We start from the raw sequence: 287,146 nt of genomic DNA on the forward strand, positions 1-287,146 counted from the left end.
CCCTGCTGCTGCTAGCTTTTGTAGTGTTGATTCCCTGTCTGCGCCTTACAGCTAATTCTTGAGGGTAATGGAGTCTGTTATTGGTCATGTTTATTATCCCCCCTTGTTTTTGGTGTATGTACAGTTACAATGCAAACTTAAATAAATAATTACAAAAAAATTTAGATAATATTATATGTATATTTTTAATATACATTGATTAAAAAATGTGTATATTTTTGAATAAACAAAATTCTGTCCCTTCAGCTATTACCTGCGTGTCTCTCTGTGCGGAGTCAAAATACAGAAAGTGTAGGTGGAGGAGCAGGGCTCTGTGCAGGCTCCTGGCTTGTCAATCATCCTGCTGTATGAGTTGGGAGCATGTCATAGAGCCTCAGTGCACAGAGCCCTGCTTATCCTCAGTGTACAGAGCCCTGCTTGTCCTCGGTGCACAGAGCCCTGCTTGTCCTCAGTGTACAGAGCCCTGCTTGTCCTCAGTGTACAGAGCACTGCTTGTCCTCAGTGTACAGAGCCCTGCTTGTCCTCACTGCACAGAGCCCTGCTTGTCCTCAGTGTACAGAGCCTTGCTTGTCCTCAGTGTACAGAGCCCTGCTTGTGTGCAGTGTACAGAGCCCTGCTTGTGTGCAGTGTACAGAGCCCTGCTTGTCCTCAGTGTACAGAGCCCTGCTTGTCCTCAGTGCAATGAGCCCTGCTTGTCCTCAGTGTACAGAGCCCTGCTTGTTCTCAGTGTGCAGAGCCCTGCTTATCCTCAGTTGACAGAGCCCTGCTTGTCCTCAGTGGGCAGAGCTCTGCTTGCCCTCAGTGTACAGAGCCCTGCTTGTCCTCAGTGTACAGAGGCCTGCTTGTCCTCAGTGCCCAGAGCCCTGCTTGTACTCAGTGTACAGAGCCCTGCTTGTACTCAGTGTACAGAGCCCTGCTTGTACTCAGTGTACAGAGCCCTGCTTGTCCTCAGTGCACAGAGCCCTGCTTGTGCGCAGTGTACAGATCCCTGCTTTTCCTCAGTGTACAGAGCCCCGTTTGTCCTCAGTGTACAGAGCCCCGCTTGTCCTCAGTGTACAGAGCCCTGCTTATCCTCAGTGTGCAGAGACCTGCTTGTCCTCACTGCACAGAGCCCTGCTTGTCCTCAATGTACAGAGCCCTGCTTGTCCTCAGTGTACAGAGCCCTGCTTGTCCTCAGTGTACGGAGCCCTGCTTGTCCTCAGTGTACGGAGCCCTGCTTGTCCTCAGTGTACAGAGCCCTGCTTATCCTCAGTGTACAGAGCCCTGCTTGTCCTCAGTGCCCAGAGCCCTGCTTGTCCTCAGTGACCAGAGCCCTGCTTGTCCTCAGTGCCCAGAGCCATGCTTGTCCTCAGTGCCCAGAGCCCTGCTTGTCCTCAGTGTACAGAGCCCTGCTTGTTTTCAGTGTACAGAGCCCTGCTTGTCCTCAGTGTGCAGAGCCCTGCTTGTCCTCACTGCACAGAGCCCTGCTTGTCCTCAGTGTACAGAGCCTTGCTTGTCCTCAGTGTACAGAGCCCTGCTTGTCCTCAGTGTACAGAGCCCTGCTTGTCCTCAGTGTACGGAGCCCTGCTTGTCCTCAGTGTACAGAGCCCTGCTTGTTGTCAGTGTACAGAGCCCTGCTTGTCCTCAGTGTACAGAGCCCTGCTTGTCCTCAGTGTACAGAGCCCTGATTGTCCTCACTGCACAGAGCCCTGATTGTCCTCACTGCACAGAGCCCTGCTTGTCCTCACTGCACAGAGCCCTGCTTGTCCTCAGTGTACAGAGCCCTGCTTGTCGTCAGTGTACAGAGCCGTGCTTCTCCTCAGTGTACAGAGCCCTTCTTGTCCAACCACACTTGACACACAGGCAGAAGCTGCAGGGACAAGAAAAGCCGGCTTTTTTTTTTTTTACCCAAAAATATACACATTTTTTAACCAATGTATATTACAAATATACACATAATATTAATATCTACATTATATAAAACAGATACACTTTAATAAATATCATTTGTCCCTCAAATTAAATGTTCCCAGAATATTTTAAGACCCTCTGAATACTACCAGGTTAACTGGTCTACAAATGTCAGTGTGTACATTATTGGGCCCTTTGACAAGGTTTAAAATGGAAAGTCTTATGGGACATCTGGGAGCCCACATAAAGTGTCTTCTTATTGAATTGGTAGTGAGAATTTCCAATAAGAATGCTGCATTGGAGGAACCTATACCCCGGCAATTTAGAAGGGTGAACTGTAATGTATTTATTCCTATAGACTACATTTACCGTATATACTCGAGTATAAGCCGAGTTTTTCAGCACGATTTTTCGTGCTGAAAACACCCCCCTCGGCTTATACTCGAGTGAACTCTCCACCCGCAGTGGTCTTCAACCTGGGGACCTACAGAGGTTTCAAAACTACAACTCCCAGCAAGCCCGGGCAGCCATCGGCTGTCCGGGCTTGCTGGGAGTTGTAGTTTTAAAAACCTCCGGAGGTCCGCAGGTTGAAGACCACTGCGGCCTTCGACATCATCCAGCCCCCTCTCACCCCCTTTAGTTCTGTACAGTACTCACCTCCGCTCGGCACTGGTCCGGTACCGCAGGACTGTGCGGAGAGGAGGTGGTCCGGTGGGATAGTGGTTCCGGGCTGCTATCTTCACCGGGGAGGCCTCTTCTAAGCGCTTCGGGCCCGGCCCCAGAATAGTCACGTTGCCTTGACAACGACGCAGAGGTACGTTCATTGCCAACGTACTTCTGCGTCATTGTCAAGGCAACGTCTCTATTTCGGGCCGGAAGCGCGGAGAAGAGGCGCCCCCGGTGAAGATAGCAGCCCGGAACCACTATGCCACCGGACCACCTCCTCACCGGACAGTCCTGCAGGACCGGACCAGCGCCGAGCGGAGGTGAGTACTGTACAGAACTAAAGGGGGTGAGAGGGGGCTGGATGATGTCGAAGGCCGCAGTGGTCTTCAACCTGCAGACCTCCGGAGGTTTCAAAACTACAACTCCCAGCAAGCCCGGACAGCCGATGGCTGCCCGGGCTTGCTGGGAGTTGTAGTTTTGAAACCTCTGGAGGTCCGCAGGTTGAAGACCACTGCGGGCGGATGATGACAAGAGGATGATGAAGGGGGGGGGTGTGGGATGATGAAGGGGGGGTGTGGGATGATGAAGGGGGGTGTGTGGGATGATGACAAGGGGATGATGAAGGGGGGGGGGTGTGGGATGATTACAAGGGGATGATGAAGGGGGTGGGGATGATGACAAGGGGATGATGAAGGGGGGTGGGCATGATGAAGGGGGGTGTGTGGGATGATGATGAAGGGGGGTGGGGATGATGACAAGGGGATGATGAAGGGGGGGTGTGGGATGATGACAGGTGATGATGATGAGGGTCTGGATGATGACAGGCGGTGATGATGATGAGGATGTTAATGACGGGGGTCTGGATGATGACAGGGGGGGATGATGTATTTCCCACCCTAGGCTTATACTCGAGTCAATAACTTTTCCTGGGATTTTGGGTTGAAATTAGGGGTCTCGGCTTATACTCGGGTCGGCTTATACTCGAGTATATACGGTAACTCATAGAACATTATTATCTAAAGCATTGTCAATATGTCTCTACCCAGAGCTGGTATTGTAGCTCATATGAAAACTGGCCTTATTTTATCAGCTGTTTTCCATTCCAGCATAAACTCTAGAGAATATTGCATCCCCAAACAACACTGTCATTGTGATAAGATCAGAACTATGATGTCATCCAACAGAGATTGTGAACAGGATGTTCCATGGAACACAACATAAGATGGTCACCAAATGTCCCTTCTGTTCACCCAAATAATTCACAGTTTCAGCTATGTACTGTGGTGGCGGGGTGTGTGCAGGGCAGATGCTGTTAGCCTAGGGGCAGATGGCATTAACCCCTTGTATTCGTGACACCAGGGCGTGGTTTAGCCTAAAACCACCTGAAGGTATACTGCTGGATCCTGGGCTAGGCACGGGGGTCAATAAAGGCTCCAATGCCAAATTACGGACAACGGTAGCTTTATCGAGGGTAGACAGTTGGTAAAATCTATACAGTTCAGCCAGGGCCCAAGGAGGTGACCAGTGACTCGGAGACCTTAAGAGCTTGCCGGGACTTGTAGTAGGACTGGACAATTGAGTGCAGACCATGCTGACTTGACAGATGACAGGGACTGCCTTGGCTTGGCTCATAAAGTTGTGACTTTAGCTTACTTGAATTGATGGTGGCTGCAGGACTGGACTTTGAGGCCTCCAACACTCTGGACACACACTAGGCACGACTGCACTGGACCTCAGCAGGAAGCGAGAGCTAAGAGAGAAGGGGAGAAGCTCCACCCAGGGCTTATATGGAGGAGACTAGCAGGGAGCCCATAGGTCACTCTTGGGATCACCTGGTCAGTGGTACCTCCTGGGTAACAATCACATGACATATCACATGGTATAACTCTTAAAGCAACATTACATTTTAAAACACTTTACATTACCGCTTTAATTTTTTATGCTGTTACACAGATTTGCAGTAGCATCTATTCAGTATTTTATTTGCCATTCTCTTCATTCTTTCTGTTACTACATATTGGTCAGCACTGGGAAAACATAGCAGTCAATACTGAATGACTTTAGATTTCTGATAATATTAGACAATGGCAAACAGTCCATTAGAGAACAATATTGGACAGTCTTTTATCACCCTAAGCCAGCGTTTGCCAACCAGGGTGTCTCCAGCTGTTACAAAACTACAAAGCCTAGCATGCCCGGAGGGGCATGCAGGGAGTTGTAGTTTTGCAACAGCTGGAGGCACAGAGGTTGGGAAACACTGGCTTAGTGTGATTAACCCCTTAAGGACACAGGACGTCCGGGGATGTCCCCGCACCCTGGGCTTTAAGGACCAAGAGATCGGAACGGGATTCCTGCTGAAATCCTTCAGCAGGCATGCCGTGCAAATGCCGAGGGGGGTCCAGGGACCCCGCATGTCCGCGAGTCCCGGGACCCCCCGCATGTCCGACGAGTGCCAGAGTATTGTCACCGCTCCCCAGCAACGGCAGGTGATTGGCGGTGTACTGAACACCGCCGATCACCATTTATTTCCAGGTCATCGGGTCACATCGCAAGCGATCTTCGACGATTCGGGTCAATAGGGTCACTTGTGACCCGATGACCTGGAAATAAATGGTGATCGGTGGTGTACAGTACACCGCCAATCACCTGTCGTTGCTGGGGAGCGGTGACAATACTGTCACCGCCCCAGCAACGCTGCTATTGGCCGGCGATCATCCGGCCAATAGTAGTGTGGCAGAGGAGGGGTTAACGGTCCCTTCCCGCTGCTGCACCTGCTCTCTTCGTTCAGTCAGCGGGTGCAGCAGTGAGAAGAAGCCCCTCGGAGCTCCGGAGCCCCCTCAGGAGCCTTAGAATAGGGACAGCGGATTGCAGGGACATGTAGGAGTTTAATAGGTTAAAAAAGTTAAATAAAAGTTTAAAAAAAAGAAAAAGAAAAAAATTACCCCCCCCGACCCTCTAATTGGTCCCCAGGGTCCTATTAGGGTCTGATCCCTGATCCTATTAGGGATTCAGGGAGCTGCGTGCGCCATCCCCTTTTTTTTGGCCGCAGCTTTTTTTTAATGAAAAAAATCCCCCCCCCTGACCCCATAATAGGTCCCCCAGGGTCCTATTAGGGTCTGATCCCTTACCCCGGGTCCTATTAGGGGTTCAGGGAGCTGCATTTGCCACCCCTTTTTTGGGGGGGCCACAGCTTTTTTTTTTCTATTACTGTTCTACACTTTTTACACCAAGCACCACACAGTACATTCTTCCCTGCCCCCCACCCCGATTCCTTTTTGGCCAGGCCCAATGAATCGCGCCATTGATGCAGCGGAAATGAGGACATTTTGGGGCCTCACGCTGCATATGGGCCTGGTCAAAAAAACCAAGTGCTCATCATTACTTGAGCGGGGACGTCCTCTACCAGACCCCGCTTTACAGTATGGCGATGACACAGAACCGGTTTGAGGCGATTCGGAAATGCCTGCATTATGCAGATAATGCGGCATGTCCGCCCCGAGGTGATCCCGCCCATGACCGGCTTTACAAAGTGAGGCCAGTCATCGATCACTTTGGGGCCAAATTTTTGGAGGCCTACCTACCGCTCAGGGATCTCTCGGTAGATGAGTCTCTCATCAGTTTTAAGGGGAGACTCATCTTCCGCCAGTATATTCCCTCGAAGCGGGCGCGGTATGGCGTGAAACTCTACAAACTCTGTGAGAGTACCTTCGGGTACACTTGCAGGTTTAGAGTATATGAGGGACGAGATTCCCGTATTGAACCCCCAGAATGTCCCCCACTCTGTGTGTTAATGGGAAACTCGTTTGGGACCTTGTGCACCCATTGCTGGATAAGGGTTTCCACGTGTACTTGGATAACTTTTATACCAGCATCCCCCTGTTCAAATCCCTTTCCGCCAGATCGACGTCCGCTTGTGGGACCGTGCGGAAGAACCAGAGAGGCCTCCCTCTAATTTTGGTAAGACGCCTATCCCCAAGGGTGAGTCCCGTGCCCTGACCCATGATAACCTGTTGTTGGTGAAGTATAAGGATAAGAGGGATGTCCTTATGCTCACCACTATTCATGGGAACGGCAGCACCCCTGTCCCTGTGCGAGGTACCGTGGGACCGGTCCTCAAGCCCGATTGTATTCTGGACTACAATCGGTATATGGGGGGAATTGATCTCTCAGATCAAGTCCTCAAGCCATATAACGCCATGTGGAAAACACGGGCATGGTACAAAAAAGTTGCGGTCTACTTGGTACAGGTTGCTTTTGTACTATCCCAGTACGCTGGCAACACAGGGACATTCCTACAGTACCAAGAAGAAGTCCTAAGGTTCCTGATCTTTGCTGACCGGGAAAGATCAGGCCAGACTTCCCAAGGGTCTGGAGTTATAGGCACCAGGATCGTCCCAGGCCAACGCTTTCCAGGTGACATCCCCCCCCACTGGAAGGAAGGGGCGATCCCAGAAAAAAATGCAGAGTGTGTTACAGGAAGAGGATGCGGAAGGACACCAGGTATCAGTGTGACACTTGCCCAGATAATCCGGGCCTCTGCATAGGCTGCTTCAGGGAGTATCACACTTCCATGGAGCACTACATTTTCCCTTTTCATTAGAATTTTCCATAATTTGACCAATGTACCAAGTCCAGAGTACATTCCAAAATATAACCCCCATAAATCACTAAATTGCCCAAAAAAACCTGGGAAAAAAAAAAAAACCTGATAAGACCTAGTCACTATCATCAGGGACTTTTTTATGTTGCCTCAAATGCGCAGCGCTCTCTCTCTCCACCTGAGCGGGTGCGCATTTGAGGCAACAGGTTAGGGACGGCCACACACATCACATTCCCAGAATGATGATTCAGAGCATTGGGTTTGGGGCAGGCATATTTTTTTTAAGTTTTGGCTATGCTCTGGGTCATCATTCTGGGAACATATCCTGTTTTATTATTTTATGATTTATAGTTTTCTGGCCCACTGTACCCCATATTACGGGCCTCTGTACCCCACCTGTCTACCCCAGTTACGGCCCGCTGTCCCCCATAGTGTTCCCCTATTTTAGGGCTCAGTGCTCCCCCCATTAACGCTCCTTGAGGAGGGGTCCCACATCCTGGCTGCTATAATAAGCTCAAGGCCCCTGACTGACCTCCCACTCCAAGACCTGGTGTGCACCCACGGAGCGAAAATCATCAAAAATTAAGGTATGTCCTTATTCCAAAGAAATGTATTTACAAATTTTGGGGGGTCTTTTCTGCTATTAACCCTTGCAAAAATGTGAAATTTGGGGGGAAACACACATTTTAGTGAAAAAATTTTTTTTTTTTTTACATATGCAAAAGTGGTGAAACACCTGTGGGGTATTAAGGCTCACTTAATTCCTTGTTACGTTCCCCGAGGGGTCTAGTTTCCAAAATGGTGAGGCTTTTTTTTTTTTTTGCTGTTCTGGCACCATAGGGGCTTCCTAAATGCGACATGCCCCCAAAAAACCATTTCAGAAAAACGTACTCTCCAAAATCCCCTTGTCGCTCCTTCGCTTCTGAGCCCTCTATTGCGCCCGCCGAACAATTTACATACCGTATATACTCGAGTATAAGCCGACCCGAGTATAAGCCGAGACCCCTAATTTCAACCCAAAATCCCAGGAAAAGTTAGTGACTCGAGTATAAGCCTAGGGTGGGAAATACATCATCCCCCCCTGTCATCATCCAGACCCCCGTCATCATCCAGACCCGTCATTAACATCCTCATCATCATCCCCTTGTCATCATCCCACACATTCCCCTTCATCATCCCCTTGTCATCATCCCACACATCCCCCCTTCATCATCCCCTTGTCATCATCCCACACATCCCCCCTTCATCATCCCCTTGTCATCATCCCACACATCCCCCCTTCATCATCCCCTTGTCATCATCCCACACATCCCCCCTTCATCATCCCCTTGTCATCATCCCACACATCCCCCCTTCATTATCCCCTTGTCATCATCCCACACATCCCCCCTTCATCATCCCCACCCCCCTTCATCATCCCCACCCCCCCTTCATCATCCTCTTGTCATCATCCCACACCCCCCCCCCCCTTCATCATCCTCTTCTCATCATCCGCCCTCAGTGGTCTTCAACCTGCGGACCTCCAGAGGTTTCAAAACTACAACTCCCAGCAAGCCCGGGCAGCCATCGGCTGTCCGGGCTTGCTGGGAGTTGTAGCTTTGAAACCTCCGGAGGTCCGCAGGTTGAAGACCACTGCGGCCTTCGACATCATCCAGCCCCCTCTCACCCCCTTTAGTTCTGAGTACTCACCTCCGCTCGGCGCTGGTCCGGTCCTGCAGGGCTGTCCGGAGAGGAGGTGGTCCGGTGGGATAGTGGTTCCGGGCTGCTATCTTCACCGGGGGCGCCTCTTCTCCGCGCTTCCGGCCCGGAATAGAGGCGTTGCCTTGACAATGACGCAGAAGTACGTTGGCAATGAACGCACCTCTGCGTCGTTGTCAAGGCAACATGACTATTCTGAGGCCGGGCCCGAAGCGCTTAGAAGAGGCCTCCCCGGTGAAGATAGCAGCCCGGAACCACTGTCCCACCGGACCACCTCCTCACCGGACAGCCCTGCAGGACCGGACCAGCGCCGAGCGGAGGTGAGTACTGTACAGAACTAAAGGGGGGTGAGAGGGGGCTGGATGATGTCGAAGGCCGCAGTGGTCTTCAACCTGCGGACCTCAGGAGGTTTCAAAACTACAACTCCCAGCAAGCCCGGACAGCCGATGGCTGCCCGGGCTTGCTGGGAGTTGTAGTTTTGAAACCTCTGGAGGTCCGCAGGTTGAAGACCACTGCGGGTGGGGGAGTTCACTCGAGTATAAGCCGAGTGGGGTGTTTTCAGCACGAAAAATCGTGCTGAAACACTCGGCTTATACTCGAGTATATACGGTAGACATATGAGGTATGTGCTTACTCATAAGAAATTGGGCTACAAATAGAAGTATAAATTATATCCTTTTAACCCTTGTAAAAATTCTAAAAATGGGTCTACAAGAACATGCGAGTGTAAAAAATTAAGATTGTGAATTTTCTCCTTCACTTTGCTGCTATTCCTGTGAAACACCTAAAGAGTTAAAACGCTGACTGAATGTAATTTTGAATACTTTGGGGGTTGCAGTTTTTATAATGGGGTCATTTGTGGGGTATTTCTAAGATGAAGACCCTTCAAATCCACTTCAAAACTGAACTGGTCCCTGAAAAATAGTGAGTTTGAAAATTTTGGGAAAAATTGGAAAATTGCAGCTGAACTTTGAAGCCCTCTGGTGTCTTCCAAAAGTAAAAACATGTCAATTTTATGATGGAAACATAAAGTAGACATATTGTATTTGTGAATAAAAAAATGTATTTGGAATATCCATTTTCCTTACAAGCAGAGAGCTTCAAAGTTAGAAAAAATGCAAAATTTTTCAGCAAGTTTTGGGATTTTTCACCAAGAAAGGATGCAAGTTACCACAAAATATTACCCTTATGTTAAGGTAGAATATGTCACGAAAAAACTATCTCGGAATCAGAATGATAACTAAAAGCATTCCAGAGTTATTAATGTTTAAAGTGACAGTGGTCAGATGTGCAAAAAATGGCCGGGTCCTATGGTGTAAAATGGCCTGGTCCTTAAGGGGTTAAAGACTGTCCAATATTGTTCTATAATGGACTGTTTGCCATTGTCTAATATTATCAGAAATCTAAAGTCATTCAGTATTGACTGCTATGTTTTCCCAGAGCTAAGTAGCTGCCACACATCTTTTTGCGCAACTTATTTTCCTGGGAAACAATAGATGGGACATTTCAAACTCATTAGGTGAAATTTATCAAAAACCTGTGCAGAGGAAAAGTTGCCCATAGCAACCAATCAGATTGCTTCTTTCATTTTGCAGAGGCCTTGTTAAAAATGAAAGAAGCGTATCATTTTGTTTGTTATTGTCTTTTAATTATAATTTTTTTGTTGTTTTTTCTCTCGGGGGGGGGGGGGGGGGGGCGGGGGTAATAATTATTTAGGTATAATGTAAGATATTAATGTGTAAGGCTCTGTTTGTATACTACATCGTTGCTCTTTTTTAAATAATTGTATGAAATTATGTAATATGAAATAAAAAAATTTAAAAAAAATGAAAGAAGCGAGCTGATTGGTTGCAATGGGCAACTTGTCCTGCACAGGTTTTGATAAATTATTATTTCTGTTGGACTATGCTGACACACAGAAATTGCAAAGGTGTTGTCTGGTCTCATATTTCCTGTTATATTTATGGATATGTTCACATGCCGAAAACTTTTGACATCAGTGTGGAATGTGCTGTGAGTCACACGTAACTCCGGATGCAGATGCGCAGACTGTAGTCACAAGAACAAGCTCCCGGCTGCGACTGGGTAGCTCTTTGTGTACGCATGTTGCGGCAGATTTTACGCTGTGCATCTGTTAAGAGCAAGCACTGTGTCTACAGTGTGAAATCCGCCACTACAAGTGGACACACACAGCTACCCGGCCGCAGCAGGGAGCTCACTCTTGTGACTGCCGTCCGTCTGACCCTTCCCATAATTGTATTTTTATTTGTAGAGTTTTCAAATACAAAATGAAAGGAGCAAAAGATGAAGAAATCTTATGACAAGACCAAAGGTAAATTGCGTAAGGAAATGTCAGTTTTTAACATTGGGTTGTTGAACATTCCTCATTGACGTCAATGAGAAATGGGAAACTGGACGTGTGTGTGTGTGTGTGTGGTTTTGCCCATGTGAACATACCCTTTGCTTATATCTATGATAAAACTTATGTACTATTGAGTGCTTTTTTTATTGGTCGCTTTTTAAATAAGCACCATTAGGGCACCGATATAATCTGTGACTACAGATTACCGTAGTTATGGTGCCTGCAGGTAGTCTGAGATACTTCTGGTCTCATCATTGGTTTAGGCTGCTGTTCTCTCCTCCACCATGAAGGATGCTTGATCATAATGAGGACATTATATATATATATATATATATATATATATATATATATATATATATACACAATAGAAATGAGGAGAAGGCTGGAGCTACATTGAGGCATATGTCAGGATACTGGCAAAAAGTTATGTTTATGTATACCACTGCATACCTATTCCCTTGAATAGACTGAACATAGTCAACTAGTGACCTGAACTGGTAAATTTCTCAACTGTCTACATTTATTTTGCGGGACTCAAAAATGCAGCATTTACTTTGCAGTGAAAATGACATGTTAATAGGTTGCTGGCTTTTCAAACAACTTCCTTCATTTTGATTCCTAACTTATTTGTCATAAACTTCATTTACCAAAAATGGCTCCTTATCCCAGAAAAACTGCTCTAAAATCTTGGCCACTAGGGGGAAGATTTATCAAAACCTGTCCAGAGCAAATGTTGCCCAGTTGCCCATAGCAACCAGATTGCTTCTTTCATTTTTCAGAGGCCTTGTTAAAAATGAAAGAAGCAATCTGATTTGGTGCTACTTTTCCTCTGCACAGTTGCAGATAAATCTCCCCCTAGGTGTTTCATGTTCTTGCAATCTACTGTCTACTGCCTGCTGTTAGGGGAAATCTGTATCTAGGAACAGTCTGTGCAAGAGCAATTACAGGAAGTGGGGGGAGAGGCATACCATGTGCTCTGTGCAGGAGAGGGAGAGAGTGAGAGTGTAAAGGCCTGGGCTGAGTACCTGCAAGCTCTGAGCCTCCAGATGATTTGCACTGTCCATTCAAATTAAAGGATACCTCTTATTTCAGCACCAGCAGTGCTTATTGTAACCCTTTCCTTGCTGTCATGTTGCTGTTTATTTCCTTTTTTCTCCATAGAACCTTGCAAAGCCAGTATATCAAAAACCCCATTTCCCTCCACATGACATTTATAGTACTGTACTTTGTAAATCATGAACCCAGCACAGTGCAAGCCTGTTCAGTAGATTTTTATCAGCACCATGTCATAGCGTAGCAAAGAGGAGTATGTGATGTGTTTTACTGAAATGTAGAGCATGGAAATAGCTGTGCAGCATGGGAGGGGCTGAGTAACAGCAGTGAGAGAACTAAAATCACCTTCTCAGTGCTTTGAAGGGTTACTGTGGTAAATCTATGCTGGCTTGCATTTATTTTTTAAATGATAGATACAATTTTACATTAAAAACTTAAAAAAAAAAAAAAAAAAAAATGTTTGCATTGCCCTATTCTGACGCCCTAATATTTTTGATTTTTCAGTCTACAGAGCTGTGTGAGGGCTTGTGTTTGCATGTTGAGCTGTGATTTGCATTGGCACTGTTTTGGAGCAAGATATATAACATTTATATTTTACATTCTTACATTTTCAGATATGGAGGTATCAAGGCTTTTATTTATTTTTATATGATAAATGGGAAGACTGTGTTTTCTGAATATATATTTTTGACATTTTTAAAAACTTTTTGGGGACATTCAATCACTCGTACAATACACTGCAATACAAATGTATTGCAGTGCATTGTCATTTTAGCAATCTCTTACACCCTGATGTATTTTTCCACCCACAATTCCAGTCAGAATATTTGGGCACATACCCTTATCACCGGTTGAGGCGCAAAAGTGAAACTGAACACTTAAATTTTTCCCATAGTTTACTGTAATGAAGGGACAAGAGGACTGCAAATAAAAAAGACTTTATAGATAACATAGACTCATAGTAAATTACTTACCTGCAGTCCTGCCCTTACACATGGGGACATAAGGCCAATTTTAAAGAATTCAACTGCTGCCGGTTCCTGTTTTTTGCCTGTACGTGGGGCAAGGGCAGGTTAATATTAATAGCACTGATTTCTCAGTGCAGGCCTCTATTGGAGTGCCAGAGATACACGAGTGCAGTGCTTATGTATCTCTGGCCGTCCCATAGAAAGTGCATGAGGGGCGCAAGTCGATCCCTGTTGTGGAGATTGCAAGGAGTTCAAGTGATCAAAAATGCAAAAAAACTACTTAAAAATAAAACCAAAAAGAAGAAAAAATGCTGAAATTTTCATTCTTGAGGCTAAAAATACAGATCAAAATACTGAGTGTGCATAGTCTTACTGTTCAACTATTTTCAGGTGACTGATACATCAATTGAATCTGATTAAATTGCATTTCTCTGGTTACTATAGAGCCATATGTGGTGAGGATTTTCCAAAAGACCTTAAGTGAACTTATGTTTCCTAGATGATGCATAAATCATGTTGGGTGTTATATACACCATAAATTCATTCATGGCAATTTTTGTTGCTTCGGAACCTTCAATTAAATCTAGGTCATTATATTCTGAATCATTTGATTTGGACGTAGATTAGAGTTCATTTTAGGTTTGGATAGGAAGGTCCTCCCTATTAAAGGGGTTATCCAGGAAGCTGTGACGCTGACACTCCTGCTCCCCACTAATCACCACTACTTTCCTGGTGATATTGAGGGGACAATACAATTGCCCATTCATCCAAGCACTGACTGAGGCAGGACACCGCTGATTCCATTTATTATGCCTTAATAACCCCTTTAATTAAGTAAGTTTCCCTTATTAAATAGACAAGTATTTCCCTACATTAGGTGGATAGGGCCCCTGATAAGTAAGTCCTTCCATTAGGTAGGTAGTCCTACCATTAGGTAGGTACATTACCCTCATTAGCTAGGTATGTCCCCCCCAGTAGATATGCAGGTAAGGGCTCCCCAGTATGTAGATATGGCCTATAATAGATATGCGCCCCCCCCCCCCCCAGTAGATATGTAGGTAGGGATCCCCAGTTGGTAGATATGGCCCCTTGTAGGTATGTCCCCACAGTAGGTAGGCCAGTAGGGCTCCCCAGTAGGTAAATAGGGCCTCTGGTAGGTATATCTCCACAGTAGGTAGGAAGGTAGGGCTCCCCAGTAAGTAGCTAGGGCCCCTGTTAGGTATGCAAAACACCCCCAGTAGATAGGCAAGTAGGGCTCCCCAGTAGGAGGATAGGGTCCCTGTTAGGAATGTCACCCCAGTAGGTAGATAGGGCACCTGTTAGGTATGTCCCCCAGTGGATAGGCAGGTAGAGCTCACTAGTTAAGTCCCCCATCAAAGCTCCCCATTAAGTAATTAAATCCCTAAGCAAATAGGTAAGCCCCCGGCAATAGGCATGTCCCCATCCCCATTTAATCACTTTACTGCTGGGGTGATACACTGTAACAGACCTCCTCCTCATGTAATCTCCTTACTACTGGGATGACACACTGTAACATACACCCTCCTACTGTAATCTGCTTACTACTGGGGTGACACATTGTAACAGACTCCCTCCTCATGTAATCTCCTTACTATTTACACTTAGAAGCAGGGATCTCCACATACAGCATGACAGTAATGGCTAAAGGAAACATGTGACAGCTTAGCCCCGCCTCCTCCACAGCATCACCAAATGTCCTTCATGCCAAGATCTCCTATCCTGCACAGATAAGCTCCGCCCCTGTCTGACATCATTATTAGAGCTGATGTGTAAAGGGTCACTGGAATGACCATATGTAGTCATAGAAAGTGTGAGACCAGAGGAAAAAAAATGCCTCGTATTATCTCAGGCTGGTAGCCCCTACAATTTATGTATTTATTTATTATTTATTTTTTAGAGACAGCTCACCATGAGCATATCAAATATGTGCATATAACCCTTGTGGCTGGCAATATCCTAAAAAGTGCTGCTTGGCGTTATGGAATAGGTATCCTGTTGCAGCACAATCGGCAAGAAAACAGACCCTGAATAAGCAGGCTCCTATTCTAATAAGTTGTTTTGTCCACTTGTCATTAAACAAAATGACTATTTTAGAATAAAAGCCTGTTTATTCAGCATATCCATGAGTCAGTTGGAATTCTGCTGATATTGATCCGGCACCATTGTAAAGATACTGCAGCGCCTACTGGAAAGGGTCTGTTTTCTTGCCTTCCGATACTCGTGGATGCACAATGTGACAAATCCATGAGCTATAACACTGAACTGTTCAGAATTGGGGTCTACGACACAATTGTATATACTTCACCTCTAGTGTGACCAAATGCAACCACCCCAATTGCACAACAGTACCATATTAAGATAAAGGACTCATTAGAAAAAATGGATAAAACATACAAATGACACACCCAGTGTGAAAACAAAGGCAACAGTTTCATTTTATTTTAAAAGAAAGCACACTTTGGCGATATTCTTTAGCCAGGGAGAAGGCAGCACTCAAATCTATCACTGATATATTCCATTTCTTTTTACCTTGAAAGAGACTTGCAATTTTACATGCATGATTAAGATCCTCACATTTGTATAGGACTAAACATCAGCCAATGATAGCTTGTTTTTTTTTCTCCAAAACGTCCATAAAATTCTTGTCAAGAACAAAATTAATAGATAATTAAGAACAATTCTGTAAGCCTGATAACAGGATGAAATATACATGCCGCCACTCTTTGCATAGTGGCCTCAGCCAATTGTAAATCCAGGTTTCTAGAAGTCTGTCTCGGAGAATATAAAACACCTTCTATATATCCTTTACAACAGGCTACAAGCTGAGATAATTACATTGGATTACATAACCTCTACTGAACATTATAAGGATATTACAAGTCAACCGAGAGTTCTGTTATCATAATAAATCTTTGAGGCTCCTTTAAGACAGGCCATTACACACCGACATAGCCTGCAGTGACCTTATCTACAGCAAGAGGCTTGTAAGTTTAAAAAAAAATTAAAACTGGAAAAAAAATGAACTAAAAGGGATGTCAGCTGTGATGACGTCCTTAGTTTTCCAATATAACAACATAATTTACAGGAAGTATCACAGTATAAACATTAACCATAAACTTAATAGATATAAAATCAGACAGTGTATAGATATTTTGTATGCAAGATGTGCCCTGTTACCACAGCATATATGTGTACAGATAAATATATCTGCATTTTTATGTTTATTATACACATGAAGCAGCCTGTATGGAAACTTGCAGCATGTACGAAGGGAAGTGATTTAACAAAAAAAAAATACATTAAAAAAAAAAAAAAAAAATTGGCATTTTTTTTTCCTTTATGGGAATATATACAAGGTGAGTCAAAAGTCAGGATTCTCAAATATCTCCAAAATGTTTCCTGTAGAAATGTTATATAGTGAGTCATTCACACTCCCCACTGAATAGCTGTTTGCTACGAGAATATGAATGGGTCATTGCTTAGCAACAGATGGTAATGCCAGTGCTTGAAGCCACTTCAGAGGAGATCTTACAGGGTGTCTCACTATGTTGGAGAAAAGCTGATAAATTTGCACCGCTAAGACATATGGCCACCAGTCTAGCACAAGAGTGTCCATCTGTACATGTTCTTTTTGTAGTTTACGAAGGGGGGGGGGGGATGCCAGGATTCTCCTACATTACCAAAAGGTGTTTGAAGAGTGGGTGTCATCGATAGGTTTCCTTACTCAACACCAACCCATTTTGAAAGTCACCATCTTGCACATAACTCTAAAGAACATTCCAAGAAAAACTGATCTAGTGTTCTACCTAGTGCAGGGTTTAAAGGGGGCAGTGACTCAAGATCAAAAAAAGAAGTCGGAGACAACCGTATTTTTCGCCGTATAAGACGCATTTTTTCTTCCCCAAAACTGGGGGGGGGGGGAAAGTTGGTGAGTCTTATACGGCGCATACACATTAAAACCCTGTCCTATCGCGACGGTCCCTGCGGCCATCAACGGCCGGGACCCGCGGCTAATACAGGACATCACCGATTGCGGTGATGCCCTGTATTAACCCTTCAGACGCGGCGATCAAAGCTGACCACCGCGTCTGAAGCGAAAGTGAAACTAACCCGGCTGCTCGGTCGGGTTGTTCGGGACCGCCGCGGTGAAATCGCAGCATCCCGAACAGCTTACAGGACACCGGGAGGGACCTTACCTGCCTCCTCGGTGTCCGATCAGCGAATGAATGCTCCATGCCGGGATCCCCTGCATGGCCAGCGCTCTCCTTCGTCGTCATCACGTCGTCGCGCACGCAGTCCCGTCATCCAATAGGAGCGGCTTGCGTAGCGAGGTGATGGCGGCGACTGAGAGCGAGGATCACGGGCAGCAGAAACGTTCCGGAGCGATAGGGACACCCCGGGCACGCGGGCAGCGGTGATGGGTCCGGAGTGGCGGGGACACATGAGTATTACCTCCTATACCAGTAATCTTCAACCTGCGGACCTCCAGATGTTGCAAAACTACAACTCCCAGCATGCCCGGACAGCCAACGGCTGTCCGGGCATGCTGGGAGTTGTAGTTTTGCAACATCTGGAGGTCTGCAGGTTGAAGATCACTGTCCTATACTTTACATTGTATTTGGTTCAGAATCTTTTTTTTTTTTCTAGATTTTCCTCCTTTAAAATTGGGTGCGTCTTATATGCCGGAGCATCTTATATGACGAAAAATACGGTACCTTTTCTATCTCTGCACTATTCAGAACGCAGTGAAGCATTTCTCCTGAAATGTCCCTTTCTAATTTTTCTCAAATTCTGATATTTGAGAGGTTCCTGACTTTAGTCCACCATGCATATGAATGTTTATCATTACCATCATCATTTAAAGTAATCAAAAGAAAACAACTAAAAAAAGGTAAAAATAACAGGATACAAGTACATTAAAAAGATGATGTAGCAGAGGGCACAGACGCATTAACATGGGCCACAATGTTAAACAATTATAGCCAATAACCAAGAAGTGCAATGATTTTTTTTTTTTTCCTGTATCCCAAGCTATCAACACAGCATGTAGCTGAGGGAATATATATATAGTTCTATCAAATACACAGTACATTAACCATGGTTTATTCAAGAAAGCTTCCTCTTCTGAAATCAAAGCAAAAACAATACACATACATTAATAACACAGTCAACAAGACAGCAACATACTACTTTGTACAGTTCTATCTGCAAAAAAAAAAAAAAAAATTAACATTTTATAAATAAAAAGCAGGTCCCAGACCTGCTGAGTGTGAACCATATTCTTTTTAAATAGGTGAATGACGTAAATCCTATTTACAACAATATGAATTTGCAGGGCAAGAAAAAAGGTGCAAAGATAATGACAATCATTCTTGTTGCGCTTTGGAACTTGCTAGTTCTTGTTACGCAGCAAAAGATCAAAGCAGGATTTTTTTTCTAACTGAGTCCATCCGATCAAACTGAATAAAAAATAAAATACATAAAAAACATATGCGTTCTTAATGTTTCCCCCACACAGCATGAACACATATGCAAATAAAATTTAAAAAAAAATCCACAAAAGGTTTTCTTCTAGTTTCCTCAGTATAATCTTGCAGCTACAAAGTCTTGTCTTTCTTTTACTTAGATTAATCTTGAAATTCTCTTTAAATCTGTACGAGTTCATCCTCCCCACATTAAAAATGACCTCTAAACTTAAAAAGACACATTTGTAGTCCAAGACATTTCTTGCTCGACAGTTCTGTTATAGTATCGACTGGTAGCCAAAGTGAAAACGTCCTTCAAAGATAGCAGGGAATCACCAAGCTTCTGTATAGCGCACATCAACCTCTTTAAGGTTTGGCAATTTTGCCTATAGGAAAAAAAAAATATGAATAAATTATCACTCTATATAAAACAGCAATTTTTTATTTTTTTTTGCCATGTTGAATATTTTGCCCTATCTGCAGGAAGCATGTTATAGAGCAGGAGGAACTAAGCAAATTGATAGGTAGCTTAGTCGCAAAATAATTCAATGACACCTAATGTCCAATATGGTTTATTCCTCCATCATGAAAAAATGCTATGTTTCAACCCTTACGGGGGTCATTTTCAAGCATTTGCGTAACAATTTGTATATTCAGGATATATACAGGTATATCAATATCCCATCAAGCAAAGAACAAGAACCTGCCATATATTCCATGGGATACATGACCACATCTCAGTGGGCCTCATCCCATAGATATAACAACTACCACTGTACTATTGATAACAGGGACGCTGCAGTTATATCTATGTGATTGGAGCCATCTAATGGAATGGACAGCATTAGTAGGAAAAAGCCAAGTGCACAACAAGGTGGTACCATATTTGATGACCACCTTTCTTGGAGGCGCCAAGGACTGACATCCTAACCCGCTGTTAATACAATGGTGGGATGAGGATTCCCTGGAGCACTACCTACATAAATGATACCACCTGCTGACTATGTGCAATCCACATATCCCTGTTGTTTTTGCATGTTTTGGCATATGTATAAAATATGGAACGCCTCCTCGCTTCACCTGGAAGCCGAGCCCTGTAAAGAAATCTCACACCTGTGCACGATTTGTATACACAGTATAGGAACAAGATTTGAAAACAAGGCTCGGTGTTAGAAGCTGAGCTCTGACTATCAATCAAGCAGGGATGGGCAGCGAGGAGGCGTCCCAGCCCTCAGCACTTCAGGGACTTGGTAACACATCTGAAACTTGGCAATAGAGAAAAGCATTTTTCTATGTAAGGGTATGTTCACACTGCGTAATTCCACAAGTGGAATAACATGTTGTGAGATTACCATAACACTGTGGCTAGCTTTTTGTGAACTGGTATTTTCTGTTTGAGTTTTCTTCTTTTGCCTACAAATCCCATAATTCTATTTTCCTCCACAACTAACGAACGGTGTCAGCTAACATATTACCTTTAATTTGTGCGGAAATTAGTGTAAGAAGTATATATTAAGGAATTTCTATGCAATTAATGTACAGTTTGAAGAACTATGTGTTCCCATATAAAAAGGCAACATGATTTCACTAGTTGAGATTTGTTTTTTTTAGCACTTTAAAACATGGAAAGTAAAAAGGGACTAGTAAAAATAACACACCCACAGCAGTAAACTCACTGCTATGTTACCTGTTGAGGTATACTAGGGTGTAGGCATTTATATGCTATTTTTATGGTACATTCTGAGCTTCAAGACACTTAACTCCCAGGAAATGTTAAATATGGAACAGGATACCAGACAAAAATAACATGTGGGTCACATCTCTGGGTGTGCGACAAGCAGAGAGAACAGTAGGCGTGCTCGCATAATAAGAGGCTGGAGCAGGTTGAGTTCATGTCAGGCCTCCACTCATAAATGGAATCCTGGCAATTAAAGGCCTCCAGGTCTTTATTATGAAAGTGATACATTCCATGAATCTCTTGACTGGTATGGAAGACTGGACAGACTGGTTCAAGATGGCAAGGAAGTAGCAAAGGTACCTAACAACACAAAGTTGTACTCAAACATTACAGAAAAGTGGATGCAGAGTCACAAGTACTGATCTTGCGTTATGGCCTATTACAGTTGTCACACCTATACGTGGTCAGGACATACTGTATAATCACTTTCTATACTGCATGCTTTCAATAAATGCCTCCTATCAAGGGATGTAATGTTGACTGTTAACCACAAAGTGACTATGATGGGACAATTGGTAACAAGATAAACAGGAGTCGTGTGCATTTACCTTCAGATCCTCATACGTGTCTGCCGACAGTTTGGTGCTGTTCATATTTAAGCTGCAGAGGCTCTTCATAGCTGTAAAATATAAAGCAGAGGGTTTTAATCCTTTCTCAGAGTTGAGAACAGCAGAAATACTATTAGAAAGCAAGTCCAAATGCCGCCATCCCACCTGTGGGACTTGAATCTGATTCCCTATTGTAGAAGTTATGCATGTAGCCCTCTTCACTGAAGTCTATGTGTGTCATATAGAAAGAAGTGCCTGTGACTCTATTGGACTCCTAACATAGAGCCACATGCATTTGTAGCTATCTTTTCTTAGATGAATAGAATGACCAATGGCCACCAGGAAGGATGGGTGATAAAGCCCCAAGGACATATGCCCTCCACTAAAATGCAGTCCTTTAGGGATGGATAAATATACAGGCCATAGAATAAAATAAAGGATAGATAAGGTCCTTACAGCTCAGTGCCAGCAGCCCAGCATCCGTAACAGGGGTTTCACACAGGTTGAGAACTTGCAGCGCAGTGAGATGCTCGGACAAAACCCGCAGTCCAGCATCTCCGAACTATAAGAAACAAGAACAGCATTTATAACTTAAGGCACTTTTCTAGTCTGTTTGTCATATTCTAACATTCAGTTTTTACTTTGTAATTCTGGCATATTGAGTGCAGATTTATGGGGGAATTTTTTTTTTGTTTAAGCACAAGGCTGCAACATAACAAAATGTGAAAAAAGTGAAAGGGTCTGAAAACTTTCCAAAAGCACTGTATACCACCATATAAATGAGTCCTTGTCTGATACGAGGTTTACAATCAAAGTCCTGCTTAAAGGGGTACTCCACTGGAAAAAAAAATTAAAATCTTTAAAACAGATTTGTAAATTGCTTCTATTGTAAATTCCTTCCAGTACTACTTAGCTGCTGCATGCTCCACAGGAAGTTCCCTATTTTTTTTTCCTTTTTCTGTCTGAGCACATTGCTGTCTGCTGACACCTCTGTCCATGTCAGGAACTGTCCAGAGCAGGATAGGTTTGCTATGAGGATTTGCTCCTACTCTGGACAGTCCCTGACATGGACAGGGGTGTCAGCAGAGAGCACTGAGGTCAGACAGAAAGGAAATTAAAAAAGAAAGGAGCATACAGCAGCTGGTAAGTACTGGAAGGATTAAAGGGGTACTCCGGTGCTTAGACATCTTATCCCCTATCCAAAGGATAGGGGATAAGATGCCTGATCGCGGGAGTCCCGCCGCTGGGGACCCCCGTGATCTTGCACGCGGCACCCCGTTTGTAATCAGTCCCTGGAGCGTGTTCGCTCCGGGTCTGATTACCGGCGACCACAGGGCCGACGGTGTGTGACGTCACGCCTCCGTCCCCATGTGATGTCACGCTCCGCCCCTCAATGCAAGCCTATGGGAGGGGGCGTTATAGCTGACAAGCCCCCTCCCATAGACTTGCATTGAGGGGCGGAGCGTGAGGTCGGGCGAAGGCGTGACGACAGTAATCAGACCCGGAGCGAACACGCTCCGGGGACTGATTATAAACAGGGTGCCACGTGCAAGATCACGGGGGTCCCCAGCGGCCGGACTCCCGCGATCAGGGAGAACCCCTTTAAGATTTTTAAATAGAAGTAATTTATAAATCTGTATAACTTTCTGGCACCAGCTGATTTAAAAAATAAAAATAAAAAATTCCAGCGGAGTACCCCTTTAATGATTAGTTATGAGCAGCAGGGGCCATATTCGAATTCGCAATATTTCGCAAATATGTTGATGATTATTCGTCCTATGTTCGCTACATTCATTAACTTTTTTTTCCATGCGAAAGTTCGCATGGAAAATTTCCATGTGAAAAAAAAAAACGAATATTCGTCATTACAAGTATATAGCACTATATTCTAAATATTCGCGAAATCGCGAAGTGACGATATTCGCGATAACATTTCGCATTACGAATATTCGTGCTCAACACTATTAATGATCAGGATATGCTACAAAATGCAGTTGTCTCATTTTGAGAACTGATAAGGGTAATTTTATACACTGCATTTTTTTCAAATAATAATGCAGTTTTTGACGTAGTTTTCTGAGAAGTGGATCCAGCTAAAAGAAGAAGTTGTTAGGGGAACTCCAGCAGAAAGTGATTTCTTACAAATTTGTCCAGGCTGCTTGATTAATATAAAGAAATATATTCTACTTCCCTTTTAGCCAGCTGGATTCTCTTCGGCAACATTTGTTCCTACCCTTAGGGCCATAATATAGGGGCTGATTATTGGCCAAACAGTAATCAGTCAACGAACGAGTAAACGTGTAGTTTCTACCTGCTTAAAAATCATCGGCCGTTGGGTGCACATCCTCTGTAATAGGGGATGTGCAGACGACGGGCTGAATGCTGCAATAAAGATTTAGTAATCAATCATAAGGCCCTCTCGACATTCATACCATGTTATAGGCTCTGTAAACAAATGCCGATCTATGAGAATGGTGCTCGTTTACAGGATGGCCTGGCCTGTCTAATACAGTCATTAGAGTTCCCTTAGCCAACCATGTATTATCCCATAGTGAATCTGCTGACCTCAGCCCCAGCCTGAGCGCCACCTACCTGAGTTGACCACAGGTTGAGCTGTTTGAGAGAAGGTAGCTTGATAAGTTGCTCAGCGCAGGCACTTGTTACATTGGTGAAGGCCAGACTGAGGTTTTCTAGGTTTCCAAAGGAGCCAGAGCTGAGTAGTCTGGCCAGGTCGGCATCCTGTGGATGAAATGGATTTGTTTTTTATTTGTTCGTGTAGAGAAAATTCGGGTAGTGAGATTTTTGCCACTCAACCCTTTTGCTTTGGAAGAGATAACTGTAAGCCGAACAAAACAAAAAATGTATGGCCACATCAACAGCTAGTATGGACTAAAATGGGCATGGCTGCTTCTATCTTCTCTGTATGGCTACCTTTAGCCTGACCATAGACAACACGTTTGTTCTGATGGAGTTTCCAAACATAGATCAGACAAAGTTCAAGCATTGGTGTCAATAGAATAAACTTTTGACATGTTGCCCAGACATGACAAAATTTTTGATCACACACCGGGTCTCATTCTTCTCACCTGCTGCAACTGTGAGTAATAGTCAGCTGAAGTGTGCGGCAGTATACACTTTATATATAGGCTGCCAAATAAATCAGACTCTTTCCCTGCATTAGGCTATGGAGACTATGGAGTCTTATCTGGCGGCCATCCAGGGACAGCCAAGCACTTCAGTTGGCTATAACTCACAATCACAGTGGGTCTCAGGACTGAGACCCACTGCAATCTAAACATTGTCAAAAGTTTTTTTTTTTTTTTGATGACACTAATGCTTAAATTTATCTTTGCTGTAAAGACTCCTGGTGTCAGATGTAAAGAATGTTTGTTTCCCTGCTATACTAAAATGCACAAACATAGATAATGAGGAGGTTGTATGGACAGAATAAGTGTTCGACCTTGATATTGTTCTAACAGGCAGCAAAAGCTCTCAAAGTACACGCCTGATCTTCACAACCCTCTTGTTGGGTGTACTGGAGAATGTTGTTTGTCTTTTTTGATCAATTAAGTTATTATAGGTAATGGATATTGGCATGAGAACTATGGAAAATCAAAGATGAGCTCTAGACTAAACAATAACAGGAAACACTCACCGTAGACTTGGATGGCAGTGTTAGGCGAGTGGGTCCTCCTTTTCTTTGCTATAATCAAAGCATACAAAAGGCTCAACACAAAGCAGTTATATGAAAAAATATATAAAGATTTGATCTGTAACAAAAATAGCCATAACTGCAGCATTGTTCCAACTGGCCACAAATAGAGCCAATACTGCTGTGTGGTCTGAGCATGAGTTGAATACCACAAAATTATAATCCATCTAAAATGATGTCATATTTATAAAGCTTTTAGGTCCAATTCTGCATCTATGTCTGGCATAAAAGCCAATATGTCTAGTCAAACCAGTAAGTCTGTATATTCAAAGTTTGGGGCATTTTCACTTACAAGGGTTAACCACATATCTAAATGAGGGGAGCCCTCCAATCTCTCTCCATTTTGACCAATAGAATGGGCAGGAAAAACCTTTCAACTACATAGTTTTTTTCTGAATTAGGATTTCATTTAGGCATACATTTAATATGTAAGGTTAGTTAAAGGGGTTTTTACACTACAAGTTTACTAAGGAAGTGTGGCTAAAATCATTAACTGTTCTACAATGAATATGCCCTATATAAACGTAAGTTTGTATCTAAATGGTGATGCAACTATGGACAATCCTAACTTCAAGAATCAGTATTAGCACAGGACCTTATGGGAGAGCAGTAGGGCAAGGAGGTACATTTATTTTTCAAAAGGCCTGTAAAAGAAGAGTTGAAATGTTCACTATAATTTATAGAATACTACATTTACAGATGTAGCCAACATAATCGTGTCCTAGCACCTGACCCAGGAAATCATTGCCAGATACTTCTGGCCACTAAGTTTCCCATGTAGAAGCATAAAGTTTCTGGCATACAGATTGACAAATTGTGGCACACTGTGCACTGAACAAAAAAACTTTCTGCTTTTGCCTGGTAAGCTAAGTATAATTTTTATTTGATTCCCTTTTATTTTAGCTTTTTTCCCTATTGTCCCCTTAGATGGTGGAAGCATTCTGATAGAGGGTGTCCTTTACTAAGCTGTCACTTAGTGTTATCCTGTAAAAAAAATGGACAGTCTGGGACTTAGGTTGTAGAAGACTTGTATTATAAGGCTAGGGAGGACCAAAATAAATGGCCCTTTGGGGGACCCAATGTTTATTGTACCCCCTCTATAAATATATAATTAAAGAAAAAAAAACATGATAGAAAACCAAGCAGTAGCCGCCTGGCACTAACAGGAGCCCTGGCTTAGTAGTGTTAGTAGTGGATGCTATCTATAAGACAGTCTACACTACTAAACCATAAATAAGTCGGAAAAACTAACTATTGTTTTTAATTAAAATGAGAACAAAATCAAAGCCATACATACTACTTCTTCTTCTTCCTTTCTGCAACATCTGTGGTTACTGCCTGCCACAGGGTTTTCTAGGCAGACACAAAGCTTTAGGTGCAGCGTACACCCATAAAACTTCTGCTTCTGTCCAGGAAACCTGTGACAGTAAGCAGTTGGCAGCAAGCACTACAGGGAGGGGGGGGGATTTCCCGGGTTATGCACAGTGTGACCTGGTCAGAAAAATCTACTGACCGTAAGATCGGATTGCGTGAAGCATCCTTAGCTGTCCCTGCTACAGTGTCTATGACGTGTTATGCTAATGACCAGTGTTGCGTGAGATGTATTGTGACAATTGCCTTAGGCTACATCTGTAGGTAAAGCTTCCAAATCCAGGTATAAATTCAAACTGTAGTAAAGTATAGATTTTCTAGAAAAAAAAAAAGTCTTTACTTTATGCACTTAAAATGTTTCTAAAGTTTGCTATGTATGAGGAGTGCTCCCAGAGAGGGAGGAATCACAGTTGTAGTTCCCCATACTAATCCATTGCATTGGGTATAATACCAGACTATTTTGGATATTCATGTAAACTTTTAGAACAATTACAAGTGACCTCCATAATTCTGTATTTGTCATGTTAAGTTTGGACTAATTACTTTAGTAATTATGGTGTTTCTCCACACTGTGTTGTTGTAAATGACCAGATTCTGCCATTAGACACAACTTACCAACTCCTTCAATTCCCGCTGTCTGTCACACAACTGCTCGTACATCTTCTTCCCTACATCTGTGCTCTCCAGGGTAGAGATGATCTGCAGCTGTGTGTCATTGTTCTCTATAATGTTGTATTCCAACATCAAACAAAGAATCTATAAAAAAAGAACAAGAAGTACATTTTAGGGAGGCAATGCCTCAGTTTAATACCACTTTTTGGGTTATAACTGGTTTCAGGGTAGCTAAGTGACTACCAATATGGCCTCAATTAAAGCTCCACGAGATCTATTACTCATTTTTTCTAAATTCTGGAAGTATAATGGCTCCATAACTAAGAACATTTGCCAGTCAGCACTGTGAATTAAACTGGGTTACAACCTTTTATGGGATTTGTCATGGCAGCTATAGTGGTGATCACTCAACAAATGCAACTAAGCAGCAGCAAAATAACATTTTTAGCAACTTGCAGGAGAGAATGCAGACTAATATGTACTCTGCATTCATTTACACAATAAATAAACACAACACAGTAGTATTTCTATTGCTCTCTGTTATCAGTTTATTCAGACTGGGAGAGGCTGACTGTAGTGTTGGTCTATGGGGTGACTGACAGAAAGGCCAGAAAACTCCCAGATGTGGACATTATGGGGGAGATTTATCAAAACCTGTGCAGAGGAAAAGTTGCCCAGATGCCCACAGCAACCAATCAGATCGCTTCTTTCATTTTTAACAAGGCCTCTGCAAAATGTAAGAAGTGATCTGATTGGTTGCTATGGGCAACTGGGCAACTTTTCCTTTGCACAGGTTTTGATAAATCTCCCCCTATGTGTTCTAGATTGTCTGCTAGGAGTTGGGGGATCCTGTAAATGTCAGTATCTCAGTGTGCTTACATAGTAAAGTATGCTGCCTATTTTACGTCACTATTCTGTCATTATGTACTTGTTTCCTGAGTGCACTCTTTGTAATCACGCCCACCCTTTCTATTCTATAGTGCAGTCACAGCAAAGCAGAGATATATTGGTGGATACAGGAAATTTTGTCAGATATGTAAGAAATGTGGCCATCTGTGTGCTGGAAATCATTAATGCAATGTCGTGCTCAGATAAACAGTCCTTATGGGTTCTCCTACCTCAACCATGGTCTGGTTTCCTCGCAAGGCAAGTAACATGCATGGCCCCAGTTTGTTTTCAGCCAATGACAGAAGGAATTTCTTTGTCTTGTAGCATGAGCCCATTAAAATGTGAACCTGTGAATAAAAGGTGAAATTACTTAGAACCCTTCATTACAATAAGTATGCTAAATATAAGTAACCAAGTGTTATATCATAGCATAGACTAGATTTTAAATGTGTTTTATATTTTATAAATGTATTTTAGGGAAAAAAAAAAGCCTTAAATTGGTATTCCGGCTTTATACATTTTATTCCCTATCCAAAGGATAGGGGAGATGTATGATCGCAGGGTTCCCGCCGCTGGGGACCCCCGCGATCTCTGTGCAGCCCCCGGCATTCTGTGCCGGGCGCTGCCTCCGAGACGGAGACGTGATGTCATGGTCACACACCCCTAGTGACGTCATGCCACGCCCCCTCCATTCATGTCTATGGGAGGGAGTGTGATGGCGTTCATGTCCCCTCCCATAGACATGCCGGGGGCTGCACCGAGATTGCAGAGGTCCCCAGCGGCAGGACCCCTGCGATCATACATCTTAACCCCTATCCTTTAGATAGAGGATAGGATGTATAAAGCCGGAATACCCCTTTAAAGGGTATGTCTTTGCAACCATTGTTTTATTGTACATAAATGAAAAAATTAAGTAACACTGAAAATACAGAGACTGGACAAAATAACTAGAAACCCTATGTTAACACAGTCAAGTTGAACTTTTCCTGATACACCTCTCTTGCCTCTCTTTTCTCAGTGATACGACTTATATCACAACTGAAACATTTTATTACTTGTGCTGTTCTGAAAACCTGTTTGTCTTAGGGGCGTGATATGTTAGAACAGAGTTCCAAAGGGCTATAATTTTTGGTGTGCACGGGGAGTTGATGGGTGTGTCAATGTCTACTGTTTTTTTGTTTTATGGCATCTCAGTATGCAACATCTGCAGAATGAAGTAGCTGTAGTTGAAAGTAAAGTTTAGTTTTAGGGAATCAGTTTGTCTAGTTGTAGCCAAAAAACACTAAAAATAAATTGGTCCCTCAAATTACAGGGGGGTTTTCAACTTGCAAAGTTTGTTTGGCTGCCTCCACGAGTATCAGAACAAGGGCAACAGAACCAGTGTTGGGTTTTTTAGTAACTATTTGACAAAGTGCTCTTTTATCCCTCATATCAAGCTTTGATTTTCAACCACAGCTACATCTGTCTCCATCTGAGACCTTGAACCATCCATCAATGTAGTAACTCTGGTCGCAGATGCCCTACCTAAAGGCACACGAACAATTGTATCACTTGAACTCTGTCAGGCCACTCTTTTCTCCAACTAACTGGAATATTATTGTTACAGAGAACACATCAATACACTCAGTTGTGATATTTCTTCTGTCTACACTACTGCTATAGGACAAGGAATTAAGTGTCTGACTTTCCAGCTTTAATATATGGCAGCAGTTTCCACTCTATGTTATCTTCTTGCTGCTATGTTGCACAGAGGCCCCTTGTGTAATCAAATGCAAAATAAATGACATCATTAGAAGCCAAGTGTATTGGGGTTGGTATGTGCAGAATCTGATGACATCATATTTACATAAGGAGGAACATAAACTTGTACTTTAAACTTCCTGTTTCTCAATTTCACAGAAATGAGACTGAATGATTCGGTCACCATGCTTGGAAGATTTAACAATTATCACTTCTTATTGACCCCATGGCTGACAGGATCTTGTGAGCTGAGCCTTGACATTACACTTTAATCCTGATCAGATGAATAGTAAAAGAAGTCTGGGCTTTGATATAAGCACTAGAACACTAGAACTGCTCATACAGCCTAATGTAGTAATCAAAGCTGATCTCACAGGCAGCAGCTGCCGAATTATTTACATTTCTATTTGTCTATATATATATGGATGAGATATGTGGGATATAGTCAAAGAGTGGGCTTTGGTTATATCCTGTTCCTAGGACTGCCTATCATTTGGGTTGTTATAGGGATACTCCAGTGGAATTATTATTATTATTTTTTTTTTTTAAAGTCAACTGGTGCCAGCAAGTTAAACATATTTGTAAATTACTTCTAATAAAAAATCCACAGGCAGTTGTATAGTTCTTTTTCTGTCTGACCATAGTGCTCTCTGCTGACACCTCTGTCCATGTCAGGAACGGTCCAGAGCAGGAGAGGTTTGCAATGGGGATTTACTCCTACTCTGGACAGTTCCTGACATGGAAAGTACAGAGTCCTGAGATATGACCGCGGTACAGCTGAGATCCTGCGTGAGGATCCCTCGCAAAACGCGTTGTCACAATTGTCCAAATAAAGGGAAACGTTTATTCTATACGTTGCATCTTCATTCAGATATCCCGATACTGGGACACAGAGCAAGATTCTCCCAGGCGCCCCATTGCAGCATCAATATTTTCCTGCTGGACAAGCTACTTTGCAGCCGTACTCCAGCACAAGCGTAACCAGTTCCTGACATGGACAGAGGTGTCAGCAGAGAGCACTGTGGTCAGGCTGAAAATAAATATATAACTTCCTATGGAGCATACAGCAGCTGATAAGTACTAGAGGGATTACAATTTTTAAATAGAAGTAATTTACAAATCAGTTAAACTTTCTGGCACCAGTTGATTTGAAAAAAATATATATATGTTTTTCACAGTAATACCCCTTTAAAGTGGGTTAAAGGTTGTTTGCAACCAAAATGTAAACATTGACATTTACTAGTAAATCAGAAAGTTTCCATACCATTTACAAGGTGCTCAAAGGGGTAACATGAAGCATTAGATAACTGAATAAATAGCAATTTCCTAAAATAACAATTATGTAGCAACTATACTTTTATACAATGCAGTCTATAATATATAAGCCAGTGAGTTCCTTATAAATATAAGAATATGTAATTTGTTGTCCACATTGAAAGGGCTTCCCGAAATTCTAAATTCCCTTTTGGTTGCTTAGAGTAACAGCATGGCACTTTTCACAGTCTTTTACATATAGCTCACTGCATTATTGTGATCAAAGGGACGACAGGTTTCCGTTACTTGGTATAATCTGCTGGGACTGGGGTTTACACTGGTATCATCCACAGATTTTATATATATATATATATATATATATATATATATATATATATATATATATATATATATATATATTTATTTTTTTATAAGAGATGGAAATTTTGGTGGGTGTAGCATTTCAGAATGTAGTCTGAAAAGACAACGTGTTGTATACAGTAACAAGTCATAAATTGTGAAGGCAAACATTTGTTCAAAAATTCAGGGCTGCTAGAGATGATGTACAGAGGCACGGCGGCTGTTTTGGTAAAGGGGACATTTTTATAAAGTGTATATATTTTAAGTAATTCTTTACCAAGGAATCTTATTTTAGATTTAAATGACTATTAAGTGTCCATGCAATCCTGCTTGGAAATTCCTGTGCAGCTGTTTATTCTTTCAGTGGAAATGCATTGCCGACTATGCGGACCGGCGCCAGCTGCCCTCAGGATCTCCACCTGGAAATTCTGTAGTGTGGACCCTAACACAGAGACAGCTTAAAGGAGTATTCCAAGTTAAAAGAACTATCCATAGGACAGAGAAAAAGTGTGAGAATGCATGGGTCTGACCACTGGGACTCTCCATAATCTCAAGGTGGGCCCCCAACTTTGTTTTAAAAGTGCTGACTCCTGCATGTGCACAGGGGTACTCAGCTATCGCCAGCAGCTCCGTAGACAATGAATGGGGAGGCGGTGCACATGTGCAAGTCCCTGCTCCATTTAAAACAAAGGAATCAGGGCCTCTTTCTCGGGATAGCGGAGGGTCCCAGTGCTTTTAAATTGGAATATCCCTTTAACTGCTTGCATTAAAAGGGGTACTCCGGTGAAAACCAATTTTTTATAAATCAACTCGTGCCAGAAAGTTAAACAGATTTCTAAATTACATTGTTGCATAGTTAGTACGGTTGAAAAAAAGACATGCTCATCAAGTAAAACCAAGGAATTGAAGGGAAGGGGTATGGTTGGATGAAGGGGAAGGGATGTGATTGTATATTTCTGCATAAGCATTAATGTCATATTGTTCTAGGAATGTATCTAACATTGTTTTGTTTTCCTGCTGTGACCAGTTCCTGGGGTAGACTGTTCCATAAATTCACAGTTCTTATTACTTCTACTTAAAAATCGTAATCCTTCCAGTACTTAGCTGCTGTATGCTCCAGGGGAAGTTGTATAGTTCTTTTCAGTCTGACCACAGTGCTCTCTACTGACACCTCTGTCCTTGTCAGGAACTGTCCAGAGTACAAGCAAATCCCCATAGCAAACCTATCCTGCTCTGGACAGTTTCTGACATGGACAGAGGTGTCAGCAGAGGTGTCAGCAGAGAGTACTGTGCTCAGACAGAAAAGAACTATACAACTTTCTGTGGAGCATACAGCAGCTGATAAGTACTGGAAGGATTAAGATTTTTAAATAGAAGTACTTTACAAATCTGTTTTAACTTTCTGCGACCAGTTGATTTAAAAATATCTGTTTTCCATCGGAGTACCCCTTTAGTACCCCGTTTTTCTGGATTTTTTGCTTATTAGCCCATTATCAGTATAGGTCACCCCTATGCAGCAACACTGAATTAAAAGATGGCCTTCCCATTGTGAATCTTTATCTATTAGCCTAAGTGGAGAGTGGCTATAAAGAGCATGCATTACATGATCCCACATGTATTATAACATTTATACATGAATGATAACTGTGTAAGGCTGCTTTTACATCACATTTGGAGCATGCGGCAGCTGGATCCGCCTCATGCTGGATCGGGGCCATAACCTATTCATTTGAATAAGGTGACTGGCTGCCGTATGCCCCAAATGTGGTGTAAATGCAGCTTAATCCTTGTTTCTCCTGTGGTGGTATCACAGGGTAACTGGACTTACTGTTGGGTAATATTTATTAGGGGGGCCTCTTGGTGGGACGCCTTGTCTACCTTATCAGGGAAGCTTTCTAACAAATCAGGTTGTATGAAGCAGACCACCCCTCCTCAAGTCCATAAAAATCAAACTCACATTATTGCAGACACGTACCATACTGGCAAAAAGTTCACCATCGTCATCACATGCAACCCCTCCAGGGCTGTACAACTGAAACCAGCCATCTTTCCCAGCTCTGACACTTAAAAGACAGGAATGGACCTATGAGATAAAAAGATGATAAAGTTCAGACAATGGAAATAAGTTTAGACAATGAAGATATTCATATTAAGAATGTATTTTGGTGGCAGATTTCCAGAACCCAATGTCAAGTATTTTTTTTCTTTCCAGGCTTGTACCTTTTCCTCATAGAATATTCTGCTGGCATCCCATCCCTATTTTGTAGGAACAAACCCCAATGCTATATTATTGGTTGCTACTGGTTGTTTCATATAGTAGTTGTAAGTGTTAAAGATAATAGATCCATAAAGATCTATGGAGTTATCCTGTCCACAGAAACACCCTTATAACCCACCCTATACCCAGATTTATTGGGGCCCTTTAAATAATAAAAGCTGCACAGGCAACAACTCCTAAAATCTTTTCTATATCTCCCCCCAGATTGGCAGGAAAATCACTCAAAGCATAAAATCTTCCAATACATATAGAGAAATATTTTCAGTGCAGTCATTAAAATAATGTAATCTCCTCTGTATTTGTAAAATTAGTGCTGCAAAAACGTCCTATAATAAAGCCATTCAACTACAACAAAACAGTTTTCCCCCCCAAAAATGTTGAAAATACCATTTTCATTGAAGGAAGATATAGTTAATAAAAAATATATAAAGATAAAATGCCAAATACATTGAATGTATTCAAATGGTGCCAAACAACCCACCAAAAAGGTAAGCTATGACAAACTGTAGTTTCGGTGATATTATAGCTAAGGAAAAAAAAACAAAAAAACAACAGACAAGCACCAAAGGGATCCTGGGACGTCAAGACTCACGCCAATCTTAAAGGGAAAATGTTGTGTTTCAAAAAAAACAAAAAAAAAACAAGTAGGCACCCTCTACACCAGGAGTTCTCAACCAGAGGTACACCAAGGTTTATGTGGGGGTGCGGCAATTCGCTGACAAATACAAGCCACGAATTGGCCAGTATTTGTCAGTGCAGAGTGGGGATAGGACGCCGCAGTCACTATATTGTACTGTGGCCTGAGCTGCGGCCGTGGCCACTTTACGTGAGCTGCAGTGCCTGCCGGGCCCGACATGTGACGTCCCCGATGTTGTGCGGAGGTGCCGTCACAGTGCAGAAGGATGTCACCTGTCAGTGTGGCTCCTGCTGAACGGGATAGACACAAGCCTGGTATGCATGTTAAACTAAGTGTAACACCGCAGTACGGGGGGTGTTATTGTATGTATCTCATATTGGCCCAGGGGGATTGGAGGGGGTAATAATGGCACAGGGGGATTAAGATGGATGGGGGGGGGGGATGGGGTTGTAAAAGGCAAAAGGGAATTAAGACGGGGCAGGGGGGATGATGGCAAAAGTGGATCAGAGGGGGGGGGGAAATAATGGCACAAGGGGATTAAGATGGAGGTGGGTAATCATTATTTCCCCCCCCCCCCCCCCGCCCCATCTTATTCCCCTTGTGCCATTATTCTTTCCTCCCTCTGATTTCCTTGCCTTTATCCGATTATGGCAAAAGGGGATCAGAGGGAGGGGAATAATGGCACAAGGGGATTAGATGAAGAGGGGAATAATGGCACAAGGGGATGAAGTATCACATTAGAAAGGTAAGCACACGCCATTATGAAATGAAGTACGGTACTTATATGAGTTATTTTGTCTGCGGATAGATGAGATGTGACCAAAAATCAGCAAATTTGGCCTTTTTTTAAGTTTACGCCATTCACTGTACAGGACCATTAACATTATATTTTAATAGTTCGATCATTTACGCATGCAGCGTTACCAAATATGTTAATAATTTTTTGTTATCTCACCTCCTGTGCACTCGCACTATAACCCAGTGTATTGAGTTTAGTGCGGGTGAACAGCCTGTCAGTTTGTAAGTACCAGGGCATGGGACGTACAATTACATAAACTGTCCTTAAAGGGTTAAATATATACCAAACAGTAAACGGCAGCAGCACACTCTGAGAGTTGAAGTTCCACTGAAGTTACTAAAGTGCAGGGGCAAGCATAGAGAAAAAGAAATAAGGTCCACATAATCCCCGTAGTATACAAGACCATAAAAAAAAATAAAAAGCAGCAGCAGTTTAATGCAGCACTCTATAATAGTGAAAAAACATGAAAATGTTTTATTCCATCATAAGGTGAAAAGCAGCTCTACTTATTCACTACTAGAGCGAGATATATTTACAGTGCTGGCACTATGCAAGAAATTCATAAATGTATTAACATATTCTGTTTTGGTGTTCGCTTTATCCAATGTTAAAGTGTCTGTGACAAGTAACAGAGACACGTCAAAAGTTATGATCAGTCGGGGTCTCAGAGCTGAGACTCGCATCGATGAGAAGAACAAGCGGGGAAAACATATGTATTGGGCTCCTCTTATCTATAGGGGGCCCTTTGCATAGTTTGTTTTGGGTGGCACATAGGCAAGATTCCACCCTAACCGGGTTCCCATTGCTGCTCAGCCGATCACAGGCCAAGCAGGCCATAGCTGCGGCCAGTGATTCCCTGAGCTGTCACCATTTAAATGTTTTAATAAATAAAATTATTCTATCAAGCTAAAGCATTTCATTTATGTATTTAGTTTTAGTACAATGTAGTTTTAATGTTATTTATTAATAAAGTGTGTACTGGGGGCTGCCATTACTGTAGCCTCTTTGTGGTGTGTCACTTCACAACACCTACACACTTGCTTTATGGCAGGCACAGGGCACAAGAAAGTTAAGACTGAGAGTGTCTCATAGAAAAGCATGGTCTGCTTACTGCTCATGTGCATAGAACAGGCTAGGCGAAATGAAAGGGAGATCCAGCACCATTTTCTTGAAGTCCCTGAGGAGCAGTGACCTATGAAGAGACATCTAGTCTGTTTTTTACCACGCTTCAGACACCAACAAAATGGTGACAGTGGAATTGAAAACGACATTACCCCCTCCCCCTCTCCTTTTGCACATAGACAGAGGAGGAAGGTAGACTGGCGAGGTCTATTTTGCAGCAGCCAAACAAGTTCCTTGCTTTCACCAGATTCCTCAGGTTTGCTCCCACTGTTGGTCAACAGTGGGAGATATGACAAGTTTAACCATTTTTCATATTTTGTGACAAGTAAATATTGTTTTTAATATTTCCAAAAATATTAAAAAAATGTGGAAAAAAAATTAAAATATATCACATATGGAGACACATTCTCTTTAAGTAATCTAAAATGCTGCAGTCCTCAACAAACTAGTATTATTAGAAAGGAAGGTGACAATCAACTTTATCATAAAAAAAAGTCTACCAGGCATAACATTCTGGTGACTTATAAAAAGAGCTTACATGGAAAAGACAACCAAATATTCCAAAAATCTGACCCAGAAGCATATATAGTAGTGGAAATAAACATAAAATGACAGCATAACAGTATAGTTGGAATATAGTATTAATAGGACCCGTTTCTGGTTGGCCCACAGATCCCAAACATTGAATAACATAGAACAGTACTTTGCGGTAAAAATGATCATCTTTAGAATACTGCATTCTAAAAGTTTAAATTTAGCTCTGCGGACTGAAGGACTAAAAGACACCTGGTCATTATGGGGAAGCCTTTTAGGTTTTTCTCGCTAGGACCCTATAAAGACAAACTGTAAATGTTCCTTTAATTGCTGGTAATGAGGCAGACTATTCATATGCTCTTTGAATAAATATGTTCTTTGTGCGTAAACATCTGACCCAGTTTATAGGAAATGAGGAGTATTTCTTCATGACAGTGGTAATGCTATGAGGTCATAGGTTAACCTCAAATGAACGGTGCACATCTCTCTCATGCTATTAAGAAATGGTCACAAGACATAGAAAGCTGTCTGCAAGTTGTTTAACACCAAGCATCACAATGGTTACCAAGTCTCAACACAAATTTTGCAAAACATTAACATTTTTCTCTCCTGTGACCATAGGGGGGTTTACAGCAGCTTTTCTTCATTTTATCCTCTGTAACTGGTAAAGGGGGTTGACCTGTTCTTTGACTATCCAATCTCGAAAGGGGTTCAAAGGCTGTGGTGACACAATGCGGTTTACTGGAGGTACCCAACTAATTACCATGTGCGTTTTTACAGCAAATGGCCAAAATCGCTGAAAAAAATTATGCATTTTACCGTTCTTTACATAATTAGCTAAAAACAAAAAGACCCATGTATGCACTCACTGCTCAGTAGGTGTTTAAACGTTCAGGAGTCTGGGATCATGGGGTCCATGCAGATGCTTCTGTCGAGTGCTCAGAGGCAACCAAGGTGGACTCCTGAACGTTTAGACGCCTGCTGAGCATTGAGTGCATATATGCGTCCTTTGTTGTTGGATTACGGATACTTCATCTTAGTATATGCACCCCACAGGTGTCACTTGTGTTGGACCATAAGGACTACTGCTGCTCCGCGAGAAAATATGTACCTAGAGGAAAATTAGTTTATTACTATATAGAGTGTGCTCTTCCGTTCCTTTTCTAGTTTTAGTATATAATTAGCTAAAACTCGCAATTATAACTGCGATTTCTGCCAGACAGGGCAACAATACACTTGGTAATTAGTAACGGTACCACTAATTAGCTACAACGTGTGACCTCAGCCTAAAGGAGTTTTAGATGGGCACATATATACCTAATACTAAGTTTACTTGACTTGAATGTTTACTGGCATCTGCCTTGTGTATTTCCTTTTGGTCCTGTACGTTTTACATTAGGTATGTAATGATCACGATATGAGCATGTAGATATGTATACATACGTAGCAACAGTGCACTTCTTATTTTAGGAAGTGTAGGAACTACCATGAGTAGAAATTTCACAACATGGTAGGTTTCTAATTTCAGAAAATATGTGGGTATAATATAAATTTTTATTTTACAAGTTAGGTATCATTTGTGTTTGTTTAAAGTGTGAAAATAGAGGACTTCCGGTTCAGGTGCTATGCAGTAGAGGCATGCGAAGAGAGAGTTCCCTACCCGCAGGCTGTTTACAGGTCATAGTGAAGTATTTGGATTTTACAGACAAAGTGGCCATCTTGAGAGCGTTCTGCCTGAGACATGACATTCTGATCTTTGAGGGAGCAAAGCTGCTAGAGGTATCTAGGACACGCAAACTGTTTGCTCCAACCTGCACTTCCCTTTATCGCAACTGCATACGATTTGCCCTCATGTACACAGCCCTGCTACGTGTCTTCTTTCCCGATGGCTCCATGGTAACTTACTGCTCCCTGGATGATGCTACTGCAGGTCTATGCAACCTCTTGAACTCTCTGGGACGGAAACCCACTTCTCCTAGACCAGCTCCTATGGATGGCTCTGACAGCTTTGGAATAGCGCCGAGAATCTTCAGATGACAGATGCCAGTCTTCCCAGCTTTCTACTGATTGGAGGTAATTTCCTAAGCACCAAAGATCCCAGGGATCGCAACACGCTGCTGCTTGACCCAGTGTTTCCCTAACGTGATGTGTGGTAATTTTTCCTATTCTGTGAGAGATTGCTCCAGTTATGAGCAGAATAACATGCCTCGTTACTAGATGACCAGACGATGCCTTCTTTGCCAGCAGCGAAAATGTTACTTTTGGGTTTTTGTTTATCAGGTTGATGCAGTTTGTAGTTTTGTAGATGGGGGAGGGGTGGTCTAGCTGGTGAGGGGGGGGGGGGTGATTCAGTTGAGTATTATGGAGGGGAGGGGGGCTTCGAGAGGTTTCATAAGGAATAGAGAGGGGGTAGGAGATGTAGATTAGTTGGGGGGGAGGTGGGAACGGGGAGAGGGGGGACCATAATAGTACAAAAAAAATTAAAAATAAAAATTGTTCTATACATATTGTTATTTCATATTCTCCGACCTGTCTCACCATTTTGTATCACAGCAAAGAAGGGGGAACAGGGATAGCGCACTTATGTCTCTTGTTTTTGGATATACACCTTCTTGCATTTCCTAAGGGCCTTGGCCACTATAATAGCATGGTCTCTATGCTTTGATGACTTGCCTGGAGGCATTGTTTCTTAATCCCGGGGAGGGGATCAGCTGTGATTTTGCCCTTTTGACAAAATAGTGGGGTGCCCTACTTTGAGGGATGCAACGCTAGAATTCAGACATATTCCTTTAGGAGGGGGGGGAGGGGGGTTAGGCGATGAGGACTTATTCTCCATTTCCCTCTCATATGGTTTATATGGGGTAGGGGGGGCGCTCTCTTGTTAGTTGTGCACTGCATGGGAAGAGAGGATGTCCAGAGAGCAGAGGGGACCCTGGTGTCGGAGGAGGCTCATGGGGTTGTGCTACACTCTTATTTGTCAATTCTGTTTTGGGAGGTTATTGGGGCTGTACGTCGTGGGGGGGGGGGTTGTTTTTGTTTTATTTTGGGCCTGACAGCTTTTGGTTTAATTATTGTGCCATGGAAGGTTCTCTTGGCTTAATAAATTCCTCACACAATGCGTATTCTCTCTTAGAACGTTAAGGGACTGAGGTCTCAGAAACGTAGCATGGTTCTCTGCCACCTAAAACATCTTTCGGGAGATGTTGCTCTGTTGCAGGAGACTCATTTGATGGTAGAAGATTACCCCAGAATGCAAAAATGGTGGGTTGACCGAGTTGAAGGGGTGCCAGCAGTTAAAGGAGTAGTCCAGTGGTGAACCCAGTGGTGAACAACTTATCCCCTATCCTAAGGATAGGGGATAAGTTTGAGATCGTGGGGGATCCGACCGCTGGGGGCCCCTGCGATCTCCTGTACGGAGCCCCGACAGCGCGCGGGAAGGGAGCGTGTCGACCTCCGCACGAAGCGGCGGCCGACACGCCCCCTCAATACAAATCTATGGCAGAGCCGAAGCGCTGCCTTCGGCAATCTCCGGCTCTGCCGTAGAGATGTATTGAGTTGGCGTGTCGGCCGCCGCTTCGTGCGGAGGTCGACAACCGCTATCGGGCCGGAGAGCCTGGCCCCCGTACAGAGAGATCGCAGGGGGCCCCAGCGGTCGGACCCCCCGCGATCTCAAACGTATCCCCTATCCTTAGTTTTTCACCACTGGACTACCCTACCCTACACTGCTCCATCCATGTTAGAACAGCCTCTGAGGTGGAAATCTTTAATGTGTATGGCCCTAACACTGACACTGGCTCCTTTCTAGAAGGTTTAGAAGACAGAGTTACACATAGCGCTGTGGGCCACAAGGTGATAGCAGGCGACATTAATGCTGTGATGGATGAGGTGGAAGACAGAAGGAGCAACTATCCCACCGACTAGACGCACCCATGACTCCCCCCTTACCCACTGGGCCTCTCGCAATGGCGTGATAGATGTCTGGCGTGTGCTGCATCCAGAATCACGGGACTTTAGTCACTATTCCCCCCACACATGATTCGTGGTCGAGACTGGATTACTGTTTTCTGTTCCAGTTCCCTGCTTCCTAGGATGCAGCACATCAGTCTCGAGGACATGGTTATATCAGACCATACACCTCTAGCATTACACCTGTCTGATCTGATACCACGTGGCTCCGATTTTATTTAGAGATTCCCCACTGGACTAGCTAGAGATCAGCAATTCCATACCCTATTAAAAGGGTGGTGGGCCCATGTTACCTCCCCTCAACTCTACTGGGACGCTGCTAAGGCAGTACTAAGAGGCAGGATTTTGGCTTACACTGCTACGCTTAAAAGGAAGGTTTCCTCCAAGATTCAAGCCTTGGGTTCCACCCTCCAGGTAGCTTACACTACTTTTACTATTTCTCTCTTTGCCAAATCCAAGGAGGTTTGGTCTGTAGCTAAATTGGCCTATGCCGCGTGGATAGAGAAAAGGGATAATTTGTCACGCACACAGTTTGAGGCCTTTTTGTTTCCCTATGGAAATAAGCCAGGAAGATTACTGGCACGTTTTGCCAAAGGGACCCTCCCTTATAGCCATAAACCAGTACTGTGGGATAGTGCGGGAGCGACATAAAGAGATCCCAAAATTATCTCTGACATATTGCACACCTATTTTCAGGACCTCTAGTCTAATACAGATCCACCTGCCACTCCGGTCCGAAATTGGTTGCGCCAGGCGAATCTTCCTTCCCTCACAGTGGAGGAGCTTTCAACTTTGAACGCTCCAGTATCGGCTGAGGAACTGGAGGGGGTTAGCAGCAGGAAAGGCCCCGGGGCCTGACGGGTTTTCAGGTGACTTTTATAAAATTGTGAAGATTGAAGTGACCCCCCCACCCCCCTTTATTGTCCCTGTTCAACTCTTACCTGCAGGGGGCTCCTATTCCGCAAACTATGAATACAGCATACATTAAAGTTTTACCTAAACCGGGGAATGATTTACTTTCTCCTGACAGGTATCACCCGATAGCTCTCATTAATGTTGACCTTAAACTTATGTCCAAGATTCTAGCTGATCAGCTAGCCCAACTTTTACCCAGTCTTATTTCTCCTTGACAGGTGGGATTTGTCAAGGGATGCTCAGCTGTAGCCAACATACGCAAGGTAATTGTGGTCTTGGATGAGATCCATCTGTGGCCGGCCTGTCACGCCTCTCCTGCTATTTTATCAATAGATGCCGAAAAGGCTTTTGATCACGTACGGTGGGGATGGTTGTGGTCGGTCCTGTCGCAGATGGAATTTCAAGGTCCGTTTTTGACATACATCCTTTCTTAATATGCTACACCAGTGGCTAGGATAGCCACATCAGATTTTCTCTCCCCAGAAAGGGACCAGATAGGGGTGCCCGCATTCCCCCCTACTGTTTAACCTGGCCTTAGAACCCCTCTCCAGACTTCTGGTGTCAGAATCAACAGTGGGGGGCATAAAGGTGGGAGGTGCGGTTGTTTTCCATGCTTTATTTGCTGATGATCTCCTACTATGCTTGGAAAACCCAGTGAGGTCTATCCCAATCGCTTTTGATATTCTGTCAGATTTTTGGACTAGCGTCTGGATATAGAGTTAAAGGGGTTATCCAGGAATCTAACAACAGGCCTTTTTTCTTTCAAAGACAGCGTCCTCCTTGTCTCCAGTTTGGGTGTGGTCCTGCAACTCAGTTCCATTGAAGTGAATGGAGCCAAGTTGTAATACCACACCCAAAGTGGAGACAAGGAGGGCGCTCTCTGTGAAAGAAAAAAGGCCTGTTTTTTTAATTCCTGGATAACCCCTTTAATATAGCTAAGAGTGTTCTATTGAATATCTCCCCACAAGGGAATACTCTAACGGCTGCTGATCTCCCCTTACCCATAGCTCTGACCCCACTTCTTTGAAATATTTAGGAATTTAGGTTGGAAAAACTGCTTCCTCCCTGTATACATTGAACTTCCCTCCCTTAATACATAAAATTACCTCTGAGTTACTTAGGTGGGAATCCCTGCCTAAGTTTTTCTAAACTTCTTTATCAGTTGCAAACTATTCCAATCCTGTTGCTTTATCGTGATGTAACTACCCTTACTTCATCATTTACTAGGTTTTTGTGGGCTAATAAACATTCCTGTATTGCCCTAAAGAAATTAATGTTGCCCAGGGCAAAGGGGGGGGGCTGAATTTCCCTGATATTAGACACTATAACGTGGCTTGCCTCTTTTGCCACAGTACTGACTAGCTTTGAGAAAGTGATATGTGCTCTAACACTAATGCCCTCCTGGGCTCTGGGTGCTCTCCTTCACACTAAGTTTGGAGCATTACCCTGTTCTGTCAAACATAGTGTAACTCTCCGTGATACCATAGCAGCTTGGAAGATTTGTAGGGCGTCCATGAGACTTCCCTTCGCACTAAGCAAACATATGCCCCTGTGGGGGTCACCCAGAAGTTCCCCAAGGAAGAGAGAACAGCATGTACCATCGATGGAGGGAGGCGGGGTTATATACGGTTAGTCACCTTCTCCATCAGTCAGAGCCACGATTTCTCACGTTCGATGAGGTACGTCAGAAGTATGCCATACCGGTGGGACACTACCTACCCTACTGTGAGGTCAAAGCCTTTTTGTCTTCTCATCTCTCTGACATATCTAAAGAAATGGCACCTACCTCTTTTGATAGCTATAGGTCATCAGATTCGGCATGTCACTACTTATCCACATTTTATCGACACTTACAAAGGAAGGGGACGAAAACTCTGCAATCCTCCCTTTTCCGATACTGGGAAACTAAACTGGAAGCTGACTCCTTAAAGGGGTACTCTGGTGGTCAACGTGTTTTTCCGTTTGTGACTTACCCTATTTGTTTTGTTTCATTTCTATTCTTGTTGTTTAGCCAACTCTATTTCCGTTCTTTGTTGTCTTTTTATCGCCCACTTTGTTTTGCTATCTTTGCTTCCATTTCCTGCTTCTTGCTGTGCTGAAAACTACAAATCCCAGCATGCCACATGCCTTGCTGGTTTGGGGCAGCTCCTCTTTTTTGTTTTGTTTGTTTGTTCAGCCCTTTACCCATCCTACTATTTTCCCGGGTCAGCCCCCTTATACACATCACACTAATATGATCAGACCTGGTTGGGATACACTGTCATACACACACAAAAGGGACTACAACTCCCAGCATGTATCATTCAGGAGTCTTCAGTCTGTGGTATAACACCAGCATGCTGCCTCTGTAGTCTTCTGGGGGTTGTAGTTCACCACAACTCTGTAGGGCATACACCAGTGTTTCCCAACCAGGGTGCCTCCAGGTGTTGCAAAACTACAACTCCCAGCATGCCCTGACTGCCTTTGGGCATGCTAGGAGTTGTAGTTTTGCAACAGCTGGAGGCACACTGGTTTGGAAACACTGGTGTAACATGATGTGTATGCTGAATAGGCTAGAACAGTGTTTCCCAACCAGTGTGCCTCCAGCTGTTGCAAATCTACAACTCCCAGCATGCCCAAAGTCTGTCAGGGCATGCTGGGAGTTGTAGTTTTGCAACAGCTGGAGGCATACTGGTTTGTAAACACTAGCATACACACACACACACACACACAACAGGGACTACAACTCCCAGCATGTGTCATTCAGGAGTCCCCCTCCCCCTTCACATATAGAGGGAGATTTATCAAAACCTGTGCAGAGGAAAACTTGCCCAGTTGCCCATAGCAACTAATCAGCTTGCTTTTTTCATTCTTATGAAGGCCTGTGAAAAATGAAAGAAGCAATCTGATTGGTTGCTATGGCCAACTGGGCAAGTTTTCCTCTGCACAAAATCTCCCCCATACCAGTACCAGTAAAAACAGGGATGGATGGATCCCATATATAGATCTACGTAGATTCATTTTTATCAGAGTTTTACTTTTATACTAAGAGCAGTTGTAAGTGTAATGGAGAATGGATAATTATCCATATAAACTGAACACAATGGGGGAGATTTGTAAAAATATGTGCAGAGGAAAAGTGGAGCAATTACCCATAGCAACCAGATTGCTTCTTTAATTTTTAAAGAAGCATCTGAATAATGAAAGAAGCGATCTGATTGGTTGTTATGGGCAACTGCTCCTTTTCCTCTGCACAGGTTTTCATAAATCTGCCCCTTATAATACAGCAAGCAATATATTAAAGAAAATGTGAAATGACAGAACGTCTTTTATTGCCACAATGGTGGATCTAGACAGTTATGTTGTTTCTATGACAGTGAAAATAAGTGTTAGTGAAAATAAGGCATTTTATCACAGCTGCCTTGCAATAACTCACAATAACACAAGCTATCCAGCTCTTAACACCATCATCAGGCCCTGGGGAAATTCTTACCTCTTGCCTGGGATCCTCTGCAAATCTCTGAATGACGTATTTCAGTTCCCTACATGGGCAGGACAAGAAAACACAGGTTACTTGGCTCAGCTGGGAAGTCCATTCAATATACATAATAACATGTAATTGTACAAGACCACGAGAAAAGAACGTTCTCTTATAGTGCTCGTGTTTTCTGATAAATTCTACTTGAATAAATAGAAAAATGTTTTGCACTGTACTTTTAAGACCTGGCATAAACCAATAGAACAAGCTCATATAAGAATCATAATAAAGGCAGATTTATAAATCTGTCTGTGAGACAAACTGACTTGTTTGCCCATAGCAACAAACATTTCTCAAACTCTACTGTTAAAGTGAAAGTCCTTTCTTTCCTATACCCACCACCCCACTCCACCTTGCACTGATTTACTGCTAAAATCAGAGAGAGATGAGTGGAGAGATGTTATTAGCTCACTAAGGGATCAAGTTACATGCAACCATTGATGTCTATGGAGAGGGGAATAAGTGCAGTACGGGTTCTAGTGCTTGATTTACGGCTATGCTGCTGGATAATGTCCTTAATATTGCTGATAGTTCTGAGGGTGAATACAGCACTGGTTGAGACAGTAAAACATTTTACTAGGGCGTGAAGCTTCTCTGTTGGTCTCACTCTCTGTACATCCTCCCTCTCTCCATAGACTTCTATAAGCAGCATGTTACTGATCTTCACTCTTGATTGACAATCATGACAGATTTTGCAGTGGATTGAGACTGCCAGAGGAATAGTTTAGTGATTCAAACATTCACTTGTTCAATTGTTTTATGCAAAGTTTGTTAAAAAAAAAAAAAAAAGACAGTGTCCAATAATGGCATTTTATAATTTCAGTATTTATGAAGAAATTTATACCTACTTTGTAAAGGTTTCATGTGCAAGGGCTCTGTAACAAAAAGAAACATGTTTATTACTTACATGTTTTCAAAAGTAAAGCTGTCCACATATTACACTTGGAACCCAAATTCAAATTAAAAGTTTAAGGGTGTATTCACACATACACCTGTGCATATATGATGCTGCAGACTTTAAATGTGTGAACACAGCTTCAAACTAAATATGCACAGTATATTGTACGTGTAAATAGACCTCAAGAGGGTTTTTTATCTTGTAAAGTGATAACATATAGTAAGGATAGTTGGGGGGCTCCAAAAGTCAGACCCCTACCAATCATAATGGGATAACATATCCTAGAGAGATCCTATAAAATGGGGCTTCCATGTATATCAAGGCATGACCCTGTCAAATCCCTTGTCAGGAATATACAGGCATAATTGGCAGATTGTAAATACCAGAACCCTATAAGACCCCGTTAATATTAATGTTGAGAACAGAGCTACAAATATAATTATTTTTGCAATGAAAAATACCGTGAAGCCCCATAGACTCTGTTAATGCTCGTGTGAACCAAGCTTGTCATAGGACTTTCTCTGGCAAGTGACCCAGAAGTCCTCAAAGTGTTCCTGTTGCTTTCACAAACTTTTGACAGCAACTATAAAAATGAATGATAATTTATAAATAATCTGAACTAATGTAATAGAACTAGGGTGTCCACATTTTTTTCCTTCAGTGGGTCACTTTATCAGAAATGTATGTGTGCACTCATTTTCCCCTGAGGAAAAAATTGGGGGAATATTTATTAAAACCTGAGTAGAGAGAGAGTGGTGCAGTTGCCCAAAGCAACCAATCAGATCGCTTCTTTCATTTTTCTTTTTTCAAATGAAAGAATGAACCTCAATGGTTGCCATGGGCAACTGCAACACTCTTATCTACACAGGTTATGATAAATCTATGGTCTTTAACTGTGTAATGCATGCTAATACTCCACAGCAATACAACACATATTAAAAAAAAAAATGTAAATGCTATAAATATTTATTAGGAGTGGATAAAAATAAATTTTTATATATCCCGTTCCTAATTTACTATATAAGTAAATGCTAACAACGGGCTGTTATGTATAATAAAAGTATATGGTTGTTGCAGCCTTCACTTGGTGCTGGGCAGGGTCACGCACGTGACATCACGCCACTTCTTCACGCACACCACAGTAACTGTACTCCGGTGGGTAGCGCTACACCAATATCATCATGCCAACGAAGCTGAGATGCCCCGCAGAGCGCCTCTTAAAGCATCTTGTTAAAGGTCTGGTTACTGCTGGAGATCTCTTAATGGAACTCACAATCCTATTACACATACTAAAGTCAATTTCAATTCAAGACAAGTAACTTGTCTTATTTTCATTCACATATGGCAGAGTTGTTTCCGAAATTTCTTGAAATCACTTTCACAGATTAAACAAATCTAGACACATTGGGGGAGATTTATCAATACTTGTCAAGAGGAAAAGTTGCTGTGTTGCCCATAGCAACCAATCAGATCACTTCTTTCATTTTTGAAAATACCTCTGAAAAAGGAAAGAAGCGATCTGATTGGTTGCTATGGGCAACTCTGCAACTTTTCCTCTGGACAGGTTTTGATAAATCTTCCCCATTGTGCAGTTTCAGTAATTCCATAGTAATTGTGCCCCTGACTGTGACGTAACTATAGAGACCAAGGCCCTGATTCCTAAGGGGGCCCCAAAGCACATCTGCCCCATAAAAGACCAGTATTATAATTGGGGCCCTGTTGCCGGTTTTGCATGGGGGCCCAGAAGCTACAAACTATGCCTCTGGTCACAGTAAACACTAGGAGAATCTACAAACTGTGCAGGTGCTTTGTGCAAACCACACAACATGGTCATGGTCTGGAGACAAAACAAGGAAGCATTCAGTTTGATGGAGATAAATGGAATAGTAATAATACCTTTATTGCCTAACTGAGAGGATATACACTGCAAGCTTTTAAGACCTTCATCTGGCATTGTAAGATCCTCTATTTCTAAGGCTAACACAGTACCAACTCTCATCAGTTCAATGGAGGAAAAGAACAGTACAGGGCATGTAAGTTATTTTACATGACAGCCAGCACCTCTGTATTCTGTACATAATGTACTTGATATGCATCTGATTTTACTCATTTACTTACTGAGAAAGTCCTTTAAGTAAAGAGCTTGTTTCTGGCTGCCTTGTTTTCTAAAGTAAAATAGGGAACAATATTTGTGGCAATGCCAGATTGTGGTACATACCAGTCTCCACACTTTTATAGTGATCTGTATAGGTCAAATCACATACAATGCACTAGCAGGCCATGACTAGCATTAAAGGGGTACTCCGGCCCAAATACATTTTATCCCCTATACAAAATATAGGGGATAAGATGTATGATCGTGGGGGTCCTGCCGATGGGGACGCCTGCGATCTATCATTCTGCACCCACCTTTGTGAGCTCTCCACAGCCCTGGAAGCTCCGAGTGTGAAGCGTGACGACCAGAGGGCCGGAGAATTGCGCTGCAGAGAGCTCACAAAGGTAGGTGCTTAATGACAGATCGCGGGGGTCCCCAGCGGTGGGACCCCTGCGATCATACATTTTATCCCCTATCCTTTGGATAGGGGATAAGATGAATTAGGGCCGTGGCCACAGCTTTTCAGCACTGCAGCCTGGATACCTAGGTAACTCCTTGTTTGTTTTATTAGTAATGTGCCTCAACAGGTGGTGATGGGGGGGGGAGTCTGGCTTGGGGCTTCATGTGTTCCTGCACATGTTTTCTAATGACTTAGAGAAGATCCTGAGATCCTCCGCAACATGGTTTCTAGGATACAAAAATAGCTGATAAGTGCTGTAAATGTGTAATTGTGCATTATGCTGCAAAGTGATAGCTAACGCATGGGTAATACCAGTTACACAGAGCTAATGTTCTATCCGAATTAAAAAGTCATGTATAAGTGTATTATCACTATTACTGTGCTAAAATATAACTTATCTCCACATAAAATGAACCCTCCAGCAGTGTTTCCGATGTATTATTGCCATTATAAATAATGTTGAAATAGAAGTTATGTTTTGTTTCCGATGTATTGTTGCCATTATAAATAATGTTGAAATAAAACTTATGTTTTAGCCCTTTGCACTTCCCTGTGACAATCTATTATACATACCACTTTTCCTATGTGGACGGGTGGATCTAAACTGTTCACTAACATCTATTAACTTACATTTGAGTACTTGGAAGCCCTGTATGACATAATCCTCACTTTATTGATGTGCACACTTTACAGACAGTGCTAAGAGTGTTTGAACAGCACGAACACATGACCTATCACGGAAGGGGAAACTTTTTCATGTAAACATTTCTATTTCAGTCTATGGCTTTCCTCCATTGTGCCAGCCTCTCACCACACGCTCATAAACTTTATTCTGTGACTACTTTTGTTTTGTCAGAGAACCCAAGTGACTTAATTAAAGCTCGGTCACATCTCCATTAATGAGAATGACAAAGCAATTATAGGTGACATTGCAGAGTAAGTTGCATCACGTACAGTGGAATAATGCAGTCCCGCGTGCATTGCTGAAAGACAAATTTGGCCAAATGACGACAGTAGGTTTTTTTGCTGCCTCTAACTTTAATACCTGCAGTCACTTTGCTGAAACTGATCCATGAACAAAGTAAGAAGGGCCCTGGAGTATAGTTGGTTGGTAAATGGGACAATTACAGCTGTTAATAGCTATTCTCCACGGGGCCTAGTTTTTTTTCAAAGACAAATGCTCATTAATCCACTCCTCAAGGATTACTGTTGTTTCAGAAGCAAATATACTGCTTCAGTTCCACCAAAACAAGAACACATGCCTCTCAAATGAGCTTTGTATACATGGGGGATTTGTTTTGACCCTCAACTCCCAAAATGAGATGTCAGGGCTGCACCCACTATGATGTTTTAGGGCAAATTTCTTAACATTCAATGCATGAATTTCTGTGTCTATGCCAGGGCACCCTTTCCCCACTGTCTTGCCAAGTATAGTACAGCTGTTTTATGTGGCAGAGAAACCCTCAGGCCCTCTAAAGTTCTAGGACCAAGGTTACTGCAACCTATGTACTTACAGGTATGACACTGTTACCTAATTTTAGGAGATCTGGATGATCAGGTTATATACCAAGGAGAAACTATTGCAAGAATAGGAGATTAAATCCAATTAATCCCATTGCGCTATATGGATTAGCCGCCACCCAGTAATAAAGTTTGAGATCAGGGATGACAACGCAGTATTGCCAATGCCACCATTTGCAAACAAGAAAAGAACAGCTGCCACTTCTGCCAATAGTGTATTCTACAGATAGATTATTTATGTATATCTAAGTCCAGATTGGGCTGGGACATGTGTCTTGTAATATGGACATATGTATGTATCCATAGCTCAATGTGTGAATGCAGACTTAGCTTGAAAATGTTTTCTCACAACGACAAAAGATTTAGTTGTTTAGGGTTCATAAGTTACTACTGGAACCACACAGATCCCTAAGCTAAATGTTCACAGTGCCCCCAAAGAAGTGAATGGCACCATAATGTATGATTAAATCCAAATTTTACAAAACTGCATTTTATGAAATTATACGATACGAAAAAGTAATGTGTCAGAAAAACATATAATTTGCATAAAATTATATTCAAAGTCAGAAGCCATTTGTAACATAGCCTTTTGCGATAAAAAAAATAAAATAAAAACTGTCACAATGCTAAATTCTGCAACATCACGGTTTCATTTATTTCTACTTTACTGAACAAGGGACCAATCACAATTGTATATAGTCACAATACCTATATTTATATATGTTGAGAATTGTACTTTTATTTTTGCTGATTGCTGTTTGTAACAATATAAAAGTGCTCAGTGTGTTAGCAGCTGAAGAGGCAAACTTGTGGTACTGGTATTGCTGGAATAATTTCTTCAGATGGTTAAAGGGTACCTCTCATCAAATAAACTTTTGATATATTTTAGATTAATGAATGTTGAATAACTTTCCAATAGCATGTTAATGAAAAAAATGCTTCTTTCTATTGTATTTTTCCCGATCAGTCCTGTCAGCAAGCATTTCTGACTCATGCTGGAGTCCTAAACACTCAGAGCTGCCAGCCTGCTTTGTTCACAGCCAAACAGGCTGTGAACAAAGCAGGCTGGCAGCTCTAAGTGTTCTCCTTTGTGAACAAAGCAGACTGGCAGCTCGTAGTGTTTAGGACTCCAACATGAGTCTGAAATGCTTGCTGCCAGGACTGGTAGGGAGAACCCTAGTGGTCATTTCTTCAAAGTGGAAAATTAAATAGAAAGAAGCATATTTTTTTAATAACATGCAATTGTAAAGTTATTCTGCATGCATTAATCTATAATATATCAAAAGTTTTTTTCATGAGAGGTACCCTTTAAGTAAAGTCTAGTGTACAACATTGTAACTGTCTTCTAGACATAAGTAACTATCTGACCAAAACAACATCTACTCCATGTTCACACACCATAAAAAAAATAAAAAGATAGGTAAGAACATGCTATATAGAACTCCCTAAAGTCCTTATAATTTATAAGCAGATAATAGATATTCACAACACTATACTCACTCCTTGGGAAACGGGATGGGTTGCAACAAACTTGCCAGGGCTGGCCGCCAATCATCATAGTCTGACCTGCAAAACAAATATAATTTTCTTGTTAGCCCATTTACAAAGTAATAATTTAACACTTAGGAAAACACCATAAAGTACATATTTAATACACCCCAATCATAAGCCAAATAAAAAAGATTAGCATTTTATTACAGCAACACTGCAGTTTATTCATGGAAAAAAAATGGACATTTGTTAAAATATATTACTTTACTGGAATCATCGATGATCATTTGTAGCTTGGTAAAGATCCTTTATAATTTTACAAAACACATTGGCAGTCCAGTCCTGGGACTGTGTCTAGTATTGAAGCTCAATTCTACTTAACTGAGTTCTAGACTATCTTTTATTCTCATGATTCTAGTTTAATATATCCCATCAGGTCTATTGTTCCCATGACTATTCGTAGAGTCTAGAGAGCTGAGGCTCTAGTCTTTACCTATTATTTATATGAACAACGATCTAGAACACAGGCCCATAAAACATAATGGTCATTTGGGAAACGGGGGCAGAGACATGTCAAAAGTTCTCATCAGTCCAGTGAAGTAAGAGGGCATTCTGTGTGCTACGAACCCCACCATTTACTACAGTAAAGAGACTGTGACCCTTTCAATGTATTGATTTAAATAATAATTTGAACAAACTTTGCATAGATTAACTGTACAAGTGAATGAAAGAAACTCTGGTATATGTGTTATTAGACAAATATGCTTTTTTATCCCATTATCTAACTTTTCCCTTTCCCCTTACCTCATGATGTTAAAATAGTCTCTAAAAATAAGCTCAACTTTAGACTTTGCTTGCAGACACAGGACATAGTTGGGGGGGGGGGGGGGGGGGGGGAGTTCTGTCCACTGGCTCTGGGAGAACTGCAAATTAAAGAAAAGGCCTGCAGAGCAGAACTCTGCAAATAAAGTGCCATATACAAGTTATATAATGGCAGGAAAGAGTGCACAGGGCAGCTTACCCTAAAAAGTCACCTGAAATGACAGGTATGTTAAGAGAGTGGATCATAAAATATTTTTTTATAGCACTGGTGTTCTCTTATGAGGCAGGACCTGAGAGCAATTTCAATCTCTCCTCCCCTCGGCTTACACCCCTTTAAAGCTTTGCCCCTTCCAATGTTTGCCTTTCTGTCTTATCTGAACAGCGCTCCCATTCATAACAATCTGGCATATGGAAGAGCAAGTGACCTTACAATGATACTTAGCCACCTCCACTGCGCCAGCACTAGTTTCTTGTGCGAATCGTGCTCCTATATTTTTCTATGTTATGGACATGGGCACAGGGCAGATGGACGATTAAAGGGGTATTCCAGGCAAAAACATCTTATCCCCTATCCAAAGTATAGGGAATAAGATGTCTGATCGTGGGGGGGGCCTGCTGCTGGGACCCCCCGTGATCTCCCTGCAGCACTATGTGGGCTGCGTCTCCAGTTTCGGAAACCTCCGGGTTTCCGGGACTGGGGACGTGACGTCACGCCTCGCCCCCTCCATTCATGTCTATGGGAGGGGGCATGACAGCCATCACGCCCCCTCCCATAGACATGAATGGAGGGGGCGTGGCGTGACGTCACATCCCCAGTCCCGGAGATTTCCGAAACTGGAGACGCAGCCCCGCAAATGGCCCCCCGTGATCAGACATTTTATCCCCTATACTTTGGATAGGGGATAAGATGTTTTTGCCCGGAGTATATAACAAGGCACAAGTATATTGAAAGACATTAGTGACCTGTTATTAGAATTAACCTGTCTTTTACTAAAACTCTGTAGAAGTGGCCAACCCCTTTAAGAGACATTGCCATTTTCTGCTTTGTTGTGGTGCCCATTTTTGCAAAAGCAATAAACAGGAAGTGCAGCCGTTTTGATTGTAACCCTTGAATGCGCTTTTCTGTGAATTGTCACTTTGTTATTGACAGAACATAACGGCAAAATAAAAAGAGAAACCTATTCAAAGGATATATCCACTATGTCTGCACTTCCTGTTGCAACATTTGGAAAACCACCACAACAGAAGTAGAAAATCTCAATCTCTGTAAGAGATCGAAACCGAAAAGGGCTCATGTATGCCGATTTGGGTCTAACTGTTGCCATATATTCTCTCGGGAGACACCATATTGTAGGGGAGGAGAATACCATGGTAAACTGTGTTATTATTATTTTTTTTTCTTTTTTGCTTGCTGTGTAAAATCCCATAATTGTTTAAGGCGCTGTTTGCTAAATTTTGCCATGTTTTCTCAGCTGTATTCGTTGCCACATGTGAATCCGGCCTTATTTTATTGAGGAGAATATGGCTACAGTAAATCTATTCTCAGAGAGAGAACAGCTGCCCTGCATTCCCTAATGCCCATCGTAAACACAAATCTCATGTGTTGGGCACAGTAGTAGTGGAAAGTTCTTTAGGAGTTACAGTATCAGGCGTTTTCTTTATTTGTGCAGCGGTCACCTGCTGTGGCAGTCATTTACAAGAATCTTAGACACAGTTACGGTATCTGGCACTCTCTGTGGTCATTATTCGAGGCTCTGCTTTAACTGAGTTCTTGCATGGAAGTTTAAAAGTAAATAAAGCAAGAGTTTCCCAGCATTTGCTACTGTTGTCATCCAGGGAATATAAGCTTTACATAACCTGGATGGGAACTTATAAAGAGATACATCAAAAGCTCCAATGTGTGGGAGTCTGTGACCCTACTGATCTTTGAGACAAAGGGGCCAATGTTGTTCGTCATTGAGAAAGATTAAGATGGGACATAGCAATGAATCATATAGTTAGGGGGTCCTGTCAAAAATTTTTTTTTTTTTAATTATTTTTTCTTCCTCCATACAGATCCATCCTTCTTATAGCATACAGATTATATGGAACATCCTGTGCTTGTGTCCATGTGGTTTTTATGTAAAATAAAGTGTGACCCTCTGCAATTCTGACCCCATTTCCTTTGCTGGTGAAAGATGTGACAGCTTCAAACCATAATTCCATAGACTTGCGCAATTTCCTTTTAGAACTTTATTTTTTATTTTTTTTATTTTTTTAACAAATCTGTTTTTATTGATTTTGTCACATAACATAGCAAGTAGACAAGGCAGAATTACAGACAGCAAAGAAGGAAATCAACCTGCCTTCAACTAGTGCGTGTAATCATATGTGTCACAAGATATGTCGACAATGATATCAAATACACGTAGGCAAGAATCTATAAACAATAACAATAAACAAAATATAAAGTAAAGATAAAAACATATAAAGTTTCGTCTGAGTCAGACCGTGATAGAGTAATCGCAAGTCGCTCATAATAGGGTCGGGGGGGGGGGGGCGGCGAGAGTAATATTTGCACCTAATAAACATATAAGGTCCAAGGACGGGCGCACGGGTATCGAGGAAAAAGGGGGGGGGGGTGTAGGGGGGAGGGGGAAGGGTGTTGTTGTTACCCCCCCTACAGCTTATGCGGACTATATCCACAAGACCAGGGAAGTTATATCAGTTATCTAGGATGGGATACAGGTGATATATTGGGTCGTATCAAGGTGTTTGTATTTGAGCCAGGGGCCCCACAGGACTTCAAATTTTTCATGGGACAATGTTTGCCAGCTGGACATTTCCTCCATTCTGCAAATTTGGTTTATCTCATCAATCCATTGATTTTTGGTGGGGGGTATCGTTTGACGCCACAATTGGGGGACGAGCGATTTTGCTGCCGCTAGCATATGAGTGGGCAAGGATTTGGCAGAGGGTTTAAAGGTAGGAGTGGATAAGGCCAAGGCGATGAGCGCCATAGACAACTGGATAGAGCCTCGGCAAACTATATTAATAACATCCTCCACATCCCTCCAGAAGGGTTGAATAATCGAGCAGGTCCACCAGATGTGGGTCAGTTTCCCCACTTCCTTCCCGCACCTCCAACATAGATTTGAATTTGTGAGGCCGAACCTATGTAAGACCTCAGGTGTTTTGTACCACCTCGACAGTAATTTTAAATGGTTTTCTTGCAATTTAATGCAGCGGGAGAAGCAATGGGAGCAGCTAAGCACATGCCGGCGAATCTCATCAGAGAGCTGAATATTTAGTTCCTTTTCCCAAGAGTGTAGGTACAGTGGGAAGTTAGAGGTCGTATCTCGTAAGAGAAGGCCACTAAATGTGGACATCTTAAGTTTGCCTCTTTTGTCTGTAACAGCGAGATCATCCAACCATGTAGTAGTCACGGCAATGGAGCATTACTTCATGAAAGCTATGCAAACCTGTCTTGCAGCGTAACCAAAGAAGGTGGCAGAGGGGTGAGAGTGTATCAAGGATTGGAGTAGCTCTAGACTAGGTGGGGTGGTGTTATGGAAAAAGTCAGCTAGTGTAACTGTGGCTAGCTGATGCCAAACAGGGTTCCCATGTTGAGTAGGAACATTCAGCAGCTGTGGAATGATTGAGGCTGGAGCAGCAGGGGTTATCACCCTAGAGGTATGGTTTCTAGTACAGAACTCATGTTTTATCAGTAAGGTGCCTTTTAACAAAGGGTTGCGAAGGAAGGCAATCTCGTTTTTTTCAGGCGCCCAACGTAAGCTTAACTTTCTTGGACCCAGCTGCCCAGTCTCAATGTCAGAGTCTCGCAATGTTCCAGTGCCAGTGACCAGCTCAACCCAGCGTTTCAGGTGCAGAGCTTTGTAGCACAATTCAGCATCAGGTAAACCTAATCCTCCCAACTGTTTTTTGCGAGTAGAACTTTTATTTTTGGCTAGAATTGGTTTCTCAGAAACTACATTGTATTCAAGGAAAATTTGCAAATATACACTGTAAAGTCCATCCACCTGTTATGGACATGAGCGAGCAACTGATAAAGCACCAAAATCTGTGCAAAACTTGTTTTTTTTAATGGAAATCTATCAATCTGTCTGTCTGTCTATCTATCTAATTAAAGTGGTATTTCGGGATAACAACATTTGTTTATATGTTGCTGGGGTTGGTGTAAATAAAAAAATAAAAAGTGATACTTAACTCAGGCCTCCGCAGCTCCCATTCTCAGAAGGACCTGCCTGCTGAGCCAATCATGGACGCAGCAGTGTCCAGTCTTAGCCATTAATTGGCTTAGACATCTCGTCTCGGAAGCAGGGAGAAGGGGTGTTCAGTAGTCGACCAGGAGGTGAAGGAGTTGTGGGGGACTGAAAAATGTATAACTTTTTTTTTTTTTTTTTTTTTTTTTTTAAGCATCAGTCCCAGTAACCTATATAAATGCTGCTATTTTGCAATACTCCTTTATTACTGGTCTTTTTATCTAAATATACAAAAATTTGTTCCCAACTCCTAATCAGAATAAATCACTAGAACAAAAACTTATCTACAGACTCTAGAAACTATAACCTGTCATTTTTAAATGTGAAACTTTTTTTTTAAACTTATTTTACAGCCTTATGATTCATGGTAAATGTGTGAGATTATGCTGTGTAGCACACTATTTTTTTCTGTGAACCCAGCCTAAGAGCCTAAGCTTAACAAGCTCTCATACGTTGTGCATTAGAGTTTACACATTCAGGTTTATAGATGCGGTTGGTCATGTTGAGGACATATATTAACTCCGGGGAACTAAACCCATAGACCATCCTTTCCCTCTCACCAACCTATGTATTTGTCTAATATCATTTATTAGCTATATACAGCAGTTTCCCTCTTACAGCTGTCACTTACAGGCAGGAAATGACAGAAAAATGTAGTTCTCAAATCCAACTTGTCTTGGTGTAAACCCCTCAGTGAGACCCTTCATGAAAACACCACCTGATTTTTGTCTGATTTCTGTTTGGTCTAGAGCTCTGGCTGTACAGCCACACCTCCCCTCCCTGTGTTTTGAGAGAAAAGCAGTGAAGATTTTAGTCACAACTGAGCACATAGCTGCTGTTTTTCTGCTGAATATGGAATCACTGACTTCTGCTATTCAGAGTACAGCAAGATTTATTGCTGGAGGAAGCATAATCTGAAAGAAAAAGACATGTACAGTGTGTGTGAGCTGCAGTGTAAGCATGCACACAGATAGTGAAAGCAGTTGGCTGGCAGCCATTACACAGAGCTGCACTGACTTCTGGGAGTTGTAGTCTGTGCTGCAAATAAGGAAAACATATTTAGGAGACATCAGGGGTTTAAAGAGCTGCAAAAACCACATGAATAACTACAGAGGACACAGAACAGGTATTGTGGTGGCTTTGGGGCATTTTTATTTTTCTTAACCTCCCTGGAGTACCCCTTTAATAAAAAAAAAAAAGAACTTCATCTGAAAACCTTAATAAGAGATTACAGCCTTACACAACAAGGGCGACAATGAGCACAATAGAAGCTACTCTCAGAAGCTGCGGCCGACATGCCCCCTCCATTCACTTCTATGGCAGGGCCGGAGATTGCCGAAGGCAGCACTCCAGCCCTGCCATAGAAGTGTATGGAGGGGGCGTGTTGGCCGCAGCTTCGGCTGTGGTCGAAAACGCTCGGCTCCTGCATTGAGCAGGAGCGAGCCGGGTCCCCGTACAGGAGATCTCGGGGGGCCCCAGCTGTTGGACCCCCCGCGATCTAACACTTATCCCCTATGCTTAGGATAGGGGATAAGTTATTTTTTCCCACCCATACCGGAGTTCTCCTTTAATTAATGGGGTAAAAAGACGTTCACCTACACCACTCTTGATGAATAACCCCCATAGAGTTCAAAACACCAGACAGGAAAACGGATAAGTCTGAACATACTCCAGAACAAAACAGGAATAAGCTTAATCCCCTAGAAAAATCTCCGGTAAACACAGGAATAACATTACCCTCTGAGTCCCCATGGACAGGTTAACAGGATCTATTGCTAAACAGGAATATCACAATCCCTCCGAACACCTCCAGTAGACACGGAGTCCCCATGGACAGGTAACAGGGTAACAGGGATGCCAAGTTACAATTCAGAAAAACGGATACAACGGGATATAAATATAGAACACTGTTCACACTGAACACAAGACAGGAATAGCAATCCCTCAGAACAACTCCAGTAGACGCAGGAGTAACAATACCCTCTGAGTCCCCATGGACAGGTAACAGGGATGCCTAAATACACAGGCTATAGAGATAGAACACTGTCCACACTGGACACTCCACTAACGAAGTAGCCATTAATAATAAATACAAATAGACTACAGGCCAGCAGCACACTCCACAGTATGGTCAGAAGCTGACCCAGTAGGAAAACAGAAATATAAAAACACAGAACTTCATATGAACGGATACAAGAGAAAACACAGTGTGAACAGACACATAGCAGAAAAGAAATACAAATCCTAAAACGGACTATACAAACACAGATTACAATCTACTATAAGCATGCTACCCAACATGGCTAAAACCAGAAAATACAAAGTGCAAGCTAAGACAGAGATAGTAGATAAAAGCTCAAACAAAGAGTGTTTCACCAAAAACTCCATGCAGCATGTCCAGAATCTTAGCAAGTCAGGATATAATGTAGTCAATCACCAGCCCAGAGGCTAGACTGGGCTGACTTTAAATAGACACACCCAAGGATCTATTGGCTAGCAAGCAAAAGGCTATTAACTATTCCCTGACCAGGGAACATAAAACTGTTCACACACAACCAAACCAATAGTTGTCTGTTAACACAGGCCAATACAGACATGACAAATCCCTTTAAAGATGGTCATATGTACTAGATACTGTATGTGTCAGCTAAACCTGCCATATTTGGCGGGAGCAGCCGATCATCTAATGTGTATGTTGGAGTTTCTCAAGTTTCTCATGATTTCTAGATGTTAGATTTCAACTGCCCAATTCTTTTTGTTCTTGGGAAGAGAATTTGCTGTTCTGGTGGTAATTCTGACTTTAAAAAAAATAAAAAATAAATAAACAATGGCATGAGAAATCCATAGCATATTTTACAAACGCTGAAAAAAAAAAGGGTGTGTGGCAGAGCCCTAGAGGAACTGGATATTAGGACAGCCCCTGTCCATAAGCGGATTTAGGCATATGGGGATGTCAGAGGCAGTCTGTTAGCTGGAATGGACAACCATCGCCTCGCAAGACTATTAAACTTAGAGAGATGGCAGCATCATATATTTAATACATTCTTGTATTTGAACTGGTGCCCTCGAATCCCACATTTGTGAAGCTTCTAGTGGCAATCACTTCTGATCTGCAGCATGTCCCTATGGCCAAGGATGAACTACAGACCTTTGCTGGAGTTGCTTAACCACGGCTTGTCTTTTCCTTATTCACCACCATAACAATGTGACTCAAGCAGGAAAACGTTGCACAAATCAAACTGACGCCACGGGTTGTAATTTTTAAACAGAATTTAACCTTAGAAAGATGCACTTTTTCAATGTCTACATATAATATATAAGTATATATTTATTTACTGGAAGTGGAAACGGGATTCCAAACCAGTCCCAATTTTGTGTAAGGGCAGCTTAATCACAATCAAGTGAATGGGGCTGAGTTGCAACACCAGGCACAGACTAAAGACAGGAGTGGTGATTGTTCTAGACAAAAAGTTGACCTTTTTTCTCATTCCAGAAAACCCCATAAACAGAATCATTTATTAAATATATAATGCTGCCATCTCTCTAAATGTAATGGTATTTCTTTTCCCATAAGCTAGTGTTTCCCAACCAGTGTGCCGCTACCTGTTGCAAAACTATAACTCCCAGCAGGGCATGCTGGGATTTGTAGTTTTGCAACTGCTGGAGGCACACTGGTTGGGAAACACTGCTATAAGAAGAGTACTGTTTTAGAAAAACATTACTTTTAGTCTAAATTGCATGTCACATTTATTTTCAGGCTATAACTGGAACATCACCAGACATAACACCTGATAGGAGTTAAAGCTTGGGGGAAGGTGATTCACGATCTGTTTCTGCCAACCAAAGCAGGTCTAAATTTCCAACCAGTCCCCAGCAGTGGCGTTGCTAGGGTTGGTGTCACCCGGTGCGGTAGAAAATGGTGTCACCCCCATACCTCCCCCCTCCCCCCAGTAAGTTTTTAGCCTGTTGTGACAGACACCACTGTTGTAGCGCATTGTGAGAAATTCCAGTATAATAATCAGATATACCAGCTGCCACAGAATGGGAAAGTGTTAAAGAAGTTTTCACCATTTAAATATACAGCTCCCAGAATTACTTAAAGGGGTACTCCACTGGAAAACATTTACTTTTATATCAACTGGTGCCAGAAAGTTAAACAGATTTTTAAATTACTTCTATTTAAAATCTTAATACTTACAGTACTTATAAGCTGGTGTATGCTCCACAGGAAGTTGCGTAGTTCTTTCCAATCTGACCACAGTGCTATTTGCTGACACCTCTGTCCATGTCAGGAACTGTCCAGAGCAGGATAGGTTTGCTATGGGGATTTGCTCCTACTATGGACAGTTCTTGACATGGACAGAGGTGTCAGCACAGAGCACTGTGGTCAGACAGAAAAGAAATTAAAAAAGAAAATAACTTCCTGTGAATCGCTTATACAGCAGCTAATAAGTACTGGAAGGATTAAGATTTTTAAATAGAAGTAATTTACAAATCTGTTTAACTTTGTAGCACCAGTTGATTAAAAAAAATGTTTTCCAGTAGAGTACCCCTTTATGCAGTGGTGAGGTTATGCTGGGAGTTGTGGTTTCACTGACCATAACTGAAGAACTGACAAGCAACTACAGCTCTGATAGGACATAGAGAGGAGAATGTACAATGGTATCAGTGACGTCTTCTCTATAGTTTTCCCTTATCTAATTCAGATGGTACATACCGCCTGGTCCAGCTAAAACTTCTGTCTGCAGAATGTGACGCCCAGACGTCTCCTCACTATGTCAGCGCATTCTCATCCTCTATATGAAAACAATTATTATTATAAACCTGCCAGACACTGTATCCTCTAAATATAATACTATTATACACTATACTCTGATTATAAACCTTCCATACACCATACCCACTGAATATAATACCACACACTGTACATTCTGAATATAATACCAACACATACTGTACCCTCTGAATATAAATCTGCCACATACTGTACCCCTGAATATAATACTATCACATACTGTACCCCCTGAATATAATACTACCATATACTGTACCCTCTGAATATAAATCTGCCACATACTGTACCCCTGAATATAATACTATCACATACTGTACCCCCTGAATATAATACTACCATATACTGTACCCTCTGAATATAAATCTGCCACATACTGTACCCCTGAATATAATACTATCACATACTGTACCCCTGAATATAATACTATCACATACTGTACACTCTGAATATATTACTACCACCCACTGCGCCCTCTGAATATAATACTTAGAGATGAGCAAACTACAGTAAATTCAACTCGTCACAAACTTCTCGGCTCGGCAGTTGATGTCTTTTCCTGCATAAATTAGTTCAGCTTTCAGGTGCTCCTGTGGGCTGGAAAAGGTGGATACAGTCCTAGGAGAATCTTTCCTATGAATGTATCCACCTTTTCCAGCCCACCGGAGCACCTGAAGGCTGAACTAATTTACGCAGGATAAGTCATCAACTGCTGAGCCGACAAGTTCGTGACGAATCGAATTTACTGTAAGTTCGCTCATCTCTAATAATACTACCACAAACTGCGCCCTCTGAATATAATACTACCACCCACTGTGCCCTCTGAATATAATACTACCACACACTGCACCCCATGAATATAATACTACCACAAACTGCGCCCTCTGAATATAACGTTGCCATACAGTGCACCCTCTGAATATAATACCACAACCGCAGTAACACCCCTCAACATCCGTTAGCTGATGCTATTACCACGGGAGGGGGGTATTGGTGGTGTTGCTAGTGGATGATCGGGGTGCTACTACTGGGGGGGGGGGGGGGGTGTTGCTGAAGGATGAGGGTGCTACTGGCCATCCCCCCTGGCAGTATCACCCCCATCATCCATCGGCAGGATCATCCTCCTGGCAGGAGCACCGCCATCATCCACCATCAGGATCTGCTGCTGTGGGGGGGGGGGGTAGTTGCTGGTGGATGATGAGGGTGCTACTGCCAGGGGGGGGAGCATTAGGTAGGCAGCAGTTCCCCCACATTAGGTAGGTAGCAGTTTCCCCACATTAGGTAGCATCTTTTCCCCACATTAGGCAGCATAGATTCCCCACATTTGGTACCAGTTTCCCCACATTAGGTAGGTACCAGTTACCCCACATTAGGTAGCAATTCCCCCATATTAGGTAGCACAGATTCCCCACATTAGGTAGCAGTTTCCCCACATTAGCTAGCACAGATTCCCCACATTAGCTAGCACAGACTCCCCACATTAGGTAGCATAGACTCCGCACATTAGGTAGCATATACTCCGCACATTAGGTAGCATATACTCCGCACATTAGGTAGCATAGACTCCCCACATTAGGTAGCATAGACTCCCCACATTAGGCCGCAGGTTCCCTTGCAGGTTCCCCACAATGCGTCAAAGTCTCCCCTCTCACACACACACACATGCACACACACAAAAAAAAACACATACAACACAGAGAGACACACACACACACAGTCAGAGAGACACACACTCACAGACAGACACACAGAGTCACACAGTCACACACACACAGAGTCACACACAGAGTCACACACACACACACACACAGAGTCACACACACACACAGAGTCACACAAATACACAGAGTCACACACACACTCAGAGAGTCACACAAACACACACAGTCACACACACACACACAGAGTCACACACACACAGAGTCACACACAAACATAGATAGAGACACACACACACACTCACCCATCCAGCGCAGCGATCCTTCTCACCGGGCGCAATGCGAAGTGACGTAACTGACGTCCCCCTGCGCGGCCACGCGGTATGACGTCAGGCCGGCGCAGACGTGGGAGCGGAGGCCGGGCACAGTACTGGTGAAGGTGAGGGGGGGGGGCGTGATGACGGACGGGCGCACTGAAAGGGGGGGGGTGCTAACGGACGGGCGCACCGCACACACAGCACAGGGGGGGGGGTGCTGACGGATGGGAGGCCGGTCGAGCACATAGGGGGGTGTCAGTGTAGCTGGGGAGGGGGTGTGGGTGCTGCGGAGCGTCTTGGTGTCACCCCATTAGGTTGGTGTCACCCGGTGCGGGCCGCACCCCCCGCACCCGGGTCGCAACGCCACTGGTCCCCAGCAGTCTCATGCAGGGTCACGGTCGGCTAGACCTCCTTTTGTGACATAGATTTCCTGGCAATGTACTGAAATACAGCATTTTCCCATCAATGATACATGAAATGTTAGCAGATAGAAGGAAGCAGAACCATATTTAAAAGGAGCCAACAAAAATCAAGAGTTCAGCTATATTTAAGTCCTTGAGCTGTCCTTTGTTTCAGTTAAAGGGGTACTCCCCTGGAAAACATTTTTTTTTCTTTTTTTTTAAATCAAGTGGTGCCAGAAAGTTAAACAGATTTGTAAATTAATTCTATTTAAACATTTTAACCCTTCCAGTACTTATAAGCTGCTGTATGTTCCAGAGGAAGTTCTTTTCTTTTTGAATTTCCATTGAGTCTGACCACCGTGCTCTCTGCTGACACCTTTGTCCATTTTAGGAACTGTCCAGAGCAGGATAGGATTTCTAATTTGCTCCTACTCTGGGCAGCTCCTTAAAGTGGACAGAGGTGTCAGCAGAGAGCACTGTGGTCAGATTGAATGGAAATTCAAAAAGAAAACGTCTTCCTCTGGAACATACAGCAGCTGATAAGTACTGAAAGGGTTAAGATTTTTATATAGAAGTAAATTACATATCTGTTTAACTTTCTGGCACCAGTTGATTAAAAATTTTTTTTTCCAGTGGAGTACCCCTTTAAGGCAAGTTAAAAATGAAGATATTGCCTAACTGCGGGTTTAAAAACCCAAACTCAAAGCTTTTATAGAGCCTAAATAAATACATCCACATAATGCCCGTGAAATTAACCTAAAATTGTATTCAAGAGTTAAGTGACAACTAATGGACACAATAAGTTCCTTAAAGACATCTAACGGTCCCAGATTCCTAAATGGCAAATCATCTAGTATTAAAGCAGTAAAGGAATTGGGGTAAACTAGGCAGATATGCCATTTATGAGTGTTTTAAAGAAGAGTTACGATCTAATATGTTTGCCATATAGTGTTTATTTATTTTTATTTATTTATTTATTTTTTTTCATATATTGGATATTTAGTTACCTGTGATATTTGGATTACAGTGGAAACTATAATAGGGTACGATACACAAAGATGTCAAACTTGGGAGGTTACGCGGTCACCCAACTATTACTGTATCATGTACAGTACAGTGATCCCTCAACCTAAGATGGCCTCAACCTACAATATTTTCAACATACACTTGTCTTTTCTGGACCATTGTAACTTGAAACCAGACTCAACATACAATGCTACGGACAGTCCAGCTCTGCAAAACATGTCAATACCCGGAAGTACTGACCAATCTGAATGGACATATCACTGGTTCAACCCCTGTATTCCTGAAGTGCATGCACTGACTGGCTGTCTAGTAGCGCCCCCTACAATACAGGGAGCTATTACATGTTATGTACTACTCTTTACCTGTATCAGGGATAGCTGCTTCAGGTGGGGGTGGCTCCATGTTACTTTTTTGGGACACTGCGCGTATTGCACAGGACCCTGAAGAAGCTCCTGTCTTCTACATAGACAGTGATTTACAGCTCCCAGCAGATCTTTCTTACATTTTTAGAACTTGCTTTATCTGTATTAGTTATATACTTTTTCTTTAATCCTCACTTTTTCCTGAATTTTTGGATGCATTTTGGGGGCTTCAGAACCAATTACCAAGTTTCCATAGACTTATGGTCTCAACATACAATGCTTGTCCTGGAAACGATTAATATTGTAACTTGAGGGACCACTGTACTGGTGCAATTACGGTTAAGGGCCTTTAAGGTAACAGCTGCCTCTGCTCCCTCCCCCCTCTCTCAACCTTGACCTTGGCCTGAAACCCCATTAAAATGCATTAAAAGGTTTCCTTTCATCTAACCCACTCACCTATGGGTAAGACCATTAACCATTTAAGCCTGCATTTGCCCTCTCTCTATATATAACCTGTGTGTGTTTTGCTTTTATTTGTGTCAAACTGTAGGTGTGTAAAATGGATTAATGGCTGGGTGTTGTCATTTCAATAAAATGAAGGAAAGACGTCAGCGCAGTAATGAAACCAATACTTCTTACCTAGTGAGAGATGACTGGTGACACTGGATTAACCAGTGCAGAGTGTGAGTGCTCAGAACCACTCCCTCTGCACACCTCACTGTGCTGAAATATCCTTTTAGATATAACCAAGTTTACAAATGATTGTCCTTACCGACTTCTGATTTTAAATTCACAATTGCGGGTTGAGTCACAATTTGGAACATAGTAGGCAGGGCGATAAGAGATTAAACATGGCACCATGTTAAAATGTCATTCTAATGTTTCTTTTTAAAGTGGAGATACTTTTATACAAAATCAGAATTTTCAGACTGTCTCTGCTTTCTGGTCTCTCTCGACCAAGAACAGGTGACTGCTGCAGCTATTCATTGACTGTAGAAGAGACATGTTACTGCCAGTCATTGGTTGTACTGTCAAATATTATTAATACATTACAGTCTTGTGCTGATCCAAAGTTACTGCCTGTTTTATAACCCATAGCTGCAATGACAATTCTGCAGGAGACACCATCAACAAACTTATTACAAACTTGTATTTTGAAAACAGATTTCATTCCATTTAAAAGCAGTTTTTTCTGCAACTAGCATGTATACTAATGTATGCATTTATGATCACAAATATTGTAATGACTGTTTAAAGGGGTACTCTGCCCCTAGACATCTTATCCCCTATCAAAAGGTTAGGGGATAAGAGGTCTGATCACGGGGGTCCTGCCGCTGGAACCCCCACGCGATCTCTGCACAGCACCTGGCGTTCGTTTAGAGTACCTGAAGAAGCTGCGCAAGTGCAGTAAAATGTGTTGCATGTTTATTTTTTTTACTATTAAACAGTCTTTCCTACTCATTTACCTGTAGTGTAAAGAGGACTGTTTCCAGAATGCATGTCAGCAAAGCAAGCTTTTAACAAACATTGAACTAGCAGGGAAAACTGGGAGATTACAGCTCTGCAGCCTATCGTGAAGTAAATGCAGCTACAGATGGGAATGAGCAGGCTGTAACACTGGTAGTCATTCAGCTTTTCCACAAATAGACAATAATCAATACCAATAATAAAATAAACAGATGACCACTTACAGCATTTTCAGGATTTCCACGTAACATCCCAGTACTCGTTCAGCTTGTGGGCTCAGTTCTATACTCATGGTGCTACAAGCTGGGCTAATGAGCAGACAGTCAATCAAGTTGGGCTCACTGTCATTGCCAGTGTTGGCCTTTAGCTTCTGATTAACTGTGTTGTTGCGCTCTACCTCCACATGGATCTCATTTGATGTGACAATGACTGCCTTGTGTCGAGATTCTGCTGATGTCACCTCTTGAGAGACAAGGTCCGGGTTGGTATGGAGAAGCCGTAAGGGAATATTGGGTTTTCGATCACACTGCTGCTGGCAGCCATTTCGGATTTCTTTAAGACTTGGAGAATTGTCCCGGCTTTATAAAAAAAAAAAAAAGTTATATTATTTGTTTGCTTTCTAGAGGATTTCTATAATGGTGGCTTCAGTTTACACTTTTATAGCCAACATTGAATAGTCTAGTCCAGGCATAGGCAACCTTCGGCACTGCAGATGTTTTGGACTACATCTGCCATGATGGCAAAGATTCATGGGAGATGTAGTCCAAAACATCTGCAGTGCCAAAGGTTGCCTATGCCTGGTCTAGTCATTGCTGTCTTCCTAGAATCCTCTTCTCAGGTTAGTTCTGCAAAGTAGCAGCAATTGTCTGTAGCCCACCGACAACATAACTTTAAAAATACATAGAGGAACCCCAAGAGTCATGTTGGCTTTTATAGGTATCTGAAATTGCCTTGACATGCATCATGTGTGCAGTGCGATGCCATCCTCTGAATATGTGGCATCTCTTAACATGACAACAACTGATACATCTAGTCCAATGCCTAAAATTTAAAGGAGATCTTTCATGAAAAAAGATTTATCCCCTATACGCAGGATAGAGGATAAGCTTTAGATCGCTGCCCCCCCGCGATCTCCCTTGGAGCGGCACATCACGACACCTTCCTGCGGGGTATATGCAGTATTAATGCAGGTAAAATTTGCTTTAGGCACTTTTATCATCCAACCCTTTAACTTTAGTGAAACTAAACCTTCAAATTCTAAACTAGAATTAGATCTAGTGATAAATGGTTTCCTTACATAACACTTTTTGTTGACATGACCCATCATAATATACTATTAGGGAGCCTTTCAGGCTCCATAATGAATTATTTTGTAAACATGAAGTTTATTAGGGAACAGTGGAATATGTCTGGCAATGATGACCCTTTCCATAGGAGAAAACTCTGGCTCTGAAAGTTCATGTCCAGAGGTTGTCTCACTATAGGTATTGCCTATTTATATATTACTGACTGAGAAGGTGTGAACTAAAATTTGCCAATTTATAGGGGGTCTAAGCAGCTGGGCCAGCAATGATCAGATCTAGGATAACACCTTTAACGTAAAGCCATATTAAATACTGACCTGTTGATAAATTCTTCATAGCAAGAGTAAATGGCAGCTAGGCACACGGCAACCAAGTTTGGTAGGACTCTCGGGTGTGGACAGTTTGCGGTGGGTCCGTGCATGCTTCGAGGGAGGGGGGGGAAGAAAATAGTAAAGGTTGGAATTCACAACTTGCATACATAAATTTTAATCTTCATTTGTACACTCTTGGGTACATTCATAGCAAATATCTCTATGTTCAATGAACAAGATGACTGCGTCCATCATATGTGGTAATTGTAATCCTTTCACTGTGCCTTGTGTGTAAATAGGCTCAAGGTGTCTGTTTGTTAAGGTTAAAATGTTTGGGTGCTAGCATGGCCTAATTTCACCCACCAGTGTAAACAGTTGCCCAAGGCTATTGTCTAAGACCAGTGGGATCCTGTTTGATATTAATCCTATTGATTAATACTGGCTGCTCTTTAATGGACACAATTCTGTCAAAAAACAGCACCAACATCAGACCTTCCAGCTATGTTAGGCATTTCATAAAAACAATAAAAACATATTTTTGCTTCCCTTGAACATTGATTCCAATTGAATAAGGGGCAAGAGGGCAATTGAACTGGATAATGATGAATATGGGGGTGGGTGTAAGTGAAATGTGAACTTTGGTGCTGGAAAGATAACAGGTTTTCTCTCAGAAGAAAACTTTAACGTAAAGCTCTACCTCTAGAGCTTCTTTATTGATGAAAGGCATGAATAACAATTTCCAGAATTTCTTCCTTTACAGTTGTGAAAACCGACAAGAGTCGGCAACCTGTATTCTCTAAGGGCACTACATGTACAAGCTATTGGGATCTGCTGAGGGAATATACATCAGTGAGCTGCCCATTGACTTTTGTTTGTCAATGGGTATAACATTTTGATTGAGAAAATTGCCACATATAATAAAGCGGCTCTAAACAGGTTTTCACTTTCAATTATATAATGAAATGAGGAACCATGACAAAATCCAATACTGCGGAGCAGCCACTGACCTGTGTATGAATTTCTTTACTACCTCCATTCCTGCATTAAGCTCGTTCAGTGCCAGAATGTACTCCTGAGTGAACAGCCGTAACCGAGGACACTTCCCAAAATCCTGCATAAAATAAGGAAGAAAAAAAAAGTCTGTTTGAAAGATTGCTGGTAGCAGAATCCCAGAGAGCGTCCATTCTTTTGTGTCCAGCCAACTTCACAACACATCTAACAAGTCTAAATACTTTTATTTACAGAAAGAGACAAAATGCATGAAATAGGTGCTGAGTGACTGTAGAGAGGATTCTCAGGAGAAGATCACTGAACCATTGGAAGTCGTTGGGCTTCATGTATAAAAGGAAGACAAGATACTATGGCCAAATTACTATACGTAAAGTACATCATGTGAATGTGTATATACTGAACTCTATTAGGTGTGCTTTCAGGGCATCTAGAAATATACACACCTTTTATATAAAAATTACTCAAAAATTTAGAATTAATTTGGCAGTAAGAGGAAACGTTGTGTTTTCAGCAATGGCAAGTCTTTGTGTATGTACCACCACTACTGTGCTAATTCATATGAAAAACTGGGGAATCTCAATATACATGCACTGTCTAACAATTCTTGCCGTACATAAATGCTCTTCCCTGATCTCCCCAAAATCATGCTCTCTTGGCTTGGATAATCATCTATATTTTAATTCATTGAAGAGTGAGCAGTTTGGCCGCAGTTAAAGGGGTTATCCAGAAAAAGTAAAACATGGCTACCAACGTCCAAAAACGGGGGTTGGCTTCTTCTGTTGTTTTGCTTCTCCGGTCACCTCCATCCTGTTTGTGGCCTCTTGAGGTGGCCAGAAAAGCCAGAAGCTGCCTACGCAGAGAAAGTACGCACTTTTGCATAACAGCGTAGCAAATTGAGCAACTTTCCCGCTTCTGCTGCTTCTGGCTTTTCTGACCACCTTTGGAGGCTTCAAACAGGCTGGAGTTGGCTGCAAAAGTAGAAAGATGACATCAGACAACCCCTATAATTGTCAAGGGACACTTCTAACAAGGAGAGTTTGTCAAAAGCTGAAAAGCCCTCTAGTCTCACTTCCGCTTTCTACTTTACTTTTATTGAAGGCAATAGCAGAATATTCAGGAAAATCTAGATTAGAAGTTTGGATTAAAAATTGTTAAATTGTACAAGATCAGGAAGTCTCTGCAGCCCTGCAAGGAAAAAAAAGGAAGACAACCTTTTGGAAATGAGTGAAATAAATTCCAGAATTCAGATCAATAAAAAGCCTAACAAAGATATGTGCCAAGGCTGACAAGACCAACAATACATAAGTATTTACAGTCTTAACAGTATTGGTTTAGATTATTTCATACAAATACTCAGGCGGGGGGTGGGAGATTTTGTGGCCTGGAGTGCACACAAAATGGCTGTGGGTAGAATGGTGAAATTAACATTAACGGGGTATTCAGGCTTTATACATCTTATCCCCTATCCAAAGGATAAGATGTATGATCGCAGGCGTCCCGCCACTGGGGACCCCCCGCGTTCTCGGTGCAACACCCGGCATTCTGTGCCAGGCGCTGCCTCCGAAACTGGGATGTGACATCATAGAGATGAATGGAGCTGGCGTGACGTCACTAGGGAGCATGGCCGTGACGTCACGTCCCCATCTCTGAGGCAGCGCCCAGCATAGAATGCCGGGGGCTGCTCCGAGATCAGGGGGGTCCCCAGCAGCAGGACCCCTGCGATCATACATCTTATCCCCTATCCTTTGGATAGGGAATAAGATGTATAAAGCCGGAATACACCTTTAAAACAATTCAACATACACAATGGTGAAGAGGTAGAATTCTTTGGGAATCTAAAAAAGTTAATATTTTGGGAAACATTTTGTGGTAACTTTTACACTTACATGAGGTTTGGCTTTCACAATACAGTGATCCCTCAAGTTATAATGGCCTCAGGTTGCAATATTTTTAACATACAATGGTCTTTTTCTGGACCACTGTAACTTTACATTCTTAACATACCATCCAGAAACAGTTCAGATCTGTAACTTGCATGAAAGTCTGGAAGATCTGGCCAATCAGAGTGGGCATTTCATTGGTAACCCCCATCTAGTAGTGCTTGCCTACAGTATAGTGCAGTACTATACTGCCCTTCACCTTTGCCAGGACTAAGGGCTAATTTGAACACCAGATGAGGGTGGCTCTATTTTGTATCTGTGTGGTACTGTGTATACTGTAAAGTACCCCTCTACATATCAACAGATTTATAGCTTCTAGAAACTATTTTTTACATTTATAGGACTTGCTTTATTTATATTGGTTATCTTTTTCTTTAATCTTTTGTATTATTCATTACTCTCATTTTGGGTTAACATTTTGGAGACTTTGGAACCCATTACCAATTTCCCATAGACTTATGCTCAAGATACAATAGTTCCTGGAACAAATTTATATTGTAACTTGAGGGACCACTGACTGTAGTTGAAAGGTGAAGTAACTAGGAAAAAAATGGCAGAATTAAGAAATTTCACAAGAGTCTGATTTTCTCACATGTGTACATGTATTATATTTCCACCTGACACATAGCTAAATATCTATTACATGTGACATAACAGATATTCGACACACAATATTACCTGCAAATGCAGGTGTTTTCCAACCTCCACCAGCAGATAGAGAGAGGTATCCAAGCCGGTAAAACAGATCCAGTAAATCTGCAATTCATTTGATACCCTTCAATTATTGGAATTGGGCAAATATTCATTTAAAACAGCAGTTCATATCATTGGGAGAATGTATCTCCTGTAAGCTGTGCGTATGAAACCGCTGTTCTCTGCATACAGGTCATGTCATAGCCGTGCTATTATTATAGAGAAACAATTTGGTGGTTACAGTACAGCTCTATACGCTGTACCTCAGACAACACTTTGTAGTGTCACCAAATATCTATATATGTACCTCTAATGTATTTATTGTCATTCTAGAGAAGCTTGTATTAGCACAGTTTTTTTATCTGCTTGTGCTGCAGTCACCAAATGTATTAAACGTGAAAATTTAGATGCAGCATCACACGCTGCATCACATAAACACTCTGTAATGATACTAAATAACTCTTTACATCTCTAATGTATGCCTTCTTGTATAATAGTAGATTGTGCCAGTATAGTGTTTTCCCCAGCTAATGCTAACCTGCAGCTAATACCATGTTTAGCTCTGGCAGAAGATTATGCAAGCTGTAGACTAAGCACAGTTGGAAATCCCCCTATAGATAATAATGTCCAACATATAAAATGGTTTCATGTTTTGCACAATATGCACAGTTCTGTAGAGAGCAAAAAAAATTAAAAATGATATATACATACAAAAGTCCAGAAATCACCGCACAGGCAGGTCTTGGATCAATAAAAGCTGGTCTTTTTTATTCCCAAAATAAAGTGCAACGTTTCGGCTGCAATAGCCTTTATCAAGCATTATCATTGCTTGATAAAGGCTATTGCAGCCGAAACATTGCACTATATTTTGGGAATAAAAAACACCAGCTTTTATTGATCCAAGACCTGCCTGTGCGGTGATTTCTGGACTTTTGTACTATTATCCCTGGCTGGCTGCCTGGGCAGTCACATGCACGGAGGTCGGTCCCCGATGCAGTCTCATCATCCAGTGTGTGTGTGCGTATATATATATATATATATATATATATATATATATGTGTGTGTGTGTGTGTGTGTGTGTGTGTGTGTGTGTGTGTGTGTCTGTGCAAAAAAAAAAAAAATTATATATGACAAATTATGTTTGCAACTTACTGTTCCTGACTATACTGAAAGAAAAGTAGCTCTGGAGCACAAACTGCTGCATTGCCAAGTGAAACAGTGTGTAGACTAAGGCTATTTTTACACTTAGTTTATTGTTGTATTCTGCCTAGCTTACTCTGGCCAAACAGCATAGTCTGCTGGGATATTCTGCCTGATAAAAAATAGAAACCCGATGGACAAATTAAAAAATAATGGGATTAGTCAGAATCTGTAATAGTGGAAACCATGACATCAGTGTGATGGGAAATACTGGCCCAGTTTCAAGATGGAATAACTTAATATTTGACCCAAACGTTTACAGAGCCAAACTAATGAATTTTTGACAATGGTGAAATCGGGATGGCCTGGTGGGTACTTGGGACACATTTTATTGAAAGTGGCTTTGTATTTATAGGCATATGGTCACATGCCCTCGTATAAACACTCACTCGCCTCACCCAACAGCTTTCTCTAAACAACCATAAACATGATGATCCAGTATAACAAGGCACAGGGTGGATACTGTTATAAAAAGACAATGAACATATAGTTTATATACACAAACCTGAGCATCCTGCACAAAAAGAGGGACAGGAAGTAAAGAATGTCATGTACTGCAAAAATAGGTAGCACATTTCCAGTCTCTCTCACATAAGCTGACAAGAGACCATAGATCAAGACTGCTCAAGCATGTCAATCATGAAAACCGCGGTTGTTTCAACCAAGTAAAAAATTTAGCAAAGACAAAATAAACATCCAATAGCTTTTATTGAGTTGTCACAACATAGAAGACTCCATTTGGCCTCCAGCTGCGTTTATACATTAATGATAAAGGGGTCAGCCACAGCAGCCATTTTGGAACATCCATCAATACGGATATTAGTTGGATGAATATTGGTTTAGTCAACAAAATTCTTGCGATATTAATACTTTGCTCAACTACACAGTTTTGTTCCACTAATCTGCCAAGGACGTGTCAAGCCTGTCTGGTTTATTATATCACGATCTCCATTTAGTGTATAAAGCTAGTAATTGTCCATGAAAATTGTGCGCTCATTTCTTACATTTCAAGTAGTTTAGTGATGTACTCCTTTTAGGACCACTTTCATCTGAGCACAAGTGGGTGAATCAATCTTTAGTGAGGAGGAGAAGTAACCATCTGCTTTGTACAGATCTAGGAGGTGGCACTTGAAAGCAGCCATAGGTAGACAGTACCATAGAATTGGACTGGTATATGTTACAGATTAAACTTAAATAGGATGAATCAATCATAGCACAGAAGAAACAGACTGGCCAGGCTGGGACACATGTTGGGATATGGGCAGTGCTCATGACAGATGTTCTTTCAAAGTGGGCAACACCTTGGCTCCATCACATCACTTATTTTAACATCAATGACAATAGAGTGTAAAAAAAAAAAAGGTTTAACCCAAAACTGGATATAAGCAGGACATGATCTGCTTCACTAAGAGGGTCGCCTTGGTTCATAACATCTCCTGTTATACCAGCGTCCAGTAATACATAGAAATACAAAGAGTTTGTTTCTCCGTACCTAGAGTCAACGTAACATCCTCCAACAACCAGACAAGGCTGGATTTACAAATGAAACAAAGAAAAAGATGTACACATTTGATTTAACTAACAAAGCCAAACCCTGGTAAAACTTCTGTCCTCTGTTCCTGTTTAGAACAAACTCTACTATTTGTGATATATAAAGTCAGATAAAATTTTAAACATAAGAAACATAGAAAGTTGTCTCTGGCTCTAGACTGACAGAGAGAATTAGATGGCAGACACAGATTGTACAGCTGTTCTGTATTAAAAAAAAGTCAACAGTTTTACAACAATGAAATTATGCCAAGACCTTTTTTCTACTTGTGCTTGCTGTAGAACTACAAACAATCTGAACAGCCTTTAATTTAGGGCTGCAAGAAAAAAAAAAAATTCTACAGTCTTCTTAACCCCTTAAGGACTCAACCCATTTGGACCTTAAGGACTCAGACAATTTTATTTTTACGCTTTCGTTTTTTCCTCCTCCCCTTCAAAAAATCATAACTCTTTTATATTTTCATCCACAGACTAGTATGAGGGCTTGTTTTTTGCATGACCAGTTGTCCTATGTAATGCCATCACTCACTTTACCATAAAATGTATGGCGCAACCAAAAAAATACTATTTGTGTGGGAAATTTAAAAGAAAACCGCAATTTTGCAAATTTTGGAAGGTTTTGTTTTCACGCCGTACAAATTATGGTAAAAATGACATGTGTTTTTTATTCTCTGGGTCAATACGATTAAAATGATACCCATAATACCACACTTTTCTATTACTGTTGCGCTTAAAAAAAAAAATCGCAAACTTTTTAACCAAATTAGTACGTTTAAAATCCCCCTATTTTGAAGACCTATAACTTTTTCATTTTTCCGTATAAGCGGTGGTATGAGGGCTAATTTTTTGCACCGTGATCTGTACTTTTTATTAATACCATATTTGCTTATACAAAACTTTAAATACATTTTTTATAAAATTTTTTGGAATAAAATGTTATAAAAAAGCAGCAATTTTGGACTTTTTTTTTTTTACGTTCACGACGTTCACCGTACGGGATCATTAACATTTTATTTTAATAGTTCGGATATTTATGCACGCGGCGATACCAAATATGTATATAAAATAATTTTTTTTTACACTTTTTGGGGGTAAAATAGGGAAAATGGGTCAATTTACGTTTTTATTGGGGGAGGGGGGTTTTCACATTTTTTTTTACTCTTTTTTTTAACTTTTTTTTACACTCTTATAGTCCCCATAGGGGACTATTTATAGCAACCATTCGATTGCTAATCCTGTTCAGTGCTATGTATAGGACATAGCACTGATCAGGGTTATCGGTCATCTTCTGCTCTGGTCTGCGGGAAGGTAGATCAGAGCAGAAGACTCCCGGAAGACAGCGGAGGCAGGTGAGGGGACCTCCGTCTGCTGTGCAGGATGATCGGATCGCCGTGGCAGCGCTGCGGGCGATCCGATCATCCTGTTAAGTGACCGCGATGCTGCAGATGCCGTGATCTGTATTGATCACGGCATCTGAGGGGTTAATGGCGGACATCCGTGGGATGGCGGGTGTCCGCCATTACCGGCGGGTCCCTGGCTGCGATCCACAGCCGGGACCTGCAGCGCCGATGCCCGCGGTTATGCTCAGGACGTAAATGTACGTCCTGGTGCGTTAAGTACCACATCACCAGGACGTACATTTACGTCCTGCGTCGTTAAGGGGTTAAAGAGAGAAACTGTCAGGCTGTTCATCCGCTCTTAACCCAATACACTGTTATAGTGCGGGTGAACCTGAATAAAATTAATTACTTACAAAAATTGGTTCAGCCGTTCCTGTGTTACAAGCTTTGTTGCTAATATGCAGATATAAAAACCAAAAAAGCCCTATAAAAAGAGTGCACAAATACAAAATACATGCCACACAATATACCTTTATGAAACAAAAATGTTAAAATACATAAATAAAATCAACTGGATACTAGAAAACATAAAGGAAAGGGCATTGGAAAAGACACACTAGCACAGGGACTCAGGATAAATAGATGTAAGCAAAATGTGAATGAGAATCATATGTTTACCCAAAATAATTTAGACAAACTAGAAGTATATAGGCTAAAGTGCTAAGATAGTAAACAGGTTACTACAACATTAAAGACCAATCCTGAGATAACGATAACAAAACAACCTTATACCATGTGTCATGCCAAGTCGAAATGTACCTACCCCCAACGTAAGTTTCACTATTGCAAGCTTCGTCAGGGGGAATGCTGGTGTAGTAACCTGTTTACTATCTTAGCACTTCAGCCTATATACTTCTAGCTTGTCTATATTAATTTGGGTAAGCATATGGGGGGAGATTTATCAAAACCAATGCAGAGAAAAGTTGCCCGGTTGTCCATAGCAACCAATCGGCTTGCTTCTTTAAATTTTTAAAGGGACCTCTGAAAAATGAAAGAAGCAATCCGATTGGTTGTTATGGGCAGCTGGGCAATTTTTCCTCAGCACAGTTTTTGATAAATGTCCCCCATGGTTCTCATTTAGATCTTTTTATCCCCAGTCCCCATGTGTCCTTTCCAATGTACTTTCCTGTGATTTATGTATGTATTTTAATATTATTGTTCAAAAAAGATACATTGTATGGCATGTATTTTGTATGTGTGCACTACTTTTTATAGGGCTTTTTTGGTGTTTATGTATTTTTGGAGTACCTACCATGATTGGTTATGTTCGTTTTGTGATTTGTATGCAGATATGTCCCTTTGTACAATGGGGGCAGGAGCTGGCTTTCCGAGCCTCCTTGCCTCCTTCCTCTGTGCTACCATATGGCTGCCAATGTGCTGAATGTGCCAAAATCTTCCCCATCTTAATGATGTTAAAGTCTGTGCTCATGAGAGCGGTCATGTGGGCACAGGCTCCCAGGTCCTTAGGATGTGAGAGTAAAAATGCATGTGTATGAATGCATATGCAGAAGATAGGTAGGTGCATGAGAGCATGGAGGAAGGAGGCAGGGAAGCTCGGAAAGACAGCTCCTGTCTCCATTGCGCAAAAGGAAATATTAGCATACCGGCAACAGAGCATGTAACTTAGGAACAGCTGGGGTGATTTTTGTAAGGAATACATTATTTTACTCCCCAGCATTGAGGAATTTTATGCATGCACAGTTACTTTCACTAATGATGGACATCATTTTTACACTTCATTTTACTCATTTATCATATAGATCTTATTTATTATATAGATCTTCTGGAAAGTCAACCCCTGTCCTCATTTACGGTGGGCTTGAGCATTCGGCTGCTGTAGGTCAATCGTGACTAATCAACACTAGGGGATCCCAACATATGCTGATTTTTGAGCTAGCAAATCTTTGACTGTACCAAGCAAAACAAACATTTTGGAGATTTTCTGGGACCATGATAAAACAAATATTAAGTCATGATGAAAAAAGAATTTTGTTTAACATTAAAAGGTATTATTATTATTATTAAGAAAATACTGACCATGTTGTGTTTGAGGATTCTTTGAACAACTGGAGTAAAGACCTCAATGACCACCATGGAACGGGGGCGCTCTCTACAGTGCTACAGGGAAAGAATATTTACAATTATAAATGTAGGTGGAGATTATTGAATATTATAGAAATAGCTGGAATACATAAATTGTACGTAGAGATTTGTGCAGACAACATCCAAGCTCTGGTTTTATCATATTTTGCACATATTTACAACTTTAGGCCTTTAGTTTTACACATACAGGTTGTCTACCATGGTCATGAAGACATCATACCTTGCAGAAGAATTCACAGAGATCAGGAGGAGGGTGGTTGTTTTCCAAGAGAGGAGCAATAGCCTAAAAAATAAAACATGAAACATACATGACTAGAGACACTGTGGCAGACATCTTTTTCATAGAACTGCAGGTGTCAGAACTGTAAGAGGCATATTAAATCCCCCCCTTACCATAACAAATCATATATAAGAAAATCAGTGCATGCACAGAGGTCTGTCATTTTAGCTATATTGACATATTCTAGTAGGTTCTTTTAAGACCCAAGGCCCAGATAAATATTCTTATACAAGCTGGATTAGAGGCTCATATTAATAGCCTGTTCTACTTTTATATGACAGCTGAAGAAATTGGCATTATCACTGTTAGGCAATGTTCACACAGAACTGAATGGCTGCAGATTTTGACCTGACAAATGAAGTTCATTGGGAAAATCTGCAACAAATCTGCACGATTTAAAGGGGTATTCCAGGCCAATTTTTTTTTTATATACATATATATATCAACTGGCTCCGGAAAGTTAAAAAGATTTGTAAATTACTTCTATTAAAAAATCTTAATCCTTCCAATAGTTATTTGCTTCTGAAGTTGAGTTGTTGTTTTCTGTCTAACTGCTCTCTGATGACTCACGTCCCGGGAGCTGTGCATGATGGGAGAATGTCCCCATAGGAAATGCACAGCTCCAGGAACGTGACATCATCATTGAGCAGTTAGACAGAAAACTTCAGAAGCTAATAACTATTGGAAGGATTAAGATTTTTTAATAGAAGTAATTTACAAATCTGTTTAACTTTCCGGAGCCAGTTGATATATATAAAAAAAGGTTTTGCCTGGAATACCCCTTTAAGTCCTGTGCGCACATGAACTTTCTACAGGACTGTGCTGCAGCGCAACTCAAGAGATTTTATCCAAACAGAAATGAAGTTGATTGTCTGAGCAACATTTATTGCTGACACTTCAGTCTTCAGACTAACATGTCTCCAGAAATTATGATGTTTTTCCATTTTCCATTACCAGGGAACAACAGACGATACTTTACAAGTGCAGAGGTTTATTTCTTGTCTCTTTTAAACAACTGTCAAACTTTCAGAAAACTCAGGTCACCTAATTATCCCATAACCAAGCAACCAAATGTAGTTCTGTAAATATAATATCATATTACTACGAGTAACAATACATTCTCACTGGAAGAAGGTGCGGGGTGGTTTATACCGGGCAGTGTATTCTAGGATCTAGTTGTCCACGATGCAAAAAAAATATTATAATTTAAATAAAATAATGTGCAACTCTGTCCAAAAAAAAAAATTTCATTTAAAGGTTCCCGAGGACACTGGCACTGATGACTTATCCTTATGTAGTGTCTAATCTGTGAGGCTTTGACCTCCAAAACCCTTATCCATCAACACAACGAAGGGGCAACAGGACTGTAGTGCCATGTCCCATTCGTTGTTTGTGATGTTTTACCTTTCGGCCCCTTCATTGCGTGAATGGAAAGAGTTAAAGATCATTAATGATTTTCGAGTCCCACAGTCTAGGGTGACCTCACCAGATTTCCATGTTCCTGAAAAGACCAGAAGACTATACGGCTGCCTATTTCTATTACTAGCATACAATGTCAACACCATTTATACACACAAACAATATATGTACAGAGAAACCCTGAAACCACCAACCCCAACAACATGAAAAAACCTAGAGATGTCTTTACTTACCACAATGATGCTTTCGTGCTCCTGAGTGGTTAGGTTAATATTCTGCAGGAATAAATCATCAACAGTTATCTCTCTTGGAAAACATCAGGGCACAAAAGAGACATCAGAGATCAAAGACGGACACACAGAAAAGTGTTTTCGACATCTGTCTAGTAGTAAGAAAAGAAATTTTAACACTGTATACAATATACTTATACTGAAGGAGAGGTCTGGGGTTCATGCATAAAGATGACCATTGAAGCTTCCCCAACCAATGTCAAAAGGCTCATCCAATCAATCTTTTTCAAGTAAATTTTTTTAGAAATGTATTAAGTTTTTTGAATGTTAAAAGTGTTCAGTATGACTAAAACAAGGGGGGAAAAAAAACAAAGCTTTACATTCAAACCAGTCCATAAAACTGTATCATACAGGATCCGGACACTGCCATCAGCAGAACAAACAGGAGATTAAAGAGGTACTCTGCCCTAAACATCTTATCCCCTATCCAAAGGATAAGATGTCTGATCGTGGGGGTCCTGCCGCTGGGGACCCCCATGATCTCGCTGCTGCACAAAGTGCTCGTTTAAAGCATCAGGCGTCACGCCCCCTCCCATAAACTTGCATGGAGGGTGCGTGGCCATGATGTCACAAGCAGGGCATGACTGTGACGTCACGAGCCTCCGCCCTGGATTGTCAGTCATCCGGCATGGATCGAAGTTCGCTCCGCACACCGGATGTCTTAGGTGCTGCAGCCGAGATCGTGGGGGTCCCCAGCAGCGGGCTCCCCGCGATCAGACATCTTATCTCCTATGCTTGGATAGGGGATAAGATGTCTAGGGGCGGAGTACCCCTTTAAGTGGTATCTCAGTTAGTATCCTATGATGCATATATAGCGTATGTAAGGTTTGACTGCAAAAAGCCCTCTGCACTTAGGGGTACTTGTGGCCCAGGCACTGCAGAAGCCAACTAGATGTATTGTTGTACCAACAATTATGAAGGACACCAAGTGTCAAATGCAACGTAAGATCACGTAAAGAAGCTGTATGTGTGTTTCCAAACCACTGTCCTCACACAAGGCTTCACACAAATTTTAAATCCATAGATAGTGCTGTATAGCAATTTTTATCAGTGGAATAGGTCTTGTAAAGTCCTCAGAATGCTCAAAATAAAAAAGGGGAAATGGTTGACTCGATTTATTTATTTTGGAGATGTTCCAAATTAATAAGATATTGGACAGATACTACAGAATCTCTGAGTTGTGTCTTTGGAGTGACTATCCCTACATACCCACATGTGTGTATTTTGGGCACTGTCCACAAATTTCAACAAATTTCATAAGATCGCACTGACTAAAACTTTATTTAAAGCAGAGAAGTGGAAAGCTACACGGTCACCCTCCAAAAGAAGAGTAGAAGCTGTGGAGAATAACAGGAAATTTAAAACATTATTTTGTAAAAATAAAACAACGCACTGTATGTGCAGATTTGGGAGCCATGGATAGACTTCTTGGGAAGGAAGTCATGAGTTTTTTTTTTTTTTTTTTTAACTCTTCTCTCTCCTTCTCGGGTGTAGGACATTCAGGTGTGTTGTTGCCCCAGCATTTTCGTACTTCCCCCTATGACCACAGTCTAAACATCTCTCCTGTGAATTGTTTTCACAATGTGAATGATCACTGCAGTTCTAAAAATGACTTCATACTCAATATTAATTGTTGTTTCAGCCTTCTGCCATAGAATGTGAACGGAAGAGAATTAAGTATTTACAGCTAACGCGAAAACCGTTGGATTACCAACTAGTCCCAGATGGAGCGTAGAAAAACAAATTGTTCCTTTCTTTGGACACATCATTGTGTACAATATCAATTGTGCCAAAGCATATTAAAACGTTGCTTCCTCGATGGGGTAAACTTTCTTTACATATAATGAACTAAGGACATTTATTTTACTGACAGCTTAACAGGAATGAGTCATAATACTGTAAACAGGTTACAGACACTGGTGGATTACTATTTAGACTACTTTTCATATAGAAGAACATAGGTTTGTGATATTACACCACTTTTAATTCTTTGGTCTGATTTGTACGTGATGGTTTTTGTTTTTATAAATGATTGAATTGAAATGCATAAATTGATTTTAAAAAGTTACATTTTGGGTAAACTATTTAAAATGTATATATATTTATCAATCTGTCCAACAAAAAACTGAAGTGATTTGCCCATAGTAACCAACCAAGTTCATTTTTCATATCTTCACAAGTTCTGGTAAAATGAAAGCTGAGCCATGATTGGTTACCAGGGAAAAAGTCAGACCAGTTTATGTATTGGATAGATTGATTAGTCTTGGCTTGTATCTCGATCCTAAAATTCCTTAAGTTCCTTGGAGGATCAAATAGTACTGTCTTGTGCTAGGAATCTTAATTTGGTGGCAAACTGTAATAATTTTGGGCAAACTAAATGTCTATAGGGGTCCACTACTCTTTGGCCTTTTAAAGTTTTAACATTTATCATGGTGTCCGAGCGTCCAACAGTAGACTACTGTGAATGGGATACAGACAATGGACTGACATGACTTGTTTTAAGAAAATAAGCCTATTGGTATGAGTAAAGTAACTGGGATACAGCTCCTTAATATTTACCTCTGATAGCAACTTAGAGACAATTTCTAGTGGTGCTTGATGGATGGAGTCATCTTGCAGGGGGGATGTCAGTGCCATGTCCACCAAGGACCTTATCTCCTTCAACACAACCTCCCAACGATTTGGGTTACTGAGAACCTTTTTGTACTTGTAGATCTTTTTCTGTAAGACAAAGTTAGAGAGTGATCATGCTGGATAAATCACATAATATTCTAATATTCCACATTCACTCCTTTGATGTTCATCAGAGTATATATGGTTTCTAATAATTTACAGACTTCTAGCTTAGACTACAGTCTTCAGAAGCCTTAGATATCTGCATTCATTTTATTAAAAGGACATGTGCCGGATTAGAAAAAAAGACTTACTTTCTTCCACAAACAGCACATCATTTGTCCATGTGTCGTTTCTGGTACTGCACCTCAGCTCCATTGAAGTGAATAAGGTCGAGCTGCATTACCAAACATAACCTGTAGACAGGTATGGTTTTTGAAAGAAGAAGCCATTTATTTCAATCTGGTACAACTCCTTTATATTTTTTGTTTTAAAGCACTTATACACAAGCAGATTATTGGGACAATTAGAATTCCTAGGAACGCTTGTTCCCGATAATTGGCCTGTGTAAAAGGGCCAGCCATCTACATATTCTTGTTCACTGACTCTTGGTTGTTGTGTAAACAGGGGATGTTTGGTTGACAATTGTGGGTGTACGATTAATGAATTCATAAGAAGGCTCCATAAACCAGCAACAATCAGAGATCGGTGCTTGTTTGATAGGCCTGATGCAACCATCCAAACGGGCCTTCACTAACATTTATTGGAGGGAAATGGAACATACTGTTTCCTGCCAGCAGAGATTTCAGATTGAGGAGATGTTAACTTAAGGTATGTTCACAATATAAGGGCAGGGTCACACTTTATAATATTACTTTTAAACCTTTGCCCCTTTAATTTAAAACTGTGTCCTCTTGTGGTAGTTTTTCTTCTTATAATTTAGGGATTTATTGACCACATTCACAGAGATGTATAATCAACATTTTAGTTTAATTAAAGGTATTACTCCAAATAAATCAACACCCCATATGTGTATATAAATATATTGGTTCTCTATATGGCTTTTTTTAAATATGAAATTTATTACCGTATATACTCGAGTATAAGCCGACCCGAATATAAGCCGAGGCCCCTAATTTCACCCCAAAAACCCAGGAAAAGTTATTGACTTGACTATAAGCCTAGGGTGGGAAATATATTATCCCCCTGTCATCATCCAGACCCCCGTCATTAACCCCCCCATTATCATCACCCTGTCATTTTCCCCCCGTCATCACCCCCCCTGTCATCATCCAGACCCCCGTCATCATCCCCCCCCCCCTTCATCATCACCACCCGTCAATCCCTTCATCAGTGGTCTTCAACCTGCAGACCTCCAGATGTTGCAAAACTACAACTCCCAGGAGTTCCATTACGTGCTGTCCATTTTCCCCGGGAGGCCCTCTTCTCCGCTCCGGGCCTGCCCCCGGACTAGTGACGTTGCCTTGACGACGATGCACAGGGACATTCATGCGCAGGCACGTCTGCTGCGCATGGACATCCCTGTGCGCCGTCATCAAGGCAACGTCACTAGGCCGGGCCGGCCCGGAGCGGAGAAGAGGGCCTCCCAGTGAAGATGGACAGGCCGGAATGACTAACCCTCCCCACCGGACAGTCCCTGCAGCATAGATGGCCCAGACCAGTTCACCCTTCCTTCCCACCAAGGGGAGGTGAGTAGTAAACTAAAGGGGAAGGGGAGTCTGGATGATGACGGAAGCCGCAGTGGTCTTCAACCTGCGGACCTCCAGATGTTTCAAAAGTACAACTCCCATCATGCCCGGACAGCCGATGGCTGTCCGGGCATGCTGGGAGTTGTGGTTTTGCAACATCTGGAGGTCCACAGGTTGAAGACCACTGAGAAGGGATTGACAGGTGGAGAGTTCATCCGAGTATAAGCCGAGGGGGGTAGTTTTCAGCATGAAAAATGATGCTGAAAAACGACTCAACTGTAGATGAAATTTATACATAAAACTGTAAAATAGTGCTTTAAGGTGTACATATGTTAAACAATACCAACAGTATTGCACAAAACAGTTTGATAAGCAAGGTCATGCTATAAAAATAACAAAACATAAATTGACCCAGTGAGACCGCTCAAGTAAAGGCAAGTCCAAAAGACTTTGAAATGACCGTACACTTGCTCTTAGAACAGTTTTTATGAATTAGGCCTATAGGGTGAGATTTATAAACGGTTAAGTGGTGCAGTTGCCTATAGCAACCAATCAGATTGCTTCTTTTATTTTTTAGAAGCCTTTTTTTTTTTAAAAAGAAGTGATCTGATTGATTACAATGGGCAACTGCACAACTCTTCCTCTACACAGGTTTTGGTAAATCTACTTATACAATTACGTATAAATAGTCAATGCCAAAAATAATAACAAACCCCTGGGAAATATAGCCAAAAACTCAAAAAAGGAAAAAGGGGTGCCTTATTAAAAACTACAATTTATTTAGGATTTCAGTAAAAGCCACCAGATGAAACAGTGCAATTACCCAAAGAAGGTAAGAAGAAGACAAGGAGGACCTTCTAGGCCCAATAGCGGGGCATACTAAGACTTTGACATTTCTGGCCCATACAGGATAAATCTGCTATATGGTGCAGTCTGGCAACATGTAAATTACTGAAGTACATTAAAAAAAAAGCACACGTTACCCACGCGTTTCTGTCCACATGAATTATTGCATGGGGACGTCCTCAGGAGAACCCATGTGCCACCAGAGTGATATTCTGGTGGCATTTTTACTGAAGTTAAAATAAATATAAATTTTAATATGTCACCACTCCAGTGCCTAAAATGTTATGCTCCGTTCCCCTCAACAATCTTCATTCTTAAGCTGCATCTATGGAAGCACCCAGGCCCAGTGTGTCATACTGCAGGTCAACGAATCGCCGACCAAGGAGGGATATTGGTCAGCGATTCGCTCATATACAGAGGAAGTTCTTTTCTTTTTAAATTTCCTTTCTGCCTGACCACAGGGCTCTCTGCTGTCCAGAGTAGGAGCAAATCCCCATAGCAATCCTCTCTTGCTCTGAACAGTTCCTGACACGGACAGAGGTGTCAGCATAGAACACTTGTGGTCAGGCAGAAAGGAAATTCAAAAAGAAAAGAACTTCCTGTGGATTCTACAGCAGCTGATAACTACTGGAAGGATTGGGATTTTTTAATAGAAGTAATTTACAAATCTGTTTAATTTTCTGGCATCAGTTGATTTAAAAGACATTTTTTTTCCAGTGGAGTACCCCTTTAAAGGGGTACTCCGGTGGAAAACTTTTTTTTTTTTTAAATCAACTGGTGCCAGAAAGTTAAACAGATTTGTAAATCACTTCTATTAAAAAAATCGTAATCCTTCCTTTTTAGGGGCTGTATACTAAAGAGAAATCCAAAAAGAAATGCATTTCCTGTGATGTCCTGACCACAGTGCTCTCTGCTGTCCATTTTAGGAACTGTCCAGAGAAGCATATGTTTGCTATGGGGATTTTCTCCAGTTCCTAAAATGGACAGCAGAGGTCAGCAGAGAGCACTGTGGTCAGGACTAGGGATCGACCGATTATCGGTTTGGCCGATATTATCGGCCGATATTCACGATTTTGGGCGTCATCGGTATCGGCAATTACCTTGCTGATAATCCAATAATGCCCCGCACCGCCCCCACCGCGCCGCATCACCCACCACACCGCCCCCCCTCACCGACCCACCGCGCCGCACCCCCCCGACGCGACGCGGGGCGGTGCGGCGGGGGGGTTTGGTCGCGGTGGTGTTGACAGAACTCAGGAGGACCCCCGGACAGGCAGGGGGAGAGAAGTGGGTGGTGGCAGCGGCCTATGGCACCGCAAAAGCAGCTGCAGTTGATTGATTTAAAGCGCCCGCTTTAAATCAATGATCTGCAGCGGTGTCATGGGGGGGATAAATAGCCGATAGCTTATACCGGAATATCGGTATAAGTTATCGGCCCTAACCTCCACAGATTATCGGTATCGGCCCTAAAAAATTGATATCGGTCGATCCCTAGTCAGGACATCACAGGAAATGCATTTCTTTTTTGGATTTCTCTTTAGTATACAGTCCCTAAAAAGTACTGGAAGGATTAAGATTTTTTATTAGAAGTGATTTACAAATCTGTTTAACTTAGTAGATAAAAAAAAAAAATAGTTTTCCACGGTAGTACCCCTTTAAATTAATGAGATGCGAGCCGTGGCAAGCTGTCACCTCCCCCTGCAAGCACTAAAAGCCTGGCTTTTAGCGTATGCAGGAGGAGGTGACAGCTTCCGGCTCGCAACTTAATCGTTTCCAGCGCCGCGGCTGGTATGAGGTGGAATTTTGCAACCTCACACCGGCATCTCACTCATTTAAAGCGAAGCGGCCGGCAACTTAACCATTTAAAGCACAGCGGGCAGCAAGTTAACCATTTAAAGCACAGCGGCTGGCATCTCATTCTTTAAAGCGCGCGCGGGGGGTAAACCGTTAAATACAGTGGAACCGCCATAACTTACAAGAATTCTGTGATATGCATTTTTGGTCATACCGCCCAGCACTACGCAAACCCATGTTTTGCGCAAACAAAATAATGATTTTAATTAAACTTTACAATGTTGGTGGAAATTAGGAGCAAAATCATAAATAAACCAATCTACCTAAGTAAGGAATGATTTTGCAGCAGTAAAATTAGGTGAACTCAAAAGGAGCCTATATACTGCATGTCTCTATAGGATGCTTGTTGGTATATAACAACAATATATCAGATGAGGTTGAAACATACATCATGAAAGAAGCCTGGCACAACATAAATAAATAACAGTAAGGCTAGGTTCACACAGAATAAAATTTGTCTCCTATTTTACTTTACGGAAAAATTGGCATGTAAATTAAAACATGCTTTAAAAATGTTAGGTTGGGTGAACCCGGCTTATATATAAATGGAATTAGAGATACATGCACCTAAACCATATTTCTACTGTCAGATTATATGTTTAATGAGAATATTTATATTACTTTTTATATTGTTTTATCCTTATGTGTCTTATAAGAATATTTTGGGATGGGAAACAAGATTGCCACAGAGTTCACTGCCAGACTCAATTGTCAATGGCATTTCACATGTCTAAATAAACCCATGCCATTATCAAGTAATATTTCGGTACTGTGGACTACACGTAACACACAGTGTACAGTGCCAAACAATGCAGGTGGAATGAGAAATTGTCCTAAGACAGATGATAATGTAACCGACAGTTCGAGATCAAGTAACATTGATTTACTTACGTCAATTGCAACAATATCCCGCATTGCCCAGGTGGTACGGTGGTTTTGAAATGAACCTATCCAAGGTATCACCTGGAGCCCATGTTAACCACTTCAGTGCCTGAGGCAACTGTCTCAAGTAGAAATATGAAGTCAGTTACAAAATAGCTGTTAGGATAATCCAGTGGTCTATGGTGACCAACTAAGTATTATGCTATCAACCATTGCAAAATATTTGACCAATCAATTTTTTAACTCTATTCTTTTAAAAGGTGAACATGTATAGTATCCGAAAGAATCATAGATACCACATTACTTCAATGGCTACCCTGCAGCAGCATATTTCTGTGCTAGGACACCCCAGTGATCTGCTGACCTCAGAGGAACCTTAACTATAGGTATTGTCCAATGAGGCAGCCAATGTGACTCAGCCCCATCATAATGCATAAACAAGTCTATAAAGAGTTAAGCAATGAAATCAGCCCTGCTATATCAGGATAACTGTGGACTGCTCTTGCTATGATTGCCTTTACGTCAGAAAAATAGTCTCTATTTCTTGCCTGCAAAAATAATGCCGTGCCTTCTACTAAAATAATACCTTAATCTGCCTTCCAAGCTGGTAGAATCAACTGCAATACATGTGAGCGAAACCAAATAAAAAAACATAGAAAGCATTGTCTAGCTAGAAGGCAAGGCAATGCCCATCATATCACCAGCATAGTGCCAGTGATGTTAGAGTGCTGCCATCAAATGCTACCGAATCCCCTCCTGTGGCAGTGAACCGGTTAATAGTGCCCACAATAAATGCGTTCCTTACCAGACAAGTTCTTACGGTGTTGAAATACAGAATGCAAATGCGTTCTCTGGATTTTTGTTATTTCCAGCTTTCCAGGCAATGCGATGGGACCAGTAAAGACTCCCTCCTACCAATGAGCAGGACAGATAATGCCACTCGCTGCTGTCACCCTAAAATATTTGATGAGTGTTGAAAGATCTGCATCTTATAAAATGGCTCTGCTGACTTCATTGGCTGCTGTGGTCCCAGCTGTCACATGCTGAAGCATGTGACAACGAGAGAAAAAAAAAATTCTTATCTCTATATTTTTCTAGCCATAGCCTGAAAGTCATACATTTACAGAAGCAATCACCCTGCAATGGACCACATCTTCTATCTGAACAGATTTCTATTTTATTGACCGGTAGAACAATGTTCACTGTTGACTCTAAACAGTAATTATATGCTTCACTGAACAACAGAACAATCCACCTGTTATTAATAGGGCATTGAGTCCGACAAGCAAAAATCTGTAGTAAATACAAGTTGTTGTGGCTCTTATATATGCCTTTGGGGAAGTCCCTGACAGCTTTTCTGGTGTCCTGAATGGCTAGTCTGTCTAGTAATGCAATTATATAAAAGTAGGGAAATGTACTAATCAGATGACCAAGAAAGTTGGGTACCCACCAAGAAAAATGTAAGGACGGCTTGACAATCATCACTCACTTGGCAACTCGTCAAGAATGTCCAGGAATCACCTGAAAACAGGAAACATCCCAATATCAGGATATTGTCTCCCAGGAAAGCAGAACTGGAAAGGGTGAATATTTGTAGAGTCAGAATTTATATTAAGGTGTGATAAAGGGGTCATATGTTCTACTTGTGAGTCCAATCTTCTTCATACATGGTTGGGCTTCATGAAAACATTTTGCATGGTGCAGTCTCATAGCTGAATGAGATGTGCTGCCAGAAGATAGAAATCAATGACTTGTTATTATTTACTGGGGATTTTAGGACATACCTGATTTTGTGTGTATAATTACGAGATGTACCTAGCGGGAGACATCATTTACAGTACAGTGTATGTACATTACTTATTGTTATGTTGGGAGGATTAATTTAGTAATCACAAGACAGGTTGTGTCATGGATGCCTTCACAGATATGTACTGTATATACACTATAACACTAGGAAGCCCCCCCCCCCCCTCTTCCTACCTGGGTAATAAGTTATTTATTCGTTGACCAACCATGTCCATACACACGTACAGAAAATACACATGGTTGCATTGCTTTGGATTATAAACAGGTTTCCTAGATTTTATTGTGCAGTTATAAGTACAAAACATATCATGTTCTTAAAGAAGCCCTCCTGGAAATGTTTTAGTCATTCATTTTTGCTTTAAAGAATAATGAAGAGGTTCTTGTGTATGCCTTTTGTTTACCTATTTTTAGCTGACGTGGCAGCCATGAGATTGGCTCCATTTTGGTTTGCAATTCCTTTACTGAAGTAATTCTGCAGTGCAGCCTACATTTCCCATGAATCCTCTGGCTTTGGGTGTAGTGTTTGATTACTGCAGCTGTTCATGTGATTACACTGCCAGTGCAGGAGTTTACCCATGTGAACTCATACTCATAAGTGGGTCTAGGTCAGTTCACACTATGTGCAGTGTTGATACATTTTCTTATTCAAAGTTATTTGACTTATAATCTCATTTGGGGTTTTAAGAAAATGTGAAGTCTTTAAAAAGTACCTGTCACCAAATCAACTTTTCAAACCTTCAGGCTATGTTCCTTAACTACTCCTAACACCCCTCCTACCCTTAAAAAAAATTGGAACTTTAAAAAGCTATTTATCACACCTTTATTCTTGCTCACATGGTGCATTCTCCCAGAAGAAGAAAGTGGGAATTTCCCAGCAGGCATGACATCACTGAAGCCTGCTGGGGGACCACTTCTGCCCTCATATCGTTGCAGTGCTGTGATGAATAGAAGACTTCAAGCTCTGTGCAGCAGCTTTCAGTCTGTATCTTTCAGTGAGGCTCTTTGCAACTTTTAGTCTGTGCAGCTGTCAGGGAGGCTCTTTGCAGCTGTCAATCAAGCTCAGTGCAGAGAAACACTTCCTGAGTTTGGTCTCCTGCCATTACAAGCAAGAAACCAAAATCTGAGATTTTGACCAGACGGAATGTATTCTGGCCAAGAAGGAAGGCCCCTGGTGGCCAGAAGTATACAGCAGAAAAACTAACATAAAACATTTTTTTTTATTAATGGAAGCCAATTACAAAAGTTATTTATTAAAAATATCAAAAATCATGTTTAATGACAGTGCCCAGGAAAAAACTTTTTTTTATATCAACTGGCTCCAGAAAGTTAAACAGATTTGTAAATTATTCTATTAAAAATCTTAATCCTTCCAGTAGTTATCATCTGCTGAAGTTGAGTTGTTCTTTTCTGTCTGACAACAGTGCTCTCTGTTTAACTTTCTGGAGCCAGTTGATATATAAAAAAAAAAAATTTCCCCTGGAATACCGCTTTAAGCTGTGTTTGCACAATGCATTTTTTTCTGTACTTTCACATATTTTTACTGCACTCTAGCTGTTTCTGCTGCAATTCTCCAAAACTGTGGTTAGAAATGACAAATTATCATAATTCTCACAATTACGGTAAAATATCACAATTCTTGCCACAATGAACTTCTGAGCTTCTCACCCAAAACTTGGCAGGTTCAGTTCCTAAAGTCAATCTTTTTGATGCAGTGAATCAATATGCAACATACCAGAGAAAAACTGGTCTTGCTTCAGAGCAACTCCTCTCTGCTACCTCCTGGCAGAGCTCACACAGCTGTGAGATCAGGTTCAGGACTCCAACGCACGCGTGTGCGCGCACACACACACACACACGCGCGCGCGAACCGGGGTATGAGAGTGACTTTGGGGGAGATTTATTAAAACCTGTGCAGAGGTTTTGATAAATCTCCCCTTTTATCTCTAGAACCTTTAGTCACTTCCAAAACTCAGACCCAAACTACAGGCTTATGTCACTGAGGCAAGAAGCCTGAGTGATCCGTACCTCCCATCCACCATTTTACCAGCTGCTTGCTTACTATATATGCCATGCTATTGTTTATTTTCCCATCTAGTGCATGTCTGACTTCCATCCCTTTCTGTTTGAGGCCTTCAGCACATGCACGTAGCCATTAGTTACAGAGATTAATGCTTGGTATTGCACATGACCAGAGGCCTTGGTTCTAGAATTACAATAGCTTGAAAAGCACATGCAGCTGGGAGTGATTTGAGCATGAAAAATAACAGCCATGCGGACTAACTAAATGGTGACAGAGGTTGGAAGCAATTCAACGTTACTTCTACTACAGTTTGTTAGCTTATTCATTTCTGCATCAGGAAGCATCTCTATGTTCAGAGCTTCAGCTAGTATAAAAACACTCAAAAAGAAAACACTCATAGGGATGACTGGACTAATGTGCGCCCCCTGTACTACATAGCTACTGTAAATAAATGCTCAGCCAATAATTTGTTATAAATATCACTGAAAATAGCAGGAACTTAAAAAGGGTACTCCGCCCCTAGACATCTTATCCACTATCCGGCACGGAACAAGTAAGCTCCATGCACCAGATGTCTGGGGTGCCGCATCCGAGATCCCTGTGATCAAACACCTTATGCCCTATCCTTTGGATAGAGGATAAGATGTCAAGGGGCAGAGTACCCCTTTAAGCACTTATACAGACTGATCTTATTTATATAAGAAAATATCACATGTATAAAGTAAACTAAAAATTATGATCCTTATTGATTATTATTTGACATTCTTTTATTTTTATTATTTATTAGAAAGTCATCTTTTTTTTTTATTTACAAAACTTTTACAACAATCAGAAAATGTTTAAAGACCTTCTTTCTTGCCTTTCCCTTAAAGAAATAGAAAAAAAATCTCATTCAGAATTAGAAAAAAAATCAGTTGCCTTATTTATACAAAAGATTTTTCCCTATTTATTTTGCCTTTATGTCTTTTTTTTCCAATTCACATTAGAGTTGTACTAAAGGGAGGGGACATTGCATTATCCCAATGATCCCTATGAGTGTTATCCCTTTAAATGTATTGAACCTTTTTTGGCCTTTGTGTTTTTGTCACTTCTCTGACACCTGTAGTACCCCAGTATTCCCCAATTGTGCCCATTGAGGGGACATTTATCAAAACCTTTGCAAAGGAAAAGCTGACCAGTTGCCTATAACAACCAATGAGATATCTTCTTTCATTTTTCAGAGGCCTTTTTAATAAACCTCTATTAATTCAAAATGCTTGGCTATGGTATCAAAATGGTGAACATTTTTGGGAAAGTCCCATTTGAGCAAAAGTGGTGGTATTTTCTAAATAAAAGTAGTCTTATAGTAGTCGCATGGGCGATACCTTGTAACAGAACTAATAATCTACAAATCCATCAATATGAATTCATTTATAGTTTCGTACCTTGATGCCATATGACCACTAGACATGGACAATTATAATTCTAATAAGGGTCTCATTACTGTAACCATGCCCAGACCTACGTTCTTATGTCTTAAGGATTCTGAGCTTTCCATGCCCTTTCTTCAGCTATTGTAGTTCCAAGACCGAGACTTCAGGTCACATGCCAGACCAAACCTTAATCTGTGTAACTAAACCTTTATTCTTCAACTGCAAAGAAAACAAATGAGTTCCAAGTGTGGTCACTGAAGAACACAGCATTTGCTAATTCCCTTATGATCAGAATTAAAAGACGTCTACTGGAAACAAATGGCTGGCAAATGCAAGTAACAGTTGTCCATGACATTTTACATAGCGGTAGCGGTGGAGTTATAGAAATAACTTTTTCAAAAATACCTGTATAATAAACAATGCAAACTCATCTACGAAAATGACCGTTATGGAGCCACAAAACTAGAAAGCCTATTATCAAGTCTACATAAGTACTGTATATGCTCCTAAGCAGAATTGAGCAAACTTACAGTAAATTGGTTCGTTACAAACCTCGCGGCCATTGATAACTTAAATCTGCATGAAATAGTTCAGCCTTCCAAGTGCTCCAGTTGCCTAGAAAAGTCCAGGATGACAGTCTTAGGTCTCCTAGGACTGTATCCACCTTTTCAGGGACCAGAACACTTGGAAAGCTGAACTAATTTATGCAGACTATAGTAATCAACGGCTGAGCCGCAAGGTTTGTTACAAACCAATTTACTGTAAGTTCGCTTCATTCTGCTTAGGAACATGATTTACTGTAAGTTCACGCAACTCTATTCTTAAAGGGGTTATCCAGGAAAAAACTTTTTTTATATGTCAACTGGCTCCAGAAAGTTGAACAGATTTGTAAATTACTTGTAATAACAAAAAATCTTAATCCTTTCAGTACTTATGAGCTGCTGAAGTTGAGTTGTTCTTTTCTGTGTAAGTGCTCTCTGATGACACGTGTCTCGGGAACTGTCCAGAGTAGAAGCAAGTCCCCATAGTAGCGCCACGCCCCCACCCCCTCCTTTCATGTCTATGGGAGGGGGCATAACGGCCATTACGCCACTTCCCCATAGACATGAAGGGAGGGGGCGTGACGTGATGTCACAAGGGGGCGTGGCATCCTAACTTTCGGATAATTTTTTCTCCACATTGTTGTATTTTTCATATCTGCTCCTCCTTTATAAAGCCAAACCAGGTGAAAGGTTACACAGTTACGTCTTCATTCTTTATAAGGGGGTCTTCAGAATTACAGAGAACTAGGTAACTCCTTGTACACCCTAGATGAAGGACAAGGGTGGCTGATGGTTGAACCTACAGATTTTTGTCTCAGTGGGAGAAAAGATAGGGCACGTAGGATTTCAACATGCCTGATCCTTTAGACACCTCTCCCATTGAAAAAAGCATGGATACTAGGCTAAGCTGAATGTGCATATTTATGTTAAAGAAGGGAGGAAAAACATTCATCCAACAGCTATCTTAAGTTCACGATTTCCCAAGCAAAATGAATGGCAATGTTAGACAGTAACTCCAGTAGCTAAGTGAATTTTACTAGCGCACAAGATTGTTTAAATGTCTCCTCATGGGGTCATATCACACTACAGAATACTCTGAACCATGTGTCACTGACAAACTAGCAGACTAAAGAATCAACATAGCCAGCTCACACCAACACCCTGTCCAGTTCTTTGAACTGACTTCAAAATTCCAGATTTATTGGGTTCACAATGTACAAGTATTTCAGCGTCTCCAAAACATGTCGCAATTTACATTATCTTCAATTGTTATCACCCTCAAAGAGATGCAATTAATTAAAGGGGGTTACCCATGTTGACATCTTTTTGTTTTTTTTGTTCCAGACTGCCTTAGAGATTAAAAAAAAAAAAAAAAAAAAAAAAATATACCGCACTCACCTGCCCCAATATCTGCTGCTCTGTGCTTACTTAGACCTGCAGGAAATGCCCGCTCAGTCAATCATTGGATAAGGTGGGTCACAACTATGGTCAGTAGGAATTTCTTGCATATTGAAAAAGAAAGTAAAAGGCTGTGACCAGCAGGGAATGGGAACATCTAGATTACAGCAGCAGCAGGGGATCTGGGCAGGCGAGTATTGTGTAAGTATTCATATACCAAATTAAGCTTTAAACCTTGAAACAGGTAAAGTGAGGATGGGCATATGTAGCTTTTTTTGGACAGTGAAAGAGTTAATGTTTAATCCAGAAGAGGAAGAGTGATGTGACAATTTTAGACTGTGTTTAGGATACAGTGACGTCTGATTCTGGCTTCTCGGAATCCAGAAATTGCTGATAATTACAGAGTGGAGGTGCTAAGGTTCATCAGACTGTTGATAACACCCATTGGAAAAGAAATTTATATAATTAACTTACTAACTGACGCCTTGTTTTAGCGACTACCTGACTGAAATGGTACACAGCTTCCTGTTTGTGTGCAGCCTGGAACCTAAAGCCACCTGCAGGTGTTTGCTTTAGTAAAATATAAGGATAACAGTCAATTCCTAGTAATATACACAAGAGTCACATAAGTCCTTCTTAACGAAATGTGCATGTAGCCTCTCATGTGCTAAGGATTCAGCAGAACAGTACTAGACTGCCAGGACAGAGATTGCACTATTATGGGGATACTTGACTCCCTCATCAACCCTTCACACCGTCATAGGTGTTAATTCTTGTTGGTGAGTGAATTTTATGCAGATAACCAATAAGGGGACAGCTATCAACCTACAACTACAATCTGATTGGATGCCACATATAATTCAGATATAGGTTTTTATATATGCAAGCTACATAGTGTGCAAAAAGATTCATTCCTACACTCTCCATAAGTGAAGTGGCTGACTCACAGGTCAAGCATTAAATGTGGTATCCAAAGTTGTTGAGCCTAGGGGGGAAAATAAAAAGAAGTGCATATCAATCTTCCTTGCCCCTTCCACTGCCGTTATACTACCAGGGCCCATGCTATGCATGGGGGTGACGCATGCACTGCCTGCTCAAACAATTAGAGGCTACAGTGGTGTCCCACCTCCACTGCTGATTGGCTGACCCCAAACACAAAATGTTGCAGAATGGCATCGGCTGCAGGAGAATGGCGGTGATAGAGTAGGGATAAGTGTCAGATTGTGGGGGGTTCGACCACTGGGACTCCCCACAATCTCCTGCCCAGCATCCTGGCTCTTTGTATGAATGACGCGGTGTTGACCACAGCATAAAGTGGAAGCCGACACGCCTCCTTCATGCATCTCTATGTAAGAGCCAGAGATTCTGCATTTGTGTATCTCCGGCTCTTCCATAGAGATGCACGGAGGGGCCGTGTCAGCCACACACACAGCATCATTCATGCAGAAAGCCGGGGCTCCCAGCAGTCGGACTCCCTGCGATCTGACACTGAGAGAATGCATAAAAATAGAACACAGTTATAAATTTTGCTTTGTATATAAATGGATAAAAAAAAGTTACTTAAAACTGTATGTATGTTTGATTTAGGGAACACTGTAAGAATGGTGTTCACAAGTAGGCTATCCCTCTAACTCTATTCATCACAAACTAGTTTGATTTGTCCACAGAGACATTAAAATGCCTTCCAGATGACAGGCCCGTCACGCCACACACAGATTGCAGGGTCTTCATTTTACTACAGTTTCCTTCATACCTTGTCATTATACATTAAATACGGGTTTCTAAGCCAAAAAGAGCAGTAAGGTTTGGAAGCACAAGAGAAATTTTAATGATAGATTCTGAAGTTGCGTCACACCATCTTTTAATTGTGTTTTTTGTTTTTATTCCATTCTTATTCAAATATTTTATTAAAATATGTGACTTAAAATAGTGGTTTGTTATAGTGTTTAAAGTGCAATTGTCACTAACACATACCCTCTATAGGTAAACACAGTGGAGGAGATTTATCAAAACCTGTCCAGAGGAAAAGTTGCTGAGTTGCCCATAGCAACCAATCAGATCGCTTCTTTCCTTTTGCAGAGGCCTTGTTAGAAATTAAAGAAGCGATCTGATTGGTTGCTATGGCAACTTTTCCTCTGGACAGGTTTTGATAACTCTCCCCCCAGTATATACAAGCTGTGTTGCTGTGTAATGCAGTCATACCTTTGGCTGCTTAATTGGTGGCTTTATATGCTCAAAACTTACTTTTGTCCGCAGTCAGGAACAGTCAGAGGCGTGAACAGAGGTCTGGGAACACCTGTTCTTAGGTTGTGTGTGGTATTCCTGCTCAGTTCCATTGAAGTAAATAGACCCAAGCTGTAATACTACACACAACCTAAGGACAGGTGTGGTGATGTTTTAAGAAGAAATGAAAGGGGTACTCCATCCCTAGATATCCTATCCCCTATCCAAAGGATCAGCACCCTTGAATATTCAAATTCACCCAGCGGGCCCACCTCCTGTGCGCAAGTCACCAAACAAAAAAAAGAGGACCTTCAGAGGGGTGTCCCAGGCTCCGGGTTGCAGGTATGTATTCTAGCCAAAGCAAACAAAGGTAGGAGGGCGGCACTGGATATTCGCCGTGCACATGGATAATAGCAAATCCAGTCGTAGAAAAACTCCCGGCATCGGCTTCTTTTCAAATGCTTTATTGTGCATATAACTTATAAACGCAAGACGCGTTTCGGCTGCTTAGCAGCCGAAACGCGTCTTGCGTTTATAAGTTATATGCACAATAAAGCATTTGAAAAGAAGCCGGTGCCGGGAGTTTTTCTACGACTGGATTCTAGCCAAAGACCCCGCATCGGTCTCCTGTTCACCTACACTATAACCCATGTATTGGTTTAGTGTGGGTGAACAGAACGACCGTTTTCCCTTTAACGCTTTCCTCTATAAGCAATTATTATGACAGTACTGACAATGACAATACTGCTTCACTCACCTTCCACTGCAAAGAATGGAACCACTGGTCTCTCAGATAGCTGTTTGCAGCCTGTAACAGAAGAACAAGGTAGTAAGTATAACCTCAGAAGAGCTGGATTCCATGGTCTAACATACAGTCACTTCTCAGCCACCATAGTGTTAAAGGGGTACTCCGGTGGCTAACTTTTTTTTTTTTTTTTTAAATCAACTGATGGCAGAAAGTTAAACAGATTTGTAAATTACTTCTATAAAAACATCTCAATCCTTCCAGTACTTATTAGCTGCTGAATACTGCAGAGGAAATTCTTTTCTTTTTGAAATACAAAGCTCTCTGCTGACTTCACGAGCACAGTGCTCTCTGCTGACATCTCTGTCCATTTTAAAGGGGTTATCCACCATAAGGTGATTTTCGTACGTGTCCTGGGGCTAAATGGCCATGTTGTGAGATTACCATAACACTGTGGCTAGATTTTTGTGAACTAGTATTTCCTGTTTGACTTTTCTTTTCTTGACTACAAATCCCATAATTCCATTTTCCTCCCTCCCACACATCAGCCAACCCACCCATTGAAACATAAATGGGCTGTATCCATTCAAAGACCTGTGGTTTTCAATTAGGGTGCCTGCAGATGTTGCGTTAGTTGCAGTTGATCTCTCTCCCACCAAGCGATCCCTCCACCCAGAGGCGTAGCGTGGGGGGTGCAGGGGGGCCGGCCGCACCGGGCGCAACATCTGGGGGGTGTGCTCGCAGCTCTCTGCCCCTGCCTGGCTCACTCACTCTCTCTGCAGTGCTGGCTGTGCGAATCCAATCCGAGCCGCCGGGTCGCCGCCCACTGTGGAGGCAGTGGCGGATCCAGGGGGGGGGGGGGGGGCAACGGGGCAACGGGGCAATTGCCCCCCCCCCCCCCCCCCGAGATTGTTGCCCCTTTTCATGAACTATCGCATGGTGGAGCGGGAGCTGGCGGCTGTCTCGCTCCACCACCCCTTTCTCACGCCCGTCACCTTGCTATCACACGCCACGGCTGCTCCATTCCTGCAGTCAGTGAGAGCCAATCACGGCAGGCCGGCGCAATTACATCACATCATTGCGCCGGCGCCCGGAGATCACGTCCCCGCGGCTCTCACTGACTGCAGGAATGGAGCAGCCGCAGCGTGGGAGAAAGGTGACAGGCGTGAGAAAGGGGAGGGGGGAGCAAATTCTAAGTGAGAGGGGCAAATGATGACTAAGGGGAACATGTCAGGGGGGCATTATATGTGGGGGCACATGACAGGACCTCCCTGTCATGTGCTCCTCATATATAATACCCCATGTCCTGTGCCCCTCACATATAATGCCCCCTGTCCTGCCCCCTCAGGGGGCATTATATGTGAGGGGCACATATCAGGGGGGCATTATATGTGGGGGCACATGACAGGGGGGAATTATATGTGAGGGGCACATGACAGGGGCCCCCTGTCATGTGCCCATATAATGTCCCCCTGACACAGGACATGGGGCATTATATGTGAGGGGCACAGGACAGGGGACATTATAAGTCAGGGTCACATGTCAGGGGGGCATTATATGTGGGGGCACAAGACAGGGGGGCATTATATGTGAGGGGCACATGACAGGGGCCCCCTGTCATGTGCCCATATAATGTCCCCCTGACATTTGCCGCTTACTTATAATACCCAAAGTCATGTGCCTTGGATCATCTCCAGGGTATGGTTCCATTTTGATGTTTAGTTTTTGTTCTTGATATTTTTTGTCGTTTCCGATGGTTGTGAGACGACATATAATAGCATGGCCCATTCTAGGTTACTACATTTGTAGATTTGTATTCATAGACCTGCTGAAAATGTGGAGAATGTGTAATGCATGTTCGCACTCAATAAAGTGTTTGAAAATAAACTTGTATTTAGATGCATTTTACTTTAATTACATCAGTATTTTCATAACAAACAATACATGTGCTTAGGAGGTAAGGGTTTCTTTAACTAATCTAGTGGAAGAGACTCGAGTGCTAAAATCCACGGGTTAGGGGGTGAAAATCACTTGCCTTGCCCCGGGTGCCGACAACCCACGCTATGCCACTGCCTCCACCCATTGAAGCAGACAGGCTCCCTGTCATCAGCTGACTAGTGAGTCAGGTCACAGCCGCATTGCAAGCTGGGAAAATCTGAGACAACAGTCATTTTGTATGCTGTTAAAAATAAATATTGGGGTGAAAATCACAGAAGAATTGTGAGAAAACCGTCACATACAGGTACAGACACTATATTATGAACTACACTAACTTTACAGCCCCAGTAGCATAGTCAAATAAAAAAAAATCCCGGAATACCCATTTAAGAACGGTCCATAGTAGGAGAAAATCCCCATAGCAAACATATGCTGCTCTGGACAGTTCCTAAAATGGACAGAGATGTCAGCAGAGAGCACTGTGCTTGTGATGTCAGCAGAAAGCATTGTGTTCCAAAAAGAAAATAATTTCCTCTGTAGTATTCAGCGGCTAATAAGTACTGGAAGGATTACGATTTTTTTTATAGAAGTAAATTACAAATCTGTGTAACTTTCTGGCACCAGTTGATTTAAAAGAAAAAAGTTAAAAATTTAAATAAAAAAAAAAAAAATTTCCACCAGAGAACCCCTTTAAGACGTTTAAAGGGGTACTCTACTGGAAAACTTTTTTTTTTTTTTTTTAATCAACTGGTGCCACAAAGTTGAAAAATCTTAATCCTCTCAGTACTTATCAGCTGTTGTATGCTCCACAGGAAGTTCTTTTCTTTTTGAATTGCCTTTCTGTCCGAACACAGTGCTCCCTGCTGACACCTCTGTCCATGTCAGGAACTGTCCGGAGCAGGAGAGGTTTGCTATGGGGATTTGCTCCTAATCTGGACAGTTCCTTAACCCGATAACGACCACGGACGAGTATAGACGTCCAGGTTGGCGGGCGTTCCCGCACCTGGACGTCTATACTCGTCCATTCTTCTCGTGGGTGCTGCCCAGTGCACCCACGAGATCGCAACAGGGACTCGGCTGTATCACACAGCCGGGACCCTGCTGCACTGCCAGGACCGAAGTAAACTTCGGTCCCGGCAGTTTTAACCCTTACAGCCGTGGTCGGAAGTGACCGCGGGCTGTAAGTGTTATGACAGAGGGAGGGAGCTCCCTCTGTCACTCCTGCAGCACCCCGCATCGCGATCGCGGGGTGCTGCTGCATACCTGGGCAGCCGGGGGTCCTACAAAGACCCCCAGGTCTGCCAGAGGCACGTCCTAATATGCTGCCTGCTAGTGAAAACTGGCAGGCAGCATATAACTGCAATGCTTTGGAATACTAAGTATTCCAAAGCATTAAAAAGTGTAAAAAAAAAATAAATAAATAAAATAAAAGTGTAAAAATAAATAAAAAATGTAATAAAAGTGTAAAAAATTAAAAAAAAAAAAAAATATTTATATATATATATATATATATATATATATATATATATATATATATTAAAAATACATTTATTAAATGAACCTAATTTTAAAAAATGCATAATGTGTAGGATCGCATTGGCGGACATCCCCAGCATGTAATATGCTGCGGATGTCCTCCATGTGATCCTACACATTATGCAGCAGTCACGGTAATGAGCTCCCTGCTGCGGCTGGGTAGCTTTGTGTGTCCACTCATAGCGGCGGATTTCCCGCCAGCAGTCATGCGCGGACACACTGAGCTACCCAGCCGCAGCAGTGATGGATATATTCGCCATGAGCGGGTGCTTATTCCCACAACATGGCGGATATATCCATCAGGAGCCTTAACTGTCACATACAGACGCGTTATACTGCCAGCCGACCAAGGACTAATCAGAGTGGTCCCTGGTGCAGCCAATAACTTGTAGGAATGCGGTATATAAATGGGGTCACTTGTGGGGGTGGGGGTACTGTTCTGCCCTGAAAGCCAAATGGCGCTCCTCTCCTTCTGAGTCCTACCACGCAGCCAAGGAACCATATATGGCCAAAGCGGGGGTATTTCCGAACATGGGACAAGAAGCTAAATAAAATATAGGGTGCATTTCTTTCAATATCAGAAGTGATGTACAAAAAATATGCCCCCCAAATGATGCATTTGTGAAAAATTGCAAATTTCGAATTTTTAACACTGACTTTGTAATAATTCCTGCCAAAAAACTATGGTGTTAAAATACTCACTGTACCCCCTAGCGAATACCTTGAGGGGTCTAGTTTTTAAAATGGGGTCATTTGGGGGGTGTTCCTATGTTCTACTACCTTTTAATTTCTGCAAACCTTGCATAGCACACAAAAAAAGATGTACTTTTCAAATTTTCAAAATTTTCAAAATTTCAAGTTAAATTGTTAGGCTTCTAACGAATTTAAAATGTTAATTAAAAACTAAAAAATGATGTCAAAATAAAGTAGACATCTGAAAGTATAAGTTTCATAAACTATTTGGTCAGTATGTATAAATATATGCAACCTATTAGTGTTAAAATAGCAAAAAATCTTAATTTTTTGTAAAAATTTCATGATTTTTTGCATTGTAAAAAAAAACTACAAACGATATTGGCTTACTTTGAAGGACATGAAGGACAACTTGTGACAAAAAAACAATGTCAGAATTATCGTGATTGGCAAAACGTTACCAGAGTTATTCTCTAATAAAGACAGACATCACCGATTTGAAAAAACAGGCCTGGTCTTTCAGGGGCGTACAGGTTTATTTGCATTGGTCCTTAAGGGGTTAAATGGAAAGAGGCGTCAGCAGAGAGCACTGTGGTCAGACAGAAAGGAAATTCAAAAAGAAAATAACTTCCTGTGGAGCAGCTGATAAGTACTGGAAGGATTAAGATTGTTAAATAGAAGTAATTTACAAATCTGTTTAACTTTCTGGCACCAGTTGATTTAAAAAAAATTCTTTCCAGCGGAGTACCCCTTTATACAATTCAAGTTACCGGGTTAGTTGAACATTGATAGTTGAAAATTCTGACTAATATAGGACAACATTGTTTCCAAGCATTTGAGAATAAAAATCAAGCAATTTTATTAAATCTTTAATAAAAATGTCCTATCATTTGTGCCTACAGCTCCTAAAGTAGCCATGCTCGTAAGGTAGGTGTCATCTCTCATAATCCCTTCATTCACAGCTTGCTTGGCCAAGTGAGGATGTGTTCTCAATGGGGCGAGTAAAGCAGGGATGTGGAATTCTTATTGCCCGACGCCCAGGACATGTAGTTCCGGGAGCCAGGCAGGTGAATTTGACAAGCACGGCGGTGCTCAGCAGTCTGTATGGAGCCGGCTCTGGACTTCTGCTCGCTCCTCTGATACTCTGCAGCCTCCGGGGAGGCTATTTTATAGGCTGCTTCATTTTTTTCATTTTAGATGCACAGGGACACTAACAAAAAGGAAGTTATCATCTGAGAAAAGCTAGTTCTAAGTACTTCAGAAAGGGTTGCCTAGAAGAATGCTCCTGGTAACTAGTCGGTCCTTGACAAGTCAGCCTTTAAAGGGGTACTCTGCCCCTAGACATCTTCTCCACTATGCAAAAGGATAGGGGATAAGATGTCTGATCGCGGGGGTCCCACCACTGGGGACCCCTATGATCTCGGCTGCAGCACCCCAGACATCCGATGCACGGAGTGAACTTCGCTCCTTGCCGGATGACTGGCGATGCTGGGCGGAGGCTTGTGACTTCACGGCATGCCCTGCTCGTGATGTCATGGCCACGACCCTCAATGCAAGCCTATGGGAGGCTTGCATTGAGGGGTGTGGCCGTAATGTCATGAGTGAGGCGTGCCTGTGACATCATAAGCCTTTGGGAGATCAGCGGCAGGACCCCTGCAATCAGACATCTTATTCCCTATCCTTTGTATAGGGGATAAGATGTTTAGGGGCAGAGTACCCCTTTAAGCTCAAGACTTTCATACTGACAGTAAGGTGAATAGGAGAACGCAATACCAGACCCAACCGATGGACAGGTGTGGGGCTGTTTCTAGGGCATGTCTCTTTAGGAGACGCCCACAAGTTGATATTCTTTGGTACAGGCAATATACCTTCTTTATCATGGTCAACACAACCCACCTCCATAATCTTGATCAGTTCATATTTATTTCCTGGAATCTCCTCTCAGGTAAATATCATCTCTTCCTGCTCTGGACACATTAGTGGCCTCCAGGCAGACTTGGCGTGGTGTACAAATAACAATGGTTCTTTAGTACCTGCTTCCTGCAGTGTATGTCAATATTTGTTCCATGCTGGGTACACATTTAATCAGGGCAGCAAAGTCTGTTATTGAAAATGAACAATACTGCCTTTTTTTTCAGGACAACAATTGATGAGAGAACAGCATCTCCGATCACAGGTCCACATTATAGACCCAGTGTCCAAATGACAAGTAAACCTGCCAGCTTGCCAAGGGTGAGTTTGTTTGGTCTTTGAACTTTCAATGTGCTCTGCCTCAAGTGCCTGTCAAAAAACCAAGGTACTGAGGCATGAAGAGGCCAATCCCTTAAAGTGCACATCTAAGACTACTCCATATATGGCACGGCTGAATTATATTCACAAGATCTATAGGAATAACTAAAGAAATGGTAAAGAACTCAAAGCTTAAAGGGGAACTCTGGTGGAAATAAGTGGAAAACAAATGTTTTCAAATCAACTAGTGCCAGCAAGTTAAACAGATTTGTAAATGACTCCTATTTAAAAATCGTAATCCTTCCAGTACTTATCAGCTGCTGTATACTACAGAGACATTTGTGAAGTTTTTTCCAGTCTGACCACAGTGCTCTCTGCTGACACCTCTATCCGTCTCAGGAACTGTCCAGATAAGAAACAAATCCCCTTAGAAAACCTCTCCTGCTCTGGACATTTCCTGACACGGACAGAGGTGTCAGCAGAGAGCACTGTGGTCAGACTGGAAAGATCTTCACTAATTTCTCTGTAGTATACAGCAGCCTCTGGGAACCCAGTAGTCTCCTGAGTGCTCTTCGTCTTTTCTCCCTGTCGTGCCTTTGCCCTTTGTTGTCTAGTGGTGTCAATTTCTGTAGTCCCCATGTTCCTTGTCTGACATCCCTCTTTTGGGTTCTCTCTTTCCGTATCTGCTGTCTGATTTTTAAGTATAGGAGTTGGCCTCACCCTTCTTTTTTTCTGTAGACAGATGCTTTGACCCTTTTTACCTATGCAGTATTAGCATTTCTGTTGCTTCCGCCCCTTTTCTACCCGATTGGTACTATATTCAGCATACTGCTTCTACTTGCTTGGATGTTGAATGTAGTTACATTACCTATGCTTGTATTGATCCATTGTTCTTGTTGACGCCTGTGATTTTCTCTGTTATTGTTTGTTTCTTTATTCAAAACAATAAAACTTTAAATTTGAAAAAAAGGGGGAGACTTTTTCTTTTCTTTTTTGCTGTACATCACTGAAGTCAGTCAGCATCCCACCAAGAAAGGGATACAGGTGTATACTGTGCCACACTTCATCAGGCCCCATTCATTTCAATGGGCTGAACATAGGGAAAACACTCGGGCTGCTTTATCCTTGCACTTAAACCTATACCAGGGGTGAGCTGACCTCCATTTCATCTATATGTAAAGCCAGTTTTTAGTGTAGACTATAGTAAATGTGCTAAACTGCAGGGGAGGATGATTTTGCATGGGGGGGATGACTTGGCACAAGGGGTTTGCTGGGGCTGCTACCGGAGGGTCCAGCAGGGCCAGGGCCCTCTGGGAACCCAAGTCACTTACTGGGGTATTGGCTGTACCCCCTGACGGCAGCCCTATGTACAAGGTAGTGCGGCACATAAGCCTGGTTGTCCCCTATTGGGAGTATTTTGTCCCCTATTTGGTTTGTTCACGACCGCTATTGGAAATGTCCCCTATTTGGAGGGTGCAAATACATTAAGTCCTATGGGACTCTGCCAGGGAATTAACTACTGTCCTCTTATTATATTTGTAATATACATTGGTTACAAGCAGGGCTCTGTACACTGAGGACAAGAAGGGCTCTGTGCACTGAGGACAAGAAGGGCTCTGTGCACTGAGGACAAGCAGGGATCTGTACAGGGAGGACAAGCAGGGATCTGTACAGGGAGGACAAGCAGGGCTCTGTGCACGGAGGACAAGCAGGGCTCTGTGCACGGAGGACAAGCAGGGCTCTGTGCACTGAGGACAAGCAGGGCTCTGTGCACTGAGGACAAGCAGGGCTCTGTGCACTGAGGACAAGCAGGGCTCTGTGCACTGAGGACAAGCAGGGCTCTGTGCACTGAGGACAAGCAGGGCTCTGTGCACTGAGGACAAGCAGGGCTCTGTGCACTGAGGACAAGCAGGGCTCTGTGCACTGAGGACAAGCAGGGCTCTGTGCACTGAGGACAAGCAGGGCTCTGTGCACTGAGGACAAGCAGGGCTCTGTGCACTGAGGACAAGCAGGGCTCTGTGCACTGAGGACAAGCAGGGCTCTGTGCACTGAGGACTAGCAGGGCTCTGTGCACTGAGGACAAGCAGGGATCTGTACAGGGAGGACAAGCAGCGATCTGTGCAGGGAGGACAAGCAGGGCTCTGTGCACTGAGGACAAGCAGGGCTCTGTGCACTGAGGACAAGCAGGGCTCTGTGCACTGAGGACAAGCAGGGCTCTGTGCACTGAGGACAAGCAGGGCTCTGTGCACTGAGGACAAGCAGGGCTCTGTGCACTGAGGACAAGCAGGGCTCTGTGCACTGAGGACAAGCAGGGCTCTGTGCACTGAGGACAAGCAGGGCTCTGTGCACTGAGGACAAGCAGGGCTCTGTGCACTGAGGACTAGCAGGGCTCTGTGCACTGAGGACAAGCAGGGATCTGTACAGGGAGGACAAGCAGCGATCTGTGCAGGGAGGACAAGCAGGGCTCTGTGCACTGAGGACAAGCAGGGCTCTGTGCACCGAGGACAAGCAGGGCTCTGTGCACCGAGGACAAGAAGGGCTCTGTACACTGAGGAGAAGCAGGGCTCTGTGCAGGGAGGACAAGCAGGGCTCTGTGCAGGGAGGACAAGCAGGGCTCTGTGCACCGAGGACAAGCAGGGCTCTGTGCACCGAGGACAAGAAGGGCTCTGTGCACTGAGAACAAGCAGGGATCTGTACACTGAGGACAAGCAGGGCTCTGTGCACTGAGGACAAGCAGGGATCTGTACACTGAGGACAAGCAGGGATCTGTACACTGAGGACAAGCAGGGATCTGTACACTGAGGACAAGCAGGGATCTGTACACTGAGGACAAGCAGGGATCTGTACACTGAGGACAAGCAGGGTTCTGTGCAGGGAGGACAAACAGGGCTCTGTACACTGAGGACAAGCAGGGCTCTGTGCACAGAGGACAAGCAGGGCTCTGTACACTGAGGACAAGCAGGGTTCTGTGTAGTGAGGACAAGCAGGGCTCTGTGCACCGAGGCTCTGTGACATGCTATGGGCTCACACATGAGGATGATTGACAAGCCAGGAGCCTGCACAGAGTCCTGATTGTCCTGCCCTTACTTCCTTTATTTGGACACCTCACAGAGACACACATGCAATAGCTGCAGAGACAGCATTTTTTTTTATCCACAAATATACAATTTTTTTAACCAATGTATATTACAAATATTCATATAAATGTTATTATCTACATTATAAAGTTTTTGTTTATGACAGGTACACTTTAAGGAACCACTATAATTATTCAGCAATCACATTGAAAGCCATAATGATGGTGTATGCGTCATATAAGACATATTATCTCAGCTATGACACCATGACAATAGCCGTGGAGACCGCTTCTCTATTACATGCTGAGCACACCTCAACTCCTAGCCATTAATAGTGTACAAGGCCAGTACTTCCATTACAGGGAGCGCATGATAAATTAACGCTGGGAGGCGTGTGTACAAATGGCCCTTTATGTGTAAACTAAACAACATAGCCGGCAATTAGGAGGCTTTAATGCTCGCACAAAGATTTATCACCTGGGCGGCCAAAGACTATTGCAATTTTTAACTAGCTCAGAGGAGCGTGGATCATTAGGTGTTAATTGTGCTGAATGAGGCAGAAATGTTGCCGGCTTCTGCTCCGTCCCAGTTGCTCCTGTGGAAAAGTCCACAATTCAGAGGATTTCTGGAGTGTCTGTCAGTGAGGCGTTAATGCGGGGCCCCTATAAATACTTGCCTCATGTCGACTTTGCTTGCATCAAAGCACAATGGCTTCCATCCAAAAATAATCAGTGAGGGGAATCTTACTGTAACAAAATACACACAGATAATACAGGAAAAACGTTACGGACTGGTGACCCATTTGTGTGTTTTAAGTATCTTGTTACTCGCAGGGCCAACCTTCACTTAAAGGGAACCTGTCACACTGACAATGAAGTCCAATCTACAGAGAGCATAGTATAAAGCAAGAGGAGCTTAGCAGAGTGATATAGTTCTGTAGGAAAAATTCAAGATAATCTGTCACAAAATCATATAAATCTCTGCTCATCCTGGGCTTAGTCTAGTGGGCGGTGCTAATTACTGATTGACAGCTATCTGTGTATAAGTGTGCATATATAAAGAGCTGTCAAGACCACCCACATGACTACTTAGCACAGAATGCACTCTATATTCAGCAATTAACTTTAGTAGTGCAAGATGCATCTACAGGGTTAATAGGAGAGAAGGATCCCCATGTCGCCTATCAGCAACCTTGCAATGTGATTGTTGGACTTTAAAAGCAAGTTATATATCCTGCATGGTAAAAAATACACATACATAAATGGTACCAGTAAAAACTACAGCTTGTCCTGCAAAAAACAAGCCCTCACACAATTCTTTTGGGCAAAAAATGAAAAAAGTTATGGAATTCAAAATATGATGACACAAAAAATGTTTTTTTTTTTTTAATTATAAAAAAAACTACACAATACATGGTTACTGCTGTAATCGTACCGACCCGCAGAATGACATCACTCATTACAAAATCTACGGCGGGCCCCAAAGAGATTATTTGTGGGGCAAAACTAAAATACAAAAAAAGCTACTTTTTGGCATTTTCATGTCTACGCAGTGCACTTTTCAGTTAAAATGATATGTTATCTTTATTCTGTAAGTCAGTAAAATTACAATGATACTTAATTTATATACATTTATTTTTGTTTTTGTACTGAGTCTGAGTCAACACTGTCTGGCATATGGGTCCATTAAAACCCATGCCTATGTTACAATTATACCTTAAGAAATTGTCTTTATATTACAAAACGTCTATAGAGCGACTGCTGCGTATTCATGTCATGTCTGTATGCCTGCATGAACATACTGCACAAAAGAGGAATGACTGCTTTTAAATGGTTAAGTGCCATGGAGTACTATTCTCCTTCGAAATGATTGCTTCCAGGGGATAATTACCCTGTAACATGGCACGTGATGGAGCATGCCCTGGATGGATCTGGCACAGCATTGTGGCGTATGTTATACCCAGAATCTACAACAATGATGTGAATAGGACCATAAGGCTGGGTTCATATGTAGTATTTTGGTCAGTATTGTTAGTCAAAACCAGGAGTGGTTCCGTAACACAGAAAATGTGCACTTTTTTTATAATAGTTTTTCTCCACTCCTAGATTCTCTAAAGCATTACAGCTGATCACTAGAAGTTATCTCAGATCCAGGTCTTAGCTATATAATACAGTCAGTACCAGCAAACGATGGAGTGGGTGCAGCCTACTGGTACGTGACAATACGGTCATTTGGGAGAACAACCCACTTACCATGATGTAATAGCATGTCAATAGGTGGGAAGGTGTAAATGATACAATTATTTCTTATAAGTGATATCGTGAGGGTTTTTGTTATTAGCTCAGTAAATTGGGAATGTCCACTTAGCTCTTTTATAGACTGAGGATGTGTGTAGAGATGAGCGAATTTACAGTAAATTCGATTAGTCACGAACTTCTCGGCTCGGCAGTTGATGGCTTATCCTGCATAAATTAGTTCAGCTTTCAGGTGTTCCGGTGGGCTGGAAAAGGTGGATACAGTCCTAGGAAGGAGTCTCCTAGGACTGTATCCACCTTTTCCAGCCCACGGGAGCACCAGAAAGCTGAACTCATTTATGCAGGATAAGCCATCAACTGCCGAGCAGAGAAGTTCGTGACGAATCGAATTTACTGTAAATTCACTCATCTCTAGCTGTGTGCACATGGTGAGGTACCGCAACTAATTACTGCATGGGTTTTTGCTGTAAATGGACGAAATTACATTAAAATGTGCATTTTACCAGGATTTAGGTAACACCATGTCTGAATACAGCCTTACCCTGAGACACTTTATCACCTATTGAGCAAATAAGTAATAGAACACCAGTGGGCTCTGGCTGCTGGGGCCACCAGCCATTACTGGGTTGGGTCAGCTTATTTTCAAACAAACATCACAAAACCGTCCCTACGCAGAGGGAAGTACATCAAACAAGAAATTAGGAGATCTCAACAAGTTTTAGTCTTGTCTGCAATAGGAGAGCAGACCACGTAAGCTTGGACTTAAAGGGGTACTCCGGACACATAGAGACCTTTTCTGTATTCTCTGCACTGTTGCTAAACTAACTCTTACCAGCCATTGGAAAACTCCAGTGATACCGACCAGGGAAGCAATAGTCCAAAAATTGAACACCACCTATTCATATGAAAAAGTGTTGGCTATGGGTTCAGGCCTCATGGCTAAATTTCACTCACGTTGGGACGTATGGCGTTCCTCCCCTCTCTGCAAAGACATCTAACTGTCACACTTCTCGCTTGCACTGATGGTCCATCTTGTTTAGTTTAAAGTTCGGTCATAATACCACTGACATACACAAAGGCCCTCTACGGCTTCCTCACCTGCTCCTTAGGAGCCCATGCATACTGTAGTCCGACTTTCTCAGGGTAACACAGAATAGTCCAATCCAATATTCCTATTCCCTGCATTAGGACGTTTTCTATAGTTCTGCCTATACCAGGAGATTACCTTCTTGTTATATGTCACTGTGTGGTCTCTGGTTGTATAGTTATTAGTTGTTTTACTCCTTTCCTCCTTTTTGTTTATGGAAATTGATATTCCCATTGATATGCGTGCAAATTATCTTCTCATTTTAGACAGATGCGCCTGTCATTGAGTTGCATACCTACCTCACTGTGTTTAAAATGTTAATAAAAATCTATTGAAAGTAAAGGGGTACTCTGCCGAAAAACATCTTATCCCCTATCTGGTGTGTGAACCCCAGTCATCTCTGCTCTGAACAAGATGCCTAGTGACTACAGCTGCCACGCCTTCTCCATTCATGTCTATGGGTGAAGGCGTGACGGCTACTACGTAGCCGTCACGCCCCCTCCCATAGACATGAATGGAGGGGGCGTGGTGTGGTGTGGCGTGACGTCACGAACGCAGAAGCTCCAAGCTGCCATGTTTTGGCCGCCGCCGGATGGCCCGCAGATCGCGGGGGTCCCCAGTGATGGGACCCCCGTGATCAGACATCTTATCCCCTATCCTTTGGATAGGGGATAAGATGTTTTTCAGTAGAGTTCCCCTTTAATATAAATATACATGGATGTTTAGAAAAACTTTAACTTCTTATTTCATTTGTAATTTTGCTTTTATATTTGTTTTCTTTTTTTCATCTGTCAGCATAGACAGCAGCTGATCGCACAAAAGGAAAACAGATAAAACCAGAGACAAGTACAAGCCAAGCCTGTCCACCTGAAGCCTAGGACGGCATATGTCATGACCCATAGCCAAGCTGCTGAACAAGCTACTGTGTATGCTCATTGTGCTTTCCAGGGCTTCTCCCCTGTTTATTTTTCCATCTAGTTACCTGCTGATTATTAAGAGGAGGGGAGGAGGGTAAAGAGGCACCACGTGCATGTGCAAAACATTTACTCATGGAAAATGAACTCTGCAAAATACCTTCTGTACTGAGAATCGGATTAACTCCTTAGAATCAAGAGATACGCACACAATGCATATCCCCTGAGAACATAGAAAATAAAACAGTAAGTAAATTAGGTTTTCTGTGTAATATTTATTTTATAGTCCTTCAAATGAGTGACCGATGCTGCAAGAAACTGTGGTGTCTTTGCCAATGTAAAATTTGTTTAAGTGTGGTAAAACATGTAAGTATGAGAAATGATTTGATAACAGGAAACCACTAGCATATTTATAAAGCAACTCCAATAATAACAGATATTAAAGGGGCTTTTCAAATCTTATGTACATAAAGCTTGAAGAGAAGTAGCACTATTTCTGACCATTATAACTTCAATTTTTCGCCAGATTTTCCCTCTGCAGTCTCCACAAATTTTTATTTGTCCCTGAGCTAGTTAAAGGCTAGTATCTACAATGTCTCCATTACACTGCACACACACGGAGGAGGGGATCCTGTTCCTCTATGTCTCTATATGACACCCTAAGAAGCAGAAGTATAGAAAGCATTATAGAGCAGTACTGAAAAGTTTAAAAGGAACCAATCATCATAATTTACCCTATATAACGCTTGGCAAAGCGTTATATAGGGTAAAATCTTTATCCTCACCATCCCCAGGGGACATTGCTGCGTTCAGGGTTGGTGAGGATATGAACTTACAAACTGCTGGCCACCAGCCCCGTAAGTAGTCCCCTGGGAGGGGAGCTCCTCTCACCTCTCCACTTGATTGACGGGCCGCGTCATCGCTTTGCTCACTGAACAGACGGAGCAGAGCAATGACGCAGCCCGTCAAAAAGACTTCTTTCCATGACGGAGGTAGTAGTTCCCCGGCAGCGGGAGTCTACAAGTAGCTGGGGAGACTACATTAGTGCTTGTACTACTACCCCCATCATGGAACAGTCTTTTCCATGTTTGGGGTAGTAGTACAGGGGCTGAGGAATTGATCGCACCGGGTCTCACTTCTGAGACCCGATGCGATCAGAAGTTATTAAGCAGGGGGAGCAGGCGGCATGCTCCGCTCCCCTGCGATTTCTACAGTATACTTTGACTTTCACTTCTAAATACCCCGCCTGGAGCCCTGAACGGCTGGCACAGAGTGGTCAATCAGGGCTGCCAGCGGGTTTTTAAGGTCAAATAGTGCTGCAGGGGCCATATCTATATAGAAGCGCAGCAGGGGCAAGATATGTAGATGCGATGTCAGGCATATAGCGCCCCCCCAGCAAATCTATATATCTTGCCCCCGCTGCACTTCTATATATTTCAGGGCTCCCGGCGGGATATTTAAATATGAAAGTTAAAGTACACTCTAGACGTCGCAGGGGAGCAGAGCATGCTGCCCTCTCCCCTACTTAATAAATTCTGATTGCAATAACTTCTGATCGCATCGGGTCTCTGAAGTGAGACCCGATGCGATCAATTCCTCAGCCCCTGTACTACTACCCCCAATATGGAACAGGCTCTGTTCCATGATGGGGGTAGAAGTACAAGCACTAATGTAACCTCCCCAGCCACCCGCAAACTGGGAACTACTACTCCCATCATGGAGACAAGTCTGTTCCATGATGGGAGTAGTAGTAGTCCCGGCTGCGGGAGTCTGTAGGTGGCTGACATTTCATACTAACGGATGAAAAACTGATGCAATTGATGCCACAGAATGGTATCCTTTTGCATCAGTTTCCATCCGTTAGTAGTATGGTCTGTTTAGGAAGCAGTGACGGGAGAAAAGCGGGATAGAAGACAATGGCCATGTAAATGTAGCCTTACTTAAAGCACTACCAATGGAGCACATATGTAATGAATCAAGGCAGTACATGTACGGCATTGATCTGTATGACTGCTTAAACAAGTCCCCTAACACTAAAAAAAGTTTTTAAAAAAACTGAAATAAATTCCTCCCTTAATAAAAATTAATATCACCTTGTGCACGATGAATGGTGCTTTTTTTGTCACATCACATGCCCAAATAAAAATGGAATGAAAAATGAAAAGAAAAAAGTTAAAGAGGTCGGAGGCAATGTTGGTATGTTGGCATGTTGGCCAGATGTGTTCCAAATACATATATGTAAAGAAGCATAAATGCGCTGAGGGTTTTTTTTTTTTGTAAAATGACCTACATCACTGCTTCTCACTGTTCTTCTCGCAACTACAAGTCCCAGCATGCTTGGCTACTGCAGACCTTCAGGACTTCTTGTTAAGGACGTACAGTATTACATGAGTTGATTTTTGGCAGAACAGGCCAATACTGCCCTGGGTAATAGACTCAGATCAGCTGATGGATGGGCAAAAGGCTAATTTTGACTAATAAACATAAGGACAAGGTTTGTCTATACTATTTATGTGCTTATTTTTCTTCATTCTCGACTTTGTCTTATTTCAATAAAGTTTCCATGAAGTTATTGTCTCAATATACAATGGTTTCAACATACAAAAAGGTCATCCTGGAACCAAGTTATACTGTATGTTGAGGAACCACAAATGTATTAAGGCAGAATGTTAAACGTTAAAAAAAAAAAAAAAAAAAAAAAAAATTTACTTAAAAAGTGGACATTGACTTTACAGAGACTGAAGCTTTATGTCAAATTACAAACCAAGGTTTACCATACCTGCAGTAGGACTGTCCCCCCAGGAAAGGTTAGTTGTAAACAGTATTTTGGAGCATTCTCCCAGGACAGCAGTTGGACATCCTCAATGGCGCTGTATGGCATGCTGTTCTCCATGTACCCTGTAGGCTTTAAACAGAAAAACATACATTATTATCCTTGTGAAGTCAATATACAGATACATGGATAAAATATTGGTGACTTTAGTAGTTATTTTGTCCAAGAACCAATATGTCACTAAGAACTTTCACCAACATAAAACAACAAGTTTATGGACACACTGGTTACCTAGAAAAAATATTGTGCGTGGAAAACTAGTTAAAGGGGTGCTCCGGGAAAATTAAACTTAGATCCTATCAACAGTATAGGGGATCATTTTCAATCATGGGGTGTCCACCCATGTGGTCTCCACAAGCTCCTATACGTGGACTGGATACTCTTCCATCCTTGGCACTTTCAACGACTCCATTACAGAGGACTGGTGAGTAGCCGCCTCTATTCAGATCACAGGGGGCCCAGCGGTCAGACCCCCCCGAAATCAGAAACTATCCCTCCTGTGGATAGGGGATACGTTTTATTTCCCCTGAGTACCCCTTTAAGAGTACCCCTTTCATATCATAAATAATAACCAGGAGTTTTGAACTATAAGTAATTTTTTTTAACACAGGAAAGTTAAGGTCTCATTTTATAAACCTATTTTAAGGATTCTTAGAAAATAGAGGGAAGTCCTCTGTCCAGGATCTTCAACTTGTGGCCAAATTGGGGGGGCCTATAAAAAGTCTCTCTCTCTCTGTCTGGAAGACTTATCCCACCCTGCATTACACAAACAAGCCGCTTATCTGACCAGGCACTGTATAATGCTTATATCCCCTGAGGGGGCGCTACAGAAAAATTGAACTCCTACTGCTAGGATTCCCCACATCTGATCCCTAGGAGGAATTACAGCAGAGGAACGCATATTTTCTGGCTGGTGATGCTCCCGGTAGCAAAAGATTGGGCAGCCATGGTTTATATCTTGAACTCCACAATAACACAGTATGTATTTTACCAGCCCAGCCGGTATTTTGGCCACCCTGCTGGTATTTTTATATTAGAAATACAGTCAATGCAGTGGTTGGTATTTATCCACCCAATCCTCCAACTCCCAGAATGTTACACCATATATTATACCAGTGTTTCCCAACCAGAGCGCCTCCAGCTGTTGCAAAACCACAACTCCCAGCATGCCCGGACAGCCGTTGGCTGTCCGGGCATGCTGGGGGTTGTAGTTTTGCAGCAGCTGGAGGCACCCCTGGTTGGGAAACACCAACCTATACTATATACTACTATATAGTCCAACATGCTGGGAGTTGTAGTTTTCATTTGGGGCAGCTGATGATCCACAGGCACGCTGGGAGTTGTAGTTAGTAACTAACTGCAACTCCCGAATTTAATTAAAAAAAGCAATCAAAACAAAAAGGGTGCTGTTAAAAACTACAGATCGGGGCGCAAAAAATTAACCCTCATGCAGTCCCTTATAAGGAAAAATAAAACAAACGTTTATGGGATAAAATTTCCCCCACATATGTGCATCCTGTGACATTACGCATACATAATGAATTATGCAAATTAGCATGGCCGATATTTTTTTTGCAAGAAAGGTGGCAACCCTATGGTAGCTCCTAAAGCCCCCTAGTGGTAGCAGCATGCAAGAAGAATTTTACATTGTATCTAAGTTAAAGGGGTACTCCGGTGAACACCTTTTTTCTTTGAAATCAACTGGTGGCAGAAAGTTAAACATATTTGTAAATTACTTCTATTAAAAAATCTTAATCCTTCCTGTACTTATTAGCTACTGAATACTACAGAGGAAATTATTTTCATTTTGGAATGCTCTCTGATGACATCACGAGCACAGTGCTCTCTGCTGACGTTATTATAATAATAATAATAATAACGCTTTATTTATTGTTGTCCTTAGTGGCTAACCACTGAGCCACCATGCTGCCCTTAGCATAAATCTGCTATGCATGGCTGCTAAAATGGACAGAGATGTCAGCAGAGAGCACTGTGCTCGTGAGGTCATCAGTGTTCCAAAAAGAAAGGAATTTCCTCTGTAGCCTTCAGCAGCTAATAAGTACTGGAAGGATTAAGATTTTTTGAATAGAAGTAATTTACAAATATGTTTAACTTTCTGCCACCAGTTGATTTAAAAGAAAAAAGGTTTTCACCGGAGTACCCCTTTAATAGAATTTGCATAACTGATATTTATAGAGTAAAATCACAAGGGACACTATAGTAAGCAGGTAAGTAAAAAAAAAATATATATATATATTTTTGGTCTCATGTACAGATATATCACATCATAGTACATAAGCGGTAATAATCATAATAAAAATTTATGGATTCTGCCTTCCAAAACACTATGGCCATTTGCAGCTGCTGGCCTTGGTTCTGGATTTGAACTCATTGCAAATGCTGCAGACATGAAAGTCGCCATGGCAACTACCCTCAGAAATGTGACTCACAGGAGTGGCTTCGCTTCAAGCTTGTGTGCACTTGAGCTATGCAAAGATCTTCAAAGGCAGCTGCACCATGTGTAGAGGGGACCACAGCAAACAGCAGCCAGTCTCAGGCCCGGCTGTACTGTACTTAAGTTACAAGACTGTAATTTAATCCGCGTTTACGCAAACGCCGCCGTCCACCACAAACCTTGGCGTGGACTTAGGCTCAGGAACTCGGCAGAGGACCCGACTGTTTCTGATGATTTGCTAAGCACATGTTTGTGTGAGAGGGGTTCTGTGAAATACATATTTCCCTTGGCACTGTTGCTTGGTGACATCAAAACAACTTCCCAGTGACAAGCAAGGGCCCCTTCTCCCGGTGTTCCAAATCTCACACATAGTAGTGTACAGCGCATACAGTATATTCACACAACACGCAAAGAAACTCACATCTACAGCAGGAAGAGGCCAAAATGTCTTCTCATCATACAGTGATCCCTCAACTTACAATGGCCTCAACATGCAATAGTTTCAACATACAATGGTCTTTTCTGGACCATTGTAACTTGAAACCAGACTCAACACACAATGCTACGGACAGTCCAGATCTGTGAGACCTGTCACAACTGGAGGAACTGACCAATCAGAATGGGCATTTTACTGGTAAATCACCTGTATTACTGAAGTGCATGCACTGACTGGCTGTCTGGTAGCGCCTCCCTACAGTACAGGGAGGAACTACAAGTTCTGTACTACTCCTTACCTGTCCCAGGGTTAGCTGCTCCTTTGGACACCAGGTGAGGGCGGCTCCATTTGGGACACTGTGTGTACTGTATAGGACCCTGAAGAAGCTCCTGTCCTCTACATAAACCATTGTTTCCCAACCAGGGTGCCTCCAGCTGTTGCAAAACTACAACTCCCAGCATGCCCGGACAGCCAACGGCTGTCCGGGCATGCTGGGAGTTGTAGGTTTGCAACAGCTGGAGGCACCCTGGTTGGGAAACACTGACATAGACAATGATTTACAGCTCCCAGCAGATCTTTCTTACTTTTATATGTAAGGATTTGCTTTATCGCTATTTGTTATCTACTTATTTTTGTTTAATCCTCACTTTTTCCTATTTTTGGATGACATTTTTGGGGCTTCAGAACAAATTACCAGGTTCCCCACAGAGTTATGGTCTCAACATACAATGGTCGTTAAAAGATCAGCAGATTCCTTTGTATAGTTCTTAGAAAACGGCAGGGCCACTTCTTCAGGGTACGCTCACACATACGCAGATTTGATGCACGGGATTCTGTGCTGCAGATTTCAATGTAAACTAAATGACTGAGCACAGCTTCTAATCGGCAGTAACAAATCCTGCGCATCAAATCTGCACAGGATCCTGTATGTGTGTGAACGTACCCTCAGGGTGCATACACACAGGATCCGCTGCGGATTTGAAGTTTTAAAATCCGCAGTTGCAATTCTTATGTCCATTTGACTGCTTTGTAAAAAAAAAAACACTACTGCAGATTTTACAACTGCAGATCCACAATTGCGGATCTGGTGTGCGTGAATACACTCTTAGGGTACGTTCACACGAGCGGATCCACAGCGTACATTACGCCGCGGATCCGGCGCTGAAGGACCCTCTGTATTCTGCCTTCACATATACCTGCTCGTAGCGGAAATATGCCACTACGTGCAGAAACACTGAAACGATGTGCGAGTTGCCGCGCATGCGCGGTGTACTCGCACACATCGCGGCCGCTCCCCCTGCTCAATGAGCTAGGCCAAGAGCTGCTGCGATGTGCGAGTATACTGCACATGTGCGCAGCGACTCGCACATCGCACGGTGTCTGCTCGTAGCGGCGTATGGCAGAATACAGAGGGTCCTTCAGCGGCGGATCCGCAGTGAAATCCGCTGCAAAAATCTGCTCATCTGAACATACCCTAAGGGTAAGTTCACACGAGCGGACCCACAGCGTATTTTACGCTGCGGATCTGCCGCTGAAGGACCGCTGCATGGTGGCTTTACATGTGCCTGATTGGAGCAGCAACACGCCGCTACAGACATACTGCGATGTGCAAGTCGCAGCGCGCATGTGCAGTATACTCGCACATCGCGGCAACTCTCAGCCTAGCTCATGGAGCAGGGGGAGCGGCCGCGATGTGTGCGAGTACACCGTGCATGCGCAGCGACTCGAACATCGCTTCAGTGTGTCTGCTCGTAGCGGTGTATTGCAGGCACATGTAAAGCCACCATGCAGCGGTCCTTTAGCGGTGGATCCGCAGAGTAAAATACGCTGTGGTTCCGCTCGTGTGAACGTACCCTTAGGGTACGTTCACACGAATGCAAATTTGATGCGCAGAATTCGATGCACGGGATTTTCGCCTGCAGATTTCAATGTAAACTAAATGACTGAGCACAGCTTCTAATTGGCAGTTCCAAATTCTGCGCATCAAATCTGCGCAGGATCCTGTACGTGTGAACGTACCCTTAGGGGGAGATTTATTAAAACCTGTCCAGAGGAAAAGTTGCTGAGTTGCCCATAGCAACCAATCAGATCGCTTCTTTCAAGAAGCGATCTGATTGGTTGCTATGGGCAACTCAGCAACTTTGCCTCTGGACAGGTTTTGATAAATCTCCACCTTAGGGCTTGTTCACACGAGCGTATTTTATTTCAAACTGGCAGCATGTTTCCCGCTTCAAGTTTGAAAGAGGCGGGCTTTTCGCCGGCTGTCCGCAGCCGATTTTCAGCAGGGGAATCTCTGCTTCGAAAAAGTTCACTACAGACTCCATTGACTTCAATGGGTCCACAGAAGATCTGCAAATCTGCCAATAGTGCGCATTTTCTGCTGACTGGGGATTTTCCGCAGCAAATACACTGCAGAAAATCTGCACAAAATCTGCCTGTGTGAACAGACGCTTAGGGTACGTTCGCACGTGCGTATTTTGCTGCAGGTGTTCTGCAGCAGCTTTTATTCTGCAGATTTTATCATTGCAGAAAACCTGCAAAAAACATATGCACATGTGAACATTCCCTTAGGGGTGGAAATGCTCCCTGTCCATATACTATAGAGGAGTGTGAGAATAAAGTGAATTATATTAACAGGAAAAGCAGCAATTTGCTTTTATGTACAAGTTGTATACGTGTAGACCGTTTACGGCACAGTTTGTAAGCTCAGACTTGTGTGCCTAAGCCAGTGTTTTCCAACAAGAGTGTCTCCGGCTGTTGCGAAACTACAACTCCCAGCATGCCCGGACAGCCGAAGGCTGTTCGAGCATGCTGGGAGTTGTAGTTTTGCAACAGCTGGAGGCACCCTGGTTGGGAAACACTGGTCTAAGCTGTTTTGTAAGCTGTTTTGTTGTTTGCCATCTGTATAGTTACCTTTGGTACATTGAGATCCGTGACGCCAGCCTCATCTAGCAGACGTGGGTTACTACATTTACACGTAATGATTCCCTTAACCATTTCTTAGCAGGCTCCTCTTCTTAAAAGATAAATGTTTACACAATTACAAATATCATATGTACTATGAATGAAAAGGACACAGATTTATATTTCAATGGAGGGTCAGACAAGCAGATGCCAGACACATTTGACACTGCTTATCTGTTTTCTGCTCCATGAACCCCCTGCAGCGCACATTTTAGGGGAGTATCTCCCCGTTTGAGAGTATCTGCTGACTTATTTGTAACATCTGTGGTCAGATTTGGATGTAGCGTACAAGGCCGCTAACAAGTCCCCGGCTCCCTACACCTCTGTGTGCTGCTTGATGTGTCACCCAGTAGAGTAGTCATCAGCTGCTGACGCGAGACAGCAACTGGGCCCACAGGGAGGTGAGCAAGCAAAAGAAGGGGGAGGGCGACAAGACACAACCTCGCATATATTCATATCATAGGACTTGTCTGATTCATTTCATTAATATTTCTATCATATGTAAATACAGTATGAGGTCCAGACTAGAGATGAGCAAACTTACAGTAAATTCCATTCGTCACGGACTTCTCGGCTCGGCAGTCGACTTTTCCTGCATAAATTAGTTCAGCTTTCAGGTGCTCCCGTTGGCTGGAAAAGGTGGATACAGTCCTAGGAGACTCTTTCCTAGGACTGTATCCACCTTTTCCAGCCCACCGGAGCACCTGAAAGCTGAACTACTTTATGCAGGATAAGTCATCAACTGCCGAGCCGAGAAGTTCGTGACAAATCGAATTTACTGTAAGTTCGCTCATCTCTAGTCCAGACCATGATAAAACAGGATAAACATATTTGACTACGACCTAATATCCCATCCATATCAAATGAATGAATTTAAATACGGTGGAACGTTTCAAGTAATAAAATAGGCAAAGCAGAGGTCCAGACCAACAAAAACAAAGTTATTTGACTGCGCCTCAATATCCCATATGAAACCATGCAACCTCGTATATTTTCATATTTCCATTTCAAATTATTTTGCCGGTTGTATATCTTAAAATGTTCCACCATATGTAAAGCTGAGGTCCAGACCGTCGTCCAAAACAACATAAATGAAGTTATTTGACTACAACCTAATATCCCATATGAAAATGTAACTAGAATCTAGTGACTCATCTATTTCTATTGCAGGTTTTAGGCACAAAAAAAACAGCTGCAGAAAAGGGATACAACAAGGCAGGGTTTTTTTTCTTGGGGGGAGGGGGAGGGGTCAAACTAATAATGTGTTCTACTAGGGTCTATGGACACGCATCCATCACATTAGCCTGGATTTGCTAACATGATCCAGACTCTTTTTATCGGGTTATGCGGCACAATTTGTGTCACATGATCTCTGGGACATTTTGGTAAGAACCCGACGGTTTTCCAGTTACTCAGTATTTTTTTTTAACCCGACTAAAGGGGCGTGGTTTGCATAATTAGGGGCATGTTCCCAACATTTTCGTGAAAACCCAACAGTTGTATTTGAAAAAAACACCAGAAAAATAGTGAATTACTGAACTTGAAAACCCGACTGTGAGGTGGGGGGAATCTGTTAAAAAGTGTGGGGTTTTTGGAAATCCTACTACTTTGTCCCCTTAGTAGCTTTTTAGATTACATTTTTCATTATTTTATTTTTTGGAATTTCTCTCTCTCTCTCTTTTTTATTTTTTTTTACTTTTTGTTTGTTAACCCATTAACGATCATGAATGTAAAGTTACGTCCTGGTGCAGAGTTACTTTGCTTTATTGATTTGCTTTTATTTTTCCTGTGCGACAGAATTTAATATCATGCGACCGAATTTTCCCAACATGTGCGAAACACTTTTTTTGTTTTTTATACCACATAACACATATGATCGGTTAAAAGGACCCTTCTGCTATAATGATCAGTGGCACTTAAAGGGGTACTCCACACAAAAAAAAAATATGATTTTAAATCAACTGGTGCCAGAAAGTTAAACAGATTTGTAAATTACTTCTATTTTAAAATCTTAATCCTTCCAGTACTTATCAGCTGCTGTATGCTCCACAGGAAGTTCTTTTCTTTTAGAATTTCCTTTCTGTCTTGCCACAGTGATCTCTGCTGACACCTCTGTCCATTTTAGGAACTGTCCAGATTAGGAGCAAATCCCCATAGCAAACCTCTCCTGCTCTGGACAGAGAAGAGGTTCTTTTCTTTTTGAATTTCCTTTCTGTCTGACCACGGCGCTCTCTGCTGACACCTCTGTCCATTTTAGGAACTGTTCAGAGGAGGATAAGTTTTCTGTGGGGATTTGCTTGTACTCGGGACAGTTCCTAAAATGGACAGATGTATCAGCAGAGAGCACTGTGGTCAGACAGAAAGGAAATTCAAAAAGAAAAGAACTTCCTCTGTAGGATACAGCAGCTGATAAGTAATGGAAAGATTACAATTTTTAAATAGAAGTAATTTACAAATCTGTTGAACTTTCTGGGACCAGTTGATACATTTTTTTTTCCCCCAGTGGAGTACCCCTTTAAGGTGCCCTATGTACTTACCTGGTACATTTATAACAGGACATAGGAGGGGATAGTATAAATCACATTCACTTTGCTGGGCGATTTATCAAAACCTGTGCAGTTGCCCAAAGCAACCAATTAGATCGCTTCTTTCATATTTAAAAAGGCCTCTAAAAATTAAAGAAGCAATCCGATTAGTTGCTATGGGCAACTGGTCCATTTTTCGTCAGCACAAGTTTTGATAAATCTTCCCCTTTAACCATATGTCATTTTTATCTCTACCTCATCTTGGGATTAAATAAATTGCCAGAGAAGCAAATTTCATTATTATAAGATGACGCCGCTGACTTCCGCAGCACAAATAATTCCCACTGTTCATCTTGTCTCTCTGAAAACAGATTATTTGGAATGAATCACTGCTGACTGAACAGGGCCGAGGATTCATGGCTGCTGCATCCTGCTTATGAGGCGGACACCCACATAGACCCACATGATTTGTCTGCATCATCATGTGGGCATGGTAGGAGGCTTTCATGTGTGGCACAGGAGATGTACACTGACAGGTGAGGCAAACATCTGATCTGTATTACTCACCATACATTATATCTGTGGTTACCAGGCAGCTGGGAGAGGAAGACAGAACGGACAGAAAAGAAAGCTGGGTCCACATGGTTTGTTCTGCTACATACACTAGGCACACTATGGACTGGGCCAAGACACCTCCATAGAAATCCTTGGCTTAGACCTCATGTTGTATGTGTTTCTGGGAAACTTGCTTGACAATCTCTATGTCCCCATGAAATTATTCTGGTCATCCAACCTTTCTAAAGCCCTGAAAGGAAATTCTAACAAATGGGTGGTTTATCACTAAACCTTTTGTGAGCTGTAAGGCAAGGTTTCCACACAGGTTTTTCTCTGGTGTTTTTTGGAATACTGCCACTGCAGTTTTTGAACCAAAGTCAGAAGTGGATCCATAAGGGAGAAGTGTAAGTCCTTCCTTTATATTTCCCTTCCCTCTTGAATCCAATTCTGGCTTTGGCTCAAAAACTGCAGTGGCAGATATCCAAGAAACACCAGAAGAAACCTATGTAGAAACCTAGCCTAATGGTGTCATACCCAGGTAACTAGTTGCCACATCTATCCTCTGGTTGTATGTGGTATTAAAGGAGTACTCCGGTCCAAAACTATAATTTTTTTTTAATAAACTGATGCCAGAAAGTTAAACAGATTTGTAAATTACTTCTATAAAAAAATTAAAAAAATAAAATACCTTAACCCGTCCAGTACTCATCAGCTGCTATATGATCCACAGGAAGTTATTTTATTTTTAAATGTTTTCTGTCTGACCACAGTGCTCTCTGCTGACACCTCTGTCTGTCTCAGGATCTGTCAAGAGCAGGAGCAAATCTCCAACCTATCCTGCTCGACAGTTCCTGAGACAGACAGAGGTGTCAGCAGAGAGCACTGTGGTCAGACAGCAAATAAATTTAAAGGGGTACTCCGGTGGAAAACTTTTTTTTTTTTTTTTTTTTTTATCGACTGGTGCCAGAAAGTTAAACAGATTTGTAAATTACTTCTATTAAAAAATCTTATTCCTTCCAGGACTTATTAGCTGCTGAATACTACATATGAAATTATTTTCTTTTTGGAACACAGTGCTCTCTGCTGACATCACGAGCACAGTGCTCTCTGCTGACATCTCTGTCCATTTTAGGAACTGTCCAGAGCAGCATATGTTTGCTATGGGGATTTTCTCCTACTCTGGACAGTTCTTAAAATGGACAGAGATGTCAGCAGAGAGCACTGTGCTCGTGATGTCAGCAGAGAGCTCTGTGTTCCAAAAAGAAAATAATTTATTCTGTAGTATTCAGCAGCTAATAAATCCTGGAAGGATTAAGATTTTTTTAATAGAAGTAATTTGTAAATCTGTTTAACTTTCTGGCACCAGTTGATTGAAAAAAAAAAAAAAGTTTTCCACCGGAGTACCCCTTTAAAAAGAAAAGAACTTCATGTGGAGCATACAGCAGCTGATAAGTACTGGAAAGGTTAAGGGATTTTTTTTAATAGAAGTCATTTACAAATCTGTTTAACTTTCTGGCACCAGTTGATTAAAAAAAAAAAAATTTAATATATATATATATATAATATATATATATATATATATATATATATATATATATATATATATATATATAGTTTTTCACTGGAGTACCCCTTTAAACCTCAGCTCTATTCACTTCAATGGAATTGAGCCGCAATACCACACACAAACTAAGGACAAGAGTGGTGCTGTTTCTGGAAGAAAGCAGATATAGATTACACCTGTAACCAGCCAAATAAGGGTCTATTCACATGGCGGAATTTCTGCCAGCGAAATTACGCCTCAAATGTAAACAATATACTTCAATGAGATTCCGCACTCCCACTGACACTTCGGAATTTCCGCTTGCGGAATTCCGCAAGCGGAAATTCTGAAGTGTCAATGGGAGTGCAAAATCCCATAGAAGTATATTGGGCTTTCATTTGTGGCAGAATTCCGCCGGTGGAAATTCTGCTGTGTGAATAGACCGTTAGTGTAATAGGCTAAGTTCACTACACATTTTCGGCATCTGTTGGCTGTAAAGAGATCCCCCTACACTTCTATGAACTTCTATGTCACCTGTTAGAGTAGTCTAGCAGCTGACATCACTAAAACAAAAACCTGGCCCACGGGGCAGTGAGGAAGTGGGGGCACGGGGAGTGCAACAAGACACAACCTCATATTTACATATTTCCGTATCAAATCATTTTCCAGTGATATTTCTCCAGACGTTCTACTATATGTAAAGCTGAGGTCCAGACACAAGCCCAAAACAGCATAAACATTATTTGACTACAAGTCAACATCCAACAAGAAAATGTAACGGACCGATATCCTATCCGATATGCAAATGAGATTTATGCACAATCCACAAGTTCAAGCCTCTCAAACCCCTTGGTAGTATTGGCGGTGCTGGAATAAATCACAACGTTTTCTTTCTGGATTTCGATTTTCCAGTCTGGTGTCAAGATAAGTCGACACCAGAGGAGTCTGGCAATAGCTTACTCCCCCCTTTCCATTCAAAACTAATGAAATAAAAGTCTGGTTGACTGCTCAGCTTTCCGAGCAAACTCTACCACAGTGTTTTTCAAGCAGGGTGCCTCCAGCTGTTGCAAAACTACAACTCCCAGCATGCCCGGACAGCCAAAGGCTGTCCGGGCATGCTGGAAGTTGTAGTTTTGCAACAGCTGTGGGCTCCCCTGGTTGGGTAACACTGACCTATACTATATACTAGGGATCGACCGATTATCGGTTTGGCCGATATTCACGATTTTGGACGTTATCGGTATCAGCAATTACATTGCCGATAATCCGATAATGTAGCCGGGGATGGGGGAGGCAATGGGGCAGCGGCGGTGGTTGGACCATGGACCGGCAGGGGCAGAGAAGCGGGCGGCGGTGGTCTCTGGCCAGAGGATAGGGCCCCCCCTTGGACTCAAGAGGACCCCAGCACAGGCAGGGGGAGAGAAGCGGGAGGCGGCGGTCTCTGCCCCCCCAAAAGACGCTGCAGTTCATTGATTTAAAGCGCTCGCTTTAAATCAATGATCTGCAGCCATTTCTTCGGGGCCTGGGGGGGGGGGGTGGAGAAATAGCCGCTGATAACCGGAATATCGGTATAAGTTATCAACTATCGGTCTGAAAGGCTGCAGATTATCGGTATCGGCCCTAAAAAAAATCGATATCGGTCGATCCCTACCATACACTGCTATATATGCTGGGGGGCACCCTGGTTGGGAAACACTGCTCTACCAAATGATATGTTCAACCTGGATCCGCCAATGGAAGTTCTGTAGTGTGCACTGAGCTTTAGATTCCCATAGAGATCAAGAAGGTTGGTTGAGATAGGTTGAACTCGATGGACTCCGGTCTTTTTCAACCTTATGAACTATGTAATGTCATTCTGCTGCAAGCGGATAGTTTAAAATTTTACTCTAGAAAATTCTCGGCCTAAGTTCCTCAGAGAACTTATAGTAAGGATTCTCTTTGTTGCCCATAGCAACCCCTCACAGCTTAGCTTTCATTTCTCATATCGGTCAAACACAATGAAAGCTGAACTCTGGTTGCCATAGGCAACAAATGGAATATTACTTTAAGGGTATGTTCACACTACAGTGTGTGAACTGAATCTCTGCTCGCTGAATTCAGCGAGCGGAGATTCAGACTGGCAGCCGGCGGCGGCGGCAGGACCGCGCAGCACTGCGCCATCACCATTTACGGCTATGCAGTGCTTGCGGACTTCCGCGCAGAGAATGAACATGTTCTTTCTTTGCGCGGAACAATTTCAGGGGCGGAATTGTGTGCCGCTGAAATTCCGCAGGGTGAACGGGTCTCACGGAGACCCATTCACACTAATGTTAAGTTCAAACCGCGGGAAATCCGTAGTGTGAACATACCCTAAGGCAGCTTGATAGATCCCCCACCTATGTGTTTATTTTTTCCTGAATTATTCTTGCAATAAGTATATAATAAGTATTTGATAAAAAGGCAACTGGCCCCATCACCTAAATGTTACTACTCTACTAGATATAGAAGTTTGCACTTTGCTTGTAAAATGTTAATTTGTATCATGTATATACTATAAAAACTACACATCACAAGCAAATGACACCCAAATGACCCTGGGTCCGGCCTCCACAGCCGTACAGACATTTACATACTAAAGTATACAGTATGGAAAAGGACACATCTTCCAGGCAAACTAAACAAATATGTTCCTCAGCTCTCTGTGGAATTCTCTGCAAGCGTCTGCTGTGTCGCAGTAAACCGCGTTTTACGTAACGATTCTCCCTGTGCAACTGCTTTGTTGTAGTTGTGATCTCCAGCAAAGGGCAAATTGCAACTTGTGCCCAATTCTTAAAGGGGTATTCCAGGAAAAAATAACTTTATTTTTTTTTATATCAACTGGCTCCAGAAAGTTAAACAGATTTGTAAATTACTTCTATGAAAAAAAAATCTTAATCCTTTCAATAATTATCAGCTGCTGAAGTTGAGTTGTTGTCTTCTGTCTGGCAACAGTACTCTCTGCTGACATCTCTGCTTGTCTCGGGAACTGCACAGAGTAGAAGAGGTTTGCTTCTAAACTGGGCGGTTCCCGAGACACGTGTCATCAGAGATCACTTAGACTGAAAAGAACAACTCAACTTCAGCAGCTCATAAGTACTGAAATAATTAAGATTTTTTAATAGAAGTAATTTACAAATCTGTTTAACTTTCTGGAGCCAGTTGATATATAAAAAGTTTTTTTTCCTGGATAACCCCTTTAATCTCCCCCATAAAGTGATCCGGGTGGTCCATAAACTGTATATCAACGCAATTTATATTAGAACAGATACTGTTAAATATAAGGATTACTCCATTCAAATGGTAACTCAGGCATGGTAATAATATATTACAGGATACTCCACATTTAGTCAGTAAGGGTCTGATCTCTAGGCCCCCTCTGATCAGCACAGTGAATAGACCCCCTTTATGGTTTATATAGGCCAAGCTGCTTCCCACAGGTATATGAACCAGAACTGACAGGATTGTAGTCAGACCAAAACTGGCAGCTGTAATACGGACCCTACCGAGAGAATTCTCATCAGAATGGCATGTTCTGCAGTTATGTGAGCAACCTAAAAATGTAAACAAGAAAGTTTCCATTCACTGACAGCAATCAGAGATCTTTAAAATGTTGAGAGAAAATGAAACCTAACGTAGATGAAAGTGGACATATCAAAATGGACCAGCAGTGCTGGTGAAATAGTTACAGTGTGGGCAGAGGCTAGGGTTGCCAATTTTTTATGTAAAAAAATACTGCCCATGCTAATTTGCATAATTAATTATAGATGCGTTACATCACAGGATATACATGTGGGCCTGTATGAGGGGCTCATTTTTTGTGTCCCAATCTGTAGTTTTTAACAGTACTACTTTTGTTTTGATGTGAATTTTTTTTTTTTTTTTTTAGCAAATACAGGAAGTGCAGTTAGTTACTAACTACAACTCCCAGCATGCCCTGATACAGCCTGTGGGTCAGCAGCTGTCCCAAAGGAAATCTACAACTCCCAGCATGTTGGACTATATAGTAGTACTGTATATAGTATAGTACAGTGTTTCCCAACCAGGGGTGCCTCCTGCTGTTGCAAAACTACAACTCCCAGCATGTTGGACTATATAGTAGTACTGTATATAGTATAGTACAGTGTTTCCCAACCAGGGGTGCCTCCTGCTGTTGCAAAACTACAACTCCCAGCATGCCCGGACAGCCAACGGCTGTCCGGGCATGCTGGGAGTTGTAGTTTTACAACAGCTGGAGGCGCTCTGGTTGGGAAACACTGACCTACACTATATACTACTATATACAGTCCAACATGCTGGGAGTTGTAGTTTTGCAACAGCTGGAGGCGCTCTGGTCGGGAAACACTGACCTACACTATATACTACTATATATAGTCCAACATGCTGGGAGTTGTAGTTTTGCAACAGTTGGAGGCGCTCTGGTTGGGAAACACTGGTATTGTATATGGTGCAATAATCCACAAATTAAAGGATTATTGGATAAATAAGGGCCATTGCATGGACGTTATTTTTAATATAAAATACTGGCAGTGTGGCCAAAATACTAGCTGTGCTGTTAGAATACCGGTCAGATGGCAACCCTAGCAAAGGCGGGCACAGACGGGGCACATAGTTACAGAAGGACAACTAGGTGGTGTGAAGTTAGAAGCTACATATCAGCCCTGATTTACTAAGAGTGGAGTGGAGGTTTTGTTGCATTTTTTGCTGTTCCGAACTTTTTTTCCCATGGTATTTACTAGTTTACTCCGCTTTCGGAAACTTTATACATGCTTTAAAGTGTAGGGTGTTCTTTCCCCGAAAATTCACATGATTTTCAGAGTGGTTTTCAGAAAAGACAAATGATTTTGGATGAAATGTAGGGAACATGCCCCTTTTTCCGAAAACCACGTCCATTTTGTAGTTGTTTTTTTTTCCACTCTGAGGGTGCATTCACACTGGCGTATTCGTCAGCGGATCCGCAGCTGCGGATCCGCTGACAAAGGCCCCTAAAGTGCTGCCCTCTTTGTGCCTGCTAATAGCGGCAATCCGCCGCTACCAGCAGACACACTGTGAAGTGCGAGTCGCAGTGTTTCCGCACATCCCGCACATCGCGGCCGCTCCCCCGGCTCCCTGAGCTACACAGAGAACGGCCGCGATGTGTGCGAGTACACTGCAGGGTAACTCGCACATCGCAGTGTGTCTACTGGTAGCGGCGGATTGGCGCTATTAGCAGGCACAAAGAGGGCAGCACTTTAGGGGCCTTTGTCAGCGGATCCGCAGCTGCGGATCCGCTGACAAATACGCCCGTGTGAACGCACCCTGAGTGTTTCTGATTCTGTCGGGTTTTTTCAGTCGCACATTCAGAATTTAGGCGCACAACCAGACAAAAAGAGTCGGAATGCTGTTAGTAAATGATGGTCATCATGTGTAGAGTACACCCATGTCTCCAGACAATGTAAATAATGCTTATTACTCTTAGCCCATGTGGCAAGAGTACTTCAGTTTCTGGACAGTTTCTGTCTGTGTCTGGGACCGATAAACTAGACTATTCAAGAGAGCAGACATGAGCTGCAATGTCGTACACAACCACTGAACAAGACAGCATTCCTGCTCATTGGCCCAGATTTATCAAACTGTGTGAGAGAAAAAGTGGAGGGCCACAACAACCAATCACAGCTCAGCTAATGAGCTGAGGTAAAGTGAAAGCTGAGCTGTGATTGGTTGATGTGGGAAAATCACTCCACTTTTTCTCTCACACAGTTTGATAAATCTGGGCCATTGGCTTCAGAGGACTCTGTGTAGTACAGCAGACAGATACCAGTGGACACCCCTTTAAGCCATGTTCCCACTAAGTATTGTGGGGTATGTTCTACAGGTGAAAACTGTTTAATTTTTTACTACTGCGTTTCACTACTGGATCACAATACAGCTGTATGTTGGCATGTACTTTGAGCTGTATAATGGCCCAAAAAAATCTTCCTTAATTAGAAATAGTAGTTTTTGGGCTTCAGTTTTTTTCTATAATCCTAAAATGTGGTAACCATTCAACAGAGAAAACAGCCACAACAATCGTGAAAATAAAGTGAGCCAAAATGGACCCCTAAAGCAAATAGAAGGCTGAAAATACAGCTATAATTTTATCATTTTTTGAGCCCAAAAATGACTGCTCACAGTGTAAGAAACAGTGTGTGAACATATCCTAAAATGGGGTTCACATTCATTGAATTTCCTCTAATTCTCCATGCAAAAAACCATGGCACACAAGTAATTTGAGGCAGATCCATGCAGAATTTCCTTGTGGAATGAAAATATTCCGCTCTGAAATTCCGCTCCAGCAGAGCCCCACTAATTTCAATAGGATTCTACTGCTCTGTACTCAAAGTGGAATTTCCGCTGCCACATAAAGTCTGATTTCGGCATCGGCAGAAACAATGAACATATTCATAGTTTCGGCAGATTATGTTTTGGAAATGCACTGATGTCTCCATATGGCGCATTCCGAAGTGGTCCTATCACCAGCGGAACATGCAAATTTGCGGATTATCTGTCTGTGTTTTCCGGACAGACATTCCAGGAGTTTTGTGAACAGTGAACATAGCATAAGAAGGAGAACACAATCATCTCTCCTCCAATCAGTGTTACTGTTGCACATCACATGGTGCAGGAAAGCGGACATTACCTGCACAGTACAGTGTTTTAGGTGCTGATGCCTTTATGCTGGCCTACTTCTGAGTAAGCATGACTCATTTTCCAGATTAATGACACAGAGACTTTCATCATCATCACCATCATCTTTGTCTACCTATTTGTATACTTCCTGTATGTAGAATATATTTATTCACTTTGGTCAATGCCTCTAGTGATGCTTACTACTTTATTTCCCTTTCTCACATATAGTCGCACAGTGAAAAGTTTATAAAAAGCAATTAACCCATTAAGAACCAGGGTCTAATGTAAATAAATATTTACATTTAAATGTATATTTCCTTTTCTACATATGTTTTATAATGGGTAAGATCGTTATTTTTTTTTTTTTAATACTAAAAACACCTGGAAAACCTTCCTCTATTGCCACCTATTGTTCATCATTACCGTTTTCATTTTCGGGTCTTAAAATTGAGGTAGCATAAAAAGGGTCAAACTTTACACTACACATTTGTGGATGGTATACCTCACCTGCCAATCATTCTTAGACCACTCTCAACTAGCTATATCTTGGCAATGTCTCACCCCCCTCATAGAAGCACAAATAAGCACACATTCTTTTATCATAAGAATGACTGTACAGAAAATAATTTGGATACCCACTTCCTCGATGTCAAACTCTGGATCAACAATGGGTTCAACCCCAGCAAAGATTAACACACCACTTCCTTTATTTCACCTCTTTGTTCAACAGTCCCACAGTGAAAACAAGCAAGAAAGCAGAACAGTGAGAACAGGAAGAAGAAAGATCAACTCATTCTACAAGCTGAGAATGAAGGTGCACGTCTGTGCCCGCTCTCCTCCGGAGCTCTATAAACTCCCATCTTGGCCATTCACCAAGCAAGTCCCACAAGGCCTTTATCAAGAAATATAGTTAGTGTTTGCATCTGGAGGGAGACAAGAGAATATGAGAAGTTTTTTTTTATGTTCAAATGTCTATAGTATAAAATGTAACCTTCTAATGTATAAGCAAATTACAAGGGCCTTTGGAAAATGAACAAAGCTGAAATGTTTCTATGGGCCACTGGTCAACTTTTCTCTACACAGCGTTTGATAAATCTCCCCCAATGTGTGTGTATGTTCCATCATCACCTCTAAACAGCTAGAGATATTTCGATGAAACTTGTCCGTCCAGCCCATGTCACGCCCCTTTAATTTTCAGCTCAAGCCAAAAACACCATCACACTTCCTTCAGCCAAAATCTCTTCATCACAGCTCAGTCTCATCTTACTCCACAAACTCCGTATCTCCAGGGGAATATGTCCATCTGGCTTGCAAGCCACACCCCCCATACAAAGCCACGTCCCCTTCTTTTTTTGGCCTACAATGTCACACAACTCAGCCCCACCTCAGGACAGATATGAGATCAGGATACGAGGATGGGATATGAGATTGGGATACAAAGACAAGCCCATCATTGTTGATTTTCCTCCTCTAAAAAGTTTGAAGGAGAAGTCCTATGCCGAGAAACGTATCCCCTATGTGCAGGTCCAGTGGTCGGACTCCCCGTGATCTCTTTTACAGGGCCCAGGCTCTCCCTGGGAGCGGCGCATCATGACCCCTGCACAAAGTGGTGGCCGCCACTCCCCATCCATATATCCCTATGGGGGAGCTGTTTGGCTATCTTCAGCTCTCCCATAGAGAGCTTCCGGTGGGGGTCACGACGCGCCACTCTCTGGGAGATCTGGGGCCCCCTGTATAATGAGAATGACTAGCTTTTGAAAAAAGTTATTGGTCAGATGCTAACCATAAAAATAAATAGTGAGGGTATGTTCACAAACCGTATATAAAGCAGTTGACTGTGCACACCCTTCCATAGAGGCACCTATTACTGCTTGGACCGCAACAGAATTATCCTACTTCTGTGGTCACCTTTAGCTTCAACAATTATTACCTAGTTATGGTGGTTATTTTGGGCCCATCTGCTTCAGGATGCTGAGCAATATGATACAAATGACTAAATAAAACCATGTGAGAAGAAATCCCTTGACTGGTTAGCACAATAGGCTACTTCAAGTAGCCTAAGTAAGTCACCACTTTTATACGGCCTAAATGCCCTATCCTGATCTCCACTTTTGATTCCAAAAGAAGAGCCACTGCTATAAACCGGTATAATGTCTTATGTTAACATTTTCTCAACTGTCTCTTCCCTGTGTTCCTGACATTTATACTATTCCAGGATGTATTTGGCTCCAACCATCGTCATTCCAGACTAGGTAATAAAATGAATGATAAACACTCCTACTTTGCAAACATGTACCCACCAACTGACTATTTTCTGCAGCCACATTTTATTTTTCTCTTTTTCCTATGTAAGCTACCTCGGTTTTACAAAGTAAACTGCTGGCAAAATTCCATACAAAATAACCACACAATCTAGCCAAAAGAAAAGGTTACCAAGACACCAGGTCCAAAAATGCCCCACAGTCCTTTATAAGCTCCTGATGGAATAACATCAGACATATTTGGATCTGGAGCCTTGGAAACGTTTTCCGTTGGAAGGATTTTGTGGTCATTGCATAAGTAACGCATGTACTTTATAACTGAGGAACTTTCCCGCAGAGGGTTAAGACTGGGGAACAAAGTAAAATGACTCCTCCACATGGCCTTCAAGCGCTGGTAAGTATCATCAGAGCAATGTTTCTCCACACAGTATCCTCCCTAATAGATGAGGAAGGATCCTATGACGTAGATGGTTAAGATAATTCCATGAGCTTGGAAGAACAGCAACACTGTGTAATACTTACTGCTCTGGGGAAATCCTTCAGAACTTTTCTTTCTTTCACTTCATCCATGTAACCGTAAGACGTACTTAGCGCCGGAACATGTAAACGTTTTATTCTCATTTTTTTTTGTGTGTAGTTATTGCATTGTATTACTATTTGTCACCTGCATTGTAACAATGTGTCCATCGCCATTTCTTAATACACGGTTAAAAAGAGAGACAAGTGCGCCTAGTGAAATACGTCACAAATAGTGAAAATGTAAGGAAAGAACACACTCACCTATACGGGTGTGCTAAGAGCACAACGCCTCTGTACACATAAGAAATTGCCAATATCCGCAGCCAGCAATCCTCCCAAACTAAACCAATAGGTGCCCCGTAACAGACATCATCACGATAAAAAGCAAAAATGGGTCTTGTGCAGCTCTGATCTTGGCACGAAGGGGACTAGAAGTCCCCTTCGTGCCAAGATCAGCGCTGCACAAGACCCATTTTTGCTTTTTATTGTGATGTTGTCTATTACACGGTTAGGCAGGGTACACACATTAATATTTGGTCAGTATTTTTACCCAAAACCAGGAGCAGAAAATCTGTAAATGGAAAGATTTTTCAGAGTTTTGGACCTGTTCTCGGTTTTGGCTAAAAATTACTGACCAAATACTATGTGAACCCAGCTTGAGGCTATGTTCACATAGCAGAATCTCCTACCAGAATCTGCTGAAAAAAAATTAGCTAGGAAATTTAGCTTTCCGTTTTTTGTAAAAACATTGAACATGTGTCTAAGTTTTGCAGAATTCCTGATGCACTCCCAGTAAAGTCAATGGGGCTTTATATTTTGGCAGAATTCTGTGTTTTGGGCACCGAAATTTGGCTCAAATTTAGCAGCAAGCTTTTCAGAACAGAATTTGAACGGGATCACAGAATCACCCATGACCATGTGAGTTCCAGCAGCCACCCCAGCATCTTTTTATGACGTGTTCTATGGCCATGTTATACAGAGTTTTTAAAAGAAATCGATTAGAAATGAAAAAACAAAGCTATTTTCTCTCCACATTGCCCATGGTATACGATGTATATCTTAGGCCTTGCTAAATTTTTGTTTTCCGTCAGTAAAATTTTGAATAATGTAGCAGATTAACACAGACAGATGTGATTTATCTCCAATGCAATGCATTGTTGTCCAGTACTGGCGCATGTAGGGTTAAGCACAGGATACTCCACCCTGTGTACATACATTGCAAATGTTCGGTAGTGGCAGCTAACTGCGGCAGCTAACAGCTTGTACAGATATTGTTTTGTACAGGAAGAGAAATCTTGCAGCCGCTATACTCCCCCTCAATAATTACCCGCAAGAAAACATCTTTAAGAAAACTAATACACAAGAAAGAAGCTGAAATTTCAGCTTAGTGCAGAAGATTTTTAACCACTGAGAATCACCGCTGACTCACTCACGTCATGTATACGAGTAACAGCGTGTAAAAGAGTCACGGAACACAACTCATTGACTCCAGAAAATAAAAACAAGGGGGTTCACTTCATAACTGAGCCTCTCAGGAGTATGAGAAAGCAGATTTAGGCCCCTGTGGGAGATCAATGGCGATCCTAATATATTTCACCCAGCTTTTTCTGAAGAGGTGTAAGGCCTCAAGCACGGAGCTTCGTAATAAGGTGTATGATGGAGTATGCCATTATCATGCTGGATCTGTCTGCTTTTTGACAAATGCCACTATGCCTATCCATACCATATGGAGAGTAACATCCAGTACTTCCCAGCCCAATATAGAGAACAGTGGCCAAATCTCCTACCGGAGACAATATCCTGTAAATGGTCCACCATAACTTACAGTAAGAGTATGGTCACACGCCCAAAAAAATGCTGTGGGTTTAAAAAAATCACAACATTTACAGTTCACAAAATCAGCACAAAAATTTTACCAGATCAATTTTGGTGTGAGATACAATGTGGATTTATTGTGGAGTTTTCAATGGGAAATTAAAAATCCCCAATAAATCTGCAATACTTACACTTTCCAGATTTTTTAAGTTTTATTGTTATTATTATTGTTATTATTTGTATATACGCTCCGACAACCTGTAGCAGAAAATCTGAAGATTTTCTTCTGTAGATCTTGATGCAGTATTTTCACATTTAAATCCGTACCAGCTAATCCACACCAAGTCATACTGTATTACATAAATTGTACGGAACCATATAGAAAAGAGTTGAGATTACCGTTGGGTTTAGTGTGTGTCCATACATATATATAGATGCAGTAAGTGACATTGAGTCTGCTATCAGGTAGCAGATGCTGAGAGACGGGAGAATCATTCACAAACAGGACCTCAAAGTCCACCTGGATATTTGCTCAACCCTCTTATCTAATACAATATGTTTTACATTTTGTTTGGTTTTCTTTTCCTTATTTTAACTTAAAGGGGTACTCCGGTGAAAACCTTTTTTTTATTTTTTTAAATCAACTGGTGCCAGAAAGTTAAAAAGATTTGTAAATTACTTCTATTAAAAAAATCTTAATTCTCTTAATTTCCGTTTGAAACACAGAGCTGTCTGCTGACATCATGAGCACAGTGCTCTCTGCTGACATCTCTGTCCATTTTAGGAACTGTCCAGAGTAAAAGGAAATCCCCATAGCAAACATATGCTGTTCTGGACAGTACAATAGAAACATGTTTCATTATCTGGCTCTAGGCGATACAAAGCATATGACCATATAAACACAACGTCAAAATGCTTTGTATGTAGGATGTTTTACTATGGATTCTTATAGTTGTTATTCACTTATTTATTTTATTCCACCCGGGCTGAAAAAAGAAAAATAAACCTTAAGTTACCTTCTACCGCTCCCCAGGTACGCCGAAATTGGTCTCTTGTCCTTCGGTTTTCTTCCGCATTCTGGGTTCCAAAAACCATCACACTGAATTGTGCTTAACACCAGTCGCAGAGATGTCCCTCCTTTGCTGGTGATACACTGAGCGGCAGTGTTGTGTAAAGGGCCTGGGTACCAGGAAGAAGGCTGAGACTCTACTGCTTAGTGTACAACTAAGGCGGGACATGGATGCGTCCTGCAGTAGGCTCAGCGCAGTGTGATCCGTGCATACGGAGAAAAATGCTGGCACTGCCAAATACCGACAAGGTAAGGAGTAAGCAGACTCACGGGTAATAGCTCCAGGATCCGGGCGGTGCATGATACAGACCAGCGGCAATAAACCCAATGAAACTAATGTAGGAATTGAATGTCTGCCACACATGTCATGGATCCAACATAACTTTATTGTCAGCATATGCAGCGCACAGGCAAAGGCCTGTGCGCTGCATATGCTGACAATAAAGTTATGTTGGATCCATGACGTGTGCTTCAGACATTGCATTCCTACATTGGTTTCAGCGCGGTGTGACATGTTGGACCCTAGATTGCGGAAGAAGACTGGGACCAAAGGATGGGAGATCGATATCGGCGCTCTGGTGGAGCGGCTACAGGGAAATTAAGGTTTGTTATTTTTGTTTTTGCAGTCTGGGAAGAATGAAAGAAAAAAAAAAAACAAAGTAACATATGACTGCCAAAAAAGTAAAAAAAAATGCCAACAAAAACACAACTCAAAGAATACTGCAAAGCGTTGTGTGTGAATCCAGCCTCACTGAAAATTTAAGAAAACTTTACATAGATCAAGAAAAGTCTTCTGGGCATTTCTAAAATGTAACCTTCTGGAGAAGACAAGAAATATTATAAGATCTATGAATTGGCCGCAGTCAGCACCCGATTCTGCTGGACAACGCACTGTTGCCCTGCTGTTTGCATTGCATTTTTATAAATCCCTTAACTTTACCATCCACAACTATTACAGAAAACAATAAATGTGATGCATAGATGGGAAGAATCATAACACCAGAGCAATTGATCATGATGTTGGGTGCAAACAGGATCCTATTGGAGTAGATGAAGGCTGTATGGCTGACTCAGTTTAACCCTCATAACTTCACAGTAGGGAAGTTCATGTTTAAACAGCATTTCCCAAATGACCTAGAGATATAAGTCTTGTGTGTCTCTTTTTCTCCTCATACTGATCTACCAGTGTCAGCATTAGGGATCAACCGATATTGATTTTTTAGGGCAGATACCGATAACCTGTGAACTTTCAGGCCGATAGCCTATAACATATACCGATATTCTGGTATAAGTTATCGGCTATTTCAATCCCCCCCCAAATATCCGTGGTAAAATGTGTGTGTGTGTGCGGATGTACCCTGATAAACTGCTTCTGGCCCCGCAGAAGCCGCTGCAGATCAATGATTTAAAGCGGGCACTTTAAATCAATGAACTGCAGCGGCTTTTGCGTGGCCAGAAACCGCCGCCGCCACCTGCTTCTCTCCCCCGGCTGGTCCTGAGTCCAACCACCGCCGCTGCCCCATTGCCTCCCCCATCCCCGATTTTATAATTACCTGTTCCCGGGACCCGCGCTACTTCTGGCTCCGGCGGAGTCCTGAGCTGTCACTGTGCGCACTGACTGTGACGTCACTCGTCATTGCGCAGTGCACAGCAACAGCACAGGACGCCAGCGGTGGTTAGACTCAGGGGGAGAGAAGCGGGTGGCAGCAGTCTATGGCCAGAGGATACGCAGGGGGGGGGTATCAGCCGTGGTTGGACTCAGGACCCCAGGACAGGCAGGGGGAAAGAAGCGGGCGGCGGTCTCTGGCACAGCAAAAGCCGCTGCAGTTCACTGATTTAAAGCGCTCGCATTATCGGCAAGGTAATTACCGATACCGAAAACTTCCAAAATTGTGAATATTGGCCGATAATATCGGCCAAACTGACAATCGGTCGATCCCTAGTCAGTATGTACTAATCCTGTCATTGTATTTATGCCAGGAGGATCAGGCTGACCAGAGCTAGAAGAGTAAGCTCTCCTCCCACATCTCTGCCCTACTGAAGTATCACAATAGTTCTGACAGTTCTATACTTTTTACATGAACCAAAAAGTCCAGAATGAACAGAACAAAAGTTACTATGAAAGTGCTGCCATGGATAGACAGAAAAAAAGGCCATTGTAATTTTTGGACCTAGGAATCACATTTAGTGTAACACAAACAAAACTTATCATAAGGTAAACCCTGGAGCTGAATGTTAATCTCTGGGAATGGATTCCTAGATTGAACTCCTCTCAAGGTCCAGGAGACTAATCCAGACCATGGCGTCAGCCTTGACATCCTGCCTGCATTAAACACAGCTGTTTGAAAGCACAGAGAGCCAGTCTACTGGCAACTTGCCTTCCGTACTACTTATGAAATCCTGCCAAACTTAAGATTGCCAGGTACCTTGCCCTATTCTGCAGGGCATTATGTCCTGTGAGCACCGCTGCCCTTCATGCATCATTAAACAGGGTTCTGACACGACCAGCTAAAAAAAAAAGGCCCCTGTATCAGTCTATAAGAGACCAACTAAATACAAGAACATATAAAATGCATAATATAAAACCATTTATGAAATGAAAAGTATACAGTCACATAACGCAAAGAAGTAAAAATGACTCCGATTCTCATAAAGCTGGAATTAGAATTGGCTGAAATGCAGTCGATCAATTGTCACAAAACAGAAAAGATCTCAATTGTTTTTATAGGTCAAATCACTTTCGCCTCATGGCAATATTTCCCTACAAAAGCAACTATGAAAACGTCTCAAAAATGCACAGTGTGAACTGACCTCAACTCACTTATGAGTCTAATGAGTTCACCTGGCTGAACTCCAGCACCAGCCTTTATCTGGATATACACATTAGATACGTGTAGGCAGAATGGATTTTAACATTTAGGCTATGTTCACACTATGGAATTTCCAACCAGAACCCTGCTTAGGAATTTTGGTTGGAAATTCCGGTGCATCAGAATCCCTTTAGTGTCAACGGGACTTCGCTGCACAGTGCGCACTGCGGAATTTCAGTGTTTGGCCGCTGAAATTCCGCCGTCAAATGGTCTTGTCCATTCTATAGGCAGAATCTGCTCCGCAGACCATCTATGGGGATGGCAATTTCATTCGGCACTGGTTGCACTTGGAAAATTTTGCAGTGTAAACGCAGCCTTACAATCCTTTTCTGCAAGATAAGTGCCACAACATAGACAACCACTTATTTTTCCTATTGAAATAACACAAACACATAGCCAATTCATAGATGCATATTTTAGGGTCTATAAAAGGAACACCCAAATGTTGAAATTTGACTTATTAGTTTAGGAGGTCTTTATGCCTAACTGTACTATGACTTGGACACCCTTGTCTCTGCTAGTTTGAATCAGGCGATAGAACCACTCCCTTTTCCACGGAATTACATGATCACTTTGTATAATATGTAAGAGCAGCTGCAGGGAAATCAAATTCTACATAGGTGCTCGTCCTGAAAGTATGAAATACATTAAGAGTAAACACTGATTTATCTGCAAAATACAGGTGTCATGAACAAAACCTGTTCCCTGCTGGTTGCACCGGAAGAAGCAGTTCCATGGAACTTGATTTTCCGGCACTTTCTGGCTGTATGTAAAGTTAGTGGTTCAGTTAAATGTGAAATCTTGTAGAGACATGTCAAAAGTTTTTATCAGTTTAGGTCTGAGTGCCTGACCCCAACTAATCACTAGAATGGGCTGGGAGAAGAGCACACTAAGCAAAACAAACTTACAATGTAAAAAAACTACACAAAAACCCTAGCATAGACACATTATAAGGCGCACACCAAATTTTATAAGAGCTTGTTTTTATTGGTACAGAAAATATACAACACATACTGTATATGATATAACAACACACGATAAAAGCAATTAAAAATACAGGGTGGGTGAGACCAACTCTGTAACCCTACCCCAACCACGGAGGGGATCCCAACTAGTGGGAGTACCCCTCAGAGAAACCCAGTATCTCCTACAATATAATAGTATGACAATGCCCCTATACACACAAGGTATAAAAGTGCAACAGGAATAAATCCACCTACTATGGTCCAAAGAGAAACACCAAGTATTCAATAACAAGAGATATACCGTACATCACAATAACCGGAGTGGGTGTCCTCCCAGATAAGTGTGACGGAACGCGTGGGGACTACCTGGGGGGACGCCCACTCCGGTTACTGTGATGTATATCTTGTTATTTATGCTTGTAAGATTTTGAATACTCTGTGTTTCTCTTTGGACCATAGTAGGGGATTTATTCCTGTTGCACTTTATACACTGCTCAAGAAAATAAAGGGAACACTAAGATAACACAACCTAAATCTGAATGAATGAACTAACCGTATGAAATACTTTCGTCTTTACATAGTTGAATGTGCGGACAACAAAATCACATAAAAATGATCAATGGAAATCAAATATATCAACCCATGGAGGTCTGGATATGGAGTCACACTCAAAATCAAAGTGGAAAACCAAACTACAGGCTGATCCAAAGTAATGTCCTTAAAACAAGTCAAAATGAGGCTCAGTAGTGTGTGTGGCCTTCACGTGCCCGTGTGACCAACAACGCCTAGGCTGATGAGGTGGTGGATGATCTCCTGAGGGATGTCCTCCCAGACCTGGACTAAAACTCCTGGATAGTCTGTGGTGCAACGTGGCGTTGGTGGATGGAGTGAGACATGATGTCCCAGATGCGCTCAATCGGATACAGGTCTGGGGAACGGGCGGGCCAGTCCATAGCATCAATCCTCTTGCAGGAACTGCTGGCACACTGCAGCCACATGAGGTCTAGCATTGTCTTGTGTTAGGAGGAACCCAGGGCCAATCACACCAGCATATGGTCTCACAAGGGGCCTGAGGATCTCATCTCAATACTTAATGGTAGTCAGACTACCTCTGGCAAGCACATGGAGGACTGTGTGCCCCCCCAAAAAATTGCCACCCCACCCCACACCATTACTGACCCACCACCAAACCGGTCATGCTGGAGGATGTTGCAGGCAGCAGAAAGTTCTCCACAGTGTCTCCAGACTGTCATGTCTGTCACATGTGCTCAGTGTGAACCTGCTTTCATCTGTGAAGAGCACAGTGCGCCAGTGGCGAACTTGCCAATCTTGGTGTTCTCTGGCAAATGCCAAACATCCTGCACGGTGTTAGGCTGCTGTAAGCACAACACCCCCCCCCCCCCCCCTGTGGATGTCAGGCCCTCATACCACCCTCATGGAGACTCTTTCTGACCGTTTGAGTGGACACATGCACATTTGTGGCCTGCTGGAGGTCATTTTGCAGGGCTCTGGCAGTGTTCCTCCTTGCACAAAGGTGGAGGTAGCGGTCCTGCTGCTGGGGTGTTGCCCTCCTACGGTCTCCTCCACGTATACTGATGTACTGGCCTGTCTACTGGTTGTGCCTCCATGCTATGGACACTACACTGACAGACACAGCAAACCTTCTTGCCAGAGCTTGCACTGATGTGCCGTCCTGGATGCTCTACACTACCTGAGCCACTTGTGTGGGTTGTAGACTCCATTTCATGCTACCACTAGAGTCAAAGCACCGCCAGCATTCAAACAATACCAAAAGATCAGCCAGGAAGCATAGGAACTGAGAAGCGGTCTGTGGTCACTACCTGCAGAACCACTCCTTTATTGAGGGTGTCTTGCTAATTGCTTAGAATTTCCACTTGTTGTCTGTCCATTTGCACAACAGCTTGTGAAATGGATTGTCAATCAGTGTTGCTTCCTGAGTGGACAGTGTGATTTCACAAAAGTGTCATTGACTTGGAGTGTGTTGTTTAAAGGGGTATTCCGGGCAAAAACATCTTATCCCCTATCGAAAGGATAGGGGATAAGATGTCTGATCGCAGGGGGCCCGCCGCTGGGACTCCCCGCGATCTCCCTGCAGCAGCCCACATTCTATGCGTGGCTGAGTCTGCAGTTTCGGAAACCCCCGTGCTTCCGAGACGGGGACATGACGTCACGCCACGACCCCTCCTTTCATTTCTATGGGAGGGGACGTAACGGCCGCAACGCCCCCTCCCCTAGACATGAATGGAGGGGGCGTGGCGTGACGTCATGTCCCCGTCTCGGAAGCCCGGCGGTTTCCGAAACTGCAGACGTAGCTACGCATAGAATGCAGGCTGCTGCAGGGAGATCGCGGGGGGTCCCAGCGGTGGGCGCCCCACGGTCAGACATCTTATCCCCTATCCTTTCGATAGGGGATAAGATGTTTTTGCCCGGAATACCCCTTTAAGTGTTCCCCTTATTTTTTGAGCAATATAGCGGCTATACCTTGTGTGTATAGGGGCATAGCGATACCATATATTGTAGGAGATACTGGGTGTCTCTGAGGGGTACTCCCATTAGTTGGGATCCCCTCCGTGGTTGGGGTAGGGTTACAGAGTTGGTTTCACCCCCCCCCCCCTCCTGTATTTTAATGGCTTTTATCGTGTGTTATATCATATATGTTTTGTATATTTTCTGTACCAATAAAAATTAACTCTTATGAAATTTGTTGTGCTCCTTATAATGTGTCTATGCTAGGGTTTTTGTGTAGTTTTGTGCTTGGTCATTATAGACACAGGCAGCACCCACATTGTTTGGTAACTTTTTATGGATAGAGCACACCAAAACTGTATTTTTTAAAACTTACAATGTAAGTCTATGGTAACGTGTCAGTCAGCCATTCTTATCTGTCAGCTCTATCTAACGATCAAAACAGACATGTCTTTAGGACATCAAAAGTATTTTAAAGCGACAGGTTAACCTTTGGTGCTGGACGGGATAAGAAAACAAGGTTTGTTTTTCCACCAAATTAAGTTTTTTACTTAGTTTTTTTTTTTTTTTTTTTTAGATGAACCTCTGGTGAAATCCTTGTATGGGGACCTGCAAAAATCAAGCTGATTAGAGATTCCCACATTCTGTCAATATTAAAAAGGCTCTAGTGACAAAAGCAAGTGATTGGTTGGTCAATACACAAACTTACTTAGTGGTAAGACAATGGTGGACTTCCTAAACTTGTTATACAAATGGTAAAAAAAAATAGAAAATTCCAAAACCGTGACTAGTTAATAAGTAGTGTTCCCAGATCAGAGAGAACCCATGACTATATTCCTGACATGCCGCACCCCATACGCTGTTTGCCTTCCAATTAGGAACGTTCATGCTTCAGTAAAACCTGCTTTCCATGGAATTTCATATAATCCCTTGTCCTCTTAACCTGGGCAAATAATAGGTTTATGTGTTTGGTAATAGGCTTAATAAACTGCTTTGTCATCTGTTGCCAATTTCTGGGGGGGGATGGGGGGGGGGTACACCACAATGCATCTAGAAAGAGACAGAAAATTAGGCTAATACAGTTCTGCAATGATAACACTATACAGTGCCAAATAGCATTACTATAGGCCGACCGCATTCACACGATGGAAAATCCGCACAGAATTCCGCCTAAATTTATTGGCCTTTAACTTTAATAGGATTTCGCAATTTTATTCACACAGCAAAATTTCCGCATGCAGAATTCTGCTTCTGAAATTCCGATTTCCGCGGTCTGGAAAAATATAAGTCTGGTCCTATAATTTTCCAGACTTCGGCTGCGGAATCCAATTGAAGTCAAAGGGGTAGCACCATGATTAAGGACTGTTAGCGGTCCGAAACGCGTCGGTGGACGTGGGTTTTTAACTCACTAGAGCACTGTTTGTCTTTTTTGTTCATTTTTGGATTTCTTTTTAATATGTACCATTAAAGGTAAAATTTTATCCACTGTGGAGCTGGAGTTCCCTCTTCCCCATTTCTCCTACTTGGATCAGCTTGACTTTCTGCCAAATTTGTGCGGAATGCAAGCAGAATGAATGCGGAATGCGCGCACTAATAACGATCTTTGACTTTTTAATTAAATAAAGTCTTTTACTGTCATGCGGAAATTCAGCACACAATCCACACGAATTCTGCACCGATTACGAAAATGATAAAAAGAAAAAAACAGCTGAATTCTGCACAGAACCAATGGGGATATAGAAATGTCTGTGCGGTCCCAGCGCCAACTGATTCATTCAATGCTGGTCACACTCAGAATCTCCAGCCGGAAATCTTCTAGTCGCACATTCTGTAGAGTGAACCTGACCTTAGACTTGTCATCTGTATTGGGTCTAGTACAATCTTATTTCACACTGTGTCCGTAGTTCATGTTTAAAGGGATTATCCAGGAAAAAACTTTTTTTTTTTTTTTTTTATATATCAACTGGCTCCAGAAAGTTAAACAGATTTGTATATTACTTCTATTAAAAAATCTTAATCCTTTCAGTACTTATGAGCTGCTGAAGTCTAAGTGCTCTCGGATCACACCTGTCTGGGGAACTGTCCAAAACTGTTCCTGACACAGACAGAGGAGTCAGGAGAGAGCACTGTCAGACTGGAAAGAACTGCACAATTTTCTCTGTAGTATACAGCAGCTGATAGGTACTGGAAGAATTAAGATTTTTTAATAAAAGTAATTTACAAATCTGTTTAACTTAATGGCACCATTTGATTTGTTTTCCACTTGTTTCCATGGAAGTTCCCCTTTAAGCTTATTGGACTTTTGCCCTGCATGGCTAGCATGTGCCATTGGAGAATACTCAGGCAGGAAAAGGCCCTAAATCTTACAAACACCCAATTTTTTGAAATTATATTTGGAAATCTGGATAATAGTGCAAGACCCAATGTGTAATATCTGTGCATAGAATACTGTTGTATATGGGTCATAGCTGGTCACAGCTGATGCCCACATTGATTTGATATGTAAAAAAAAGAAGAAAAAAAAGAGAGAGACTGTACATAAAATGCAGACTATTTCTGGGCTAGTACCTCACAGTGATGGTATGACTGGTTAGGAATGGCAGAATATGACATGTGATCATTTAACAAGAGGTCACGCAAACTAACAAAGGCAAGTATGTAGTGAGATATAAAGAGATGCTTTATGGAGTGCTGGGTATTATTTTAGCTGGGGAGAGAAAAATCATCCCCACTTATCATATGATTCTTGGCCGGCCTGTGAAATATGCAAAAATAAAAATAACAAGTAAAATATTTAACGTGACGGAGGTCACAGGGTGTGACTCCTGGCTGTTCTGTGACGTCCTCTTGGGTTAGAAGCATCGGAAAATCAAATAGGTTTACAGAGTGGAGAATTCTGCTGAGAGTTGCATCACCCGCTTATCACAGGTTCCCCCAAATCTGCCTCACTCATGTGAAATAGAGACCTCCTCGCAAAGATGTTAGGAAGTTAACTAAGGGCACTGTTAGGCTGCACTCACACTCTACTTGTCGAGAATTTCCAGACATGGGATCCTATGTATGACGGATTCCACTTATTGGGGTCATTTCTTGACATAAACCACTGTTCAGGCATACTTCCCCCCCTATGTACATCATGCGGTAGCCAACTAAAGTTTTTCATTTTTGTTAGGTATACTGGCCCTAACGGAGGCCAAGATGACACTCTTATGGCTTCCATCACGTAAATGAGTGACAGTGGATACATTGGATTGGTATGCAGGGACTTCCGAGTGCATGCAGATACTAGTGTAAATGCACCCTTACTAGGGCATTTTTCTGCAGGACACTAATATTTAGGTGCTGTACAGCAGGTTATAGTTGTTCATTGTATGACATTATGTGGGGCACCAAAACAACTGCACAGGGTACAATCCATTGTAGGACCAACACTAGTCATCAGAGATAACATTTATTGTCTAGACTGGACAAATTATGTGTGTGTCTAAGGGGACCTTTACTAGCAATATGTTTTAGAATATTCAAGCTATAAATTTTATTGACTGTCAGATCCAACAGTCCCTTAAAGGTAGGGCTGGGCAGTATGGCCAAATATGTGTATCGCGGTATTTTTGTAACTTATGGCGGTTCCACGGTATATAACGGTATTCCCCACCCCCTCCCCCAAAATTCATTATTAGCCCAGCGCTGCACTGTCCCCATCAGGGTACTACTCACGTCACCCGCAAGCGCTGCTCTCCTCGTCCTCCTGTTTGTTGCGGCCGCCGGCACTGACACTCTCTATACTGTGCGGTATCCCTATGCTGTATCCCTATGCCCGGGCTGCATAAGGTAAACAAAATAAAACCAACGCATGATCCGACGTCGGCCTTACGCTGGGGACGTGAACGTCTGATAGCCGTCAGCCTATCACCGGCCGCAGCGATGTTCCGCCTCGGCCAGTGATAGGCTGAGCCCACTGTCATGTAAGAAGCCGGCCAGAGCTCCTTACATGACAGTGGGCTCAGCCTATCAGCGGGCGAGGCGGAACATCAGTTATAGGCGGACGGCTCTGCGATGTTCCATTCCCTGGGAAGCAAGTCCGGACCGACGGGGAAGGCGATTTAATGGGGTACTCCGGTGAAAAACTTTCAACTGGTGCCAGAAAGTTAAACAGATTTGTAAATTATGCTCCTACAATTGTCACCACCAAAAAGAGATCACCAAATCCAATGCTAAAATACAACTTTATTGATTACAAATAACAAAAAAAATAAACACATATATATATATATATATATATGAATTAGAACAGACACCCCTAACCCATAAAATACATATACCCCAAGAAAAAGCATGGGTGTCCCGGTCTCATTAATCTCAATAGTGGAATATGCACAATACAAAAGATAGTTCCTCCATACACAATAATGGCAATGTAAGAAATAGGTTACAATGATAGCTAATGCAACACACATAACACTGATACATTACCTGTAACAGGCATATTCCTAGTGGCCATCCGGGGACCCCGTGCACCCACAAAGCACAGTGCTTTCTGCTGACATCTCTGTCCATTTTTGGAACTGCCCAGAATAAAAGGAAATCCCCATAGCAAACATATGCTGTTCTGGACAGTTCCTAAAATGGACAGAGATGTCAGCAGAGAGCACTGTGCTCGTGATGTCAGCAGACAGCTCTGTGTTTCAAACGGAAAAGAATTTCCACTGTAGTATTCAGCAGCTAATAAGTACAGGAAGGATTAAGATTTTTTAATAGAAGTAATTTACAAATCTGTTTAACTTTCTGGCACCAGTTGATTAGAAAAAAAAAAAAGTTTTTCACCGGAGTACCCCTTTAAAGTTTATTTTGTTTACCTTTTGCAGCACGGGCATAGGGATACAGTATAGAGCAGTGGTTTGCAATCTGTGGCCCTCCAGATGTTGCAAAACTACAACTCCCAGCATGCCCGGACTGCCAACAGCTGTCCGGGCATGCTGGGAGTTGTAGTTTTGCAACATCTGGAGGTTGAAGACCACTGGTATAGAGTGTCAGTGCCGGCGGCCGCAACAAACAGGAGGACCAGGAGGGCAGCGCTTGCGGGTGACATATGTGAGTAGTTCCCCGATGGGGACAGCGCTGGGCTAATAATTGGGGGGGAGCAGAACAGCTGCAGAACAGTCACATATGATTAGTACCCCGATGTGGGGACAGCGCGCTGCGGCTGATAATTCATTCATTCCTGAGGGGGAGGGGCCAAACAGGTATTGCGGTATGGGTTAAAATTCATATCGTGCAGGACAAAAATTTCGGTATTCGGTATGAACTGGTATACCGCCCAGCCCTACAAAAAAGTTCTGTAAACGGCATAAAATGACATTCTGTGAAACATCCTAACACTGGTTCAACGTTCCCAAAACCATATTAACACTCCAAATAAGAGAGGCATTGTGCTTGAGGCTGGGCCTTCAGCTGACCCATTCTCCGCCACTGAAATTGATTTGCCGAAAAATGGAGATACAATATTATTTATTTTCTGCAGTCAAAACCAGAGTTGACTTGACTAGACAAAACGAACAGCTTCAGACATCACAATTAGAGATGAGCGAACTTACAGTAAATTCGATTCGTCACGAACTTCTCGGCTCGGCAGTTGATGACTTTTCCTGTGTAAATTAGTTCAGCCTTCAGGTGCTCCGGTGGGCTGGAAAAGGTGGATACATTCCTAGGAAAGAGTCTCCTAGGACTGTATCCACCTTTTCCAGCCCACGGGAGCACCGGAAAGCTGAACTAATTTACGCAGGAAAAGTCATCAACTGCCGAGCTGAGAAGTTTGTGACAAATCGAATTTACTGTAAGTTCGCTCATCTCTAATCACAATACAGCTGCATTGTTGCATCCATATGTAGTGATTTGGCATGTAAATGTTTTTACCAACACCAACCGGTACATTGACAATATGATTTATTAGGCTCAATCAATCTAAAGATTATTTTATTTTAATAAAACAACACAAACAGCAGCCAGGTGTGAGCCGTCAAAGTTCACTGCACATCACTTACGCCAATTACAGCTCGATCATCGCACCGCTCCGAGCCTCACCCTAGCAATAAAACATTGCCACACTTTGTACTTTCATGTATATTAAATAAAGCGCACACAACATGACCTTTGTTCCTTCATGTTTAGCACATTAAGTACAGTGCGGAGCCAATAGTTGAAACTAACAGGGTTTTATGGTTTTCTAAAAGCCTGTTTAAGGAATTTCCACCTTAAACTGTCATTTCACCCAATTTTGCATAAATCACTAGTACAAGTGAAAAGAAACTCTAATATAACATCAAAAATGCTTCAGGGTGCCCAAAAACAATAAGCTAATCATGGGGTGCCTCAAAGCTCCGAGCTCTTTCATCTTCGGGGGAACATGGCAGCAAATGTTTCATTTCCCAACAATGCCGCAGCAGGTGAAATGAGAATTAAAGGGGTACTCCGGTGGAAATGTATTTTTATTTTAATCAACTGGTGCCAGAAAGTTAAACATATTTCTAAATTACTTCTATTTGAAAATCTTAATCCTTACAGTATTTATCAACTGCTGTATACTACAGAGGAAGTTCTTTTCTTTTTATCAACTCAACCTCCTCTGTAGTATACAGCAGCTGATAAGTAATGGAAGGATTAAGATTTTTTAATAGAAGCAATTTACAAATCTGTTTAACTTTCTGGCACCAGTTGATTTATAAAAAATAGTTTTCCACTGAAGTACCCCTTTAAACCTTTCTCATTTAAAGCAATAGGCTTTCTATGTCCATGATCCCCACCATGTGGCTCTCCGGCTGTTGAAAAACTACAACTCCCAACATGGAAACAGCTGGAGTGGGGGGGCTCATGTAGTGCACGGATGTGCCAGGTCCTCCAAACTGAGTGATACTCTATAAAGGCTGGGTTCACATTGGCTCTGTCAGAGGCTCTTTTGGGGGCTTCCGCTGCAAATTCCATCCAAGAGAATGGACTTAAAAATGCAGCAGGCAGTCCGACATGCTGCATGTTCCCCCCACTCCTTTTTTTATTCTTCTGCTCTAATGGAAGAGCAGGTGAAAACACAAAACATTGCAGATGTGGACATCTTATAGGAGGGTCCTGAATGGGTGGATGAGAAACGTCTCTCAATGGAAAGCTAACAATTCTCTAAAATGGAGTTTAAAAAATGGGTAAACTAAACAGGGAAACCTCATTTTATTTGTTGCTTGCCTTCTAAAATCCATATCTCTTATATTTTTATCTACAGACCCAAATTTTAATGTTGCAGTTGCTATTGATCACAGCATTTTAAGGGTTAAATGAGCAATATCAGTGTGAACATTGATGTTGGTCACTAGTAGTGGGCGTCTGAGCTCCATACTTCCCTTTGTGACTGCCGATGTATATAGCCGTATGGTTGTCACGAGTCCAATCCTTTTTTTGCATTATATCAGTATCAGCGACTCCATCACATCTAGCAGCTGAGCGACATGAGAAAGCAGGATGTATTGCTGGAAAAGCAGGCAGATTTGCCAGTCAGTAGTCTGGGAAAGCGGGATAATCACCACTTTTCGAGCTGTAATGTTGGCCATATTGGTTGCCATCCCGCTTTCTCAGAAAGAGCTAGAACTAAGAATTGGTTACATAGAATTTTTTTCCATGGCAAAAGTGGACAACTCCATGATACATTTACTGTCTCCATGAATTTTAGGTAAAAAAGCTCTAAAATGTCCTCAAACAACAAAATGAAATCCTGATTGTATTTGTCGGTCACTGGTTTCTTGTTGCTGGTAAGATGTATTTGTTGTTGTGCCAGTGGCCTGGTTACTCTGCTGAGAGGCGCCGCAGGAGTCGGCAATTATATAATAATAGCAATCACAACAATAGTGGACTACATAAGAAAAAGGGGACTGCGTGTTCAGGGGGTTATGTTTATCGTGACATATAGTAGCAGAGGACATCATGAATTTTATTTCATTTGTTTAGCCTAAAAGATACCAGGAACTTTCAGGTATAATAATAATAATAATAATATGGACCTGTCAGCAGATTTTAAGGGTATAAATAAGTAGGGCTGGGCAATATATCGGTTCATACCGAATACCGAAATTTTTGTGCTGCACGATATGAATTTTCCCCATACCGCAATACCGGTTTGGCCCCTCCCCCTTGGGAATGAATGAATTATCAGCGCTGTGCTGTCCCCACATCAGGGAACTAATCATATGTTACCCGCCAGCGCTGTTCTGCTCCCCCCACCAAATCATGTTACCCGCCAGCGCTGTTCTGCTCCCCCCCACCAAATCATGTTACCCGCCAGCGCTGTTCTGCTCCCCCGACCAAATCATGTTACCCGCCAGCGCTGTTCTGCTCCCCCCCACCAATTCATGTTACCCGCCAGCGCTGTTCTGCTCCCCCCCACCAATTCATGTTACCCACCAGCGCTGTTCTGCTTCCCCCACCAATTCATGTTACCCACCAGCGCTGTTCTGCTCCCCCTCCCCACCAATTCATGTTACCCGCCAGCGCTGTTCTGCTCCCCCCCCCCACCAATTCATGTTACCCGCCAGTGCTGTTCTGCTCCCTCGACCAAATCATGTTACCCGCCAGCGCTGTTCTGCTCCCCCCCACCAATTCATGTTACCCGCCAGCGCTGTTCTGCTCCCCCCCACCAATTCATGTTACCCGCCAGCGCTGTTCTGCTCCCCCCACCAATTCATGTTACCCGCCAGCGCTGTTCTGCTCCCCCCCACCAATTCATGTTACCCGCCAGCGCTGTTCTGCTCCCTCGACCAAATCATGTTACCCACCAGCGCTGTTCTGCTCCCCCCCACCAATTCATGTTACCCGCCAGCGCTGTTCTGCTCCCCCCCACCAAATCATGTTACCCGCCAGCGCTGTTCTGCTCCCTCGACCAAATCATGTTACCCGCCAGCGCTGTTCTGCTCCCCCCACCAATTCATGTTACCCGCCAGCGCTGTTCTGCTCCCTCGACCAAATCATGTTACCCGCCAGCGCTGTTCTGCTCCCCCCACCAATTCATGTTACCCGCCAGCGCTGTTCTGCTCCCCCCCACCAATTCATGTTACCCGCCAGCGCTGTTCTGCTCCCCCCACCAATTCATGTTACCCGCCAGCGCTGTTCTGCTCCCTCGACCAAATCATGTTACCCACCAGCGCTGTTCTGCTCCCCCCCACCAATTCATGTTACCCGCCAGCGCTGTTCTGCTCCCCCCCCACCAAATCATGTTACCCGCCAGCGCTGTTCTGCTCCCTCGACCAAATCATGTTACCCGCCAGCGCTGTTCTGCTCCCCCCACCAATTCATGTTACCCGCCAGCGCTGTTCTGCTCCCCCCCACCAATTCATGTTACCCACCAGCGCTGTTCTGCTCCCCCCACCAATTCATGTTACCCGCCAGCACTGTTCTGCTCCCCCCCACCAATTCATGTTACCCGCCAGCGCTGTTCTGCTCCCCCCCACCAATTCATGTTACCCGCCAGCGCTGTTCTGCTCCCCCCCCCACCAATTCATGTTACCCGCCAGCGCTGTTCTGCTCCCTCGACCAAATCATGTTACCCGCCAGCGCTGTTGTGCTCCCTCCCAATTATCAGCCCAGCGGGGTACTACTCACATGTCACCTGCAAGCACTGCCCTCCTCCCCTTTGTTGGGGGCCTCCGGCGATGGAACTCTATACTGTACGCCAGTGGTCTCCAACCTGCGGACCTCCAGATGTTGCAAAACTACAACTCCCAGCACGCCCGGGCAGCCAACGGCTGTCCGGGCATGCTGGGAGTTGTAGTTTTGCAACAGCTGGAGGTCCGCAGGTTTAAGACCACTGCTGTATGCTGTATCCCTATGCCCGGGCTGCAAAAGATAAAGAAAATAAACTTTAACTTTCCTACATTGGCCTCACTCTGTTCCTTGGGACTGGAACGTCGGACAGCCGTCAGCCTATCACCGGCCGCAGCGATGTCCCACCCCAGCCAGAGATAGGCTAAGCCCACTCTCATGTAAGGAGTTTATTTTCTTTATCTTTTGCAGCCCGGGCATAGGGATACAGCGTACAGCAGTGGTCTCAAACCTGCGGACCTCCAGCTGTTGCAAAACTAGAACTCCCGGCATGCTGGGCGTGTTAGTTTTGCAACATCTGGAGGTCCGCAGGTTGGAGACCACTGGCGTACAGTATAGAGTTCCAGCGCCAGCGGCCCGCAACAAAGAGGAGGAGGGCAGTGCTTGCAGGTGACATATGTGAGTAGTACCCCGCTGGGCTGATCATTAATTTGGGGGGGAGCAGAACAGCGCTGGCAGGTAACATGACTTGGGGGGGGGGAGCAGAACAGCGCTTGCGGGTCACATGATTTGGGGTGCTGGGGGGGTGAAAGAAATACCGTTATATACCATGGAACCGCCATAAGTTACAAAAATACTGTGATACACATTTTTAGTCATACCACCCGGCTCTATAAATAAGGACAAGGTTTAATAGGGGGGTTTACCCTCAAATCGTATATCTCTCTCTTTAGATAGTTGACCCCTCCAGAGCTAAATATCAGAAATTAAAAAGATATGCAAATTAGGCTTTGGAGCCCACTGGGCATTCTCCATGGCTGCTAGAGCCCAGCACAGCTTGACCCCTTCACCAGTTATTCACCCCCCTGTCAATCGGGGTACGGGAGGTGACCAGTGTACAGAGGGGATTGACTTCCTGGTGAAGGAATTGAACTTGGGTCTAGCAGCCAAGAGGAACAACCATTTGGCCCCAAAGCCCATGCTTTTATCTTGGCACTGATATGTGAGTATTTAAGGTCAAAAGTCCTATACAGCCATGCATTTTATACCCTAAAACCTGCTGACAGGTCTGCATTAAATAGTAAATAGATGCTTAAATGCTGCAGGTAGATCTGTCAGGAATCTGCAGGGAATCTCAAAGGGAGGCAAGCTACCCAAGATAACATTATATATTAAAATATCTGATTTCATCTGGTTTATCAGTAACTGCCGAATATACATCATGCATAAGACCATATAAGAAATGGGTAACCATATGGAGCACTTTGCACCAATCCGTATACACAGATGTAACTTCTTGGTCTCCACTGAGGTCTACGAGGAAAAACTGATTAGCTTTAGATTTGGAGCTCAATTCAAATTTTAAGAACCCTGAAATTCCCTCTCTAAGTATTACAGGAGTACAGTACACTGAATGGCTGGGTCAGGTGTAGAGTGCCCAGCCAACTAAGTGAGTGGCAGCTGGGATGCATATAGCATCACCACTTACCTCTGGGTCAGTCAGTGTACAGGAGCCGAAACAAGACAAAATCTGAAGCAAAAATCACAAAACATTCCGATTCTAAGGTCCCACTTATACCAGTGAATTTTCGAGCGGAATACAGCAGTAAAAAGGAGAGCTCCGGTGGAAAGAAGTAGAAAGCAAATGTTTTCAAATCAACTAGTGCCTGAAAGTTAAACAGATTTGTAAATTACTTGTATAAAAAAAATCTTAACCCTTCTAGTACTAATTAGCTGCTGTATAAAACTGAGAAATTTGTCTGTTGCTCTGCTGCTCTGGACAGTTCCTGATACGGACAGAGGTGTCAGTAGAGAGCACTGTTGTCAGACAGAAAATAACTTCACAAATTTCTCTGTAGTATACAGTAGCTGATAAGTACTGGAAGGATTAAGATGTTTAAATAGAAGTGATTTACAAATCTGTTTAACTTTCTTGCTCCAGTTGATTTAAAAACATTGGGCCTCATTTACTAAGAGTGTCGGGTTTTTACCAGTGGGAAATGTTGTTTCAGACTTGCAGGATTCCTTTCTATTTACTATTGGGAAAAGTCGGGAACATTTTCTGACCAGCTTTTTCTAGGTCGATATTTCCAGCCATTTAACCACAAGATTTTCTGTGAATTCCATAGTAAATCGGTCGGGTTGTGAAACCACGCCCCCTTTTGCCACACCCCTTTTCGGGTTTGTCGGGTTTTTCAGGTGCACACTGTCGCAGGCATGTCTCAGGCAAAATAACCAGACAAAAACTGGTCGGTTTCAGCTTAGTAAATGAGGCCCATTATTTTTCCAATGGAGTTCCCCTTTAAAGGGGTACTCCGTTGCCCCAGTGTTCGGTACATTTTATAATGAACACTTGGAGCTGGCAGCTGGGTGGTTGTAATGCCACGCCCCCTCGTGATGTCATGTCACACTCCCTCAATGAAAGTCTATGGGAGGGGTTGTGGTGATGCCACGCCCCTTTGCGACGTCAGACCTGCATTGGGTGGCGCATGACCTATGGGAGGGGGCGTCCCATATACTTGCATTGAAGGGGCATGGTGTGACGTCACGACCCCCGCCGTGGCACCCAATGTTCTAAATGAACGCCCTGTGCTGCACAGAGATCGTAATCAGACATTTTATTCACTATTCTTTGGATAGGGGATAAGATGTCTAGGGACGGAGTACCCCTTTAACCCCTTAAGGACCAAGCCCATTTTAACCTTAAGGACCAGGCCAATTTTATTTTTGCATTTTCGTTTTTTCCTCCTCGCCTTCTAAAAATTTCTATTTTCATCCACAAACTAGTCTGAGGGCTTGTTATTTGTGTGACCAGTTGTCCTTTCTAATGACATCAATCATGTTACCAAAAATGTATGGCGCAACCCAAAAAAATACTACTATTTGTGTGGGGAAATTAAAAAGAAAACCGAAATTTTGCTAATTTTGGAAGGTTTCGTTTTCACGCCGTACAATTTACGGTAAAAATGACATGTGTTCTTTATTCTGTGGGTCAATACGATTAAAATGATACCCATGATTGCATACTTTTCTATTACTTTTGCGCTTAATAAAAAAAAGCACAAACTTTTTTAACCAAATTAGTACATTTAAAATCCCTCTATTTTGACAACCTTTTACTTTTTCATTTTTCCGTATAAGCGGCGGTATGGGACTAATTTTTTGCGCCGTGATCTGTACTTTTTATGGATACTACATTTGTGTATATAAAACTTTTATTAATGTTTTCAAATAAAATGTAACAAAAAAGCAGCAATTTTGGACTTTTCTTTTTTTCATTTACGTTCACCATACGGGATCATTAACATTATATTTTAATAGTTCAGACATTTACACACGCGGCGATACCAAATATGTTTATTCATTTTTATTTTTTACTTTTTGGGGGTAAAAGGGATATTTTAAATTTTTATTGGGGGAGGGGATTTTTCACAATTTTTTTTACTTTGTTTTATACTTTTTTAACACATTATGGTCTCATAGGGGACTATTTATAGCAATCATTTGATTCCTAATATTGTTCAGTGCTAATAATAGGGCATAGCACTAATCAGTATTATCGGCTATCTTCTGCTCTGGTCTGCTCGATCTCAGACTAGCGCAGAAGAAGCCGGGAAGGCGGTGGAGGCAAGTGAGAGGACCTCCGTCCGCCATGTTAGCTAACCTGATCCTCACGGCTGTGCCCAGGGGCGATCAGATCAGCATAAAATGTAGCAGCGCTGCCGCAGATGCCCTGATCTGTATTGATAACGGCATCTGAGGGGTTAATGGCAGACATCCGCGCGATCGCGGGTGTCGTCATTACTGGCGGGTCCTTGGCTGCTATCAGCAGCCGGGACCTGCCGCACATGACCCGAGCATCGTGGTAATGTACAAGACGTAAATGTATGTCATGGTGTGTGAAGTACCGCCACAGCAGGACATCCATTTACGTCCTTGGTCGTTAATGGGTTAAATTCTGCTTGAAAATTCCGTTGCAGCAGACTTTGTTTTCAACTGTGCTCATGTAGGAATTTCCACAGCGGAAACATCTGCCGGAGTAATTCATATTTTGGTCTACGCAGAAAGAAATGACTTATTTTTCCTGTGGAATCTGCGCGGGAACGCATTGCCGTCTATGCAGATAGCACATTTCCAAGCCCCATATTCTGCTGGTGCCTGCAGCCTGTGTAATGTCCACTCAGGAATTTTTCTGGGGTGGACATTCTGCCATTTGAACGTACTCTAACAAATCTACATTTTATTGGTGCAAAGTTTCTGTAAAATCTCCCCTACTTACAAATCTCCTTACTTTTTCCTATCTGTTTATACTAAGGGCAGTGAAAAAGTTTTTTTTTGCAGAGATCAGCTCAGATCAGGAATGGATAGGGAAGAGGACAATAAGTGACGAAGAGGGTAAGTGCAGGGGGAGACAGACTCTGCAGAGTAGTTTCACAGAAAGTTCTGGATTCACAGGTTAGACTGCTCAAATACTGCCCTTTAAAGGGCACCTCTCATCAAAAAAAACTTTTGATATATTATAGATTAATGTATGCAGAATAACTTTACAATTGCATGTCATTAAAAAATATGCTTCTTTCTATTTAATTTTCCACTTTGAAGAAATGACCACTAGGGGTCTCCCTACCAGTCCTGGCAGCAAGCATTTCAGACTCATGCTGGAGTCCTAAACATTACGAGCTGCCAGTCTGCTTTGTTCACAAAGGAGAACACTCAGAGCTGCCAGCCTGCTTTGTTCACAGCCTGTTTGGCTGTGAACAAAGCAGGCTGGCAGCTCTGAGTGTTTAGGACTCCAGCATGAGTCAGAAATGCTTGCTGACAGGACTGATCGGGAAAAATACAATAGAAAGAAGCATATTTTTCATTAACATGCTATTGGAAAGTTATTCAACATTCATTAATCTAAAATATATCAAAAGTTTATTTGATGAGAGGTACCCTTTAATGTCCTCCATGCTGCTGCTATTTCTGAGGGTTTGCTACAGAGAGGTAGGGTAGCAAAATCCAGCACTTTCATAACTGTCCATCAATCCTGCTAAAGCTGTATATTCATGACTCTAATGTATATCCAATTGTAGGTGTTCCCCTGGAAGAAAGCTTTTGACATATAGAAAAACATTTCCAGCCATAGACTTATGCCGTGAATGTTACTGGTTGTTTCTGCAGATGGAATCTCTATGGCCAACTTAATAGCAATATATACATGTGACATCACTGGGATCTGGTATGGCATTAAGAACAGGTCTGGAAAGTAACAACCCATAGCAGAGAACAGGAAGAAGTAGCAGACGCAACACAGAAATAGAGGTTAAAGTTCCATCTGGTATATACATTTCTGTGTGCTGGGCACCATTCAGAGCACACATTATTTAAGGTCTACGGCCGGCATTTATCATTGTAGGTGGAAGTGAAGCATTTTTCTACACCTTTTTTTGTGTGCTGGTAATGTGTAAGAGCACCACATTTATTAAATGGTCACAGAGGATTTGATAAATTTTGTGCAAGTCTGGGCTGGTGTAGTTTTAGAGAATTGTCAGTGGCTTTGCGCCTTTTTTGCGCCTTTTCAAAAAAAGGTGCAGTTCATAAAACCCTTCCATATCATGTGTATTGCCAAAATCAGTGGATTGTAACTCAAAATCAGCAGAAATTTGTAAACCAAAAAGGCGCAAATAAACCCTGTTTTTGCGCCTTTTCTAGACGTAAAACAGTCAAAAGACAATGATAAATGTCGGACAATAACCTTTCCTTAAAGGGGTACTCCACTGGAAAACATTTTCTTTTAAATCAACTGGTGCCAGAAAGTTAAACAGATTTGTAAATTACTTCTATTAAAAAATCCCAATCCTTACAGTACTTATCAGCTGCTGTATAATCCACAGGAAGTTCTTTTCTTTTTGAATTTCTTTTATTTAGCCCCAAGACAAGCGCAGATCCTTCCTAAGCACGTCCATTACTGTCTGCCAGGTACGTACTAAAATCCCCTTATGGTGGATAACCCCTTTAAATTAGTCAGTAAAGCAGAAGGGGTTAAATTCAAGGGCCGTATCACATTTTCCATACGTCTCCTGTGCCTCGTTAATCACATAGAGGAATTCTGTCCAACAAATGTAAACCAACACTTAAGGGACCTCACAATCAAAGAGGAAAAAGGCGAAGATTAAACAACATGTGAAGGTATCTGCCGAACATGTTCTCTAATTTACTGTTCCTATTCCACTCCTGCAGTTCCTCTATATGGTTTCGAATGTTTCAGAGCAACGCACAACTATAATTTATAGAGGAGTTTAATAACAGGCATTAAGGAACAAAGGCAGGAGAACAGGCAAGTACATGGCGCTGTCATCTGCACTACACTGGTTACAGATCAACTTTTATAGTTACATCAACATTTGCAGTTATTGCAGCTTATGTTAAAATAAAATCCCGTTTCCTCTAAGGTTACATTCACAAAGACTCTGCTGTGGATATAAACAGTGGACACTAGGATTATTGCTGCCGATGTGCCAGATGCACGCAAGTATCATCTCCCTGTCAAGTTAATGGGGCCATCCACAGCTTTTCCATGCAACATGCAGGTTTTAAAATTTGTAGCATGGACCCCGCTGCCCCCCATAGAAACATAGAATGTATCGGCAGATAAGAACCATTTGGCCCATCTAGTCTGCACAATAATCTGAATACTATGAATAGTCCCTGGCCCTATCTTATATGAAGGATAGCCTTATCCTTATCCCATGCATGCTTAAACTCCTTCACTGTATTTGCAGCTACCACTTCTGCAGGAAGGCTATTCCATGCATCCACTACTCTCTCAGTAAAGTAATACTTCCTGATATTACTTTTAAACATTTGCCCCTCTTATTTAAAACAATGTCCTCTTGTGGTAGTTTTTCTTCTCCTCCTTTACCGTGTTGATTCACTTTATGTATTTAAAAGTCTCTATCATATCCCCTCTGTCTCTTCTTTCTTCCAAGCTATACATGTTAAGATCCTTTAACCTTCCCTGGTAAGTTTTATCCTGCAATCCATGTGCTAGTTTAGTAGCTCTTCTCTGAACTCTCTCTAGAGTATCTATATCCTTTTGGAGATACGGCCTCCAGTACTGTGCACAATATTCCAAGTGAGGTCTCCCCAGTGTTCTGTACAGCAGCATGAGCACTTCTCTCTTTCTACTGCTTATACCTCTCCCTATACATCCAAGCATTCTGCTAGCGTTTCCTGCTGCTCTATTACATTGTCTTCCTACCTTTAAGTCTTCTGAAATAATTACTCCAAAATCCCTTTCCTCAGATACTGAGGTCAGGACTGTGTCAAATAATCTATATTCTGCCCGAGGATTTTTACGCCTCAGGTGCATTATCTTGCTCTTATCCACATTAAATTTCAGTTGCCAGAGTTCTGACCATTCTTCTAGTTTGCCTAAATCCTTTTCCATTTGGCGTATCCCTCCAGGAACATCAACCCTGTTACATATCTTTGTGTCACCAGCAAAAAGACCAAAACCTTACAATCGAGACCTTCTGTAATATCACTAATGAAGATATTAAACAATATTGGTCCCAGTACAGATCCCTGAGGTACCCCACTGGTGACAAGACCTTGCGCTGAATATTCTCCATTGACTACAACCCTGTAAACAAGTCCGGACTAAAGTCAATCATACAGACAGTTTAATGTCATCTATTGCTCCACTGTCTGCTATCTCAGGCTGGCAAGTGGTTGACTGACGTAAAATTGGGTTTTGAGGTTTCTGCAGACTGCACGCTGGGAAATTATGCAGTTTTCTTACATATTTGTGTGCAGCTTTTTTTCACTTCTCTTTGTTTGCTGTCATTTAAAAGGAAACTTTAGTGGGATTTTTTGAGTTTTAAAAGCTGCCTGTGTCCTGTGGACACTCAGGTACAGGGCTTGGTAACAGGTTATAGAAATGACCAGTAAATGCCCCTTTCAATCAAGTGTATTAAAATTACAGAAAGTTACATTTTATTATACAATTATTAAAGGGTTACTCCACCCATAGACATCTTATCCCCTATCCAAAGGATAGGAGATCAGATGTCAGATCGCCGGGGTCCCGCTGCTGGGGCCCCCGGGGATCGCTGCTGCAGCACCCCGCTATCATTACTACGCAGAGAGAGATTGCTCTGCACATAATGACGAGCAATACAGGGGCCGGAGCATAGTTAAGTCACGGCTCCGCCCCTCGTGACATCACGGCCCGCCCCCGTCAATACAAGTCTATGGGAGAGCGTGGCAGTCGTCACGCCCCCTGCCATAGACTTGCATTAAGGGGACGGGCCCTGATGTCATGAGGGGCGGAGCCATGACGTCACGCTGCTCCGGCCCCTGTATCGCCCGTCATTACGCACAGATCGAACTCGCTCTGCGCAGTAATGATGGCGGGGTGCCGCTGCGGCGATCCCCGGGGTCCCCAGCACCGGGACCGTGGCGATCTAACACCTTATTCCCTATCCTTTGGATAGGGTATAAGATGCCAGGGGCAGAGTACCCCTTTAAGCTTTATTTGCTAAAAATGTAATCTCTTTTTTGGGATAGAAGGAAGTGTAGCCTTCTTCCATGATCACTATTTTTTTTTATATTTCTCCACTTTAAAAGCCTTGAGGAACACACACACATATCTATCTATCTATCTATCTATCTATCTATCTATCTATCTATATGAATATTTACAGCTCTTTTTACAGGTTTTACTATTGTAAGCCTTGTATATTTATTTAGTACTCCAGTTAAACACCTTTGAACAACTAGTGTCATCATACCCGGAGCTTCACAATGGATTAGTCATGTGGACGTTCTAGTAGCTCCTCTCACTACGATGTACAATGTGATTAAAGTGGAGAGACTGGGGTGAAGAACAATAGGCTAATTACCAATACTCAATGTAATCAGCCATATCCAACCCTTTACCCTTGTGGACCTTCTTTCAAATATAAAGCTATATATCGATACACAAAATTTTACATGTATTGCAGCTAAGCCCTAGTCACCTTAAAGGAGTAGTCCAGTGGTGACTCAGTGGTGAGCAACTTATCCCCTATCCTAAGGATAGGGGATAAGTTGCAGATCACGGGGGGTCCGACCGCTGGGGCCCCCTGCGATCTCCTGTACGGAGCCCCGACAGCCCGCGGGAAGGGGGCGTGTCGACCTCCGCACGAGGCGGCGGCCGACACGCCCCCTCAATACAACTCTATGGCAGAGTTGAAGCGCTGCCTTCAGCAATCTCCGGCTCTGCCATAGAGATGTATTGAGGGTGCGTGTCGGCAGCCGCTTCGTGCGGAGGTCGACACCCGCTATCTGGGCGGAGAGCCGGGGCCCCGTACAGAGAGATCGCAGGGGGCCCCAGCGGTCGGACCCCCCGCGATCTCAAATTTATCCCCTATCCTTAGGATAGGGGATAAGTTTTTCACCACTGGACTACCCCTTTAACCCCTTAAGGACCACGGGTTTTTCCGTTTTTGCACTTTCGTTTTTTCCTCCTCACCTTTTAAAAATCATAATCTTTTCAATTTTGCACCGAAAAATCCATATGATGGCTTATTTTTTGCGCCACCAATTCTACTTTGCAGTGACATCAGTCAAAAATGACACCTTATCTTTATTCTGTAGGTCCATACGATTAAAATGATACCCTACTTATATAGGTTTGATTTTGTCGTACTTCTGTCAAAAATCATAACTACATGCAGAAAAATGTATACGTTTAAAATTGTCATCTTCTGACCCCTATAACTTTTTTATTTTTCCACATATGGGGTGGTATGAGGGCTCATTTTTTGTGCCGTGATCTGAAGTTGTTAGTGGTACCATTTTTGTATTGATTGGACTTTTTGATCGCTTTTTATTCATTTTTTCATGATATAAAAAGCGGCCAAAAATACGTTATTTTGGACTTTGGATTTTTTTTGCGCGTACGCAATTGATCGTGTGGTTTAATTAATGATATATTTTTATAGTTTGGACATTTACGCACGCGGCGATACCACATATGTTTATATTTATTTTTATTTACATGGTGTTTTTTTTATGGGAAAAAGGGGGGTGATTTGAACTTTTATTAAGGAAAGGGTTAAATCACATTTATTAACTTTTTTTTTTTTACACTTTTTTTGCAGTGTTATAGCTCCCATAGGGACCTATAACACTGCATACACTGATTGCCAGCACTGTTCACTGCAAAGTCATAGCTTTGCAATGATCAGCGTTATCGGCGGTCGATTGCTCAAGCCTGAATCTCCGGCTTGGAGAAATCAATCGCCGAGGGGACATGCCGGAGGCAGGTAAGAGGACCTCCGCTCGTGTCCCAGCTGATCGGGACACCGCATTTTCACTGTCAGCAGGTGTCAGCAGAGAGCACTGTGGTCGTGACAGAAAAGAAATCTCAAAATAAAAGAATTTCCTCTGTAGTATACAGCCACTAATAAGTACTGGAAGGATTAAGGATTTTTTTTATAGAAGTAATTTACAAGTCTGTTTAACTTTCTGGCACCAGGTGATTGAAAAAAAAAAAAAAAAAAAAAGGTTTTACATCGGAGTACCCCTTTAAGCATTTAAGCTGAAGTGCCATTCCAGACACAAACATGGCTGCTTCAGAAACCACACCACACCTGTTCATTTTGATATTTATACAGATTTTACAGGATTAGAAAAGCCATGATTTATTGGTTTGGATTAACAAGGCTGTTTTTGCATTTTTTCATACAATGGAGGGGAAACTGTACAAAAGGAAAGAGCTGATCAGATTAGTCAGACTGACCTTCCTCGTACCTAGATATCAAGACATGGGAAATATGTAACATGACAAAGAACTAGAAGAGGAAATTGAAGAAAACACGTACAAACAATAAGAGAAAAATGAAGTGACACTTTATTACGTTTAACTGGTTTTTTTTCCCCACATGGAAATGCCTGGAAAATCCTGTCTTTTCGAGCACTAATACCCCTATAAACATTTAATAGGTGGCACCTATTTACATAGCTCTGCCCATATAGGTTGGTAAACACACTGAAGAAAAAAAAAAGTTAAATAATGTTTTGTTATTTATGCTTTAACTATCCCCTACTACTACCTTGCAATGGTGCCTCTTACAGGTGTCTGTAATGTACCTACCTGCCATTAGTGTTCTGCCAGTGCATTCCTGATCCTCAGAGCTGCCTGTCCTCTGTTCGGACACAGAAAATGTCCACCCAGCCAATCACTGGCCGCAGTGGAGACCCCCCTCACCCAGGACTGGCAGAGCAGGCATTCCCTTTGCATCAGAGAATAAAAGTTCTGAGCAGCGGGACCAGCGCCAGCAGGGCATTGGTAGCAGGTGAGTACATTTTTTCTTTCTGTTTTATTATTGCCACGCTGAAAACTTCTAAATGAAATTTCTTCCTCTAAATAACCCCTTAAAAAACTTGATGAAAACCTGAGATCAAATAATTGTCGGACAAACAACAAACAAAAACAGCAATAAGTGGATTACTCAGTGTGTATTATTAGGATGAATACAAAACCAACACTCAAGGTGAAAAACCACAAAAGTAACTTTAAAGGGGTGGAAACTCTGGTGGAAAACTTCATTCTATTAAAAAATCTTAATCCTTTCAGTACTTATTAGCTGCTGAATACTATAGAGGAAATTCTTCTCTTTTTGGAACACAGAGCTCTCTGCTGTAATCATGACCACAGTGCTCTCTGCTGACATATTTGTCCATTTTAAGAACTGTCCAGAGTAGGAGAAAATCCCCGTAGAAAACATATGCTGTTCTGGACAGTTCCTAAAATGGACAGAGATGTCAGCAGAGAGCACTGTGGTCATGATGTCAGCAGAGAGCAATGTGTTCCAAAAAGAAAACCATTTCCTCTGTAGTATTCAGCAGCTAATAAGTACTGGAAGGATTAAGATTTTTTAATAGAAGTAATTTACAAAACTGTTTAACTTTCTGGCACCAGTTGATGAAAAAAAAAAAAGTTACCCCTTTAAGAAGTTTTGTGGGGTCCTGATAGACACGCCTGGAATGCTCCTGATACTATTACTTGGCATAGCTAATAATTTCATAATTTTTTATTTTTTTTTTCAGGAGAAAACAGCCCCAAGTGGTTGACCCATATAGTCTTGTCAAATAGTAGCACAATTTCTGTCAAAATAGATGTGGCTGGAGCAGTGGTTCCCACACTCCAAAAAGCTCCATTCTGACTGTTGACTTAAAGGGGTATTCCAGGCAAAAACTTTTTTTTTATATATCAACTGGCTCCGGAAAGTTAAACAGATTTGTAAATTACTTCTATTAAAAAATCTTAATCCTTCCAATAGTTATTAGCTTCTGAAGTTTTCTGTCTAACTGCTCAATGATGATGTCATGTCCCGGGAGCTGTGCATGATGGGAGAATATCCCCATAGGAACTGCACAGCTTCCGGTACGTGAGTCATCAGAGAGTAGTTAGACAGAAAACAACAACTCAACTTCAGAAGCTAATAACTATTGGAAGGATTAAGATATTTTAATAGAAATAATTTACAAATCTGTTTAAAGGAGAACTCCGGTATGCTCAATGCAGGAACCGAGCGTTTTCGACCACAGCCGAAGCTGCTGCCGACACTCCCCCTCCATTCACTTCTATGGCAGGGCCGGAGATTGCCGAATGCAGCACTCCAGCCCTGCCATAGAAGTGAATGGAGGGGGGCATGATGGCCGCAGCTTCGGCTGTGGTCGAAAACGCTCGGCTCCTGCATTGAGCAGGAGCGAGCCGGGTCCCCGTACAGGAGATCGCAGGGGGCCCCAGCTGTCGGACCCCCCGCGATCTAACACTTATCCCCTATGCTTAGGACATAGTTTTTTCCCACCCATACCGGAGTTCTCCTTTAACTTTCTGGAGCCAGTTGATTATATATATATATATATATATATATATATATATATATATATATATATATATATATATATATATATAAAAGTTTTTTCCTGGAATAACCCTTTAAATCCTTAAGGAGTGGTATAGTAGTGAGATAAAATCCGTCTGGTTTTAATAACTAAAACAGTGCCACAAGTGTCTGTAGGCAGTAACTGGTATTGCAGTTCAACACGTTGTGTTGAAATGCCAGATGCCACCAATAAAGAAGGGTGGCGCTGTTCCTGGACAAAAGAAAAAAAAAAAAATCAGACACGTTGTGCTCGACTCTAATGTATTCATGAATGCCATCTTGGCTCAGGACAGGTGCTCCGCACTTGGTGACCAGCCAGATCATTCAGAGCAGTACATGACACGAGAGGTTGCTGCCAGTCCACTGACTGCAAATGTAGATATAGCAGCAACAATGACATATTCCTTGGTCTTCACCGTGCTATCTGTTTCCATAGAAACTACATCTTCCATCGTAGTCATGGAAACAAAGCCGCACAGCTCATCTTATTTTCTAGCAATGAGACACACATTTCCAGCTTATTTATAGGCCAAAATCCAGGCCTTCTCTACAAGAAGAGACACTCTTTGATTCTTGAAATGAAAAGGCTTGTCAGCCATATTGGAAAATAAACACAATTACAGTGGTCCCTCAAGTTACGATATTAATCAGTTCCAGGACAACCATTGCATGTTGAAACTAGAGATGAGTGAACTTACAGTAAATTCGATTCGTCACAAACTTCTCGGCTCGGCAGTTGATGACTTATCCTGCATAAATTAGTTCAGCTTTCAGGTGCTCCCGTGGGCTGGAAAAGGTGGATACAGTCCTATGAGACTCTTTCCTAGGACTGTATCCACCTTTTCCAGCCCACCGGAGCCCCTGAAAGCTGAACTAATTTATGCAGGATAAGCCATCAACTGCCGAGCCGAGAAGTTCGTGACGAATCGAATTTACTGTAAGTTCGCTCATCTCTAGTTGAAACCATTGTATGTTGAGACCATAACCCTATGGAAACCTGGTAATTGGTTCTGAAGCCCCAAAATGTCATCCAAAAATAGGAAAAAGTGAGGACTAAAGAAAAACATGTAGATAACTAATATAGATAAAGCAAATCCTTACATATAAAAGTAAGAAAGAGCTGCTGGGAGCTGTAAATCATTGTCTATGTCAGTGTTTCCCATCCAGGGTGCCTCCAGCTGTTGCAAAACTACAACTCCCAGCATGCCTGGACAGCAAAAGGCTGTCCAGGCATGCTGGGGGTTGTAGTTTTGCAACAGCTGGAGGCACACTGATTAGGAAAGACTGGTCTATATAGAGGACAGGAGCTTCTTCAGGGTCCTGTACAGTACAAGCAAAATGGAGCCACCCTCACCCTTGTCCAAAGGAGCAGCTAACCATGGCACAGGTAAAGAGTGATACAGAACATGTAGTACCTCCCTGTATTGTAGGGAGGCGCTACCAGACAGTCAGTGCATGTACTTTAGTAGTACAGGTGTAAATTTCCATTCTGATTGGTCAGTTCTTCCGGCCATTGACAAGTGTCACAGATCTGGACTGTCCTTGGCATTGTATGTTGAGTCTGGTTTCAAGTTACAATGGTCCAGAAAAGATCATTGTATGTTGAAACTATTGTATGTTGAGGGCATTGTAAGTTGAGGGATCACTGTATTCCATACATCATAGTGTCCTTTATTAAAATTAAACTGAACGCCGGATGACCTGCACTAAACCCAATACACAAGGTTATAGTGTGGGTGATCTGGATTAAAATGATGTATAACTTTGGGTGCATTCACACCCCATTTTTGCAATTCGGCTGCCGGATCACTATCTGACTCCATCTGGCTCATTCAAGTGAATGGGATGCAGGTGACTCCGGTCGGCTCATTTTTGAACCGTATCCAGTTTTGTTGCCAGACTGAAAACCGAGGACCGCAATAGTTTTTCGTCTGGCAAAAAAACCAATACGGTTCAAAATGCTGAATTGCAAAAACGTGGTGTCATCACTTTCATGCTGCCAGAATCACAAAGCATCAGGCAGTGTTAGCTTCTCCTTGCTCCACCATCCTCAATTGATAGATCTCTCCCAGTTTAGGTATAGGGAAAGATCAATCAAGGCCGGTGGGGTGGGGCAAAGTTGTAAGGGACCGCCCCAATGACTTGTGGTTTAGGCAGCATGAAAATTATGAAAGGGCCTTTAAAAAAAAATGGCTTCAAGAGGATTTGTCAGCTCCACTGATATGTCTCTTTATGTGTATTTGCATTAAAAATATAATTTTGGATGATCTCTTAGAAGAACACTTTCTTACCGTTTTGTTATTCTTCCTGGAAAAGTACAAATAAATTGACAACTGGGCGTTATCATTTATCAACACTCTATAGGAGTATTCCTTTACATTCTACCACTGTCCAATCACTGCTGGTTCTCGCAGACTGTAAGAGCAGTCCTCACTATGGTGTTTTTGAGCAGTCCACATATTAATTTTTATGGATTCTGTATAATGCTACCTTTGTTCTGCAGCAGCCGCATATTAGCCCCTTTAAAAAAAATTATTTAAATAGGAAAAAAGGGGGGCTGTCTGTCTTTTTTTCATTCTCAACTTGTATGAGCCTTTAATAAAGATTGTTTATTTTGAAATGTATTGCTAGATTGGGTGTGCTTACATTGATAAATTGACTCTGGTTTTTGTGCTTTGTTCCTTTAAAAAAAAAAAAAAAGAAGAGGTATTTGGGCTGTACTTACCTTTCACTCTCTCCCGCTGCCTCCTGTAACACTACCCCAATTTCTGATTCTCCCCTCTTCCGGGTGCTGGGGGTCATAACCTCAATGTAAGTACAGTGATCCCTCAACTTACAATTGTCTTTTCTGGACCATCGTAAGTTGAAACCAGACTCAACATACAATGCTATGGACAGTCCAGATCTGTGAAACGTGTCAATGGCCGGAAGAACCGACCAATGAAAATGGGCATTCACTGGTAAAACCCTTGTATTACTGAAGCGTATGCACTGACTGGTGTCTGATATTACATGTTCTGTACACTTTACCTGTACCAGGGTTACCTGCTCCTTTGGACACCAGGTGAGGGCGACTCAATTACTTTTTTGGGACATTGTGTGTACTGTACAGGACCCTGAAGAAGCTCCTGTCCTCTACATAGACCAGTGTTTCCCAAGCAGGGTGGCCCCAGCTGTTGCAAAACTACAACTCCCAGCATGCCCGGACAGCCGTTGGCTGTCCGGGCATGCTGGGAGTTGTAGTTTTGCAACAGCTGGAGGCTCCCTGCTTGGGAAACACTGACATAGACAGTGATTTACAGCTCCCAGCAGATCTTTCTTACTTTTATATGTAAGGACTTGATTTATCTATATTAGTCATCTACATATTTTTCTTTAATCCTCCCTTTTTCCTATTTTTGGATGACATTTTGGTGCCTTTAGAACCAATTACCAGGTTTCCATAGAGTTCTGGTCTCAACATACAATGGTTTCAACTTACAATGGTCGTCCCAGAACCGATTAATATTGTAACTTGAGGGACCACTGTATTGGGCCCCAGCAACAGGCAGATGAGATGGGCCTGACCCAAACAAAGTCAATTGCTGCTCAGCCAATCACTGGCTGTGGAGGGAAACCACTGCAGGCAGTGAGTGGCTAAATGGAAACTGATGTATGGACCCACAGACAGTTTGGGCATCCATCAGAGACAGCGCCACTCCCGTTTTCTGGCTTGTGTGTGTATAATTGCAGCTCAAGCCCATTTAACAGAAGGTGACTCCTATTTCCTTGGTCCACTGTGATTACTACAGGGCTTGTTATGGCCCTTTCCTAAAACAAATAAGTGAAGGTCAGGAGGCCTGTTCTACGCTATTGGGATTTTACAGTTACAACAAGAGGCTACGGGAAGTTGTGGTTCAGTCAATCTATTTTTATTGACCCAGATTGATACTTTATACTAGTGTCCGTCACAAAGGGAATGGACGATAAAGCTGGGCATATGGTTGCTTGGATGAAACTACAAGGCATGGCATACGCTGTGGACTTGGGTTGTCATTTTAGCCCATCCACCTGTTGTAACCTGTTTCCCTTTGTATAACCTTTGTTACTGGACTATTTGCACAGCTATATTGACTTTATCTCTCCATATTGCAGCATGTATCTGAAATAAACGAACCCAACATATAAACGAGGCGATATCTCACCTTTATAGAGGGCATTGAAGGGAAGAAGAAAAGAGTTTTCAGTGTGTGGGCAAAAGTAAATAATGGGCACTACATTTTCAATTTCTAGTTGTTTGGCGCAGAGCTATAACATGCAGCAACACTGAGTAGTGGGGTGAAGTGACACAAATGGACCTATCTGTTCCGACCCACATGGCTGGGGTGGTTAAAAACGTTAGCAGCCTGGGCGTACATGGGAGCAGTGATGTGCCTGATATCCAAACTATTCCAAATGTTAAGAGAGGAGGGAAAAAAGCAAAAATAACTAAAAATTATTACCGTATTATAGGTAATAATATTTAATTATGTGTTGAATATTAATAGTTTTATTAAATAAACCTTTTGAAAAAGTTTTTTTTATTAAAAAGACTGCCCAAGACTGGCAAGAATGGAGCAAACAAAGCTACATTTTTGTGTAATTAATTACAAAATGTAAACAGTATGCATCAGTGTTTGGTGCAAAATGCACACAAAAAATGGTGTAAATCCTTTCATGATGTCCCCCACTGAGACCAGTTAAAGGTATCCAAAGGATAGGGGATAAGACCAGTTAAAGGTATCCAAAGGATAGGGGATAAGATGTCTGATCGCCGAGACAAGTGGGTGCTGCATGAAAGATTTCGGGGGTCCCCAGTGGCGCCCCCTCCCATAGGCTTGCATTGAGGGGGCGGGGTCATGACGTCACAATACTCCGGCCCCGTGGTCGTGAGGCTTCAGACACTGAGCGATCATTGCTTCGTGCAGCTGAGACAGGTGGCTGCTGCATGAGAGATTGCGGAGGTCCCCAGTGGCGGGAACCCCTTGATCAGACATCTTATGCCCTATCCTTTGCATAGGGGATAAGATGTCTTAAGGCCGGAGTACCCCTTTAAGTCACTCCAAGACTACATTTACTCTGCTGATATTTTTATACTCCAGTGTGAGCAAGTAAAGCTACATTCACACAATGATTTAGCAATACAGTTGTCATTCGACTCATTTAAATGAATAGGATGCGGCAAGGGTAAAGTGAAGAAAACAGTGCCCCTGTAGCCGAATGTGACCCAGGCTGTCATTGGCTCAGGCGCACACACACCCTCAGCTACAGGGACACAGTTTTCTTCTTTACACACAGTTATCGGCATCCCCACTCCCTCTCACTCCATCCCCACTACCATTTTCATGGGAAAGGGAACATGGGGAATGTACCCTAAGTCAACAAGGGAACATTTCTGTATTTACTGCCCCCATAGGTCATATCACCAATAAAGGCTATTTGGTAATCCAAAAGCAACATTGTCCTCCTCTGTATCTTATGCACCTGCTGGTGTTGCAATAACCTAGAACAACTGGTGGAATGTAGCCATGCTATGGAGCTCATCATAAAAACAGAAAGAGAACATACTTCTGACATGAATCTGGAATTCTATAAATGCGAGAGAAAAAGTAACATGAGTAATGTTGGTCTACAAAGACATTGATCACCAGCTGATATGAGAACACTATGCGTAACCAAACACACCCTTAAAGGACAGCAGGTGAAAGGAAATGCAAACAAAATCTTCCACTCACTACACAAGCAATGTCTCATAAGGGTTTAGGAAGTTTTAGCTGTGGAGTATATGGAATCCTCTTTCGAAGCCCAAGTAGTTAAACCACTGGCATTGACAAAGCTGAGGGCAAAGAGAAGGGTTATGCTGGCAGCTTCTGCTGCCAAAATAGAATATTTCCAACAGACGTCACCAGGACACAGGGAAAGCGAGAGTGTAATCACTTTCTACAGAACCCTGTTAAACAGAGAAGATTTATATATGTATTTTTAGCATGTTCATGTGTCCCTTGTGTTTTCATAAAGGCAGCCCTTCATGCTCAAAAGAATACTTAATGCACGTACAAAAGGGATATATGGTATTTTAGCTATTTGAGTTACAAGCTACCAAGACCTATAAATAAACATTCTTGCACAAAAAATACTATTCATACGATAACCAATATAAGTGTCAAAATTCTTGAGCTTTCAGAGCATTTAAACTATTTCCCAATTTATCATTTCAATTATGAAGGCGATTTCTATTTATTCGACATCTGTGGCATTAGAGCATGGCTGTCGGGCCTGAAGAAAGAGGGGTCTCTCAGTTCAAGAAGGTTGTTCTGCTTTATGAAGAGAAAACATGGTGGCCAGCTGAACGCCACTGGTCCAGATTCAGAACCCGGCCATCATATGTTGTTGCTAAGGGAAGTTGTAGGTAAACATATATTTTCCCTAAAGCTGCCCCTTTAGTGCCATGGATGGCACTCAATCCTGGAAAATCTAAAAAGCCTTTGGGAATGGCCATACTATAAGGAACATCAACTGATGAAGAGTAAAACAAAAGAACGGAGCACTGACAAGTACTTGTAGTAGAATATTCCTTTAATCTTGCGGGTACATCTTGTGTGGGGGAGCGGACTGCGGTGATCGACTTTGGGCAATGGACCGTATCACGCGATAGCGCTTCCTCAGGCCCTACTAGGTAGCACTATTAACTAAGGAAGCACTAATGTGTAATACGGTCCTTTGCCCTAAGTCGCTCCTGGCAGTACGCTCCCCCATACAAGATGTACACACAAGAATAAAGGAATATTCTACTACAAGTACCGGTCAGTGCTCTGTTCTTTTGTTTTACTCTTCATCAGTTGACGTTCTTCAGTCTATAAGTGTAGCACTTACACCCACTGCTATCGGGTTCCTCGGCACATAGGTAATACCTTAGCTGCATGGCTGACATACAGGTGTGATGTATCAGGTAGAAAGGTGCTGAGACCCTCTTTGTTCTCTGAGAGACTGCTACATACTATTCTATCATTTGCATCAATCACCCACACACACCAACAATGCACTCTATCAAGCAATACCATAGGCGTCTATATAAATTCTTAAAATCTCATAAAAAAGCAAAGCTAAAGTATTGAGATTCACAATTTCATTAACTTTATAGAGAGGCCCCTCCATTAAAAAGATCAAAAAGATTTTGAGAAAAGGAAAAAAAAAAAAAAAACTTGACCCACGGTGACTTGAGGGAATACAGTAAAGAAAAATGTGACTGCATAGTCTTGAGGTTGTCACTAATGCTCTATTTAGGTTTGGATTAGGATAAAATGTCTAAGATCAACTTGAAAAAACTCACTTTATTTCTAGACTTGGCATGCGTGCTACAACATAAGACCAAATATCTTGTGGCGAGAACATTTTCAAGGAATGCTGAAGATGAGGAACATCTGGTTTGCATAAGCCTCCACCATGAAACTATCTACAGCCTATTCTTTCTCATGTAAAACAGCTTGAGGTTCAAACTCATTCAATTTCTCTACCCCCACCCCCCCCCCCCAACAAAAAAAAAATTCTTCAGATAGAAAAAATATATAGCCCATGTGATCATATGCATTCTTTATGTATTAGGTGTAGCCGATGCCAACTAGTGACTTGAAATAAACTGAACGCTCTAAAACACAGTCTACAATAAACAATAGTTAAACACACCTTAACAATTACATATCACTACTCGAAGGCTTTGATGCCAGCTGGAAAGTGTTGTGGCAACTCCTATTACTAAAAAGATCAGTTGAGAAGTCATAATTACCTACACAATAAGAGAGTTCAAGGAAACCAGTTGAAAAAAATGGAAGGGACATCTCCCAAACTCTTCTGAAAATAAACACATATAAAAGTCTACTGTCTACCGGATAGACGAGTGAGGCCCTCCTCTGCCTTCCTGTATTACAAACATACCCATACATGATATTCCGGGGCACAGGGGCTTAGAACTGTTGGGTGAAACTTGCTTTAGTCATCAACTAAAGTCACTGGTCATCTTTATGATAGAGCACCTAAAAGAGGCCTATGAAAGCTTGGACAAAAACAGGGGCCAACAATTGCTTTTTTTGCAGAGAAATGGTTACAAGGCTGTTACAAGGTCTTTGCCAGTGCGCATTGGAGTCAGGGAATGGGCTCTCATGTCACGGAAGGGGGCGGGCCAGGGGAAAAATATTGATGAAGTAGGTGAGCTGCCCGAGCCGGCACCCCGCCTCCAATGCGCACTGTAACGCAATGCCAAGCACCTTGTAATGGGCAGAACTATGGAAATACCTAATGTAAAAATGGAAGTTACCTTTCAATTTAAAGCTCTTCACCTCCACTATAACCCAGTATACTGGGTTTAGGGTGGGTGAACGGCTGTCAGATTCTCTTTAATTCTAGAAAATTAGCAGTTGTAATATACAAGACATAGTGCAAATGTAGAGTAGGTACAAAATAGTTATAGATAGTAGATTACATCCAATGATTTCTCATTTTCACTTTCTAATGGCGTAGCTCAAGTTACTTTCCATTTTTCAGCAGGGGTAAAATTATTTCACAGGCTGGTGTCAAGACGTCCATGTCCAACCTCACTGGTTAACATCTAAAACCAACAAGTGCTGTACACATCTCTCATCTCCTGGTGAAACATGTATCACCTATTTGTTAAATATAATAGTTTCATGTCCTGCTCTCCAATTGACCGAGCAATTGTAACTTACCTGTACCTGGAAACAGTCTGTCCCACATATAAAAACAGGGAGGTAAAAGGCTCAGACAACTCAAATGTTCTGTTACAAGCTTATGGCTAGGAGCATGTATAGATAAAACTGTACAAAGACTGTAGCCACATACCATACTACTTTTGTTCCTATGCAACCATACTTCTAGCCCAGTGACAATGTATGTGAATATTTTTATGTTGTTTGATGCAAGGACACTAAAGTTGGCTATTTTATGAGATCGCCAATAGTAATAGCAGAACACGATGACTTAAATATTTCACTAGACCGCCATGTTCTATAGAGGTTGAACCGTTGTTATATGTGGGCTCAGAAACAGCTTATCTGTTCCCCTTGGACCAACAAAAGAGGCAGAACCGGCACTGTGCTAGGACTTATAGTCCCATGGTGAGTGCTGTGCTCTGACGATGGTCTGATCAACACCTTGGTATATCCACAAGTCCAACAAGAGAATTGACACTAGAGCAATCAAAGTTGTGATATTTATTCACCAATCAGTGTTACAGAAAAATAGCAATGTCTCAAACCTACAATTGGTTCCTTTTCAAGCAAGACTGCTTTAAAAAATATATAAATTGTAGGTCCAAAACACTGCTGTTTTTATGTAACATTGATGGGTGAATAAATATCCCAAGTTCGATTGCTGGAGTGCCACTTCTCCTTGGGCTATGTCTAGTTTGGCAGCTCAGCTCCTATGGAAGTGAATGACCTATCAAGTCAACTGCCATATTTTGAGTCCCCGAAAAACACATAGGTTTTTACCCCATCTGAATTGGATAGGTGATAATTTGAAGATTGGTGGGGGTCCAACCCCTGGGACTTCTGGAAATCTCAAGAATTAAGTAAAAATGCAGTCCCATATAAAGAAAATGGCAATAATCGGAATACCCATAGAGAATGAATGGAGTGGTGTGCCAGCTCTGTTCATTCGGAGGTGACAGAGGTCAAACACAACTGATATGCAAGGTTTCCCCTATCCTGTAGAGATGGGATAACTTACCCAGATAGAACAACCCCATTAAACACAATACATAATGATTCTATGTCAGTACATGTAGTTTCGGATTGCATCTCCAGCCATATTGTTTTTTCCTTTCGTCTTTATTTATTTATTCTACTCCTTCTCCTGGCTGTCACAGGCATTATATAAGGAAGGGAAATATCAAGCCACAAATCTGGAGCACCCAGTTAGCAGAGATTGAATAAAATCTAAGCAGGGCTGGAAACTCAGGAAGCTGAGACTGATAAGTAAACTGGCTCCTTGTCAGGTATTTTAACACCTTCCAAACCCACTTTAGTGCCAAGGAAAAAGTCCTAGGCTGATCGGTTTATAAGGCCTACAAGCCATGTGAAATGATCTTGTACTACAAGGCAGATTTAGCCAACAATTGTATCTAACGTGGCAGTGAATGGTGGCAAATGCAGCGCTGCCATAACTGTACAACACGGATTTCCAACCTGAGTTGTACTTTTGCAATAGCTGGAGAGCCCCAGGTTAGATATTACTGGCATAGAAAATGGCCATTACTCCATTTACTGATATTTTATACCCTTCCAGACCAAGCACATATTCGGCTTGTTAACTTCAACTAAGGCGAACTGCAATGCCACATCCAACCTGTGACTGGTGGGGTGCTGTTTCTAGAAGAGAAAAGCTGCAACAAAGGGGTGGACAATTTGGGATTTTTACACCAATCAGACATGATTTGCCATCACATGTAAAGCATACTTCTGTAAATGACTTACTGTATGTATATGAGCCCATACAGTATCCTATGCATTTCATAGCAGTGTAAATATACAGTACCTGCTCAAAATAAAGTTCACTATAAAACAGGCATGGGAAAAAAATAGAGAAAATATTTAATATATTTGGAATCATACACTTCTGTTGAACACCATCTCTTGTATAGATGGCTTCAACCTTTTTATCTTTGCACTTGCAGTACAAGAACCCATATTTAGAGCAGCATAATATAGCTCCAATTAATATGTAGTCATAAAAGGACCATCATGGAGGTACATGAGGATTTCTGTTTCCATTGATTAACATAAGAAAACACACTGCAGAATGCTCCATTGGAATCTATATTATGGAGGTATTTTCCCCTAGCGCAGTGTTTTCCAACCAGGGTGCCTCCAGCTGTTGCAAACCTACAACTCCCAGAAGGCTTTCTGGGCATGCTGGGAGTTGTAGTTTTGCAACAGCTGAAGGCACCCTGGTTGGAAAACAATGCCCTAGTGGCACTGCTCCTAGCTATACACAAAGCCCGAATGAGCTGGTAAGACTTGGCCCTCTGAATGCACTCTATAGTAGTTGTAGGAGTTCATAGGGTTCCCAAATGGTGAACAATAGGGCTGGGCAATATACCGGTTCATACCGAATACCCAAATTTTTGTGCTGAACGATATGAATTTTCCCCATACCGCAATACCGGTTGGGCCCCTCCCCCTTGGGAATGAATTATCAGCCCAGCCCTGCGCTGTCCCCACATCGGGGAACTAATCATATGTGACCCGCCAGCGCTGTTCTGCTCCCCCAACCAAATCATATTACCTGCCAGCGCTGTTCTGCTCACATCCCACACCCACCCACCCAATCATGTGACCCGCCAGCGCTGTTCTGCTCCCCCCCCCCAATTAATTATCAGTCCAGCGGGGTACTACTCACAAATGTCACCCTCAAGCAATGCCCTGCCCTCCTCCTCTTTGTTGGGGGCCGCCGGCGTTGGAACTCTATACTGTACGCCAGTGGTATCCAACCTGTGGACCTCCAGCTGTTGCAAAACTACAACTCCCAGCATGCCCGGACAGCCAACGGCTGTCCGGGCATGCTGGGAGTTGTAGTTTTGAAACAGCTGGAGGTCCGCAGGTTTGAGACCACTGCTGTACGCTGTATCCCTATGCCCTGGCCTCACGCTGTTCCTGGGGACTGGAACGTCGGAGAGCAGTCAGCCTATCACCGGCCGCAGCGATGTTCTGCCTTGGCTGGTGATAGGCTGAGCGCACTGTCATGTAAGGAGCCGGCTTCTTACATGACTGTGGCTCAGCCCATCACTGGCCAAGGCGGAACATCGCTGCGGCCGGTGATAGGCTGACAGATCTCCGACATTCCCGTCCCAGGAACAGCGTGAAGCCGACGTAGGTAAGTTAAAGTTTATTTTGTTTATCTTTTGCAGCCCGGGCATAGGGATACAGCATACAGCAGTGGTCTCAAACCTGCGGACCTCCAGCTGTTGCAAAACTACAACTCCCAGCATGGCTGGACAGCTGTTGGCTGTCTGGGCATACTGGGAGTTGCAGTTTTGCAACATCTGGAGGCCCGCAGATTGGAAACCACTGGCGTACATTATAGAGTTCCAGCGCCGGCGGCCCCCAACAAAGAGGAGGAGGGCAGTGCTTGGGGGTGACATGTGAGTAGTACCCCGCTGGGCTGATAATTAATTGGGGGGGGGGGGGGAGCAGAACAGCGCTCGCGGGTCACATGATTTGGGGGGGGACGGGGTGAAAGAAACACCATTATATACTGTGGAACCGCCATAAGTTACAAAAATACAGTGATACACATATTTGGTCATACCGCCCAGCTCTAATGAACAGTTGATAGTATTTGTAACAAGAGTGCACGGAAAAATGTCCTCAACAGAAGGTTTAATAGAGACATACTCTAGGCAACTTCCTCTTGGACAGGGGAAGAGAACATGTCTTCAGGATGCAGCTGTTCTCGTCCGCTCTCTAACATGAAACCTCAAGCCATAGCGATACATGAAAACAGAGTGTCTTATCATAACTCAGATACAAAAAGAACAAGGACTTCTGCTTATACCCAGACAATTCTGTTCTGAGGCAACTTAGTACTCAAACGTCAAAGTGAAGCGTCCCGTAACATCATCCAGCCTAATAACTAGGCTGTATTTTTTGGGGGAAAGTTAAAGGGGTACTCCGGTGAAAGCAATTTCTTGTGTCAGAAAGTTAAACAGATTTGCAAATGACTTCTATTTTAAAAATCTTAATCAGCTTCCATCAGCTCCTGTATACTACAGAGGAAGATCTTTTCTTTTTGAATTTCCTCTCTGTCTGACCACAGTGCTCTCTGCCGACACCTCTGTCCATTGTAGGAACTGTCCAGAGCAGGAACAATTCCCCAGAGCAAACCTATCCTGCTCCGGACAGTTCCTGACATGGACAGAGGTGTCAGCAGAGAGCACTGTGGTCAGGCAGAATGGAAATTCAAAAAGAAAAGAACTTCCTCTTCAGCATACAGCAGCTGTGAAGTACTGGAAGGGTTAAGATTTTTTTTTTTTTTTTTAATAGAAGTAATTTACAAATCTGTTTAACTTTCTGGCACCAGTTGATTTAAAAGAAAATATTTTCCAGCGGAGTACCCCTTTAAATGTGTTACATACAACTCCTTACACTCTAGGCTTGCTCCCATGTTAAAAATTTCACCTAATCTTCTGTAACCATGTACCCTTGTACAAATATTACCACTATACCCCTACAGCTACATCCCTGCAAATTCCAAGTAAAGAGGCAAGGTAGTTTACGTTTTACCATAAAAAGAAAAAAAACTAAAAAAAATTAAAAAATTTTTACTGTCCTCTTTACTTTACATGAAAATAGTAGAAGTTCACCTTTATATGTTCTATGTTCTAAAGGTAAGCTAAAGGTCCCTCTATAACAGTGGTCTCCAACCTGCGGACCTCCAGATGTTGCAAAACTACAACTCCCAGCATGCCCGGACAGCCGTTGGCTGTCCGGGCATGCTGGGAATTGTAGTTTTGCAACATCTGGAGGTCCGCAGGTTGGATGCCACTGCTCTATAATATGTCCTGCACAGGTCACTGCCATATAGAAGTTGTCAAACACATATTTGAAATATTTTCCATAATTTATGGATTAAAGTTTCCTATCATATAGTCCCTATCAATGTAAAATGTAATGGGATTGGCCGTCTAATCATCAATATCAGATATCTCCTGACATTTATTGTGGGTCAATATACATTGCCCTCTTGGGTCATGCCCTTGGCCGATAAACTCTCAAAAAGTAATGGACATTTTTACAGTGTAAGAATCTTAGAATATTATTTCAGAAATAGTAATATGGCCTTTCAGTTAAGAGCAAATGCCAGTATGCCTAAAATACAAACTCAAGTGCAAACTGCTAAATCCCATGCACAATTCTAATCTCAGCGCCCACATAGGACACTGGTGTTTACCATAGTGAATTTAAACTGTGGTTTAATTTACCTATTTAATCTTCAAAGCCCCATGGTGCCATGCTAAAAATATATTTCATGCTGGGTTTATACATTATTTCATCCTCCTTTTGGTAATAATGTTTTTAGCCAAAACCAGTAGTAGGCCCAAAACACTGAAAAAGGTGCAAATCCTTTCATAATGGTGGTAACCTCTATGTTGGCTCCATTCTCGGTTTTGACTAAAAATATAGATCAAAATCCTATCAGTAAACACAACTTATACTCTAATAATTAAAAGCAAGAACATGGTATACTGTATAAAAGGAAATCTGTCATCAGTGTCACCTGCAATAACCTTTTGGTTCAGGCAGGTAGTGCAGGTGACACTAATGACAACCATACTTACCTGTCCCAGCTCTGTGCTCTCACTTTCTTCCTTCGTATCTGTTTCGGGGCTGACTTGGGGGCATGGGCGGAGCTTCCTGACATCACTGCTGCTGTTCTCTGCTGGGTGCCTGCTGCTAGCAAACATGAAGCTCCGCCAATGCTCCAAGACAGTCCTGGAACGGAAGATACGGAGGAAGATATCAGGAGAATGGGAGCACAGAGCAGGGACAGGTAAGTATGGTTGTCATCAGGGTCACCTGCACTACCTGTCTATACCAACAGGTTAGTGCAGGTGACACCAATGACATACTTAAAGGGGTACTCCACCCCTAGACATCTTATCCCCTATCCAAAGGAAAGGGGATAAGATGTCTGATCACGGGGGTCCTGCCACTGGGGACCCCCGCATTCTACCATGCGGCATCCACCTGTAACGGCTTCCGGAACCGCTGGAGGCCCTCAGGCTAATACCATCCTGACCACGGAGACGAAAGATCATGACGTAACGACTCCGCCCCGTGTAACGTCACCACTGCCCCCTCAATGCAAGTCTATGGGAGGGGGCGTGACAGCTTTCACACCCCTCCCATAGACTTGCATTGAGGGGGCGGGTGTAACGTCACACCAGCGGCGGGACCCCAGTGATCAGACATTTTATCCCCTATTCTTTGGATAGGGGATAAGATGTCTAGGGGTGGAGTACTCCTTTAAATGGGGATTCCTATATTTAAGATTTATAGCATATTCACAGGATATGCCATAATGGCTAGTAGGGAGGGGTCTCACCTCCAGAAATCTTACCATCAAGAGAACAGCATTTCCTTCCTGGGAATATGCCATGGTTGTGGAAGATCCCCCAAAAATTCCTAAAATCTCAGTGTACTAGTTAGTAGGGTTATTAAAAAAGCATTAGCATTAGCATCTAGCAATGCATTAGCATCCCATAGGATTCTGGTAAGGTATTGTATGGTAGAGAACCATACAATAACATGTATTATCCAGCCAGGAGCCAGGTTCAGTGCAGCTATGACCAACCTGATGATTCAAAGGATGTTCTTCTGCTCTTGTCTTCCCATAAGAAGAAATTATACACAAAAACTAAAAACTGCAACACTAATTTAAAGGGATATTCCAGGAAAAACATTTTTTACATACATCAACTGGCTCCAGAAAGTTAAACAGAATTGTAAATTACTTCTATTAAAAAATCTTAATCCTTTCAGTACTTATGAGCTTCTGAAGTTAAGGTTGTTCTTTTCTAAGTGCTCTCTGATGACACATGTCTCGGGAAATCCCCAGTTTAGAATAGGTTTGCTATGGGGATTTGCTTCTAAACTGGGTGTTTCCCGAGACAGGTGTCATCAGAGAGGACTTAGACAGAAAAGAACAACCTTAACTTCAGAAGCTTCTAAGTACTGAAAGGATTAAGATTTTTTAACAGAAGTTTTTTACAAATCTGTTTAACTTTCTGGAGCCAGTTGATATATAAGAAAAAGTTTTTTCCTGGATAACCCCTTTAAACACAGAAACCAATATGGTTGCATTTTCGGTTGTCTTCCACAGAACCCTAGCGTGATCAGAGTTAATTTTAATAAGCACAGGGAATCCCTAACAAGTGTAATATACCCAACTAAAAATGTCCTAACAGAGTAAAACTTTGGAGGGTTATTTACAGAAAACAAGATAACTGACATTTCTCTGAAAAGAAACCACATATCACTTGAGTCCCATATTTGTATCACTCAAAGTTATTGGGGAGATACACCATGGGCCTCCTCTGTCATGCAGCGCTGGGCTGGGCTAATAATTAATTGGGGGGGGGGGGGGTGGGCAGAACAGCGCAGATCACATAGGATTAGTTCCCAGATGTGGGGAAAGCGCAGCACTGGGCTGATAATACATTCATTCACAAGGGGGAGGGGCCAAACCGGTATTGCGGTATGGGTTAAAATTCATAACGTGCAGCACAAAAATGTTGATATTCGGTATGAAGCGGTATACTGCCCAGCCCGAGTATTGAGCATGATTAATTGGCAGGCTGATGATGACCGATTTTCCCTTTGTCATTGGGTTGATTTGGTTATTATTGTTTTGGGATTCATTATTTTGTGCTCGTGGTGAATTTTAATACATTATTAAAAGTTATTGCCATATTATTTAACAAAAATGAAGTCAAATTTAAAAGAACAGGATCTTATGAATAAGCGGCCGCTCAACTGATATCGCTCGACTGCTGTTACAGTTCTAACTGTGTTGACATAAACATCCCATTCTCCCTCAGGGAGTGGATCAGGTTTTGTCCCCAAGCGAGCAGTTATCTGGCAAATGGAGTTTGCAAATATTAAAGCGCACTATTGGGACAGTGGCCCTGACAGAGCCGCTGGAGGCTGCATGTTATCTGCAGGGCTGTAATTGCAGGGACAATGAAAACAGGATGTGAGAGCCTGTTCAGATAACTTTGTGGTTTAACCCCACCATGACCAGAAAGAGCTATACAGACCAAGGGGGAGATTTATCAAAACATGTGGACAGGCAAAGTTGCCCAGTTGCCCATAGCAACCAATCAGCTTACTTCTTACATTCTTAACAAGGCCTGTGGAAAATGAAAGAAGTGATCTGATTGGTTGCTATGGGCAACTTTGCCTGTCCACAGGTTTTGATAAATCTCCCCCCAAGTGTATCAGACAGTGTCCCACTCCAGGAGGGAGATTTATTAAAACCTGTGCAGAGGAAAACTTGCCCAGTTGCCCATAGCAACCAATCAGCTCGCTTCTTTCATTTTCATGAAGGCCTGTGAAAAATGAAAGAAGCGATCTGATTGGTTGCTATGGGCAACTGGACAACTTTTCCTCTGCACAGGTTTTGATAAATCTCCCCACAGGAGCCTATGTCACAGATCAAGATCACTATTTCTCAGCCACAACTCTCTAGTGCAATTTGTGGATGGGATTTAGAGGTGTATTCCAGTTTCAGAAAGTTGTATTTAAATAAAGATATATAACTTATTAATATAGTATTATAGTGTAATATACCGGCTTCAGCATGCTTTTGCGAGAGTCACTCCTGCCAGGAAGTTGTTTAGTTCTTTCATTTTTAAAGTGGTATTGTCGGCAGCTCCCTGCTCTCTCCCAACACAACACATAAGATCCCCTCTCTGGGTGATGTCTCCGCCTCTGACAAGCCCCTACAGCCTACATCACCATCTGCTTGGCATATATACATATCTTTATTGGGACATTTAGGGAAGAATGAGATGTGTTTACAGCACGCTGCCTTGTGATACATGATGTCACAGGCAGAGGAAAAGAAAGGGAATTACCGTATATACACGAGTATAAGCCGACCCGAATCTAAGCCGAGGCCCCTAATTTCACCCCAAAAACCCAGGATAAGTTATTGACTCGACAATAAGCCTAGGGTTGGAAATACATCATCTCCCCCCTGTCATTATCCAGACCCCCGTCATTAACACCCCCGTCATCATCCCCCTGTCATCATTCCCCCCCCCCCTTCATCATCACTGCGTGTCAATACCTTCAATTAGTGGTCTTCAACCTGCGGACCTCCAGATGTTGCAAAACTACAACTCCCAGCATGCCCGGACAGCCATCAGCTGTCCGGGCATGCTGGGAGTTGTAGTTTTGAAACATCTGGAGGTCCGCAGGTTGAAGACTACTGCGGCCTTCGTCATCATCCAGACCCCCCCCTTTAGTTTTCTACTCGCCTCACCTCTGTGGGAAGGAAGGGTGAGCTGGTCCGGGCCATCTATGCTGCAGGGACTGTCCGGTGGGGAGGTTTAGTCCTTCTGGGCTGTCCATTTTCACCAAGAGGCCCTTTTCTCCGCTCCGGACCGGCCACGGACTAGTGACGTTGCCTTGACGACGACGCACAGGGACGTTCATCGCAGGGACGTCCCTGTGCGTCGTCGTCAAGGCAACGTCACTAGGCCGATGCTGGCCCGGAGCGGAGAAGAGGGCCTCCCGGTGAAAATGTACAGCTCGGAACGACTAACCCTCCCCACTGGACGGTCCCAGCAGCATAGATGGCCCGGACCAGCTCACCCTTCCTTCCCACCGAGGGGAGGAGAGTAGAAAACTAAAAGGGGGGTCTGGATGATGACGAAGGCCACAGTGGTCTTCAACCTGCGGACCTCCAGATGTTTCAAAACTACAACTCACAGCTTGCTCGGACAGCCGATGGCTGTCCGGGCATGCTGGGAGTTGTAGTTTTGCAACATCTGGAGGTCCGCAGGTTGAAGACCACTGATAAGGGATTGACAGGCAGAGAGTTCACTCGAGTATAAGCCGAGGGGGGCGTTTTCAGCACAAAAAATCGTGCTGAAAAACTCGGCTTATACTCGAGTATATACGGTAGTAGAGAAAGTACTGCAACCTCACAGAGTAGGCAGGGTTGGGGGGCTGTGAGGAAGAGCTGAGAGAAAGCAATGCATTCTGGGGATTGTAGTGCTAAGCAACTGCTCATCCAGGAGGTGCAGGACTAAGATACCCTAAACATAGATTTTTAGTGGTTAGTAGAGGAGGTGTCATCAGGGCATTTCTGCCAGGCAGTCTGGAATGAGAGTGGCACTAGTAAGGGAGTCAGTAAGTTTTTTTTTTTTTTCAGCCACTGTCAGGTGCATTAGTTGTTCATGATAAATTACAGATCGGCATCGAATCAATGGAAGCCCTGACCAGGACAAAGATCAATAAAAAGGGAAAAACTAGAAGATGACAACCCTCATAGACCAACCATGAACAATAAGCTGTAATGAAAATGGTCACCAAACATCCCTAATGTATGGCCAAATTAATACTCTGTACATTATAGCCCAGCAGATACCTCATAGATAACCTGTTATGTAACACAACTTCTTAAGGGAATATGGAAGCATCACTGAAACTTGTGACTAAAGTTGGAGTTTCTTTTTAAACAGTATCTTGTGCTTCTGATCAGAATTGTGCAATACACTCTGGTTGGCTTTCAGTGGTTATATATTTAGGAACATAAGGAGTTTTTTTCCAATAAGTATACACCCCTTCCCCTCCAAGCTGTCACCATAAGCATAAAAGAAATCACCTAACAAATAATTGTGTCTATGACCAGATTTTAAAGTGTTACACTACATCCATCCAGCTAATACTACTATGCAAATCTGGTCAAAAAGACGAGAATGTCTTTACAGATCTAAACAATCAGATCTAAACAGTCAGCCCTACTGTCCCTTCCACTGGAATTAACAGTAATGGAAAAGGCAAATATAGACCCATCAAATGTCCCTGCCGCAGGTGTGTGTGTGCCCTACAGCGTCCCTGCCGCAGGTGTGTGTGTGCCCTACAGCGTCCCTGCCGCAGGTGTGTGTGTGCCCTACAGCGTCCCTGCCGCAGGTGTGTGTGTGCCCTACAGCGTCCCTGCCGCAGGTGTGTGTGTGTGTGCCCTACAGCGTCCCTGCCGCAGGTGTGTGTGTGCCCTACAGCGTCCCTGCCGCAGGTGTGTGTGTGCCCTACAGCGTCCCTGCCGCAGGTGTGTGTGTGCCCTACAGCGTCCCTGCCGCAGGTGTGTGTGTGCCCTACAGCGTCCCTGCCGCAGGTGTGTGTGTGCCCTACAGCGTCCCTGCCGCAGGTGTGTGTGTGTGTGCCCTACAGCGTCCCTGCCGCAGGTGTGTGTGTGTGTGTGCCCTACAGCGTCCCTGCCGCAGGTGTGTGTGTGTGTGTGTGCCCTACAGCGTCCCTGCCGCAGGTGTGTGTGCCCTACAGCGTCCCTGCCGCAGGTGTGTGTGCCCTACAGCGTCCCTGCCGCAGGTGTGTGTGTGCCCTACAGCGTCCCTGCCGCAGGTGTGTGTGTGCCCTACAGCGTCCCTGCCGCAGGTGTGTGTGTGCCCTACAGCGTCCCTGCCGCAGGTGTGTGTGCCCTACAGCGTCCCTGCCGCAGGTGTGTGTGTGCCCTACAGCGTCCCTGCCGCAGGTGTGTGTGTGCCCTACAGCGTCCCAGCTGCAGGTGTGTGTGTGTGCCCTACAGCGTCCCTGCCGCAGGTGTGTGTGTGCCCTACAGCGTCCCTGCCGCAGGTGTGTGTGTGTGCCCTACAGCGTCCCTGCCGCAGGTGTGTGTGTGCCCTACAGCGTCCCTGCCGCAGGTGTGTGTGCCCTACAGCGTCCCAGCTGCAGGTGTGTGTGCCCTACAGCGTCCCTGCCACGGGTGTGTGCGCCCTATAGGGCATCTGCCACAGAAGTGCACCATACAGTATCCAATCTACAGGTGTGCATCCCATTTAGCCTCAGCTACAGGAGTACGGTTTTCACCTGGTATGCGTTTCCTGCCCAGCAAGGTAAAAACTGCATCGGTACCATACTTGCTAAGAAGGCACAAATATGAGGGTGTTTGTCTTTCTCAACCTATATTAGCAAAGTCTCTGGAAAGATAACAGAATTTTCTTTCTTTGCTAGGATTTGTTGTTTGTGATGGCAAAGGGTTAAAGATTTAATTTTCTTCCACAAACAAATGCAAATATGGTCTTTGGCTCTGATATAAAAGAAGGCCTGAAAAGGCCTACACAGAAACCCTGTGTCTCCATGGTGACATTGGATGCTGTCCTAACAATAGCTGCGCTCCACTCGTCCTCGCAGCCTCAAATTAATTTCTGCAGTAATCATTGTTCAAGAGGAGAAAAAAATAAATAAAAGTGACAAACACACTAATAGTTTACATGTGTAGTCATCCAGAGGTAATACAGCGGGATGAGGGAGGGGACGGGGCCAAAATAAGAAAGGCAGCTATAACACACTTGTCAATTTACTTGAATTCTCAAGTTCACACACCAAATAAAAGGGATATTGGTTCCAACCACTGATATGGGAGAATCTTTGAATGTTGAAATGTTACATTTGTTGTCACTATAACAATACCTTATAAAGAGCCCACCAAAATATCAGTCATGAGGCTGCAGGAGCCCTAGTTGCCTCTTTCCCATGTAAGCTTGCCAAGTCCAAAGATGTCAAATGACACTTCCTTGTAGGCCGGACTGATCTCTCCCTAAGGAGTCCAGGAGGCGGGGATTATTTCTGTTTGGGGTCATTTAGTGAGAGAGGATCACCAACAAGTTGACCATTAATGGGGCACTGAACAAATAGTGTAATCTGAAGGGAAGCTGCGTTATCATCAACATTAATCACCACTATTTCCCCTTGGATTTTATCCTTAAAAAACAAAAGGTTGATAAAAATGGCCAGTGCTGAATCTGGTGTCATAAACCTGTAAGAATAATGGTTTTATCACTGTCATTTCAATAAATCACAGTATGTGCCATCTGCGCTCATAGCACCATGGTTAAAGATTAATTTTATAACAGATGTCTCTGTGTGCCAAAAGCCAAACGTTCATCTTATTCTAAATATTAAAGGGGTACTCCGGTGAAAAACTTCTTTTTTTTTTTAATCAACTGGTGCCAGAAAGTTAAACAGATTTGAAAATTACTTCTATTATAAAATGTTAATCCTTCCAGTACTTATTAGCTGCTGAATACTTTTTGGAACACAGAGCTCTCTGCTGAATCACAAGCACAGTGCTCTCTGCTGACATCTCTGTCCATTTTAAGAACTGTCCAGAGTAGGAGAAAATCCCCATAGAAAAACATATGCTGCTCTGGACAGTTCCTAAAAAGAAAAGAATTTCCTCTGTAGTATTCAGCAGCTAATAAGTATTGGAAGGATTAAGATTTTTTAATAGAAGTAATGTACAAATCTGTTTAACTTTCTGGTACCAGTTGATTAAAAAAGTTTTCCACCAGAGTACCCCTTTAAGGCTTAAAATAAAAGTGAAAAATATCAGACTTGCTTTTTTTTTTGGTCGCCATAATGTATATAACACACATATATGACACAGCGCTGTGTGTGTGTCAGTCTTTATTACAGTTTGTCATTTTATTCCAAAAACAGGGAAAATGTTCCAATTTACATTAGAAAGTAGGGATCGACCGATTATCACTTTGGCCGATATTATCGGGCGATATTCACGATTTTGGACATTATCGGTATCAGCAACTACATTGCCGATAATCCGATAATGGCCCTGCAAAAGCCACTGCAGCGCCCGCTTTAAATCAGAGGTGTCAGCAGAGAGCACTGTGCTCATGATGTCAGCAGAGAGCTCTGTGATCCAAAAAGAAAAGAATTTCCTCTGTGGTATTCAGCAGCTAATAAGTACTGGAAGGATTAAGATTTTTAAATAGAAGTAAGACTATCCGTTTAACTTTCTGGCACCAGATGATTTAAAAAAAAAAAAAAAAAGTTTTCCACCGTAGTACCCCTTTAACAAATATTTACATTCCATTCGGGGTCTATAGAAAGCTGAATAATAATTCCCTACTACAATAGTTGCTTCTAGTGGTTGTCGTCCAGCATTCAAAACCAGTCTGTGAAAATGGAAGAGTAAATTAAAGAGTATTTAAGACATTATACAAGAGGACGAACCCTGCAGCCATCAATGCTGATAAATAATAATAGATTTACCATATATAGTCTTATTTCTCCAGTCACAGCACACTGGGAAATTGTCAAACTGAGATGAAGAATTAGCAACAAGATACACAGATAATCTTTTGTATCATCATCGAGACTCACTGCAAGAGTAATAATACAGGAATAATACTAATAATATTAGAAAAGGGTGGGAAATGAGAGTATTAGGGAAGCTGTCTGACATCAACCCAATGTATTACTATCATGACCCATCAATTAAACTTTATAAAAGGTAGGTTGGGGTCCGAACTCTACGATGCCCACTGTTGCCAAGGATCAGCTGCCTCAAGTATGTATCATTGTGGGGGGAATGGTAAAAGCTTGGGAAATGTTCGTATTGCATCTCAGCTAAAGCTGCATTCTCGATTCTGCAGGCCACAGAGCTAAAATGTTACAGTAATCCCCCTCAATTTAACATCTATACAACCCTGACTCTACACAAGAATATAAAGTAGGATTTATCAAAACCTGGGCAGAGAAAAAGTTGACCAGTTGCCCAATGCAACCAATCACACTGCTTCTTTCATTTTAATAAAAGGCCTCTAAAAGATAAAAGAAGTGATCTGATTGGTTTCTATGGGCAACCGGGCAACTTTTCCTCTACACAGGTTTTGATGAATGTCCCAAAAAAAAAAAAAAATAATAAAAAAAAGCTGCCCACCAATAAATGTAAATGTTTCAGTAGCAACCAGCTAAAATAAATAAATGCATAAATAAATAAATAAGACAATAAATAATCAAATAAAAAAAAAAGTGGTTCTAGTTTTGCTATTTCTGTCCGAAACTCAGCCAATATCAATACTAAATTTTGTGTAGCTAAATCACATAACATTTGCCTTCTATCCCAGTTCTTATCCATTTTTTCACTCCACTAACATTAGGACTTCATCGACAAGCAAGCCACAGAATTATGAAGAATACAAAAAATTAAAAGGGCTTAGGTGGGCAAGGGCACACATGGTAGGTGGGCAAGGGCACACATGGTAGGTGGGCAAGGGCACACATGGTAGGTGGGCAAGGGCACACATGGTTGACCTTCTCTCCCTGGCAGAAAAAAAAATAAAGTAAATTGCCATGACCAATAATGTGGCATTGTGGAGCCTTAGGTAGCATGCACATGGAAAGATGTACACATCTGTACAGACTTCTGATCTCAGCATCTGAGGGTCTGGTGGACTCAATCTATGGAAAGCTGAATGAAGAAACGCAATATAGGTCCGCCAAATTCAAAATGATGCCACATGTACAGCAGTTGATATATATTACACTATACATTACAATGTACTCTCATATGTATAGAAACATAGCTCCATGTCAAGGAATATACTAATGTCTAATTCCCATCATACACATCACTGGTTTATTGTTTTTCTATGTAACTGGCCTCAGCGTGTGAATGAGCACTAATAGGTCATTGTACATACTTTATATGTAGTTCTGTCATGTACAAATACTATACAGCTGGACATGGGTATAAATAATTGACCTCAGTCTGAGGCCTAAAAGTGGCTCATAAATAAAGATATGCATATCATGAATGATGGGTAAAAGGGCAGAAAATCATTCCCATTACTGCATTTACCATATTTGTGTACTACAGTATATGCAGTTTTGTGGTGTCCATCACACACTTGGGCCAATTTCCTGAAAAGCCAGTTAACCAACAATATTGGTGGCAGAAAACTGTGCAAACATTTGGAGAGCATATAAATCCATCCCAGGGTTGGAATGAAACTTATAGTCCAGGCATGCAGTACATACCATACCACTGAACCATTAAATGGGCACTGTCAGATCCCAAAACTTTTCATATGTTGCTACTGATAAAAATTAAAGAGATTTTGTAATATGGTTGTTTACATTTTTTTAAACATATAATAAAGAAAACGGTTACTGAAAATCCCACCACTAGGAATCCCCATGCCTACTGGGACACTAACAAGTCCTGCAGCATCAGGCTTGTCCATGAGTCATGGACAAGAGATGACTCATGGACATGGCTGCGTTAGCAGACACACCAATCACCTCCCACCACAAGGGAGGGACACGCTCCCTTCCCCTGAGACGATTTCTAACACTGTGAGCTAATGAAGAGGTATTTTGTATAATAAATAGGTGATATAGGCATAAAAAATAGATGTACATGGTCAGGATTAGGTGCTCAGTGACCTATTTTTTTTTTTTTTTTGTGGGATCTGACAGGCACGCTTTAAGTCTATGGAGGTGGCCTTGGGTGGTGAGGACTACAAGAAGCCTTATAGCCTCTAGCTGTCTTGTAAGACACATAAAAGAGTGTACAAGAGCGCATCTCACTAATATTCGGAAGCATACAGTGCATTATGCAAATCTTATCATATGATAAACAACTGACTTTCAGCAATGTCTATAGAAAATTTCACATAGGATTAAACACAAGCAGGGGACATTCTTCAACACTGGGGCAGATTTATAAATACAGCCTGAAATTTAGACAGCGTAGAACTAGACTGGATATGCCAAATTTATCACAATGGATCACACTGCATGTCAAATTTAGTGCCTCTGTAGACACTTTTGGCTAACACCACCTCTGGTTTGACTAAGACCATTTTGTAATTACGGCACAACATGGTCCATCTTTACTAGGGATGCACTGAAATTTCGGCTGAAGAAAATCATCAACAGAAAATGCCCCTTTATTAATTTTTTTGGGGCTGATTGAATTTTCTGCCGAAAATTTCAGGGGGTGTGGCTTACCCCTTCCTGACCCATGACATACATGAACGTCATGGGGTCGGGTCAGGAAATGACGCAGATCTGCGGGTCAGGTCCGCGACATACACGGGAGATGCCAGCTGCTATCAGCAGCTGGCATCTGCCTGTAATGACGGACATCAGAGATTACCCCGCACTCACCTGCTAATTCTTATAGCGGGGGGCTGCTGCTAAAAGCCGACATGTGGACAGCTATCAACCCTTTAGATTTCTACTGTCCAAATTGACGGCAGCATCTAAAGGGACATTTAAACGCTCCCTGATGGTCCAGTGGGGTGGATCTGCATCATTAATGTCCATGGCTCTTCATTTGATTAAGCCTAGCTAAACTCCATTGATATGTATGAGGAATCTAATGATTCCTCTTAAAAGTCCCCTAAAGGACTAATAAAGTGTAAAAAAAAAAAAAAAAAAAAAAAAAAAGTTAAATAAAATTTTTGCAAACACCCATTAACCCCTTTCATAATAAAAGTTAAAATTAGCCTCCTTTTCCCATTGTTCTTATAAAAAAATATGAAAAAATAATAAAAATTAACATATTTGGTATCGCCATATGCATAATTGTCCCAACTATTTAAAGATTATGTTTCTGACCCTCCACTGTGAATGGTGTAAATGCAAAAAAATCCCCAAAACGCAAAAATTGCTGATTTTGGTCACATTACATGCGAAAAAAAATAAAATGGGACAAAAACTATATTTAAAAAAAAGGGGGGGAGGGGTAATGTATTTTCAGTTTTCGGCCAAGCACAGCCTAAATTTTCAGTTTTGGACACACAAAGGCCCTGGTTTACTAAGAGTGGAGTGTAGGTTTATTTGTGGGTTTTATTTTCCTACAATTTTTTCCCCACGGTATTTACTAAGGTTTCCCTACATTTTCCACTTTCACAAAAAAAAAAAATTTTTATTTTTTTTTAACACATGCTCTGATCTGTAGGTTTTTTTTACTCAGCTGAAATTTTTTTAATAAAATGGAGAGTTAGCGGGGTTTTTTTTTCTTCAAATCTGGCACAAATTCTGTCGCAGACCGAATTTCTAGCGCAATGCGCCAGAATCTGGTGCACAACCCGGTGTCTTTCTTTCTTCCCTCCCTGCAAGGTTAATTTTAATGGATTAAATAAAGAATACGATTTTATTGGGTGAGTGCATCTACTTTGCTTTTTTTATTGCAACTAGTGACTAAATTCGGTCCAATTTACAAACACAATTTTATTTTGTGGGACTTAAAAGCACAACAGACTATGCTACCGAGTCCAAGTATACGGTGGGAAATTGGACAAAAAACTTTAGTGATTGGTATGTTTGTCCAAAAAACAAAACAAAAAAACAACACTCTAGGAATATATTTATGTGCAGCATAGGCTATTATTACAGAATAATTTAAAGGTTCTTCTGTATATCCTATTCTTATCTATTTCAGCTCATGAGGGAGGCATGGAGGGGTTTTCAGCCATATTGATTTCTATTTCAACCACTGACATTTTCTAATTCTGCCTACATTTCTTATGAATCCTCAGGCTTTGCAGAGAGAGCATGTGGAGTGTCATCACATTAATTCCCCTAATGGCATCTACCACCAAGCTAGACCCCAGCAGCCAACAGCCTAAACTGCTGAGACTCATAAGTGGGTTGGGGTCAATTCACATCATATAGTTTTCACGCGTCCTCTTATTCAGTGGGGTTTTTTTTTTAGCAAAATATTGCCACATGGCAAAAGGGATTTGACCCAATCATTTTATTAGGAGTATTCAGGCTGTGTTCAAGCCTTGTGTTTTTGGCGCATTTTAACAGTTTTTGCCAAAAAAAAAAAATTTCAAAATTGTGGAACAAAAAATGCTTGTGACGACAATTTGTGCAATTTCAGTAAAATAGCTCCATTAGCCTGCGATTTTGGGAGAATCACAGCAAAAACACAATGGGGGAGATTTATCAAATCCTGTGCAGAGGAAAAGTGGACCAGTTGCCCATAGCAACCAGTCAGATTACTTCTTTCTTTTTTCTTTCCTTTTCAAAAATTAAGGAAACAATGCAATTGGTTGCTATGGGCAACTGATCAACTTTTCCTTTGCATAGGTCTTGATAAATCTCCCCCAATGTGTGAACACAGGGAGGTGTCTAACTACCAAATATCCTCATCCCATAGAGAGAGCAGCAGTATACAGATTTGGGTGGGAAGGTGTCTGCGAACAGCCAGAAGGATCTTGATAATGTCATTCTGTAGTTCATGAGAATACAGTGATATACCGGTTTCCCTGTACATATCTACCTCTGACGCACTGCCCAAACACTTTGTAAATGTAATCTCACATCCACTTGAATGCCAGGACCCAGGGTTTCCCAGCAGAATATTGCCCGAAGCATCACCCTGTCTCCACTGACTTGTCTTTTCACAGAGCATAACAAAAAAAATAACAAAAAATCATATAAAAAGACAATCAAATGTCAAAAATAATGTACATGCATTAGTATAAAACACACAACTACGTTTAAAATATGATTACTATTACGGTACTTTCCTTTATTTTGGTAAAAACGTTACAGAAAATATATTATAAAAAGGTTCTAGGCCAGGATCAAGTTCAAAGCCATAATCCAATTATATGTAAATTTTTTTGTTCCTTCCAAAAGGGCAATAAATTGAATACATGATATTTTGAAACATCTTTTTGACAAAAGCTGCAAAAAAAAAAAAAAAAAAAAAAAAAAAAAAGTTTTTTATTCAAATAAATCAAGATGTTTACTGTAAGAAAGTTTAAATGTATACTTGTGTACCCTCAACCACTTTATACGTATATTACCTTAATTTTACATTTTTGCAGTTCTGAGAGGTGTAAACCTACGCTTTTCCATACCCTACAAAAATATTTAGGTAAAAACCCTAAAGGGCAAATTTCTGCAAATAGAAGACCCTGGGCACTATAATATTTTTGCTTTGCATACAGACAGTTGTTTTGGCCTCTATATTTCATACAGGCCAAGATAAGTGATGTGAACTTAGTCCAATACGTTTAATATTGGAGCTATGGAATTCCGGCCTCTACTTGCCAGATGTGTGCCAAAATGTTTGTCTAGTAAAGTCTCCATGGTCGCTGGCATAAAGGTCATATGTAAACCACAGATGTGGGTACAAACTGAGCCTCCAGGTTACTATTGTAGTATCATTATTATTATTATTTTGTTTTTTTGCTTTTTAAATATTTTAATGTTAGCGAAACTGTCATAACAACGTGTCTCTGTTTTATGGAGGCAGTCAGGAAGGGGACCCTAAGACGATCATCCAAAATAACAGAAAGTGATAGATCATCCTTCTTCCTACATTTGTTTTGTGTGTGTATATATATATATATATATATATATATATATATATATATATATATATATATATTAGAGATTAGCGAACTTACAGTAAATTCGATTGGTCACGAACTTCTCGGCTCGGCAGTTGATGACTTTTCCTGCGTAAATTAGTTCAGCCTTCAGGTGCTCCGGTGGGCTGGAAAAGGTGGATACATTCCTAGGAAAGAGTCTCCTAGGACTGTATCCACCTTTTCCAGCCCACCGGAGCACCTGAAAGCTGAACTAATTTATGCAGAAAAAGTCATCAACTGCCGAGCCGAGAAGTTCGTGACGAATCGAATTTACTGTAAGTTCGCTCATATCTAATTATATATATATATATATATATATATCTATATATATATATATATATCTATATATATATATATATATATATATATATATTTATTTATTTTTAATTTTTTTTATTTTATTTTTTACAGCTTATTTCATAGCAATAAACTGACCTTAGGTCGGCTATGATTTTTATTGATGAAAAAAAAAACCGGGACATGTATTTAACAATCGGATCAGCGGCGAATGAGAATTCACCGAGAGAGGCACTGGACCCACTGGTCGGAGGATATCATATATGTATGTATGGAGTCCTTTATCGTTTAGGACAGTGGTCTTCAACCTGCGGACCTCCAGATGTTGCAAAACTACAACTCCCAGCATGCCCGGACAGCCAACGGCTGTCCGGGCATGCTGGGAGTTGTAGTTTTGCAACATCTGGAGGTCCGCAGGTTGAAGACCACTGGTTTAGGATATCTGATTTTGTCAAAACTATTTTGCACCAAGCAAAGAATAATAAAACACATTTTCATATCTCATATCTATAGACTATACCTTAAAAAAAAAAATTCTATATCTTCCACCTTACATCAATAACCAGAAATGTGAGCACTCATATTATCCATACATAAAAGGAAATGGTAAAAGCATTTATAAGTAATAAACTGTATCTACCAATCCACCACATCAGAGCACAGTATACTATTAGTTACCATCATATAATGTCCACCATGGACTTGATGTGCATTTCCCAGAATCCTTTGCGGATTATATTATACTGTGCTCTTGTAATGTGCTGCAGTGAACAATCCATACAACACATACGTGCTGTGTAGGAAATCTTGGGGAGCAACATGAGATGACAGATTTTTACAGGGGGGGGGGAACCAACAATTAGATACGATAAAGAAAAAAACAGCGAATCTACAAATATACACAAGAAAGGAAAACCGACAGATTATGATATCCAATTAAATTTCCCTATTGTGACCCAAAATGTTAACCACATAAAAATAAAAAATAAATTGGGCAGAGGCCCCAGATGGAATGATCCAATCTATAATGACTCTGAGGCCTCCTGTAATAGATGAAAACCACAGTATTATATTACTGTATACCTGCTAAGATAATACACAATGCACATATGGATTTCACAGCACTTATACTGCCAAACAAACAGGCTTTATAGCCAACATGCAGTAGAAAGATTAGTGGTCTTCAACCTGCGGACCTCCAGATGTTTCAAAACTACAACTCCCAGCATGCCCGGACAGTCATCGGCTGTCCGGGCATGCTGGGAGTTGTAGTTTTGAAACATCTGGAGGTCCGCAGGTTGAAGACCACTGATCTATACATTGAAAACAAAAACGTAAGTCGCTGCTGACTGATGCGGAACATCTTTGGAACCTATGCTGTCCATCATCCATTGACTGACCAATAGGATATTGACTGACAGCTGCATTTAGAGAGGTGCCGCATTAGTCCAGACCCTTTTAATCTGCCAATGCTGATCATTTGATTTAGGTATAATAAAAAAAAAAAGGTATAAAATAGAAAAAAAAAAAAAAGGTATAATAGAAAAAGAAGGTATAATAAATAGAAAAAAACAAAAACAAAACCCCCTACACCTCCAGCACTGCCCATCCAGCCATAGATTCTTTTATCTACAACAAAGTAACACATTAGTGTAAATATTTTCACAATATAAAAACAAAGACAAGATGCAGAAGGAAGTCCCCAAGTATTAGTCCTGATCTCCACTGCAGAGCTCACCCACCCCCAGCAGTACTTACTGTAGCAGAGGTCAGGCTGTTGTCTGCCAGGGTCAGGTGGTGGGGTTCCCATCTCCTTAGGAATTTGGAGGTGAGAATCTTGCTGAGGAAGGTCCTGGGATGTCTTATGACACAGACCTGAATGTCTCCTTCTTGCAGCAGTTTATACCTCATCCCATTGAGGTGCACCATGGCTCTCCTACAGGGCACAGCACCCATCTTGCCCCCCTCTGGAGCAGACATCTCCCCCAGCAGTGGCTTGTTCTCCTCTATCTGTCTGTGATCGCTCTCCCCACATGAGCTGGTAGTAAAATCCATAGTAACCAGTGAAGGCTCCAGTGATCTCTCTTCCTTTTCTACGCCTGTCCTCCCCTCCACAATCCAAGCAGGAAGGGGGGAGATCAATTTGCCACAAAATACAAAGTATCAGCTTCCAGATCTCACCGGATCCCGGGCATTCCCAGTGTTCTACTTGATCAGATCCATATCTTCTCCAAGGAGGGAAGCCACAAGCCCCCGGGTCCGGGCTCGGCGTGTGCCCGCAGCATGTACCTCACAGTGTGTCTTGTGTGGGGAGATGTGTGTGCGCTACACAACAGCAATCGCTAAAAGATTGCAGCAGCTTCTCCCAGCGGATTGGCCGGGCCCGGGTCATGTGACGCCCGAATGACGTCAATGGCAGAAGCTAGCAGATCAGGATGCATAGTGTGTGTGTGTGCGCGCTGCAGGGGAGGGGAGGCTGTCATTAATAGGAGGAGAGGGGGAGCTGGGGACAGGAGCAGGGCTCCATCTTTACAACACCTGAGTGCTGCACACTATGGAGGACGTGTGGTGAGAACTGCTATGTGCCTTCCCTATACACTCTGGAGGTACACGTATACCTAGGTGACTCATAGGGATTACAGCTTGACTCACTGAACACCATCTCTCCCGCTGCTGCCTGTGTCCTATTCCTAAGAACGTGAGGTAATGGGAAACTGCACGGTATACTGGTAGAAAGTGCCCCCCAATTACCACCCTCCATAGGGGGCATTCATAGCCATGAAGGCACATAAAGAGCACAATGGAGGCCCAGTGCGCCTGGAGTGGCAATGAAAAACAATGGGCACTGTCACCAACTTTATTTTTTGATATGTTGTAGTAATTATGTACTACAACATATCTCTAATATACTTTTATTTTTTTTATTAAAATGGTTTAATTTACATTTGAAAACCGTCCACTAGGGGTCTCCCTCCTAGTGGCCGCCTGCAGCCTGGCGTGACCTCACGCCTGAAAAAGGACTGATTTTGGAGTGGCAATCAGTCCTTTTTCAGTTAGGCTGCACTTGCTCCCTGCCTGTCAATCAGACAGGCAGGGAGCGAGCGCATTGGCTCCCCGGCCACTGGCTGGGAGGCCACTCCTCCCGCACATCGCCACTGCCGTCCCTGCACGCTTGCTGCCGGACTCTGCAGTAAGTGTAATGAGGGAATGGGGTATGCGGGAGGGGGGTTTGTGATGGAGGGAATGGGGTATGGCGCAGGGGGAGGGAGACGGAAGGGACGGGCTAGCACCGCAGCGCCGCATGTAACTAACTAATAGTTTATCTACACAGGGTGCCTCCAGCTGTTTCAATACTACAACTCCCAGCATGCCCTGACAGCCAATAGATGTCAGGACAAGCTGGGAGTTGTAGTGGTGAAACAGCTGGAGGCACCCTGTGTAGATGAACTAAGGGCGGAAGTCCCCCCAGCAGGCATCAGTGACGTGGTGCCTGCTGGGGAAGTCTGCCTGGTAGTGAGCACACTACCAGGCAGACAAAAGGCATTTTTAATATAGTAAAAATTAAAAGCAGGGAGGGGGTTAGGGATAGATTGGCAATAGGCAGGGACAGAAAAAAAATAGGATGGTGGGAGCTACCCTTTAAAGCAGTGGTCTCCAAACTGCAGACCTCCAGATGTTGCAAATCTATAACTTCCAGCATGCCTCGACTGCTGTTGGCTGTCCAGACATGCTGGGAGTGGTATTGTGCAATAGTGATGAGCGGCATTGCCCATATTCGAATTCTCGATATTTCGCGAATATATATATTCATCCTATATTCGCAAATTTTGCATATTCGTTATATTCGCAAATGTGAATATTCGCATATTCCTGTATTGGAGGAAGAAAACAGTGAGGGGGTTGGCAACTTTACTATTGGTTGCTAGGGATGTTGTTGATAACCCCTGGCAAGTGTGTTTGCATCATTCTAATTGGCCCACAAGGGAAAAGAAGGAATATGCGAATATTCGCACATGCGCATATGTGAAAATTCGCATATGCGGAAAAAAGCTAATATTCGCAATTTCGAATATATTCACAATATTCACGAATTGGCGAATTTGCGATATTCGGGATAAAAATTAGAAATGCGAATATTCGCGCCCAACACTGTTGTGCAACAGATGGATGTCTGCAGTTTGGGAACCATTGCCATAAAGGGGTACCCTGGTGGGGGAAAAAAAAAACATGTCTTCAAATCAACTGATGCCAGAAAGTTATACATATTTGTAAATTACTTCTATTTAAAAATCTTAAAGGAGAACTCCAGAGTATAAAAATTGTCCCCCATACTGCCGGCAGTTAAAAAAAAATAAAGATGTACATACCTTCCTCTGCTCCCCCAGGGCCTCCGGTAACCGGCTCTGGTCTCTACCGCGATCTTCTTCCTGGTTGCCGGTGGTCGGCGAGTCATACTGCACTCAGCCAATCACCAGCCGCAGCGAAGTCCCGACTCGGCCGTTTTCGGCCCCGGCAGCAGGTGCCGGTGTAGGGAAGACCTTTGTGTCCTGTAGCGTTCTTTCACTGCCGCTCAGCTTATCGCCGGCCGAGTCCGGGCTTCACTGCGGCCGGTGATTGGCTGAGTGCAGTATGACTCGCCGACCACCAGGAATAGGATCGCGGCGGAGACCGGAGCCGGGTACCGGAGGCCCCGGGGGAGCGGAGGAAGGTATGTACATCTTTATTTTTTTTACTTCACTGCCGGCAGTATGAGGGACAATTTTTATATTCTGGAGTTCTCCTTTAATCCTTCCAGTACTTATCTGCTGTATGCGCCAGAGCAAGTGGTGTAGTTCTTTCCAGTCTGACAACAGTGCTCTCTGCTGACCCCTCTGTCCATGTCAGGAACAGAGTAGAAGCAAATTCCCATCTCTCCTGCTCTGTTTCTGACATAGACAGAGGTCTTAGCAGAGAGCACTGTGGTCAGACTGAAAAGAACAACTCAACTTCCTCTGGCGTATACAGCAGCTAATAAGTAAAGGAAGGATTAATATTTTTAAATAGAAGTAATTTACAAATCTATAACTTTCTGGCAGAAACTGATTTGACTGGATTCTCACCGGAGTAGCCTTTTAAATGGGCAAAACATTGGCCAAACATTAACCTTTCTAATTTACTTCATAAAAAATCTCCTTGTTATAGAAATGATGGCTTAGAAATAAAAAGACCACTACCATCCTGAACATAAATCTATATGGCTACAGCATCATCTTTCTCCAATCAAAGGCACAGACAGGGACAAAGTTCAGGGGAGTGAGCACTCCCCTGTGCTCACTCCTGTCCTATTTATCAAAGGAGGGGGTTATAAAGCAACCTGCAGTGATTGGATAAAGTAGACTCAGGGAGGAAGTGAATGCATGGTGAGTGAGGGCGGGCTCAGTGCTTGCCCTGTGCATGCCCCTTCCTGAGCAGTGGATGTCAGAATGAGTGAGCAGAAGGACAAAGTGATTTGTGAGCCAAATACAGAATCTAGACACATAAAAAAGACAAGAAAAGCATCTGTGTGACTTAGTCAGTAACATATATTAAGCATTATTTTAACATATGTAAGCATATTTTTTTCAGTGATATGACAAGTACGCTTTGAAGCACATGGAATTGAACATAATGCAGTGGTTGCAGCTCCCTCAGGGTCCCGCCTGATCTAGACAAAGCGCAGGACCAGTAGTCCAAAACAGGAGAAGATTGTAGTATATGGAAGACCACCCACCAAAGTAACTTCAAGAGGTTGCAGAAAATGGACAATGCGTTGACTTGTTGAATACCGTGGTGTGTGGCAATTCCATATACAGTGATGTTTTTCGATTTTGGATTAGTGACCCTTGGCCATGCCTTTATACACCGGAAATGGTGGCATGTTCAGATGCCTTGTCAGGGTATGTTCACATGCTGCAGATTTCTCCAATTAGCTTCAATTAGTTAGTTGAAATCTGCAGCAAATAAGCAGTGTGTGAAAATACTCTTATAGAGGTATTCTCAGTACCTATGCATAATGCTACATTTATAGCACTGGTCTACTCATGAAGGAAATCGAGACCTTATGGACCCATCAGACTCCTGGGCCTGGGTGCAAACACACCCTCTGTAGGTACACCCCTGTGTAGTCCTATAATCAAAACTGTCAGCTTTCTTCCCCCGCACTAACCAGTGGTACTGGCTAGTAGTGTGGGGTGCGCTGATCAGTTTCATGCTTATCGTGCCCGGATCCGCCGTGCCGTTCAGCCTTAATCTTCTATTTTTGCTATATGCAAATGAGATGCTAACTTGCAAAGGCCAGGATAACTAGCACTCTGACATCAGTGTCGCCTGCCGCAGCACCGCCCAGCTCATCAATATTCCTCCCCTTTCTCTTCATTACAGAGCGGGGAGAAAAGGGAGAGGCGGAGGGAGGGGAGGAATATTGATGAGCTGGGCGGCACAGACGTCAGAGTGCCAGTTAGCACCTCATTTTAATATACCGAAAATAGAAGATTAAGGCCGAACGGTGCGGCAGATGCGGGCACGGTAAGGATCAAACTGATCAGCGTCCGCCGCACTACCAGCCAGTACCGCTGACAGTATTCCTTTAATCCCAAATAAGATTTGTTAATGGAAGAACTTTCAGACCGCAAAGGGAAGTCCCACCCAGAGAAAAGGCAGAGGTTTTCCTTCTGCGGTGCCAAGAAGGGGATACGAAACCCTTCAAAGGAAACGGAGTTCTGATGCCACTCTCATTTCTTCCCCTGTCAAAGTTTAATCAAGGACCCCTGGACATAGTAAAGTTGGGGCCATGCCCTATACCTTCATCCTCTCCCGCACAAGAGGAATTTGGCCTCTCCTTTGCTACAGTCTCCAAAGCAGAAGGTCATGGAAAGCTCAATTCATGAACTTATATCACTGGCTGCGTTGGAACCTGTTTCCCCCTTAGAAAGTATAGTATTCTCCAGTATTCTTGGTCCCCAAGCCTACTGGAAAGTGGAGACTAATAATAGATCATTGTTACTTAAACAAATACATTAGAAACTATAAGGATTGTCAGACCGGTCCTTATCAGAATTTTATGCTTAGTTCCTATTTCCACATTTAGAGTCTGCTAGGCCATGAGTAGTTTCTCCGCAAAGTGTTGAACATTTAGGAGGTTGTACTGAAGCTTTAATTAAAGATCCTCCCTATTGGCATAAATTGCCCCTTTTTTCACCAAGGTGGTCCTTACCAGTGGTGGTTCTAAGGCTACTAGGGATAAGAGTTGTCCCATACCTAGATTATTGGTTTATTCTTCCAGTTCTATGGGTTAGCTAATAGAGACAAGTCCAACTACAGTAAAGATTTTTGGGGGTTTGTAATAAACTCCATGCCATAAAAGAACACATTTTGAAGGGTGACCTTCCCGTTGTGCTCCTTGCAAGGCGTGCTTCAGAACACGAATGGGGTTTCTGGGACTTCTCTCATCAATGGGGATGCTGTTTTGTGGCCCCTTTGGCATCTAAGGACTTTTTAAAGAAAAGTCCTAAGGAAATGTCAAATCTAGACACGTATCTTCCTTGCTTGGTAGGTAGACATTCAAGTCAATGTCACTAGAAGAGCCAAAGCACAGCATCACATAAACAGGAGCCCTGACATTAGTGTGAACAGAGACAAGAATATTCTGCTTCACTAACAGACAGTGGAACTGAAACACAAAGTATACTAAATAGTTGCACAATTTTCAGTAGACACTTAGCAATCTCTATTTACATAAAACGGAAACCCCTACAAGGTGCAATTATGTAAAACCTATAGTCACTAATAATATAACATTTCAAAGTGGAATCACCTCCTGTGAACCAGCAAAATATATTAGGAAAGGACACAAGTATAATTCCCTATAGTGAGATTATCCGGACTGTTTTAATTGTAGGATCATTTTAATAATACACATACACTGGGAATTACAGCTTCCGTCCAATTGATCTGTCAATAAATTACACATTACAGTACTGGCACCATATCTGTAGTTAGATTTACAGCACCAAAGAATGGAATTTCACATTTGCAAAGGGGGTGACGTTTGATAACAACACTGCATTAGGGAATTTCTATTTGAGCAATTCCAGAATATATTCTGCTACACCTCAAAGCAAATACAAATGATCCCAGTCTGGGGATGACACTGATGGATGTTATGACAAGATATTGGGAATTGCTATAAGGCTAGGTTTCCACACAAGGAAAGAAGATGCCAGCGAGGCATAGTGGATCCCAGGTTTATTAAATGGATAAGAACAGGAACGGTAAACAAAGGGTTACACGTTTCAGGCGTGTAACAGAATGCCCTTAGTCATATGACTAAGGGCGTTCTGTCACACGCCTGAAACGCATAACCCTTTGTTTACCGTTCCTGTTTTTATCCATTTAATAAACCTGGGATCCGCTATGCCTCGCTGGCATCTTCTTTCCTTGTTCCTGCATTCGGTGCCGCCATACACCTGCCGTGCATTGGTTTTGGGAGGATGGTCCGGTGCTAGCTGATCAGTCCGTATTCTGTCTAGGTTTCCACACAGGTAATTTTTTTTTTCTGGCATTTTTTCTTTTTTAAACTGCCACTGCAGTTTTGAGCCAAAGCCAGAAATGTATTCAAAAGGAATAGGATATATAAAGAAATAACTTCTACTTCTCCTTCCTGCTGGTTCCACTTCTGGCTTTGGTTTAAATGGGTACTCTGGTGGAAAACGTTTTAAATTAACTGGTGCCAGAAAGTTAAACAAATTTGTAAATTACTTCTATTAAAAAATCTTAATCCTTCCAGTACTTATTAGCGGCTGTATACTAAAGAGGAAATTCTTTTCTCTTTGGATTTATTTTCTGTCTGACCACAGTGCTCTCTGCTGACACCTCTGTCCATGTCAGGAACTGTCCAGACAGCAAACATATGCTGCTCTGGACAGTTACTAAAATGGACAGTGCTGTCAGCAGAGAGCACTGTGGTCAGACAGAAAAGAAATCCAAAAAGAAAAGAATTTCCTCTATAGTATACAGCAGCTGATATGTACTGGAAGGATTAAGTAAATAACAAATCTATTTAATTTTTTGGCACCAGTTGATTTTTATTTAAAAAAAAAAATGTTTTTCTCCCGAGTACCCCTTCAAGAACGGCAGTGGCAGTTTTCCAAAAAATGCCAGAAAAAAACCTGTGTGGAAACCTAGCCTTACTCTGTGCCAAAGCCTAGGTGTGTTAGAAGGCTTGACACAAAGCTACTTTTGTGTTTATAAACTTAGTCCTGGTCAGCAAGGATTTGGGATCACCGCTTCAGTAAGATATTAGACATGGCCACCACTCCTTAACCAGGGGAGTGTTTGAGACCCGCAGAGTTTTACCACTGTTTTATTGGCTGATATAGTGATTACATAGAGCTATATCATTGGCAATCAGAGTCACATGCCCATCTGTGGCCCCAGAGCTGTAGCAGGAATGTCCTGGATCCTTATAAAATCTCACACTGAATCCTCTAACAATCACATGGAGGAGCACTGCTACATCTATAACTATGCCACAGTGGGGACCCTGTTTACAGACTGCTGTTCCCCAAACTCTCTGGTAAGTAGAGTTGTGTTTATAGTCCTGCACATGCCCCGTGAATGAGCGAAGCCAGAAGTATCTGCCAGTCTCTTATCCGTTCCTTTATATTAAGTAAGTGGCAACATCTGCGGGCATCCTTTTTTAAACTATTTCTATTAGCCCCCTCTCCTGGACATAGCAGTAGCTAAGCCCTGCCCACACTTCTTGTTCTGTTTTGGGTGTCTCTTTTGACAGAATTTGTAGCTAGGATAGACACTTAGTGGCCAAGACTGTAGAGTAATTGTGGGGTAATGAGTCACTTTTGGCTAATTAAATAATTTAAACATTTTTAAGAAATCACAAAAATGTAAACTGCACTGTGATTGGTATGAACATTAAGACCAATTTTAATGTTAGACAGTTTTGTAAATCAGACTGAATGTCAGGTGAACAGTTGCTGGCTGAAAGCTACATTGTGTGCATAGGCAACTTTTCACATTAACCATCTGAATTAAATACTGTATGATACAGAGAAAGATTGTAATTTTTCCAGCACATGCAGAGTTAAGCTGAGACGCTCTTACAAATAGACATAGCACTATCCATGTGACTTCCGGGTGTGTGAACTATGTTTTGACTGAATGGCATCTGGAGATTGCAGTGCCTAAAATACTCTAGGTGGTGCTACTTGTGAAGTCTGATCTTTGCTGTCCTGAATGGGTGCTATACTTTCCCTGGAAACCACTGACTCTTTGATGACCCTGGTTTGTGAGAATTTAATAGTGACCTGATAATTGACAATGGGATGATTTTCATTTCTTTTCTATTAATAAAAAAACATATAATTAGAGCAACCACACCTTGCTACCATGTAAACTTTGCATAGCCTCCATCCCCCCCAATCCCTTCTATAGCCCCTATCAAAAATGATTGAATCTCAACACTTATAGGAAGTTCACCCATAATCCTCAATTCGTAGGAAATCCACAAATCATAGGTGACACAAAATGTTTTATTAGTAGGTGAACATTCTGGCATTTAAAGAGATATTACCATGTGGACAAGTATGACATATTCATAAACTTGCCATACATTTCTAATAGATGTGGGTCCCATCCCATGCACCAAAGGACCCTATATAGTACTTATAGTATTTTTCCCTATATCTCAGCAACAGTGGAACGAAAACGCACCAAATACACCCCTGTGATTAGCATCACCCACACTATCAGGCAGTGCCAGCAGATTATTGTGGGTAATGCTGCTGTCAGTTCCCCTTTAACACCAGTTTTAAATAATACAGGATCTACCACCATTCACAATAGCAGATGCTTCGCTGAGCAGAACTTCGCTCCCCCCTTACATGTGGAATTACTTCTGCACAGGTCACAGAGAATGCCTTCTAAACTACCCCATTCATGTCAATAGGGTCTAGGCGAGTTTAAGTATCTGGCTCTTATCATTCACTTGAAGGGTGCATTCCCACGTGGCGTATTTTGCTGCGTATTTGCTGCGTATTTGGTGCTGCGTATTTTCCTACCCATTGACTTCAACAGAGAAAATAAAATACGCAGCAGCAAATACGCCGTGTGGGAATGTACCCTAAAGCTTATTTTTCTCTTTTTTTTAACCCCTTAAGGACCAGGCCAATTTTCACTGCAGGACCAGAGCGTTTTTTGCACATCTGGCCATTTTCACTTTAAGCATTAATAACTCTGGGATGCTTTTACCTATCATTCTGATTCCGAGAATGTTTTTTCGTGACATATTCTACTTTATGTTATTGGTAAAATTTTGTCGATACTTGCACCATTTCTCAGTGAAAAATTCCAAAATTTGATGAAAAAATTGAAAATTTAGCATTTTTCTAACTTTGAAGCTCTCTGCTTGTAAGGAAAATAGACATTCTAAATAAATTATATTTTGATTCACAAATACAATATGTCTACTTTATGTTTGCATCATAAAGTTGACATGTTTTTACTTTTGGATGACATCAGAGGGCTTCAAAGTTCAGCAGCAATTTTCCAATTTTTCACCAAATTTTCAAAATCGGAATTTTTCATGGACCAGTTCAGGTTTGAAGTGGATTTGAAGGACCTTCATATTAGAAATACCCCACAAATGACCCCATTATAAAAACTGCACCCCTCAAAGTATTCAAAATGACATTCAGTAAGTGTGTTAACCCTTTAGGTGTTTCACAGGAATAGCAGCAAAGTGAAGGAGAAAATTCAAAATCTTCATTTTTTTACACTTTCATGTTCTTGTAGACCCAGTTTTTGAATTTTTACAAGAGGTAAAAGGGAAAAAAAATCCTCTCAAAATTTGTAACCCAATTTCTCTTGAGTAAGGAAATACCTCATATGTGTATGTCAAGTGTTCGTCGGGCGCAGTAGAGGGCTCAGAAGGGAGGGAGCGACAATGGGATTTTGGAGAGTGAGTTTTTCTGAAATGGTCATTGGGGGGCATGTCACATTCAGGAAGACCCTATGGTGCCAGAACAGCAAAAAAAGCACATGGCATGCTATTTTGGAAACTATACCCCTCAAGGAATGTAACAAGGGGTACAGGGAGCCTTAACACCTCACAGGTATTTCACGACTTTTTGTTAGTCGGATGTGTAAATGAAAAAAAAAATGTTTTCACTAAAATGCTGGTTTTTCCCCAAATTTTACATTTTTACAAGGGGTAATAGGAGAAAATTACCCCCAAAATTTGTAACCCCATTTCTTCTGAGTATGGAAATACCCCATGTGTGGACGTCAAGTGCTCTCCTGGCGCACTACAATGCTCAGAAGAGAAGGAGCGCCATTAAGCTTTTGAAAAGGGAATTTGGAATGGAAGTCAGGGGCCATGTGTGTTTACAAAGTCCCCCGTGGTGCCAGAACAGTGGACCCCCCCACATGTGACCCCATTTTGGAAACTAGACCCCTCACAGAATTTAATAAGGGGTGCAGTGAGCATTTACACCTCACTGGCGTTTGACAGATCTTTGGAACAGTGGGCTGAGCAAATTAAAAATTACAATTTTCATTTTCACGGACCACTGTTTCAAAAATCTGTCAGTCCCCTGTGGGGCGTAAATGCTCACTGCACCCCTTATTACATTACATGAGGGGTGTAGTTTCCAAAATGGGGTCACATGTGCCCCCCCACCACCACTGTTCTGGTACCATGGGGGCTTTGTAAACACACATGGCCTTCAATTCCAGACAAATTTTCTCTTCAAAATCCCAATGGCGCTCCTTCTCTTCTGAGCATTGTAGTTCGCTCGCAGAGCACTTTACATCCACATATGGGTTATGTTCATATGGGGCTACAAATTTTGGGGGGCTTTTTTCCTATTTTCCCTTGTGAAAATGAAAAATTTAGGGTAACACCAGCATTTTCCCATCCAACTTTAATGAAAATTCTTTAAACACCTGTGGGGTGTTAAGGCTCACTATACCCCTTATTACATTCCGTGAGGGGTGTAGTTTCCAAAATGGGGTCACATGTGGGTATTTATTTTTTTGCGTTTATGTCAGAACCGCTGTAAAATCAGCCACCCCTGTGCAAGTCACCAATTTAGGCCTCAAATGTACATAGTGCGCTCTCAAAATTGCGTTACAAATTTTGGGGGTCTTTTTTTCCTTTTACCTCTTGTGAAAATAAAAAGTAAAGGACAACACCAGCATGTTGGTGTAGACCCCAACTTTTCTTTTTCATAAGGGGTAAAAGGAGTAAAAGCCTCAAAATTTGTAGTGCAATTTCTCCCGAGTAAGGAAATACCCCATATGTGGCCCTAAACTGTTTCCTTGAAATACGACAGGGCTCCGAAGTGAGAGAGCGCCATGCGCATTTGAGGACTAAATTAGGGATTGCATAGGGGTGGACATAGGGGTATTCTACACCAGTGATTCCCAAACGGGGTGCCTCTAGCTGTTGCTAAACTCCCAGCATGCCTGGACAGTCAGTGGCTGTACGGAAATGCTGTGAGTTGTTGTTTTGCAACAGCTAGAGGCTCCGATTAGGAAACACTGCCGTACAATATGTTTTTCATTTTTTTGGGGAGGACAGTGTAAGGGGTGTATACCGTATTTTTCGTCCTATAGGACGCACCGGCGTATAAGACGCACCCAATTTTTAGGGGCAAAATCTAAAAAAATAAAGATTTTGAACCCAATAGTGGTCTTCAACCTGCGGACCTCCAGATGTTGCAAAACTACAACTCCCAGCATGCCCGGACAGCCGTTGGCTGTCCGGGTATGCTGGGAGTTGTAGTTTTGCAACATCTGGAGGTCCGCAGATTGAAGACCACTGCAGGAGATGGTAATACTCACGTGTCCCCGCCGCTCCGGACCCGTCACCGCTGCCCTGGATGTCGCTCCATCGCTGTCGCCGTGTCCCCCGTCGCTCTGGAACGTCTCTGCTGCCAGCCGGGTATCCTCGCTCTCCGTCGCCGCCATCACGTCGTTACGCATGCCGACTCACGTACGCAACGACGTGATGGCGAGGAAGGAGAGCGCCAGCATACAGGGGATCCCTGAACGGAGAAGACACCGAGGAGGCAGGTAAGGTCCCCCCCCGGTGTACTGTAAGCACTAACCCAGCTATTCAGTCGGGCTGTTCGGGACCGCTGCGGTGAAATCGCGGCGGTCCCGAAAAGCCCGACTGAACAGCCGGGTTAGTGTTACTTTCCCTTCAGACGTGGCGGTCAGCTTTGATTGCCGCGTCTGAAGGGTTAATACAGGGCATCACCGCGATCGGTGATGTCCTGTATTAGCCGTGGGTCCCGGCCGTTGATGGCCGCAGGGACCGCCGCGATAGGGGTGTATTCGCCGTATAAGACGCACCGACTTTTTCCCCCCAGTTTTGGGGAAGAAAAAGTGCGTCTTATTTTTGATTGAAAGAGCTTTATTTTCCCAAAAAGTGCGTCTTATACGGCGAGAAATACGGTATGTAGTGTTTTACCCTTTATTATGTGTTAGTGTAGTGTAGTGTTTTTAGGGTACATTCACACTGGCGGCGGTTTACAGTGAGCTTACCGCTAGGAGTATGCGCTGCGGGAAAAATTTGCCACAGCTCATACTTGAAGCAGGAAACTTACAGTAAAACTGCCTGTGTGAATGTACATTCACATGGGGGGGGGGGGGGGGGCAAACCTCCAGCTGTTTCAAAACTATAACTCCCAGCATGCACTGACAGGAGTTGTACATGCTGGGAGTTGTACTTTTGCAACAGCTGGAGGCACACTGGTTGGAAAACCATCAGTTAGGTTCTGTTACCAACCAGTGCGCCTCCAGCTGTTGCAAAACTACAACTCCCAGCATGTACTGATCGCCGAAGGGCATGCTGGGAGATGTAGTTATGCAACAGCTGGAGGTACACAACTACAACTCCCAGCATGCCAAGACAGCTGTTTGCGGTTTGGGCATGCTGGGATTTGCAGTTTTGAAACATCTGGAGGGGTACAATTTAGAGATCTCCAAACTGTGGACCTCCAGTTGTTGCAAAACTACAAATTCTTTTTGGAATGCTCTCTGACATCACGAGCACAGTTCTCTCTGCTGACGTTATTATAGTAATAATAACGCTTTATTTATTGTTGTCCTTAGTGGGATTTGAACCCAAGTCCCCAGCAGTGCAAGGCAGCAGTGCTAACCCCTGAGCCACCATGCTGCCTTTAGCATGCATCTGCTATGCATCTGCTATGCATCTGCTATGCATCTGCTATGCATCTGCTATGCATCTGCTATGCATCTGCTATGCATGGTTGCTAAAATGGACAGAGATGTCAGCAGAGAGCACTGTGCTCGTGATGTCATCAGTGTTCCAAAAAGAAAGGAATTTCCTCTGTAGCATTCAGCAGCTAATAAGTACTGGAAGGATTAAGATTTTTTAATAGAAGTAATTTACAAATATGTTTAACTTTCTGCCACCAGTTGATTTAAAAGAAAAAAGGATTTCACCAGAGTACCCCTTTAAGTACCAGGGAGCAAAGGCGTACCTGTACGCCCTTGGTCCTTAAGGGGTTAAAGGGTCATCTTAAGGGGTAAAAGGCATCTCAGGTTTTTTTTGTGGCCAGGTGTTAATTTAAAATCTGTAGTGCAATATAAAAGGCAACATATGCAAAGTGTTTGATGTTTTTTGTGGCGTTTTTTTTCAAACATAACATGGTCTGGGTATGGCATTTTTTTCCATAGGCTTCTCTATAGGACTTGGAAAATGCCAGAAAACTGAATGTTTAAAGGGGTACTCTACTGGAAAACATTTTTCTTTAAATCAACTGGTGCTAAAAAAGTTAAAAAGATTTGTAAGTATGTAACTTCTATTTAAAAATCTTAATCCTTCCAGTTCTTATCAGCTGCTGTATGCTACAGAGGAATTTCTTTTCTTTTTGAATTTCCTTTCTATCTGACCACAGTGCTCTCTGCTGACACCTCTGTCCATTTTAGGAACTGTACAGATTAGGAGCAAATCCCCATGGCAAACCTCTCCTGCTCTGGACAGTTCCTGACATGGACAGGGGTGTCAGCAGAGAGCACTGTGTTCAGACAGAAAGGAAATTCAAAAATAAAAGAATTTCCTCTCTAGCATACAACAGCTGATAAATACTGAAAGGATTAAGATTTTTAAATTGAAATAATTTACAAATCTGTTTAACTTTCTGGCACCAGTTGATTTAAAGAAAACATTTTTCCAGTGGAGTACCCCTTTAACCCCTTAAGGACCCGGGCTTTTTCCGTTTTTTCATTTTCAATTTTTCCTCCTTAACTTTAAAAAATCATAACTCTTAAAAATTTTCACCTAAAATTATATATAATGGCTTAATTTTTGCGCCACTAATTCTACTTTGTAATGACATTAGTCATTTTACCCAAAAATCTATGGTGAAACGGGAAAAAAAATCAATGTGCGACAAAATTGATGAAAAAACACTATTTTGTAAGTTTTGGGGGCTTCTGTTTTTACGCAGTACATTTTTTGTCAAAAATGATACCTTATCTTTATTCTGTAGGTCCATACGGTTAAAATGATACCCTACTTGTATAGGTTTGAATTTGTATCACTTCCGAAAAAAATCATGAATACATGCAGGAAAATGTATACGTTTAAAATGGTAATCTTTTGACCCCTATAACTTTTTTATTTTTCTGTGTTCATGGCGCTTTGAGGACTCATTTTTTGCGCCATCATCTGAAGTTTTTAGTGGTACCATTTTTGTTCTGATCAGACTTTTTGATCACTTTTTATTCACTTTTTTTGTGGTATAAAAAGTGATCAAAAATGCGCTATTTTGGACTTTTGAATTTTTTTGCGCGTACGCCATTGAATGAGCGGTTTAAAAAGTGGTATATTTTTATAATTCGGACATTTCTGCACGCAGCGATACCACATATGTTTATTTTTATTATTATTTACATAATGTTTTTTTTTATTTTTGGAAATGCCGGGTGATTCAAACATTTATTAGGGGAAGGGATAATTGAAAGGGTTAATGATTTTGTTTACACTTTTCTTATGCAATATTATAGCTCCTATAGGGGGCTATAACATTGCATTAACTGATCTTTTACACTGATTGATCCATCTCCATAGGAATGGATCAATCAGTGTTTTCGGCGATTGAATGCTCAAGCCTGGATCTCAGGCTTGAAGCATTCATTCGGCGATCGGACAGCACAGGAGAAGGTAAGAAGACCTCCTCCTGTGCTACAGCTGTTCGCGATTATACCGCGATGATCCCGAACAGCTCCCTGAGCTAACTGGCACATTTTACTTTCGTTTTTAGCCGCGATAAGTGCCGCGCGCTATTAGAGGCGGGTCCCGGCTTCACTATGACGCCGGGCCCGCCGTGATATGATGTGGGGTCACCGTGGGACCCCGCGTTATATCGCAGGACCCAGAACATACTCATACGTCCTGGGTCCTTAAGAGGTTAAAGGGGTACTCCAGTGGAAATCTTTTTTTATTTAAATCAACTGGTGCCAGAAAGTTAAACAGATTTGTAAATTACTTCTATTAAAAAAATCTTAATCCTTTCAGTACTTATTAGCTGCAGAGTACTACAGAGGAAATTCTACAGTGCTCTCTGCTGACATCACGAGCACAGTGCTCTCTGCTGACATCTCTGTCCATTTTAGGAACTGTCCAGAGCAGCACATGTTTGTTATGGGGATTTTTGCCTACTCTGGACAGTTGAGAGCTCTGTATTCAAAAAAGAAAATAATTTCCTCTGTAGTATTCAGCAGCTAATAAGTACTGGAAGGATTAAGATTTTTTTAATAGAAGTAATTTACAAATCTGTTTAACTTTCTGGCACCTGTTGATTTAAATTAAAAAAAAGTTTTTCACCAAGTACCCCTTTTTAAAGTGTTAGAAAAATGCCACCGAATACAATTGATGTGGTTGTTATTTTTTACAAGCATTTAAAAATTTGAAAATTCATGTATAAACGAGCCAGATACATCATCTGGGTGCACACACTCTTTAGATTAAACTTGCATAAGCTAAGGCTGGCATGAATCTAAACTCCTATACACTTTCTCGGGCAGATTTGTATGCATGTATTAAGTTTCAACCCAACCACCTTTTTTTTTAAAGTATTTACACCAGAAAACCACCAACAGAATAGTGAAAACCATGATGGCAGCCACTGATGTACCTTTAAGGCCTGTAACCTGGCTCTCCACAGACCAATAATGGAATCCACACCATCTCAACATATACTTAGGCTGATCTCATGCTAGTAGTTCTGTTGTTTTAAGGGAAAACGGTCACCCGTTCACCCACACTAAACCCGATACACCAGGTTTTAGTGCAGGTGAACGGGAGACCGATGCGTTTTTTTTTTTTACTAAAAGTTTAAAAACATGGAAACAAATTATGTCTTCACTGTAGCAGTTCATAGGAGCACGTTGTCTGAGTTCTCTCTGACTTGTAGCTCTGACATTTTGTATATTTTGTCTCTGCCTGATAGGAACATGAGATCAACACAGGCAGTTTAGATGTCTATCACGTACACTGTGTGTTTTGTTTAGTAAATTTTAGATAACCTTTGATTCAATTTTGGCTGTGTTCATTCTGTGCAGACTGGGAAAGGGCCAACAGATTCATCAAACTTTTCACAGAGATTAAAGATCAAAGCCACTTAAACAACTATATGAAACAAGCGCTCAACTAACAATTCCACAACAGAATACGATTATTGTAATTTTTTTTTCATAATTTCTTTTTAAACATTTTTTATGTTTTTTTAAACATTGAAATAAATGTTTATTAATCAAAGAAGCATTCCAAAAGGGCAATAGACAGAAAACATACGTACAAAATGTAAAAACATTAAAAGGAGGTAGATCATGCCCAGGGAAATAATATGGTTACAATCTTGTCAATCAAATCTTAGCAAGGCATAATCAATATCTATTGGCGGCTGAATATAAAATCCAGATCACAAAAAAAAAAACTATCTTCCAATGGGACAGCCAGTTGTCAGAGGGAAGTACAGGAAGGTGGGAAAAAGAGGAAGGAGAAGAAGAAAAAAAAAAGGGGGGGGGTGAGGTAAGGGGAATGAAGAAAGGAAAGGAAGCCACTGAAGAGGGGAGGGTAAGGAGGAAGGAGGGGAAACAGGGAGAGAAATTTAACGCAGACCCCGTGCTCCATCGGTCATCACCAGGAAAACTCCAACTACAGTCCTCTGCTCCCCATCTTGACACCCAGGAACTCAGCAACCTACAAGGACAGAGTAGAGGTCCCCTACACTATATGAGAGTCTAACTCGTCCTATAAAGTGGAGACTCAAGAAAGTCTAACCATGGCTGCCATGTTGCTATATACCGCTCCTGATGACCCGTTGAGTCTGCCATCAATACCTCCATATGGCAAAGAAAGAGGACTTCCTTATACCAGTCCGAGACAGTAGGGGGTAAAGGATCTTTCCAGCACCGGGCGACCACAGACCTCGCTGCCATGAGAAGCAAATGAGCTAGGACTCTAGATGGGGTTCTCCTAGATGTCGGTAGAATGGATAGAAGGACCTTGGGATCGTTAGGATAGGATACATCCGAGATACAGGAAATGCGTAATATTACAACATTCCAAAGCTAAGAAAGAAAGGGCACGACCACCATATGTGGAACATGGCACTCCGGGTCTACCCTGAGGAGTAAGTCTGGTTGTCCCAGCAACTTGCCCTCCACAGCTCCTCTGGATGGGGGACCTACGGTTTAGTGCTACAGCCCATAGCAGTAGGTCCCGACCCCAGACCAGACAAGCAGTGGAGCACATAAGAGTACATGACTGCTTGTACACCAGGAGAGCAACTACCTACGTGGATCTACCTACTCAGGGCATCTACATAATGGGGAAAGTATGTGAAGGGACCTGTCTACCTACTAAGAAACCTGACTTTCTAATGGGGGGGGACCTACCTATTCTTTGAACCCACTTATCTATCCACACTACTATGTGGGACGCCATGAGGGGCATTATTACTGTTTGGGGCACTATAGGTCTTGACAGAGTGCGGAGCCTAAAATGTTTTTGGCTGGAAAATCATCATGATGGTCTGAGCTGGATGGAAAAGAAAATGGAAAGTGAACGACTCAGATCAGAAAATTCATCACCTGTAAGTGTAACTGTACGTAATCACTTATAAGGTCTGTCATGGTAATGATGGTGGTTGTTGTCACTGTGTCACCTATGTATAGGAGGTCATCCTAAACTCAGATGATAGACTTACAATATAATTTCTGTTAAAGAGGTATTCCCATTCCACGTGTATGAGCGTGGTTGGAGGCATTTCTGAGGGCATGGTCAGGGGTGTGGCTTGTTCCTCATTGCTTTCAGCAAAAGCTGGGAAGGATGGTGGTGGGTGAAACTTTAGCAGTGGTGATTTTTGAGATGAGCATTCCACAGGGATCCAGCAATAAGAAAAGAGTTCTCCACATGCACCACAAAATAGATAACTTTCATCTAACCTTTGTGAACAGCAGATGTTGGTTCTCATACATACAGAGTTCAGACTGGCAGTGAAAAAAACATAGCTATTGTCAGAATGACACTAACTAGAAACACATTGGTCAGTTATATTCACAATTTCTATGTGATTAGTAAAGAGTCTGACTTATTCTGAAGGTTATTGTGAATCATTGTCTCAGCACTTTTAGACCAGTTCTAAGGAAGGCTTCTTTCCTAACTTCCTTGCATTTATAAACAATTTTGTAAAAATCATTGCTAAGCAATACGAATAAAAATCCCAAACAATGAAGACATCATTGTTGCTATGTATTATGTATCTGTACAATCATTAAGGTTTGCTATAAATTTACAACAATACTCATCTTTATAACCCTACTCAGGGCCCTCTATATAAGCCAAGATAAAGAGGTACTATGTAAGATCAGCTTCCATTCTTGTCCACTCATGTATTACATACAGTGTTTTGCATAAGTGAGTACACCCCCTCACATGTTGGTAACAGCTTGTATAACAGTATTTAATGTTGCTCTCCCCTCAAAATAACTCACACAGCAATGTCTAAACCTTCGCAACAAAAGTGAGTACATCCCTTAGTGGAAAGGTCCAAATTGGAGCCATTTTCCCTCTCCCATGTCAATTGACTTGTTAGTGTTACAAGGTCTCAAGTGTTACTGGGGAGCATGTGTTGTAAATTTGGTGATATAGCTCTCACACGCTCTAATATTGGTCAATGGTTCAACATGGCACTTCATGGTAAAAAAAATCTCTGAGAATGTAGAAAGAAAAAAAAAGTTTTGTTGCTCTACATGAAGATAGTCTACGCTATAGGAATGTTGCCATGACCCTTAAACTGAGCTGCACCACAGTGGGCAAGACCATACAGTGGTTTCACAGAAGATGTTCCACTCAGAACAGGCCTCACCATGGTCGGCAAAAAAAAGTAAGTGCAGGTGTTCAGCGTCATATTCAGAGGTTGTCTTTAGGAAATAGACATATGAGTGCTGCCAGTATTGCTGCAGAGGTTGAAGGGGTGGTGAGTCAGCCCGTCAGTGCTCAGACCATACGCCGTATACTGCATTAAATTGGTCTGCATGGCCTCCTCTAAAGATGATGCACAAGAAAGCCTGCAGTTTATTTAAGACAAGCAGACTAAGTACACGGATTACTGGAACCATGACCTGTGGTCCCAGGAGACCAAGGATAACTAATTCGGTTAAGGTGGTGTCAAGCATGTGGAGAGGCAACTAGGTGAGAAGTTCAAGAACAAGTGTGTCTTGTGTACAGTCAAGTGGAGGGAGTGTCATGGTCTTGGACCTACATGAGTGCTACTGACACTGGGGAGCTACAGATCATTTAGGGAACAATGAATGCCACGATGTACTGTGAGACTCTCTTTGGAGACTGCTCCAAAGGGCAGTTTTCCAACATGGTAACGGCCCTGAACACACCTACAAGAAAACCACTGCCTTGCTAAAGAAGCTATTGGCCATCTCTGGGGTATCAAATCAAATGGAAGGTGGCTAAACTCAAAGGTCTCTAACACCCACCAGTTCCGTGATGTTGTCATGGAGGAGTGGAAGAGGATTCCAGTGGCCTCCTGTGATGCTCTGGTGAACGCTATGCCCAAGAGCCTTAAGGCAGTGCTGGAAAATAATGGTGGCCACACAAAATATTGACACTGTGGACCCAATATGGACATTTCATCTTATGGGTGTACTCACGTTTGTTGCCAAGGTTTAGACATCAATGGCTGTGTGTTAAGGGACATCTGTACTTCATGAATTTTGCATATTCCTGTGCCCGTGCTGCAAAAATTAAACAAACTAAACTTTAACTAACCTTCCTACATTCCCCCGTTGCTCCGATATTGGCCTCACGGTCCTCTGCTGTGATCCTCTTGTTGCTTCCTGGGGACGGGAACGTCACAGAGCCGTCAGCGCATCACCGGCCACAGCGATGTCCCGCCTCAGCCGGTGATAGGCTGAGCGCACTGTCATGTAAAGAGCCGGTCAGAGCTCACCTTACATGACAGTGCGCTCAGCCTATCACCGGCCGAGGCGGGACATTGCTGTGGCCAGTGATGTGCTGTAGGCTCTGTGACATTCCCGTCCCCAGGAAGCAGCAAGAGGATTGCAGCAGAGGACCGTGAGGCCAATACTGGAGCAATGGGGGAATGTAGGAAGGTGAATTAGTTTAGTTTGTTTATTTTTGCAGCCTGGGCACAGGAATATGTAAAATTAATGCAGTACAGATGTCCTTTAAGTTATTCTGAGGCTGTGCACTCACTACTTTACATTGTAGCAGAGTGTTATTTCTTCAGTGTTGTCACATGAAAAAATGTAATAAAATATCTACAAAAATGTGAGGGGGTGTACTCATTTATGTGATACTGTAGTTGGCCGTTCATTTGAATAGCTATCTTGCAATGGTACATTTTGGATGGGAAGTTTATAGCCAGACTTAGTAACAGCATCTAATAGCTGGGGGTTATAATAGCTAGACCTGGCTGAACATGCTTCTGGTTGTGCTTATGATATATCCCCCATAATAAAATTGTACTTGTACTAGATGATTAAGAAATAACTCCACAATTTTAGTATTTTTCTTTTAGGGCAGTGAAGCTATTAACATATACTGTATATTTATTTCTATGCACCAGTATTTTAAAATGATGTAGCTGGTCACACTATGTTATGGGTAACAGTCCATGGTGATTGATATTAAATAAGCAAAAACACTGCCCTCTGCTGGTACATGTACCCTACTGCACCTTTCATGACAACAATCTATATTTCCTTCGTGGAGAACATATCTGTCATGCCTCTAAGTGAAGGGTCAGATTAAGAGTATGCTGAACTATGCTAAGGATGTCAACTAGACTCTTAAGGTACCCATAAAAATTTGATCAAAGGTGATGACAATTTCCACAACAATTGTTCATTGGTACAATTGATAACGTTGGCTAAATGACTGACTGATATAATCTAAAAAGAAGTCAGCCATTTGCAGTATTTTGGCAGATGGACAAAAGATGTTTTGTTAAGGAAAGATTTTTCTTCCATGAATGATCTATTTGGAAAGAATAATCTTCAAACATCCCCAATATCTTCTCAGGAATATCAGTCAACCATCGCCCAGTGTCTTTGATCATGTATGGCAGTGGTTCTCAACCTGGGGTAGAAGTACCCCCAGGGGTACTTAACAGTTCTCCGGGGGTACTTGAAAAAAAATCAGTAATGGCAGCCACAGCCACTGGGTACTGGTTTGGACCACTTTAAAAGAAATGATAGGCTGATGTCACTGCACCGAGGAGCGGAGCAGGAGGACCGCAAAGGGGAAGAGCAGGCACTGGGCTGCTGTGGGCCATAGCAATAGGTCCCCAGACCAGAGGAGCAGTGGAGCACCAAAGTGGGGCAGTTTGGGGGCCTACAACTATATATGGGTGTAGTTTGGGGACCCACAGCTATATTTGGGTGCACAGGGGGGCCCTAACAACTTTATGCAGATGCAAAGCGGGTACTATTACTGTGTGTTACAATAAACATGAGGAGTTTGTAAATAAGTTGGTATTTTACTGCAGAAAGGAGCCTAAAATGTTTTTTTGTAGATAGGAAAAACTGGAGACCGGTAAAGAAGCGCCTAGTGTGATACCGCAAATGAAAGGAGACAAAGCGAAACAACACACAAATGGGAACAAGTTGCCCATAGGAAGTGGGTGCTCACCTTGAGCGAGTGGAAAACTTGCATATCAACCCACAGTCGGGGTTACAAATATAATCACTGGAGACAGCTACTGAGTAGACAGCTCCTTGTTTGTTACTGCTTTATGTTCAATAAATCGGTCCAGCTTTGGTTTAAACATCCTACTCTGGCCTGATCATTCTCATATACACCGGACACCAGCAGCGCCTTCTCCATAGGGTATTTTGCATCCATTCTTCTACATCTAAAATGTTTGTTTGGCTGGTTCTGTGGACAAGTCTTGTATGGGAGAAATCTTTATGGCGGTCTAGGCCAGATTGTGAAAAAAAGAAGTAAACAACTCCAGTTAGAGAAGACGTCACCTGTAAATTGGGGGACTGGGGAGATAGGGAGAGGAACAGGGGGCCTGTTATAGAATAAGTAAAGCATATGAATTATACTATAATCATTACAAAATGTCTCTAATATGGGGGTGCAATTTTTTGGGAATGGGCTGTCAAGGGGTACTTGGGCAAAAATGGTTGAGAACCACTAATGTATGGCCAGTTTGAACAACTGTAATAGACAGTAAGGACTGAAATGTATATGTTGTATCTGCGTAAAGATCGGACAGTAATTTTTTCAACAGTTGTTTATCCGTAAACCTACATCTATCTAATGTGTATGGCCACCAATCCTACCTAAAAATGAGTGGAGCTTGTTCTGCTTGGATGAAAGCCGTAGAAAACATGTGCAGCTACACAGGGGCTTAACACACAAGGGGGCTACCAACACTATTACTGTGTTAATCATAATTGTGTCATATACCATAGATGATGAACCATTGATGAAGCATTTGAGAACACTATATAATCAGTGATCATATAGGCAGTCTATATAATAATGTAATATAATATAATCGGTCAGTGTTGGCAAGCTCTATGAGGGGCATTTACTAAGATATGTGTGATGTAGTTCATTTTTAAGTTCTTTTTTGTGGGTTTTATTTTTTTTGCATGATTGCGCCAAATTTCTTAAATGGTCGCAGGGCATTTTATATATTTTGTGGAGGATACACATTTTCTGAAAGTTAACTCTTCACATACACCAAACAGCTAAGCTAAGTCTGGGCTGGTGCAGTTTTGTGACTTTTTGGTGGTTTTTGCTACTTTTTTTTAAAAAAAGTCGCAGTTGATAAATTCATTACCACTGCACAAGACTAACCTTAACAGCTGGTCTGTACACCCTTTTTTTTCTTTTCTTTTTTTAAGTGTAACCCAAAAAGTAGCATAAAATAGCCTGGGGTGCAGTGCTGTGCCAAAATAGAGAAAAATCTACACACAAAAACAGCTCTGAAGACAATGATAAATGCCCCCCCCCCCCCCATATTCTTCCTGCACAGGGGCAATAGTCTACCTCATCTTGTAAGGGCCCAAGCTGCCCCTGTCTGATGCTGCAGCATCTCAATTCCATGTACAGGGTTCATTGATTGAATTCAGGGAAAGAGATCACAAACATTTAGACAGATTTGGTCATATATTTAACTTGAGGTGGCTCAGTACTAAGGAACAATATGCCCGATATGCACAGGCTCCATCAGGTGCCATATGTATAGAGATACGCTCCTCTAAAAGTAAGCCAACTAAGTCTGATGAAGCACGGCACAATTTTTGTTATGTCAGATTTGATTCATGTGAAATGAGATAATAGGTAAGATATTATGGCTAGGGGGCTTTAGGGCCCATGTACACTACGGAATTTCTACTCTGTTGGAGGTTACGTGAGCAGCAGACTCCAGTGGAATTGGCACTAGTGTTTGGTTGGACATTTAAAGCACTGTCCCCATTGATAACAATCCATTTCCATGCAAAATTCTGCAGAAAAAAAAAATAATCGGTTAACTTTTTGGTAGAATGCGGAATTCGGGTGGCAGAAATTGCTCAGTGTGCACAGAGCAGCAGAATCCCACTGAAAACAATAGAAGGCTACTGCAAGTGGAATTCTGCACTGTGCATGACCCCTAATAGAGAACAACTCAACTTCAGCACCTGATAATTATTGGAAGAAGTAAGATTTTTTAATAGAAGTAATTTACAAATCTGTTTAACTTTCTGGAGCCAGTTGATATATATATATATATATATATATATATATATATATATATTAAAAAGTTTTTCTCCTGGAATACCCCTTTAAACCAGTGTGTTTTTTCAAGCTGTGTGCCTCCAGCTATTACAAAACTACAACTCCCAGCATGGCTGTCCGGGCATGCTGGAAGTTGTAGTTTTGCAACAGCTGGAGGCACACTGGTTGAGAAACACTGCCTTAAGCCCTTAAGGGCTCAGCTATTTTCCGTTTTTGCATTTTCATTTTTTCCTCATGACCTTCTAAAAATCATAATGCTTTAAATTTTGCACATAAAATTCCATATGATGGCTTATTTTTTGCGCCACCAATTCTACTTTGCAGTAACATCAGTCATTTTACCACAAAATCCACGTCAAAATGGAAAAAAAACTTTCATTGTGTGACAATATTTAAGAAAAAATGTAATTTTGTTACTTTTGGGGGCTACCGTTTCTACGTAGTGCATTTTTCGGTAAACATTACACCTTATCTTTATTCTGTAGGTCCATACGGTTAAAATGATACCCTACTTATATAGGTTTGATTTTGTTGTATTTCGGAAAAAAATCATAACTACATGCAGGAAAATTTATACGTAAAAAATTCTCATCTTCTGACCCCTATAACGTTTTAATTTTTCCATGTACGGGGTGGTATGGGGGCTATTTTTTTGCGCCATGTTCTGAAGTTATTATCGGTACCATTTTTGTTTTGATTGCTTTTTATAAATTTTTTCATGATATAAAAAGTGACCAAAATACACTATTTTGGAATTATTTTTTATAGTTTGCACATTTCTGCACGCAGTGATACCACATATGTTTATTTTTATTTACACAGTTTTTTTTTATACGGGAAACTTTTAATTTCGTTTTAGACGCGGTAATCAAATTTGATCGCCGCGTCTAAAGGGTTAATAGAGCATGGCACAACGATCGGTGCCGCGCGCTATTAGCGCAGGGTCCCAACTATCATAAGCGTGACCCCGTTTTACATACCGGGCGCAGGGCGTACAGGTACGCCCTGCATCCTTAAGAGGATAAAGGGGTATTCCAGGAAAAAAACTTTTTTTCTTTATATCAACTGGCTCCAGAAAGTTAAACAGATTTGTAAATTACTTCTATTAAAAAATCTTAATCCTTCTAATAATTATCAGCTGCGGAAGTTGAGTTGTTCTTTTCTTTCTGGCAACAGTGCTCTCTGCTGACACCTCTGTCTTTCTCGGGAACTGCACGGAGTAGAAGAGGTTTGCTTCTACTCCCAAGACAGGTGTCATCGGAGGCAGAAAAGAACAACTCAACTTCAGCAGATCATAAGTACTGAATGAATTAAGATTTTTCAATAGAAGTAATTTACAAATCTGTTTAACTTTCTGGAATATATATATATATATTTTTTTTTTTCCTGGATAACCCCTTTAACCAAATAACCACTAGGATTCTGACAGTGGCACGAATCCTATATTTTCTTTTTAGCATCTATCTCCAGTGACTAAGCCTAAAAATTTCGGTGGGTGCTGTTTTACATATTCATAAAGCATAGATTGGTAATATGGTCAAGTATACTTGCATTGCCACAAGTGGAAAAACCATGGTCATTTGTTGTTAAAAGGGATGACAACATAAAGCTGGCAACTGAGTTTAAATTTTTTTTTATGTTTTTCCATGAACCATCACTACATCATGCATAGGCACAACCACTAATCATTCCGTCCCCTTCTTATTGTCTAATTTGGTTACAGAGGTAAGTTTTCTAGACATTGTGGATACACATCAGGACCTTGTGGTCCAGACACAGGAGTGAATGTCCAATATATACAAAATAAGCTGCTGATCTATTTTCCTATGATTTGCCTGCTGTGAGGAACACAGTGTCCTATGAGGTCACAATCACATTGAAATAAGTATAATGGAAGCAATTTTGTTTCCCCATATAATGTATCATTCTCTTTTTTTTTTTTACTCATCATTTCAAATGAAAATGGTAGAATCACGTCAGTCTGTGAACAGAACAAAGTGCACAGAGCTATTGTGTACATGAAGACGTAGAACGCAGGCAAGTTCTCCGGGCGCCCCTGAAACGTGTGGGGGAATACTTCATGGCGCAGGGTTGCTTGAGAAATGTGACTCAGTGTGGACGTAATCGCAAGGATGTGTTGTTGCTTTTGAAGTGTTACAGAAAGAACTGTTTCTGTATTGTTGGAAACAGAACATAACACTTGGCACTGAGATAAGCAGTAAACCACAGCTACTGCAGTGTGTGCATTCATTTGGATAAATATTTTTCTTATACTTTAAGAGAGAATGTTTGCCTTAAACACCATGTATGCAGAACAGATAATAGAGACATGCCAAATAAATACATTGTAACTGCTGTCTGTGAGAATGTACTATACTCGCTGGCAAGGCAAAGGCCATTATTTAGTGACCCTTGGCATATGATCTAGCTTTGTGGAGAAGCATCAGATCCTCATTCCAGTACTTGCTGGCCTACAAATTCCAATAGTTTGGAATGTATTCCACTGCAATAAAATAAATAAATAAAAAAATGCTTTCCATCACTTTAAAGGGGTATTCCAGGATTTTTCTTTTATTTGACTATGCTACAGGGGCTGTAAAGTTAGTGTAGTTCATAATATAGTGTCTGTACCTGTGTGTGACGGTTTTCTCACAATTCTTATGTGATTTTCACCCCAATATTTATTTTTACCAGCATACAAAATTACTCATGTCTCTGGATTTACCAGGTTGCAGTGCGTAGAGACCTGACCTCACTAATCAGAGTGATCAGAGGGACCCAGTCCTGATTCAATGGGTGGAGCGACCGCTGGGTGGGAGAGAGTTCATTTTTGAACAGTTGTAGGCACCCTGATTAGGAAACACTGGTGTATTGCATTGAAGGGGTCACAGGTGTGTTTCAATGGGTGGGGTGGCTGATGTGGGATGGAGGAAAGTGACCTCATACTTACGAACATGGAACTATAGGAGGTGTAGTTTAGAGAACTAAATTCAACAGGAAATTCACAGTTCTGGCAGGTACATACTACTAAAATCACCTTATAGTGGATAACCCCGTTAAGTTCAGTACCATCCCCTGATATCAAGTGGGCTAGGGAGAGGAGTCCTGCATAGTTTGCCACTAGTAGTAAAAGGAATTGTGCAAACCAGGACAAAACCCAACTTATCCCAAACCATGTAATCTGATGCAGCATTCCATGACTCTCCTTCTTGGTCATATAGCCCTTACATAATCTGGACATGTGTTTTGGGCAATGGTGGTGGTAAAAAAAAAAAAAAAAAAAAATGATGGTCCCACTATGTGCAAACCAGATAGGAGGGTGTGTGGCTGTAGAATGCTGTGGTTCAGTGCGCTTGTACATTTGAATAAATCAACTGTGTCACCTGCAAAGCACCCACACCTCCACGCTCCTCTGTGGGAACCACACATGTGCGAACTATCCACTCTCCTTTTCTGCATTTTAAATTAACATGGTGGTTGGAACCAAAATCTTTACATTTGACTAATCAGACCAAGGTACAGAATACCACCAGACTAATGTCCATTTCTTGTCTTTCTGTGGTGATGCAAATATCTTCTTATTGATGTTCCTTAGTATTGGCTTCTTTGCACCAATTTGACCATAAAGTCTTGATTCTCTCAGTCTTCTCTTTAAAGCTCATGTTCAGGAGTATCTAGTACTTGATCTCTGTGAAACATTTGTGTGGACTCTAATCTGAGGTTCTGTTAATTTGTAACTAATAAGTTCATCCTCTGCTGCAGAGGTAACTCTTGGTCTTCCTTCATGGGGCAGTCCTCATGGGACACAGTTTCATCATAGCGTTTGATGGTTTCTATTAGGGATGTCCCGATACCATTTTTTTTAAGACCGAGTACGAGTACCGATACTTTAATTCTAGTACTCGCCGATACCAAATACGAGTACTTTTATTTTAAAGGGAATCTGACCCCAGGGTGACCCGGTCTCTGGTGCTACTTACCGTGCTGATATGTGGGTTCTTGTTGTGAACAATGGAGGTGGCTGCTGTAGTATGATCTCTCTCTTCTCCATTGGGCAGAACAGGGAATTTGCATTGGCGGCGAGACCAATGTCTCCCGAGCGATTGCGCTGATGTTCACATGGTGAGGAGCGGTAGAAACCGGGTCACCTGACCTATCTACATATAAATTGAAGTTAGTGCAGGTGACTCTGCTGTAAGATTGCCTTTAATAGTAGGAAGGATCCCCTTGCAGGTAGTATAGATAGTTGCAGACATTAGTAGCAGCCCCCTGTAGACTGCAGCCCCACCCCTATAGACCGCAGCCCCCCCCCCTCTTGTAGACAGCACCCTCTCTTGTCCCCCTTGTAGACAGTGCTCCCTTTTGTCCCCCTTACAGACAGCAGGCCCCCCCCTTGTAGACAGTGGGCCCCCTCCTTGTAGAAAGCACCCCCCCTTGTAGATAGCAGGCCCCCCACTTTGTAGACTGCGTAGGCCCCCCTTGTAGACAGCGCTCCCTCTTGTCCCCCTTGTAGACAGCGGGGTCCCCCCTTGTAGGGAGCAGGGTCCACCCTTGTAGACAGCAGCCCCCCCTTGTAGACAGCAGCCCCCCCTTGTAGACAGCAGACCCCCCCTCCTCTTGTAGACAGTGCTCACCTGCTGGTGTGCTCGGATGTTGCTGCTCCGCTGTACCGCTGACTCATTTAATGTCCTCGATACCATGTCCGATACCTGCTGCTGTGCGGCCCGTTCTCCCGATCGCATCATGGCGTCCTATAGAGGAGCATGTGACATACACGTCACTCTGCTTCCTTCGTAGCGTTAAACTGGGTGCAGGGGAGGAGGAGGAGTGACGTGTATGTCACATGCTCCTCCATAGGACGCCATGATGTGATCGGGAGAACGGGACAGCAGAGCCTGGCCACACAGCAGCAGGTATCGGACATGGTATCGAGGACATTAAACCAGTCCCCGATACCATCCAAATGCCGAGTATCAGCTGTTACGCCGAGCGCTCCGGGTCCCCGCTCCTCCCCGGAGCGCTCACGGCGTCTCTCTCCCTGCAGCGCCCCGGTCAGTCCCGCTGACCGGGAGCGCTGCTCTGACATGGCTGTCGGGGATGCGATTCGCACAGCGGGATGCGCCCGCTCGCGAATCGCATCCCAAGTCACTTACCCGTCCCGGTCCCCTGCTGTCATGTGCTGGCGCGCGCGGCTCCGCTCTCTAGGGCGCGCGCGCGCCAGCTCTCTGAGACTTAAAGGGCCAGTGCACCAATGATTGGTGCCTGGCCCAATTAGCTTAATTGGCTTCCACCTGCTCCCTGGCTATATCTGATCACTGCCCCTGCACTCCCCTGCCGGATCTTGTTGCCTTAGTGCCTAGAGAAAGCGTTTACTGTGTTTGTCCATACTGTGTACTTGACCTCCTGCTATTGCCATATTGACTACGATCCTTGCTGCCTGCCCCGACCTTCTGCTACGTCCGACCTTGCTCCTGTCTACTCCCTTGTACCGCGCCTATCTTCAGCAGTCAGAGAGGTTGAGCCGTTGCTAGTGGATACGACCTGGTTGCTACCGCCGCTGCAAGACCATCCCGCTTTGCGGCGGGCTCTGGTGAAAACCAGTAGCAGCTTAGAACCGGTCCACTAGCACGGTCCACGCCAATCCCTCTCTGGCACAGAGGATCCACCTCCTGCCAGCCGAATCGTGACAGTAGATCCGGCCATGGATCCCGCTGAGGTTCCCCTGCCAGCTGTCTCTGACCTCACCACGGTGGTCGCCCAGCAATCCCGACAGATCGCCCATCTAAGTCACCAGCTGTCGGAAGTGTCCACCATGGTGCAGCAACTTCAGTCGCAGCTACAGCATCTGCAACAGCAGCTACCATCTCCTCCACCAGCTCCTGCACCTCCTCCGCAGCGAGTGGCCGCTCCTAGCCTCCGCTTGTCCCTGCCGGACAAATTTGATGGGGACTCTAAGTTTTGCCGTGGCTTTCTTTCGCAATGTTCCCTGCACTTGGAGATGATGTCGGACCAGTTTCCTACTGAAAGGTCTAAGGTGGCTTTCGTAGTCAGCCTTCTGTCTGGGAAAGCTCTGTCATGGGCCACACCGCTCTGGGACCGCAATGACCCCATCACTGCCTCTGTACACTCCTTCTTCTCGGAAATTCGAAGTGTCTTTGAGGAACCTGCCCGAGCTTCTTCTGCCGAGACTGCCCTGCTGAACCTGGCCCAGGGTAATTCTTCAGTGGGCGAGTACGCCATCCAATTTCGTACTCTTGCTTCCGAATTATCATGGAATAACGAGGCTCTCTGCGCGACCTTTAAAAAAGGCCTATCCAGTCGCATCAAGGATGTGCTGGCCGCACGAGAGATTCCTGCCAACCTGCAAGAACTTATCCATTTGGCCACCCGCATTGACATGCGTTTTTCTGAGAGACATCAAGAGCTCCGCCAGGAAAAAGACTTAGATCTCTGGGCACCTCTCCCACAGTCTCCGTTGCAATCTACGCCTGGGCCTCCCGCCGAGGAGGCCATGCAAGTGGATCGGTCTCGCCTGACCCAGGAAGAGAGGAATCGCCGTAGGGAAGAAAATCTTTGTCTGTACTGTGCCAGTACCGAACATTTCTTGGTGGATTGCCCTATTCGTCCTCCACGTCTGGGAAACGCACGCACGCACCCAGCTCTCGTGGGTGTGGCGTCTCTTGATTCAAAGTCTGCTTCTCCACGTCTCACGGTGCCCGTGCGGATTTCTCCTTCAGCCAACTCCTCCCTCTCAGCCGTGGCCTGCTTGGACTCTGGTGCCTCTGGGAATTTTATTCTGGATTCTTTGGTGAATAAATTCCGCATCCCGGTGACCCGTCTCGTCAAGCCGCTCTACATTTCCGCGGTCAACGGAGTCAGGTTGGATTGCACCGTGCGTTACCGCACAGAACCCCTCCTGATGTGTATTGGACCCCATCATGAAGTCATTGAGTTCTTCGTCCTTCCCAACTGTACCTCTGAGGTCCTCCTCGGTCTGCCATGGCTCCGGCTTCATTCTCCCACCCTTGACTGGACCACCGGGGAGATCAAGAATTGGGGCCCTGCTTGCCACAAGAAATGCCTCTCCCTCCCAGTCCCGTCAGGCAAGCCTCAGTGCCTCCTCATGGCCCCCGTCCTGGTGTCATCCTGCCCCGTGCCAAGCTTCACCCTCTGCCCTCCCTCCCCATTCCCACTCCTGTTGTACGGCCTGCCTTTGAGGAAACCCTTCAATCATTCCCGGTGTCCTCATCCCATGGGAAGCAGTTACCGCACAAAGAAAGGGGGAGACCTAAGGGGGGGGTACTGTTACGCCGAGCGCTCCGGGTCCCCGCTCCTCCCCGGAGCGCTCACGGCGTCTCTCTCCCTGCAGCGCCCCGGTCAGTCCCGCTGACCGGGAGCGCTGCTCTGACATGGCCGTCGGGGATGCGATTCGCACAGCGGGACGCGCCCGCTCGCGAATCGCATCCCAAGTCACTTACCCGTCCCGGTCCCCTGCTGTCATGTGCTGGCGCGCGCGGCTCCGCTCTCTAGGGCGCGCGCGCGCCAGCTCTCTGAGACTTAAAGGGCCAGTGCACCAATGATTGGTGCCTGGCCCAATTAGCTTAATTGGCTTCCACCTGCTCCCTGGCTATATCTGATCACTGCCCCTGCACTCCCCTGCCGGATCTTGTTGCCTTAGTGCCTAGAGAAAGCGTTTACTGTGTTTGTCCATACTGTGTACTTGACCTCCTGCTATTGCCATATTGACTACGATCCTTGCTGCCTGCCCCGACCTTCTGCTACGTCCGACCTTGCTCCTGTCTACTCCCTTGTACCGCGCCTATCTTCAACAGTCAGAGAGGTTGAGCCGTTGCTAGTGGATACGACCTGGTTGCTACCGCCGCTGCAAGACCATCCCGCTTTGCGGCGGGCTCTGGTGAAAACCAGTAGCAGCTTAGAACCGGTCCACTAGCACGGTCCACGCCAATCCCTCTCTGGCACAGAGGATCCACCTCCTGCCAGCCGAATCGTGACATCAGCCCCCATACCAATACTAGTTTTGGTATCAGGACATCCCTAGTTTCTATGACTGACCTTAAATGAGCACTGTCAGATACAAAACCTTTTATATGTTGTACATCTTGGAAAAACATTAACTTTTCTAATAGACTCCATAAGAACATTTTATTTCCTTTTGATAGAAATCATGGCTTATAAAATCATGGCTTTGTCCAAGATGAAGCCCAGGCATGGACAAAGTCTAGTAAGTGAGGGTGGGCTTGCATTCTGTGCTCTCTTCTGTCTGATAGGACAGGAGAGAGAACATAGAAGTGCTACCAGACAGGAGAGAGAACATAGAAGTGCTACCAGACAGGAGAGAGAACAGAGAAGTACTATCAGACAGGAGAGAGCACAGAGCAGTCCTATCAGACAGGAGAGAGCACAGAGGAGTACTATCAGACTGGAAAGAGCACAGAGGAGTATTATCAGACAGGAGAGAGCACAGAGAAGTCCTATCAGACAGGAGAGAGCACAGAGAAGTCCTATCAGACAGGAGAGAACACAGAGGAGTCCTGTCAGACAGCAGGGAGCAAAGAGGAGTGCTATCAGACAGGAGAGAGCACAGAGGAGTCCTATCAGACAGGAGAGAGCACAGGAGTCCTATCAGACAAAAGAGAGCACAGAGTAGTCCTATAAGACAGGAGAGAGCACAGAGGAGTCCTATAAGACAGGATAGAGCACAGAAGAGTCCTATCAGACAGGAGAGACCACAGAGTAGTGCTAGCCCACCCTCACTTACTGGACTTTTTCCATTCGTGTGCTTCAGCTTGGACAAAGCCATGATTTTATAAGCCATGATTTCTATAAAAAGGAAATAACATTTTCTTATGAAGTATATTAGAAAGGTTAATGTTTTGCCAAGATGTACAACATATGAAAAGTTTTTGTATCTGACACTGCCTATTTAAGGATATCATGAAAGTTCTTCCAATTTTCTAGATTAACTAACCTTCATGTATTAAAGGGGTATTCCAGGCAAAAACTTTTTTTATATATCAACTGGCTCCAGAAAGTTAATCAGATTTGTAAATTACTTCTATTAAAAAAAATCTTAACTTCAGAAGCTCATAAGTACTGTCACGATTCGGCTGCCAGGAGGTGGATCCTCTGTGCCAGAGAGGGATTGGCGTGGACCGTGCTAGTGGACCGGTTCTAAGCTACTACTGGTATTCACCAGAGCCCGCCGCAAAGCGGGATGGTCTTGCAGCGGCGGTAGTAACCAGGTCGTATCCACTAGCAACGGCTCAACCTCTCTGACTGCTGAAGATAGGCGCGGTACAAGGGAGTAGACAAGAGCAAGGTCGGACGTAGCAGAAGGTCGGGGCAGGCAGCAAGGATCGTAGTCAGGGGCAACGGCAGGAGGTCTGGAACACAGGCTAGGAACACACTAGGAAACGCTTTCACTGGCACAATGGCAACAAGATCCGGCGAGGGAGTGCAGGGAAAGTGAGGTATACATAGGGAGTGCACAGGTGAACACACTAATTAGACCAACTGCGCCAATCAGTGGCGCAGTGGCCCTTTAAATCGCAGAGACCCGGCGCGCGCGCGCCCTAGGGAGCGGGGCCGCGCGCGACGGGACAGGACCGACGGAGAGCGAGTCAGGTACGGGAGCCGGGGTGCGCATCGCGAGCGGGCGCCACCCGCATCGCGAATCGCATCCCGTCTGGGGGCGGTATCGCAGCGCACCCGGTCAGTAGATCTGACCGGGGCGCTGCAGTAGCGAGGATGTTGCGAGCGCTCCGGGGAGGAGCGGGGACCCGGAGCGCTCGGCGTAACAGTACCCCCCCCCTTGGGTCTCCCCCTCTTCTTGGAGCCTGAGAACCTGAGGACCAGACTTTTGTCTAGGATGTTGTCCTCAGGTTCCCAGGATCTCTCTTCAGGACCACAGCCCTCCCAATCAACCCAAAAATTTTTTTTCCCTCTGACCGTCTTGGAGGCCAATATCTCCTTCACGGAGAAGATGTCAGAAGAACCGGAAACAGGAGTGGGAGAAACAAGTTTGGGAGAGAAACGGTTGATGATGAGTGGTTTAAGGAGAGAGACATGAAAGGCATTGGGAATACGAAGAGAAGGAGGAAGAAGAAGTTTGTAAGAGACAGGATTAATTTGGCACAAGATTTTGAAAGGACCAAGATAGCGTGGTCCCAGTTTGTAACTGGGGACACGGAAGCGGACATATTTAGCGGAGAGCCATACCTTGTCTCCGGGAGCAAAAATGGGGGAAGCTCTTCTTTTCTTATCGGCAAACTTTTTCATGCGAGATGAAGCCTGTAAAAGAGAATTTTGGGTCTCTTTCCATATGGTGGAAAGATCACGAGTCACTTCATCCACAGCGGGCAAACCAGAGGGCAAGGGAGTAGGGAGGGGGGGGAAGAGGGTGACGGCCGTACACCACGAAAAATGGGGATTTAGCAGAAGATTCAGAGACTCTGAAGTTGTACGAGAATTCGGCCCATGGTAGAAGATCTGCCCAGTCATCCTGGCGGGAGGAAACAAAATGCCGTAAATAGTCACCCAGGACCTGGTTAATTCTTTCTACTTGCCCATTGGATTGAGGATGATAAGCAGAAGAGAAGTTTAATTTAATCTTGAGTTGTTTACAGAGAGCCCTCCAGAATTTTGACACAAATTGGACGCCTCTATCCGAGACGATCTGCGTGGGCAAACCGTGAAGACGAAAAATGTGTACAAAAAATTGTTTTGCCAACTGAGGCGCTGAAGGAAGACCAGGAAGAGGAATAAAATGTGCCATCTTGGAAAATCGATCAACGACCACCCAAACAACAGTGTTGCCACGGGATGGGGGTAAGTCTGTAATAAAGTCCATACCAATCAGAGACCAAGGCTGTTCGGGGACAGGCAGAGGATGAAGGAGACCAGCAGGCTTCTGGCGAGGAGTCTTATCCCGGGCACAGACAGTACAGGCCCGCACAAAATCAACAACATCCGTCTCCAGAGTCGGCCACCAATAGAAACGAGAGATGAGTTGCAAGGACTTTTTGATGCCCGCATGGCCTGCGAGGTGGGAGGAGTGACCCCATTTGAGAATCCCGAGACGTTGGCGTGGAGAAACGAAGGTCTTCCAAGGAGGAGTTTGCCTGATGGAGACTGGAGAAGTGGAGATCAGACAGTCAGGAGGAATGATGTGTTGCGGAGAGAGCTCTACTTCCGAGGCATCCGAGGAACGAGAGAGAGCATCGGCCCTAATGTTCTTGTCGGCAGGGCGAAAATGAATTTCAAAGTTAAAACGGGCAAAGAACAACGACCACCTGGCCTGGCGAGGATTCAGCCGTTGGGCAGACTGGAGATAGGAGAGATTCTTGTGATCGGTGTAAATGATAACTGGAAATTTTGATCCCTCCAGCAGATGCCTCCATTCCCCAAGTGCCAATTTAATGGCCAGTAGTTCTCGATCCCCGATGGAGTAGTTCCTCTCCGCCGGAGAGAAGGTCCTAGAAAAAAAACCACAAGTAAGAGCATGCCCGGAAGAATTTTTTTGTAGAAGGACCGCTCCAGCTCCCACAGAGGAGGCATCAACCTCCAATAGGAAGGGTTTAGATGGGTCAGGTCTGGAGAGCACGGGAGCAGAAGAAAAGGCAGACTTGAGCCGTTTAAATGCGTCTTCCGCTTGGGGAGACCAGGACTTAGGATTGGCATTCTTCTTGGTTAAAGCCACGATAGGAGCCACAATAGTGGAAAAATGTGGAATAAATTGTCTGTAATAATTGGCGAACCCCAAAAAACGTTGGATAGCACGGAGTCCGGAGGGGCGTGGCCAATCTAAGACGGCAGAGAGTTTATCTGGGTCCATTTGAAGTCCCTGGCCAGAGACCAAGTATCCTAGGAAAGGAAGAGATTGACATTCAAACAGACATTTCTCCATTTTGGCATAAAGTTGATTGTCTCGAAGTCTCTGAAGAACCATGCGGACATGCTGGCGATGTTCTTCTAAGTTGGCAGAAAAAATCAGAATATCGTCCAGATACACAACAACACAGGAATATAAGAGATCACGAAAAATTTCATTAACAAAGTCTTGGAAGACGGCAGGGGCGTTGCACAGGCCAAAGGGCATGACTAGATACTCAAAGTGTCCATCTTTGGTGTTAAATGCAGTTTTCCATTCGTCCCCCTCCCTGATGCGGATGAGATTATAAGCACCTCTTAAATGGGCACTGTCATGAAAACAAAAAATTGATATGTTGTAGTACTTAAGTACTACAACATATCTCTAATATAGTTTAATAAAAAAAAGTGATTTTAAAACAGTTTAAAATCACTTTTAAATTCGGCCACTAGGGGTCGCCCTCCTAGTGGCCGAATGCATTCTGCAGTGACGTCACTACAGAATTTCGACTCATTTCAGCCGGGCAAATGAGTCGAAATTCATTCACTGCGCGCTGGCTTCCTGTCTGTCAATCAAACAGGCAGGAAGCCTGTACCTCAGCCCAGATGGAGTCTGCACTCTCTCTGCAGACTCCGGTAACTGAATTGGATTCCCCGGCACGTCCTGCATCTGGATTCCCCGTTTCTCCGCAGCTCGCCGCGCAGCGCAGAGTTCGCGGTCCCGGCTTCTTCTATCCATCTGAGCGACCGGAGGTGAGGGGAGGGGGGTGGGGGCGGAAGGTTGGTACAAATGGGTGCCTTCAGTTGTTTCCCCACTACAACTGCCAGCATGCCCTGTAAGCCAGTAGATGTCAGGGCATGCTGGGAGTTGTAGTTGTGAAACAGCTGGAGGCACCCTGTTAGAACTAAGGGCGGAAGTCCCCCCCAGCAGGCATCAGTGACGTGGTGCCTGCTGGGGAAGTCTGCCTGGTAGTGAGCACACTACCAGGCAGACAAAATGGCAATTATTAGTCAATAAATATGAAAATAAAGGCAGGGAGGGGGTTAGGGATAGAAGGGCAATAGGCAGGGACAGAAAAAAAAAAAAAAAAAGAGGGTTGGTGGGAGCTACCCTTTAAGTCCAGTTTGGTAAAGATGTGGGCACCTTGAAGGCGATCAAAGAGTTCTGAGATAAGAGGTAGGGGGTAGCGGTTCTTTACCGTGATTTTATTAAGTCCACGGTAATCAATGCAAGGACGTAGGGAGCCATCTTTTTTGGACACAAAGAAAAATCCAGCTCCGGCAGGAGAGGAGGATTTGCGGATAAACCCCTTTTTTAAATTTTCCTGGATGTATTCAGACATAGCAAGAGTCTCTGGGGCGGACAGACGATAAATTCTGCCCCGGGGTGGAGTAGTGCCCGGGAGGAGGTCAATAGGACAGTCATAAGGCCTGTGAGGAGGTAAAGTCTCAGCTTGTTTTTTGCAAAATACGTCAGCATAGTCCATATAAGCCTTAGGGAGACCGGTTACAGGGGGACCCACAGGGTCACGGCAGGGAGTACTGGGAACCGGTGTAAGACAGTCCTTGAAACAAGAAGTACCCCAGCTCTTGATCTCTCCTGTGGACCAATCAAGGGTTGGGGAATGGCGTTGAAGCCACGGTAGTCCAAGGAGAATTTCGGAAGTGCAATTGGAGAGGACCAAAAACTCAATTTTTTCGTGATGAGGTCCGATGCACATTAGGAGGGGCTCCGTGCGGTAACGCACGGTACAGTCCAATCTTTCATTGTTAACACAATTGATGTAGAGGGGTCTGGCGAGACTGGTCACCGGGATGTTGAACCTGTTGATGAGAGAGGCCAAAATAAAATTTCCTGCAGATCCGGAATCCAAGAAGGCCATAGTAGAGAAGGAGAAGGTAGAGGCAGATATCCGCACAGGCACAGTAAGGCGTGGAGAAGCAGAGTTGACATCAAGAACTGTCTCACCCTTGTGCGGAGTCAGCGTACGTCTTTCCAGGCGGGGAGGACGGATAGGACAATCCTTCAGGAAGTGTTCGGTACCGGCACAGTAAAGGCAAAGATTCTCCATGCGGCGTTGTGTCCTCTCTTGAGGTGTCAAGCGAGACCGGTCAACTTGCATAGCCTCCATGGCGGGAGGCACAGGAACGGATTGCAGAGGACCAGAGGAGAGAGGAGCCGGGGAGAAAAAACGCCTCGTGCGAACAAAGTCCATATCCTGGCGGAGCTCCTGACGCCTTTCGGAAAAACGCATGTCAATGCGAGTGGCTAGATGAATAAGTTCATGCAGGTTAGCAGCAATTTCTCGTGCGGCCAGAACATCTTTAATGTTGCAGGATAGGCCTTTTTTAAAGGTCGCGCAGAGGGCCTCATTATTCCAGGATAATTCGGAAGCAAGAGTACGGAATTGGATGGCGTACTCGCCAACGGAAGAATTACCCTGGACCAGGTTCAGCAGGGCAGTCTCAGCAGAAGAGGCTCGGGCAGGTTCCTCAAAGACACTTCGAATTTCCAAGAAGAAGGAGTGTACAGAGGCAGTGACGGGGTCATTGCGGTCCCAGAGCGGTGTGGCCCATGACAGAGCTTTCCCAGACAGAAGGCTGACTACGAAAGTCACCTTAGACCTTTCAGTAGGAAACTGGTCCGACATCATCTCCAAGTGCAGGGAACATTGCGAAAGAAAGCCACGGCAAAACTTAGAGTCCCCATCAAATTTATCCGGCAAGGATAGTCGTAGGCCGGAAGCGGCCACTCGCTGCGGAGGAGGTGCAGGAGCTGGCGGAGGAGATGATTGCTGAAGCTGTGGTAGTAGCTGTTGTAGCATCACGGTCAGTTGAGACAGCTGGTGGCCTTGTTGCGCTATCTGTTGCGACTGCTGGGCGACCACCGTGGTGAGGTCGGCGACAACTGGCAGTGGAACTTCAGCGGGATCCATGGCCGGATCTACTGTCACGATTCGGCTGGCAGGAGGTGGATCCTCTGTGCCAGAGAGGGATTGGCGTGGACCGTGCTAGTGGACCGGTTCTAAGCTACTACTGGTATTCACCAGAGCCCGCCGCAAAGCGGGATGGTCTTGCAGCGGCGGTAGTAACCAGGTCATATCCACTAGCAACGGCTCAACCTCTCTGACTGCTGAAGATAGGCGCGATACAAGGGAGTAGACAAGAGCAAGGTCGGACGTAGCAGAAGGTCGGGGCAGGCAGCAAGGATCGTAGTCAGGGGCAACGGCAGGAGGTCTGGAACACAGGCTAGGAACACACTAGGAAACGCTTTCACTGGCACAATGGCAACAAGATCCGGCGAGGGAGTGCAGGGGAAGTGAGGTATACATAGGGAGTGCACAGGTGAACACACTAATTAGACCAACTGCGCCAATCAGTGGCGCAGTGGCCCTTTAAATCGCAGAGACCCGGCGCGCGCGCGCCCTAGGGAGCGGGGCCGCGCGCGCCGGGACAGGACCGACGGAGAGCGAGTCAGGTACGGGAGCCGGGGTGCGCATCGCGAGCGGGCGCCACCCGCATCGCGAATCGCATCCCGGCTGGGGGCGGTATCGCAGCGCACCCGGTCGTAGATCTGACCGGGGCGCTGCAGTAGCGAGGATGTTGCGAGCGCTCCGGGGAGGAGCGGGGACCCGGAGCGCTCGGCGTAACAAGTACTGAAAGGATTAAGGTTGTTCTTTTCTGTCTAAATCCTCTCTGATGACACGTGTCTCGGGAAACGCCCAGTTTAGAAGAGGTTTGCTATGTGGATTTGCGTCTAAACTGGGCATTTCCCGAAGTGGTTATCCAGTTTTTGCCTGGATAGCCACTTTAAAGTTATGATAGCCTGTTGTATCTCATAGTTGAGTCTAAATTGGTATAAATTGGTCTAAATACTATATGAGAGGCCATCGCATGTTGAAATTATCGTATGTCGGGGCCATCGTAGGTCGAGGGGTCACTGTATAACTGGCACCTCAATATGCAATCAAAGTACTACCATATAACGCAAAATGAATTTTAAATAAAGTTGGTTTATACAGTCATTTCCCTGGAGTGGACGTGCTGGATACACCTTGATGTACATTTGACCTCTCCATCAGGAGACCAATTATATGGAACTGTGTACCAATCCTACTTGTGCAAAACACAACCTATGATCTTTATCACATTATGAAGGCAAGAAATTCCACAAATCTACTTCACAAGGCATAACTGTTAATTAGAAACCAATCCAGGTGACTACCCCATAAAGCTGGTTGAGAGAATGCCGAGCTGTCATCAAAGCAAAAAGGGCTACATTGGAGAATCATAAATATACTCTGGTTTGTTTAAAACAACTTTTTTGTTTGTTTTTGAAATGGTGCATCCAAACATTTGAGTAGTACTGTAGATCATAAAATATTAGTAATGTTTGCCATTGTGTTGAGCCATGTTTCCATGTGTGTCTAAGAATGCTCAATAGGTGGATGTGTACATTTCTATACACTTTGTAAATAGATTAACTTTAACCCCTTAAGGACCATTTTTCCCTTAAGGACACAAAACAATTTTCGTTTTTGCACTTTTGTGTTTTCCTCCTCACCTTCTAAAAATCATAACGTGTTCAATTTAGCACCTACAGAGCCATATAAGGGCTTGTTTTTTGCATTACCAATTGTACTTTGTAATGACATCACTTATTTTATAACATAATCTGCGGCAAAACAAAAATAAATTATTTGTGGGGAGAAATGAAAAATACTGTTTTTAGGGCTTCCGTTTCTACGCAGTGCACTTTTCTGTAAAAATGACACCTTATCTTTATTCTGTAGGTCCATACGGTTACATGGATTCACAACTTATGTAGGTTTTATTTATTTTGCTACTTTAAACAAATATATAACTGACCCCATATCAGCATGGATTTATGAGGGATCGGTCCTGTCAAACTAACCTGATCAGCTTTTATGAGGAGGTGAGCTCCAGACTGGACCAGGTGGAATCGCTGGATGTCGCATATCTGGATTTTTCCAAAGGATTTGATACGGTGCCACATAAAAGGTTGGTGCATAAAATGAGAGGGATTGGGCTGGGGGAAAATGTGTGCAAGTGGGTAAGTAACTGGCTCAATGATAGGAAACAGAGGGTGGTTATTAATGGTACTTATTCTGATTGGGTGACTGTTACTAGTGGGGTACCACAGGGGTCTTGGGTCCTATTCTATTTAATATAGTGGAATGTGGAATTCTCTCCCGGAGGAGGTGGTCATGGCGAACTCTGTAATAGAGTTCAAAAAGGGGTCTGGATGCATTTTTGGAGAGTAATAACATTACTGGTTATGTATACAAGATTTATAGGGACAGAACGTTGATCCAGGGATTTATTCTGTTTGCCATATTTGGAGTCGGGAAGGAATTTTTACCTCTAGTATGAGGGTTTGCCTTCCTCTGGATCAACTCAATAGGGACTCATTAGGGTTATAGGTTGAACTTGATAGACTCTGGTCTTTTTTCAACCTTATGAACTATGTTACTATGCACCAAAATTAGTATGCTTAAAATTGTCATCTTTTGCCCCCTATAATTTTATTTTTCCGCAAACCGGCCTAAATGAGGGCTAATTTTTTGCGTCATGGTCTGTAGTTTTTATTGGTGCCATTTTTTTAAGGGACTTTTTGATTGCTTATTAATGTTTTTATGGTATACAAAGTGTCCAAAAATTCACAATTTTGGAATCTGGTATTTTTTTATGTGTACGCCATCAACCGTGCGGTTTAGCTAACCTTATATTTTAATAGTTCGGACATTTACGCACATGGCGGTACCACTTATGATTTATTTTTATTACATAATTTTATTTAAAAAATAGGAAAAGGGGGGTGATTCAAACTTTTATTAGGCCCCCCTGCATTTTTTTTCCTACACTTTTTACTTTTTTTTTTAGCCCCCACAGGGGGCTATACCGTGCAATCTTCTGATTGCATACACTGATCAATGCTATGCTATTGCATATCATTGATCAGTGTTATCAGCGCTCTGCTGCTCCAGGCTTGGAGCAGTAGATCTCTGATCGGACGACCAGGAGGCAGGTGAGGACCCTCCTGTCGCCCAGTAAGCTGATGGGGACATCGCGATTCTGTTGCGATAGTCCCAATCAGCTTTGCTGAGGTGCCGGGATAGTTTTACTTTCGCTTTAGATGCCGCGATCAAAGTTAATGGCGATTCCCGGCATTAAAGGGGTACTCCTGTGGAAACCTTTTTTTTTTTTAAGTCAACTGGTGCCAGAAAGTTAAGCAGATTTGTAAATTACTTCTGTTAAAAAATCTTAATCCTTCCAGTACTTTTTAGGGGCTATATACTACAAAAAAAATGCTTTTCTTTTTGGATTTCTCTGATGTCATGACCACAGTGCTCTCTGCTGACCTCTGCTGTCCATTTGTGGAACTGTCCAGAGCAGCATATGTTTGCTATGGGGATTTTCTCCTTCTCTGGACAGTTCCAAAAATGGACAGCAGAGGTCAGCAGAGAGCACTGTGGTCATGGCAACAGAGAAATCCAAAAAGATAAGCATTTTCTCTGTAGTATACAGCCCATAAAATGTATTGGAAGGATTAAGATTTTTTAATAGAAGTAATTTACAAATCTGTTAAACTTTCTGGCACCAGTTGATTTAAAAAAAAAAAAGTTTTCCATGGGAGTACCCCTTTAACCCCGGGTCCTAGCTGCTGATAGCAGTCGGGAACCACGGGGTTTGAAGCATTCTCCGCTCATGAAAATGCTTTAAACCCTGGTAACGGGTAAAGGGGTATTCCAGGATTTTTTTTTATTTGACTATGCTACAGGGGCTGTAAAGATAGTGTAGTTCATATTATAGTATCTGTACCTGTGTGTGATGGTTTTCTCACAATTCTTATGTGAGTTTCACCCCAATATTTATTTTTAACAGCATACAAAAGGACTGTTGTCTTAGATTTTTCCCAGGTTGCAATGCGGCCAAGACCTGACGACAGGGAGCCTGTCTGCTTCAATGAGTGGAGGGATCGCTTGGTGGGAGAGAGATCAATCTGTAACTAGTGCAACAGCTGTAGGCACTCTGATTGAAAACCACATGTCTTTTGAATGGATGCAGCTCATTTATGTTTCAATGGGTGGGGTGGCTGATGTGTGGGAGGGAGGAAAATAGAATTATGGGATTTGTAGGCAAAAGAAGAAAACTCAAACAGAAAATACCATTTCACAAAAAGCTAGCCACAGTGTTATGGTAATTTCACAACATAGCCATTTAGCCCCAAGACAAGGACAGATTATTCCTAAGCATGTCCATTACTGCCTGCCAGGTACATACTAAAATCACCTTATAGTGGATAAACCCTTTTAAGGACTCTACATCCTTAATTGGTTAAGAGAATATATATAATGCTTTTGCAATAAAGACTGAAGATAACTTTACCTGCTGGCCCTCCACTGCTTCTTTCTTGTTAGAGTAGAAATTACACATGATTATACATAGTTCAGGTACATGTGCTATTGTAGGGGGGTCAGCCCCTTGAATGACTAAACTCCATCACTTCTATTGAGAAGTCCCACAGACTGTCATGCATCTTTCAGCCACAAGATGTCAGTGTTGTTGTAAGTGAGAATAAGACACAGTTGTTGTTGTTGCTTTAAGAGAAGAGATCTTTCTGGAGAGGAGGAGGAGCAGGAAGTTCCTGGGTCAGTGTGGTGTTCGGCTCTCTATGGCTGTGCAGAGCTGAGGAAAGAGACTGTACAAAGTGGCCTTGGAAGGGCAGAGAGACTGTGTAATCCAGGGACTGAGCAACAGGATCCTGCCAGAGGAGACAGAGCTGAACTGTGATGCTACAGACTGCAGCTGAGAACCAGAGCAAGAGAGGAGAACATCCCAGAACAAGCAAGTTACAGAGCAAGGGACCAGACTGCAGTGACCTCCAAGTGACAGAACAAGATAAGCAACCTGCAAAGAAACCCAGACCAGTGCATAAGAGACTACAGCTGTAGACAGCAAGGGAGAGATCCAGAGACCTGACTGCAACCACCATCACAGAGACTGAGATAAAGCAGCTGTACCTACAGAACTGTGAGTGTGCACCGGTGCTGACCTGTGGTAGGGCATAGAGCAGGTTCCCTTAGACAGAACGTTGCAGCAACATGTCCCGGTTAGCGGGGATCAGATAGGATCATATAGTAGAGTAGCCTGTATTTCTGTGTGTTCGTTGGCGGGAGCGCCATTTTATGTATCGCGTTGCAGTTAACTTTGCTGTACACCTATGTAATCTGTTATTTCTGTTAACATCATTCCCCGGCCATTATACTCTGTTGGTTAATAAAACCGTTTTTTTCTTCAGCCTCATTGTCTGCTGTACCATACTTGAATCCTGCACTGCGGTCCCCTACTCCTCTGACCGCTACACTATTCCCCTTCTTTAAATGGGGTTTTACCATAAAGATAAAATAGGTCTAAACTTATCATGTGCAATTAAACATATTTACAAATCCAAATTGCTTATCAGAAATCTATTGTTTTTTAAAGGCAGCCCTAACAATACAGGCTGAATTCTCTTTGGTCTTCTTCCGAATCCTGCAGCCCGATGGGTCACACTGTGCTCAGCTTATTGTCGGCCACAGTGATGTCCCACCTCGTGAAACACTGAGAGCAGTGTCATGTAATGGGCCTAGACCCCGCCTTCTCCCTGCTGCCCGGGCCTGTTACAGGACACTGCCCTCAGAGTATGCCAGGCTGAGGTGGGACATCGCTGCAGCCAGCAATAAGCGGAGCACAGTGTGACGCTTTGGGCTCCAGGATGCAGAAGATGACCAGGCCCAGAAGACACGAGGGATATAGGCGCACCAGGGGAGCGGCAGAAGGTTCGTTAAAGTCTGTTATTATACTTTTTGCAGCCCGGGCATAGAAGGAAGGTAAAACATTTTACTGAAATACTTTAAATAACAAAATCTGACCTCATTTTTTTTTTTTTTAAATCATGTTTGTATTACTTCATGTACAGGGTTTTCTTGGGGGGGTTGTTAGGGGTTAAAGGGGTACTCCGGTGGAATATTAACTGATGGTAGTAAGTTCAACAGATTTGTAAATTACTTCTATTAAAAATCTTAATCCTTCCAGTACTTTTCCGCTGCTGTATACTCCGAAGGAAGTTGTAAAGTTCTTTTTTTAATTTGCAAATTCAAACAGTAAGGACAGCTCAACAACAAAAATTGTATGAGGTTAACTGAGTGCACCTGTACCCCCAGGTGTAAGAAAAAGGGAAACAATAAAAATAGAATCCTGGTCCTCAAATACCCCAACCAAATAATGGATGTACAATGGATATTTGGTAAAAGATACATTTATTTATAGGTAAAACTATGTGACATATAACTGATCACAGGTCCCATGTGATACACAAATAACCAATATAAACATATGCTATTTAAAGAGGGGAGGGGACCTGAATAGTAACCCGCAAAGGAAAAAGAAACAGAAAAAAGGTCCCAAAGAACTAGCGATCGTATAGTCCTGTAATAATAAAAGGTCCTATGATGGTCATAGATATTAGAAAAAATTACACAGGCTGGATAATCCAAAACAGTTGAATTGCCAGTTCTTGATAGGATGCGACCTATAACAATTTGATACATAAGGTTGGTACTATGAACTGCTCACTAAATTCAAGTGCAGATGTAAATCAATGACACATTGTATCACTCATCAAATGCAGATACCGATCCTCAGCTCTGCTGATGTTACACGGTCAGCTGCGATGGCTTCTGGTACTGTGTGCGAGCAGCCCCCCAATCAAGCCCCAGTACGGACAACGTCTGGTTTCACCTTTCGATCTCTCAGCCCAGAGCGTGGGGTATTTGAGGACTGGGATTCTATTTTTATTGTCTTTTTTTATTTGACCACAGTGCTCTCTGCTGACACCTCTGTCCAAGTCAGGAACTGTCCAGAGTAGCAGGAAATCCCCACAGCAAACCGGTCTTGCTCTGGACAGTTCCTGACATGGTAAGAGGTGTCAGCAGAGAGCACTGTGGTCAGACAGAAAATAACTTCACAACTTCCTGTAGAGCATACAGAAGCTGATAAGTACTGGAAGAATTAAGATTTTTTTTTAATAGAAGTTATTTAGAAATCTGTTCAACTTTCTAGCACCAGTTGATTTGAAATGTTTTTTTTCCCACCGGAGTACCCCTTTAAGCTTAAGGAGATTTTACATTAGCTTTTCCAATTCCTCACTTGGAGTCCTTAGTATTTATGACATGTTTCAATTTTTACATATTCTGACTAAAAGTCATGTCACCTAAAACTTGTAATCATGCGTTTATCCATGTTCTATGGAATGTTTTATCTTTGGATGTGACTAGCTTATGATTTTTAACACTTTTGCAAAAAAGATCGAAGATAACTTTACCTACTGGCCCTTTTTCATGTACCGTTTGGATATTGGGCTTGAGCAGTAGGATCAGGTGAGTTGACTACTACCTCGCTTCTGTATTGGAATTTCTACTCTAGCTGAACTATGAACAGAACTGGAATGTTGCCCATGGATTACATGGGGTCCTGCAGAAGAAGCTAAGGATTTATGCAGAGCAATTATTGGCCCAACAGGGTGAGATCATCCAGTGTAATAGGGCCAGCGATCATTCAACAAATGATCAAACTCTTGTTCATCAGCTGACCTGCAAGAAAAGAGAAAAAAAAAGAAAGATCCGTTGGAAACATTTTTCCTGTGTAATAGGGGATGTGTGGCTGACGAATGATGAAAGCAGACTGCCACAAGAACAATCCAGTGATCATTCATACAGTCCTCCCTCCGTAATGGTCAAGCTCTGTTTAACAAGACTGTCAATTGTTTGCATTGCATATTAGAGCATGCTGTAGGGCCCTTATGTACAGGCAGAAACTAGTTCAGAGAACACCCAGGTACTAAAGAGAAAGCTAGGTATCTTATGTCAGCTATATGTATGGGACTGCAGCTTCTTAACTATGTACAGTATATATGACCATTTTTCCACTTAACTAAAAGGCAGTGTGCTCATCACACCTGAATCAGCAATCCATGGGAGTTCAAAGTAAAGCATGTCCATATTTTCTTGCTGAATCCCCACCTTAAGTCAGCATTAGGCTAATGATTTCACAATAAGAAACACTTACTGCCTGACAAACCTAACATGGTCATTCATTATCATGATAAAAGAAACACTGCCAAAAAAATATTAAAATGCCATCACATAAATGATTGACAGATAAAACAGCAAAAATATATAGACTGGCCACCTCCTTGTGCTGGTTTATACTACCAAACACAAGGATAAAAGGAAACGAATTATTGAGCTATAGCCCATTGGGGGATATTTATCAAAGGATTTAGACAGTTTTTTCCTGTCTAAATTTGTCGCACAGAAAGTCACAGTCTAAATATGTGCGACATTTTTGTGACTTTTGCTTTAGAGGATTTTTAGAACATAATGCTTTCTAGTCTATTTTAGACAGAAAAATGCATTGGTGCTGAATTTATCAAAAGCGACTTTTCAGGGACAAGTCGCATCATCTGAAAGTACGCTGAAATGTCTGACCATGCTGGAGCAGGTTTAAATACAGTCTAAAGCACAGATCACGAAGTCCGTGCGCAACATTTATCAAGAGCCGTGCGCCTTTTGATAAATTAGGCGCACAATAGACCGGCCTAACCCTCTATATTGATGCGGGACATAGACAACTTTGATAAATCTCCCCCATTATCTTTACAAAACATCTGTGGATTTAGTATGATGGAGGAAATAGAGCACCCTTTCCACCTATGAGACCAAGACTTCATCTCTTAAAGAGAACCTGTCACCAAACTAAACTTTTAATATATTGTTCCTAATGCTATTATAAGACACTTTGCTATTTACTTGCTGTTAAAATGCTCAACCTTTATATGTTTTAATGTGATTGAAAAAACGGCCACGAGGTTGCTCTGTTCTGTTCCCAAACAGTTAATTTGGTCTCCACCGGACTTGCAGAAGTCCAAACTCAGGAAGTGCATGCGGGGCACAGCTCTCGCAGGCTTCAGTGACGTTGCGCCTGCTGGGGAACGCCCTTTCCCCTGCCAGGCGCTCACACAATGTGAACAAGGGGAAAAGTGTGATACAGAACTTTTTAAAGCTCGAAAAAAATGTTTAGGGCAAGAGGGGTGTTAGGAGAAGTTAGTGAATATAATCTGAGGTAGTTTAAAAAATATGTTTTGATCTCAGGTACACTTTAAGGTTGTATGTTGTTCCATGAAGGTGTGTGAGGATGTCATACAATCACAAAGGCCTGTGTGAAGAGCGCACCTGAGACAACCATTTCTCTCAATCTGGGTCTGACAACTGAATCAGAAGGTCCTTCTAAAGCAGATGGAGGTCCATAAAGTGTTTAAAGGGGTACTCCGGCCCTGAAACATCTTATCCCCTATCCAAAGGATAGGTGATAAGATGTCTCACCGCAGGGGTCCCGCCCCTGGGGACCCCCGCAATCTTGTGTTCGCCACCCACCTGTTTGAGCTGCATGCCGCGGTGCCAGCTGACAAACAGCCGGGTGGCGACGTCACCCCCCTGCCCATAGACTTGCATAGAGGGGGCGGGGGTGACGTCACACGGGGGCGGAGTCGTGACATCACCATACTCCGGCCCCGTGGTCGCCACCCGGCTGTTTGTGAGCTGGCACCGCGGCGTGCAGCTCAAACAGGTGGATAGCGAACACAAGATTGCGGGGGTCCCCAGTGGCGGGACCCCCGCGGTGAGACATCTTATCCCCTATCCTTTGGATAGGGGATAAGATGTTTCAGGGCCGGGGTACCCCTTTAAGGCCCCTAAACACATAACCTGTATGACTTCTCTATATTTCAAGTATGTCTACAAGTTGCAGGTTACTAAGTCTTTCCTTCCAGTGCAGGGGAAGGATAAGAAATAACGAACAAGAGAAAGCATGAAGTTGTCAAAATGGTTCCCAGCTAATTCCATGTCCTCAGGGCATGATGTCCCCTATGCCTTTTACAGTAGGAAACCTCTCGCACTCATCGGCTGCAGCATTTTGTTGGCAAGCGACCAACAGCTTATGTTGTCTCACCCTTAAAGAGAGGCTGTAGACAGGGACTATAGGACATACATAAATGCACATGTACTACTGAATAATGGAAATAAACTTCTAATGAACCAATTATGCGTACTACATAAGTATTTGGGAGTATATTTTCTCTTTGTTGTTCTGTCAACCATCCAATATTAGGTGATCAGAGGAGCCGCACTTCTTGTTGTTATTGCATTATTTTGGTAATTACACAAAGAAGAACAGGATGTGAGTTGAGTCTTTATTATCAGACGTCCATATGACAGCTGCTGGCAGAGCTAACTTCCTGCTAGATAGATTTTCGTGAAGCATTTAGCACACCACATGATCCATACAGCGATTGCTGCTCATCAGCTAAGTGATTACACCACGTCAGAGCAGAAAGGAATCTTTGTCTTTTGTGGCAAAGTTATCTGCGTCAGCATGCCTGATAGTGGGAGTGAGGGCGAGCTCCACGTTTATGGGCTAAGCCCACATGCAGAGAAACAAATTACACTCGGCTTCTCACTGTAAATCCAACTGCTGCAGATTTAAGATGGATTTTACCCTATACATTCCACAACATGGAATCTGCCACATGTACAGAGTTTTTTTTTTTTTAAACAACCATTCTGATGCATTGTACTTTAACACCTTCCCAACCCACAAAGTACCTTTACCTCATAGGTCAGGTGACGGGGTATGGCCCCACAAGTAACTTAGTTTTACCATTTTACCATAGATTTGGTGGTAAAATGAGTGATGTCATTTCCACCTACAGGGCCAAATGAGGGCTTGTTTAGGCGGGACCAATTGTACTTTGTAATGAAATCACAAATTTTACCACAAAATCTATGGAAAAGCAAAAAAAAATTATTTTTTTTGCGGGGCAAATAAAAAAAAAAAATGAATAAAAACACCCTGCATTTTTAGGGGTTTTCATTTTTATACAGTGCTCTCAATTAAAATTAAATGTGCTGATTCTGTAACTCTAAATTATTATGATGCCCAATTTATCTAGTTAAGTTTTATTTTACTACTTTTTGAAAATTATAACTATTTGTGAAAAATTTTTTATTTGCTAAACCCCTTAAGAACCAAGACCATTTTGACCTTAAAGGGGTACTCTGCCCCTAGACATCTTATCCCCTATCCAAAGGATAGGGCATAAGATGTCTGATCGCGGGGGTCCTGCCGCTGGGGACCCCCGGGATCTCGGCTACAGCACCACTCTATCATTACTGCACAGAGCAATACAAGTCTATGGGAAGGGGCGTGGGGCCGTCACGCCCCCTTCCATAGACTTGCATTAAGTGGGCAGGTCATGACATCACGAGGGGGCGGCCCCTGTATCGTCCGTCATTACGCACTGAGTGAGTTTTCTCTGTGCAGTAATGATAGAGGGGTGCTGCAGCCAAGATCATGGGGATCCCCAGAGGTGGGACCCCAGCGAACAGACATCTTATCCCTTTATCCTTTGTATAATGGATAAGATGTCTAGGGGCGAAGTACCCCTTCAAGGAACAGGCCAATTTTATTTTTGCAAATTTTAGTGGGTTTCGTTTTCACGCTGTACACTTTACGGTAAAAATTTGATTTTTTTTTTATTCTGTGGGTCAATACTATTAAAATGATACCCATTTTTACATACTTTATTATTGTACTACTTTTAAAAAATATCAAACTTTTTGTACAAAATCAGTGTGTTTAAAATCGCCATATTTTGATTACCTATAACTTTTTCGTCTTTCCGTATACGCGGCTGTATGGGGCCCATTTTTTGCGCCGTGAGCTATACTTTTTATTGATACCACATTTACATATATGAAACTTTTAAATCACTTTAGATTTTTTATAAAATTTGACAAAAAAGCTGCAATTTTGTAATCTTTTTATTTTTGGTGCTCCCAGGTTCATTAAACATATGCAAGAGAATCACAGCCATACCATAGAAGGGTTAACTTTTCGAGGTCTTGAAATCGTGAAGCATTCCAACTCGGCATTAGACCTTAACACCAGGCTCATGAGAGCTGAAGCCATGTGGATCATGCGCTTAGACGTGCAGGGTCCACTGGGGCTTAATGAAAGAATCGACATGGCTGTATTTTTTTTTATAATTTTACTTATTCCGCTGATTCTTCTGTTTTACTTTTATAATATTAGCTTTATATTAATTATTTTTTCTTATTTTTCGTTTTGGTTTCTTCACTGTTTGGTTGCTCACCTTTGTGGTCATATGACCACTTGCATCTGTTCACTTGCAATTAAAAAATCCTCAGCGCGATGATGTGAAGTGAGGCCGGATGAAGCGCAGATGCATGAAATGACCGGTTATAGCCTCTGAGCGCACTAGTCGTCCTGCAGTCTCAGTCCCGCCGCTAACTCCATGTAGGAGCACCGAATGCCGTCCCCGGTGGTGAGTGCAGATATACATTCTTTTACTTCTATACCTTTGATACTACAAGCCTGTCTCTGTTCATATCCTAGCACCGCCGCCCTGCATATTTGAAGATTACCTCGCCCTGCTTACTAGTCCAACTGACATTTGTAACCCCAGAGCTGCCGCATGCATTTAGTGCCATCCTATACCTCTTTCTCACACATATGTTTTTATTTTTTACATTTATGCCGTTCACAGTACGGGATCATTAACATTATATTTTGATAGCTCAGACATTTACGCATGTGGTTATACCAAATATGTTTATTAATTATTTATTTATATTTACGTTTTTTGGGGGTAAAATGGGAAAAAGGGATAATTTACATTTTTATTGGGGAGGGGATTTTTCCACTTTTTTTTATTACACTTTCTATGTCCCCATAGGGGACTATCTATAACAATCATTTGGTTGCTAATACTGTTCAGTGCTATGCATAGGGCATAGCACTGATCAGTGTTATTGGCGACCTTCTTCTCTGGTCTGCTCGATCTCAGACCAGAGCAGAAGACACCAGGAGACGGCCAGAGGCAGGTGAGGGGACCTCTGGCCGCCATTTTAGATGATCTGATCATCCAGGTAAACATGCGCATTGCTGCAGATGCCGTGATTTGTATTGATCTGAGGGGTTAATCGCGGACATCAGCGTGATTGCAGCAACCGGCACCTGCAGTGCTTGATGCAAGCACCGCTCCGATGCTCGTGCTCATGTACAGGACGTATATGTACGTCCTGGTGCGTGAAGTACCTCCGCACCAGGATGTACATTTACGTCCGTGGTCGTTAAGGGGTTAAAATTATCCTTTTCTGACCACCTATATTAATGTAATATTTTAATAGATTGGACATTTCCATAAGCTGTGATATAGAATGTGTTTGTTTACATAATTTTTTTTTTTTTTTTAATGGAAAAAGAGGGGTGATTTAAACTTATTAGGGGAGGGGATTATTCACATTTATTAACTTTTGTCCCCACAGTTTTTTGTCCCCACAGAGAACTTTTACACACAGTGGCCCTGAGTGTTGTGTAATTTTCTTTGTGGGTTTTAATTCCCTACAATATTTTTTCACAGTATTTACTAAGGTTTCCCTACATTTTTTCTTAACACATGCTCTGATCTGTAGGGTTTTTGTGAAAATGTCGGGGACATGCCCTTTTGGGTGTCCACGCCCCTTTTCTGGGTTTTCTCAGTAAAATGGAGAGTTGTTTTTTATTTTTTATTAAATTTTTTTTTTTCTGGCACAATAGGCTCTATCAATAGAGAGCAGAACTTATGGATCAATGCAAACATATGTCCTGTATTGATCTGTATTAGTCATCTATTTGGTGACTCTACATATATACATACACAGTATTTCACATGTCAAAGTGAGTTTACCCCTCACATCTTTTTGTAACAATGTTGCTGTCCACTCAAATTAACTGAACAAACAGCTATTAATCCGTCAAGGACCAAGGGCGTACAGGTACGCCTTTGCTCCCTGGTACTTAAGGACCAAGGGCGTACCTGTATGCCTGTGGGAATTTTGGCCCCCGGGCAGGGACCGGACCGGGGTGACTGCTGATATCTATCAGCAGGCACCCCGTGCAAATGCCCAGGGGGGTCATCAGACCCCTCCCCCATGTCGACAATCGCCGCAAATCGCCGGTGAATGCACACTGGCGATTTGCACCAATTCCGGGTCATATGGGTCTACAGTGACCCGGAAAATAAGGGGGATCAGGGTTGTCTGAGACATCCACGATCCCCCTGAAGGGATAGGAGTGAGGTGGCAGGGGTGCCACCCCTCCTATCCCTGCTATTGGTTGTCTAGAAGCGACGACCAATAGCAGATCGGGGGCGGGGTTAACTTTCGGTTTCCCCGTTCTGCCCACCCACAATAGGTGGGGAAGAACGGGGAAACCGAGGAGGAGCGGCGCCAAAGTCCACTTACCCATCGACGGCGGCAGCGGGCGGTGATCGGCGGCAGAGGAGGATCCTACGGAAGCCGGTGAGTTGCCTAGCAACATCTGGAGGGCTACAGTTTGGAGACCACTATACAGTGGTCTCTAAACTGTAGCCCTCGAGATCTTGCAAAACTACAACTCCCAGCATGCCCAGACAGAAAACAGCTGTTTCGGCATGCTGGGAGTTGTAGTTGCGTACCTCCAGCTGTTGCATAACTACATCTCCCAGCATGCCCTTCAGCGATCAGTACATGCTGGGAGTTGTAGCTGGAGGCACACTGGTTGGAAAATACTGAGTTAGGTGACAGAACTTAAACTGAAGGTTTTCCAACTAGTGTGCCTCCGGCTGATGCAAAAGTGCAACTCCCAGCATGCATGGTCTGTCAGTACATGCTGGGAGTTGTAGTTTTGAAACAGCTGGAGGTTTGCCCCCCCCCCCATGTGAATGTACAGGGTACATTCACACGGGCGGGTTTACAGTGAGTTTCTTGCTTCAAGTATTTCGCCGCAGCGCAAACTCCTAGCGGGAAACTCACTGTAAACCTCCGCCAGTGTGAATGTACCCTAAAAACACAACACTACACTAACACATAATAAAAGTGTAATACACACCCTTTACACTGCCCCCCCCCCCCCCAATAAAAATGAAAAACGTATTGTACGGCAGTGTTTCCAAAACAGAGCCTCCAGCTGTTGCAAAACAACAACTCCCAGCATTTCCGGACAGCCACTGACTGTCCAGGCATGCTGAGAGTTTAGCAACAGCTGGAGCCACCCTGTTTGGGAATCACTGGCGTAGAATACCCCTATGTTCACCCCTATGCAATCCCTAATTTAGTCCTCAAATGCGCATGGCACTCTCACTTCGGAGCCCTGTCGTATTTCAAGGAAACAGTTAAGGGCCACATATGGGGTATTTCTGTACTCAGGAGAAATTGCACTACAAATTTTGGAGGGCTTTATGTCCTTTTACCCCTTATGAAAAGGAAAAGTTGGGGGCTACACCAGCCTGTTAGTGTAAAAAAATTTATACTAACATGCTGGTGTTGCCCCATACTTTTTATTTTCACAAGACGTAAAAGGAAAAAAAGACCCCCAAAATTTGTAACACAATTTCTCCTGAGTACGGAATACCCCATATGTGGGCGTAAAATGCTCTGCGGGTGCACAACAAGGCTCAGGAGTGAGAGCGCCCTACGTACATTTGAGGCCTAAATTGGTGATTTGCACAGGGGTGGCTGATTTTACAGCGGTACTGACATAAACGCAAAAAATAAATACCAACATGGGACCCCATTTTGGAAACTACACTCCTCACGGAACGTAACAAGGGGTATAGTGAGCCTTAACACCCCACAGGTGCATGACGAATTTTCATAAAAGTTGAATGGGAAAATGCTGGTGTTACCCTAAATTTTTAATTTTCTCAGCCAACAGTTCCAAAGAGCTGTTAAATGCCAGTGGGGTGTAAATGCTCACTGCACCCCTTATTAAATTCTGTGAGGGGTGTAGTTTCCAAAATGGGGTCACATGTGGGGGGGTCCCCTGTTCTGGCACCACGGGGGGCTTTGTAAAACGCACATGGCCTCTGACTTCCATTCCAAACAAATTCTCTTTCCAAAAGCTCAATGGTGGTCCTCCTCTTCTGAGCATTGTAGTTCACTAGCAGAGCACTTGCTGTCCACACATGGGGTATTTCCATACTCAGAAGAAATAGGGTTACAAATTTTGGGGGTCATTTTCTCCTATTACCCCTTGTAAAAATGTAAAATTTGGGAAAAACATTTTTGTGAAATATTTACACATCCAACTTTAACAAAAAGTCGTTAAACACCTGTGAGGTGTTAAGGCTCACTGTAGCCCTTGTCACGTTCCTTGAGGGGTATAGTTTCCGAAATAGTGTGCCATGTGTTTTTTTTTTTTTTTTTTGCTGTTCTGGCACTATAGGGGCTTCCTAAATGCGACATGCCCCCTAAAAACCATTTCAGCAAAATTTGCTTTCCAAAAGCCAAATGTGACTCCTTCTCTTCTGAGCATTGTAGTTTGCCCGTCGAGCATTTTATGTCCTAACATGGGGTATTTCTATACTCAGAGATGGGGTTAAAAATTTTGGGGGGCATTTTCTCCCATTACCCTTTGTAAAAATGGTAAATTTAGGAAAAAACTACACTTTAGTGAAATTTTTTTTTTTCATTTACACATCGGACTTTAACGAAAAGTCGTCAAACACCTGTGGGGTGTTAAGGCTCACTGGACCCCTTGTTACGTGCCTTGAGGGGTATAGTTTCCGAAATAGTGTGCCATGTGGGGGGGGGGTTCTGTTGTTCTGGCACCATAGGGGATTCCAAAATGTGACATGCCCCCCAAAAACCACTTCAGAAAAACTCACTCTTCAAAATCCCATTGTCGTTCCTTCCCTTCTGATCCCTCTACTGCGCCCGCCGAACACTTGACATACACATATGAGGTATTTACGAACTCGAGAGAAATTGGGTTACAAATTTTGAGAAGATGTTTCTCCTTTTACCCCTTGTAAAAATAAAAAAACTGGGTCTACAAGAACATGAGGGTGTAAAAAAATTAAGATTTTGAATTTTCTCCTTCACTTTGCTGCTATTCCTGTGAAACACCTAAAGGGTATTGTTTTATTTTCATGTTATGTAACACACACATGATTTTCGCGGGCAAATGAGGTATAAATAAAGGACATCCACACTGCCCAGTCAGATAGCCTGATGAAGAGGGGGTCCCTGCCCCTCGAAACGCGTTGCTGTATTGCATGCTGAAGGAATAAACCTTCTTTTTATTTTCCAAAATACATCCGTGTCCAAGCGGTTTTATTTTACCAAGTTCTCGGAAACTTCCACATACCTGTGACGGACTACATCTGTGACGGAGGTGAGCGCCCACAGAAGCACTTCTCTTTTTTTCTCGGGACCACGGGACCGATATTCTTCCATTCCAGTGACCGTCCTCCGCCGGTGAGAACGGGTCTAGTGCCGGCTGCACTCCTCCAATCTGTGTCCCCCAGAATAGTGGGAAACAAGCGTCTACTGGTGTTGTGCCCACGGTACAACACAGAAAGGTGAGCAAACCTAACATAACAACTGAAAACACGAATCTGGAAACGGCTGCTCCCCCCCTTCCTTGGAGCCGACATCCATTTTTTATTTAATTTAATTATTTTCTTTTACACTCAGATTATATATATATATATATATATATATATATATATATATATATATATATATATATATATATATATATACCGTATATACTCGAGTATAAGCCGAGTTTTTCAGCACGATTTTTCGTGCTGAAAACACCCCCCTCGGCTTATACTCGAGTGAACTCCCCCACCCGCAGTGGTCTTCAACCTGCGGACTTCCAGAGGTTTCAAAACTACAACTCCCAGCAAGCCCGGGCAGCCATCGGCTGTCCGGGCTTGCTGGGAGTTGTAGTTTTGAAACCTCCGGAGGTCCGCAGGTTGAAGACCACTGCGGCCTTCAACATCATCCAGCCCCCTCTCACCCCCTTTAGTTCTGAGTACTCACCTCCGCTCGGCGCTGGTCCGGTCCTGCAGGGCTGTCCGGTAAGGAGGTGGTCCGGTGAGGAGGTGGTCCGGGCTGCTATCTTCACCGGGGAGGCCTCTTCTAAGCGCTTCGGGCCCGGCCTCAGAATAGTCACGTTGCCTTGACAACGACGCAGATACGTCGTTGTCTAGGCAACGGCTCTATTCCGGGCCGGAAGCGCGGAGAAGAGGCGCCCCCGGTGAAGATAGCAGCCCGGACCACCTCCTCACCGGACGACCTCCTCACCGGACAGCCCTGCAGGACCGGACCAGCGCCGAGCGGAGGTGAGTACTCAGAACTAAAGGGGGTGAGAGGGGGCTGGATGATGTTGAAGGCCGCAGTGGTCTTCAACCTGCGGACCTCCGGAGGTTTCAAAACTACAACTCCCAGCAAGCCCGGACAGCCGATGGCTGCCCGGGCTTGCTGGGAGTTGTAGTTTTGAAACCTCTGGAGGTCCGCATGTTGAAGGCCGCAGTGGTCTTCAACCTGCGGACCTCCGGAGGTTTCAAAACTACAACTCCCAGCAAGCCCGGACAGCCGATGGCTGCCCGGGCTTGCTGGGAGTTGTAGTTTTGAAACCTCTGGAGGTCCGCAGGTTGAAGACCACTGAGGGCGAATGATGAGAAGAGGATGATGAAGGGGGGGGGGGGGGTGTGGGGATGATGAAGGGGGGTGGGGATGATGAAGGGGGGGGTGTGGGATGATTACAAGGGGATGATGAAGGGGGGATGTGTGGGATGATGACAAGGGGATGATGAAGGGGGGATGTGTGGGATGATGACAAGGGGATGATGAAGGGGGGATGTGTGGGATAAGGGGATGTGTGGGATGATGACAAGGGGATGATGAAGGGGGGATGTGTGGGATAAGGGGATGTGTGGGATGATGACAAGGGGATGATGAAGGGGGGATGTGTGGGATAAGGGGATGTGTGGGATGATGACAAGGGGATGATGAAGGGGGGATGTGTGGGATAAGGGGATGTGTGGGATGATGACAAGGGGATGATGAAGGGGGGATGTGTGGGATAAGGGGATGTGTGGGATGATGACAAGGGGATGATGAAGGGGGGATGTGTGGGATAAGGGGATGTGTGGGATGATGACAAGGGGATGATGAAGGGGGGATGTGTGGGATAAGGGGATGTGTGGGATGATGACAAGGGGATGATGAAGGGGGGATGTGTGGGATGATGACAAGGGGATGATGAAGGGGGGGATGTGTGGGATGATAAGGGGATGTGTGGGATGATGAAGGGGGGATGTGTGGGATGATGACAAGGGGATGATGAGGATGTTAATGACGGGTCTGGATGATGACAGGGGGGGATGAGGTATTTCCCACCCTAGGCTTATACTCGAGTCAATAACTTTTCCTGGGATTTTGGGTTGAAATTAGGGGTCTCGGCTTATACTCGGGTCGGCTTATACTCGAGTATATACGGTATATTTTTTACTACGCTTAGATGCGCATTGTGTCTCCTCTGTCTTTTTGTATATATTTCTGTTGACCTAAAGGGTTAACACACTTACTGAATGTCATTTTGAATACTTTGAGGGGTGCAGTTTTTATAATAGGGTCATTTGTGGGGCATTTCTAATAAGAAAGCCCTTCAAATCCACTTCAAAATTTTGTGAAAAATTTGAAAATTGCTGCTGAACTTTGAAGCCCTCTGATGTCTTCCAAAAGTAAAAACATGTCCACTTTATGATGCAAACATAAAGTAGACATATTGTATTTGTGAATCAAAATATAAATTTATTTGGAATGTCTATTTTCCTTACAAGCAGAGAGCTTCAAAGTTAGAAAAATGCTAAATTTTTTATTTTCTCATGAAATTTTGGAATTTTTCCCCAAGAAATTATGCAAGTACCGACAAACTTTTACCACTAACATAAAGTAGAATATGTCGCCAAAAAACATTCTCGGAAAGCATCCCAGAGTTATTAATGCTTAAAGTGAAAGTGGTCAGATGTACAAAAAACACTCTGGTCCTACAGTGAAATTGGCCTGGTCCTTAAGGGGTTAATGTCTAAACTTTGGCAAGAAAAAGTTATGATGGACGTATGTCTTTTTTCGACCATACTAACTATGTAACTATGCATATACCCTAAGCGGAAATGTCCAAATTGGGCCCAAAGTGTAAATATTTTGCATGAACACCATTATTTTTCAGCACTGCCTTAAAGGAGATATATCATATGGAAAAACTTATCCCAACTATCTCCAGCACTCCCATAGAGTTATAAGGAGGGGGCGTGACGTGCAGCTCCAGTGAAGTGACGGGGCCCCATACAGGAGCTTACAGGGGTCCCAGCGGTCGGACCCCCGCAATCTAAAACTTATCCCCTATGCTTTGGATAGGGGATACGTTTTTTCCCCAATAGGCATCTTGGGCATGCAATTTACCAGAGCTTCATAGGTTGCTCCTGTAGTCCTTTTCCACTCCTCCATGATGACATCACATAGCTGGTGGATGTTAAGAGACCTCCCTCACCTTGACTTTGAGGATGCATTTCAGATGCTCAATAGGGTTTATGCCTGGACACATGCTTGTCCAGTCCATCTCTTATACCAGGGGTATTCAACTATTTTTAGAGAGGGTCCACTTATTCAGGTCTGACATCTGGTAAAGGTCTGAGCTGAATGCTATGGCCTGGTTCACACCTAGTGGCCTCAGTGCCATGAAGGAAAGAGCAAACAAGCAACTTAAGTGTGGAGGATGTATGACCTGAATACTGCCACACCCTGTACCCCTGTATATAATACTGCCACACACTGTACCCTCTGAATATAATACTGCCACACACTGTACCCTCTGAATATAATACTGCCACACACTGGGCCCCTGAATATAATACAGTCACACACTGTACCCCTAAATATACTACCACACACTGCACCCCTGAATATATTAGTGCCACGCACTGTGCCCCTGAAAATAATTCTGCCACACACTGGTGTATTACTGCCATATAATATGCCCTTGGTATATTACTGCCACACACTATTCCCCAGCAGTATTACTGCCACATGCTATGCCCCCCAAATACATTTGACAAACACTGTGCCCCCAGAATTAGTTATGCCGCTGTGCCCCAGAATTAATTATGCCGCTGTGCCCCCACATGAACTTTGCCAGTGTGACTCTCCAACTGTTGCAAACTACAACTCCCATCATGCACAGAAAGGTCATGATGGGAGTTGTAGTTCTAAATAAACTGGAGAGTCAGACATGGGGGAACACAAATTTTTACATGAGCTTTGGCCCCCCTTCCACGGTCCTGCTTGTCCGGCCTTTTCTCGTCAGGTCTGGCCAGAGCATATGATGCAGGCAGCACTAATCGCACCGCCTGCATCACAGAAGTGCTGGGCAACCGGGCAGGGAGCACAGTGTTGCCGCTCCGGGCCACGGCTATTCATTTGTATCGGTGTCTTAGAGACAACTATACAAATGAATGAAGGGAAATCCGGCGGGAGGTCCGGATGACTGGCAGCCACGGTCTGCCAGTTGAATACCCCTGACCTATACTAATAGCTTAAGCAAGGTAGCAGTCATCTTGGAGGTGTGTTTGGGGTTATGTTCTCAAACTGGTGGCCCTCCAGATGTTGCAAAACTTCAACTCCCAGCATGCCCAGACAGCCGTTAGCTGTAGCCAACTGTTGTCTGGGCATGATGGGAGTTGAAGTTTTTCAACATCTGTAGGGCCAATAGATTGAGACCCTTGCTCTAAAGAGAGGCAATCATTCTCTGCTTCAGTATTTCACAGTATGTTGGCATTCATAGCTCCCCAGTGCCAGCAGCACTCAAGTATGGTGGTGGGATTGTCATGGGCGAGGTCTGCATAACTGTGGGCAAGATACACTGGTCAACTGGTTGCCACTACACATGCTTGACACCATCTGAACCAAATACGTTTATCTTGGTCTTACAGTTCCAGTTAAACTCTTTGTAGGCTTTCACGTGCATTATCATTGGAAGAGGTTTCGTTCCGGGATGACAACCACACTGACCAATTTGATGCAGTGTGCAGCGCTGCATGGTCTGAGCACAGACAGGGTGACTCAACCTCTGCAGCATTGCGGCAGCACTAATACGTCCATTTTCCAAAGATAACCTTTGGATATGGCGCTGATCATGCAACTTCTTTGGTTGGTTATGGCTAGGCTTGTCCTGTGAAACCGCTCTATGATCTTGCCCATTGTGCTGGAGCTCTGTTTCAGGGTCTTGGCAATCTTCTTACAGCCTAGGCCATCTCTATGTAGAGCAGTAATCCTATTTTTCATATCCTCAGAGTGTTCCTTACCATGAGGTACCATGTTGAACTTCCAGTGACCAGTATTAGAATGTGAGCGTGATAACACCAACCTTAAGACACTTGCTTCACACCCGAGATCTAGTCAGACTAACAAGTCACATGACACAGAAGGGAAAATAGTTAAAGAAGTATTCCAGTGGAATTTTTTATCTTTCCAGTGTGCCCAGGCTGCAAAAACAAAAACAAAAAAAAAAACACTTAAAAGGTGCACTTCGCCAAAAAACATCTTATCCCCTATCCAAAGGATAGGGGATAAAATATCTGATCACAGGGGTCCTGGGGGCAGAGGCGGCATCCGGGACACGTAAGGTTGGGGCCTCGGTGTTTCTGACATCAAGCCACGCCACCTTCATTCACGTCTATGGGAGGGGGCGTGACTGCTAGTACGTAGACATCACACCTCCTCCCATAGACCCTGAATGGAAGGGGTGTGAAGTCTGTAGTTGCCAGTCATCCAGCACGGAGCAGCGTTCGCTCTGTTCAAGGAAGACTGGGGTGCCGCACTGGAGATCGTGGGAGTAGGTGATATGCTGACTGCAATGTCATGTAACAGGCCCGAGCAGCAGGGAGAAGGCGGGGCCCATTACATGACACTGCGCTCAGCACATCACTGACCGAGGATAAGCTTATTGTAGTGTGACACGTCGGCCTTCAGAATGTGGAAGACGATCAGGCCCAGAAGACAGAAGAGGGATATTGGTGCACCGAGGGAGTGACGGAGACACAGAGTCATGGGACACAGAGTCAACAGCATTGGGGGTTTGCAGTCGCCTCAAATGCGCAGCACTCTCTACCCACCTGAGCGGGGTGCGCATTTGAGGTAACAAGTTAGGGACGGCCAAACACATCACATTCCCAGAATGATGATTCAGAGCATAGGGTTTGGGGCGGGCATCATTTTTACTTTCGGCTATACTCTGGTCATCAGTCTGGGAATTGGCATCTCAGTATTAAAATTGCAATCCATTCCTGGAAAATAAATTTAGGGAACACCAGTCTGTTCCAAATGTCCACTTCACTCCTATACACCTTCCCTAGGGGGTGTACAGTTTTTAATATTCTCACATGTGGGTGTTCCTTTCTTGTATTTTCCTCTGAATGTATGTAACTGTCAGGTCCGTAAGAACATCAGCCTCAAATGCGAAGAGTTCTCGCTCATGAGCTCTGCTGTATTTCCAGGCGACAATTTGGAGTCACATGTCAGTTGTTCCCAGAAAGACGAAAATTGCAATTTTCCAAAGCTACCCTTCATTCATTCCTGGAAAATAAATTTAGGAAACACCCTTGCGTTCAAAATGTTCTCTTTATCCCTATACCCATTCCTCAGGGTGGGTACTTTCTGTAATGGAATCACATGTGGGTGTTTCATTTTTGTATTTTCCTCAGAATGTATGTAATAGTCAGCTATTGATATGCCATAGGCCTCAAATGCAAACAGACCTCTGACATTCTGAGCCTTGTTGTGCGCGCACTCAACACGTTACCCCATATGTGGATGTGTTTCCATAGTGAGGAGAAAAAGCCCTCCAAAATGTGTAACCCAATCACTCCAATTATCCCTTGTGAAAATGTTAAAAATTGGGTAACCCCAGCATTTTAGTGTAAAAAAAAATCTAACTTTTCATTTTACAGCCCACTGTTCAAAAAATCTGTGAATTATAAGTACTCACTGTACCCCTTGTTACCTTCCTTGAGGGGTGTAGTTTCAAAATTGTGGTCACTTGTTAGCTTTTACATTAGAACCTCAACCATTGCATTGCAAAGCACCACTTTAGGCCTCAAATCTCATCGGTGCTGTCTCACTCCTAAGCCCAGTTTTGCACCCGCATAGTGCCTTACCGCCATATATGGGGTATATTCTTATTCTGGAGAAATTGGGCTACAAATTTTGTGGAGATTTTTTTTTCTTTTACTGCTTGTGAAACTAAAAAAATTTTGGTTAATACCAAATATTACGGCCCACTTTTTTATATTTTACGGCCCACTTTTCAAATAACCTGTGAGGTGTAAGTACTCACTGTACCACTTGTTACTTTCCTGGAGGGGTCTAGTTTCCAAAATGGTGTCACACGTGGGGGGTTTCTGCTGTTCTGGCATCATGGGAGGTTTGAGAATGTACATGACCCCGACTTCAATTTCAGCAAAATTCTCTCTTCAAAACACCAATGGCGCTCCTTCTGTTCTGAGACCTGTAGTGCGCCAGCAGAGCACTTAACATCCACATATGGGGCATTTTCTTAATTGGAAGAAATTGGGCTTCAAATTTTGGAGTCCATTTTCTCCTATTACCGCTTGTGAAAATGAAAAATTTGGGGTAACCATCAATTTAGTGTTAAAAATCAAATTTTCCATTTTCACGTCCAAATTCAACGCAAAGTCGTCAAACACCTGTGAGGTGTTAAGGCTCACTATGCCCCTTGTTATGTTCCTTGAGAGGCGTAGTTTCCAAAATAGTATGCCATGTGTTTTTTTTTTTGCTGTTCTGGCACCCTGGGGACTTTCTAAATGCAACATACCCCCAAAAACCATTTTGGCAAAATTCTCTGTCAAAAAGCCAAATTTTGCTCCTTCTCTTCTGAGACCTGTAGTGCGCCAGCAGAGCACTTAACGTCCACATATGGGGCGTTTTCTTAAATGGGAGAAATTGGGCTTCAAATTTGGGGTCCATTTTCTCCTATTACCCCTTGTGAAAATGAAAAATTTGGGGTAACATCATCAATTTAGTGTTAATCAAATTTTCCATTTCCATGTCCAAATTCAACGCCAAGTCGTCAAACACCTGTGAGGTGTTAAGGCTCACTATACCCCTTGTTACATTCCTTGAGGGGTGTAGTTTCCTAAATAGTATGCCATGTGTTATTTTTATTTTTTTTTGCTGTTCTGGCACCATGGGGGCTTCCTAAATGCAACATGGCCCCCAAAAACCATGACAGCAAAATTCATTTTCAAAAATCTCACAGCTACTCTTTCCCTCTTGAGTCATGTTGTGAGCCCACAGAGCGTTTTGTCTCAACATATGAGGTATTTCCGTACTCGAGAGAAATTGGGCTACAAATTTTTTTTTCATTTAATACCACTTTTAAAAATGAAAAAATGGGGCTACAAGAAAATGTTAATGTAAAAAATGCAGATTTAGATTTTTCTCCTCCGCTTTGCTGCTATTTTTGTCAAACACCTAAAGGGTTAACAAACTTTCTGAATGTCATTTTGAATACTTTGAGGGGTGTAGTTTCTATAATGGGGTCTCTCACAGAAAGGCCCCTCAAATCCACTTCAAACTTAACTGGTACCTGAAAAATTCAGATTTTGAAATTTTCATGAAAATTTAGAAAATCGCTGCTATACTTTGAAGCCCTCTGATGTCTTCCAAAAGTAAAAACATGTCAACTTTATGATGTCAACATAAAGTAGACATATTATATTTGTGAATCAATATAAAATGTATTTGGAATATCAATTTTCCTTACAAGCAAAGAGTTTCACAGTTAGAAAAATGCTAAATTTTCAAAATTTTCATGAAATGTTGGGATTTTTCACCAAGAAAGGATGCAAGTAACGACGAAAATTTACCACTAACAAAGTAGAATAGGTCACGAAAAAAAACTCTCAGAATAATCGGTAAAAGCATCTTAGAGTTATTAATGCAGTGGTCAGAATTGCAAAAAATGGCTCCGTCCTTAAGGTGAAAATGAGCTGCGTCCTTAAGGGGTTAAAGAGTAGCCAAAGGGAGGGGGGGGGGGGGGGGGCTTAAATTGCATGGTCATCTGGAAAAAGGTGAAGTTGTCCGAAAAAGAAGCTACAGTGATGGCTGTGGATAACGCAGAAGTACTGAAGCGAGTACACATGGAGCCGGGTCCTGAGTGAAGGAGATGTGACATCTGGACCAGAGATGGATCGTTACAAGGAAGGTCGAACCACTAAACCAGACCAATTGCAGACACTGAAGCCCTATATGTCTCTGCTGGGCAGCAAAGAGATAGTGTTGAAGTGAAAGAAGTCTGCCAGTGAGCAGGAAAACACTGAAAGACTGTCCAGGAACTATCCTGAAGCCCAAGGGGCCAAGATCCTGTAAAAGGGGAGGACTTTTCCTTAAGGAGAAAAGCCGGATTGAGTTGTCTTGAAGAAAGAGCAAGAAATGGAGCTTCAGGTGCAGAAAGATATGGAGCTCTACAAAAGTGAGTGTGCGGCTCCGCAGGATGAACTGTCCTGCTCCCAGGATCTTGTGGCCAGCAAGGAGAGTGAATTGACCAAGCAGATCTAATTCAAGGAGGAAGAAGTGAATGTTTTGTGTGAGGCATATCAGGCTCTACTAAGTGATAACCAGGCTAGGTTGGTAGTCATGGAAGAGCTCGAGAAGGAGAAAATAGTAATGGCCCATAAAAGGTGCAAAGTCTGGAGATGCAGAACAAATTGAGCAGCTGAGTAAAGACAATGAGCAGATGAGGGAACAACTGCTGTCCCTGGAGGATACTGTCAATAACTTGACAGAACTGCTGGAAAGAGAAAAGGTGAATTCTGTTAAGCTCAGGAGTGAGCAGCAGAAAAAAATTAAGCTGGAAGGGGACATGAAGGTTCTAAAAGAAAGCAGAGAGCAAGCTGTAGCAGGACTGGACAAAGAGAAATCTGCAGTTGGGAGGCTTGAAGTGTGGATTGCTCAATTGGACAAAGAACTACGAGGGAAGACACAGTCTGCAGCAGAAGCTGGACACATCTTCTGTAACTATGCTACAGCGAGAGGAAGGGATAAAGAAACTCGCAAAGGGAGTGAGAACATGGAAAAACTGTGCCAACAGGTCCAGTCAGGTGGAAGTGAGCCTTGAATGGGTGAAGGATTACAGTGAGGTTTGCCAGCAACTGGCTAAAGAGAGGTCGAAAGTGTCTCAGATGGAAACTGAGGTAAAAGCAACAGCTCGTGTTGAAGAGAAACTGCTTGTAGAGAAAAAGCTTCTGGAGACTGAGATGTTTACTCTAAAAGTGGCAGAATCTGAGCAATGGACTGAAGAAACAAAGCAGCTGAAGAGAGACTCACAAGAAGCTCAGGAGTCTGGATGCAGAGTCCGTGATCAGGGTCCAGCAAAGCTCACACTACGGTCCAGCTATTGGTGAGAGAAGGCAGATGCTTGGAAGGACCATCTTGTTGGCAGCCAGTATCCAGGGCGTTGCCCCGAGCAACAGGGAGAAGGTGAGAGGCTCCAAGGGAGTCTTTGGAACCCTCTTTATAAAAGTAAAGCTGAAAGTTCCTGAAGACTTACGGCAGATGTGCGCAAAGGAAGCTACTAAAAGACTTAACAAAGGCAGTAGGGGCCTATTTGGTGTATTATGACTCAGAGAATGCCCAGCTGGTCATCTTGTCTGACAATGAAGTTATCATTAAGAGGGTGAACACGTTGAGTAACATACATTTCCGAAGTCTTCGGACAAAATTGTCTGTAATATTACAATTCAAAGAAGCCAGAAAGCATCTGGAAAGCTTATGTCTGTCAGTGTCCGGATTCCATATGCCATATGATGTACGAGAAGACTGGAAGGGTTTAGTAATTGGCACTCGTGGCACAAATATACAACAAGCTAGGATAATCCCTGGGGTGATGGCTGTTGTTCTTGATAAAAATGCATGTACATGTCATGTGAAGAAGGCAAGAAGTTACCTGGAGTTTGCTGAGGAGGTAATCTGGGTTCCCTGAAACTTGGTAGGAAAAAGTAATTGGGACGAAAGGAAGGCACATTAAGAAGATTGTCGAATAGTCAGCGGTTATTAGAGTTAGAGTTGCAAGTGATAAGAGTTCCCAAGACAATGGATTGGTCCCCTTTGTATTCCTGGGCACAAAGGAAAGTGTCACTAAGGCAACTATTCTACTGGACTACCACCTCAACTGTTTGAAGAAAGTGAACAAACTTCAGCTGGGTTGACCGAAGAGGACAACAGATGCATATTCATATGTGCACTGTCTTTTGAAGACAAGTGCTCATCCCCAGTGGTCTGAGCATGGTGGGGGGGAGAGGGGGGGATATGTGACAGTGTGGCAAGGAAAGGGTGTATTTCCCTACCTGATCCTGGAGAAACCTCCACCTGGGGCCTAATCAATGAGGGAGCAGAGAGGGGAAGTCTGTTTGAAAAGCAGAAAAACAGAATAGTCTGGGCTCTCCCTTAGGCAGAAGTGACTGTTAGAGGGGGAGACATTGTGTCCATTGCCAGGTGGGCACAGCAAGGGCTGCAAAAGGACACAAGCGTGGACCGGAGTGAGAGCAGTGGCTCTGGTTACATACAGCAGGTGGCTGTATAAATGGGACTTTTTGGTGAAACCCCTACAATACGATCACAATGATACCCAATTTATACAGGCTTTGTTTTATTTTAGTAGTTAAAAAAAAAAAAAAAACTTTTTGTAGTAAAATAAGTATGCTCAAAGTTGTCCTCTTCTAACATCTATTACTCTTATTTTCCTATTGACAGGCCTGTATGAGGGCTAATTTTTTGCACCATGATCTGTAATTTTTATTGGTACCATTTATGTTTTAATGGAACAGTTCGATCACTTGTTCAAGTAATCCATGTCCTTAGTCTGCTTGCCTTCAGCAAACTGTTTTCGGGCTCTTTTGTGCATTATCTTTAGAAGAGGCTTTGTTCTGAGACCACAGCCATGCAGACCAATTTGATGCAGTGTGCAGCTTATGGTCTGAGCACTGACAGGCTGCCCGTTACCACTTCAACCTCTGAAGCAATGCTGGCAGCACTCTATTTCCCAAAGACAACCTCAGTACTCAACTTCTTTGAAGGACAATGGTGAGGGCTGTTTTAAGTTAAATCTGTACATTGTATGGTCTTGCCCGCTGTGGCGCAGCCAAGTTTCCGGGTCTAAGCAATCTTTATGTAGAGCAACAATTCTTTTTTTCAGATCCTCAGAGTTCTTTGCCATGAGGTGCCATGTTGAACTTTCAGTGACCAGTATTAGAGTGTCAGGGCATTATCACCAAATTTAAGACACCTGCTACCCCATTTACACTGGATAATCTCGTAACACTAAGTCACATGACCCTAGGAAAGGGAAATGGCTACGTTTGGACATCACCACTTAGAGATCTACTCACTTTTGTTGCCCATGTTTAGACATTAATGGCTGTGTATTGAGTTATTTTTAGGGGACACAACATTAAACACTTATTAGGGCTGCACAATATGGAGAAAAAGTGCGATTATGAAGGTAAATATTGTAATTTTGATATACAACTGCGATATAATAAAACAAATGGTGAAATCCCCTCATTTCATATAGCCAATAGACTCCTTTGATAATATGAATTGGCTATAGGAAATGAGGGGGAATGGCTTTATGAAGTGGAATGCCTATATGTGGAGAATGTCTATATGGGGAGGTTGTCACAGGCGATAAAGAGAAAGCAGAGCTACTGAATGGGTTCTTTAGTTCTGTATATACTAAGGAAGAAGGAGGAGCTGACATTGGACAGGTCAGTGCTGGTAACACATCATGTAATGTACTGAACTGGCTTAATGTAGAAATGGTACAAGGTAAGTTAAGTAATTTAAATGTAAGCAAATCTCCAGGACCGGATGGACTACACCCAAGAGTTCTTAGAGAGGTAAGTTCAGTAATATCTGTACCCCTGTTCCTGATATTTAGAGATTCACTGGTGTCTGGTATTGTGCCAAGGGACTGGCGCAAGGCGAATGTGGTGCCAATCTTCAAAAAGAGCTCTAGGTCTTCCCCAGGAAACTATAGTGGGTAAAATGTTTGAAGGACTTATAAGGGATTACATACAGGAATACATAGGGGATAATAGTATTATAAGTGATAACCAGAATGGGTTTACTAAGGATAGAAGTTGTCAAACCAATCTAATTTGCTTTTATGAAGATGTGAGTAGAAGCCTTGACAGAGGAATGGCTGTGGATATAGGCCCAGATTTATCAAACTGTGTGAGAGAAATAATAGAGTGATTTCCCCACAGCAACCAATCACAGCTCAGCTAACGAGCTGTGGTAAAGTGAAACCTGAGCTGTGATTGGTTGCTGCTGGAAAATCACTCTATTTTTTCTTTCATACAGTTTGATAAATCTGGGCCATAGTGTTTATGGATTTTGCTAAAGCGTTTGATACTGTCCCTCATAGACGTCTGACAGGTAAGTTAAGGTCTTTGGGTTTGGAAATTTTAGTTTGTAACTGGATTGAACACTGGCTCATGGATCGTACCCAGAGAGTGGTGGTCAATGATTTGTACTCTGATTGGTCCCCGGTTATTAGTGGTGTACCCCAAGGTTCAGTACTGGGCCCGTTGTTGTTTAATTTATTTATCAATGATATAGAGGATGGTATTAACAGCTCTGTTTCTATCTTTGCAGATGACACCAAGCTTTGTAGCACGGTACAGTCTACAGAGGATGTGTATAGGTTACAAGATGACTTGGATAGACAGTGTCTGGGCATCCACTTGGCAAATGAGGTTCAATGTGGATAAATGTAAAGTTATGCATCTGGGTACTAATAACCTGCATGCATCGTATGTCTTAGGGGGGATTAAACTGTCAGAGTCACTGGTAGAGAAGGATCTGGGTGTACTTGTAGATCACAGACTACAGAATAGCATGCAATGTCAGGCTGCTGCTTCCAAAGCCGGCAGGATATTGTCATGTATAAATAGAGGCATGGACTCAAGGGACAGGGACATAATACTCCCCCTTTATAAAGCATTGGTACAGCCTCACCTGGAATATGCTGTTCAGTTTTGGGCACCAGTCCATAAAAGGGACACTGTGGAGCTGGAAAGGGTGCAGAGACGCGCAACTAAACTAATATGGGGCATGGAACATCTTAGCTATGAGGAGCGATTAAAGGAGTTACAATTGTTTAGTCTTGAGAAGAGACGTTTAAGGGGGGGATATGATAAATGTATATAAGTATATTAATGGCCCATACCATATTCTCCAAAAATATGGAGAAAAACTGTTCCAGGTTAAACCCCCCCAAAGGACGAGGGGGCACTCCCTCCGTCTGGAGAAGAAAAAGTTTAGTCTCAAGGGGCGACACGCCTTCTTTACCTTGCGAACTGTGAACTTATAGAACAGTCTACCTCAGGAACTGGTCACAGCGGGAAAAATTAACACCTTTCAAACAGAATTAGAAACATTCCTGGAACAAAATAATATTAATGCTAATGAAGAGATATAAAATCCCATCCCTTCCCCAACATCGCGCCACACCTCTACCCTGCAATTACCTGGTTGAACTTGATGAAAGTAGGTCTTTTTTTCAACCGTACTAACTATGTAACTATGAGGTGGACCAGCTATATGAGGGGAATTGGCTATATGAGGGGGGAAGTGGGCTATAAGAGGGAAATGTCTGTGTGTGTGTGTGTGTGTGGGGGGGGGGGGGGAAGAGCAGCTATATGAAGGGGAACAAACTATAGGAGTGAAATTGGCTATAGGAGGGGGACCAGCTATATGAGGGAAATGGCTATAGTAGGGGTACCAGCTATATGAGAGGAATTGTTATATGAAATTCATATAGCCCATGTCCCCCCCCCCCCCTCATACAGCCCATTTCCTTCATAAAACTAATCCTTTCCATGTCATTAACTATTTTAATATGAAATGGGGAGGAGTAAACTTAATTCTCCCTCCCCATTTCATGAACCTGGCCTGCACTCTTCCTCCCACGCGGCTCCCGCTGTACCATAAAGCTCTGGGAGGAAGGGACTTCCTGCCAGCGCTAAGCACTGCTGGGAGAATGCTACAGCCAGGCACACAGTACGGTAGCCGGCGCCGCAGGGCTGAAATGCTGTGCCAAGCCGCCGCCTCGTGATGTCGGGCAGAGCCGCGGGGTCGTAGGAAGCCGGGCCGAGCTGCTGCATGAGCCGGGAGCCATCCAAACACGTAGTCCCCAGATTTTGCTAAAGGCCAAATCGAAATATTGCAATCCCCAATAATCGTGATTAGATTGGGATTGCGATAAATCGTGCAGGCCTAACTGTTATATAAGATGTGCACTCCCTACTTTACATTGTAGCAGTGTCATTTCTTTAGTGTTGTCACATAAGATATAAAATATTTACAAAAATGTAAGAGGTGTACTCATTTATGTAAGATACTGTATTTGCCATTTCAATGCCCATTATGTTAAGACCAGCTTTTACCACTGTGAAAAGACCCCTCTATAATTATTTTGTTGTATTTCCTGACTTTAGAATCTTGCCAGACATACAGCAGGGCTCAGGAGTGAAAGAGCACAATACACATCTTAATCTGAATTTGAAGAAACCTAATTTTGGAAAGGGTTTTTAAGCCAGCACAAACCTAAAACTAGAAATGTTGGGGGTACAGACTAAGAATTTAGTTTGTTACTTATGTACATTGTTACAAGGTTAAGAAACTCTTTATGACGACTGTAGGCAACTAGTCATATTTAAATTTACAATAAAACATATTACATCTACCATGTATAATTCAAAGTCTAAATATCTTATGCACTTATCAAGCAGTATCAATTAAGCAATCCATTAGAATATATAGGCTTATTATTCAGGTACGTGTCTTATCCATATCAAACAAATGTTACATTATTTCACCTTATTACAAACATATTTGGTGCAGGTACGAAACGGAATACTTGTGAGTAGCAAAAATGAGCCACACACATTATTTAGCCTGGCCATTATTTGATATTTTCTGTGACCATTAGAAAGATTCTGGTTAATCCCCGCCTTAAAGATGAACTGTTCCCTGATCAAAGCAAGGAAGCTCTTCAATTAGACTTGTGGAAGAGAGGGCTCCTCAATTACAAATGATCAGTGCTCTCAAGTTGAAGGCTGACATTTCCTTAACAAGAATTATTCTCTTAATGTTCCACTTACAGTCTATGATCGGAATGTTCAGCTAAAGCAGTGGTTCTTAACCTGGGTTCCCCCCCCCCCCATCACTATTAACTCCCGCCAGGGACATTGTGCACGCCGGGACGTCACTGACGTCCCGTGCGTTCGCCCATGGAAACGAAGGCGCCGAGGACCGGAGGCTAGAGAAGGAGGAAGACGCACACTGGCCAGCTTGGTAAGTGACCAGCGGCACATCATCTTTGGTGCTCCGACCAACGGTCCCGAGACCTACTGCTATAGCCTGAGTGGTGAAGTGGGCAGTACACAGGCATACAGCCTCCAGCCATACACTGTATATGGCTGGAGGCTGTATGTCTGTGGGGGAACACTGCCTACATCAGTGGTCTTCAACCTGTGGACCTCCAGATGTTGCAATACTACAACTCCCAGCATGCCCGGACAGCTAACGGCTGTCCGGGCATGCTGGGAGTTGTAGTTTTGCAACATCTGGAGGTCCACAGGTTGAAGACCACTGGCCTACATAATGTGGGGGAACACTGCCATCGTTCTAAAATTACATGAGAGTGGCACTTGCCAAGGTAAAGCCGCGCCTTTCTGAACTGGCCTCTGAAAGACAACAGCAGAAGTCACACTGATTTGCAGTAAATATTCATTATGTTTTTGGGTGAAAATCATGTTTTCATGGTTTTGTTCTTAATGGTTTTGTTCATTTTGTGCACCTATGTATAAATATATACCTCCTATGTTTTGAATTTAAAAAAATCATAATTTATTTTTCCAATAAAGAGGGGTTTGGTGGATGCGCATATGAAACTGGTGGGGTTCAGTTCCTCCAACAAGGTTAAGAACCGCTGAGCTAAAGCTTTCGAACATATGTTTTATATGACACTTTAGTCATTAATTCTAAGTGGGATGCATTTTCTCTTAAATGGATGTTACTGAACATACCAGTTACTTGTTGTCTATAAAAGGACATGGAACAACATCAACGAACATAAAAAATTTAGTTGTCAGCACAAAGATTTATAAAAACTAGCACAGATGCAAAAGTGGTGTAGTTTCTTCCAGCAACCAATCAGATTTAAGCTCTTAATATTCAGAAGCCCCTTTTTTTAAGAGCTGCAATTTGCTTGTTTCTATGTGTAAGTGCCCTACCTTTTCCTCCATTATTGTAAAGAGGTTTCCCAGGGAGGGAAACATATGGTAGGTCAATCATACTTTTTAAAAATATTATCAATGGGGTCTGGCATCTAAAATATTGCTGATGCAAAGAATGATGGGCTTGTTCCCACTATAAATGTGGACATTCAGCATTACAACAAAAAGATTAAGAATTTAGAAACTTAAGTATTAGGAAAGAAAGAAACTTTTGATATGTCAGACAGAAATGTTAAGAGTTTTGATGGGGAAATATATCTGGGAGAAGCGCAATGAACCCAATGGAAATCAGTACATGACGGAGATGTTTTAGTCGAATATCAGATGGTCCTCTTTGACTACACTATTTTCTAAAACTTACACCATTAATGATTAACTCTTACCTGACACTGCTTTGAAGAGGTATCCTGGAAGACAAGTGTAGAGTCAACTAACAATCCATGCAAAAAAATGACACACGTGTAATGCAATTATTTTATTTATAACAATATACACACTTTTTTTTTTATTAAACACACTTTTTAAGACAGACAAACTTTGGTGTAAACCATTTTTTGCAATATTTCAAGTTTCAAATTAGACTCCAACAAAACATAAGGGACTTTTCTGTAAGGCTGCATTCACACCAAGTTTTTGCAATACAGTTCCCGTACACGTTTTCAATATGAAAACCGTACAGAACCGTATTGGAAAACGTATGCATTGACTCTCCATTGAAAACCGTATGCCAAAAGATGCATCAGGTTGTGTCCGTTTTGCATCCTGTACGGTTTTGGCAGTATTTTTTCCTGTACCCAAAACCGTAGAATACCACGTTTTTTTGTCCGGGTGAAAAACTGTATTAAACCGTAAACGTTTGTTTTTTTAACATGGGAGTCAGTGGAAACAGCACAGAACTGTATGTGCATACGGTTCCATCTGGTTTTCACCATACGTTTTTTTGACTTTGCAGTTTTTTTTCTTGGAATTTCAATCAAACAAGTGAAACTTTATTCAAAATGGAGTGAAAAGTTAAAAACGCATATGTTTTTTTTTTTTAAACGGATGCAACCGGACATTTTTCAAACCATATACGGTTTTTAACTGTATACGGGTTGAAATTTGTACACACGTTTTGATACAGTTTAGTCTAGGGATGTAAGAAAAAAATCAATTTGCGCGATAATCGCGATTTTTTCACTTGGCGATACTGAATCGATTAAAAATATTTTTGAATCGATTCTTTTAGGGATGTGGAATTTGTATCTCCTGATGCCCGGAACAGCATGTCCCGGGCATCAGGAGATACAAGTTCCACATTTGTGGAGCCGGGCAGGGCCGGATCTGACGCGGCGGCGCTCTGGGTGTACGGAGCGGGCTCAGACTCGTGCCCGCTCCATACTCTGCAGCCCCCGGCTGTTCTCAGTAGCCGGGGGCCGCCACTAATAGCCAGCATGCTGCGATCGCCGCGGCTGGCTATTAAAAAGGAGTACTCCGGCGCGCACTTTTCTCATTTTATCCCGTTCAGGCTGCAAAATAAAAGAAAAAACACTTTCTCTTACCTGCATACGCTCCCCCGGTGCTCCGGTACAGGTGTTCGGTCCCCGGGCTGTATTCTTTTTACTTCCTGTTAGCCCGGCACATCACATGGAGCTTCAGCCTATCACCAGCTACAGCGATGTCCCGCCTCGGCCGGTGATAGGCTGAAGCTCCGTGTGACGTGCCGGGCTAACAGGAAGTAAGAAGAATACAGCCCGGGACCGAACACCTGTACCGGAGTGTACCGGAGCTCCGGGAGGTCGTTGGCAGGTAAGAGAAAGTGTGTTTTCTTTTATTTTGCAGCCCGGACGGGATAAAATTAGAAAAGTGCGCGTTGGACTACTAGATCGCCGATGTCAAAGCTGACAGCGGCGTCTAAAGGGATCTGTGAATGCTCCCTAGTGGGCGATGTATCGGCATATATCGCGATGTATCGTCACCTAGACGGCATCGTGATATAACGGGATATATCGAATCGCCACACTAGTATCGCGATTCGAATCGTTCCGCCAAATTCTTGGCGATTCACACCCCTAGTTTAGTCAGGGTTTGAGGAATCAGTTTTTAATCAAAAACCTGATACGGGAACTGAATTGCAAAAACGTGGTTTGAATGCACCCTAACACACACACAGTCAGTTTACAACTTTTTCCCACATATAGAAAAACCGACTCAGTAAAAAGGATGTCAAAATAGTAACACTCAATAGTAATCTTATATGCTTTAACATACAACATAGCCTTCAAGAAGTGGTGAAAGTGCTGCATTTACAGGTTTGTGCATCACATTATTGTGTTGTATTCTTCAAAATTAATAACCAAGAATAAATGCAGGTAAATAGGTGTGGATACAGTCACTAAGTGACAGCTACATATGCAGAATGACAGTGCATTAGACCAATACCTACCTAAAATTAGTGAGGAATCTGAGTGGATTTTGGTGCTGATTTTAATGTGATTTTTCAATGGGAGCTTCCAGCGCACTGAAAAGTGACGTCACTTAATTTTTTATGTTTAGCGGAGTGCTAAAACCCGCCATGCCTACTGATTAGCTGACAACACAGCAGCATTTCTTATACAGCTACAGCTGTAGTCAAGGAGGATGCATTGAGTTACATGAAACTGTGGTCTGCAGCTGCACTAATATTTCTCACATATGAAGCCTTTATGGCAGTGCATGGATACTGTTTTATTCCTTGGTACAGAGTTGCACGGTCATACAAGTGCCATCGGCCTGCATCTATACAGACAGTTTTAGAAGCAGTTTTTCTAGGCCAAGAAGCAGTGTTTCTAGTGTAAAATAACTGTACAAGGTCTGGTGGAACATGACATGAAATTGGAGGAATAGATACAGAGTATAAAGAAGTTAAAAAGGCTAAGCAATATCCTGCCTTGACAGGTCTTATGTTTGGATGTAAAGCTGCAAAATTGAAATTAAATTTTATTTATGCAATATAATATACATGGACACTATACATAGATGGCATCTGTGCTTTTCATAAAAGGAAAAACAAAATCTAACTATCTCAATATATATAAAAAGAGAGAACTGTATTGTACCTCCAAAATGCCCCTAAACAAATGTTGACCCAAACTGGGCCCCAGTTTCCTTTTCCACACAACGTCAGATAACTGGGGGTCATTCATTAAAACTGGAGCTAACAAAAGTCTACTCATCAAGTGCCAAATTCCAGCTGTCATTCCTGGTAAACATCAGAGGGTGGAAGCTTTGATCTGATTGGTTGCTGAGGGCAACAACTCCAATTACTGCAACAGTTTCATAAAGGATTCTAGGATGCCAGGGAATTTCCAGAATAATAATGTAATCCTGACACTGTGGATGCCACAAAGTACAAGAAAATTGTAGTACTCCCATCAGTGTGCTGTAAGAAAGCAAAAACCTGTAATGTATATACAGCTGGAACTTGGACCTGAAGCAATGTGGCAAGGATATGCCATGCAGCTTGTTTATTGGCCTGGCCTTGTGTAAACAACAGACCCATGAGCATGTACAGTGACACACAAAATACTGTTTTCCACACTAGTCATGTATTCTAAATGCAAAAGTTAGTACAAGGGCCCAAACTGTGTGAGAGAAAGATAGAGATTTTCCCATAACAACCAATCACAGCTCAGCTAACAAGCTCTGGTCAAGTGAAAGCTGAGCTGTGATTGGTTGTTGTGAGAAAATCACTCCCGTTTTTCTCTCCCAGTGTTTGATAAATCTGCGTCAAGGTGGCTCTGTTCACATCAATGCCACAGAATCCATTTGGAGCCTCTATCACATCTGGGGTGAAGCATAGCAGTATAGCACTACTCCTCTTCTCTGAAAAAGTAGACCCGAGGGAATCTCTGTGGACCTCTTTATAGGTCACAACATTGGCACAACATCTATTTATAACAGAAACCAGAATACAGATGTGAACAGGAATGGTTGAACTCAAATGTTTCTTTTTCAGACTAGAACCTATGTAAGGGTACATTCACACCACAGATTGTGCATGCGGTTTGGGTATATTAAAACTGTAGGAGCTTAAATCTGCATGGAACCGTACTCACAGTTTAATACGGTTCTCATTGACTACAATACTAAATGGTTACTGTATACATAAACCGTGGTATTAATGCACCCTAAAGTGGCCAACGGCTGCTGCCTATTGCATTATTTATGGTTACAATTTATGGTGCCATCTGTTATTATACTTCAGATCCTCATGTATCACTAACTAAAGAAAAAAAAAAAAACTAATCACCCATGGCAACCCATCGGAGGTGTGAAAAGTGGCATCTGATTGGTTGCTATAGGCAACAAGCCATCTAAGTCCTTGTTAAAAAGAAAAAAAATATATATGGGCGTCTCAGCCATTTGACATTAACAGCTAACATACAAAAATCAGGTTTACTTTTTTTTTTGTTCATTTTATTCCTAATTTAAATCTGTAAACTAAATACCTCACAAAAATCTGTTTGTGTATATTAACTATATTCCCTGTCCCTTGTGAAGTGTTCCTGCGCTGTGGAGCATTGTGTTTGTTCCCATTTCACCCAGTCTGTATGTACAGTGCGCCATTTGATCTCTAGTCAGAAATTCCCCATCTCCATGGTGATGCAAAAGGACAATTTAATCATCGACAAAACACAAAATCCAGGCCGTTCTTACACGTGAGAGAAGCACAAGACAAACAGAGCCCTGAACAGCCACAAAGAGAGATGTCACGGGTCATATGTGAGGCATAAGACCTTGGGTATCATCAATTAATAACCAGCAACTTAAGGGATGTGTTTCCTTTCAAACTGTAATGCAAATGTAGTGATGTCAGTGCACCGTGCACACCTATAGATGCTTCTTCTTGCTAATACTATATTTACTGTATAATACTGTGAGATTTAGAGTGTTTGTACCCTGGGGTGTAGTAAGGCTGCAGTATGTTGACTTAACAAGCTTAAAAAGGAAAAAAAAAAACATGGAAATATCTGCCAGTCTGTCAGAGGTGGTGACAGAAGCCTGGCAGCTGTGTCCACAGTTCAACAACTTAACCAAGGCACTAACTGTTCAATACTAAACAGGTCAAATATTTCACCTGGTCATATCGTGGTTACAGGGAATGTATCATCTTATTTCTTTTATTCACTGACAATCTATACATAGGAGTATGGAGGCAACCATCTTGGGTGTGTTTCTACAGCAGTTCTAAAGAGAGACAATTCAGTTCATTCAGAGACAAAGTAAATCATCCATACTCTCCCCATATTCCCTAAACAGCACCTCCAAAATTGGCACCAATTTTGGAAGCAGTAACAGGGAGAACTACATATAATGTTAATGTACATAGAAAAATGGGTGAAAAGCAATGTGAATCGATATGATGTCATTAAGGACACAAAGTAAAAGAAAAAAAAAAAAACAACATGTCAACCCGCTCTGCGTCAATGATGCCAAGTCTATAGACTTACATTATAAATCTGTCCTGGTCTTTTCACAGAGATTCGGGAAAGCACGTGCTCCCACTTTTCCCGACTTGTTCTTGTGCTGAACACTTGGACTCCCGACTGACCAAAACTTTTGATGTGTACAGACATATCAAATTATTATTATTTTTTTTTTTAAATGACTGTACCCATGTAAGAATTCTACAATGTGAATATTTCCTGACAACAATCAATACTGCAAAGACAACAAAAATTCTAAATGCTTCTGTCTGTCAAAACATAAACCGGAATGTTACAAATGTTTTATGCACTCTGACACTTGGATAACAACATGTCCAATCTTGTGTCTACAGCCTTCAGTAACCTTTCCTGCTCTATGGGATGGCAATTATTAAAAGCAAAAGTATAAAAATAAATAAAAAAATTTCCACCACAAATGTCGCTAACATTCACATCTTGCTTAGAAGTCAAGCAGATTATGAAGGCAGATCATAAAGTCTTGCAGGACTAGCAGTGTTTGTACTGTCAACATTGAGAAAAGCATGTTCTTCTATTATGCAAACGGAACAGCGGGGTCTCCATAAAGCTTCAGGTTTTGACGCCTCCCGTCTAAAAATACTGCGGTATGCAAACAGGTCTGGGAAGTTTCAGATAAGCAAAACCTCTGAAAGTAAAATGTGGTGCTATTTTTGGCCAACTGTATCTCTATTGTAGAGAAATGACACAATGGAAAATACTAGATTCCGCTGACTAATCTAAACCATCCCAAGAAAAAAGCATATGGTTTTATACCCAAAGGGGAGAAAAACAACAAGAGGTCTCTGGTACAGGTTAACTATAGCTAGTCATATTTTGTGATGCAACAGTGTAGAACAAACACTGCAGACAACCCTTCCACCACTGGTCAATTCAAGATGGCCGACATTAACAGAAACTTTTCTATTTTCTCCATAGAAAATTTCAGCAAATAATGAATTACTTTCTTTTGCCATCATTAGGGATCAACAATCTAAGTCTGGGGCTTAATAGTGACATTTGGTCACCAATGAGATGCAGTAAAATCACTGCAAAATCAATATTACATTAAGGGTACATTCCCACATGGCGTATTTGCTGCGTATTTGCTGCTGCGCATTTTATTTTCTCTGTTGAAGTCAATGGGTAGGAAAATACGCAGCACCAAATACGCAGCAAAATACGCAGCAAAATACGCCATGTGGGAACGTACCCTAATAATATAATGCCTATTATTATTGCCTATTAGAGAGAAACAAGTCAGCTGACAGTTCCAAGTTCTTGTGAGTGTCGCATGTTGCCTGCTGCTATTTCCCACATGAACTAGGTAAAGCTGTGGTAAAAATATATTTTACATATACTATAACTTCAAAATAAGGCCATTTACCTATAACATCTAAAAGGCACAAGATGCATGTTTAATGGACACAGGAAGTTAAGTGTTATAAAGTGTACTTTCCTTTATCTTGTGATATGTAATTAGGTTAAAAGGAGTACTCCACTGCTAGACATGTTATCCCCTACCCAAAGGATAGGGGATAACATGGTTGATCGCAGGGCCCAGGCCGCTGGGGAACCCCAAAATCTCTGCAGTGGCACCCCAGTCATCCGGTGCATGGAGAGAACTCCGCTCCGTAGTGGATGACTGGCGAACACAGCCGCCAAGCCCCCTCTATTCAGGTCTATGGGAGGTGTGACAGCTGTGTACTAGCCGTCATGCCCCCTGCCATAGACCTGAATGGAGGAGGCATGGCCATAGCGCCGGCCCGGAGATCGCGAGGGGTCCCTGCAGCCGGATCCCCCCACTTGGGGCGGAGTACCCCTTTAAGGAATGGGACCATGGCACTCAATCAAGTACTATGCACCCCTTGGCACATACTTTGCAATCACTTCTGAATGCAAAAGGAGAAGAGAACTTGTGATTCCACATCATAGTAAGGAATGGATATCTTTTTAGCGCCCATGTCATTTGTACAGGCATCTCATAAGGTTAGATTGTACAGGCATCTCATAAGGTTAGATTGCACTGGACCTCAGTTCTGAGCTGTGAACGTCAGTAATAGTGGGCGGGTTCACTCCTCGGCCAGCTGCCTGAGCCGAACTCCATATATTAATGCAGTAAGAAAGTTTAATTTGATTGGCTGCCTGGGAAGTAAAGCACACACTTTTGCACACTTCATATGGCTATTCCTTATGATCGCAGTGGTCTCAGGACTGTGGCCCCCTGCAATTTTGACATGTCTGGACTAAAAGTCAATAGGTTTTCCAAATAACAGTAATGCTTTAGAAGAAACCATAGTATATGACAGGTATTGAAGCTGAGCCCCGTCTTTCAAGTTAAGTGGCCGAGGTGCAATACCAGCCCCACACAGCCTACAGAGGCAGGAGTGGCATAAAAATAAATCTCCTTTTAATACTTTACATTCGTCCAAACTAGAATCAACTCATGGGGAAACTAAACTTTAACTGGGTACAATTTTCTATATTGTGAAATGTATTCCTGTCATCTGAGAACACGCAGCCTTTAAAAATTCCAATTACAATTAACTTTTTCTGCTTTTAACCACATTATGAGCAAATAACCTCACATAAAATAACGAAAATGTATATTTCACATAATGGCGTAACAGCATCTATGGCCTACGTAAAAAAAATGCCCTTCAGCCTCGTGTCTCATCAGTGCCTCCATTGTTTGGTGATCGGGTTAAAGAAATATTTGTTGCCTTTTAGCCCTTCCCAAAAACAATGAATAGGCCTTTGGGAGGATGGAGCTATGTTGTGCTGTCTCCCGTCTGTTTCCAACCTTTTGTTATCCTACAGAATATGTTTGTTGTACAATCTGGCATAGAGACAAGGAAAGCAACATAACCCATGGGTAAAGAATAGAAAAGTACAAGCCGTAATGAGTATGTGCAAATGGAAGGCAGGACAACAGAATGAAGGCAGTGTATGCTATATACCCAGGATTAGGTACTGTACTATATACTGCCAAGAATCAAAAGATACATAGCAAGTGACCTTATAATTGGGACATTAGCAGACCTCAGACTATATATAGACATACCTGTTAAGATTACCTAGGTGCAGTGTTTCTCCTTATGGTCAGCAATTAAAGGTGCAATCCGGCTAAAAAATAAATAAGTAAAAAATACACCAACATTTTGTTGTAGCAGGTTTAAAAAAAAATAAAAAAAATAAAAAAATTATATTTATGTTAGGTATATCTCTATACCCTGGTCTCCTGCAGCTTTATCCATTCCACAGATCTTATGTCTTCTTCCTGCTTTCAAGACGAGAGCTTGGTACAGGACCTGCTTGCTAAAGCCAAACACACACACACACACACACACACACACACACAGGATGCACTGCAGATTTGAAGTTGTAAAATCTGCAGTTGCAAAATTGGAACTTGCGGATCGGCAACTGCAGATTTTACAACTGCATATCCAAAACTGTGTGTGTGTGTGTGTGTGCGTAAATACACTCTTAAAGAGTACCTATCATCAACTAAACTGTCCCTAATCTCTCCCCCCCCCCCATCTGTCCCCCGACACTCACTAACGATATCCATGTCTTTATTTCTACTTAAAAATTACTATAAATACCTTTTTCTACCTCACTTAGGCTGCTCGTTGCTTGCGCTGTGTGCAGTGAGGAAGGGGGAGTAACCCGGCAGGTGCGACATCATCTGCAGCCTGGCCCGGCTCACTTCCGCCCCTCTTGCTGCAATCCCTCTCCTGAGGTATATTCATACAGTAATAATATTATATATATATATATATATATATATATATATACACACATACATATATATATATATACACATACATACATACATACATACACATACATACATACATACACACACACACACACACACACACACACACACACACACACATACATACTATTAGCAGAGCAGCACTCCACTGACTCAGAGCGCGCTCTGCTGAAGTACGAGCACAGCGCTCGATCCCGGCTGGCGGGGAGCTGCGCTGAGCTCGTACCTGTCCTGGCTGCAGTACGATTTAGGACTCATGCAGGGAGTCTGAAATGCTTGCAGCCAGGACTGGTAGGGAGACCCCTAGTGGTTAAAGTTTAAAATAAAATAAAACAAAAAAAGGAGGCAACCTTTTTAAATAAAAGCAATTACAAAAAGATGTTCATTAGGGATTTATCTTTAACACATAAAACATTTTTTTTGATGAGAGGTACACTTTAAAGCGCAACTGTCATGAACTTTTACTGCAATAACCTGCACACAACATGTGTATTGTGTGCAGGTGGTTTGTATAACAACCTTTCTACCTAATAGTTCCTGGCTTTTATTACCCTAAAAAAGGCTTTTTACGAAAGCCATGGACAGTCGGGTAGGTGTGGCGCAAGGTCCACGATGCCCCGCTGCCAGCCATGCCCACTGACTAATTCAGTGCTGGGACTCTGTGTGATTGACACACAGGTCCCAGCGCATGCGCCGTTCACTTCTTCTAACATGCGCGCTGCTGCGTATAATGCTTGCGAGCGCTCGCTCCCTCCGCCGTCTTTCTACTCAGGGCACACTGCGCAGGCGCCCTGAGTAGAAAAACGGCAGCAGGAGCGAGTGCTCGCTTGGGGAGCAAGCGCTCGCAAGCATTATACGCAGCGGCGCGCACGTTAGAAGAAGTGAACGGCGCATGCGCTGGGACCTGTGTGTCAATCACACAGAGTCCCAGTGCTGAATTACAGTTGGTGGGCGTGGCTGGCGGCGGGGCATCGCGGACCTCGTGCCACGCCTACCCGACTGTCCGTGGCTTTCATAAAAAGCCTTTTTTAGGGTAATAAAAACCAGGAACTGTTAGGTAGAAAGGTTGTTATACAAACCATCTGCACACAGTCCACATGCTGTGTGCAGGTTATTGCAGTAAAAGTTCATGACAGTTGCGCTTTAAAACCTATCCTTCTACTTGTAGGACTAAGGAGTAGTGACAACTGCCATGATTGGTCCTATAAAGCTATAATTTTGTCACAGTCACCAAAACTTCATAGAATTCAGTCTCACTAACCTTCCCTTTCCTCTATATTCTGTCCTCTGTTAGGATATTTTCTGTAATAAAGCACATAAAGTGATATACAATGGTAATTTTCTTATTAAATGTCTTCACTTATAGAAAGGTGGTAAAGCTAGAGTCAGGGCTAGTATACTATATGCACATACAACTGAGGGGGGACTGGGGTGCCTGGATTTTGAAACCTACTATATTGGCATAATCAACAATATAAATTATGGGTCTCAATAGAGGCAAACCAGATGAAAGTACCAACTAGAGATGAGCGAACTTACAGTAAATTCGATTCGTCACGAACGTCTCGGCTCGGCGGTTGCTGACTTTAGCCTGCATGAATGAGTTCAGCTTTCAGGTGCTCCGGTGGGCTGGAAAAGGTGGATACAGTTCTAGGAGACTCTTTCCTAGGACTGAATCCACCTTTTCCAGCCCACCGGAGCACCTGAAAGCTCAACTCATTCATGCATGCATTCATTAATGTCAGCAACTGCTGAGCCGAGAAGTTCGTGACGAATTGAATTTACTGTATGTTCGCTCATCTCTAGTACCAACCAATATTGCTCTTTGGATTTCAGCAATTTCACAATATACGGTCCCCACCAGTACCCCTATAGTCGAAGCAGGTATTAAAATATAGAGAAGCATATTAATCAAAGGTATAGTAAACTTGGTAACCTTACAATATTTACTTCCACATATTAACTTTGAAGAGTGGGGAAAACAGGGTATTGAGAAGTTAGCAGATATTACTGAACAAGACACCTTAGTCCCATTTATTGATAAGATTTTTTTTTAAATACTTACAGTTAAGACATCTTGTAGCCTCTCTTAAAAGGTGTAAATCACAAGCACGCACCCCTTATGAAGTTTACTTTCAAAATAAGGGTCACACTGATAAGGGGATATCTGAGGCATATGCCCATTTAATATTGTTTAAAACTCCACGCCCCCACCATTTTCAACAAAAAGGAGAAGAGGATCTTAATTTTACACAAGATGAATGGGAGTTTGTGTTCAATCTACCCTTTAGAGCCTCCCACTGCAATAATCCTTTACATATCTCTAGAAAGTTACTATATAGATGGCACTGGGTGCCACTAAGGCTAAATCTAATTACACCTGAAGGTCTCAAAATATTGCTGAAGATGTAAATCGGAAGTTGGTTCCTTCCGTCATATATGGTGGGATTGTTGTGAAATCCAAAAGTTCTGGAACCAGGTCCTTCTATTAATTAATAAGATTATTGGTCGATGTAAAGGGGTCCGGAAGGGGCACGAATAACGCCAACAACAAATGATCTGTTAACCCCAGAATTAATAATAACACATTTTATTCGTGGCACGTACCCAAATAGCCAGGAGATGGAAAACAGAAGATATTCCGAATATTGTTGAGCTAGAGAATATTGTACATAGGAACTCTAGGATGGAGGGCTTGATAGCACAAAATACCCTACATAATAAAACATATGAACAGAATTGGAGATTATGGAAAGGATTTAGATGTACTACATTGGTTACCCCATGATGGTAATAAGCTATGCTGTAATGATAGACTTAGAAAGAAGCAGATATACCCACTAACCTCTGGTCATAAAAACAGGGACCGGTAGTTATGCAAGAGATCATATGACACAGTGTGAATTACACCCTTGTTCTGTGTTTTCCTGCTTTTCAGGTGGTTAGGTTTGTATTTGTTTTTTCTTTTGTGATAAAAATAATAAAGAATTATGTAAAAAACTTATTCACTCAACTATGAGCAAAATATATAAAGATTTGTATAGCTTATGAACTGCTCATACACTAGCTGCATTATAACAATATATACATGACACGTGCATTATAATTTAATATTTCATTATTCTCCAACGCAAAAGGCTGTAATCACCTTCCTATCTCTTCACTGCTGCTCTGATCCTCCCTATGCTTTACAGTGCAGCAGTGCTGTTCAGATACTAATGACCATATACTGAGGTGCATGAGTCTCAAAGTGTGATTGAAGAAATTGCCTCTGTGTAAATACATTTTTAATGGATTAATTCATTTAATAAAGATCCTAATGTGATGTTCAACACTATGGAATTTAGCCTCAGGATTAAAACTACAGAAACCAACAAGACACGTATCACAAACAAGAATGCAACTCCACAAGTTCTATTCCTGTTGCTGCAGATAAAATAAATCATCAGGTGGGGGCGTTGAATAAGAATGTGCCTCAAGAACAGGATAGTGATAGGACTTGCCTTGACAGTCAAACATTCCCATATTCTTTGGAAGGCTATAACCACTATAAAAAATGATATACACTACTTATCTCATATCAAAAACAGAGTCACCCCTGTGCCCAGCATTGCAGTTCCACCAAATTCACTAAACTAGAGCTGAGGTGCTTACTAGACACAGCCCACTGGCAAGAATGGCACCATTTCTTAAAGAGTACCTGTCATCAAGCCGTATTTTTTTAAACTAACTCAGATTATATTCCCTAACTACCCCGAACACTCCTTTCCAAGCCTTAAAAAGCTCTGTATCGTACCTTTCCCCTTGCTCACATTGTCTGAGCTCCCGGCAGGAGAAAGTGGGCGTTCCCCAGCAGGCTCGATATCCCTGAAGCCTGCGAGAGCTGTGCCTCACCATGCCCCGCACGCATTTCCTGAGTTTGGCAGGGAGGAGACCAAACTAACTATTTGACTTGCACAGGGAACAGAACAGGGCCACCTAGTGGCCGTTGTTTTCAATCACATTAAAAACATATAAAAGGTTGAGCATTTTAACAGCAAGTAAATAGCAAAGTGTCTTCTAATTACATAAGTAACAATATATTAAATGTTTACTTTAGTGACAGGTACTCTTTAACCCCTTATGGACCAAGGACGTATGAGTACGTCCTTGGTCCCACTCCCGTGATATAACGCGGGGTCCCACGGTGACCCCCCATCATATCACGGCGGGCCCGGCGTCATAGTGAAGCCGGGACCCCCCGCTAATAGAGCGCGGCACTGATCGCTGTGCCGCGCGCTATTAACCCTTTAGCCGCGCTCTCAAAGCTGAGCCACGCGGCTAAAAGTGAAAGTAAAAACTGCCGGTTAGCTCAGTGGGCTGTCCGATCGCCGAATGACTGCTCAGTGCCTGAGATCCAGGCATGAGCAGTCAAGCGGCAGAATCATCGATCACTGGTTTCCTATGAGAAACCAGTGATCAATGTGAAAGATCAGTGTGTGCAGTGTTATAGGTACCTATGGGAGCTATAACACTGCAAAAAAAAAAAAAAAAAAGTGAAAAAAAAAAAAAGTGAATAAATATCATTTAACCCCTTCCCTATTAAAAGTTTGAATCACCCCCTTTTCCCATAAAAAAAAAAAAAACAGTGTAAATAAAAATAAATTGGTATCACCGCGTGCAGAAATGTCCGAATTATAAAAATATATCATTAATTAAACTGCACGGTCAATGGCGTATGCACAAAAAAATTCAAAAGTCCAAAATAGTGTATTTTTGGTCACTTTTTATATCATGAAAAAATGAATAAAAATCTATCAATAAGTCCTATGAATGCAAAAATGGTACCGTTAAAAACTTCAGATCACAGCGCAAAAAATGGGCCCTCATACCTCCCCATACACAGAAAAATAAAAAAGTTATAGGGGTCAGAAGATGACAATTTTAAACGTATTAATTTTCCTGCATTAAGTTATGATTTTTTCCAGAAGTACGACAAAATCAAACCTATATAAGTAGGGTATCATTTTAATCGTATGGACCTACAGAATAAAGATAAGGTGTCATTTTTACCGAAAAATGTACTACATAGAAACAGAAGCCCCCAAAATTTACAAAATGGCGTGTTTTTTTCTATTTTGTCGCACAATGATTTTTTTTCCCGTTTCACCATAGATTTTTGGGCAAAATGACTGACGTCATTACAAAGTAGAATTGGTGGCGCAAAAAATAAGCAATCATATGGATTTTTAGGTGCAAAATTGATAGAGTTATGATTTTTTAAAGGCAAGGAGCAAAAAACGAAAGTGCAAAAACGGAAAAACCCCCCCCGGTCCTTAAGGGGTTAATGACATCAGGATTTTTTTTTTTTATTCCTGCACTTTTGTTTTTTCCTTCTCACCTTCTGATCGTCAGAACGCTTTAAATTTTCCACATACAGATTCATATTAAAGGCTTTTTGTGTTACCAATTGTACTTTGTAATGGCATCATTTATTTTAATCACAAAAAAAAAAAGTTTGTTTTATTTTTCTACTTTAAAAATTATAAACTTTTGTAAAAAAAAAAATGGTATGCTTATGAATTCAAACTTTTAATGGGAAAGGGATTTATTCACAATTATTAACTGTGTTTTCTTTTATTTATTTTTTTTGTTCACTATTTTTAAGTCCCCATAGGGGATTATTAAATTCAATCTTTCGATTGCAAACAATGAACAATGCTGTGCCATAGCACAGCATTCAACTATTATTGCAGACTGTTGGCGCTGCCTGCACTGTTGGAGTGTCGATTGGACAAGACAAAGGCAGGTAGGGATCCTCTGCCCATCTTCTCAGCTGACCCCGTGATTTGCTGCAGTGGTCCTGATCAGCGCCAGCATTAGCCAAGGGTACCAGCTGCTGATAGCAACCAGGACCCATCAAGTATGAAGTGCGCTCAGCTCCTAAACATGCTTAATACAATGTAAGCAGGACTAGGACATACATTTACTCCCGATGTCCTGAATGGGATAAAGGAAAACTGAAAGCACAGTCACCAGCACTAACCTGTATAGACAGGTAGATAGAAACAGGTAGATCCACACTAACACTTCCTACCGGGTGAAAACCAGTGCAGCTGTTCAGAATATATTCATCTTGGTATCTTGTCTGCTCTGTGAATAACCCCTCCCCTTCATAAATATTAATTTCTTTTTCTTGGTGGATTTGTCAAGAAGGTTGCGTTTTCTGACGAAGAGCAAGGGGGATTTCAGCATCCCTTCTTTGACTAGATGCCAACATATACCTTGGAGGCACTGCATTAAGACCGTGTGAACCACTCGAACTTCCAAACTGAACCAATGTAAGATCAGAGCAGTAGTACAATATTTGCCGAATTCCTTTCACATTAAGCGGCTATTGTAAGCAATTTTTTGCAGCTTGGCAAAGTTTTAGTTGTGTTTTATTGACACCAGTAATCCTATGAATGTTTAGTTTGGAAAAGCAAGCAGTAACAATAACATTGGTGTATATTACCCTAGATGCTTCCCGCAGGCACTTTACATATCACTTAGGCTGTTAACTGATCATAGGTTTTTGTGTTTTTTTTTTAGCTAAAATATTGCCATGAGTGTCAAGTGCCATGTAAACCTGTTAGTAACTGCCTGCTGCACATATATAGATTAACTTGAAGCAGAATTCCAATATGGAAAATACACAGGATATGCCATAAAACTCTGTAACCTGCACCTATCTCTATATAGAGGTACCCCCAAGCAGGGAGATCCGGCTGTTTAAGATAATCCCATTAACGCCAATAGGAGTTAAGAAAACAGAATTAAACAATGTAGCACT

The 287,146-nt window shown here is 42.7% G+C and overlaps 1 protein-coding gene and 2 long non-coding RNA genes across 11 annotated transcripts; 1 reads left to right on the plus strand and 2 right to left on the minus strand.

Annotated features, from left to right (window-relative positions):
- Positions 1–15,669: 15,669 nt before the first annotated feature.
- CMIP (c-Maf inducing protein) lies at positions 15,670–197,881 on the minus strand. Of its 8 annotated transcripts, none has more exons than XM_056526155.1 (22): positions 197,279–197,881; positions 114,344–114,469; positions 97,848–97,898; positions 82,345–82,506; positions 79,729–79,770; positions 78,017–78,079; positions 77,731–77,811; positions 71,531–71,608; positions 68,909–69,012; positions 67,908–68,012; positions 66,511–66,864; positions 51,189–51,254; positions 45,563–45,589; positions 44,670–44,718; positions 32,922–33,029; positions 27,823–27,939; positions 26,708–26,848; positions 24,665–24,712; positions 23,602–23,748; positions 21,466–21,571; positions 21,010–21,080; positions 15,670–19,109 (listed from the first exon to the last, which is right to left on the minus strand). In XM_056526155.1, exons 1-22 carry the CDS (start codon positions 197,573–197,575, stop codon positions 19,056–19,058), a joined length of 2,397 nt encoding a protein of 798 aa, XP_056382130.1. In that variant the 5' UTR covers positions 197,576–197,881; the 3' UTR covers positions 15,670–19,055. The 8 variants fall into 8 exon arrangements, with proteins under 8 accessions (XP_056382130.1, XP_056382129.1, XP_056382134.1 ...); XM_056526154.1 differs by having other exon boundaries at positions 32,904–33,029; XM_056526159.1 differs by lacking the exon at positions 197,279–197,881 and adding an exon at positions 184,321–184,432 and having other exon boundaries at positions 32,904–33,029.
- LOC130276587 (uncharacterized) lies at positions 97,011–111,803 on the plus strand. Of its 2 annotated transcripts, none has more exons than XR_008845180.1 (4): positions 97,011–97,432; positions 104,141–104,234; positions 109,414–109,519; positions 111,446–111,803. It is a non-coding gene; the product is annotated as an uncharacterized LOC130276587 (long non-coding RNA). The 2 variants fall into 2 exon arrangements; XR_008845179.1 differs by lacking the exon at positions 97,011–97,432 and adding an exon at positions 103,698–103,947.
- A 46,412-nt stretch (positions 197,882–244,293) lies between the features above and the next one.
- LOC130276588 (uncharacterized) lies at positions 244,294–280,054 on the minus strand. The gene is made up of 3 exons (XR_008845181.1): positions 279,616–280,054; positions 271,473–271,496; positions 244,294–244,408 (listed from the first exon to the last, which is right to left on the minus strand). It is a non-coding gene; the product is annotated as an uncharacterized LOC130276588 (long non-coding RNA).
- Positions 280,055–287,146: the final 7,092 nt, after the last annotated feature.

Source organism: Hyla sarda, chromosome 6, assembly GCF_029499605.1.
Source record: "Hyla sarda isolate aHylSar1 chromosome 6, aHylSar1.hap1, whole genome shotgun sequence".
NCBI lineage: Eukaryota > Metazoa > Chordata > Amphibia > Anura > Hylidae > Hyla > Hyla sarda.

Bases quoted from the DNA above. Each gene is read 5' to 3' on its own strand.
- CMIP (XM_056526154.1), bottom strand. From the start codon at position 197,575: ATGGATTTTACTACCAGCTCATGTGGGGAGAGCGATCACAGACAGATA. The intron at 82,507-97,847 runs GTGAGTGAAGCA...TTTGTCTTACAG, and splicing joins TCCATTCTTTGCAGTGGAAG to AAAAAGATCTACAAGTACAA. The intron at 27,940-32,903 runs GTGAGTTTGATT...TTTTATTCACAG, and splicing joins TGGTACGTGTCTGCAATAAT to GTTCACATTTTAATGGGCTC.